At 48.7% G+C, this 245,476-nt stretch overlaps 5 protein-coding genes, 1 long non-coding RNA gene and 1 other non-coding gene across 15 annotated transcripts; 4 read left to right on the top strand and 3 right to left on the bottom strand.

Annotated features, from left to right (window-relative positions):
• Nucleotides 1–6,510: 6,510 nt before the first annotated feature.
• LOC128154448 (ly6/PLAUR domain-containing protein 1-like) lies at nt 6,511–9,656 on the bottom strand. Its single transcript, XM_052815120.1, has 3 exons — nt 8,421–9,656; nt 7,039–7,179; nt 6,511–6,858 (listed from the first exon to the last, which is right to left on the bottom strand). The coding sequence occupies exons 1-3, from the start codon at nt 8,494–8,496 to the stop codon at nt 6,662–6,664; spliced, it is 414 nt and encodes a 137-aa protein (XP_052671080.1). The 5' UTR covers nt 8,497–9,656; the 3' UTR covers nt 6,511–6,661.
• Nucleotides 9,657–11,282: 1,626 nt separating this feature from the next.
• On the top strand, nt 11,283–11,410 carry LOC128154863 (U6atac minor spliceosomal RNA). The gene has a single exon (XR_008239454.1). It is a non-coding gene; the product is annotated as a U6atac minor spliceosomal RNA (small nuclear RNA).
• A 1,482-nt stretch (nt 11,411–12,892) lies between these two features.
• Nucleotides 12,893–26,968, bottom strand: WDR5 (WD repeat domain 5). The gene is made up of 13 exons (XM_052815410.1): nt 25,759–26,968; nt 24,756–24,864; nt 23,319–23,392; nt 22,286–22,375; nt 21,512–21,601; nt 20,196–20,279; nt 19,023–19,078; nt 18,829–18,875; nt 17,939–18,014; nt 16,556–16,589; nt 15,705–15,779; nt 15,000–15,087; nt 12,893–13,983 (listed from the first exon to the last, which is right to left on the bottom strand). The coding sequence occupies exons 1-13, from the start codon at nt 25,837–25,839 to the stop codon at nt 13,883–13,885; spliced, it is 1,005 nt and encodes a 334-aa protein (XP_052671370.1). The 5' UTR covers nt 25,840–26,968; the 3' UTR covers nt 12,893–13,882.
• A 2,907-nt stretch (nt 26,969–29,875) lies between these two features.
• BRD3 (bromodomain containing 3) lies at nt 29,876–79,494 on the top strand. Of its 4 annotated transcripts, none has more exons than XM_052814285.1 (12): nt 29,876–30,021; nt 54,671–54,987; nt 57,120–57,257; nt 58,239–58,386; nt 59,943–60,157; nt 61,853–62,224; nt 68,676–68,804; nt 69,228–69,419; nt 70,248–70,483; nt 71,014–71,306; nt 73,159–73,287; nt 74,097–79,494. In XM_052814285.1, exons 2-12 carry the CDS (start codon nt 54,787–54,789, stop codon nt 74,210–74,212), a joined length of 2,169 nt encoding a protein of 722 aa, XP_052670245.1. In that variant the 5' UTR covers nt 29,876–30,021; nt 54,671–54,786; the 3' UTR covers nt 74,213–79,494. The 4 variants fall into 4 exon arrangements, with proteins under 4 accessions (XP_052670245.1, XP_052670244.1, XP_052670247.1 ...); XM_052814284.1 differs by lacking the exon at nt 29,876–30,021 and adding an exon at nt 36,447–36,552; XM_052814287.1 differs by lacking the exons at nt 29,876–30,021; nt 74,097–79,494 and adding exons at nt 36,447–36,552; nt 72,801–72,865.
• Nucleotides 79,495–80,016: 522 nt separating this feature from the next.
• LOC128154129 (uncharacterized) lies at nt 80,017–90,213 on the top strand. Its single transcript, XR_008239254.1, has 4 exons — nt 80,017–80,791; nt 87,129–89,552; nt 89,593–90,006; nt 90,103–90,213. It is a non-coding gene; the product is annotated as an uncharacterized LOC128154129 (long non-coding RNA).
• On the bottom strand, nt 80,989–84,914 carry BRD3OS (BRD3 opposite strand). The gene is made up of 2 exons (XM_052814289.1): nt 84,833–84,914; nt 80,989–84,537 (listed from the first exon to the last, which is right to left on the bottom strand). Exon 2 carries the CDS (start codon nt 83,877–83,879, stop codon nt 83,610–83,612), a length of 270 nt encoding a protein of 89 aa, XP_052670249.1. The 5' UTR covers nt 83,880–84,537; nt 84,833–84,914; the 3' UTR covers nt 80,989–83,609.
• Nucleotides 90,214–91,534: 1,321 nt separating the features above from the next.
• Nucleotides 91,535–242,910, top strand: VAV2 (vav guanine nucleotide exchange factor 2). 6 transcript variants are annotated; one of them, XM_052814994.1, is made up of 30 exons: nt 91,535–92,253; nt 126,220–126,336; nt 189,581–189,639; nt 204,088–204,156; nt 213,342–213,444; nt 215,164–215,178; nt 215,861–215,959; nt 217,433–217,501; nt 218,133–218,233; nt 221,733–221,832; nt 223,172–223,267; nt 223,760–223,828; nt 226,554–226,640; nt 228,426–228,511; nt 228,771–228,903; nt 229,613–229,627; nt 230,070–230,179; nt 230,778–230,879; nt 230,984–231,072; nt 231,863–231,879; nt 232,244–232,265; nt 233,565–233,692; nt 233,917–233,991; nt 234,617–234,669; nt 235,390–235,506; nt 235,614–235,701; nt 235,797–235,920; nt 236,937–237,023; nt 239,153–239,307; nt 239,988–242,910. In XM_052814994.1, the coding sequence occupies exons 1-30, from the start codon at nt 92,050–92,052 to the stop codon at nt 240,033–240,035; spliced, it is 2,637 nt and encodes an 878-aa protein (XP_052670954.1). In that variant the 5' UTR covers nt 91,535–92,049; the 3' UTR covers nt 240,036–242,910. The 6 variants fall into 6 exon arrangements, with proteins under 6 accessions (XP_052670954.1, XP_052670956.1, XP_052670957.1 ...); XM_052814996.1 differs by lacking the exon at nt 229,613–229,627 and having other exon boundaries at nt 91,536–92,253; XM_052814997.1 differs by lacking the exon at nt 215,164–215,178 and having other exon boundaries at nt 91,537–92,253.
• The last annotated feature ends 2,566 nt before the right edge of the window (nt 242,911–245,476 follow it).

Raw genomic sequence — 245,476 nt, forward strand, 5'->3', positions numbered from 1 at the left:
GCCTGCCCACCGGAGGAGAGCCCAGCACACCTCGGGGGACAGAGAACACACTGAGCATCCATCCCACCGGCCAAATTCACTGCATCCCGATTAACCACACATTCACCGGAGAGGGACAACTGTTCAGTGAGAGAGGCATCGCTTGCTTGGGTTTTGACGAGGATCCTGTGGCAGAGACCCCCACCAGCCCCCCGCACACCCAGAGCTGCCCTGAGCCCCGCGCCAACCCCGCACAGCCATCCCTTCCTGGCCGCCCAGTCGGCAGAGGTGTGCCCTCCTCTCCAGCCTCCAGGCTGAGCATTTAATTGATCGGATTATCCCTTATTTACTAATTAGCAGCCTTGTGCTCAGACGGCAGGAGCAGGGGCCAGCAGCGCTTTCCCTTTATACCCAAGCAGTTGGTGTTTGACGGCGGCAGAGGCTCCGTCAGCAATTTGCTGTGATTCATTTCTGCCGTGTAAAACTGAAACTTGGCACGGCGCTCTCCCGGGAGCAAAGCGACGCCGCCGGGAAGAGGCAATGCCAGACTCTGCCCACCTTTTAACTTGCCTTATTTTTCCTTATTCTGCACCAGGGTTTGGTTTTCTGTGTTGAACGAGCTCTGTAATTACTGTCAGAGATAAAGTCTGCTGCTCCATGTAGGTAGCACTAATAGAGAAGATATAACCCAAGGGGAAGGACATGACACCGACACCCAGAAGACCTGGCTTTTCTCCCAGAAGAGTTACCTGCTGCAAGGACACATCCTCTTGTCCATCACCCACCTCTCTCCATCCTCCTCCCCGCTGCTGCCCACGCCGCGGGCTCTCGCTCTGGGTGTTCATCCATCCTCCCCTGGATCAACACTCACGGGCTAATGCCACCAGCAGTCAGGCAAGTAAATTTGGGTCCACACGCCTGGGGAGAGGCAGGCTACAAGATTAGGCCCACTGTGTCACCAGATGGTATTTTTAGTCCCCTTAGCTCTTAACTAGTGAGAATTTGGGGACTTGGGGAAAAAAAAAAATTACCTGGTGCCATAGTGTCTTCCCTTTCCTTCCCTTGTTTGCCATTATATTCCTGCCACCCTACCAACCACCTCTGCTGAAGGACAGAAAAGAGCAAACTGTGACAGAAATAGCCATCCATCCTTCACAGCAGAACCTGTGAGGTCAGCAAGAGTGGCCTGAGGGTGTAAGATGCTAAAACAACAAAGTCAAAGGAAAAGGCTTAAGGGTGTGTTGCCAGGCTGGATAAACCAGACAACTGGGAAGGAAGGACACTTGAATCCACTGATGATCCATTAGCCGGCTCCGTAAGGAGATGCGAATCTAGCTTCTGAGCCAAAGAGCACACCTTTTGACTTAATAGCAGCCAAAACCTTGCGTGCGTTACTTAGAGGTGGCCCAGGGGCACACACAAGCCAACGCCTTTCCCTACCAGAAGCCAATTACGCAAAAGGAAAGTCCGCCGCAGGAGAACATCTCAAAATACAAGTCCACGGGTCCAGGTCGCTCTGTGCTAGGGCTGTCAAGCGTGGAGGGTACGGGGCAGGGATGCCGGAGCTGCGGGATGCACGTGGTGCCCAGGATGAAGGACAAGCTGCTGCCATGTGGCTTCATCCCGGCGGTTAGACACCGCGACACGGCCGCGGTGCCGCTGGCTCCCGGCGGACCAGGGAGCAATGCCGGTTTGGGTACAGCGAGGCAGGTCCTCCCCCCTCGCACTGCGTTTGCTCTCTTGCCAATGGATCAATTGTGTTCAGAGAGCTCTGGGCTGTATGTAGGTCAGGCACATCGCTGGCTCCGGCACTGCCATGAGGTTATTAAAATGAACAAGGATCCCCCCTTCTCCCTCCATTCAACTCGCCCGATGCCCAGCCCTTGGCAGAGGGCAGCCTTGGCTCTCGTCCTAGAGAAAAAGAGCATTTTTTTGAGGCTTTGGGCTCATTTGAGCAAAGCCAGCATGTGTGCAGCTCCTGGACCAGTACAGACGCTGTGCCCTGTACATCCCCCTGAGCAATGAGCTCCCTGTTTGTCTGTGCGTAAGGAGAGCTCTGCGCTGGGAGGGGAATGGGCAACATGACCCAATTCATGGTTTTCTGTCAATAAAGCTGGCACTGCTCCCTCTCAGCTTTGTGAAATGGATGGGGCTGAACCAGCTCCCAGAGAAAGGGGATTTCTCTGCTGGGGCCCACTGCAGGCTGGGCAGCCCCAGGGAGGAGAGAGCTGGATGTTCCACGCGTAGTTGCTTCCCTGCTTGTCTCTCCATGGGAGGGGAGCAGATAAGAGACATCCTAACGTTCAACCTTGGGAGCCTCTGGTTTTGGCCACCCAGCTTTGATTCTCCCCAGAAGCCTTTATCACTCCAGGAGGAAACACAAATCCTCTGGGAACTTGGGCTCCTCCTGGGCTCGCCAGCGGGAGGGAGGGGAAAGCATGGTAAAAGAGAGAGAGAACAAGCACAGAAGAAACTTTCTCAAATAAAAAATTCAGTAGTTTAGAGCAAACTTTGCACTAGCTGAAGATTTGACCTTGTGTTCTCTCCTAAGAACAAACAAGCGAAGAACGAGGATCATATTATTTTGCCTGAAATTTGGAGTGGATCAAACCCCTGCTGTTCTGAGCTCCTGCAATGAATGGCTATAAACAACATGCATTTCCGGAGAATGAATTAAACAGCGAGCCTGAGTACTGACTGTATTTTAAGAGATGTTTATTTGTCCTCACTGCCTCTCTATAAAGAGTTGCAAAAGGACTTACTAAATTTTAACCCCACATTGTTCTTGGGTAAACACTGCCCTTTATCCAACGTGATGAGTGCTCCCAGCCGAGATAAGCACACGTTAGCTCGTGCTCTCCGGAGCAGGCAGCTTCTCAGCAGTGCTCCCGAGGCAGCCCTGGGCATCAGCACGGCACGCAGACCCTGCAGACCACAGGGCAGCCAGATAGTTCCCGATTGCCTGCAGACCTCGGACAGTTTTCTGCACCTTTCTGCCAAAAAGTTGTTTGCGAGAAGGTGGGGATGACCTTGGCCTGCAGAAGTGTAGCTGAGCCAGTAACATATGTCTCGGCTCCTGTCCTCCTTATTTTACATTATGGAAAGGGAAAGCGTGAGAAAACATGCAGCCTGGCCAAAGAGCTGTTGCTGCAACTTCCCAGCGAGTCAAGTCCCAGGGACAGCCTTGTCCCAAGGTCCTCCTACCCCAGCTCCCACCACCACATGGAGCAAGTGCTGCCGTGGGTGCGTGTGCCATGGTCCATCCCTCGCATGCCCTTCTGCAGGCAGCGATGGAGAGTGAAGCATTGAGAGCTTCCTCCTCCCGAATTCGCATTCTGTCGCACCCAGAATCACTGGTGAATGCACAGAAAAGGCTAAAAGGGGGGTTAATACCACTGTGTACTTTCTGTTTTCTTTGATTTCCAGGGTCTGAACAGCCTGCACTTTTGGACCATCTGCTGGCATCCAGCGGGGTGGGGAGTTAGGTCTGCACAGCCATCGGCATTCAAGCAAGAAGAGCAGCCTGGAGTGCTGTATTTCTGGGGGAAAAAAATGGTTTTGCTGCTCGCAAGGGAAAGGCTGAGTAAAAGCATGAAAAGTAAACCCTGGCACCTCAGCATGAAAGCCAGGCCAGCTCTCCCTGCATTACCAGGAGCCCACGAGAAGTCCCCACTTCCCTGCTTTTCGGGGTGCTTTGGGGTGTTTCCCCCACTTTGGAGGGGGACGTTAGGCATAGGACGCAAGATGCTGAACATGGTTCTCCAAAAAGAAGAAGGATCTGTGCCTTGTAGAAACACTTCTGAACTCATGTTTGTTCCCTCTCCTGGGTCTGGGCAGAATGTCAAAGCCTGCTCTGAGCTGGAAATATTTTAAGACTAGCACTCACTGGAGACTGAAACAATGGCAATTCTTCAGCTACTGAGGCTTTTATAAAAGGGCTTTTGACACAGAGGCTGCTTAGGGTTGGGGGTTTTTTCTGTAGCTGTTTTTTTCTCCAGAAAACACTGTGCTAGTGTCCACGCATATGTTTGTGCGCACACTTTCGCGTGTGCAAAATATCCTCTTGGTTTTCAGCTGGGCCATTTGTGTGAATGCCCACGAGGATGCCCGCAGCCCTGCTAAAATGCAGCCAGCTCTGGCGAGGAGGGAGGCAGCGCCGCTCACACGGGATGCCATGCAGCAATGCAGGAAGAAGACATTTTAGAGTAAATGTCAGCTTTTACGTTTCTGGGTTTGGGGCTTTTTTTAAACATGTGGGTGGGACTTTTAATGCCCACATGAAGCTGAGATGGTTTCAGTCTCCAGGGCTTATCCAGAAGATTCACACAAACACTATGGAAAGTGTCTCTTTGCTTAGGAGGATGAAATTTGACACTGCGGAGATTTTAACCCGGTATTCCAGCAAGGAGCCTCGGTGGTTAGTGTGTCATATCTGATAAAGGCTAATCAGCCCTCCTTCAGGCACCATTCAATTCTTATTTTCATCTGCCTCCCATGCATATTGCGTTATCTATGATATGTACTCACATGCAGGCAAACCAGCGCAAATTCTGCTCAGCCGTGGTCTTCCCTTGACACAAGACCAACAGGCAATGAAAAGTGTGAAGCAGCACACGATGGACCCCATGACCAGAACCCTTGCAAACAGCCCAGGCATCTCCCAACCAGGTCTTCGGCATTGCCTGGAAATGTCCAGCAGCGTCCAACACCAGTTTGCACTGGTGTGGGGATGGGATCCCAGTGGGGAGCAGCTTTCCTGCTCAGCCCCGCTGTCGGCTGCCTGCCCCGAGCCCGGCATCCCCCGGCCCCAGAGCCTGCCCCGCTTGTGCCGTCCCACCGAGTCCTCTCTCCCTGCTAGGTGCCTGAAGCCTCCTCAACAATTATCCCGGTTGCTGTTTGTTCAGGCGATGTGGATTTAGCTCTCCAGCCTCACGTGTAGTGTGTGTATAGGGAAAGATAGATTGCTGCTACTTTCCAGTATAAATCACATTCCTTACAACACTCCAAAGTAGCATTTTCAACCTCAGGGTGCTAATAGGATCCAGCAGGAGAAAGAAATGTCAGCTAAGTAGCAGGCGCTGTTTGGAGAGTGCAATGGAGCTGATCCACAGCCCCGGGGCAAAAGGAGCAATCCCAGGGCAAAGGTTAAAGAGTTCAGGAGCACTTCAGCCTACTTAATTGCAACAGGCCTCTTACACAGCACAAGATGGATGGCTCAAGCCGGGCAAGGGGGGCAGAGCGGGGCCAGCAGCATCACCAGCTGGAGGCACGCAGGCGGCTGGGGGACCGAGATGGAGGGGACCGGGATGGAGGGGACCGGGATGGAGGGGACCACAGCAGCTCCTCAACCCTCGCATCTCCCCAAGGCGCTGCTGCATGGCAAGGTGGCCTGTGCCACACCGGGACGCCCGGCTACCAGCTCTGTCCCCTCCGCTGGGAGCCCATCCCCAGCCTTGGCCAATAAATGGGAATTTATATCGGAGCGGGCTGATGCCGTGAAGGTTGTGTTGCAAGAGCTCAGCGCAGCACTCGTGCAGGCAGATAAATGTCCAGTAGCGGGAAAAAATCCCAGCTGCCAAGGAAATGTTTCTCGCTCCCCTGAAAATTGTAAGGAACATTTTAAGGGGAAAGAGGGGGAATTGGTTAGTGTTGCTGTTCTTGTCATTTTTACAGGATTTCTTTTCTGATTTCCTTTTATTTTTGAATCTTCGGAATCTGAACATATTTTGTGTCAGTCCCTAAGTGCTTCTGCTGGGAAGGTGCCTCAGATAATATTTTTAGTAGAGTTTTGACTTGTTTCCTGACACACATCTGATAAATGTCATCAAAAGCTGATGTTTTGCATGGAAAAGGTCTTTTGCGTTATATTTTTTTATCTAAAGAAAAAAAAATAGAATAAAAATATTTCATTCATTTCTCACCAGTGAGGTTTATGCTGTTTCCCCGGTGATAAAAGCACAAGGCTGGCTCTTGAGACATATGCATTTAATTCCCAGCTCCACCACACACCCTCGCGATGACCTTGAACAAGCCACTTCGGCTCCAATCCGTATGGGATGAAATTTTTCCGTTCAAGCTCCCGTTTGGCCTCTTGGGTTGGGAATAACGTTTGAAAAAAAAAAACAAAACCCAAACCCCAAAACCCCTTCATTTCACGCAGGTACCCTGTTCCCCACCCCATCTCCCACCCATCCCACGGTACCCCCGCTGGAGGTTCTGCCCTGCGTGGGGTGCTCCTATCCCTGCGCCCCGAAGCCCACCCGGGCTGGCCGGGGTTCCCGGGTGGCGGAGCGAGGGCCGACGATGCCCTCTCGTGGGAAGAGCCGGGCTCAGCCGCCCTCCCGGTCCCGGGTGGGATGGGGGGGTGCGTGGGTTGAGCCCCCCACTCCACCCCCGGGAGGCCGTGGGTACCCCTGGCCCTGCGCTCCCCTTGCTCCAGGTTGGTGCGGGTATCCCCAGCATCCCCTCCACCCCCAAGTCTGGAGAAATGTCCCCCCATCCTTCTCCGGGATGCAGGGGAATCACGGAAAGTTTTCCAGGGCAAAGCATTCGGCACCTTTTATTGAGGAGAGGGGAGAGAAGGGTGTCCTGCTCCACCTTTAAGAGCAGGTATAGGGGTACCCCTGCTTCCAGCCCCCCCTCCCCGAGGGTCCCACGCCTCCCCCCCCAGCCCTGGGGGGGTTCAGGAGAGGAGCAGGGCGGCAAGGAGGGAGGGCAGGAGGATGCAGCCGCCGGCGAGGCCGAGGGGCGGCCGGGGGGCTCTGGGGGAACCGTTGCAGAGGTCTGTGTCGCAGCAGTGGATGCGGACCCCCGGCAGCTCCTGCTGCTGGCAGTGACGGGAGGTGGCACAGCCGCTGGTCAGCAGGATGCCCAGGACCACTGCAAAGCAAGCACAGCGCGGGACGTCAGGGGTGACAGCCGGGGCGGAGGGTGATGCTCTGCCAGCCTTACACCAGGGCCAAGTCCCGTTGGAAGGCTGCAAGGTTTGCTTTGGGGGTGCGAGCATCACTGGCTCGATCAGGCACCCACTGCGACCCCGGCCCCCCCGGGCAGACTCACCGCTCTCTGTCTTAATGCAGAACCGGTGTTTGAAGCCCTGGTGGGAGTGGGAGCAGGTGATCACTTCTGGGTTAGAGCACCCCATGTCCACGTTTTTGGTGCCAACGATGATGTTGCAGCCATAACACTGGAGCCCGGACACTAAACAAGAACCATATGAAACAAAATTGGATTTTTCCAGGGGGAAAATACTTCAACTCCTTTCTAGCTGCTCTCTACCGACGGCTTTGCAGCGCTCTCTGCCTTGCCAAGTCGCATTAAGCACCGAGTAAGAGCCCGAAGCTGTCTGCCACTTGTTTACCCAGTGGGCCCCAAAAATATAAAAGCATCTCCCGCTAGAGGTCAGTGCGAAATCAGAGATTAGCCGGAGATTTGCGCTGGGATCAAATAGTGGGAACAAGGGAGCTTTGAAACAGGGCTTGTAAAGACTAGGTGAAACCTCCCAACCACAGACATCACCGAGCCAGAGCTCAGCTGCTCTCGCAAACAGCTTTTGCCTGTTTCACCAAATTCCTCCAGTTTCAGCGGCGCCTGTGTTGGAGGCATTCACACCGAAGAGATGGTTTCATCGGCGTGGTTTGGTTTTCTCCCTGAACGCAGTCCTGCTTTTATCGCAGGGTCTGTCAGGGAGGCAAAACAACTCAGAAACAGAAGGGAAATCCTCATTCAGAGCAACTGCAAGCCAACATGCCCGTGACCCTGGGACAGTGGCATTGGTGTGTGAGGCCAGAGATTTGCACGCTTGTGCTGGCGGCAGCTCAGTCCTTCCCTGCAGGGTCAGCAACTGTGTCTGAGAATTGCTTGCCCTCAACCAGAATGGGAATTAAGCCATTTCTCAGGTTTCTTTAAAAAAAAAAAAAAAAGCCTTCAAAGAATATTCATTTACATCACCCACAGAGTTTAAGGCAAACGCAGTACCTGAGCTCTGCGTTGATTAATCACAACAACAAAAATCAGGTTGCACTTAACTGTTACCATCACCTTTCCCTGCCTCTGAATGCCGACCTGGAGCCATTCCCGAGTCTGGCCTTGCCTGCTCACACGGGGTTTTTGGGAGGTGGGTGATCACCCTTGGCACAGCCCGGCACGGCAAGGGGAGTCCCTGCCCCAGCGGCACCGGGGAAGGGGAGCCCAGGGGATCCCGGCTCCTAGCCCACGCTCCTTGCCCACATGCCCTTGTTTTGCACAAAATGCGATGACATTAGCTCCTTCCAAAAACCACCGACACACGGCAACACGCAGCTACATCGCTTGGGGCAGGAATGCCCCCAATTCATCCCGACACTAAATCACACCTTAACAAGCAGGGTTTGGGGAAGATGCGAACGACCGTAACTCCAAAGCACGGGCACCCTCCGCGGCCCGAGGACGGCGGCACTTACCCTCTGGGAGGACGAACACCACGGTTATCAGAGAGAGGATCCCATGGGCACCTCCAGGCATGTGTCCTGAGAGCATGGGGGTCAGCTCCCACTGCCCACCCGGGGCTCGGGGGACGAACACCGGTGTCTGGGGGAGCGGGCAGAGACCGTCTCTCCTCCTGGCTCTTTCCCCCGGTCGTGCACACCTCTTGCGTTTCACCCGCAAAACCCTCCACCAGAATAAAGGGCGCAGCAGGGATCTGGCCGCTCCCCGCTTCCTCTGGCCAGCCCCGTGGAGCCCAGTCTTGTTATGTCGATGCTTAATTTCTCCCTTTGCCTCTTGAGAAATTCTCTGATTCTTTCACTTCATGCACAGACGTGAGTGCGTATGTGCTACCCTCGGTTATTTCTGTCCTATTTCCTCTGTCCACGATCACTTCCCATTAATACTACTGTGCAGCAGCTCTTGGAGAGAAATTCTCCCTAATCAAGATTTAGTTTTAAATCCACTTCGAAATCCTCTAATTCAGTTGGATTACGCAGAAGGGGTTTGGGGAGATGTGTGGTTTTACTTTTTTTTTTTCCTCCTCTTTTTCCTCTCTGAGCTGCCTCATCTTCACGAATGGACCCACCGGCTTTCTCTGACATATTGTGCTATTTAAAGAGGGCAGGAATAATTTTATTAAAGAGAAGCAGTCAATTAATTGTAAATCCAAGGCTTGAGATGCTCTAGCAAAGTACCGCCCTGGGGATGACCACGGGGTTACAGGCAAAACCTGGTGGAGGGAGAGGTGGGTTTGAATGTAACATATGCATTTGTGCACAAGAAAACAGTTGCCTTAATAAAGCAGCAAGACGCCAAATGGGGCCAGCCCCAAGTTTGCATCGGCTCTGGAGGGATCCCGCTCGGAGCCGCTCGGGGCTTGGGAAGGGGGCTGGGAGTGCAGCGGTGGAAAGCACTGAGCTGTGATGGCTCCGATCCTGCGGGGCCAGGATCAGACCCACAGCCACATGGGGCATCACGGACATCACTGGCTGCAGGATCAGGCCCCCAGACGTTTGTTGGCTCCTCCATCACTGTCCCCACAGGCAAAGCCCCAGGTCTCAGTGGAGCTAATGGGACTTAGAGAGCTAATGCTTACTAATAAGAGAACACGACCGAATGCATGGGATTAAAAAATTAAAATGACAAAATAATCTGCTTATGTAGCCCATCCAGCAACGGCCTGCTAGCAGCACCTGAAATCCCCCACCCTGGGCACCCCAGCCCACCGGGCAGACCGCGGGCACCTGCTCTGCCAGACAGGGGCTTGGACCTCATCTCCGCAGAGCATCTTCATTAGCAAGTATGCCCGTTAATATTTCACTGGGAGGCAGCACAATCTTGTCCAAGTACGGGCATCTACAGCTCAGGAGGGGCAATTAGCACCTGGGAGAAGTGCCTAAGTAATGCAGCTCATTTATTCAAATCACTTAAACCACCCACGGTGCCTCGCTTGCCTCAAAACAATGTGATTATAACAAACGTCTAACACAGCAAAGCCTGAAAGCCTTGGGGAGAAGGGATAAAATGCAGGAAATGGGATTGATTTAAACGCATGCATAAATCAGAGCATTCAATAAGGAGGGGAAACTAACTTTTAATCCCTTGATAAACTCCTGGGTATCTGGAAGGGGCAGCCAGGAGCAGCCTGGGCTCTGCTGCAGCGATGCAGCAGCTCTGCACAGCTGGCGGGTCCGGGGCCATGCACACCTCTGGGCGCAGCACCTGGCTCCGCGGCCTCATCCGGCTCCAACGTGAGCGGCACGTGGCACCGGCTGGCCCCTTCCGCAGGGAACCGAGCGGGAAGCCCCAGGAGAGCCGGTGGGGCCGAGGGACAGCACGGTGCACTAAACCCGGCGTGGGTGGGACCAGATGCTGGGGTGGGTAACCCCAGTGGGAACGTCACCCCAGCCCCGAACCAGTTCCCCTGGCCAGTTTGAGGTGCTGCTGGTGCTGATTTAGCTAGACATTTGTTTTGGGTTTATTCCCTTGGGATGCAGAAGGCAAAAAGACCTTTAGAAAAGGAGGAAAAAAAAAAACCAAACAAACCCAACCTCTTTGACCGCTTCCACATCTGGAACCAGTATACATTTCTTTTAACTTGTCATTAGCTCTGATGCAATTCTGAGAGATTTATCAGCTCAGGGGCACCGGGAACACGTTAGGAAAAGGCCTTCCTCCCCTGACTGAGAAAAATTTGATTAGCAAATCCCGCGATACACTCGTGTTCCCACTTAAACCTTCAGGATACCCAGAAAGACGGCTAAACCCTGCGCAGATTAGACGGGTTCGCCTGCAAATCCTACTTTAGAGCTCATCCCTACGAGAGGCAGAGCTCAGCGGGCGGCACCCACCCCCGCCCCCGCCCCCGCCCCACCACCCACCGGCAGCGGCCGCAGCCCCGGGCTCCGCTCCGCGCCCCAGCCCGAGCCGGGACTCGAACCCGGGGACTCGGGCCCTCCCGCCGCCATTAGCGAGGCGGAAGGAGAAGCGCCCTCCCCCGGTAAACGCGCCCGCTGATTGGGTGCGAGCCCGTTCGTCAGGGCGGGGGCTCGGCGACAACGGCAGGGGGCAGTCCAAGAGAATCCGGCTGCTGCGCTCTGATTGGCTGAGAGTGATGAATACATTAAAAAGGAGGCAAAAAACCGCGCGTGCGTGCTATTTTCACGGGGGTTTCAGGGTTTTTGTACTCACGCGGGGAATTGGAGTAAAAATCTCCTATGAGGATCAGAAGGCAATGTCGAACTGAGAAGGAAGGAAACGCGAACTTTTTCTCACTCGATCTGTAATAGAACCGGACTGATGGAGGTTTAAATAGCAGAGGGGGTAGACAATTCCGTGTGTTGTATGAAAGGAGAGAAGGTTAGCACTCCCCTTGATAAGGATGGAAGAGGCCCCAGTGGCCTATACAACACGCATACGGTTAAGGCACTGCCACCTACTTCGTGGCATCTAACCATGTTTTTTGGTTCGGTTTTTGTTTTTTAGGGGGGATCCCTAAAAACACCGTCTCCCTCCGGTTTCTTTCTTCTCCCAGATTCTCCTTTTCCCTCACCCTAAAAGCACCCAGCAGAGCAGAGCCCCAGGGTGATAGCTCACTTCCCCTCAGCAGGTTGCAAACGCGCCCCAGCCGCTGTAAGCCTGCGCCTAACACAAGCAAAGCTACGTCTCTCCTACTACAGAAGGGCGAGCCAGCCCAGCCATCGCACAAACCTTGTTTTCAGTACTGCGCTTTACAAGATTAGCTAATCCCGGCCGTCAAACCACCACTGACATGCCAGGCTGGATATAATTATAGCTAAGTAGAGCTCATGGAGATAGGCCCCAGCATTATTCCCGGGTGGGATACTAGGGACTTAAACACAACCCTTACAAAGGACAGCTTTCTAGTAGATCCTTTACACCAGGGCTCTTCAGTCTGGGGGAACAGAATATTCCTGATCAAGAGATTTCCTCCTGATAGCAGGAAAACCATCTCCCTTCTCCATAGCTCTTTGGCTCAGAGGGCAGGGAAAGCCACAGCACAGCTGGGCAAGCAAAGCCACTCGCACACAGTTACCGGGAAGTACTATGCTACAAAACATTTTTGAATCTATGTAAAAATGCTTTGCTGGAGTAATATAGCAGCTTCTCCACACTGGTAAAGCAGCACAGCCACATCTTGCACTTGAAAATTTTCATCAGCCTGTGAGAAAAACACTGAAAAAAAACCTCATGAAGAAATTGATTATTTCAGCAGTAACACTCACTAAGTCTAGAGACAGAGTGTCCTTTCCTGGGCGTAATGAAAAAACTCAAAAGACAGTGATATTATTAATAGCCATTTTAGCACAAGCTCAACATGAAATCTATTTTTATATTTTAAAAAGAAAAGCTATACCTCATGTCTTGCAGCTGTCTTCTTCGCTAAGGGGTAAAGCAAGGCAGTCTCTGAGCAGCCACTAGAGAAGAGGTTTGTACTGGAATTGATTTTCAGTTATTATCAAGCACATGAGGTTGATACAAAAAAAATGGATTTTTGCTTCACCAGGAACAAAACATCCCCTTACAGCAGAACCCTTTGGGTGCAATAAAACTTGTGCCTCAACGCAATTCTTAACCAGCACAAGCTAACTCCTGGATCATCACTCAGCCTGCCCTGCCCATTCTGCAAGGAGAGGGCAGCGGGATTCCTTTCCCCTTAGCTAAAGGTCTCTGTGAGGGTTTGTACTAATGTTACCTCTGCTGAGGACACCTTCAGTTCAATCCTCTGAGTTTCTTTAAACAAATTTTGACTTGAGTTATGCTCCTCTTTTCTCTCTCCACAACAGATGTAAAGTACCACGCCGCTCCTCATTCTCCCCTCCTCACTCAATGAAGCAGCTACAGAAATACTTCCTTCCAAAGGTGTTTTTAAGGGAGGCTTCTTTGAACACAGACACTTCACATTAGTACACTCTTACCACAAGCATAGACATAAAATCCCACCTTTTTATTTTATTATGGCATATGGTATCTTTTTGGATGTGTAAATACCACATGGGTATGACAAAAAGGGAAAGAAATACCAATGCTGAAATAGATACAGAGTCATGCCATTATCAATACAGTTTCATACAATGGATTTTCAAGATACAAAAGTCTGGGTTTTTCCTTTTTACATTGAAATAACTTTACAGTGTTCTGTGAGCTTGCTTTATAACCAGAAGAGAAAAAAATTAAAATATGCTGAGAACAACTACAAGCAGGATTCATTTTAATGGTTAACAGAAGAACTGTAACTTTGCTCTAGAACAGCATCTATTAAACACACGTAACAAGAGGTAAGCAACTATACAGAAGGTAAGAGGAGATTTCACCACAGGAGTCAAGTTGGGGCAGGAAGAGGGAAATCTGGAACTGCATGGTTTTATTTGGTCACGAAGTTTGAGCTGAGTGTTTAAAATGAAGCACCCTTAAAGATGCAGTACTCCTATTTAAAACAATACAGAAACTTCCCAAGAGACTAGAACCTACATTCTGGAAATAAAAAATAAAAAATTAGACATTTAAAAAAATTCCACACATCTCTAGGCTCGTGACTTAACTTACTGTTACAAAGTAGACTGGCAGCTCTTCCTTAAGCAGCAACTGTGCCCAGAAGTAATGCCACCATAAAGTACAGTATCTTTGGGGTGTCCAATACAAGGCTGACACTTCTAACGCGATGTCAGAATGATCCATTTGTCTGCCAAAAGATTAGGCAAGAAAAGGAGACACTGCATCTTTTTTTTTTCTCACCACGTTGCCCGGTTCTAGCAAAGAGCTAAGACGTTTTCTTTGGGCCAAGACTAACAGAAACCACTTTATCAAATATTCTTCAGGTTTCCTGCCAAACTGGATTTATTATTCTCATGTGGTTTTTTATTATTTTTTTTAAAAACTTTTTTTCCTGACAGTCTCTAAAGTGATACTGGAACGTTTAACAGTCACTCTTCCACAGTTTAATTGTTTTGTCGTTTTCTAGTGCCGCTGATGCAATGATGTTTTCTGTCGGGTGACAAGCTGTTGAGATTACAACATCTAAGCAAAAAGAAAAGATATACAAATATCATTATTTACAGCAATGAAATCTGGTTCATAGAAGGCATTTCTGAAAATGAATGTGTATTGCCACTGCATTCTAAAACAGCATAGCCAAGTTACTATTTCCTTGTAGCAGAATTACAAACACATTATTCATAAATATTTTCCAACTTGCTTCTCTGTGAGAGGAAACACTAGCAAAAAAGAATTGAGAGTAGTAGTTGGAAAGTGTTTGACAGGTTTCAAAATCTAAGAGTGCTCTAGATTCTAGTTCTTGCTTACTTCACAGGCAGAACTCTTGGCATATTATGTCAGACACAGCTAATAAAAACCCAGCTCGGTTTTTTCTTTCCATGTAAGGCATTTCCAGCATCCTATTCAATGCTTAGATAGCACTTCATCTTCAGAGCCTCGCCCTAGCCTGAAAATGAAAACCTGCTGCCACTGCCCCCACTTAACAGTCCAAATCGATGGTCTTGCAAAGAATAAACATGCTTAGATTTCGCAGCACAGTTCCTTCTAGCCAGTACGGTGAAAGTGTTGCTTTCTTATGCGATTCAGACTGAAGTACCCATCAGGTGACATCTCAATACATGCTCAACTCTGCCTTCAAAATCAGGCATGCATACATACAGACATTTACAAACAGCAGGACCACACCAGTCCTTATCCTTTCAAGAGCTGCAGCTTTAGAAGGTGTTAACAGGCAATTCAAAGTCACTAATATTATGAGTCACTTAAATATCTTGACCAGTTCTGAACTCAAGGAAATCTCTTTTATAAGCTGATGTCCAAGTTCTCACAGTGAAAGAATAAACACTTGCAATGCCCATAAAAAAACCCCTTCATAAAAAGGAGTGAACTCCTACGGTTCAATTAAGCTTCAGCCAGTCAAGAATTTATGGGTCTGACAGTCAAAACTAAACATCAGAGAGAAAATGTTCAAGCTAAGCCCTCATTACAAGCTGACATGAGGGATATTCCATCAATAAAAACAAAATCCTCTTCCACACCTGTGTGTCCTTGTAATTTCTGTACAATCTCTTTTGTCTGAAGGTTCCAAATATAAACCAGGTTGTCTTCTGAACCGGACACAATCCACTGGAAGGGCAGAGAAAAAACACAGTTATTTTAACCTTTCTCCTCATCTATATCTACCTGCTATTATTCAGTAAACATTTCATTGTCATCATATGAAAGGGAACTTCCAACATTATATGACTGCTTGATGTAGTTCATTCTCTCTCAGCCTCTATTCAGTGCACACAGGCAGCAGAAGCTTTGCTCCACCCAGCATATACTGGAGGACGAAAACTAACGGAGCAAAAAGTGCTAAGGTGGTTCTGTGTTAGGACTTAATCTCTGCTGATTTGTTGCGTCTTCTCAACCAGAACACACCAACCTACCACCTGATGGCCGATTGCTGCGTGGCTATGGCAAATGGATACGCCAGCAGCGGCTCTCCTGCTGCAGCAAATTCCCTTTCTACTGCTGCCCTGGCGGGAGCCTGCAGTGGGACAGCAGGCCCACCTCAAGACACAGACACCAGAGGTGCTCAGAGGGACTTTCCTAGGACACCCCCCTTCTCCCACTGCACCATGGCACCTGTGAACCAGGACCCACCAAAGAAGGTTTCCATCCCCAAACTATTGTTTCTTCTACAGAGAAAAGCAGTAAAAACTGCACAATGGTAAAAAGTATCTCAAATAAACACTAACCTTTCCACCAGTAACTGAGAAATTTGCAAATATGCAGTACTTCTCATTTTTGTGTCCTGTGTATGTCTTCAGGCACTGAAAGGGAAGAGCCACAAGACATTAATACAGCTGGGAGGTAGTTTTCTCAGTTAAGAACAAACTCTCTTGGCAGAAAAGGCTAAATATGTCTGCCTGTGTTTCCCACCCTGCCAACTTATCTAGAGGATGCAGAGGGCATCTCTGCCCTAGAACACTAAACAATTTTGAAGGGGGGGGGGGTGAGGGGAGGGCAGGGAAAGCTCTACATTTGTCACTTTACCACAGAGAAAGAGAGCAACAGCAATTTATTGTTCATAAAGAGAAAAATGCAGAACTATGGCTTTACTTAATATCTCAGGGCTATGCAGGAGCCCAATCACTTTTTTTTTTTCCCCCAAATGCATCTTTAGTCATAGAATCATATCAAATCAGGGAATGGTTTGGGTTGGAAGGGACCTTTAAATGTCATCTAGTCCAACCCTCCTGCAGTGAGCAGGGACATCTTCAACTGGATCAGGTTGCTCAGAGCCCCGTCCAACCTGACCTTGAATGTTTCCAATGTTAGAACCTCTCTGGGCAACCTTCACCACCCGCACTGTAAAAAATTTCTTCCTTATATCTAGTCTAAATCTACCTCCTTTTAGTTTAAAACCATTACCCCTTGTCCTATCACAAGAGGCCCTACTAAAAGTTTGTCCTCTCCAATAAAGGGCTACTAACACTTTTCTCTATAGTATTCATAAAACGTTAAGTAAGTTTAAAAAGCAGATATGAAATCCAGATTTTCCTATAAGCTTAGTTAAGTCTACATAGCGAGACAGGATTGTTTTTACCTTTCCTTTACTGTAGTCCCAAAGTTTAAGAGTGCTAGAAAACAACAGAAAAACAAAGATTTTAGTTCTTGAGGTTTTTCCATCTGACAATTTCCTAGCAGCAGAAAAAGTTTCTCCATACCAGAGTTCTTAAAGTCTACATGGATCACTTTAGCCTGGCTTTGGAATGCAGCGTTAGTTAACCTCAAAGTATCAATTTTACTGCTCTATAAATAATGACCAGACAATTAGCAAAACGAAACCATGGGCAGGATAACAGACAAATGACAGCAAGAAAGGATAAGGTGCTTTGGCAGACATCCCCCAATTCCCAATGCATCCAAAAGATTCATATAGGTTTCATTAGACATCATCCTTCTCAGGGTGAGAAACCCACTAGAATCAGGGATGGCCCTACAAACTATCCCCCTTCCCCCACCTGTTTTAAAATCAAACACTGCTGAAAGTAGATACAGACCAAAATACACACACACTGCCCTAATTTTTCAACTTGCAGTCCTGCACCAGGGTGTTTCAGGGGAGTAAACACTGGACTGAGGCATCCTCAACCCATTCAAGCCTAAGCCAGTGCAGAGCAAGTGAATAATCATGCTACTGAATACAATTTGGACATAAAGCAAGTCACTCGTTTTAGGCAAGCACTAGGCTCTTCCACAGACTAAGCAAGCCCCATGCATGTCCAGATACAGACCAGCTGTACTGATACTCAGGCTACTGTCAGAGCTTGCAAGATAGTCCCCTTTCTCTTCCTCAGGGAGCCTAACCTGGGTTTTCTCTGCTTTTCATTGACTAGTTGAAAAAAGCAGGCAACAGTCTGTGGCATCTTTTGTACAAAGACGCTCAGACAAGGAGGGCATCAACCTCACAACCTAGGAAAGGAAGGTCTCACGAAAACAGCAGCATCATTACTATCTCTGAATGGAGATGATAGACCAGCTAATCCCTTCTTAGTAGCTGCATGGAAATTCCCCAGGTGAATCATTCACAGTACAATCGGCCCACCTGCCCTGCTTTTATACCTTACACACAAAGTTATTTATATATTGCAGCCTTTTATAGGCTAGGTTTTCTGTCTCTCGATGTTACAAAAGACTCATACAATTAATGCAAGGAAATGCTGAGGTTTTGAAAGGTACAAGAAGGAATGAATAGGTGTTGCAGTCACTAAGCAGTGCTAAGACTTTAAGAAGACTCAAGTCCTGCCTGTGCCATTAGCGAAGCACAACACCTTGCAGGCTTTTCAAGTTAGATAGTGTATATGAACTTGTGTAGTATCATCACTAAGATAGCTAAAGAGCAGCAAAATAAAATTTTATCTGATACTTAAACACTTTAAAGCCTGTGGGTTTTTCTTTTTTTTTTTTTTTTTTTTTAAATACTTACTTGTCCAAAGTTGCAGCTAGTATGTATTTGCCATTTGGTGAGAATTTCACAAAAGACACAGGAGGGTTATCATCATCTACAGTGAAAATAAAAGCAATAGTAAACAGTGCACGGTTGTATTGTCTCATTGCCAGAGAATTTCTTTTGACAATAATTTGTCGTTAATCTTTTCACTGAAACAAGCTTTCAGTTTTCTTATCCCTTGGTACCTCAAGAAAAAGAGAGGTGTAGGAAAGGTGCTTGTTTTCATTAATTTAAGAAAAGGATATTGAGCATTCTGCTCACAAACATTTTAAATAATCCTTTGTAACTGAACTTTCCTTCCGTGCATCAACACTTAGAGCAAGACCGTATCTCTACCTTTTAAAAAATCATTATATTAAAATACATGCCACTGATTTGCAGTGCTATATAACTGGCCTATATAATGCTTTATAAGAATATGAAGGACTAGGGAACATATGCCCAACAGGTGGTTTCCTTTTATTAGCTATGTTCACAAGATGCCTTCATGCATCTTGCAATAAAAAGGCAGCTTGTGTAGTCACAGACTACCTGCTTCCATCACATCCAACAGCACAAACAACTTTGTTGCAGTTTTGAACTGCTGCACAACAAGCACTACGCAGCTGAATGGTAGAAAACTTGGAAAAACTTTCATTTGTCCATCTAGACTAAACAACACTCAAAGCTTAAGCAAGTTTCCATTCATGTGAAAGGGTAATTCCTCTTATTGCAATAGGTAAGAGGACAACAGCGTACTAACAGAATGGCAGGAAGACAGTAAAATAGAGCTTAAGGAAGCCACTGTTCACAGCAATGATGCAGAATATCTGTGTCACAACTTAACAGTGAAAAACAGAGCACAAACAAGAAATATTCCTACTCACCAATCAGTGTTTTCAAGCACTGGCCTGATGCTGTATCCCAGATTCGACTATTAAAAATATATGAGAATCATTACTATTGGTTTTGAAGTCTTTGTTCCGATTTTAACATTACAAATACAAGCCTTTTTTAAAAAGTCCTTTTTTTTAAATGCAAAAGGTCTGAACAGTGCCACAGACAAGAAATAACCACTTACCAGAGTCCATCATAGCTACTTGACACTATCAGGGATCCATCACGATTAAAATGCACCTGTAATATTACAGAAGGGGAAAAATAACTTTACTGATGTTCATATAGATCAGATTTTTAAGCTCCACTGAAAGTACTTATCTTCCATTACTGACACTGCAATTCACGTAGATAGAAGCAGAAAGTCAACACAACATACAAACAACAGGCACGCATTCAGATGGGTAACATGATTAAAACCAAGATTCTTTCCCCCCCCCCCCCCCCAGTTTGTCTGGCATAATTATAAAGAGGGTTGGATGTTAACTACAGCTGTTCATTCAAGCATCAGGAACTGGAAAACATGTTTCTTCAGAAGCTAAGAACACATGAACACACAGATACTCTGTTCAGACAGCATTAGTTGCTCGAGTAATAGTAGTATCGAGCCAGGGGATAGTACCTTATAATTTTAAGGGCATGGAATTTAACCTCATACATAGCCATGTATATGTTTTAAGGTCAATTTATTGCCTTGAACTACACCTCAAAATACTGCTATTTTAAAGAATAATTACTGCTAATGTACATTTGTAAGTGTGAAATACCTTCTACACAAGGGAGTACAATCATGTAACAACAGCCATGGTTTGGCACATCTGAGGCTCAAATTTTTTTCAGTTTCCTTCACTTCAAAAACATTAAGAGTTGAACACTTTCTGTTTTTCCTTTATTGGAATGGATATTGCTGTGTTCCAAGCTCCTTTCACCTATTAAATGAATGAGATTTGAAACAGAGCGTACTATGGAACTACCCTGCTCTGGACTTTAGTAATAGCTTGGAACAACACGAAAGCAACAGACGTACAGGTTGTTCTCCGAGCCTCAAGTGACCACAAATCCACGCCCCAGCATCAGAGTGCTAGACTCAGGCATGACTGGCACACTACTATTCACTGCTCCCCACATTAACACCCAAGACCACAATCCGTATCCATCTTACAGAACACACTGTTCATTTCATTCTGTTTGAGCAATGACCACTGGCAAATCCACCACAGCCCATCCCCTACACTGTGTAAGGACTTGATAGTCAGAGTTAGAGCACAAACCCACTCCTCTACAGACAGAGGTAGAAAAGGAGCTCTGCTAAACAAAATAAGCATGTTAGTGTGCTCATTTATCAGAAGGGACTTACAGCTGAAACTGGGTCAGAATGAGCAGGCAACGTCTTGAGGCACTTCCCTGTTTTCACATCCCATATCCTCACGCTTTCGTCAAACTGAAGATTGAAGAAATGCACAAGGTGGTTTAATGATGCACCTATTTGAGGCATGCAAGGTGTTATAGCTTGACTAGACAGACGTGCCTTCCTCCAGCTGCACTGCAGCTGCATCAGAAAGCCTAGGACACAAGCACCACTCAGGGCAAAAATAACAGACTGGGAATATAGCTCCCTAAACTCTTCCTCTCCGTGCAGGAAATCTGCATGTTGAAGATGGGTTAAGGGCTTGACTGTGTCCCCAAGCAAAGACAGCAGTGGCACTGTGCAGTTCACCTTACTACAAGCTGTGTTTGTGGAGGAAGACAGAGAACTGAAATGGTAAGGGGTTGCGTCCGGTACCCACTGCTCCCAACCCTTGGTAACGTAGCTAGCATAACTAATGCCATTTTATAAGGCAAGCAGCCATTCTCTGTGACTGAGCAGGTCAGGTATTTGTTCCCTTTCCCTCCTCATCAGGCCCTGAAGGTCCTATGAACCAAGCAGACAAACCAAACAGATTTCTTCCTCCCCTCCCTGCCAGCCTCAAGACTGCTGGGTGCCAGGCCAATTACCACCTTCCTCGCCGGCCTTGAAGGTCCCAGGCAGCTGGCCAACCTGGTGGCAGGGATCACCCTGTCCCAGAATGCGGAAGCATAAAAGCACACAGAGCACGGTCTAAAAAAATCAAGCAGTTACAAGTCCTAAACAGGGAACCTGGACCAGAACTGCTGCTGGATAGTGAGACCATGACTGCTCTGGTAGCCAGGGACACCCCCACCATCATCTGCTTCCTCCAAGGACTGAGTGAGTGACTCATATTCTTTTATTTTATATGATTTTCAAGTCTAGATTGTGATTGTTATATTGATACAGCAAGCCATATATTAAGATCTGACCCGATCTGCAGAGGGTCCAGGTGACTAGAAGTCATACTTTGAGTTAAGTTAGAATCTAGGCGATTACAAATTATAAATTAAATTGTATTATAAATTCTCTATTACGCTGCCTATAAATTGTACTACATTGATTCTGCTTGTAGAAATCCTGTGCCATTCTAATCATAAATTCTGTGCTACACTAATCATAATATCCTGTTAAGAAAATAAAGCTTTAATTGTAACTACGTTTTAGTGCCATCATCATTCTGCCAAGGATCCCTAAAAGAACCTGTCTGTCCCCTTAGTGTCAGGTGACAGGGGTGTGCAGTACTTGCTCTGCACAAAGAAAAAAAAAAAAAAACAATCACTTACTGATCCAGAAACGATGAGGTTTGACTGAGGGTTGAAGTTGCAGCAGAAAACGTAGTTACTGTGCCCTTTCAATGTCTTTAAGCACTTACCCTGAAATAAGATTTAGCACAGTTAAATATACAGCATCCTTCAGTGTGATAAATGCATTCAGATAAGCTGCATTAAGGTTAATCACTGTGCAGCACACAAAGAAACCATCACTAACCCCAGATTTATATGGGCAGAGGACCAGCTACAACAAAACAACAGGAAAGAAAAAAAACCCACATCTTTAATGACTGGAGCCAACTTGCAAACCATTTGGGCAACTCAGGAGAACCAAGCGGTTCAACATACTTAATCAAAATTCAACCAAATTATCCAGTGCTCATTGTAATTGCAGAAAAGGAAGGGGGAGAGAAGCAAAACCAAGTGAAGCTATGATAAGGAGTTACAAAAAGGTTTCGTCTGAGAGGCTGCTTTCAGAAACGAAGCCTGTGGTTGCATTGCCACCGTAAGGCTTAAACGCTCTCAAAAGATAACCAGACTCCTCATGGCACCCATAAGCATCCTCCTCTTTCTGAATGCAGACGGCATAACTCACTCATCCTCACAGCCCATTCAACTAGCAGCTCGTTATAAGCAGGAAGGAGTGAGTATTACCCAAAGAGGAGCCAGTGCTTAAAATTCTACCTTTTCTCTCATCATAGCACATCAAGGCTGTCTCTCAGAAGAACATGAGTTAAGATGCCAATGCTGGGGAGAAGGAAGGTAAATAATAGTTTCTGCTCTTACCGAGCTTACATCCCATATTTTGAGAGTTTTATCATCGGAGGCAGAGACAAGAAGGTTGGAATCTGATGACCAAGCAACATCAGAGATACCCTAAAACAAAGGAAAACAATTCTCTTCTCAGCTCTGTTTGTTCACTGACACGGGAAAATGGAAAACGCAGACTGCATATTATATTCACAGCTGAAGCCTAGAAGAAAATTCAGCATTGAGTTGAAAATTCATTGATTTGACTGGGTTAAGAGCTCCTTTGATACTTGTTCATTTTAAGCTGAGCCATATACTCCAAAAACATCAATGGCTTGTTCACATAGCTCTTACTGTGGCCACCAACACTCCTTCATGGAATTCATAAACAGTACGCTATATAAACTAATCTGAATCAGTGGCTTCTCTTCGTGACAAATGGCTTGCTCTTTATGGTTTGAGTCCCCAAGGGCCGGAGAAGAACAAGATTCTACTGTTTTTTCTTTTGGTGAATCTTCATTTTTGCTTAGGAAACTTCAGCACGTAAGAAACTTTAGAAAACAAAACCAAAGGGTTTGGGAATTTGTGTTTTCTTTAGAACTTTGCAGAATGAGTAAGTGTTGTGTTTATGTAGGCAAACCCACAAGAAAAATTCAATCTCCTTAAAAGGCAAGCCATTCTGCTCCATATACGAAGGAAAGATGGAACAGGACACAGCGTCAGGGTTTACAGGGATTTTCACCCAAGAAGGCACTGCCCCGTGTCTGAGGTTGGTGTTCCTGAAATGGAGGGACTCAAGAAAATGGCTAGGCAGTGTGCATGCAGGTACTTCATGATCAGCCTGCACTTCACCCATATTTCCAGCCTGACCTGGTATTACTTCAGCAATTCCAGTCCCAGGCTGTTGCACAGGACTGTATAAACAAAGAAGTACAAAAGGAGACTGAAGAACAAACCTTCTACACAAGTCAAACTAACCAAGAATGGAAATTTCTGGATGAGGAAAAGAAAGCAAAATTCTTTACAAATAAATACATATTCAAGTGCACAGTAATCTCCTCATACTTACCAGTTTATGACCAGATATTGTTTTTTCAAACTTGCCATCATATGCTCCCCAAATTTTAATGAGTTTGTCAGCAGCTGGAAAAGAACGTGCCAGTTAAGAGATTAACAGCACTAACAGATAGAGCTGTCCCTTCCAGGTGGAAAGAAACATGCTAACTACATCTCTGCAAACACTGCATAGTTCTCCCTCCCCAGGCAGACCTAAGTGTACAAGGTAATATGTAATTGGTAAAGAACAGTTTCATACAGGCCAGACTGCAGCAGCTGAGATTACCTAAACTGCCTGGAATGCACAGAGTCTCCAGCCGCTTTAGTTTCTCTGATGACAACTTGGGTTTCTACTTTTGTTTTAGATTGCCAGTGGTAAAAGTAGTACCGTTCCATAGAAATGCTGCAACGCTTTTCCCCAAAAAGAACAAAAATTGCACCACAAGCTGGACTGAATTAATGCCTGCAAAAACCCAAACCTATTATCCGTGTTAACTTGCAAAACACACCAGAGAAAAAGGCTGATATTTGCCAGAGGTAGAGGGTGGAAAACCTGGGCGGGGGAGAAGGGGGGACTTTCATGAGGACACCTGGAACATAAAAATTATTTATATATGGTACACTGCACTGGTCTTATTAAGGCTATATGCAGTTAAGCCAAAGACCTAAGTCATTCCCATGTCCAGAAGACGTTCAAGTGGCCCTCACCATCATATTCAACAATGTCCTTCTTTCCTATTGCCCTTCCGTTATATATGGATCCTTTCTGGATTGCTGAGGGTCATATAAACACATTTTCAAAGGAAAGCTGTCAAGCAATGTATTTCCTGAAATTTTTTTGGTAGTCAACCAAAGCTGACAGGAAGAGGACTTGATCTACCACTTAAGACAGCCAGTAGTGAAACACTATTTATAATAACCTTCTGCACATTTCACTGGGGTAATCAAAGGCTCTGACTTAAAACACCACAGGCACACAGGACAGAAGCACGTGGCCAGTCCTCCATACCACACTCTACAGTCCAGTCTAGTAGCACAAAGCTACCTTCCTTATTTCCCAGAGCTAAGATTTTGCCTGCAGATACTCTACACAAAGTTTAATTTAAAAGCTTAAGCTATGTCTTTAGCAATACAGAACAGCACAAGGGTTTCCTTTGCACAGGAAAAGAATCCTGTGTTTGCTTTTGCCCGTTTGGTCAATAAAGGAAGCTGAACAGGTGAGGACTCTCCAACTTGGCAATGCATAGAAGATCCAGTGTTCAAAGTAACAGAACTTAAAAAGCTTAAAGCAGATTATCTCAAAGACTGACAGCTTTGGTATTGCTCCTTTTAAGAAAAACCATGACACTACATCCCTCCTCCATCTGATGGAGGTAACACTAAAGACAAGCAGTACTCCAAGGCCCACAATTGCATGTTTTAGATGAGATAAAAAGAAAGCAATACTTACAGGAGCTGGCTAGCCACTCTCCATTAGGACTAAACTTTACTGATGAGACTGCCTTTGTATGTCCCGCTAACGTGAACTTTAGAGCATAGTTTGGTTTTACTGGCGCAGGCTGTAAAAAAAAAATGTATGAATGAGTTGAATAAATTCCAAATTTAGTATCTCAGTGACAAGCTCTATATCAGACTGGGTCAGCACACAGTAATGGACAGCATGGATGTTCACCATAACAGAGAGTCCAACGTTTACATTTCCCCCCCCCTCCAAATTCAAAAAACAACAAAACAAAAGACACACCCTTGCTGTCTGGGGCCAGCAGTGCCTTACTGTTGCATGCACACCACCAACTCATCCGTGACATGGATTTCATCCAAGCCAATAACAAACAGGTGAGAGTAATCCAACAGTCCAACCGTAAAGTGCTTGGTAGATCAAAATAATACTCCTGGTATTGATCTGTGTAGTGCTTTTAAGCGTTTGCAGTTTTCATCTTTATCACGAATTAAATCACAGGCCAATTCCTCCATACCCCTAAAATCCCTTTTTTTTTTTTTTTTTTCCCATTTTTACCCTTTGCGAAGGCTTCATGATTAGTCAATAACATCTCCTTTGAGCATCTGCAGGCTTCAAAGAATCTGAATAATGACTGCTTCCCCACTTTGCAACTACGATCACAGATTCACCAATTCTCCAGTCACCTCTAGGCATTCCAAGGATACAACTAACCTGCCTTTTTAATGCTCAAACTGACAAGAAGTATTTTTCGTTAGCAAGAACTTCCACAAGACAAAAAAAAACCCCTAGCACTACAGAAGAGGCTGTTCTCCATCCGCTTTTCCCATAAAATCCTCAGCACGTTTTCAGCTCGAGACAACAGCAGAAGCAAGATCTGCAGAAGATCTTAATCTATATGAGAATTCAGTTCTCTGATTCTGGTTTGCCTGTTGAATATGCAGGTAGTTGCCATGTGTATTTACACGGATATTGTTCGGAGCCCCACACACACCTTGCTCTGATTGGTTGAGGAAGAAGGAGTAGATTGTGTTTTGGTGGATTCTGCATCTGGCTTCTTTTCTTCTGTTGCCATGGTTCTGAAGCTGGCAAATGAGACTTATGGTGCTTGAAGGGGAGAATGAATGTGCTGCTTCAAAAGGCAGCCCTTGCCACAGAGAGGAGAACCGCACTGAAATGAAAACCTGGAAGAAAAACAAAATATTCTCATTAGCTGTCAAAAAGATTCTCAGCGGCTAGAATAATGAGATTAGCCTAACTGCAGGTCACCAGAAACCAGTAAGAAAACCTATATTCTCTATCTGTTTAACAACACAGCAGTATTTTAGGCCTTCAGACCTACTAATGTGCAAGACCAAGAACCCAAGCCATGGCCTTTTATCACTTCTTGGAAAGCTTTTTTCCACTCTGCTCCATTCCAAATAGAAATAAAGCAGAATAGTTTTTAGGCGTGGCAGGGTTTTCATATCATATTCCCCAAAATACTTCTAACAAGTATTTAGTACACAGTAAATACAATGGTTTGTACAAAAGACGGAAGGAAGAGTCCAAGGCCTTTTTTTTCAGATTTATTAAGGTACAGAATACAAGATCATAACGAACACAAAAAATAGAGGCATTTCCAAAGCTTAGGACGCTACTTGATTCCTTTCATCTCAGAATGCAAGTATTTCAGTCTCATATTTCCCTCCTAAATGGTCTGAGCATCAAATCATGCCCTTCTCTGCCTGAGACTTTCACCTGACTGAAAGCCAGCCTTGTATTAGTCTCACCAGACTTGCTTTCTGTAACAAAACCTGATAAAGAGCTGTGCCAGTATTCGGTAATCAGGGCTGATGCTGCAGAAGGAACAAATCTCCATTGCAGCTCAGCTACATTTCAGCTTAGTAACAGAATAACCTCCAGCTCACACTGTAAGGATTTGCCTTCAAAGTACGCTCGCAATATCCCACCACCGCTGCCATTCTTTTTGCGGGTGACAGCAGATTTGGGAGCAATAGCGTTTGCTCTTCCAGCGACTACTGGCATTTTAAGCATCTCCTTCTCGGGAGGGGAAGGGAGGGCGCAGAGCAGAGCGCTACCAGTTGCCCGTCTGCTTTAATAAGCCCTCTCCACAGCGTGGATAAATCACTGGTCGCAACAATAAGGAATTAAAGTTTTCTAATGCAGATCAGATCCTTTTCATCTGGAACTAATCTGGGAACTTCGGCGAGCACGCAGCCCGCTGCCAGCGCTCAGCTCCGCCCGCACCGCAGCATCCTCCCGCACAAACCCGGGCGCCAGCACCTCGCCGTCACCCGGCTCCCACGCCCGAGGGGCTCGCAGCAGCGCTGGCGTGGGGAGGGGGGGGGGGGGAAGAGACACGCGTTCCCCGCAAACCCCCAGCCCCGGCACCACCCCCGCCGCCGGGCATACGGTACCGACACACCCACCGGCCCACCGGCTACAAACGCCCCTTCCCCGCCCGCCCTCGCCACGCTTGGGGAAAGGGGAGAGGGGGGGGAAGTTCCCTGCAGGGGACCCCAAACTTTCGGGGGGAACAGGACGAGCAGCTCCGCCCGCTGCAGCCCCGCAGGGTTGCAAAGCCGCCCGCGTGCCCGCACCGCCGCGCGCCGGCCCGGGGGTCCTCGCGCGGGAGGGGGGGGGGGGGGGGGGGGAGCGGAGGAAAGGCGGGAGGGTGGCGCGCGCCCCGCCGCGAGGGCGGGCGGGGAGGGTTGGGGGGGGAGGGGGGGGGAGAAGCTCCGCGCGCTGCCTGAGGGAAGGCGGCGCCGCGCGCGGGGAAACGGCGGTGCGGGAGCCCGGCGGTGAGGAGACGGGAAAGGAGCCGGCCCGCCCCCGCGCCTCTCGGTGACTTACCGGGGGAAGGGGGAAAAGGGGGGGACCGGCGGCGGCGGCGGCGTTGCCGCCGCCTCCTCCGCGGTGAGGAGGAGCGCGGCCGCGGGAGGGGAGGGAGGGGGGACGCGGCAGCGGCGGCGGCGGCAGCTCCGGGGCCGCCAGGCGCGGGGGGGGGGGGAATGTGGGACGGCGCATGCGCGGTCCGGGCCAAAGGCTGCACAATGCCGCTCTCTCTCGGGAGCGTTACGGCAAGGCCCGAGAGCCAAAAAGCAGCGCTCGCGCGCCTTAAAGGGCCAGGCGCCGCCTTCGTTTCGGCCTTTCTCCCGCTCTCCCCTCCTTCACTTTCCCGGGCTGAGTGGCGGCGGTCGGCGGGGAAGAAGGCTCTGAGCTCCCTGTCGTGCTCTCCCTCCGCCACGGTGTACGGCCCCTGAGCTGATGCCCTTGCTCTGGGCGGCAGCAGCCAAGTGCCCTGCCTGGCGTGTGACGTGCGGCGGGTCTCGTCAGGGCCCCGTCCAGCCCTGCGTGACGTTCCCGTGGAGCACAGATCACCCTGGGCGCTGGCGGTCAGGTACACAGCCACTTAACCCACGGGGATGGCTCTGCTCCCGCGTGTTGCAGTTGTTCAAAAACCGTTGAACCGGGCTGCAGCGGGGTTAAGATGTCGTTGGGTCGTAATGCGCAGGCCAGCCCCGTTGGAAGCATACACCAGTACCACAGATAAAAAACCGTTACGAAAAGAACAAGCTAATTCACAAGGCAGTAACGTGTATAATGTATGAGGCTGATGTGCGAGACATTTAACACCATAATATTTGCCTGGGTGAGCGTATATCTGTGGCAGTTGTCGGTGTACCAGCGTACAAGGGCCCTGACTCAGAAGAGCATTTAACTTTCATTCATTAAGGCCAAACAGCCAACTTAAAGTTAAGCATGTGTTTAAGCACTTTTCTGGAGACCAGTGTTTTTTTCTGAACCACAACCCAACACTGCACAGAACACATTACAGTCTGCTTTCAGTTAGGAGGGAAGAAAAGGAGACACGTGTCATTTACTGGCTCTTTAACACAGGAAGATCTTTGGGGTCCAAAAATTGTAGTGGCAGTTGAGAAAGGAAAAAAAAAAACTGAAAAAAATCCATGGTACAGTGAAGCCAAGGCCCTTCTCCTCCAGCCTGGAAACCCACAGCAGAAGTCTGGAGAATTAACTCTGCCGTCTAAACTCAGGGAAGTAAAACACAGACAGTTGGAAGAGCTGCACAGTCCCCAGAACAGTATTAGGAAACAAATCCAGTAAAGTTCCTGTTGCAGATTCTTCCAGATGGTTTTGTCTAGAAGTTTTCACTCTTTTAAAAAATAAATATGAAGTAAAATGAGAGAACACAAATCAAATCAGCAGTATAATGCTATGTATTTATATAACTTTCCCATGGCAGGGATAGGGTCTTTTTGTTTCTTTCATGTTGGAGATAAAAGTTTGTATATTGCCTCTCTTCCCAGTGTCTGCTTTGGAAGTTTTTGCCTGATATTTTTATATATATGTATAAAATACATATATATGTGTGTATAAAAATCCTTATCCATACTGAATAATACCTCTCCAGAACATGAAAACTGTAGCCTCCACTAGAAAGTAATCATAATCCTAAACAACCCACTAGCCTTTAAGTGTCTGGAATATTTTTTTAAACAAGTTTAAAGTATGATAAATTCCATTTGGCTAAGTACTCGGTCACATGCTAGATTGGGTTTTTGACAGCATGGCAGTTGCAGAAAAAGGCAGCTCCGCAAGGAAGGGCATTTTGGGGGGACTGCATAACGTGAGTACCTGGGGGTTTGCAGGGACAGACCGTTGTCTTTGGATGAAATTTAAGTTGTTGGTTATGAGTCATCTGAGAGGGTCTTTCTTGCTTCCCCGGCCATGCTGCCACAGCTGGGATCAGCAGGATGTGGTATCTGTCCAAATTCCCTTTCTGGAAAAGAGTGGGGCTTGGCAGGCTTCTCCCTCACAAAATCTTTCATTCCATTTGGTTCAGAATAGCCTGAACTTGGTGACCTGCCAAGTACACTGGAAAAGACACCTGTCTGAGGTTTTTGGGGGGGAAAGCAGCTTCCCATAATGATGAAAGGGGAAAAAAAGTCCATGAGTGGCTCAGATTTTATGGAATTGACTGCTTTCAGTGCTCTTGGGATCCCTTTGGATGGCTCTAAGGGTGTCAGGAACAGAGCTGAGGCCATCGGTCCTGCTATGACTAACGTATACAATTTTGTTACAGGTTCCACCGAGACCAGAACTAATCCAGTCCTGCAGATTTGATCCAAAGGACGTTAACATTTGTGGAAAAGCTCCAACTAACTTCAGTACATGCTGGATCTGCTCTTTAGACCTGACTGCTGCAAACAAGCTCGTGCTTACGTTTGTAATGGTGAGTAATAAGGCACTAAGCTTACAAGCTGTGTAAGCCCATGTTTATGTTTTGGCACAATTAGCCATCTCAGTTAGGACTTTTATTTGCTTGGGCCTCTCAGCAGACAGAGGAAGCACAGAACAGACTTACTGTGTGTTACGCGCTGCTCAAGAAACAGAGGGAGGAAGAACTTATGAGAGACCTGCTGCATCTTTTCGGCTTTCAAAGCATAGCTGATCTCTGCCATATAGCTGTTTCTGTGTGGTTGCTAATATGCTGCTCTGTTTTTTTCTAAATCCCAGATACAGGGCATTCATATGTTTCTTCTGGGATTTAAAAACAAACACTGAACCTTTTCCAGGCTGGTATTTCTACCTCCCCCATTACAGTATGAACCTTGCTTGCATCACTGCCAACATTTCTTCATTTAAAACTAGGAAATCTTACCCCAGTGGAGAACAGGTAGGATTTGATTCATTCTGCCCTGGCAGGGATGTGTACAAACACTTAGCTGGGGCACAAGGGGCCTGTGGAAGTTGAAGAACTTCTTTCAAAATAAGATCATTGAACTCTGCATGTATAGAGCTCCATGTTAGTAGAGACCTGTTAAGAAACAGTCCATGTTTTTGAAGAGAAGGTAGGACTTCACACAGGATTGGAGTCCAGCAATGTGCTATAGTGTATCATTCAAAGCAGATTCCCCCCAGTGCAAGTCACAGCCAAGTTAATGCATAAAGGCTGCTGATTTGAGAGCCCCAGACTGAATCACACACGGTCTGACTGCCAGACGTGATGACAGCCTGCCTCTCCCAGCCACTTCAACTGGAGCAGCAGGTTCTCAGCACTTCTGTGAATCAGGAGCTTCATTCTTGGCTGGTGCAAATGGTTGCAACTCCAATGAAGGGACTGTTCAATACAATTAACTCATACCCCTGAGATAGTGAAATCTGAATATATTTATTAGTCATTGTAATTTAGAAATCAAGATGCTTGAAAGTGTTACTATTTGGTTAGAGCATCTCTTTACTATTCTCTCCAGTCTTTGTAAGAGGGCAGGAGGAAAATTAAGAAAGCACACAGGAATCCATTAGGGCTTTAGACAGCTGAAATCTAGCATGTTCTAGTATCTGTTAGTTTAAACTGCCAACTCAGTAGCACACACTATTCACAAGCTTGCTTACCTGTGCAAACCACTGTGTTAACAGCAGGTGCTAGGTCTCTACATCACACTGAATGTGTAACAAAACCATTTAGATGCAGCTAATTTCCAAAGAAACATATTTACTGTGGCCAAAGATATGTAGCCTTATTGGCTGGGCAGTTTCTCTTAACTTCTCAAATTCCATGGTCTTGTCCCTTTCTTCTCTCCCACAATGGTTTAGGCCTTTGCTCTGCTTCTTTCCATACATATAAAACTTAGTCCACTGTATCCCAGCCTGCAGCTTATCCAAGTAATGCTTCTTGCTACATCCTGATAAAAGACACCAAGGTCAGACAGAACATTTTGAGGGCTCTTCATTCCCTTCCTCTCCATTGCAGGGGAAGCCAGCCATCTGTTTCTCTGGTTTGAGAACTGCCAGTCTGAAAGGACGTTATTTAAATCCACTCTGGACCCTCCATTGGATATTGGCTGTATCCAGACCAGGATTTAGATTGTAATCAACACTTATATTTGAGATGAACACTTACAAGATCCTTTGGGTCTTGGATAGCTCAATTCTTTCCTGCCTTCCCATCAATTACCATAAAGCTGTGCCTTTTGGGGCTTGTAGACATCCTGGCTTCTGGGTTCCCTGTTTGGGGGCTCTGCTTACCCTCTTCCAGATGAAGAGTGAACACTGAAGAGACAAAGGTCCTACAGGCACTGAGTAGCCAGGGTGGCCTCACCAACTGGTGTGTCCAGGCTCTCAGAGCTACAAAGTATGAGTCAGAAGAGCTGAGTCCCAGTTCTGGCTCTGCCCACGATTCTCTGCATCATCATATTCCCTCTCAGCTTCCTCAGCTGAAAAACAGGGCTCATAATATTTCCTTACCTACAAAAGCTGTTAGGAGGATTATTGCATTGTTGTGACTTCCACAGATGAAAGGTACTACAGAAGAACAAACTGCAATTATTGTTTCAAACCTCTGCCCTGGTCCTGTCATCCCTAACTTACTGAGTAACTCTTACTCAACTGAGGAATTCCTGCCACTCCATTGAAGAAAATCATTAGTAAAGATGACTCTCTGTTGCAATAACAGCATTTATCCCCTTGTGTTCAACACCCTTCTCTCTGCCACTGGGATGATTGGAGTCATATAATCCCAGACATTCACTACACACTCTTAAGCAATCTTCTATTTGGGCACTATTATTTCTTTATCCCAAACATGACTGTTATTGAATAAATTCTCTTTTTGTAATGTATAACGACATCCACTCTAGAGATAGCAGCTACTGGTAATAGGCTCTGCTGTGAGTCTGCTGATATGTGAAGTCTCTTGGAGCCCATGGTGGCTGATGGCTGACAAAATGGTCAGAATAGCCAAATTTGCCTGCCTTGAGGCGTGTGGAGCTTGCATCAGCCTCTCATGTGCATGTAAATGTCCAGCATGCCTACAGATGTGCCCAGAGATGGAGGTCAGAATGCACTGACAGTGCACTATTCATACCCCTTCAGTAGCCTTCTCGACTTGTAATCCCTTGGTAATTCCCAAGTACAAATACTAACAAAGAGCTCCCTTGCAACGGGGAACTATGGTTTTGATGGTGAAACAAGCACTGAATGGTGAGGTAAAGAATCAGAAGCTTACAGTTAGTACCTATAGCAAAGGTCAGAAAAATTGGTGCTCCGGGTTAGTGTTCCCAGCAGTCCCTGATTACTATTAAATACTGTTGGGTGCAGTCATGCAAGGCACTGAGAGTGGCCAGTTCTCACAAAACTCATCGGTCCCACAGAGACAAGTATCTCCTTTTTCTGCTTCCATCCACCCTTGTTTTCAAAAGACACAAGTCCTACCCTGGACAGCAAGAGCATAGAAGCAAAAAGTATCAGTGTTTAACAGCCCTGAAAACTGCTCTGGTTTTGCATAAATAAGTTTTTTCTTGTCAAAGCCTATGCACAAAGCTTCCTAGAAGGATGTATGTACCAATGTGCATTAAGGGTTAAAAGTAGTGCAATGGCAAGGAATAAATACACTGCAGGTGTTAGTTAACAAGGTACTAATTGGGTAACTGGAGGTACAAGGTAAGAGACCACAGAGACTAATCAGAAGGCTTTGGGTGAATCTAGGATGCTCCTCTGAGCTTGGGAAGGAGGAAGGGAAAAGCTACTGTTGTAGTCTTGCGTTTTATGGACAAGCTGGCGTTAAGGCATCCCAGAACAGGCGACTGCTACATCTTGTGTGTGAAACTAATATGACAAAATCAGTTCAGAAATTAATTTAAAGATTACAACTATCTCTTCCTCAGTCTAAGTGCTTTTACTTTGGGCTATGTAACTTGTGCTTGAATCATTCTGATTTGATTTCACTGTACCTCCTATGGGGCTTATTCAAACTGAGTCAGCCTGTGCGTCTTTGGCTAAACCATTATCTAAACTCACTGCTTTGCATAAAGGCAGCTTTAAGGATCCCTAGAATCTGTTTGCTTTCCTAATCCCTTGGAGGCTGCAGCTGGATTCTTTGAGTGCAAGTTTGCAGACCTACAGGTAGGTGTGTGAGTGACTGGTATGTTCCAGGTTGAAAGCTGATAGTGGTGAAATCTCTGGGGACAGTTTCCCACATGAATTGTTTTGCCTGTTCAGCATAATGAACGTAACAATTTGGGATGAAACTCTTACACCCACCCTGGGTGAGATAAGGAAGTAAAGGTGCAGTTGGAGACTGCCTTTGGGTTGCAGTTTTGTTGCACCCTCCATTGCCAAGCTGCTCTTGAAAGTGGATTTGCAGTGAGGATCAAACTCCAATTTTTAACTTGTGCATATTCACTGTGAGGTGACTCTGCCCTGCCACCTTGAAGGGCTTTATGCTCTCACAGGGACCCTCCTCACTTCTCTTGTCTCTGCCTTTTTGCCTGCACTCCCCCATTTTGCTCAGCCCTCCTCTTGCACTCTCTGCATGTTGTTGAGGTTGCTGGACACTTTGCATTATGAGACCCCCCTGTTCAGTTGCTTAGAGCTCTGCCAAGTCTTACATTTCAGCCAACACACTTTTTTGTTGCAGGAGTTTGTCTCAAACTAAAATATAAATACATTTAAAAATCAAACTTTCGGATTATGGTTCGGCTGAAAATGAGTCTTTAGAGTTAAAGGCATACATTTTCCCAAGTGCTCATAATGAATACTCAGCTGATTACTCCCTGCCGCCTCCCTTGGAAAGCTTCGGCCTGCCAACTTTTCCCAGCCCCCATGCCTAGAGCAGCAGCAGTTTTCATTTAGGGGCTCTTTGGTCATGCTCATGATTTGGTATCTGTGTATGTTACGGCATTCATAAATTTATACCCTGCTTATCCATGTGGATCTGGCATGTAAGGGAGCTGGACGGTGCATTCAAAAGAACTGACCTGGTACTTTTCAGCTGTCAAATGCTTTGACACATGTGTACTCTTTTAGAATTGTCTTGAAAATGGGAATACAGCAGAATGATGGTAAAAGTGCCCAGTGCTCAAAATCCAATCTTCTACACCGCCGATATCTGGTATCCAGGAGACTTGTAGGCAGGGCAGAGCTCAGGTGGTGTTTCAAAGGGATTTCCTCGCACAGTCTGGCAATGTGGAACATATGACGACCAGAGGCAGGGCAGGTTTAGTGAACACCGGCTTGCAAAGTGTGGCTCTTCCCCTTAAGAATACCCAGAATGTACCTTTTTCTTACTGCTTGCATGCTCCGTGTTCCCGCAGAGACCATGTGCTCTGGGTGTGGAGAGTGGCTTTCGGGTACCTGATGGTCAAGTCAAAAAGGTCGAGTTGCAGGAAGGAAGCCCAAGTCATGCACTGACTAAGTGTGGGTTTTGGCTGTAGATGCAGATGTAACTTCAAATGCTGCCTTACAAAGTAAGTACGTCCAAGAGCGGTACGGCTGTGAGCGAGTTTCTAGTTCCTGAATTCGCACAAGCCTTGAAGTTGAGTGCAAAGAAGCACTTTATCTTGGGTTTGACTAGAGCATATGAACAACTTTGGTTTCATCCTGAGGCAGCCGCAAGCCTGGCTAGGTGGAATTTTCCCAAGCGTCTGTCCTCTTGCCTGTACAAAACCCAATCTTTCTGATTATATTGTACCTCCTGAGAAATTTTGGTCCCATTGGTCACGTTTTTCAAAAGCTAATCTTCTGGAAATAAGGTCTTCCAGTAAAAATGCCTTCACCTTATGGTTACAATAAACTGACTTATTAATTGGCATCACCGCGTTGGCTGTCTGTAACAGGCAGGGTGGCAGCCTCTGCTGGCATATGTGTCCACAGAGAAATCCTGTAACTACTTCTCATTTTATGTTGGTGCTCAAATGTTTCCTCTGGACTCGTTTATTTTCCAACAGTTCTAATTTTTTTTTTCTTTTTGTGCTGCAGCAATTGAATCATATTTGGAGTTGTAACAATCTTTTTTTGTTGTTTTAACTTCTGTTTGCATTTGTACATTTGCTTCAGGGTATAGGCATTTGGAAGTGTTTGTGACAGTGCTCATGTTTGTTGATGCTCTTATGGTGGGTGTGTTTGTAAAATATTCTATAGATTAATTTTTGTTGTTTTTGGCAGTTGAGGATATTATGAAATGCACTAACCAGTGCAAACTACATTAGGTTGTGGGTTTTCTTGATGGATTTTTTTTTTTTTGCCACTTACTACTACAGCTTGCATTGGCGGCATTCTATTTTTATTGCAGCTCGTATTAGTTGTTGCGTAATAAATGTGAGAGCGCATTACCCAATGCAAACCGCGATTTAAAAAAAGGGGGGGGGGGGGAAGAGCAAGCCAGCTCCCGCAGTTGTGATTTAAAACTCGGTCTCCCGCAGCATGCGTGACCCTGCGTGGATTTCAGCCGCGGAGCTGAGAGGGACCCGCACCTCGCCAGTTGCACTTTTAAGGGCTCTTGTTGTACCTCTAGAGCCCGAGAGGCGCGACGGCGGGCGGAGGGGGGAAGCCGGGATCTTCCCCGGCAATATCTGCCCGGGGGGGACCCGCAGCCACCACCTCCCGGCGGGTTTCTATCGCTGGCCCCCCCCCCCGAAACCAAGCGAGGCTTTTTCCCCACCGGGGGGAGCGTCTTTACCCGCCCCCGCCGCCCGCTGACCGGGGCATCACCCCTGCCGTTTCTCTCCCCTGCCCGCCGGTCCGGGGAGGGAGCGGGGAGCCGGGGGGGGGGGTGAGCCTGCCGGCTTCTGGGACTTGTAGTCCGGGGGCCAGCGGCCGCCTCTCCCCCGGCCCGGCCCGGGACTACCGTCCCCACATGGCCTTGCGCCCCGGCGCATGAGCTCTTGGGCGCTGTAGCGCATCTATTATACTGCCTTGCCGAGGATAAAAAGAAGAGCAACTGGAGGGACTATAAGGCAAACGTTGCTGGAGCTGCCGGGGCAAAGTAATCTATTTAATCTTTCCCTTTATTTGTTAGATGCTTGGGTGTGCGTTGCTAGCACTGGGCCATGGATTCTGGAGGGAGGGGGGGGCCGGGGAAGAAGGGGGAGGAAAGCAAAACCCACTTGGGAAAGGCCAATGCTGATTTTTTTTCTTTTTTTTTGTTTTTTTTTTTTCCCCTCCTCTCTTCTTCTGCTCCTTCTTCTTGCGAGAGCCCCGCGTCGCTCCCCGCGGCCCCGCAGCCTTTGTGCGCCGCGACAATGCAACAAAGCGCGGCGGGGCTGGCTGCAGCCTGGCCATTGATTTCCTCCCGGCCCCGCCGCTCCTGCCCACCCTTTTCTTCTTCTTCTTCTTCTGCCGCTTCTTCTCCATCTTCTGCTCCCCCCTCCCCTTCTCGCCGAGCGCCCGAAGACGCCCCGGACGGGCGCAGCCCCGGCCCTGCCGAGCCCCGCTCCCCCACGCAGGAGGGGTTTTCTTTCTTTCCTTTTTTTTTTTTTTTGGTTTTGTTTTTCTTCTTCTTTCCCCTCTCTCGCTCGCTTTCCCTCGCTCGCTCTCTCTGCCCGCCATCTTTTCAAGGGGAAAATTAGGGGCGAGGAAAAGGAGGGCTGCAGGCACCCTTAAAAATTAAAAAAAGAAAGAAAAAAAGGGGGGGGGAGCGCAAAAAAAAAAAAAAGAGCGGGGTGGGGGGGTGTGTGCTAGGCAGCAGCAAGCCCCCGCTCCCGGCGATCCGCGGCTCCCCGGCTCCGGCGGCGAGCGGCCGCGCTCGGGGCGCGGAGCGGGGCTCGGGGTGCGGAGCGGGGCTCGGCGGCGGCCCCTCGCCCTGGGCGAGCGCCGGGCTCTTCCCGGCCATTTCCCTCTGCCCCCGGCGCCGCCCGGGTCGCTGGCTTGTGAGCTGGAAAAAGGTCTGAGCAGGCTGCATATGATGCGCTGAAAAGTGCGCGTTTCGTGTGTTGTCCGTGTCCGCATGCGTCCGTTTGTGTATATGTGTATATATACGGCTTCTTTGCTCGTGTAAATATCTGGTGTTTACCGAACTTTTGTAAATAAACGGAAACCGAGGGTTCGTTGCCTAAACTTGATATGATTTATAGGTGTAAAAAGAAACGCAGCTCACAGATTTATATATAGAAGTGTCACGCTATAAATAATGCTACCGATAATAAAATGTAGAACTTCAAAACCCAGCCGTACTTTTCCTCCGTTTATACTACTTGTTTGGTTTTTGCACCTCCCTGGGGATAGAGCATTATTTGTAGCCTGCTTGGTTTCACTTTCAAACAAAGCTGTAGTGTTCAGGTCGCAGATCTGTGCACGTCTTTAAGCTACGTGGTTCAGTCTTGCAGGGTGTTAATAGGGAATGTGTTTCCTACAGAAATGACTTTTGACAACGTGGAGCATGCATTCTGTAAGGTTCGCGCTGAATGTTCTGTGACAATTCCGTGGTGTGGATATACCTTTCTGTTGATGTCTTCAGGAATCAAAAGTTACTACAATAAACTTTTTTGGATAAGCAAATATGATGGCTTCACTAATACTTCAAACATTTATGCTTTGCTTTTTTTTTTTTTTTTTTTTTTTTTTACATCTTAAGTTCCCTGACACTAGTAAATAGTAGGTTGGGGGTAACACAATTAGCAAAGCACACCTGCTGTTCCTTGCTGGGAATAGGGAAGCTTTTTTTTTTTAATACGCTTGTTAGTATTTTTAACGTGTTCAGTACATGTGAGTGTGATGAGGGGGTGTCTCTAAAACTGGAAATTTAGGTTTAAAGCTGAAACTCTTGTCTTTAATTCACACAGTGATAAGGTATTAGAGAGGACTTGGTGACTACCATATGTGCTGCAGTATAAGGGTGAGAAGTGCAGAATAAATATGCATCAATAAAACAAGAAATCCCCAAAGCAGTCTGGTTGCTTTACAAGCAAAAAACCCGATCTGTATTGCTTACAACTACCCAACCGCTTGAGTGTACTGTAAATGCGAAGTCCTGCCTCCTAATCTGCAGATCACAGCACTAGCAGAGTGTGTCTTGTTTTGTTAGCGCCGAAGTTTGGGGAGTTTTTAATAACATGCTGGGAGGCTCCTGCTGCAACAGAGTAACTCCTGACCTCAAAGCCTTCCTTTTCGGAAAGAATAAATGCTAAGATTGTTTATTTCTTTCTCTTTAGTCCACAATGGTTAAAAATATTCACTCATGCATGTATTTAGTGCTTTGAGACAATGCTTAATAAAAGGGTTGGGCAGAGGGTAACAGTCTTATTCAGTGTTCAGCATAAGCTTGATTGCAATATTGTCTTCTATACTCACTGCCTGTATAGTGCTCAGAGCTGAGACAGTAGCTATTCCAATGAAAGGCTTTTTAGTTTTAGTGACCTATGCATGCAGAGTTTAAATTAAGAAAGAATGCATGTGCAATGTGAAGTGTCTGAGGTTTGTTCTCAAAACTGACTTTGGAGTGTTAGTTCCGTTATCTTCAAACAAAAACTAGGCTCTGTCACTTGTGGAAATAAAACTTCTGTCATTTAAGCACTGAGGTGCTTTCAGAAACTTTAGTTCTTGAAATTTAAAAAATATTTGGAAGAAAAACATATTGAAGAAGGCTGATGTTCCATCTCAATAAGCATGCTAGGCAGCAGTGTTCTTTCACTATCAGTCTGTAAAGGTGGCTGGTTTTGTTAGTCAGTGTCTGCAAATGGAAGTATTTCAGTAGCCTTCGTAGCTGGTTGTTTCTTTGCACTGTTGTAACTGCACTGGGTACAATGACTTAAATCACAGTTCTTAATAGTATTGAAAAATGCTGCTTTCCTGAGTTAAGAACTGTGTGTTTAAAACTTTATCCTTCAGTCATCTCCTAAGATGGTGAGGAGTCTAATGGAGGTTCTTGGTATCCACAAACCATGTCTGCAGGCCGGGGATCCAGCCTGCCTGACCTGAGAGTCTCTTCCCCCATGAGCCTCAGTGAGCTGAAGGCAGTGCACACAGATAAAGCAGTTTGCCTTGGTGAAGGCTGGGGCTTCCCATAGTTTTTACAGACACACCTTTTAATTGGTACAAGTTCTGAAAGATGCTGTTTAATATTTACCTCTTAACTTTTGGGGGGAGAGGGAGCACTTGTGCAGTGGGTTGTGGGTTTACAGCCAAGCCTTGCTGCACTCCTAGAATCTCGCTCCTTCTCCCTGGCGTAATCTGGGAGCCTGATCGCTCTCGTTGACAGCACAAACAACTCGGGAGTCAAATCCCTCTCCTCAGCAGCAGCTGAGTGATGTAGTGAAGTCTCATGTTTCAAAGGCTTAATTACTTTTACAAAATATATTACTCTCTGTCTACTTTGGTAAGCTATCAGGTGCTTTCAGCGCACACAGAATGACACTTTGCTAAATAAATGAACAAAGAGTGTTTTGCATCTCAGTGTTGTTGATTGTTTCTCTTTAATCCTGGTTGCTCCTGCTTTGCTAATTTGCAAAATTCATTAATCCGCAGTGGGTTTCCCAATCATTACCATGAACTGTATGTTTTGTTTTGTCGTGTGTGTTGTTTTTGTTTTGTTGGTTTTTTTTTTTCTTCTTAAATTGCCACATTATTCTCCAGTAATAGCCTAGAACACCGTTGTAAGCAATAGAGTTCTGGGAGTTAGGAGGGAGCCATTGTTTGCTATGCTGCTCAGTGAGCTGTCAGGACATTTTGGAAGGATGTGTGCATCTCGAGCTTTTCATTCCACAGTATTTTACTGTGACATTAGTGTGTTTTTGTCAATCGTTAGTGCTTGTTGGAGGTGAACAACTTTCTTTGGGGCACAGTAACTCTTTAACCCACTTGTTGCTAAAGCCACAATTGGAAGGATTTAAATTCTTCTGGAGAGCAGTGTGGAAATTCATCATAATGTGCTGCTTTTTCTACTAGTCCTTATTCCTTCTCCCATTCTTCCTGTTAAGATACCAGCTGAAGAAACACTCGCCTCTATTTTGGATTCCTTTAGCGTCTTTCCAGGCCTCAGTCTCTTTCCAGCTTGAGTCTGATAAGAAGACACCATCATGCCTGGAAGTATTTCAGCAATATGGATAACCTGGACAAAGGAGAAGATTTGTCTCACTGTTGCTGGGACCAGGGCTCAACTTTCTCCTCTCCACCAGCAACGCAACAGGTGTGGCAAAGACAATCTGAGGTGAAATTTCTGTGCATGGGGGACCAATCTGGAACAAAATGCCCTGGCCAAACTGATTCCATTTAGCTTCAAACTTTGAGATTCAGACTCCGTTCTGATTGACATCGGTCTGCTTTGGGAATGATCCTGTTTGATCCTCTCTCTCCTTTAAAAAGAGAGAGGTAGAGACAGGAAAGGATTGCACTTTTCCTTCCTGGCCCTGGGAGCTGTTGCACTCTTGAAGTTTACACCTGGAGCACTTTACTGATACAGCCGTGCTGATATCCTTGCAGAGGACTTCATGCACTGACATAGATATACCAGCAGAGATGCGCTTCGTGTGACTGACTTGCCTGTCGTAACCAAACCCAACCTGTATTGAAGGAAAGGCACGTTTCTCCTTGTGTAACTCTGTCTTTTCAACTGCTCAACTTGTGTAACATTACGGAGGGAGCCTGGTTGGGGATCTCACTTTCTTGCAACCCACCAATATGGCCATGCTGAGAGAAATCTGTTTCCTAAACCTGCACTGGTCAATAGGTTTGGCTATAAGGAAGTGCGGAGTTTGCAGTACTGTGTTATTTTTCTGGGAGCGGATGTAGGACATAGCAGCCTTTTTGCTTACCAAGGCTGGTTTAGGAACTGTCTGTACTGTGGGCTGTAGTGAAACTGATACGCTGAGCACATGTGTGTTCTGTACTGTATGTGCAAGAATTGTGTGTGGGTATAATGGAGAACGCTGTTCCTTAATGGAAAGCATTGCCATTTTGCAACTTTTGTGTTGGTGCTACAGTTCTGTTTAGGATCTGTGAAATAGCATTAAAGTGCAGCTCTTCAAGGTGCCACATGATAGAGGGTATGCTTCCCCAAGTTTTTGCTGGAGTAAACGCTTGTCTTGAGTGTGTGTACTATGCATCGGCCAGTGTGCTGAAAGTATGTTTCTTTCCTGGACAGGAATAAGCCACATGGGAATAAATTGGGATACTTGTGTCCACACTGTTGCAGTCGTACTTCCTTTGACTTGAACTTCATCCATATGCAGGAGCTTTAAGAGAGGTTGAGGGCTTGTCTGTTCTCACTGTGCAGGAAGCTAAGCCGTGGGTGCTCATAGCAGGAGCTGTGCGTGGGGAAGCTTAGCTCCTCCTGTTAGGAGCCTGTCTGTCTGTCTGTCCCGAGCAGTCCATGGACAGAGCAGTGTTCCTCTGGGTATGCAGAGGCAGACCACCTTCCTCCCTTGGGTGTGTTAGGCAGTAGGGAGCACCTTCCCCTCTTCCCCCAAATTAGCAGCCTCTGTTCCCTGTGTAGGGAGGGGTGATAGACTCTAAGATCCAAATTTTTCCCTTTCTCACAGACTGTTTGGGCGTTCAGATCAGATGCATAAACTCAGGCAGTGGAAACTGTGCTGATGCTCTCTCAGGGAGTGACAGCAGCTTAGCTATCACAGTTTATTCACACCTTAGCTGACCTGCAACTTCCTTGCATAGCTGAGCAAATTTATGGATCTACCCAACCTTAGCAAAATCAGCAAGGCACTTTTCATCTGAAATAGTAGACCACGTACAGACTTTTGCACTTGTTTGGTTATGTTTGCTTTAAGTTAACACATTGAGTTATTCTGGGACAACATGCTTGTTCAAAGACAAGGCAATTAACTTCATCTGTTCCCAAACAAATTTAAGCCGGTGCACCCTCTTTAGGGGAACATGCATAGGGGATGAGTGGTGGTCATAAATGGGAGGGCTACCGCAGCGTAAGTTACTGCTTCTCTGTCAGCTAAGCTGCAATAATTGACTTGGTGGGTGGGTGTACTTACTCTGCCCCATTACCAAGTATAACGTTACTGTGGCTCAGCTAACAAGTAGTATATTTATGTCATGGTAATTCAATCACTTTCATTTCATTGTTCATCCCCTTAAACTGACTTGATTGTCATATATTGATTTAGGTAGACTTTGCATGGGAAAGTTGGAGTGCTGTAGCTGTAAACTCAGAGCATGATTTAAACCAGTAGCAGCACATTTGTTCTTACTACACTTGTAATGCTTTTTGTCCTAAAACAAATCTGTTCTTTTTCAAAATAGTAACTTTAATCATTTTAATATATAAAAATAAATTTAAAAATTGAGTGGGAGAAAGTGTTGGAGCACAAGTGCGCAAGGGAGGTCTGTTGATGGAGGAAGGTATTTTCTCTAATGAATCACTTTGATGGTTCTGCTACTTACTGTGAAATGCTTCTAACTAACGTACAGATCTGTGTGTGTTTATTAGAAGTCTGTCTTCTCTGTTGATGTTTGCATGGAGCTTCTGGTAAGGATAACATCTGTAGCACTTGTAACTTATATTAATAATGCTGATATATGGCCATGCAGTACTGGTGATGTAAGGGAGAATTGCAGCATAGGTTATTAGGTACACAGAGCAGAAAACAATCCTTTAAATAGGTAATACATAGGAATTGAATGCTATTTGCAAGGGCTCTGTATTTTATACTTTGCTCAGAATCCTTTTTGTACTTAGTTTCATTAAGAGGAGGTAATCTTCCTGTTACATGTAGCCTCTTAGATTCAGTTGGAATTGGAATTCGGCTGTATCTAAACCCCCCTCCCTAACAGGTGTCATGAAGGACCTCTTGGGTGTTGTGGTTTATCTTTTAGAAACGTGTTTAGAGAGCTCTGCAGTATGGGGAAAGGGATAAAGCAGATGGCAGTTTCAGCTTTGCACTTTCTTCAAATGACAATTAGCATTGTACTTAGTAAAGAACAGTTAAGTGTTTCCAGAAACCTAAGTTATGGTATTTGAACACCTTGTAAATATAGGTTCCTCTGTGTGTTTGCTTTTTTTCCTTAAAATTTAGTATAACCATAACAGTGAGAAGGAATTAATGTATATATGCATGGCAAAAGTCTAATGACTTTAATTGTAGATGGTAGTGGAAATATATCCCCATTTTACAAGTGGGAAACTGAGAAGCCTACAGCATGGGGTGTCAAGAACTGAGCTGAAGTGTCAGCATCCTGTTTTGTGGCTGGTTTTTTTGTAATTCTTTGCAGCTATAGCAGAAGCTTGGAGATGCTCTGCCCAGCAGGGAAGTATTCGAGCCCTTGGTTTTTTGTTTTTGTTTTTCACCTTTTCTTCAAAATGCTTTGTGGCCAATAATCTCTCTTTTTGGAAATCAAACTGCAGAAAAAGAAACAATCATGACAAAACCTGTTGTGGAAAGACTGTAATTTATTCACTATATGCTGAATCAAACTGAGTAAGTTTGAGGTTTTTTTCTTACACTGTAAACATACAACAGAGCACCATATGCTGATTAAAAGGGGGAAGGGCAGACTCTTTTTCAGAACAGAAATGTTTAACTTTGCAGATCATATCCTTTAAAAAGCAGAAAAAGAGAATGCTGCGAGGGTGTAGATGTACAATAATCCCATTAGGAGTTCTGAAGCCTGTGCGGGTGTTGCCACGTTATGCTTTAATGGGTGTACCTAAATGCTTCTGTTATGCACGTATCATCTGAAACTTGGCTCAGTGCCAGAGTATGGCTTTTTTTGGTTGTTTTTTTTGTTTGGTTGGTTTTGTTTGGTTGGTTTTTTTAAATAATTTAACTGAAATATGGTTTGCTGACCTGAAATTGGCAAAACTGATTTCTGGAGTCACAGGATGAATCAGCAGTAGTATCATGAGTTGGATAAGTCATGCTTTGGAGAAGGTAGGCTGTAATGTAATAGATGAACAGAGGGGAATTAGGAGACAGAGCCTTGAAGGAGGTGGGTTGTGGTACTGACCTGCACTGTGATTTGTTTATTTTTAGTTTTCCTTTTTAAGACCATTATATCTTGCCAATTTGTGCCTCTTCCCTGGCCTGTCTAGGCTGTTCACTCATAGGGCAGAGACTCTGTGCACACTGCATTGTGCTTGGTCAGGGCAGTGGAGCCTCTTGGTCGTAGTGCAGTTGGTGTCTAGGCACATCCTGATGAAACATGGTTAAGTTGAGGTGTTTAACCTGTCAATTCATTGCCCTAGCAATCAGTCAGTCTCCAGCTTCTATTCCATCTTCCCATCCCACTTGCAATGTCTGGTCACGAGCAGAGGCTGGAGTCTCCTGCAATGTGTACTGTCTTCATGTAGTGTCTGGTGTGTGGTGGTCCTTTCTGTGTGTTGCTGCATGGCAACAATAATGGTGACCAAGCCTGGATGAACCACACAAGAGCTTCTCTCCCCCTGCTCTAGTCTGTAGTTCAGAAAAGTAGAGTGGATCTGTGTGATGCAGCATTTAACAGCAGCCTGAAGTCAATCACATTTTCAAACTGCATGAAATGGGAAACTTTAACTTCTATCTCCTCACTCTATTGATTCTTCCTTTCTTTTCCTGACTTTCTCTATGTTTTGCTTTCTCCCAGAGGGTGTAGGTTAGCTGCCTGTTTCCTCTTCCAGTTTATCTGCTCAGTAGTATTTGTATCTGGTTTTTTCCACTAATTTTGCTTCCTGAAGGAAAGTAAGCAAAAGGAACCCTAGGCTGACTTCTGCTGAAGCCAATGAGTATTGGGTTAAGACTGTTCAGCATCATCATCCAGTACTAAAATGATCAACAGCTTCAGCCTGCTTGCTTGTCACTTTGGTGGTGTGTCTGGGGCGGACCTGTTGCTCCTGGCCTTTCAGATGCATGGTTTCTTCTTAGCAGCTCTCAGCAAGTGACATTTTCCTCCTTTGCTCCTTGTGTGCTGTGGCAGCATTGCCTGATGGCTGGGCAAGCAGAAATCCAAAGATGCCACTGAGCCTGTTACAACATCAGGCTGTCACAAAGTTTCAGTCTCCCACTTACAGAGCAGTTGGGATACTGACATGAAGGATGCTAATAAAGGGTGACTGCAGTTCAAACCCAAGTGAGCAAATGGATTTGTAGCTCTGATTGGTCTTGAAGTATGGATTTGAATGCACAAGCAAGGGTGAGTTGAGGTGGAACAGTAGGTTCTGTCCATCTGTGAAGTTCAAGTGATAATGATACCAGAAACATTGAGAGGTGGAATAACAAAGAAGACATCCACCAGACAGCTTTGTGCCAGTTCTGAATTTGTGGAATTGGCCAGTCTGAAGAAGTTGTACCCAAGTCTGTAGAGTCTTTTGCTATGCCCACCGGCAAGGTTTGAATTTAGGATCATGAAACCTTTTCCCCCTTGCCCAACTTTCTTGTAAACATGGAGATTCCTTTTCTTGACTAGCCTGCAATTTATTTTTGTGGTGGTTTAGGAAACATGATGAAAGAGAACAAGATCTCCATGCTCTTGCACACCTTATGCTTGTACAATGGGAATTCTCTAGCTGGGATCACATTCTGCAGCAATACTGCAGTGAGAGGATGTATCTTCAGGGCTGGCTAGCATTGACTAGATCAGCTATCATAGCTATTGTAACCGCAACAATGGGAGTACCCACAAGTTGGATAAGTCTGAATAGACTCTCCAGCCCCAGATACCTAGCACTTAACCTCCCTTGTCATTTTATCTCTCCCTAATAGACAGCTAGAGGAGGGTTTGACCCAGGTAGAGGGGCCAAAAAGTGCGGAGAGCTTGAGTTTGTTTCTGTCTTTGCCTAAACCTTCCTTAGAAAGAGGTTTATCTTGATTGACCAATTAGTTGTATCTTGTAGGTGATAAGTCTGCAAAACCCTCTGTGGAGAGGCACTGAGCCACAGAAACTGTGCAACTTACCGAGGGGGGAAGGTTGCTTAGCACTTTGCAGGATGGGGCTTGAAGTGGTTACTGAATCACAGAGAAGGACTGAGTTGCTGTCTGTGTTGTGGTTTATACCATACTTCCAATGCGCCTTCAGCCACGTTCCTGCCTCCCCTAGGTCCCCCGCCCCCCCATCCTGCTCCTGACATGTTGGGAGCTTGTATGGTATGTGGCCATGTGCCAGCACCTTCCCAGCGCTTCCTTTTTGCCTAATGTCCAAGGCTGCAGGGCTTCTCCTGTACATGGGCTTTTGGGGGACTGCAGTAACCCCTACAAGTGCTAGAATTTGCCAAATAAGCATTCAATGTGTTGCAGTGCACTAGATAAGAGAGAGCATGTGCTCTGAAGCAGATTCACCTTCTCTTCTTCCTCTGTAAACCTTGACTGCCTGCTGTCTTCCTTCTCTCTGGCTCTTCCTCTGATTATAAGGTGGTGTGGGTTCAATCCTGTGGGTCATGCAAGGTAATTTCATTGCATCTCCACCTTTCCGCTCTAGGAAGAAATGGCACAAGCAGACTCTGCCCAGGCATGTGATTATCCCAAACACTTTACTTTCTGTGCCAAATCTCTGTTATGAAAATGAAGGCTGAAACAGCCCAACACTTTTTTTTTTCCATTGCCATAAAGATGTAATTGGTGTATCTCTTTGTGAGAGGCACAACCACTAGCATTTTCCTGTGAAGCACCTACCTATTCCCATCCTGTTGATTTGACTCTGCCTTCCCAGTGTTGATGTGCAAGCCACCAGCTGCTTTCCGTACTCTGAAACCTGTTTGTAGTTGCTTATTTCCGCTGCTACAGCTAAGTGTTTGTTAACATTTTCATTATAGGTCACGCAGTTAATTTGCTGAAGTACTTCCTGGAAGATTTTTTGCAAGTGCAGTTCAATTTATTTCTGAAATCTCAGTCCAGTCCTTACTGGAGAGTCAGGTCTGAAAGCTGACTGAACTCCTCCAGTCAGGAATCCAACAGAGAGTAAGCTCTTTAACCACTCACACTTTTCCTTCCTCCTGTAGCCTTGTGTCATAGTTTAACCCCAGCTGGTCACTGAGCCCCACACAGCCACAGTCCCCCCTGGTGGGATGGGGGAGAGAATCAGAAGAGTGAAAGTGAGAAAACTCATGGGTTGAGATAAAGACAGTTTAATAGGTAAAGCAAAAGCTGTGCACACAAGCAAAGCAAAACAGGGAATCCTTTCACCACTTCCCATCGGCAGGCAGGTGTTCAGCCATCGCCAGGAAAGCAGGGCTGCATCACGTGTAACGGTGACTTGGGAAGACAAACGCCATCACTCAGAATGTCCCCCCCTTCCTTCTTCTTCCCCCAGCTTTATATGCTGAGCATGATGTCGTATGGTGTGGAATATCCCTCGGGTCAGTTGGGGTCGGCTGTCCCAGCTGTGTCCTCTCCCACCTTCTTGTGCCCCCCTAGCCTGCTCGCTGGTGGGGTGGGGTGAGAAGCAGAAAAGGCCTTGACTCTGTGTGAGCACTGCTCGGCAATAACGAAAACATCCCTGTATTACCAACACCATTTTCAGCACAAATCCAAAACATAGCCCATACTAGCTACTATGAAGAAAATTAACTCTACCCCAGCCAGAACCAGCAAACTTTGTTAACAAAACTGTGTGTAACTTGAGCTTGCACAAAACCAACATATGTCCGAGTTAAAATTTGCGTCCCTGTTTTCAGAGGACCATAAAAAGTAGGGCTGGAAGAAATGTCCAGAGGTCATTCTGTCCTCCACGATCCAAAACAAGATCAGCCATACCTAATCCATTACTGAGGCTGGTTACTTAAACTGTTCTAAAAAGGAAGTTCAAAGCTATGAGAATGAACTTGTTATAGTGTGAAACATCACTCCCTGCACTTGAAACTACAGCTTTTAGCAGTTGAGCCCCATATGATTTGTGTGTTGCAGGAGGTATGTGACATGCATCTAAATTCTTGCTCAGACTTGATCAGAAGGTGCTTCCTGTGGTGTTAGCAACTTGGTGGAGAGAAATACTCTGGCCTGTGATTATCAGAAAGACCATCATTTTATTTGAGATGCCTAGAATAGTGGTTATAAAAGTCCCCAGTGCTTTTATAGCCAAGATAAAGTGACTTTTGGGTACCCCTGAGTTTGAAGGCATGATGTGAGACATCTTAAAGCAGCATGATTTGCAAGGAGCACTGAGTATGTATCAGAACTGAAGGCTCTTGAAATTACCAGTTACTTCTGGCTGATTCTTATCTGCTGGTTAGGAGCCCACAGGCACCTTACTGAGGAAACACCTGCTCTTATAATAGCCAAGGAGAGACCAAGGGTGGGAAATCCATCTGCATAATCTGATGGGCATTAAATTAAACAAGTCAAAAGTCAAGGAACTGACTTAATCTTCTGTGATCTTTTTCCCTCCCTCATGCAGAGGTAAGTTAAGGACACAGTTGCATATTCCAGTCTCAGGATGTTATTGGGGCTGTGCTCAAAATAATATGCATGAAAAGCAAATCTCTGCTATGTGGAATTAAAGACTGGGGAGACAAGGACAGCTGAATGGACTTTCAGAGTGCAAAGCTGCAGTGTGCCATAGGGGCACTCGCAAGCCAAATTCCCATTTCCTGCAGTGAAGCCAAGTGCAACTGCTTCATCCCCAAGTCTTGAGGGGGTGGCATATTGTGTATAGCGTGCGTGTGTCTGCCAAGGCAGCATTGGCTGATAGAGCAACTCATCTGTCCTCAAGTCTTTGTCTCAAATCACAGATCCCTTGAGTTTGAAGAGAACATCCCTGCTGACATGGAGTTAGTAGGTAGTGAAAGCTTCCTGAAGTTCAATTCCGATATGGGGCTGTGAAGGGAAGGGAAGGCAGAGTAGGAGGAAAAGGAGGGTATCCACCAGCTTTGTTTTCTTCTGAGGAACCTGGAGGAGTGGTGGTGTAGCCCTTACTTTCTTCAGCCATAGAATGAAATGGGTACAACCCTCAATTAATAATCTTAGCTGACTTTAAGGTTGTGTTGAGATGTAGTAGTAGTGCACTAAACCTCTCCTGCAGTTGTAAGACAGTCTGGGCGAGGTGATCATGGGCCTGCTGCTTCTCTGAGGTGGGGAGTAGCATATGGTGGCAAATGTGACCAAGCTTCCAGCTATTGCTGCTGTCGGGGAAAAAGGGACTGAGCATCTGCTTTGGTGGCTGCAAGGAGCCTATGTGGGGGACTAATGCTTGGAGCAGCAGCGTGAGGACGCCTGCTCCAGCTGCCCTGCTGTCTCAGTGCGGTTCTGGCTGCTGGCTCCATCCTACCTTCAAAAAGGCTCAGTCGCTGCCTTTCACGCCTGTGTGAGCAGCAGTCCTTCAGAGGTGCTCTTCCTCTGATGGGCTGGCTAACAAAACTGGGGCCAGGCACTGGCCGGGGTTCAGGGCTCTGCTCTCGGCTCTGCTGTAGGCTCGCTGGGTGGCCCCCGCAGGTCACTTCACCACAGTGTGAAGCGTGAGTTGTGAGCGCCAGCTCCTCGAGTTAGGGACAGGGTCTTACTCTGTGTCTGCAGAGTGCTAAGTACTGAGGGACCTTGGTCTCTGCACAGCCTCCATGTGCTACTGTAATGTAAATAATAATGTGGAGATAAAGATGAGGTCAAGGAACATTTCTTAAACTTGATAATTTTCCCTGATGGGAAGATTTATGTTGCTGTTTCTGGCTGGGCTGGAATTGCGCCAGTTTTTGATCAGTGTCCAAGTAACCATGCAGAAGTACTATACCAAGAGGAAAAAAAAAGAGTTGTTGGGCTCACATGCTAACATAAAGCTTGCTACCTTCTAATTTTGCAATCAAAACAAATACCATCCTGTACTGCACGAACAGCAGCAAGGGAGCGAGCCATCCGTTAAATGTTCAGCACTGCCAAAGGAAGTGGCAGAACCGTTAGCTGAAGCAGCAGGCTTACTGGCACAGTGCATATTTCATGGGGCTTTATAGCTTCTTTTAAAATAGTCTCCACCGCTGCAGACAGTCTGTGGGCTGCATCAGCCGAATAAAATGTTATCCTACTAGTACAGGGAATTATTAACATGTTTTCTCCATGCCAACTGTCTCTCCGCTGACTGACCCATGCAAGCAACTCAATGAAAGAAAAGTTAAAAAAAATAAATCCTTCCAACCTAGCTGAGTTTTTTTGATGACTGGTTTGGCTGAGGGATGTGCCAAACCCCATAGCTTTGCTGGATGCCACACTGTGGTTGCAACTTAGCACAAAAGGACAGACTTAAACTCCAGAGAAGCAAGATATATTTGAGGGTTTGGGTTTTGCTTTTAGTTATCACCTCAGACTGGGATGAGTAAGAAGGAGGAGAAATGCACAAAGTGGGAGGCAGTGTACACTCTTCATGTATGACAGCAAAAGGGCGTACTTTAAATTTGTAATATCAAAACTGTACACTTGCAGCCAGAAAAATCAAGAACAACTTCTGTTACTTGAACATTACAGGTCTGAGGAACAGGATAAATAGCAATTTAAAAATTTAAATTTAAGAAGTTAGTACTCCAAGGCTGAAGGAAGTCCAGCCTTAGGCCTTCACTAGAAGATGCACATGATGTCTGTGCCAAGGCTGGTTTTGGCGTTCTTCGTTGCAGGCTTGTGTGGTACCTTGTACAGTGATGTCCTGGTTCACAACTGGGCTCCCTAATAGTTTAAATAATTATCGATACTAATACAATTTCAGTAGATGCTGAAGTGCTTAGACTAGAGCTGTGTATTTTGATTCTGCTTGTAGTTATGGGACAATTTGTGTAAGCTTGCTTGTTTTTTGTGTGTGAGTCTACCTAAGTGTCATGTTGGATGACTTGTATGGTAAGTCGGGATGTCAGATGGTCATGCCTCTCACTTTCCTCATTTGATAAATGAGGTCTGACAACTAGTAGATTTCTCAGGCAGGGCCACCGCCTCTCTGAATTCAACGTCATACACTTCTGGACATTTCCAAAGCATTTGCACCCCCAGCTTCCAGATTCCTCATAATCCTGTTTTTTACATTCTTAAAAAGAACATTATTTTGAAACTTTATAAGTAAAGGAATGGATGTAGAAACAAATTTTTAGTTTTAAAAATTAAGGAATAATCTGATATCAAAGCAGCTTCCCCAGCAAATGATGAGGAAGCTGATGGACCAAGGGTTAAAAGGGTGCAGTGAGGCACATGCACATTAAAGCTGTATTTATGCCAGGAACAGATACTTCCAGTGCTGCTAAGATAGCCCAGGTAGCTATTCCTGACTTTCAGCTGCAGGATCCAGTATTTAAATGACAGTGCTGCTAAGAGGTTTGGGGTTTGTAGCCACTTTTGGTTGTAATAACCAATGAGTTGGAGCATGCAAGTTAAAGAGGATCAGCTGTCAGAGGACTAGCCAAGTTGGCTGTCGTGATTCTGCCTCTCCTACTTTTGGTAATGTTCTTAATTAAAATCCTTTCTGAGTTCTGTCACTGATGACTGTTACATGTTTCTCTTATGTGGACTGTACAAACCTTGTTTAAGCTTGATGATCAAAATGTGCACGTGAAGAGGCAGTGCACATCCCAGAGAGTTCTCAGGCTGGCTAGGTGGAGCCGATGAAGACAGAAAGGACTATTGCTTTCTCCGTGGCACAGATGAGGAGCTGTGGCGTGAAGATACTGAACACCTTGGCTAAGGTCAGAGACAGAGTTTGGGAGAGGCAGGAGCTAGATCTGTGTTTTTTGAATTAGAGTTCTGGGATTTAATAAAAATTCATTTAAAAAAATCCTTATCAAATGGAGTTTGAGAGGTAGGAGAACATCAAGAAATTAAAATGAAAAGAGAATAGTTGTATTTAACCTTAGGTTATTTAAAGGGAGGACTTAAGTTGCGCTGCATAGTTTCAAACTTGTGACTGAAATGCTCTATAGCAGTAGGAATTGCTCTCCGTGGGCATTTTATTTCCCGTCAATCCTTGCATTGCATTCAGTTTGTTAATCAAGAAGACAGCAAACAAAATGCTTTAATGGTGGTCACCAGGGACCTGCAGTCAGTGTTGCATACACTCGGATGATGGATGTTGCTCAGAGGCCTTGGGGTCCGAAATCCATGCAGAGAGCTGCCCAGGAGGAGACTGAGTGAAAATTCCTAATTATCTTTTTTTCTTCTTTTTAATTCTTTGTCTCTTCCCCGCTCCTTGATCTGAAGACTGCATGTTGCAATATTGCTGCTGCTGCTTTGAGTTGATGGAACATCAGGAGAAAATGCTTCCCCGGTTTCTTCCAAATCTGAAATCCCAAGTAACATCCTAGTTTTGAAATTCCTTGCCCAGAGGGTGCCAGCATCCCTCTTGGCCGTTTGGTGATCACCCTGCCTGCCAACAGCAGCACGATCAGATGAGAGGGCTGGAGAACAGAGACTTTTTGAACTACTAAGCTGGGCTCTTGAATTATCAAAGAATAGGGACCAGAGGCCTGATTCTGGATCTATACTTGTGCTATATACATGGCACAAGAAAGTCCTACTGTTATCTCTGGTTTTTTGTACATCCTTGGAATGTAATGGGTCTCGTGAATGGATGGTGGCAGAGTCATAACTAGTCTTAGCTGTTCCCTGCACAGATAAGCACGTGTACTCGCACACGGATTTGTTTTCATTTTTTAACAATTTCATTTTCTGTAGAAGCACTATAAAAAATTAACTATACAATTAACTCTAAAAAAATAAACCAGATCTGGTTTCTGGAGCCAGGGACACCTGTAAGCCAAGCCAAACTGGTCCATGGCAAGGTGCACCCAGCAGCTGTGGCACCTGGAGCACACAGGTGTCCCTGATGGCTGTGGCACCAGGAGCACCGGCTGCTTTATGGTGTGGTTCCCTGTGCCACAACGTCACGGGGGTGCTGGAGCATTCTAGTACAGAGCTGCTGGGGCAGCAGCTGGCCTCCAGAATGCACATGCCTCCGCTACCTGGGCAAGCCTGAGAAGACCAATATTTAAACATCCCTCGGCTGCAGGGATGTTTATGTTTGTACACATCTATTTTTGTAAAATTCCCCTAAATTAGGTATGTGTTTACTTTTTGCCATCATCTAATCAGCAACTCAAAGGGTAAGTTGGTGTTCTATATTTAGTCCAGATATTCAGTAGAGATGATTAGGGATGTATCAAAGAAGAGGTTTTTATTTTTTTCCTAGGATATCTTACTGCTCTTTCCTTCTTCCTGTATTACTGCAGCTTCTGTCTCTGCTCATGTTTCTCTGTACAGCCAGGAAGCATATGTCAGAGTATTTGTGTGGCTTTCTGAACATACTTGAAATAATTTGCCTTTAGAAAGTGATTGTGGTCTGCTTGCCATGAGAAGAGTAGCTGCAGTCCTGATGTGAATTGAAATATCAAATGTTTATGGAGGATGACATAGCAAAGCTGTTTACCATACGGTATACAAAACACAGTGATACTAGACCATTTTTTTCCCCTGCAGTTTGCTGGGGAAAAAACAGAATACAATAATGCAATTTGTGTATTCTTCTGTATTTCATATGTGCCTTTAAGAGAGAGCATGACAGTGTTCTCTTAGCCAGGTCATGGGATTTGAGTATAATACTAATTAGTATTTATATTGAGCCTGTATCTTGAGACTTCTGCGTGAAACTGAGGGCCCAGTCAGGTACGTCAGTAGTAAGACATTTGTGAGATTCAAAGTGCAGGTCACTTCAAGTTAGGATGTTTCTGGTGATACTTTTCATTCACAACTGTTCACCGCACCTCCCTCTGCCCCTTCTTTCGTTTCTCTGGGTCAAGGTCCTCTGACAGCTGTCATCCGCTCTTGATTATGGGATTTTAGACTAACCATTGCACCACTGTAGAGAATTGTAAGCTGACTCAGTGCCAGCCAACATGGGTCTAGAGACAATGCAGTTAAGTTTACATGGAGCTGCAAGCTATGGATCAGTGCATTCATGGGAGTCTCTGCATTACATCCTAACTGTATTCTTATGCTACCCATGTGTTTTCTTTGCACGAAGATGCTCACTGAGCCAGATAAAGCAAGAACTAGCCCTGTAAAGCTTACTGGCTCTCTGCAGGCTTTCAATTTGGGAATTGCTGTTCCACTGTCTCTTGGGTCTTGAACTGTGCCCATCATCAAGACAAAGTATGTTAAAGGGAACGAAGCAGATGGGGTAAAGAGCCCGAGTTCAAACACTATCAACAGCAGAAGTGTCTTAACATGCCTACTTCAAGTATCTGTATTTACACATTGTCCTCTTCCTCTCATTTGATCTAGGTTGTGTGATTGGGCCCTGGAAATGGGATGTCAGTCCCGTTCAGGGAGCATAAAGGAAGAAAGAAAATCTCTGAGTTGCTGCTGCTGTGACAGCGAGTGAGAGCAAGAGCAGGAAAATGTCGACAGTCACATCAGCGATCCAGGCTCCTCAGGGCCCTGTGAATCCACCGCCTCCGGAGGTCACTAATCCTAATAAGCCTGGCCGGAAGACCAACCAATTGCAATATATGCAAAATGTTGTGGTAAAGACCTTGTGGAAGCACCAGTTTGCTTGGCCTTTCTACCAACCTGTTGATGCAATTAAATTGAACTTGCCGGTACGTAGCTATCATCTTCTGCTCGGTATTCTGTTCTTGGAATGCTTTGTGTTGGTGAGATCAGTTTTCTGATCACTGGACCAGAATGGCGAGGTTGCTTTGGGGATTTCCTTGAATGCTGTTAGACTCGCTGAGTTAGAAGATAATGTCTTGCAGAGCTGGAGAGGTGCAGGTCTCTGAAGGAGAAAACTGCTTCTCACTTAGTGAAGGAAGAGGAGAGCACACAGGCAAGCTGTCTTAGAGCAACTGAAGCGTAGTGTTTTGTTTGTAGCTTACCTCTGTTTACTTTCATGTGTCCTCACTCCTTGTCCTACCTCTGTCCAATTTGAGCGAGTCTTGAAGCCCACGCTCTTCTGAGCATTTGGCATTGGGCTCAATGTAACTTGTGTTTTCGATAGGCTTTCCTGGATTTGCTGCTGACTTCCGTGTTGAGGAAGACAGGAGAAGCTCATTACCAAAGATAATTTGGAGCTAGATATTTTCAAATGCTGTCCTGGAAATAGAAGGAACAGAACAGTTGCATTTACCCATCTGCCTCCTGTGCCTGATGATACATACCCTGTCTCTGTCAGACCAGATAGTACAAGATATAGCCCAGTTATTAAAAAATGACCAAAGTTTACTAAGCTGCTTTCTTCCAGGGCATAGAGCAACACACTCCTCACCTCTTCAAAGGGGTCCTGTAAGCGTAAAACCTCAGCGGTGGAGGCATACCCCTACCCACCTGCTTCACTTAAATACAGACACCACTACCCCCCTGTCCACCCTGCTATCTGCTCAGCCGTGCGGCCCATTGCAAATTAACTCTGGCTGCTTTGAGCAAGAGCGTTGCACGTAGGATTTGAGAGAGCATGGTTCTGGGATGTAAGGTTAGGAGAGCTCCAGTTACCACAGGTTATAACCCAATTTTGTGGACTGGATCAGGAGTCTTTTGAACTCTGTAATGTTGTTGATGGGTACTGTTTAAAGTGCTAGCCAAAAGAGTAAAACACTTAGCACCTGTATAATATTTCTCTAGGTCTGTGCTCCTTTGTGCCTTCTTTTTGTGGATTTAGTTTCTCAGTGAGGCATTTTGAGGTGGTTTTAGGGCAGGTTACCAGAAAATTTAGAGGAGGAGTCAGTCGGAAGAATAGTTGTTTTTCAAGCGTGGCCTAAGTCTGCACAAGCCCAGTAGCCAGCAGGATTGTCTTTTCTGCCCTAGCATGCCTTGCCTGGAAATAGTGGTGCCTCAGATCGCGCTTGAGGGTTGGGTTCAGAGAGTGGCCAGTGGCTGTACGTGGCTTTGTGTGCACGTGCAGTGAGAGGGCTTGCTGCTCTTCTCCAGAATGAGAAAATTACGGTGTATAACCGTGCATGCCTAGAGCATCTCCAGGCTAATCACAGCCTCTATAGATGCTTGAGACCAGCCCAGAGAGAAACTGCGTTAACATGTGAAAGCCTTGTAAGGGATGAAACTTTTAGCACAGTCTTAGCCAGTGCTAGCACTGATAAACTTCTGTAAGTGCCAGAGGCAGCCTTTTAAAAAGGGAGGCAGAAATACTGTTTCCCAAATGGCAACCAGTCCACCATTAAACTGAACGCTCTGCCAAAGCTAGTGCTGACCCTGCTGCCCTGACTTCTGGTCCCACGCAAGCATGATGCACATCGCTGCAGTGTTAATCTAGCTGCCAAGTTTGGCACCCTTCCACTCTGTGGCACAATCCAAAATGGCAGCTACAGCCTTGTAAGGGGTATCAAGGCTGCAAACAGCTTCCAGGGAGAGCTGCTGAGAAAGCACGTTTTCCTCCACATGTTACTCTTAGTGCCTTCCCAGTCCAGCTGTCCTTATAAAAAGCAGGTAATGTCCAAGTAGCCATTTGTGTGTGTGTTTGAGCATGTATTGGGGGGAGCTGGGGAAGACTGGTGGCTGTGGAAGGAGTTCTTGTGCTTTGTAGTCAAGTTCATAATGACCATAGACTAAAATGCTACAAATCAGAAAATAAATGAAAACAAAGGCGATACTTAAAATTTCCACAAAAATCTGGGGATGTGTTTTTTGGGAGGGGGAATGAGGAGAAAGCTGGGACTAGAGGGAGATGTGAACAACACTCTGCATATCAGGAGCTGTAATGTCTTTCCTGTTTCTTCAACAGGATTATCACAAAATAATAAAAAACCCCATGGACATGGGGACGATCAAGAAGCGCCTGGAACATAACTATTACTGGAGTGCCAGTGAATGTATGCAGGATTTCAACACCATGTTTACAAATTGTTACATTTATAACAAGGTAAAGAGCCCAGACAAAGCATCTAGCTGCAGCACTGCCTAGGAAAGACCCACCTACAACTGTTACAGTGCAGGTTTTGAACAAGACCAGCTCTGCTGTGCTCAGGGCCCTCCTTGCGAGGACTTGAAATGCCGCTAATTGCAACCACATTACTTGAAATGCACAAAGCTGTCTTTGTGCTGTGTCTTTCTTCCCCTGGACTAGTTAAAATGGCAAATGTGCCTTTTAATTATAGGTAGATTTCTGTTCTGGGGTTATGTAGCAAGTTTTTAATCCTTTTATTTTCAGTTAGGAATTGTTTAAGATGAGCTATGGTTTATGCAGTGCTTTGCAGGTGTTCTGTGGGGTATTAGTGCTATGTGTTACACTGGCTGTCTAGAAGTAAATAGTATCTCTTAGCAGCAGAGAGCAGTTCAGGAAGTATAGCTCTGTTCTTTGCCTATGTCTCGTCCATACTTGCACACCTTTAGATTCCTTATTATTTTGGGTTTGGCTTGTTTGCTGTTTGTTAGGTTGTTAAAAGCCTCTATTCTTTGTATTATGTTTTCTATAGTGGTTTGTCATCATTGACCCATACTGGTGAACAAGCTGAAATAAACTAATTAGTTTGAGCCACAGAGTATGTGTTTACACTCTTCTCTGGGACCTGCTGGCAAGCAGGAGAGGACAGCTCATCTGTTCCACTTTGCTGCTTCTACACTGTTGCACGGGATGCTAGTTATCAGGCTCCTACTGGAAGTCCTGATAACTCTCTGGATGCAGTGTACTTAGAGGCTGTAATTATTGCATGCTAGACTATAATAGAAGAGCAGGAGGGTAGCATGGAAGGAGGGAAAAGAGCTAGTCTGTTTATTGTCGTAGCTTGGATACCATCATTTATTTGAAGTGCAGTGTCATTGGGGATTTCAAAGCCTGGTCTTGAACCTCTCTGCTTCTAATATGTGGATGATACAGCATGGGCTTGTATTCTTATTTCTGCAGCCCACAGACGACATCGTCCTCATGGCCCAAGCCCTGGAGAAGATATTTCTGCAGAAGGTTGCCCAGATGCCTCAGGAGGAAGTCGAATTATTACCCCCAGTTCCTAAAGGCAAAGGTCGCAAGCCATCAGTGGGCACGCAGAGTGCAGGTATTAACCTGATCCAGTGACATTAAACGTTACGAGCCTGTTGCCAAGGCCTGACCCACCTTCCAAGCTGCCTGGCTTTGCAAATGGTGAAGAGGCTAGGAAGGCAGCACGTAGTCTAACGGTTAAAGCAGTGGAGAGGAAAGTGTGAGATGTCTAGATATGTTCACCCAGTTGTTTCAGGGCTTGTCTGTCTTAAGGCCACTCTGCATTTGTCATACAAACATCTTACCATCTGTGACTTACCCATCCACGCAGGGCTTCAGCAAGGGAGGGCAATGCTGTTGCTTCCTGTATGCAAAGAAGAAACCAAGGCAAGAAGAGGCAAGGTAGTCAGACATGCCAGTCTCCTGCAAGTGACAGACCATGGCATAGAATGCCTTTACAGACCTGGGTTTATACAGCTCACCCAAGGTTCTGGCAGAAGTCTGACACAGTAGAGACTTGGACTCAAATCTTGCCAATCCCCTAAACCCCGTGTAATGTTTTTCTTTCGCACACACGGTTGCAACATCATAGAATAAAGTTTGATCAACAGAAAGGATTCATTAAGCCATTGCAAAAGGCTGTGTAGTCCATTGCATATCAGTAGAAACTAAGTTTAGTTCAGCTTACCTAGAGTTGATTTTAAGTGAATTTAGGACTAAAATGTCTGTAAGCATGGTAAAACAGTTCAAAAAGGAGCTTGTGTGGGCTGAATTAAACTGTTGCAAATTTTTTTTTCTGTAAACAAGGTCTAATTGTTGCTCTGGGAAAGTCAACTGTTCCTCTTGGTTTTCCCACATCTCAGGTGCCAGATGGAGCTACAACTCCCTTCAAGCTCAGAGAAATTTGTGATGATGTGTCTTTTCAGCATCCTTTGATCAAAGCTGCTATAAAAACATAGAGGAGTATTGCTACGTCGGTCATTAGTTACTATATTTGTCCCCCTTTACGCTAGTAGGCAGTTCTTTAACAGTGCAGGTCTAGCATGAGACATTTGCCTGGTTATCAGGAGACTTAGGCTCTACTCCCAGCTGTTTCGTTGTATACCTTGTGGCAAACCTGAAGTGCTTTGGAGTCTTGGTTGTGAAGCTGGCAATAGGGGAGTGGTTGTTACCATTTGTCATGCATAGTAAAAACACTCTCCAGATTGAGGTCTGTGCAGGACAGCAGCTGTCCAAAAGAGCCATCTCCCTCCATTCCCTCTCCTTGAGCTCCTGCTCTTTTGCTGAGTGCACGGTAGCTGTGAGAGCACAAGAGGGGTGAAGACTGTCCCAGAGCAACACACACCCCACATGCAAAGCTTGAAGTAGTTTGCTTGCATGTGGCTGGCCTAAAGCTCATGGTACAAGGACTTAGGTCAGTGATTTCTCATTTTTTGTTGACCGCTGGGTAACAGCACCAAGCAAATCACACTGTGTCCTTTGTGCTCTTCCTGTGGCCCTGGACTGGGAAGCCTTTTGCTGAGCCCATGTTCGCACAGTCCAGCAGCACCACTGTCACTTTGTTCCTGATGTCTTGTCGGCTCTTGTAACCATCAGTACATTGCAGTGTGTTTTCACTTTGTCGTTTGAAAGGAGCGCAGCAAGCAGTGGCAGTGTCTTCCGTCTCCCCGCCGGCCCCGTTCCAGAACGTCCCTCCAGCCGTGTCTCAGACGCCCGTCATTGCTGCCACCCCTGTGCCAACCATCACTGCTAATGTCCCGCCTGTCACTGCCCCTCCCGCCGCTGCTCCCCCTCCGCCTGCTGCTCCGATAATGCCCGTGGTGCCTCCTACGCCACCGGTAGTCAAGGTAAATGGAGAACTCAACCCCTTCCTCTTCAGAAGGCAATATTGCTAAGCAGTGCTTTATTTTCATCCCCTCACTGCTGGTTACATGCATTCCTTCCTTCACATTTGACTCCTTGCCTCTCTGACCATCGTTGTCCCTTTGGGGTGTGCTCAGACAAGTGCTTGCTGTCAAGTTTGAGAGGGTTGAGAAAAGTTCTGCCAGTTTTGCCACATCCCAGCTGAGGTGATGTCAACTGTAATTGTCCAACTCAGTTACAAGCTCTCATCTGACCATAGTCTTAGCCAGTGCTGATGCTCCATGAACCAGAAGGCTGTTGGAGGTTTCCCCCATTTTGCACCATATAGCCCAAAGCATCTCTTCTTTCTGTAACTGAGCCCCTGATTTTACTGGGACTGTTCCTTTAAGGTTTGCAGACTCTAGCACTAGGAATGTTCCTCTCTGCCATAAACCAGTTCAAGACAAGCCTGTCACTCCAGTTGGAGGAGACTGATGTTGCCTGCAGGTTTTGGGTGCATTAGTTCTGTCTTCCTTACTGAGTAATCTTCTGGGAGTTGTCATTGGTGTTTTGCTATTTACTATGTTAATGTATGGGTAAATGAAAATGTTGCTCTAAATAATTGGAATTTTCCTAGCAAGCTCTGTATTGCTTTAAAAATGATGAAAGCATTGCTCAGAGAAAGCTGGGGTTTTTTCTAAACTGGGGAATTAACTGCAACAATATTGGTGTTCTCTAATGTGATGTTGCATGGACCAGCAGAGCCACAGAATTGTTTTGCTTATTTAACCCTATAGTTTAGGAATTACTGGAGAAATTGTAAGTCAGATCTTCTTGCAGCTAAGCTGTCCTCCTCAGAAGCCTATCTCATACTTCAGTTTCTGTCCAAATAAGTTGCTTCTGAGAACCAATGTAATTTTCAAACTTAAAGGGTGAACCCAGAAGTGAGTTTGCCAAATACACGCTGCAAAATTAATTCTGCTTGGGATTTACTTAACATTTCCCTTAGATTTCCCTAAGGAACCTTTTTTCCCCCCTCTCTCTCTCCAGAGAAATAAATCCTTCATAGAAGCAGAAGAGAGAGCTGACTGGATAGTCACAGCTTGAATTTATGTGAGAGAGGTTTTACTTGCTTAAGGCAAAATCATTAAATTCTTGCTCTTGTCCATAATAAGCAATCTACCTTAGCACACCCACTAAATACAAGGGAGTGAGGGCTCATGGGTCTTTGGTGATTAATATGCTTTGGTTCAGAACTTATAGCCTGATCCTGCCACTGGGGACTCAGACATGTGGTTAAGTTACTGACACTTACTAAGTCACGATGCATCAGCTGAGCTGCAGTAATCGACTGGGCGCACTCCTTTCCCTTGGCAAACGTGAGGTAAGAGTCCTTAGTTTAAATCTCAGTGAAATACATAGAGCTAACACATTTTGCATCATGTTTGGGGTTGGGTTGGACACGTGCAAATGGCTGGTTACTGTGGCTCAGATGACATGTAGTAATACATCGTGTTGTAGTCACTGAATTGTGTGTTGAAGCTTCTGGTCACAAGTCCCATTTATCCCGGTGAAGTAATTGTATTTTCTGTCAGAGGACAGGCAGATCTCAAAAATAAGGATGAACTGTGCTAGGTTTCTGCTAATGTAGCATGGGAGCTGGGCACGTACTCATGAAGTCTGTCCATCTGCTGTTTCAGAAAAAGGGAGTGAAGCGGAAAGCAGACACGACAACCCCTACGACCTCTGCGATCACTGCCAGCCGAAGCGAGTCGCCCACGCCCCTCTCGGACCCGAAGCAGGCCAAAATCATCGCTCGACGGGAGAGCGGTGGCCGGCCCATCAAACCACCAAAGAAAGACCTTGAAGATGGAGAGGTCCCCCAACATGCAGGGAAGAAGGGCAAACTCTCTGAGCACCTCAAGTACTGTGACAGCATTCTCAAGGAGATGCTCTCGAAGAAGCATGCAGCCTATGCATGGCCCTTTTACAAGCCTGTTGATGCAGAGGCCTTGGAATTACATGACTATCATGATATTATCAAACACCCCATGGATCTCAGTACTGTTAAAGTACGTCCACATTTACCACCTCTTTTGCAGGGTGTCGCAGCCCTCTGGTTGCAGAGGACTGGCTCCTTCTGGGGGAGGGGGTAGGGTGGAAAACTGAACCTGTTTGGATATCATCTGGATATTTTTATATTTTGTTTGCTTCCCTTCTCCTCTTTTTTCCCATAACCTGGGACATCTTTTTTTTCTGCCCTGCAAAGCAGACTGTACGATGGCATCCTCTCCTCTTTGTGGATAGTCCAGCTATTTAAACTTGTGTCCTTGGGATTGTGTTGCACTCTGAGAAGAAGAGGTGCTGTATTTCATAGGATTCAATTGATAGTATCCCATTTCCAGAAACTGCTGCCTGCTTACTTGTTGGCATGATGTGTGGTCCAGATAGGCTTACGCTGAGCAATTCCAACCGGAACGTGATGATCGCCTGGTACTTGGGGAGGGGAGGAAATAACGTGATGCTTGTGTGGTTCATGCTTGGCTTTTCAAGAGCTTAGCTTAGTATGGTCCAGTATTCAAGGTGGTTTTCCCAGTAGGCTGGGAGGTTTTCTGAATCCCTCCTAAATATCCATGGAGCAAAGCCGTGATTTTTCTGGTTCCTATCTTCTGTGTGTGAGCCGGCCATTGGAATTGGTGTTGGTGAGACTTTCTTCCATGTGCAGGAAGTTAAGGTACTTCTGCTGGCTTTCGCTAGCATGCCAGAAGTGTTTTGCTGCCAGCTGAGCCAATGTCTGGGATTGTCTAAATGCCCAGGTGACAAAAGGGCAGCTGCATTTGTGATTCCTTTCATATTCCTTGGCAAATCCTACATAGTACCTGGAAGCAGTGTGTCATGCTCTGATGTGCCGTGCCATTCAGCCATGATACTGCAGGAGTTCTTAACTACAGCTGCAATATTTTTACGAGTATTTTAGTTGCATTATTTAGAGGTGAGAGAATAGTTGTCATGGTCTGTGCATTGAGGATTAGACCAGGAGTTACCAGTGTCTTGAGTTTTAATTGCTGTTCTAATGCTATGGTCTTGGGCAAGTTTCCCCACAGCTCTGTGCCGTAGTTTTCCCAGTCATAAAATGGAGATAATAATACTTAACCTACCTCACAGGGCTGTTGTGAGGACAGATATCTGGAAGGCACTATCTAAGTACTAATTATTATTATTGATTCGTTTGTACAGAAAAGACCATCTCTGAGCTGGCAAAAGCATTGTAAGCAGGCTCCAGTGGAGCTAGGCTTGGAGACCATTCTATTCTCCTGAGCTTGCAGTGCCCTTGCTTTGCTTACAAAAGCCAGTGCAACGTGCCGTATTTTTGACTTGCAATTAAGCTGAGCTGTGTTAAAGGCCTGCAGCAATTTCCTGGCAGGAGAAGAGGGCAAGACAAAGGGTGAGTTTAGCTGCAGGCAAGAAGAGGGAGCCTGAAACACAGTGGTAGAAGCAGTAGAAAGGGCTGGGTTGAACATGGTAGTCTGTGAAGCTGGAGCACTGGTGCCTGGCTCTAATGTTCTGCTGATAGAGGAAGGTCCCAGTGTTTTCTTGGGTAAGTTTCCATTTTCTTTTGCTGTTGAGTGTGGATGAGGAAAGAAGCAGCTCCCCTCAGTTTTGGTACTGCAGTGCATTCACCATCCTGCTGATTTTGGATGCCCGGTACTGGAGGCCTACTTAATTCTTGCACATTGTTTTAATTATATGACTTGCTGACAAGGTCTGCTCATTTCACTTTGCATTTGAGTTGCTCTTCTCCACCAGCTTGGAGGTCCACCCACATGGCTTGGATCATAGGCTAATGGATGATTTAGGTTGGTCAGGAGGCCTGCCTCCTGCTCAAAGCAGGGTCACTTAACGCACTCTGATCTGCTCCCTTCCAGGGGTCACCACCTTCTCAGCTGAGTGGGTCTGACCTTGCTCCTCTGATGCCAGTGAGTGGCCTGGGAGCAAGAACAGGTTGCAAATGGGGTTTTTGGTGTTCTTCTGTAAGTCAGGTCAGAGGGGCAGGACTTAGGTGACATCAGGAACCTTCGTTCCTGCATACAACATACATACATATGTAACTGCATACAGTTAATTTGCCCATGCTTGTTGTAGGCTACTCATCAAAATCTGTTTGAAGAGCTTATAAACTGGCCAGTAGCTTTAAAGGAATTTCAGAATATGTCTGGTTCACAGAAATGACTGAGATGGGAAGAAGCATCTCTTGCTCAGTGCAGCTGTTCTTTTTGTTACCACATTAGAGTGATGAAGTGCTATTGATAGCCTTTTCTCTACTAGTCTTGTGAACACAAGTCATTAGATGATCACGTCCTAGATGAACTCATTCAGTTAGTCTACTGACTGTAGCGGGACTGCTGGTAAATCTGGTCCTTTCAGACCTATTCTCAGCTCATTCACATTCCCTTGACTTCCTAGGGATGCTGTGTGTCTCCAGAGATACCTGCAGCCTGGTTGATCAAGACCTGGGTGAATGCAGTAAGATCAGAGATGGGAGAGAGTGAAATCATGACTCTCCCAAAGCTGCTGTTTCCATGTGTGGTTAGGTGGCTTCTTAGTGCAAGAGATTCTGTGCTGTATTCTGCAAAATCTAGGTGCAAAGCTGTGATATCTTGTGTTGGTGACTTCTTCACGCTTAAATCTCTTTATAGCCCTAACTTCATTCTTTTAAAACGTGTACACCTCTGTTCTTTTTCTACAAGTGCAGGTGATACTCTCCCTCTGTACCTTACTAGTGTTAGGGCAGAAAACTGGAGACAAGTTAATGGCAGACCCAGTGGAGTCTTTTGTATGTAAAGACTCTGGATTTGTCTTTCCACGTAGTAGTATTTTTCTTAATAAACTTGTTTGAAGTGCTGTCTGGTATTGTTTTTTTATGGAGTGTTTTATTATCATTGCTCTTGGTCTGTAGATCATAGTGTGACTTCTCTGAGATGCAGTCTATAATACCTTAACTGCGTGGAACAGAAACCTGCCATTTGCAAGCAGTGTAATTCTCCAGTGTCAGGGGCTTTCTCTGTGGCTCTGAAAGGTTTTAGATTTAATTCTGCACAAGTGACAATGGCTGTGGTAAAGCAGCGCAACTAATGGCCTTCAAACTAATCTTGAAGGAATTATGTGAGAAAGTAAAACATAACCATTGCTGCAGCTATAATGGATTCCCCAATACCTGGTTGCTTGTCACTTTGGTTCTCTGGTTATATGAGGTTTGATTTTCTTCAGAGAATATCCTTCACGTCCAGGAGCATTTTTTTTCAGGCTGTGCACCCAGCAGAGGTGTGCTTCAGAAGGATTCAGAGATTGCTTGCTCTGTGTGCATGGTGGAGGAGGCAGGTTGGCTGTTGCGACTGTGCCAGTGGCAGGTGAGAGGTGGAGGGGGCTGTAGCTGAGCTTCTTGCAGCCAGGAGCAGAGGGTTGTGCTGGAGTGCCATGCTGGAGCTAGGACTGAGAGTGGGAAGAGCTGAAGGGACAGGATCAGTGAGCTCATCTCCGCCTCAGTTCTTTGATAGTCATCACAGAGGGGGAAAGAGCAGAACTGCTTGGAGTAAGGAGAGGAAAGGATGAAAGCATGAGGAGAGACGGAGGCAGAGGCACGGGTTACGCTTTAAGAGGCAGCAGCCCTAATTCCCTGTAGTAGGTGAAACGCTTGCTATGAAGCTGTAGCAGCACTGTGCTTCTGCTGCTGTGCCCACAGACAGACAGGGCCCACTTGCAGTACATTCATGTCCCCCTCTCTGATGCTGGGGAGCTTTGGCATGGGGAGGCAGGGTGCTGTGCCCACGATGGAGCTGAGGGGAACCTGGAGCACCTCTTCTCTCGCTCCATCCTCTGGGTGAGGGGTCACAGCAGCAGCAATGTGGATGTCTGCCTTTGGTTTACTCAGTGGTGAACAAGCAACAGTCCTTGCTATGCAAGTGGATTTATACAAGGTGTTTACTTTTGCAATAAAGCACTACCTCCAGGGGTCTAACTATGCTCACTGGTTAATTTTCTTGCAGTGAATTGGTGTGGCTTCGGAGCAGCTGAGTTCAGGGTCTTCAAAGTGAGGAGACATTCTTTGGGAGAATTTTCAAAGATTTCTTTAGTTGCACCTATTTAGAGTACAAACACAGCTTCACAAAGCAGCTGCTCTTGTTGAGGCAGTTTCTGTAAGGTGCAATTAGGCCCCCAGAAATCAGGCTGAGACCTCATTATCTGATAGAGATGGCATTTTCTGTGCTAAAGTCACTAGACCTGTGTGGCCCTGTCCCTCGTTAACACCTGCCCTGATGCCATACCCAAGGCATGTGCTTTGAGGACAGATTGATGTCCAGCTTAGTCTTAGAGAAGAGACAATGGAAAGGGGACATTTTAGATCTTCAAACGTGAAAGATTGCTGCAAGAAGGGAGGGAACAAAGTTTTCTCTGCATCCTCTGTGGGCAGGGCAAGGCTTACCTTAGAGCAAGAGACCTGTTAGACATGAGGAAACAAATTTCTGAACATTAAAGAATATTAAACAATTTAATTGATTGCTGAGGGAAAAATGAGATTGCTGTGGTAGATATTGCGTGGTGCAGAGAAGGGACTAGCTGGCCTCCCAGCACCTCTGCCAGTCCTGCTTGTCTATGACTCCTGATTTGCAATTGTAAATGTAATAACTTTTTTTAAGCAGCTGGATATCTCTAAGTGAATTTGTAACCAAAGATATTCCAGCCCACCAATTTAAAGTCCTTTTTTTTTTTTTCTTTTGTTAAGTTAGTTATTCTTTACAAGAAAACAAAGCAAAAATCTACAGATTAAAACTGTTGGGCTAGAAAACTGTTGGGTTTGGATGAAAGCAAAGCCTCAGACACTGGAATGTATTTCATAGGCAGTAATCAGCCACTGAGTGTGCCAAACAAATATAAGCGCATCAAAAAGGCCTTTCATGCAGTAAGACGTATTTTAAAAGAAATGGGCCCTTTCGTTTGAACATATGTTTTGCTTTGGAATTGGCCTGAGACGCTTTTCAAACAAGGCCAGTTCTCCTTCAGACAGGAGAAGCATAAACCTATTTCCGTCTTTGTGCTGTGGCTCAGAGGCTGTCTCCTAAGTTTATTCATCAAGAGAATGAGGTCTCCTGACAAAAGTTTGACAGATGTCTGGCTGCAGCACAGCAGGGAGTAAGGCTGCAGGAATGTCACCACCCTGCGTGCAGGTCCCTCCAAAGCTGCATCCCTGGAGGTGAAATTGTGCCCTATTCAGAACAAAAACAGTTTTAGGAGTCATTGCAGTGTTTCAAGATAGTTACAAGGTCTACCGTGTAGCTGTGAAGTATCTGTAGCTTCCATGGAACAAATGGGAATTTTGCTTACGATAAGGCTTCCAGCGTGGGTTACAGACCCCAAGCAGCCCTGCTTTCTGCTCAGATGGGGGATGTGTCTTCCCCGATCGTATTTGCAGTCTGTCTGCCAGTCAGCCCCTTCCCTTCACTGGGGGATACAGGTGCACAAGATATACAAAAGGGAGGCCTGCAAGCACTTGGCAAATAGAGAATTTCTTTAAACCCACGTCTTTTAAATGCAAATGAAATCTAGTGTTAGCTTCTTTTTCCTTTTGGTAGGAGTAATTGGAGCTAAGGTTTTATACATAGTAGTAATATATGCATAAAATCAATTAAGTTCTAGGAATGCTATAAACTGTTCTCTAAATCCAAGTCATTCAGTCCCAAACAGCAAAAGAAATGGACAAAAGTGAGAGCTGAAAAATAAGAGAAAGGAGCAAGGTACAAATATTTAGCTCCTGATACTTACCTTCACTGCGCTAGGAAATAATATTAGGAATAGGTTCATAAAGGGTGAATTCTGTATCCATTCTTTATCACTTGGACTTTAAATCAAGAGTAGTGTTGTAGTTTAACTGTAAATGCCTATCTTGCTGTAGGAATTGCCAAGCAAAATTCATGCCCTGTATTAGCAGGAAGTCAGAGTTGGATGGTCATGATCTTTTCTGCCCTTTCAGATTTACAGGGCAAAAATACTCAAGCGGCATGTAGAAATACATGCTTAAGGTACGCCTGTAATTGTAGATTGGTTGTTTGTCGACTCCTGCCCTTCCCATCCATGATCCTTGTTTACATTAGTTTCTGATCCAGCAAACCCTTCTTCTAAATGACTCTATTTTGTAATAGAATGTGGACACTGACAAATTTATATAGTACTACTTAGAAAAAGAAAACAACCCAAATTTAGAATCTTAAAGTGTCTAAACTGTTATGGAGCAATATCAACTTCTTTGGTTGTCCAGTGTTTGTTTGCTTGCTTGTTTTAAAAAGCAGAAACTCTTAATGTTATTGAAGAACCAATAAGCCAGATCAAAGTACTGTTCTTCTAGACAGATATGACTTTTGAGGCTGTGCTGAGCTGTCTCCAAGATGCACGTGTCCTCCATGCAGTTCCTACAAATGCCTTCTGCTTATGGCTTTTTCTTCCCTTTCCCTTTGGCTTGTTTGTTTGCAGAAAAAAATGGACAGTCGGGAATACCAGGATGCACAAGGTTTTGCAGCAGATATTCGGTTAATGTTCTCTAATTGTTACAAGTACAATCCTCCAGACCATGAAGTGGTAGCGATGGCCAGGAAGCTACAGGTAAAGGTGTTGGCAAACGCATCTTCCAGAGTATGTTTAGTTCAGCTACAAGGTGTCGATTGAGAGATCTAAGCGTGGATCTGCTCTTGGCACCAACAAAGGAGAGCTGGTGATTCTTCCAGCCCTTGGAAAGAGCCATGTTCTCTGCTGCAGAACTGTTGCGCTCTTCACATGGCATGGCCCAGCACCACATTCCACTCCTAAAATGTTATAATCGTTGCTGTATAAAGTAATGGGAGAATTTTCTTGGGCTTACAGAATATGTATGCCCATCTGTATGTTATTATTTACTTGTACAGCACCTTGTGTAGTGCAGTAAGACCCGGACCCATAGTGGGGTGTCTGGTGTGATTAAAAAGGCCAGAGTGAGGTCTTTGTGGCTGAGGCTCCTTTTGTCACCAGTTTTTCCCCCCTTTTTTGTAGGATGTCTTTGAGATGAGGTTCGCAAAGATGCCTGATGAGCCTGCAGAGGCCCCACCTCTGCCTCCACCAACAGCACCAGTGGTGAGCAAAAGCACAGAGAGCAGTCACAGCAGTGAGGAGAGCTCTTCCGACTCGGATAGCTCGGACTCGGAAGAAGAGCGAGCGACTCGGCTGGCAGAGCTGCAGGAGCAGGTATGGCAACAGCCAAGCTAGGTGTCTGTGTCTGTGCAGTAGAAAGAGCCTAGCAGGAGGAAGGGGTTAATTTATTCTTAAAAAATCCCATCGAGGCTGGGATGCAGCAGAGCAATCTCCCCTTCTGCCAGCTGTGAAATAAGTACACGTTTGATGTAATGTTAATTTTCTTCAAGATAGCCGTTCTCAGTGCTGATGCTCTGTGCTTCCTTCTGGGATCCCAGGGTATGAATGAAGGTGCACACAATACTAGGGATCTGAGAAGAAGAGAGAGACCCATTTTGTATGAGAGCTCAGGCATAATGAAATCTGTCACAAGCTTCTTGTGGGATATTGTCCCCTGTACCCTGTCTGTAGAAGTGAGCTGTTTTGACTGTTGTGGTTGCAAATGCTTAAGCCATGGCCTTTCGTATTATGCAGATAATACAATGCCAGATGCTATAGTGCTTACATGTGCTACTGTAATACAACAAAGCATTAATAAAATAGCTTATCCGTTGTCTCAAAGCAAGCTAGTAGGAGAGCCAAGAAGTGAACCCAGGATTCCAGATGCCAAGTTGTCAGCACTGTAGATGGAGCTATTAAGCTTAATTTTTATTTGCCCCTATAAAACAAGAATGACGTTTTCATTTGAGTCAGCTTCTGCGTACTTGCACTGCGTTTTTAAAAGAATTTCGAATCAAGCAAAGTCTCCTGAGTTCAATCACTAGACTGCTTGATCCTTGACTTTGGGATATGCTTACACCTTGGGATGTAGAGCAAGGGTATGTGGAGGCATCAGTTATCTTGCCTTGAAGTCTGATTAATTTTTTCACTCTTCTCCCTCAGCTAAAGGCCGTCCATGAGCAGCTAGCTGCATTGTCACAAGCACCAGTGAACAAACCAAAGAAAAAAAAAGAGAAGAAAGAAAAAGAGAAGAAGAAGAAAGATAAAGAGAAGGAAAAAGAAAAGCACAAAGTAAAAGCTGAGGAGGAGAAGAAACCCAAGGTGGCTCAACCACCAAAACAAACCCAACAGAAGAAAGCCCCAGCTAAGAAAGCAAACAGCACAACCACAGCTAACAGGTGAGAGCCTGCCTTCTGCAAGTTACCTTAATGGAAATGCCAAGAGCTTCCAGCCCAGTTCTCCTGTCCCCGATGAATTCCTGGTGAAGCTCAGTTGTCAGAGCGGTATTAGCTTGCTGTTGAATAGTGTCCCCATTCCCAGACAACTCCAGGGAATCTTTAAGTTAGAGCTGGCAGTGGAACCATCATATTTTCACTGTCCAACTCTCTTAGAATCCCTGCCTGATCACTCTCAGATAAGGTTTTGCTTTCTGCCTTTTGCGCAGCCAGCAAGAACATGCCATTTCATTGCTGCCCCCCTGCTGCTACATGGGCTTGTTGTCATGCCTCACAGGGCTAAAATATAATAGGAGTAGAACAGCTGATCTCAGATTTCTGAACTTTTTCAGAAGTTGTGGTGCTGTTTAAGCCATCTGGCTAGAGGTTCAAAGCCAAAAGCATTGGGATGTTTGTTACAAGGGGGGTAGAAAAAAGGAGTTCATTGCTTCTATATACCCATTAATGTTTCCATGCTTGCCAACCCCCCCCAGGCAGCCCAAGAAAGGAGGCAAACAGGCATCTGCAACCTACGATTCAGATGAGGAGGAGGAAGGTCTGCCCATGACCTATGATGAGAAACGACAGCTCAGCTTGGACATCAACCGTCTGCCTGGGGAGAAGCTGGGCAGGGTGGTGCACATCATCCAGTCACGGGAACCTTCCCTCAGAGACTCCAATCCTGATGAGATAGAAATAGATTTTGAAACGTTGAAGCCCACAACTTTACGAGAACTGGAGAGATATGTGAAATCTTGTTTACAGAAAAAACAAAGGAAACCATTTTGTAAGTTACCTCCTGGGGCACGTGTTCCCTCACCAGCTCTTGGGCTCAGCTTTGGAGTCAGGGCATGTGTGTGAGGATTCTCTTATCCAGCTCTTTAGAGATGCTTTTCTTCCATGAAAATGTACAGAAACTTTCTGGTTTTTCTGTTCTTTGTTCCCATGATGTCATGCCGTGGAGACCTGGAGGACTATTGTGTTCCTCTACAAGACCTGTGTGATACCTTTATTTATCATCTAGAATCTAGAAGGCGCTATAAAGGCTTCAGTCTCATTGTGTTAGGTGTTATGTGCACACATCTTGAAGGATCAGTTTCTTATCCTGAATAGTTTAGCATCTAATTAGGAAGGAAACAAAAAGCATGGTTGGGATCCAAAACACCAAGGGAATAAATAACTTGCACAAAGTTACCTGGGCAACCTGTGGGTTCTGGGTGTAAGTGACTTGAGTTGTATATTCATCCCAAAACTGCTCTTCCTAGATGGCCCGATCACCATATTGCCCTCAGTCTCTATCAGATCAGAGGGTTAATGTTAATGCACTACCAAGTGTACCATTTAGTACGGGACAGACTTTTCTCTGTGCCTCATCTACAGAGAGTGAATTGTTGTGGCCCCTTGAGAGCTTAGCGCCAGCTGAATAGCAATAGGATCACTTACCTGAAGTGGTCCTGGCTCTGTCCATCTGCTTGTTGGTTAAGAGGGAGTTGTCCTGTTGTGAGTAGCTACTGTGTTATACTCTTAACTCTTGCAGAGCACCTCCGTTTCTTCACCATAGGATTTTCAGATAGGCCTAAGCAAAGCTCAGACTTTGACCCTTCTTTTTGCTTTTTAATACACTGCTTTGATTCCCCCCTCCCCGCCCTGTATCCTTCACTGTTGGAATAGCTCAGGAAAAGATTTTCCAGAGTGGTTAGGAACAAGAAGCATCCTTTTGTTTGGGGACCAAAGTGTAGAGTAAAGCAGTTAACCTCAGATGTCCTCTCCTCTGAGACTGGTACACCCTGAGCTGGCAGGCTGGTGTGCCTGACCCCAGCCGGACTCTTGTGCTGTCTGCTGTCTATTGCAATGCTTAGCGTCCAGGGGCGCACCCTCTTAGGACTGTGCTTTCCAGATTTCTTTTTTTAAATCATTGCTTTAAAACAGCACAGAGAAATGTAGGTATTTCCTTGCTGGATCAGGCAAAATATCTGGCCCCTGTCTTGTGCTTCTGATGCTGGCCAACACCTGTGTTCAATTACTCCTTCTTTGGAGGGTTATTTCTTCTGCTCATAAGTATGAGTATTGCTGGTACTTCTCACCATTTCCATCCTAACTGATGCAGCTACATTCCTGTTGTCTGCCAGCCTTTGCCTCAGTTGGTTTTTAATTAGTCCTCTTTGGTTTGTTTTATATTTAAAGCAACATAAAACACAGTAAATTCTTGCGTGAGGTATCTTAAGTTTTAATGGCAGATGCTTACTTCTGACAACCTTTAATGGGACACTTTATTTTACAGGGCAGAAAACCCATGTAACAATTCTGTAATTACAAATGTGTAACTATTGACCATATAACTGGCTGGTAAGTAACCTGTAACTACAAGGTTATTACATGGCTATTTCTATCTTCTAAAATACTTTCCAGAAGGTCTCTCTTGAAAAAGTGCATGTTACAGGATGATGGCGATTGGATGATCTAGACAACGTCATATGTTGTCCTCTATCTGGGATGTGTAGTTGCTGTGTGATCACTTGATCTTAGCAGTGTCACTGCAGAGTGGTTGCACAGATTTACATGCCCTGTAAAATAGTGATGTCCACTCTTTTTCGCCTGCAACCGTGCAGTTTCAGAAATTGTGCGTTCCTCCTCCACAGCTGCAAGTGGAAAAAAGCAAGCAGCAAAGTCAAAAGAAGAGTTAGCTCAGGAAAAGAAGAAAGAACTAGAGAAACGGTTACAGGACGTCAGTGGGCAGCTAAACAACAACAAGAAACCTGCAAAGAAAGGTAATGGCTTTGGCTTTACTGTGCTAACAATGCCTGAAAAGTTGCGTATGTAGGTAGACTTCCTCACTGAGGGAAAACTGCTGCCGCCCTGTAGCCTTGGGTTATCTCTGTGACAGTTGCCCCAGTTGGTCAGTAGTGTCAGGGTACAGCGAGTTACTGCTGGGCACTGAGCTACTGTGTGGGGGCTGCTTTGGTCCCTGTCCAGGTGGAAGCTCTCCTGGGTGGTAAATGTGAGGTGTCTTGGAGGCAATTCATCCTTCAGAGGGAGGAGGATCTTCTCCTCTGTGTTAGCCTGTGCAGGACTGTGCGTACAGACCAGTACCACGGAACATCTAACAGATGATTTTTCTCCATTGTGGGATTAAAAAAAGCCCAAGCCTCCATGTAGTGCAATAGCGTGAAAGATGGTACAAAAGGTTCTTCCAGTGCAAACTAAGCTTCTTCCAGCTTCGCACAAGCCAGGCAGGGTTTCTTGTGATCAGAGGTTGCACTGAAGCACGTGAGGCTGTGGACACAGCTCCCCAAGTGCTCTGCGCCATCTCACCATGAGCACTGTAGGGCTGTGGAGGACATTGCCCTCCCTTAGGGCTCCTGTGCGGATCCCAGACTTTCATGGTCACCTGCAGCCTGAGAAACCTTGCCATCCATTGGTAGGACAGGCCTTGTCACAGCAAGCAAAGGCTGCGGGTAAATAAGCTGCCCTGGCAAAACAAAGTTGTGAAGGAAGCCGTGGAGGATGAAGGCTGTGGGCAAACCTTTTCTATTTCAGTTCCTTGCAAGTAATCCCACCGCTGCCTTCTTCCCCGCAGAGAAATCCGGCTCGGCTCCCCCCGGAGGCCCTTCCCGGCTCAGCAGCAGCAGCTCCTCCGAGTCCGGGAGCAGCAGCTCCAGCGGCTCCAGCTCAGACAGCAGCGATTCGGAATGAGTTACAGACACTTACACACAAAACACAAAATGGACATCACCCTCACCGATGCTCTGCAGTGTTCCTTTCTCTCCTTAATATACTACTCTTGTTCCACGGTGGTCAGGTTTTTTTCCTCTCCGTTTCTCTGACTTTTTTAATTTTATTTTTTAATTCAGTGTTATAAAAGGTTTCTTCCATTTTTTGGGGGGGCACTCTTTTAATAGGTCAAAGATCTTTGCGTGTGCGTGTGCGTGTGACTAGACTTTATGACAAATAGTTCCCTTTGCATAAAGTCTCTAAAATACATTTTAACTGAATAAGATTGGTTGAAAATGGAAGAACTTTGAACTCTTAGCAGGAGATAAATAGCAAGTTCTGCAAGGTTTGTAGTACACTTCCCTCCCGCCCCTTCCCTCTCCCCAGAATGTTCTCTTTTAATAAGCCTGCCTGGCTCACACAAGGTAAAAAAAAAAAAAAAAAAAAATCTTTTTTTAAAGAAATCGCTGTAAAATGGTACTGTATCCGAAAGATGTTAGCTTTTGAACTAGTTGGTGTATTTGTTATTAGCACTAGTATTCTTAATCTCGAAGTCTACAGTGTGATGAAAATGTCAGATGCTATCATCTTTTTACATAAAAACAAAAACACAAAAAAATTCTCATGTACTGTGGATTGCTAACATGCTTTTTGTTTTTCTAATCTTGGTAGAGGCATAGGCACCTGTTCAGGAAGGTATTTAAGCATGAATTTAACTTTAAGCACATGAGCAATATAAGTGGTTGCATTTCTTGGTTTTCCACTCAAAATTTTCATTTTTCTTGGGGGTACGTTGGGAAGAAGGGAGCAAGGGACACTCAAGTTTCTTGGGAATGTTATTTTTAACATCAAATAGATAATTTCCAGGAAATGCACACTCTCTATGAAAGTTTTCATTTAATTGAAAACAGTTTTTGGCTGAAAGTTCTCAGCTGGACCTCAGAGTGATCCCTGCAGAGTGACCAAGGCAGTCATGTGCTCGTTATTAGACACATGCTTAAGTATTTTCTCCATGACAAGCACCTCAGTCTGGGCTTAAAATAAAGGAGCACTTGAGCTCCAGCTGAGGCTGAGCTGGCAGGGGAATTGGAGAGGGATGTTGTGTGTGTTTGCGTTTTGGGTTTTTTTGTTTTGGGTTTTTTTTTCCCCCCTCTCCTTATCGTTTCAGTAGTGAGCTCCTAGAAAGGGAATGCTACTTCTGTGTCATGCAGGGTGCAGGTTTCCAGACACTGAAATGCTTACCTCAATAAAAAGAAAAAAGAGGGGAGGGAGAAAAAAAGAAAAGAGACAATTTTTTAAGGCTTGCAATTTTTTGAGTCCAGCCTAATGTTTTGACCTGCACTGCTGCAATACACTCTGTTTTCACTGTCCCTAATTTCATGTATATACAAGTACTTTATTTATTAAACACCATTGGTCATTTAAAACTTAATAAAAAAATAACAAAAGCAAAGCTGCATTATGCAGACTAGCAGAAATGCAGACTTTTAATGTGGTTTGAAACAGATTAAAAAAAAAAAACAAACAACAAAGCAAATAAAAATCTGAGATTTTATTTAAATACATTGGACGTTATACCTACAGGTGCTACAGTCCAGTCTACTGTGTGTCTGGTGCTCTGTCATGTTTGGTGTGTTCATTTTTGTAATTTGTTTCCTCTCTCTTTCTCTTTTCACCCCAGCCCCCTTTTTTCCTGTTTTGTACAGATTTTGGAGACATACAGGTAGATACAATTTCTTGATGCAGCATGTTACTATTTTCTCAGTAGTATTTCCAGAGGTCTTTCTCCCCCTCTCTTTTGTAGAACAGTGGGGGTTTTTTTCTTTTATAAACCAATTTTAAGAAAACACCAGTTCTATAATTATATAAAATTTGTAATCTGAGGGGCAGAAATTTATTGTAAATTCTTAACTTTTTATTGTAAAGAAAAAATATACAGAGTTTAACAGAAAGTTATGCCTTTCCCTCTCCCAGCACCAGCCCCTAAGGCTGCCTCACTACTGTGGGGTAGCCCTAAAATTCGCCCTGCTGCAATCTCTGTTAGTGGTTTGCCAGAGGCCCCGTGGTGCAGATTGCACTAACTTTTATTTTTCACATAGGTGAGTGGCCCCAGAGGACTCCGCAGCCCCAGCACATGATTTTCATTGCACGCTCAGCCTCCAAGAGCTGGGACAGGAGATCGCGTGCTGAGATGTGTGGTGTCTGGGGGATGTCCCTTTGCTGGAAAGCTGGGGAAGCGCAGGGCCAGCCTGTTAGTAACACTCCATGGTTTGCACTTCCAACTGCATCCACACTCAGCTGCCGGTCTCTTACTGCCCATCGACTGCTAGACACTTACGCATCTGTCTTTAAAAATCTGTCTTTCAAAGATCAGCATTTTCAGAGTGTTCTGATGTGCATCTCGTACAGCTGACATGCCTCTGTCCCTGGCTTATCTGTGTAGTGGCAGTAACATACTCTCCACAGTTTGCTGTAGAAAAGAATTTGCATTTTTTTTGCTAAGGGCTGAGAGCACAATGCTGTGTTGCTGTGAGGCACTGAGTTCCTCCTATAAGTTGCTGGGCTTCTTCGGCTCATTTTGCAATCCCCAGGGTGCTTGGGCTGTTGGCAGGAGGGTCTCAAGTCTTTGCAGGTAGTTTCCCATAGTATTTTAAAGTGGATGAACTAGGGTATTCCAGTTCTTACTGAAATTAATGATTTTTCTTTTCCATTAACAATGGAGTTATTTTTAGTTCCTTTTTTTTTTTTTTAAATTCTGCCCATAAAAAAAATCTTCCCCTAGACAGATCCTTAGTAATATATTTTCAGAATTTACTGTGAGAAAATGTAATATAGACCTAATTAAGAGCTTAGGTTTTTTTAATGGGGTTGGGTTTCATCTGTGTTTCTCCTATTGTCCGAGACTTGCATTATCAAAACCAGCTAGTATTTTAATTAAAATAGCTGCAACCGATTCAATACCATGACAACTTGGATAAACAAGCTCCCAGTTTTCCCTGCTTGAAACCTCTTCCTGTGTGCATTAACCTGAGCTATGTCGTTGATGTACCACGGTGGTCGCTCCCGTGTGGAGAACAAACAGCAGGCAATAGCAGCCCGCCCGGCAGCCGCTGTCGCCGGCATCACCGCCACGCAAAGCCCGGGGACCTGGCTCTGCAGCGTGCCACCTCCTCCGACGTCGGGGACAACCCCGCTGACCACAGCCAGGGTACAGACATTCCTCTAGGACGCATAGGTCTGTCCCACCAAAATCAGTGGAAAGGTTAGAGCCAAAGGGTTGGGGACCAAGCGTGAAGTGATGGAAAGGGGCCTGGCCTGGGACTGTCTGCAGCACTGGAGGAGGATCCCTATTTTAGTTGGCAAACCTGTCCTAACTTGGGGATTTGCAAGGAAAACAAGCAACCAAAACCACCAAGGAAGATGAAGAACCACCTGCATATCTTTGATGTACCCAGCTGCAACTTGGGCTACCATCTAGTGGGAAACTTTTGCTTGTTTTCATGGAAAGTAAGGTGTTCCCTATGAAATGGCAGTTCACAGGAGAAATGCGTTTTGGCATGACCTTCATTTCAGGAAAGAAATTGGTGACTCTTCATTTCAAAATGTTGTTCTTACATCTTTTCATTTTCGTATTGTTTGTAGTGCTCATTATCTCCCGACATGTCAGTAGTGGTGCCTCTTGTATCTCCAGATCAGAGTGTCTCCAGGAAAGAAGAGATGTTTTCAGTCCATAGTAAGTAGCAGCAGCCCTTAATGAGTTGGAAACTGAAACAATAGAGCATTTATTTAACTGAGTTTGTATTGCATGACATGTCAGTACCAATGTCATGAAATAACTTTAAAATTATCAAGCATAAAACATTTGAAATAACATTTTTAAACTTAAGAATAAAAAAAATGAAATTTTTATGGTAGAATTTTTCTTGAACAAAGTTTAACTTTGTTTTCCAGGGGAAACTTCACTGAAATCAGTATGATTTCATATGTATGCATACACACAAATAGTTTTATTGAAACTGTTTTTTCTGACAAATTCCTGTTTTGACAAAACAATATCCGGCCAGACCTTTTATCAATCAACCAGCATTACTGCACCTTTAAAAACTTTTTTAAACTTTATCTGATTGTAAGGTCAGCCTGTTTCTTGGCATACCATCAGCTGTAGGCTCAGTGGGACCAGAGGGAGATCCGCATCCCATGGGCTCAGGCCCTGATCCATCTACTAAAGGAATCTGTTGGGTACAACAGCTTTCCGCTAACCAAATGTTGTCTATACAAAACCATTTCAGTTTTGTATTGATGTGATTTTAAACTTTCCTACCGACAGGGTTTGTAACTGTAGAACTGATATTTCAGGACTATGTAACTTGTTTGGGAGTGTGTGTATAATAGATGCACACGCCCACCCACACACACACACAAGCACGTGTGTGCGTGTATATATACAAATTAGTTACCCAGTGAGGTCTCTTTCCATGTTCTCTATGTGGTAGAAGCAGACTGCAGTTACCTAATCTAGTTCTTTCTCTGTTTTGGGGACTCTTAGACCAGTTTTTAATTTTTTCCTTGTTTTGAAAGGAATGATGTTTTTTAAAGTTGGGGTTGGAGCTAGGGGGAAGGGATCGGGGCATGACAAAAACCACAACCTTTTTAGTACTGGATTTTAAAAAGATATATTCTCAAACATGAGCAGTTACCACTAGGGCTAACTGTGGGCAGGCTCTGCATTGTTGAAGATAAATTTAGGGTAAGGATTCATTACACTAGCAGCATTATCTTGCTTGTAAAACAATGAGATGCATTTTTTTAAAGAAATGGTATTTGCATATCTTTTTAAATGTCATTTTTAAAAATAAATAAACCACCAGCTAGGATTTGACACAGGCCACTTAGAACTTACCCCTGATACTGGCATAACCAATCCAGAAAGATTTGTTGTTGTATTTTTGTTTTGTTTTTGGGTTTTTTAATATTTAAAAAATTGTTACTTTTCTGTATGATGTGCATGCAAATTTACCGTAACTCTTTTTCTTAAAACTTTTTAGTGCCATTTCTAGTATATTCCTGTAAATGTCAGTTACTGAAAAGAAATGAGTCAATGTAAGTAGTTTAGCTTGTTTATTGCAAATTGCTGGCCTCAAACACAACAGAATTAAAAAAAAGAGTTAGAAAGTAATCTTTGATGTTACTGGTAATCATGGACCCTGGTCCTGGGGCATTCGTTTTGTTTTCATAATAAAAAGAAAAATTGTTTTGTGTGTGCAGTTTGATCCCATACTTTCCCCTCTCCTCTCCCTTCCCTTTTCTCATCTCCTTTTTCAGGTGTTGCTCTTGCTGCAGTTGAAAACTGGTAGGGCTTTGATCGAGCAGTCAGTTGAGTAGCAGTGCTGATAGGCAAACATAAATATACTAAGAGTCCTAATGCCACGAGTATGGAAATAATTTGGAAGTCATTTTGCAAGTCCAGTTGTTAGTGCTGATGGAGTGCCACACTAATGGGGCAAACTGCTTTCATAGCAGGGGGCAAGTCTGGGGCACTGCCAGCTTGGCCTGGGGTCTCTGAATCATGGGTCAGTGCCTGGCGTAGACATGCTCGAAATACACCTTTCTGTTGGTGAGGGAAACGCTCAGGCTGCTTTAATGTACCAGGGCAGCCAAGGAAGGACTGTTACTCTGCTAGAAGCCTACAATCTGAAGGGCTCTTAGGTTACGCGAGAACTGCATCTGAGTGAGGTAAGTTCAGCTGAAGAAGAGGAGATAGAAATTTCACCCAGGTTTAATGCTGACTATTTTCAAGCCACCAGGACCTGAAGGAACCAGAGGGACTTTCTCACCAGCACTGGCAGCGATACCTGCTCCACCAGCCGGTGCTGGCCCTGGAGGTCAGCGAGCCCAGGGTGACCGGGACATGGAAGACACAACTGGGAAATTGGGGAGGCCCAGAGTAGCTGGTCACATTCACAGCGGAGTCTTGACATTACTGTGTGGTGGCCAAAATCTATTTTGGTCACTGGAGAGGATTCAGGTTGGTTTTGCTGTTAACGTTTCTCAGATGCGTGCCTGATGGTTTATTTAAAAGGTAAGGGTTACAACAGCCAGGTTTCCCCAGGGTTAATCTTTCTCTAACCCTGTTCCTGCTCGCTGGGTTTAAAAGCCATGCTCTCTCCAAGGTTTCAGCAAACCTGTTTTGCTTAGCTGTTGTATCTGTGTAGCTGTGTGTTGTATCAATGATACCCCCAAAGGAAATGTTTGTTCAACCTATCCTCTCAAAAGTCTCCTCTGAGGCAGTTGCCCCAAAGGAGGATGTTTTCTTTAGCATTTACTAGTGAGTTATTTCTAGGTGCATCAAGGAGTGCTGCTTCCTACAGGTTTGGAGGAGGTTAAGGACAGGCAGAACACAGTTGAGGCTCAGCTCACACCGATACCTGTATCGATAGCGGTGGTTGCATGTGTGACATCCAGAGGCTGTCCTCATCCCCAAATGCACCGCTAAGACTTGACAAGGGCTGCTGGGCTTGGAAACCTGGAGGAGCCTCCTCCGCACACGGCCAGTCTTCACAGGTAAAGCGGTGTGACTTTGGGGAGGGAGGTTACCCCCAGCCCCACCAGTAACTAAGGTAATTCCCAACTGGGAGGAACTGCCTGTCTGCTGAGCTTTCCCTCTTCTGCCTGGGTGGGGATTGGGAGTGATAATAGCTGTAATCCTCACATGTGCCAAAGTGATTAACATGCAGAAGAAAAACAGCTGCTCGCGATGATGCATTCAAATCATTTTAATGCACTTTATCAAAGAGGCTACAACAGCATTTTAAACAAGTGCATCAACACTACACAACGGGCTTACAGAAATGCTCGCTCATAGCAGCCACTCCACAAACCTGCTGTGACTAATAAGGACACACAGATACGGAAAATAATACAGTCACATTCACAGAGAGATGGAAGAATGAGTCGCACTCTTCCTGTACTGTCATGCCCAGCCTCAATCCTGGAAGAATTTATGCACGTTTTTATTCTTCTATAGTCCAATTAACACTCTTCAAATAACTGAATTTTGGTTTACCAGCCACATAAACAAAAAGAGACTGATTATACCCAAAATAATCAACTTTCTTACTGAAATAAAAAAAAAAAAAGTGGGGTGTTTTTTCTATAAGAAAAGTAAAGAAAATGAACAGCTGGTTTTGGGGATGTGCTGTTCCTTAAACTCCCAGAGTTCGCATGCTCCCATGGGCTGCTGGAAAGGCCCTGAACCCACGTCTCCTGCCTCTCCAGGTCGCTTCCACCTGCAGTTTCCAGGGGAGCTCTCAGACCAGCTTCCTGCCCATTTGTAAAATTAATCACCGGTTCACTCGGCCAAGAACCGGAGCCCTGGGTGGGTCACGCATCCCAGGCAATGCTCTACCTTAAACAGCACGCGCAGTACGGGAGCACCGCCACCGCTGCCAGCAGCTTTCTGAGTCTCACTAGTTCCGTGAATCTCGTTGAATGCTTTTTCCCCAGTTGAAAAACATTTATTCACCAAAATATTTCTCAGCCAGAGCTACTCCTGGTAAGATCAAGAGGACTATGTGAGCATGCAGAGCAATGCACAGGTCTGCGAAGCACTGAGGTCCATCAGCAGGTTTAGTTTTATGAGCACACACGTAAGGTACCAAACATCAACACATGCATAAATAGTACTTTAAAAAAAATGAGCTGCCTATGGTTTGCAGTGTGTACACATGCTATGGATCAGGGCTGAGTACATCAAACCTCTATGACCTCACATTAAAACAGGTATGTTCTGCTCAGCACATGAAGTTAAGTAAACTCAAGTGTGTGTGTTGTAGCATTTAACCCACACGGGAGAGGTGGAGAAGATTGTTCTTCACTGTATTAAAAAAATAAAGTGCTTGATAAATGAACAAGAGGTTTTAGATAAATATAAGTAATGACTGTGCCTAATTTTAGGCAGGTAAATAATCCATACTGAAGTCAACATCAAATACTGATTTACTTGAAGTTAAGCCTATACCTAAGCGCTGCTGGATTAGGCACACAGGGCTGCAGGAGGACATCCGAGGCAGGACATAAAGGGAGTCTGTGACTTAAGCCCAATGTTATACTTTAATGCTGAACCCTGGGCACATAATTAGCACCCCTAGAAGTGGTACTGCTTTGTTTTTAATAAAGATTTAGGTGCTTGCCAGGTGGAGTTTCTCAGCTTGATCTTGCCTTGAGCAAGTTAGGGATTCAGCTCTAACGGAAACAACCTGAAAGCAGTCTCTGTTCCAAGAAGTGCAACTGTAGTATTTTCCCCTCCTAAAATCCTTCAGTTAGTTGAAACAAATCCTCCCAGGTGCAACTTTTAAAACACATGCACCAACTCTACTATCCAACCCAAATTAGAAGATAAACCCTTCGAAGCTACTGCATGCATTAAAACTTAAACGCAAAGCAAACTTCAGTAGACTGTTTTCTTCCGTAACCGAACTCTGGGGGCAGGTATGTACTGTGTAGGAGTTTCCCTATGTCCCTTAGCAGGAGATGTTTGTATTTACAGGAGCTTTCCTCCTGTTGCTTTCCTGGGACTGTCCCTCCCCTTCAGGTGGTTCACTTGGTGATCCGTCCCTGAAGCGTGGGCTGGGAATCTACCTGCGTGAAGGGGGTCAGCTCCACCGACTCCAGAAGTCCTGTCTGTTATTTCCATAATACCAAACTGTGGCATCAGAGAGGGCCTTTTGCTTTGCGCAGGATAAAACTGCAGCGCACCCTTCCTGCCAGGTGTTTTGAAGGCTCAGATGAAATTCTCCATACATTCCTTCCCTCTTTCCCCCCACAATAAATCACTTCATTACCTGGTTGTAAGAGACCGCTTCCAGGGCAGTAATTAAAGGGAGGCAGGGCAAGCAGAACAAGTAATGGCTGGGTAGTTTTGCAGATCACCTTCCTGAAAATCTTAGCCTCGACGGAAACGGATCTGTGCTTGCCTCTCTCCCACCAGCATTCACAGAGCTTTGGCCATGGGTGAGGACTAGCAAGTGAAAGTGCCTGCTGGGGATGGTTCCTAAATGACAGCGGGTGTTTCTCACGGTACACGAGCCACTTACAAGCAACATGTGGTCCAGCACGGACCCTGCCAAGATGCTAGGCAGCAAACACGGGCTCGTGAGTTCCCGAGTGAGACTGTTTTTGTTATACACACTCAATGACATGCAAAATCTGATGCTACCAACAGCAAAAAGAAACGTAAACTTCAGAGAGCCGTTCTGGCCTATCCCGTACACACTGCTTTAGCCGCAGGTCTGTCGTGAGGATGGTGCAAACCCATCTCCCCCAGCTTGATACAAGTCTGGTTTGTCTCCACGTGGGGATTTCTGATGCAAAGCCACCGAAATTACATAATAGCACAAAACTTAGATTGCCCCGTGTCCCTGGGGACATCCAACTTGTTTTTGTCCCGCACCAGGATGGCTTCATTGCCGTACTGCGAGTACCACATACTCCGACTCCGGCTCAGGTAAGTGTTGGGGGGGGCCGACTCCAGTTTCTGCTGCTGCTGCTGCCAGATGAGCAGAGAGGTGTCCCTGTACCGCAGCCGGGCGTAGCCCTCGGACAAGGCTTTTTCGGGCAGGGGCACCCTCCCGTTCATTACTTTGTCAGTCATCCGCTCAAGGATAGCTCCGAAGACGAGAGCTCCTTCCCGGCAGCTCCGAAATACACCCCGCTGGGTCGGTCCAGGTTGACTGCTGCTGCTTTGAGCTCAAGGGAGAACATCCCCAGGGGCACGGCTCTTGGGACCCACGAGCCGTTGGTCGGTGTAACCACCACTCAGGAGAGGGAGCGGGGATACGCGTGCCCCAAAATCACAACGGGCAGCCTGGCCTTGCTTAAATAGCAAGCCAGGACTTTGGAAAGCTTATCCAGTGGTGACGCCGCTATGTGTTTCATCTTGCGAAGAGACCACACGCACACGAGCTGCTTGTTGTTGAGAGTCCATGAAGTATCTCGATGGATGTGAGCGGTGGCTCCACGGCGCTGGGCTTGCTCTGCAGCCGGGCAGGACGGGCTGAGCGGCTCTGGCTGAGCTTTGCTTCCCTGAAGAACAGATCCCGAAGCCGTAGGGCAGACCTAAGAGGTCACCAACGCCCAGGCCCACGCGTGAACTCTCCACCCGTGCTCCACGCTGACGCCAGACTGACGGACGGGCGCTTAGCAGGTCACGTACTCAGGGATGCAGGAGAAGATGCTGCCTCCGGCCCCGGTTACGGTACCCGAGCTGGGATGCCCGTCGCCTCCTGACGGCACCGCTTCGGGGCTTCAACCTGGGGGGGGGGGGGGGGGGGGGGGGGGGACGGGACATGGCGAGAGTCACCCCAAGGCCTGGCAAAGGGGGTCCCTGCCCTGCGAGGGCCCCTTTCCCGGCACCACCGTGCCCCCCCCCCCACCTCCCCCCCTCCTCCCCGGACCCCCCCGACCCCTTCCACCGGCACCGCGCACCAACCCACGGCCTCCCGGGGCTTTCCCGCACCCCCTCCTGCCCCTGCGGCGCACCCCGTGGGGCACCCCCCCACCCCTACGGGCCCCCCAAGGGTGCCCCACAACCCCCCCCGGCCCCACCGTGCCTGCGCTGCCCGGCCCGGCCCGGCCCCGGCCCCCGGCGCCGCTCGAACGAGCAGCCGCGGAGGCGCCTCCCGAGCGCATCACGGCGGGAGGAGCCAGCGCCGCCGCCGGGGGGGGCCGCGGGCCGGGGCGGGCTCCCGCGGGGGCACGGCCGTGGGGCTCTCCGGGCGGGGTGCGTGGGGCCGGGGCACGGCAGTGGGGGTCCCCCGAGTGGGGTGCGTGGGGCCGGGGCACGGCAGTGGGGGTCCCCGAGTGGGGTGCGTGGGGGCCGGGGCATGGCAGTGGGGGGTCCCCGAGTGGGGTGCGTGGGGCCGGGGCACGGCAGTGGAGCACCCCGAGTGGGGTGCGTGGGTCTGGGGCACGGCAGTGGAGCACCCCGAGTGGGGTGTGTGGGTCTGGGACACGGCAATGGAGCACCCCAAGGGATTGCGTGGGTCCGGGGCACGGCAGTGGAGCACCCCGAGTGGGGTGTGTGGGTCTGGGGCACGGCAGTGGAGCACCCTCGAGTGGGGTGCGTGGGTCTGGGGCACGGCAGTGGAGCACCCCGAGTGGGGTGTGTGGGTCTGGGACACGGCAATGGAGCACCCCAAGGGATTGCGTGGGTCCGGGGCACGGCAGTGGAGCACCCCGAGTGGGGTGTGTGGGTCTGGGGCACGGCAGTGGAGCACCTCGAGTGGGGTGCGTGGGTCTGGGGCACAGCAGTGGAGCACCCCGAGTGGGGTGTGTGGGTCTGGGACACGGCAATGGAGCACCCCCAAGGGATTGCGTGGGTCCGGGGCACGGCAGTGGAGCACCCCGAGTGGGGTGTGTGGGTCTGGGGCACGGCAGTGGAGCACCTCGAGTGGGGTGCGTGGGTCTGGGGCACAGCAGTGGAGCACCCCGAGTGGGGTGTGTGGGTCTGGGACACGGCAATGGAGCACCCCAAGGGGTTGCGTGGGTCCGGGGGCACGGCAGTGGAGCACCCTGAGTGGGGGTGCGTGGGTCTGGGGCACGGCAGTGGAGCATCCCAAGGGGTTGCATGGGTCTGGGGCACGGCAGTGGAGCACCCTGAGTGGGGTGCGTGGGTCCGGGGCACGGCAGTGGAGCACCCCGAGTGGGGTGTGTGGGTCTAGAGCACAGCAATGGAGCACCCCAAGGGGTTGCGTGGGTCCGGGGCACGGCAGTGGAGCACCCTGAGTGGGGTGCGTGGGTCCAGGGCACGGCAGTGGAGCATCGTGAGTGGGGTGCGTGGGTCCGGGGCACAGCAATGGAGCACCCCGAGTAGGGTATGTGGGTCCGGGGCACGGCAGTGGAACACCCCGAGTGGGGTGTGTGGGTCCAGGGCATGGCCATGGGGCTCCCTGGGTGGGTTGCGTGGGTCCAAGGTCACAGCAATGGGGCTCCCCACACTGGGTGCGTGGCTCCGGGACACGGCAATGGAGCACCCTGAGTGGGGTGCATGGGTCTGGGGCACGGCAATTGGGGCTCCCTGAGTGGGTTGCGTGGGTCTGGGGCATGGCAGTGGAGCACCCTGAATGGGGTGCGTGGGTCTGGGGCATGGCAATGGAGCACCCCAAGTGGGGTGCGTGGGTCTGGGACATGGCAGTGGGGGTCCCCAGGCGAGGTGCGTGGGTCCGGGACACGGCAGCGGGGCTCCTCGTGCTGGGTACATGGGTCCCACGGGTGTCAGCCAGCACTGGGTGCATGGAGCATTTTAAAGGGACACCCAGCCCCGGGTGCGCTGAGCCCCTGGCACTGTACCCCGGGAGCACGGGGGCTGAACTGGGGGAACCTGCTGTTGCCCACCCCGTCCGGCACTGCCCTCGGGAGAGTGGCTCTCCTTGCTGCTGAAGGTGCCGGGGTGCGTCCCAGCCCTGGGATTTACAGCCAGGCCACAGCGTGTTGCTGCCCAGTCTCCTTTCTGGTGGGTGACTGGTGTGGCAGCGATTTGTGCTGGGAGGGTGCCTGGTACCCTTTATACCCCTTCAGTTTTCTCAGGCTCCCCAGTGACTGCCCGTCCATGGGCTGAAGGCAGGTAAGGGACACCCTTATGGGTGCTGAGCCTCATGCGACCGTGGCTGTGACAGCCACACGGGTACATCTGTAGGGTGCACTGCGTGGAAAAGGAGCGTGACTGAGCAGCATCTCCTCTGCCTCCGCTCCTCATCACTGTCCGCTCCAGCGCATTTCCTTAGCCTGACTGTCCCCTGGCAAGCACAGCAAGAAATACGTTTTGAAGAGAGCTGTGCGGCTTATTCTTTTTCTGATGATGCTAAATTTAAGCTCTCAATCTTCTTATCTCCTGTGAATGCAGCGCCATCTAATCTCCTGTTAAGGACCCGATACACTTAACTGGTGCAGAGCTACTCCAGGCGCTGCTGCTGTTCGCTTGGCCTTCATGGACACAAGACCCAGCGGTTTACTTCCATAAGACAGAAGGCACGCTGCAATTCCCAGTTCCCAGAAGATTTAGACCAAACACAAAGAGGGAAGAAAGGAAAAAAAGAAGAATGAATACACTATTAAAATGTTTACAATCAGAAGTGTCCTGACTTTGCTGCTTAATCCGCCTCCTGCTAGCATGGAGGAGCCAGCCCAGGCCCCACCTTGTGGGAGCTGCAGAACAAAATGCAAAATCGTTTAGTGGAACCAGATTTAGGTTTTTGGCACGGGTGAGGTGTCTTCGTCTTCTCTGAAAAATTACCGGTTCTGTTATCGTCAAACTCGGAGCATAACAGAAGAAGCCGGTAAGTGGAGTGGTTGCATTGCCAAGATAAGGTGAGAAGAAAGATTGGAAACTGCCAGACCTCTGAAAGCCAACGACTGTCTCTGACCGTCCACTTGACCCTTCGTCATGACTCCCTGAGACATCTGCCAACAGGACCCTTCCCAAATAAACCTTGGAAGCAGCAGCAGTGGAACGGATGAAGTGAACCCCCGGTGCTGCCCGGCCAATGGTTAGTTCTTCTCCTCCTTCCTCCAAGGAAATCTCTGTCTGCTTTGCTTTCCCTGCGAGCTGCCTCAGGCCTTACCTCTGCTGTAAGACACGGCTTAAATACGGAGCCAGCCTGGCGATTTTCCCCTTACTCAGCTCCTTAGGACTGTGATGCGCTTTGGGGTCTATCTGATTTTGATGGGAAAGCTGTTGGGGATGGACTCTGGTGGAGGAAGGCTGGTTAGTGAGGCTGTGATGATGGTGTTGGGAAGAGGGTGTTACTTGTATTCAGCACAGCTGGGGCATCACGGGCCCCATAAATGAGACTCTTCCACAGAGAAATGCCCAGGAATGTGCCAGCTCCGCCTGCTTGGTACCTGGGGTGAGAGCCCTTTTCCAGTGGAGCTACACTCTCAGGCGCTACCTTTTTCCAGGCTAAACAAAGAGTATCTGTGGCTGACTGCCCCCGTTGCCACCAGTACAAGAAGAGAATCCAGTTCATCCCTCCTGCCAGCATCGAGTTGCTCCGGGTTAATTCTCCTGCTCTCCCTTTACCCGGCAGCAGGCAGTAACCTACATTGCCTGCTCTGGCAGGCGGCGGCACAGGAGAAGACGTGAGCTCTCCTGGCAGGAGTGCAGGGCCGTTAGCAGGAGGATAATTGCAATGACTGTTCCAGGGTGCAAGTTGTCTGGGCAGGTAGATCAGGTGTTTACAGCAGTAGATGAGCCAGACAGAGAATTATTGTCTGTACCTAGTGAACGTTAGTAGTTTAATGCAGCAGCACTTCAATAGCTGTGTGATCTGTCCCTCACTGATGATCGAGTGAGAGCTGCTGCTGAGCAGTGTGTCTGCTGAGCTGTGACTTGCACAGGTTTCCTAAAATAGTTGGTGAAAGGAGATCACAAAATCTAAGGGCGTGATGTAAATGGCACGTAGGCTGCCCGGGTAACTGCTGACAGCTGCCGGTGGTGCCCGAGTTCTGCTGTGACAGCAGCCGTGACGGCTCCTGCTTCTGGGGACGCTGGCTCCAGCTGGAGACAGATGTCCACTGGGCTGCTGGCAGCCAGCAGCGGGTTTGGGACAGGCTGGTGCACGCTTGGTCTAATCCAGAAGGTGGCAATGGCAATCCATAGACACTGGCTGGCTTGGAAATAGGGATTTCTTGGTGCTATTGGCCCTTGTATTAATAGGGATATTTTCAGATGGCTGCTCCAAAGAGGCAGCGTGGCGGCTGCTTCTCTGCATGTGCTGACCAGGGAGTCAGCTCGTCTTCCAGGAGCAATACCAAACATTACAGAAAATACACTTTACTGTGAAATATGGTCATTTCCCAGGTATGTTTTGATCGATTTGTAAGGTACGATCTCCTTGCACAAATTTGTGCATTTAAGTTTCCTTCTTTCCCTCCTTCCATGGCTAGTTTTGCCTATTCCATGCTAGACTGTGATGTTCCCAAGCAGCCCTGTTACGTTCCCAAACAGCCGCTGCTTCACCAGGCATGTCCCCCCTCACACCCCCTCTGCAACGGGACCCGGGCTGCGGTGGCTGCCTGCTGCCCTCTGGCAACAGCTGCCTGACAGTCTCCTTTTATCTAGTTACTGAGACATTTTGGGCTGAAAAAGCATTCCTTCTGTTATTACCTTTCTAGTGCATTCAGTCACCTCTCAGGCTTCTCTCATGCAAGAAAGTAATAAAAGCACATACAGCGAAGCCCGTCAGCAGAGAGCAGAAGCTCCATGCTCGGTCCCCAGCAGAGGGTAGTGTCAGCCTCTGCGTGTGGGTCAGCAGTCTCAGCCCTGTCTGTCTGTCTGTCTGTCCTTCCCTGGCTGGCTGTCCTTCCAGGACTGGCTGTCCTTCCAGGGCTGGCTGTCCTTCCCAGCAGTGCCAAGGGGCACGAGAGGGAATCACCAGCTCTAGCACAACACTCAACCTCTTTAATTTATGCAAGCTCCCTTTTAGCTTTAGGTACATCCTGAAAGCAGCGTCTAGGTCCTCTCCATGTAGCCTCTCCTGTTTCCAGGACATTTCTATAATCTGCAACTCACAGCTCGCTAGCGCGTGTGCTGGATACATGCTCTTCATTGAGCCTTTCCTTACAGGTTGGGTTTTTTTCTTTTTTTCTGCTATCAGAAACACCTCTGCCATCAGCCGATGTGATTGTTGCAGAGGTAGGTGAGAAGCGTACTTGCTTCAACACCTCCCACACAGAGGCTGGCTTTGCAGATGCAGCGATTGTTCCTAAGTGTCCAGGGGCAAGTACGCTTTTTATTATGCCGTAAAAAAGCCAGGCTGTAGCTAGCAGCTTTAATTATACACATATAATAAACTCCTCTGTTGTCCCTCTGCCTACAGACCTGACCTCACAAGGCAGAGTAGTACAGAGTCAACCAAAATTATCCCTGGCAGGACTCCACTCCTTTCAGTAGCCTTGTGATTCCTGCCCAGTGGGTGCTGCTGGAGACCTAGCGGGAGACCAGAAAGAAAAGCCTCAGGAAGAACTAAAAGAATGAGAAAGTTATTCAGAGAATCACCTCCGCAGGGTATGGGGAGCTTCGGACTGAAATCAGCATGCTCCTGAAGACACCCAGGGCAGGGTGTAGCTCTGATGGTGAGACTGGGGCATAGGGATGCTGCTCCCTCTCGGATTATACTGCACTTACCCGCCCTGCCAGAGGGGCAGCGGGCATTGCACAGAGCTGGACCCAAGGCAGATTAAGTGCCAGCACATCAGGCTAAAAGAAGTGCCTTCTTGAAAAAAAACCAATAAACAAACAGCCTACCAAACTTTCCTTGGAATATTAAGCAATCATTTTTCACTCTTTGGAGGGATCCTCCTTCCTACACTGAAAATGAAGGATCATGCCAGTAGAGTCGCTCTTTCTTCTTTATCTCCACTTGGCTACATTTGGAAGAGATTAGCGTTGCATTTGTTTGACATCCAGGTTAATAGCTTCCCTTCGTCCCAGTCTCGGCTTCCGGTTTTGGCTATCTGGAAGGCCAGGCTGGAAATTAATGGACAAACTCTGGGGAGAGGCTCTCGGAAGAAAACTCAGAACAGATTTGAAAAGAGGCTGTTCTAAACTGCGCTGATTTGGATGGAAGCCACCAGTGAAAATTAGAGATTTTTCAAGAGTTTGCTGCCAAGGAGTTAATGGCTGAGAGTTGAGGTTTTTAATAAATACACTGGTAATTAATTATAGGAGTTGTCTTCGTGTTTGAAAGTCAAGGAATACGATAGCTTGTTTGGGTTAAACAGCTCCCCTGCAGTATTTGCAACCCAAACACGAGAAGAAGAGTGGGAGCGCACGGCCAGACAAAGCATGCTCTTGTGGGTGAGGGCACACGGAGGGTCGGGTCCTCCCCCGCTCCGGGGGCGAGCTGGGACCGTGCCTGTGTAGGGGCCGGGAAGAACGGGACACGGTCCCCCCCCCGCGGCTGCAAGGCGGGGATGGCAGCTCAGCCTCCCCGAGGGAGAGGGAAGCAGCACCGGGGCTCGGTGCGGTTTTCCCCGGAACAGGGAGCGAAGTAGCAGCACCAGCGGGAGGGAGAGGATACAAAAAAAGGATTGGGGGGGGAGGAAAAAAAAAAAAAAATTGGGAAAAGAGCCAAGGCGGCGTGGAGCTCCCCCTGCTCCCAGCCGCGGAGCCCGGGCTCCCGCAGACAAAGGGGCGGCGGGGGCGGACCGGGAGCGGACCGGGAGCTCCTCCCGCCTGCCCGGGGCGGTGGAGAGGGGGGGGGACACACACACACACCCCCCAACTCACACCCGCAGCGGCAGCAGCATCCCCAGCAGCGCAGGTGGGGGGCCCCTCGGCAGCAAGTTTCCTCGGGGCAGGGGGAACGAAGTTGGGGGGGGGGCTGGCCCTGCCGTGCCCCCTCGGTCGTTTGGTCGTTCCTTCGTTCCCCCCCCCCGCCATCCCCGCTTTGTTCCCGGGAGGATGCGGCGCGCCTAACCCCGGCCGAGGCGGTGGGGCCGCAGCGGGGGCAGGGGCAGCCCTCCGCCGGAAAACTCCGCACCGCCCCCCTTCCTCCTCCTCCTCCTTCTTCCTCCTCCTCCTCCTCCTCCTCCTCCGCAGAAGCCCCGGCGCGGAGCGATGCTTCCCCGGGCGGCGGGCGGCGATGGAGCGGGGCGGTAGCCCGGTGCCGCGGAGCAAAGCAGCCCCTCGGGCAGCCGCCCGCTGCCCCTGAGCGGCGGCGAGGAGGAGGAGGAGGAGGAAGAAGAAGAAGAAGAAGAAGAAGAAGAAGAAGAAGAAGAAGAAGAAGGGCGGGTGTGTGAGCGGGGCGGCGGCCCCGTCGGCCATGGAGGAGTGGCGGCAGTGCGGCCGCTGGCTCATCGACTGTAAAGTTTTGCCCCCCAACCACCGGGTGGTCTGGCCCTCGGCGGTGGTCTTCGACCTGGCGCAGGCGTTACGGGATGGGGTGCTGCTCTGCCAGCTGCTCCACAACCTCTCCCCCGGCTCCATCGACCTCAAGGACATCAACTTCAGGCCTCAGATGTCCCAGGTAGGGAGGGAGGGGATGGGGGGGGGGCGTGAGGGACCCCCACAAGCGGGGGACCCCCACAAGCACGCCCTTCCCTGCATGCGGGTGTTGCTCTGGGGAAACTTGGTGGGATGTGTGGATGGGAGGGGGGGGCGTGGGAGACTGTCTGCTTACCCCCCCCCCCGCCACCCCGGGCTTTAGTTCCCGGGTTTCTGCCCCGGTGGGAGCGGTGGCCGCGGGGGAAAGGGCTCCGGGGTGGAGAACAAACAGCCCGGGAAAGAGGGGAAATATCCCCCCCGCTTTCTGTTTACAGTCATCGCGAAACAAAAGCAAATAATACGGCGAAGAGGAGGTGGTGGGATGGATTACTTCGGGGGTTTTAACGAGGCGGTTGTTCCGCTTTGATGTGCTGGGGGAGCGGGCGGGGGGGGGGGTACTGGCCTTGAGGACAAAACTTTGGCCGGGAAGATGAAAAGCAAAATAAGAAAAAAAAAAAAAAACCCCAAAAAAACCAAAACCCACCCCCAAAACCCCTAACCTGGTGCTCTGCAAGCCTGTCCCAAGCCCGGCCGGGCAGGGAGCGTGGCCATGCGGTTCCCGTCTGTCTGTCCGTCCGTCTGTCCGTCGTCCCCCCCCGCCCGCCCCGGGTGCCCCCGGTGCCCCCGGTGCCCCCCGGTGCCCCCGGTGCCCCCGGTGCCCCGGCTGAGCCGCAGCTGCCCCGGGCCGGTGGGTCGTTCGGGTCTCGGTTCAGAGAGCCCAGCTGTGCTCCGGCCGGTCCGGCTCCCTCCTCCTGCACTGTTCTTATCCTGGCTTTCAGGTCCGGGAACTTGAAAGCTTTAGGGTTTCCCCTCCTTGGAAGTGTTTGCGGTTTTTGGTTGTTTTGGTGGAAAGAGGGTTAAACAACCGAAAAAAAAAAAAAATTCAGCTCTGGTTGTTTTGGGGTTTAAATGCTGTGCTTATGTTTTTGCAAGCCGTGCCGCGTGGTATTTGCATGGGAATTGGGAAGTGAAATCAATTAGAAACAAATGAAAGGGGGTGCTTTGTCCTCCCTACCCGGCAGCCCCTGTGTTGACAAGTGGACAGTAAACTGCTCGCTCTTATTTTTGAGCAACAACAGGTTTTATTGGTAAAAGGGAAGGGAAATTTCCTGGTAGCAAGGGCATGTGAGACTCTGTTTAACTTTACTGAAGCATTCAAAGATAAATAATGTATAACGTTAACGTGAGTTCTGGCTATGTGCTGTGCAAGCACGCTGCTTGTCCGGCAAGTGCCTTTCCCTTCTTCCACCAGAGTTTTGTTCCAGGGCGATGGTGGGTTTTGTCCGTTCGGCCTCCTCGCCCAGCAAGATATAACCCTGCGTGCTGGGAGGGGGCTGCTGTGGTTGAGGACAGCCGGCAGCCGTGAGCTCCCCTGCGAGCCGTTCAGGCCTGAAACTTGGAGCCACGCTTTGGGGAGCAAAATGCATTTTGCTGCCTGCATGTGAAGGTGAGGATGTTGCTGCTCGCTTCCAGAGTCGGAGACCTTGATCCTGCGAAGCACCGGGCTGGGAAGCCCCGACCGGTGTCAGCTCTCGCATCGGCGCGAGAGACCTGCTGGCGCAGAGTAAATAACGACGCGTCCTGATGCCTCTTCCCAGGGTGGAACAATGCTGTGAGATTTCCTCTTAGCTTTCCAAGCTATAAACTGATACAAACCGTCTTCCGTACAAACTGATGTTTCCAAATATAAACTGTCGCGCTGGAGCTGTAAATGTGCGGGGACTAGTGCTTTCTTAGAACATGCTAAGAATAGCATACTATGCTTTTGGGTTTTTTTTTCTTTTAAGGAAATATTATAGCCCTACAAACCTGATTTCCGTTCAATATTTGCCCTGTGGGGAATTAAGAATAGTAGCTGTGGTGTAGGGAAGATCCAGTGGTAGTTTGGAAAGGAGGCTCTTGCTACCCTTGCTGAGGCAGGTGTTGCTTGTTGGAGGTGAGAGTTTACAGCCCAGCTGTCTGTAATTAAATTGCTTTCTGCCTACCCCACCTGGCTGCTTTCCTGGCTGTAGGAGGAGTGTGAAGGGAACTGGCTGAATGGGATGGCTTTAGTGGTCACCTCTGCCAGGACCTGGTTGTCGGAGCCTGGCCACAGCTGAGCCCACGGGGATGTGCAGAGCTGTTGCCTGGCGTGGCAGTGGATGCTATGGCGAGGCTCAGGTGATGCTTGTCCTCGGTCAGGATGAGACCCAAATCCATCTAGATTTGAGTCTTTATACTTGCTCTTAGGTATTTGGTGTTTCTCTGGCAATTCCTGAATTGGGGAATCTCTGAATTTAGGGTAGCTAAAGACAGGAGGCATCTGGCTGCTCCTTACCGTCCGTGTATCCGCAGCACTGGCAACCCGGGAGGGAGAGAGGAAGGGGTCTGAGCCCAGCCAGGATGGGGACAAACGTCCCTGCAGTGCCTCAGCCTCGCTGCAGCTATCCGTGAGCAGTTTAGTGTCTCTGGGCCAAATTTCAGAGGAAGAGTGTAGGAACCCATCTTTGTCACACAGCTGGGATGTGTTCAGACACGGGCGTAGGGATGTGCGAGACAGAGTGTGCCTGGAAACTTCAGAGGTTCTTTTGGATGATAAATGCGCATTTTGCCTGACTGGCTGGGCTGGCTAACCAGCTGTCTGCCTTACTACAGAGATTTTTTTTTTTTTATTATTATTATTAATCAGTCAAAATGCCAGGGGACAAGACACTTGTGCTAGACTTGAAACACCCAGTAGTATTCTGTCATCCACCTTTCCCAGTGAATTAAATAGGGTTGTGCAGGTGTGTAATAAGAAACAGATTTTTGCCCAGGGTGAGCATCATTTCGAAGGCCAGAGGTGAAATCACATCTCTTTGCAAAGAAATGCTTTAAGATCCAGACACTGTTGTGTGTTTGTTCGTGTGTGGTTTTTTTTTTTTTTTTTAATCCCCTTCCATCCTGATTTGTTTTTCCTTGCAGCCGTTGAAGGTGTGCTGTGTGGTGAGGTTAGAACGTCGGGTCCTGTTCGCAGCACAGCGAGGCCAGCCGTGGGTGAGGCTGCAGGGACTTGTGCTCCCTTACTGTGGAGAGATGAACTGGTGTCCCCATCCTCCTAAAACCTTCCCGTGCTTGTTCAGCAGGGAAACCAGGCTGGTGAAATGGCCAGGCTGGCCACACAGCAGTAGTTTACTACTTGACGTTTAAGTAAATAAATGAGTAAAATCACCTCATTCGGTTGCGATCTCAAGTTTGCTTTATTTTTGTGCTCGATTCCAGAGACCTGCATCCAGTGCTGGCAGGATGGGATGACCCAAAGCTACTGAACCTCCACAGAGACTAACAAAATAAACAGGGAAAAAAAAGTCTTAAAGCCCGGTTCTCTTCTGAGAGTCGGTGGATGCGAGGCCAGTTTTGATGAGCCTGGAGTAAAACTTCATTTCTGCTAATTGCTTTTGCTGTAGAGGCTGTTTCTGGAGAGGTGGGAAGTGGGATGAGTGTACTTGCCCTCAGTACTTATTGATCATTATGTCTGTTACCGTGATTGGATTTTGGGGGGTGTAATTCAAGCTGGTTTGCCAGCCAGCTGTGGAAGTGTGATGTAAAGGACATCTTTATTTGCAAATGGGAGCAGATGTAGCACCTCTCAGGCTTGCAATCCCTGTCCCTTGTGCACAACTCTCAGTACAGCATTTCTCCCCCATCCCTGCGTGGAGCCATCTCCAGAACCCCGCTTCTCTCCCTGTTCCCCTGTAGCTGGCACTAGTTTCCAGTCCTCTGGCACTGTGTGATACAGCTGCTCTTGCATCCAAAGCTCCTCTTGTGAGTAAGATGGAGATCTCTGAGCTTTGGATTTTCATTGATAATTAGGTTTGATTCATAATTTTGTTAAGTCTGCGGTCAAATACAAATTAAATGACTCTTCACTTGTGTTTCAGCATGGTGAAGCATAAAAAATATGTGCAATAAAAAAAATTGCACATTTGGCTGAGTGTGATGTTTGGCGGTGTGGGTTTTAGTTTGGGGTTTTTTAATTATTTTTTTTAAATTTTTTTTGCATTTGCCTTAGATAAAATTAACACTTCCTGACAGGGACTTGGATGTGTACCGATGTTGGTAGGGAAGCCCGGGTGAGCTGTGCTGCCGGCTGCTCGCCGCTTGGGCAATGTGCTTTGGGCAGGCAGGTCTCTGGGCAGAGACCTCATGGGGGCTGGATCAGCTGTGCCGGACACCTTTGCAGGCGAGGGATTGATCAGGAATTATCCTTGAAGATGGAAGACTGGAAGAGCTGGGAGCTGCTCACAGTGTGCCAGGTCACTGTCCTTTCTCTGGTGGCTTGCCAGCACCCCGGGCTAATTCCCCTGGTGTCTAGCAGACCTGGTTCAACCTATTGGCACTTGTGGTGATGCCGTGGAGGGCTATATGGATACGTATGCCTCTCGGCAAAGTGTTTGTATCGCAGGTGCCTGAGAAACAGCGAGGGAAAGCGAGTAAGCAAGGTGCCACGGGGGCTGACACCGTCGCCCAGTGTGTCCGAGGGGTCTCAGCCCACGCTCTGCCCTCCAGCCCCGTTCCAGGAGCGCTTCTGCTCCTAAATCTCTGCAGCTGAAGGAAATGTGGGCTCCTTCAAGGGAGAACGACTAAGAAAAAAGCAATGACCCCCGAACTCCTGCCCCACCTTCCCATTGCCCCTGTCCTGGCTGTCTGAGCATGCTGTTGCAGTGTTATGTGCTGCAACATTGATGTTCCTCCGTATATTAAGGCAGATGGAAATTGGTACCTACACCAGAGCAGTTGTGCACTTCTAGAGCTTGATCGTGTGATTTGTTTTAACGTGAAGACTCCCATTGATATCGTGTTGCATTCACCCTTCCTTTAAGGTTGGCCTGGACACTGCTAAATATCTTTTTTTTTTTTTTTTTTTTTTCCTGCTTCAAAATCTCCTGGATACTTGAAATGAAGCAGCCGTGTATTTAATACATGTATTTGTGTGTGCACAGACTTTTAAGTTAGCAGTAATGGTCAGCTCATTAAGGATTCTTATTTTGAAACGTATTGACATCTCTCTAGAGATAATCCATCTCGGTCTGCAGTGCCTGGAGGTTTTATTAGGGCTCTTGAGACTGATGAGACACAGCAAACATAATTGGCGTGATGACTTGGCTGCCCACCGCTCTGTTTTGCTCTTATTAAGGAACCACGCAGACAACTGACTTCCCACGATTGATGGGTGTAACGCCCTACACCTGACTGAACTGTCAGATGGCTTCATGGCTGTTGTTTTTTTCTGCAGGATGGCAATAATTTGGTATCAAAGTCCTGTTTATTGATGATGGAGGCACTCATTTGCCATGACAACTGGGAGCAGGTGGTTCGTAGCGACTGCTTCCCCCAGGTACATGGGAGATGAAGGCACGTTGGCGTATTTGGTACCTGTAATTATTCACAAGGCTTTGGGATTTTTAACATGCCACTTGAAGGCTTTATAGCTACAATGCTCGTAATTACTTCCATATGTCATGATAGTAGTTAAATATAATTCAGTATTATCAGAGCTGACTGGGTAGGTGCGTTATTTGAGCAAGGTCTGCATAGCTACTCACTGATTTACCCTGCTCAGGTCCTCTGGCTTTTTATTTACTCTCCGCTTCTTGAAATTGAGTTCTGTTCCAAAAAAGGCTATAAAAAATGGCCTCATTACATATCACTGTTTACTGTGTCTCAGTGACTTCCCGTTCAGATGTGCTGAGCTTTACAAAGGGAAAAAAGGTGCTCTGTCTTGTACGGCCGGACTCGTGAGCTCCTTGCAAATAGGAACTGATCGCAGTCTTTCTTCCCAGCTCCCCTTCATGCCTCCTGCATGTCAAATAGCACCCTAAAACCTTGTGTTAGCTAGAGGTAGTACCCTCTTTTTAGCTGTTTGGCGAGGTTGCAAGATACAACTGAACCTGCAGCTGAAGGCTCATATGTATTCTGTTGGGGCAGAAGAAGGCGGAAAGTGTTAGATGGATCCTGCTGGCTGTGCCAAGAAGCATGAAAAGCAGTGAAAACTTTTTTCCCCCGCCCTTGAATGATTGATGAGAGTTAAATACCTGCATTAAATACCTAGCAGGAACGGACTCTTGAATGAATAGATGCCTTTAAAAACACAAAGCCAAAAAAGCAGTCAATTTGGTCGCTTTTCAAGCTGGGACCAGTCTTGGAAGCTGCCTTCTATCTCAACAGCATGTTGATGAGCTGTAAAAAAAATGCTTGGCTTGTCCATCCTTCTTGGTGGCGATCCTTCGTGCTGGGTATACCACCAAGAAAATGGGGTACCTTGTTGCTGGGTCCCTCCAGGGAGAAACAGGCAATGTTTTGGCAATGGCCTTTGGGATGCTTAATTCCTGTGGCTGTGTTTGAGTGAGGCAGTTGGGTGAGGAATTAGGGCTGCAGAAATTTAAGCTAGCTCAAGCAAGATGTGTGCTGAGGATGTGGTTATATCGAAGGGTTGAGCGTCAGCATCTCACTTGTGCGCAGTGAGATGGTGCTGATCCATCACCCTGTGTCGTGGCTCGTGGGTGTGGGAGCCCCTGGCCGGTGCTGCGGACCTTTTGCTTTTTTCAGCTCATCTGGAGCCAGAAGGGACCTGGGTTTTGGCACTGAGAGAAATGTTGCTTCAGACTGACCCGAGGGCAAATTTTTCATCCGCTTCTTTGTCCCCTCTTAAAGAGACAAACCTTTTTTTCCCAGTGTTTGAGCTTTTTCCCTTCTCCATTTGATTCCTCCCTACGCCTGTGTTTAGTAGTCTCTCAAATATGCTCATCCCACATGTCCCAGCAGCCTGGACTGGGGCTGCCAGGGTGCTCTGGGCAGAGCTGGGGTGGGAGCACCAGGATCCCCTTGACTTTGGGCGCAGTGTAAATGAGGGGGTGGAGGGCTCACTGCACATCCAAGGTGTGCGTGTTGGGATTGAGAGGATTAATGTGGAGGGATGGTGGAGGTGGGTAAGTACAGTGAGCTTGGCAACACCTTTGGGAAGTGAAGACTGTCTCTGCTTTGATTTTAAAAGCATGGATCCACCTTCTTTGAGCTGCACAGCAACTTTTTTTTTTTTCTTTTCCTTTCCTCCCCTTCCTCACACTACCCTTGACATCAGCTGGATCCCTTGGACTCTGAGCGATCTTAAATGGTCCCCGTAGCTGCTCTCCCAGCAGTCAGCACAGCTTCCCAGATCTTTGATCCCACCCAAAGACTTACTCGGTGCCCCATCTGGCTGACCCGCTCTCGTGTTAATGCCGAGTCCATCTGTCTGCCCAGCTGTCCGTGCAGCATCCCGGGACCCCTGGGGCTCACCGGTGCCGCTTCGGAGAGCGCTGGCCCCGGGCAAAGCCTGGTCTTGTCCCCGCTGCCAGCCTGCAGCGAGTCACCCCCAGCTCTCCTGTCGGTATTAGCCCGAGGGCTCTAATTCGGGCACGTCCTCAGGGTGACTCGTGTGTCACCATACAGCAGCCTCCCGGGTTCACCTGCCACCCCCGCGATGTGTCGTGCTTCTTCGAAGCTGTGTGCCCTCCGATGCTCCTTTTATAAGGAGGGCGAAGGACCTTCTTTTTCAGGGCAACTATTAATTACATTCTGCATTTCACAACTTCCAACTCGGCGTTAACGAAATGACTTTTCCCAGTGTCGTATCTCCCCTTCAAGAAGCAGCCTGGAAAAAGGTCTGTTTCTAATAACATTGACTTCCCCCCCCCCCTTATGTTTTCTTTGGTTGCAGCTCAGGGCTGTGCTTCATCTGATGATACAACTCGAATTCAACCACTCCTTGCCCTCCACCCTCCGTGATGGCTCGGATCCTGCCGTGTTTGCAGCGGAGGGGCAGGCAGGGCTGGGGCTTTCCCGCTTGGCTGCGGTTCAGGGCAGGTGGAGGTTGGCCAAACCAGCAAGCAAAGTACCTAGTTTCGTGTATAACAACACTGGGCTGCTTGAGCACCTACTGTCCTGGTCTTTTATACCTTGGGTTTATCAGTGACCTTGCAACTGCTGAGCCCTGTGATTGTGATCTGCTGCTTCTCAGTACGTGGGTGGTTTGTGCTGCTACTGCGTCTGGACTGGTTCAGCCCTGTTGAGTCCAGTCCGTGTTAATGGTAAGGTTTAGCTAAGATGCCCTAACCTGAAAGGTTTTTACAGGGCTATGTCTATAACAGGTAATTGGACCATCCGAGTCCTCTTCTCTTGGGTCAGAGGGTGTTCTCGCTCTAGCAAAAGCCAGAAGGACTCTACCATAGAAAGAATTGGAAAAAATACGGGTGCAGATGGGTCAGGTTTCTGGTCAGCGTGTGGGTTCAAAGCCCTGTTGCTCTGAAAAAAAATCAGTTATCCTCTGGAGAAGTCACTGAAGAGTAGTAGTTTGTTGGCCATTGAATTTCCCAGCCTGTCTAACAAGTCCTGCAGAACAAGTTTTGGAAGCTTTCTAGTTTTAAGAGCCCTTTTCTTCTGAAGTCCCCAAAACAGTTGTTTCAACCTAGATGTGAGGGCCGCAAGCCCTTCCCGTCACAGACCAAAGGACAAAGGATGCCGCCTGCCCGTTGTGTCTATTCTGCCCAACATGCTGTTGCTTGGGTAGCAAGAGGTAACGTGAAATCTGTTCTTGTTTTGTAACCCAGGGGCCTGCCCCGTCTGGACAGCAAGGATTCAGCTGGAAGGTCCTCCTTCGCCTCCTTGGAAAGCCACCAGCCTGAGTCATATCCTGACTCGCTCTGCTCGTTCGGCTCCTCGATGGTGTGATCTAGCGAACTCCCCCGTCGGTAGACTCTGTAGCATTGCCTGTGGTAGAGACCCAGTTGTAAATCGGCTTTTATTTGCCGTGATGCCGCTTGACTTCTCGGGATTGAATTCGCCAGGCTTGTTGGAGCCGGGGAGCATCTCCCATCTTGCACAGCACCCTGCACACCCTTGTCGGGAGCTGCATCGGCTCTTTGCTCTCTCCTGGTCCGTGCTGACAGCTGACCGGGTGGCGAACCTGGTTCGGCAAAGGGAGATGCTGACGGCCGCCTTTGGATGCGATAAGAGTGGCGGTGGCGAGGTCGGGAGGGATTCGCACCTCTCTGGGGCGTGCGGTCCTCCGTTCGGCAGCGAGCTTCGTGCCGTGTCCCGGCTCCGTTGGGGACCGCGGCGTGGGGCAGCTGCCTGCGCTTGCCTGCATCAGGGCCCTTAGCTCTGCCTGCAAACGAGCGGGGTTTGATAAACGGGGAGAGGGGGAAGGTTAAAAGGTTCCCATAGAGGAAATTCGCTCTTTCTCTTCAAGCATACGCTTTAATACTGATGGAAGGGGGAGTAAATTGGCCCTTTTATAGCATTTATATCTTTTGTTGTGTTTTATAGTGGTTTACAGCTAAATGGAACATCTGGTATTTGAAAGGGGCTGAGGAGGGAACAGAGGAGGCTTGTAGATCAAGAAGGGGAGGAGCAGGAGAAGTGATTTGTGTTTACTGCTGCAAACACAGAATTATCTGTGAAATCCGCTGAACTCATGTGCATGACGAAAGTATTCAGCCGCATGGAAAAAAAAAAAGTATGCCCAAGCCGGGAGCAGCCGGGAGCTCGGTGTCCCCTGTGCTCTGCCACGAAGCTGGTGCAGCATGAGACCTGCGGATGGGACAACTCCACTGTCCCCGCGGGAAAGCCCCATGGCAGTGCCTTCTGCAGGACCCGTCGGCGTGTCCTTGCTGAGCACGCGTTCCCCCAGACTGCTCTGAAGGGAGACGTGCTGTATAAACTGGTTTTGCTTTCTAGGACAGGCTTTTTTGGCTCCTTTGGGTTTCTCAGGTACTTGAGGTGTTCACAGCGGGGTTGGGAGCATCCGAGTTCATGCAAGGATACAGGTTTTCCCTACAGCAGAGCCCTGTTTCCGAGAGGTTGGGTTCATATTTGCAGCAAAAGCAACAAGAATACGAGATAGATAGATATAAAAAATGGTGTGTGTGTATATATATATATGTATTTATTTATATAAAAGTATATATTTTTTTTAAAGAGCTAGAGTGTGTTAAACACTGGGAATCCCAGGCTGAACGGCATGTCCCCAGGACAGGAAATGTGTACAGCATCGGGGGCAGACTTGTGTGCATATTGAGACCCTTTGCGTTTATGGGAAGCACTTTCTCGTGTAAGTGATCTTCCAAGAAAGTCCCTGGTAAGCCTCAGAGAGGGGAGAAGACAAAAAAACCAAAAGAGAGGTCTCATGTTAGTTAGTGGGAGAATTTTGACTTTAAACAGAAAATAAACCAAAAACTTTTCTAGTAAACCCCCTATGTTACTTTGAAGAGTTTTGTGCTTTTTTGCCCCCCTTTATAGATCAACTTCTACTTTTTTTTTTTTTTTTTTTTTTTTTTTTTTTATGCTGCTACAGGGTTTGGGGCTGTTTTCTGGGAATTGCTGCTGGAGCAGCAGCTGCTCAGCACAGCATGGCTCCGGGCTCAGCCCGCTGCCCTTGGGAGGGCGAGGTGGACGCAGGGCTTTCCTTCAATGCCTCTTCTGTAAGTGGACGCTTGCTCTGCACAGTGAAACGTGGCTTTGTAACTGGTGATCTGGAACCAAACTCAGCGGTGCTGGGCAGAGCCTACAAGGTCTTGAGCAGGATGGCCACGGCGATCGCAGAGCTCTGGTTTTTGGGGGACTAAGCGTTATTACAGTGCCTATGGCTTCCAGCTCTTGGGTGATGCTTGCAGGACCAGCTGGGGTGTCCGCTTCTGCGGAGACATGCAATCTCACAGGCAGACACGTGTGTTTTAGCAAAACTGTGTCAGTTTTCAAGCAACAAAACGGACTTAAGAACTTCGTATTGCCAAGGGACTGGGAGCGTGGAGCTGGCCAGGATGGCAGCGAGCAGCCCAGGAGGACGGCTGGGCGTGCGTTCTGCTTGCCCAGCTCCGGGCTCCCTCCAAAAGGGTGCATTTTTTGGCACGAAGTTGCAGGACGTGAAATGTGAGTGTTGCGCTGAGGTTTGCCGACTTGCCCTGTCTGCCCAGGACTGGTCTGTGCTGGGAGCTGATATTCCCAGGGAGGTATCCCTGCACCGCCTGCCCCTGCTCATTTCTCCCCGTGACCGCGATGATTCACTGAGTATCTCGCTGCGTAGGTCATCTTTTGTTTGTGAAACCAACCGAAGATGCAGGAGAATGTATTACTTCAGCGCAAATACTTTGTACATAAAGCTGAAATTTTTGACGGGCCTTCCAAAATAATTAAAAAAAAAAAAAAAATCTAGGATCTTGCCAAATGTGGATCATCCTGCCCTCTGCGTTTTCACGTTAACAGTGTTGAGGGCTGGGTGCTAGATAGCATTGCAGGTCTGTTATCTAACTTTCTAACCCTTTCTTGTACATCAGTTGAGTTTTGGCTTCTCCAGTGGCCAGGAGTAGGGATGTTCGTGCTGATGGAATGAGGACATTTTCAAGGGGCTTCCCAGCTTTAATCTCTGCCGCTTCCCACCTGCTTTGCCTGGCGTCTTTCTGCATGATGCAATCAGGTCTCCCTGATGAGAACTTAGCCTGAGATACAGCAAACTTGGTCAAATGTCCTGAGCTATCGGCAGCAAAACCTGTTCCTTGCAACACGAGCAGCGGCTGCGGCTGGGAGGCTGGTGAAGGAGGAGTGATGCAGCCGTGATAAAGCAGCCCTGGCTGGGAAAGGCGAGCGGGGCCGTACAGAAGTTTTGCTTATCCTTTGCTGGAAGGCTCTACAGCCTCGGCGTGTTCAGGTGCACGTCGCCAAGCTTTACCCACATGGAGGAACACTTAAATGTTTTTTTCTTAGGGGGTGACAAAGGTTAGAAGTAAATTTTCCTTGTATTGACAGCTCAGTTATCTCAGGAAGGATAATGAGGAAGCTTTAATGAAACTACAGTATCTGCTTGAGAGTGGGGTTTTGTAGCCAGGTTGTTGCAAGAAGCATTTCTAATTAGAGAGAGATTTAATTCCAGATTTTTGTCATCCCCTCCCCCCCTTCCCTCTTAATTATATTTGCTAACGTGTTTAACAGCTTTCTCTTCAGAAAAGAACAATTTATTCAAAGGTCATAAATAGATTCTGGCATTAATTACTCCAGGAGCCACACTGGGCTGCACTGGAGAAATCAACTCCATGGGGAATGCTAAACCTTTGGCAGTTGGATTTATCTGTGGTTGAAATGACTCTGTTTGCACACACCCCCCAACACAGACAGACACCCCCTCAATAAAAAAAAAAAAAGCTTATTGTATCCACATTTGTGCCCAAGGTTTTAAAACCCATGGGGACCTTGTAGCTAATTTCCCTGAATTTTTGGAACAAGCCTGTAAGTCACATCTTCTCCCTTGATCTCTCCATCTTTGTTTCTACAACATTTGGGGGTATTTTTATCAATTAGTTTTCGCTCCCGTCCTTGCTATTGATCATTTGGGGTGCTGCAGTGGAGAAGCGACCGTCTCTTGCTGCAGTGAGAGCAAAGCCTGGTCCGTCTTGCTGACCGTGCTGCTGCCGGGGACCACCGGCCGCTGCGGCAGAAGGATGGGGCTGAGCCCTTCCCCTCGGTGCTAAACACCCCGCAACAAACCCTCAGCCTGGCGCCCAGATGAGGTTAATAGTTTTTGTAACCTCCAGATTTTGGAGCGGCTGTAACATCTGTTCCAAGTGATAATAAAGCAGTGCTGAGGGGGAATTAGCATACAGCTGCCAGGGTGGGTGAAAGTCTCTATAGAAAAAAAACGAATTTATTGATGGAAGATGAAGCCTCATTGCATTTTCATAGTTCCTGGTGATTTTGGCAGTGTGGGCAAAATCTGTTCCTTTGCAATGGGAAAGGATGGTGCTGTGATATGGGACTCTGATGTACATTTAAGACTCAAGTGTCCTTTGTTTTATCATTTCAGCCCTTACCCAAAGCCAAGAGTATTTCTGCCTGCTTTGGGTTCTTTTTGAACATTTCTCTGGCATGGTTATATCTGCCAGCTGAGTCCTATTGCCTGGGTGGAGCTGGGCTCGCTGTGTGGGGGTGAATATTTAATATCTCTTGGAAATAGCTCTGCTTTCCCGGATGGGGGATGTTCTGTGCGCAGGATCCAGAGCCAAAGCATCTCACTCACAGTGGGCTCTCATGGTGTCGGGTGGCTCGGCCCTGGATTTTTAAGCTGTTACCTCTGTGCAGGGCTGTGGTTTGGCTCACACCTCTCTGCCTTGCTGACCTTGTTGGCGAGGACCAGCTCAACGCACAGCATTAAATCAGGGAGAGGATGGATGCGAGCCTGGGTGGACCTACAAAGCCGGAGAGGAGCTCGCCTGGCTGGAGACCGAGCAGATGCCTATTACCCCTGCTCTTCTCTCCCTGCCTCTGTGCTGCTCAAAGCTGCTTGAAATGCAGGGGGGTATTTTGTGAAACAGCAGCTCCGTCGCGGCTGGAGCAGATGCAGAGACCAAGAGAAGTGGCAGCGGATGCTCAGGGTGAAGCGGGGAGGGGGTCCCTGGCGAGGCCAGCGGGTACGTGGTACCCAAACTGGCTGTGACGCCTCAGCCCATCCTGCCGAGCATCTGGGGGTTGATAATAAAGTTTTTTTTTGTTGCAACTTGGCTCTCGCTGGAGTCACCAGGAGATACAGGTCTGCATCGGCACTGCCCGTGCGCGTTCGCCTCTGCTGGTTCCTCTCCATCCCTCATCAGTCCCGGGGATCAGGATCCTGCTCAGCCGCTGTCGCTCCCGGGCAGGTGTCTGACCTGCAGCTTTGAGTTACCGGCGAGTATCGGCAGTGTTGTTAAGTATTACTAGGACTTTTCTTCCCTAGTGTTTTTCTGGAAGACCCAGCTCCTGGGGTCCTGTGATGAGAGAATTTAGTTCTTCCTTAAGGGAAGACAGACAAACAGGCGTGGAAGCTGTTGCTTTTATTACTTTGGGGAAATGCATAAAAACACGATTCAAGTGCTCTCTGAAGCCTCATAGACTTGAAAGCAAATTTAAAGTACCTAAGTTTTAAAATTTGTAAAGCAGAATGATTACTGACGAATGAGTAGGTGATATTCTGAATTCCCCTCCTTGTAATATAATAATAATAAAAAAAAAAACAAACGAAAACCAACCCATGTTCAGCTTTGGGCTCCACCAACGAAAGCTGACTAAGTGAATAGTATTGTCTTTTATATGCGTGGAGAAAAGTCATCTTAAGCAGAGTTAAACATCTGGTTTAACTGGGTGTAAATAAAAGGAGGGAGAGTAAAACTTCAGGAGGTGTAAAGCAGCCTCATAATTCCATGGGGGCAGAGAGGAACTTGCCAAAGATGAGGCTGTGTATTTGCATGGGTGTTAAACCTCCTGAGCCAGAGCAGAGGGAAGGACTTTGCCTCCGTAGCCACCAAAACCTGGATGTTCTTGAACATGCAAAACCTGCATGTTCTCGTCCTGGGGACGAGAAGAAAAGCCCGTGTTTCACTGAGCACTGCTCTCGTGCAGGCGTGGAAGGAGGAACTGCTCAAATCCCCTTTCTGAGTGGTTTTTTTTTTTTTTTCCTATGATTTGGAATTTTTTTGAGACAGCTTTCTTAATAACAGTGTCATGGTGTGAAGATCCTGTATAATAAAGACGAGGCATCAGGTAGTGTTATCGCTCCATAGAAACCTGTTATTCACCCAAGCAGGGCTGTTATTAGTCTGATTCTGGTAGCGCAGCAGCAGGAGCAGGAGGAGCTCCCTCTGACAGAGCACAGGAGGAAACCAGAGACAAAAAGGGGTATTTAACTTGTCTCTGTGCTCAAGGTAACTTAATAACTGCTTGGTTTTGTCTTTGTCACGTTAGCAGCCAGGCTTTGTCACGTATTTGAGCACTGAAGAATAAACGTAGAACTTCTCCTCCCTCCACCCACTTAGTGTTTTACTGAAAAACTGGAAAAAATGCCTTTTGGCGATGGTCGGCCATCCCACCCTGCAGCCCCATATCACGCAAGGGTGAGAGTGGTGAAACACTTTCTGGCTCATTTCTTTCTTTGGGGTTTAACATTTTCAGTGTCCCTTAGACTGGAGATATGTTTCAGTTTCTCAACTTCCCACCCCGTTCTCCTTGGCTCTCAGACATCCTCGCAGCCACGATCTGGGAGATTGCAAAGTAATGAGGACTGACGGAGCTGGAGCCGATGGGCAGCCCGGGGTTTGTGTCATTGCTGCGGCTCCGAGGTCTCCCTGGGCGTTTTGGCATCATTATTCCTGCTGTTCTTTGGGAAAAACTTTTGCAGAACTTTTCTGTGGGTGGCCACAAAAAAAAAAAAAACCTAACATGCAAAAATGAGGTGTTGCTAATGCAATTCTGTGGGTTTAAGGCAACCATTAAAAAAAGAGATGGCACTCGGTTACTGCTGCAGGACTGCGTGTGCTGTGGGCTGCTGCCGCACCCTGGTTCTGTAGCAGTCTCCTTTAGCAGTGGACATGAGTGCTCAAAAAAATCCCAAACCCAGTTAGATGTTACTATTTGCATTCCTTTTATTAACTCATGGAAGCCCAAGTCCAAGCTCCAATTGGTACCAGGTCCTTGGCAAACAGAGGCCCTAATCCTGGGCAACAGGTTATCCAGGTAATTTGGGAGTACAGAGCACTGAAATCTCATAACTGAAAGAGCCACGGGGCAGAGTGGGTCACTGCCCCTCTGCCTTTCTGGTGTTGGGGGGAGGCAGCTGGGCTGTGATTTTTGTAATCAAGTATTTGTTTTCTTCCAAAAGGACCATATTGCTTGGTTTATAGTTACCCCTCCAGCCGAAGCCGTGTGTGTGGCGTGTGCTCCTTCTCCTCCTCCTCCTCTTCCTCCTCCTCCTGGCTCTGCTGAGCTCCGGGGGCTGATGGGCTTGGGTGGTGCTGGATCCCTCTGCACTCCAGCGTGGTGCCATGCTTTGCTTCCCTCTACCATAGAGCGTTACACAGGGACAAGGCAGGACATATGTCTGACTTGCATCTGGTCTGCCCTAGGAAGTCTCGCTGGTGGTGGAAGGTTGACTGGGGGGAGGTTGTGACGCTTTTACGTGAGCAAAAACCCCAAGCTTAGGACATGCATCCTTTTCCAGCTACAGAAAGCCTGGCAGAGCTGTGCGGCATCCCCACTGCCGCGTCTGCTCCGCAGCATCCCTTGGCTGGATGCTGCCCCTTCTTCAGGCTTGCCAGCTGAGCTGGTTGTGTGGTTGCTCCCAAACCTCACAGCCTAACGGAGGCAGCAGCTGAAGAGGAGGTTCTGGCTGCTAGAAGAGAGCTGAGCTGGTTTCCTCAGCCCTCCAAAGGGTTTATGGGCAGATTTGGGGCTGGATGGCCCGTGGGGCACGCTGACCTGGAGTGGGACCTTAGAGCTTCTCATGGAGGAAATGGTCTCGTTGAAGAATGAAGTGGTGCAAGGTAAAACCAGGAATTTACAGCTGCTGTGTGACTGTCCGTCCTGCTCAGTTTTTGGGAATGTTAACCAAAGAAAGCACTGCTGTTTTCCTGGGAGCTTGCGTTGTCCACCGCTAAACACGAGCGGCACTGTTCTCAGCTCTCACATCACCATATCTGCATCACGTGGGCTGTGGGCGATGGGGAAGGAGGATGCGATCCCGGCGATTGTGTAACCATGAAGTCCTTTTCTACGGATACGGATGTGTGGTTGACCAGACTCTGTGGCTGGGTATGAGGCAGCTGAGAGCTCATTCTTTGTGGTGAGGAGGAGAGACAAAAGTTCAAAAGTTGAGCGTCTGAGTTAGACCAGAAGCTCGATACCAAGGAGGAGTTGAGATGGCTGGAAACCAAAAACTGGAGCTGTGATTTCTTTTCAGATTGTGGGTGGATTTGCATCACTTTTATTTGATGTTCCTTAGTTTATTCAAGGCAAGTGAAGAAAGTTTCTTAGGATTGAAGAGGTTTGTATTTGGGAGTGGAGGAGGACTAAAACCTCAATTAAATCTCTTTGATCCCCTCTGCCTAGCTGGGGAATAATGCATCAGAAGTGTGCGTACGTCCTTGGGTGCGCGAGGCCAGGCACGCAAAGGGGGTCAGCTGTACGTAGGATCTCAGTCTGTGCTCCTTAGCTGGCAGCACACAAATTGTTTGACATAGCGATTCGGGGTCCGGGCATGTGAATATCTGGGGAGAGCGACCAAGGGTTGACTTGGGGTGGTCTACCTGTGCATTTGAGTCACGTTACAAAACCGAAGGTGGAAAGGCTTTGTTCCCTGGAAGACTGTGTTACTCATCCAGCAGCAAGGGAGGCTGTGCAGTGCCTTGGCTTTCGTATCCTCTCTGGGATGTGAGCCCCTTGCCAGATGTCCGTCAGACAGATGTTGGTCACTCCTCAAGTCCTGGCGAGGGAACGCTGTTTGTGGTGGAGTGTGGTCCAGAAAAAGTCTTGGTCTGCTTCTTGAACACAACCAGAAGTGATGGGTCATGATGACTTTACGTGAAACGTTATTTATGCTCCCCTCCCTAAGAGGCACTCAGCAGCTGGAAAGCCTTTCCTCTGTGGAGCTTGAGGAAGCACTGTTTTGAATAAGAGCTTTTTGCATTGGAAGCTACACCTTAGAGAAAGATGTTTTATTTCCCTTGGTGTTTATGGCCCTGTAAAAGACTACATAGCCTTCATTTTTTTTCTTTGTATAGTCTCGATTGCGTTATGCAGAGGAGCAATTTATTCCTAACAGCTCAGCCTAGAATGTGCCATAGCCATTTTCACAGGAGCCAGACCTGTCTTAATGTTTGCTGTATGACTTTTAAAAAGTATCGTGCTGCCTTCTAAACAAATGTTTTTAATAACTTCTACTTTGGGCTGCACAGAACTGAGTATACGTTAGTCTGACAAAAATCTGCGTGCTTGTTCTTGCACCTTAATTCTGTGCTTAAAAATTCTCCATACGTTTTACACTGTGTATGTGTTGTTGGAGGCAGTTGCTAAGAGAAGGATTAATTTAAAGCAGAAGAAAGATCGCTTTTCTTCAGTTATATATGCAGCTGAAGTAGTAAAAATTAACTTAAATTGGGTGGTGCTTAGGAAAATAGGACAGGGTTGCTGCCAAAAAAAGGGGAAATGAAGAGTCTGCGTTTAACTGCATGTTGACACTGTCTTAACCATGTCAATAAAGTAACTTTAATTTACGGGTCAGAGAGCTTTTTTTAGGGCCGCTGCCTATTTCAATGTATTGATCGTCTCCCATTAGAAGCCCTGGGTATTGTCCTTTCATGTCCAGATAATTTTCAACCCACTAAAGCGGAATGGGTGGCTTTGGAAGGAGATGGAGTCGAACAGCTGAGCCGAGGAAGGGATCGGATGTTGCTTCCAGTTCCCCTCCTAACCCCTTCTGCTGAAATACAGCATTAATGGTCCAGCCCAACACGTCCCTGGGGCCTTATCTCCGTGCTCAAGTTGTACCAAATTAATTAGACTAGCACAGCAAAAGCAATGCAACCTTCCCTAACACTCCCTGCTCTGCAAATGCAATTACGCTGTTATACGGAGTTTATTTTAGATTTTCCAATTAAGAGAGTAAGCTTTGCTCATATACACTGTCTGGTGTAACTGTTCATGTCTGGCTGGTAAATACATCGTTAAGTTCTGTTTCCAGGGGAAATGCTTGTCCTAGGAAAATACCTGCGTTTGACTAGACCCAAGTCAATGCGGGGATGGAGAGAGGAAAAGTCAGCTCCCAGAAATAACCGGCTTTTCTCGTTGTCTCACGGTGAGAAATTCCAGTTTGGTTTTCTTGCTTAAGCGAGTCTAAATTGGGGACAACGTGCAGAATCACAGGAGTGTTGGTGTTTGTGATTGCGTATACACACTAAACTGTCTATTAAATAATTTAACAGAGCATCATTAAAAAAAATAATCAAAAAACCACAAGACAACAACAAAATAGTGTTCTTCCGTATTTTTGGTAGGCTAAAATATATCCCTGCTAGTGCATGTTTAGCTCCTGTTAGTCTGGCTCAGAAATGAGAACTTGCCTAAAAAAGACTAAGCCAAAGCTGGAAACTATTTAGTCAAAACATACAGGAGATTTTGGGAGGATTTCTAAAACCCTCTCTAGCCTCAGGTGCCAGCTTTGAGTGCACCCCTGGTATGTTACTGTAATAGATAAGCAAGCGTTATGAGCTGCGAAGAGCGTGATGTAGGTATTAGATTAGAGGGTCCTATTGATCTTGTTATACTCCCAAGTATTAATTTATATAAATATCCAGAGCCTTATTTCCCGTAATCTCTGGGATCTGTTCTCGGTGGTGGTTCTTACGAGCTGGGGAACTGACCTTTTTAAGCAGCTTTACAAATTAAGTAGCCAGTAGATTAATTTTCTGTAGCCAGTTTTCATCATGCAGAAGAGGGACTGTACTGAATTGCTGTAGCAGTAAATTTTGCCTCTTGAGCTTGGGAAGGAGGGACAAATGTTCCAGATAAAGTAAAATAGTCACTTCCTCAGGGAGAGATTTAAAATAAACTGGGTCAGAAATGAAGCTCCCCTTCGTTTAATTCGGCTTAAGCCTCTCCCTGAAGTGAAGGTCACGGATGGCGATGCACCCAAATCCAGAAAGGTTTGGAGCCTGTACCGTGACTGCCAAAGTTTGATGCTTGAAACGTTAGGCACTACTCGCTGCAGAAAGATGTCTTTAATTCATGGTGGCAACAAATCTTTTTACACGTTGGGAAGTTTTACAGCACAGCGTTAATTTTGGCTGGAGTCTCTCATTAAATTCTACTTTGCAAAAATAGCTTGAAATGGAAAGTGATTTTTTTTTTTTTTTTTTTTTTGTAGCATGTTTTCTTCCTGTGGTGTGAATTGGGATAATTGACAAGCTGTAAAACTAAAACAAAATAAAAGATGGCTTTCACGGCACTTGCCTTCTCCCTCCTTTCTTTCTCCCAGGAAAAAGTCCAAATTCCGCTTTCCTGAAGCATGCATGCATTGTCATTTGTTTTTCTGGGTCTCTACCTAGAAATCCCAAACTGAGCCTGCCCTGGTGCTCAGATAGACACTGAAATTAGGAAAAATATCTGCTCTGTGTAATGTGTTGCAGGAGAGGGCGACGACCACAGAAGAATGGTAGCTCTGGACTGTAGGCAAGGGGATTTTCTTATTTTGTTCTTAACCTGAATCTGGTTAAGGAAGAGCCAATATCCCCGGCACCAGTTTGATTCTCCAGGAAATCACCCGTTCGGGAGGGAGGCTGCGGGTCTGCTTTTAATAACTCCTCATCTGCCGGAGGAGAGGCTCTCCCTGAGCTCTGCGGGTGAATCGCTCCGGGAAGCACCAGGATCACTTGGCATCGCCTCGCCGCGTGCAGGGATGCTGGCAGGGCCGGAGCATCAGCCTCGTGCGGCTTCTGTACGATGCCGAGCATCCTCCAGGCACGCTGGGGACGTGTCCTGGGGTGTCCCCAGCCGGGGAGTGGGACAGCGGCTGGCACCTCCCGTGCCGATTTTTATCCACATATCCAGGATCTCGGAACTGAGAAGCCCTGCTCGTTGCATGGGTCAAAATATGGATTAGAAGGGCTGTGGGTTCCACGTGTTCTAATGCATTTCAGGGACCTGGCTCCTGCCGCAGGGAGTTTAAATTGAGTGCATAGATACTTTGCAGCTTGTCCTTCTGTGCTGTGTCCACTGAATGTGTTGAGGGGTTTTGTTTGTTTGGGGTTGGGTTTTTTCCAAAAAAGGCAAAAAATCTGTTTTATCCATTGACTGGACTTTTACCTCACTTTAAGGTAGATCAGAGCAGTTTGGTTTCAAACCTTCCACTCTTTCAGGGAAAAGGGGAAAATAATATAGACATCGTTGAGTGTCCAAGACTGTCGGGACAGTGATTCATGAAATATTCAAGTATCTGCCAGGCAGGGTTGAAGCCGGGTGGATAGAATAGCTGCCACGTACTGTTTCCCAGCGATACCGTGCTCCCGTATTGCTGTTAGAGGATAGTTGCTGCATTGTGCCTGCGTACCGCACGGCGAGGCACCATGTGCGGAGCTACGCGTGGAGCTGGTTAGGACAGGTCTGCGTCTGCCGTGGCTCAGAGCAGAGCATCCTTTCCAGAACGGGGGTTTATTTTAGTTAAAATGCCAGGACTGAGGAGTGGTGGATTTTCTTCTGCTTTTCACCCGGCTTTCATTACAATGCTAGAGTGATTTGGAATGATGCTTGATATTCTATAGTAAGGAATTACACCCCTCTCTTCTCTCCAGAAAGGAGAAAAATGCTTAATTGAAATCACAAAGATAAAATGTAGGCTTTAATCTTAAAAAACCAAAACAACCAACATCACAGTAATGCCAATGGCCTCCCCATCCTTCCCCTGATCTAAGTTCGTTCTGATTTTTATCTCATGCATACATTAAATGTGATGGTTAACCTTCAGATTTCCTGTCTCAGCCTCCCAAGCTTTGTGATACTTACAGTTACTATTCAGTTAATTAATTTCCTTGCAATGTTGAAAAGGAGAGGAACCGATACCCTGAATGCAAATCACAAAAGGCAGTACGAGCGCTTTAGGTAGTGAGAAAAATGTGTGTTAATGTCTGTGTTTGTGGATGGGTTTTCCTTTCCTGATACACAGAACTGGATTCAGAGCCATTATGAGAATGCCAAGTAGGATTTTGGGGCCTACTCTGAAGCCTACTGAAGTCTGTTGAAGACTCATGGGGGGGCTTCTGCTGATGCCTGGGAAGTTCTGAGTACCCAGTTGTGGTTTTTATAATTTGAAACTTTATTTGACATTTTCTGTTACTGAGGGGGGGGAAAAAAGTTATCATTCAGGGTGTTTCATCCCGGCTCGTCTCTTTCCACTCCCACTTCCCCTTTACGTTTTAAAATAGGTGATTTGTTAGCTATTTTTCTCCTGGGCATGGCTGATAGACAGGCCATAGGGGACAGCAGAGGCTTTGCCAGCCAGCGTGGTCCCTCGGTGGGGAAGGGAGGTCGTGTGTCACATCCACGGCTCCAGCCTCATCTGCCTACCTTCTTGTTTCTTCATAGAAAGCAATCAGGTTGGGCAACCGAGGCTTGCCGTTGCTAAATCCACATTGACTGTTCCCGATTTACCATCTTGTCCTTGGGAAAGGGATCCCAAAAGGGGCACGCTCCAGAACGGAGGTGAGGCTCATCAGCCTGTAGTTCCCTGGGTCCCCCTTCTTGTTCTTAAAGATGGGCTGAATATGTGGTGGGCTCTATTGTTAGTGAATATCTTAATGAAAAGCATGCAGGCAGTTGCAGAGTGCCTGAAGCTGGAGGTGTCTCTTTTTTTGATCTCGTCTCATTTTGGCGATGACAGAGGTCTTTGTATAACCCAAGCCACTCGGGCTGGGATCAGTCTGATGTGTGCCAATGCTACCAAAGTTCCTGCTCCTTGTCGGGGGATGTCCTGCCTCTCGTCTCGCAGGTGTTATGGAAATTAATCTTTACAGGGAATGTGCGCACAGAGCCCTGGGTCTGGTTTGGCCGTCCTGCAGGCACAGATGCTCAGCGGAGAGCTGCAGGGGCTGGTGTGTCTGCACGTGTGTCTGTCTAGCCTTGGTCCCTGGATCCGAAACACAAGCGCTAAAGCAGTTAAGCTATAAAACCTTTTATTTTTCCTTCCATTAAGATTTTTTTTTTTAATAACCTGTTTACCCAGAGCAATTTTCTGTGCATTGCACACGTGTTAGAATCATTCTTGGCAGGCTGTCACCTTGCAGACAGTGGTACTCCCTACTCCTGCTTTTGCCACTCTGTTTCAGCTTCATTTTCTGCAGAAGAAATCTGGAGCTAGAAAACTTGATGAGCCTCAATTAAACCATGGATAAAAACAAAAGCCCTTCCTGTTCTCCAGCTCACGCTGTCTGTTCACATCCTTGGTTCTTCCCAACACTGAAATGCAACAAAACATTTATTATTTAATACCAAGGAGAGGAAGAAGCCCCAAGCGACTCCCGGGGCCGCAGGGCTGCCTGTCCGTTCTCTGTCCCCAAGGACAAGGAGCCTCCATACGCTGGCTGGCAGAGGCACCCCAGGTCCCTTCTCTCGACTCTCGCAGCATCTGGTTCAGCTCCTGCTGCTGCCCGTAATGGTAGATGCGATGCTTGTCTCTTCCCGATTACCCAGGAAAGCGCTGGTCTGCAGTGGGTTGCTCCCTCTGGCTTGCAAGCACGGTCTGGCTTGTAGGTCCTGTCATATGTGTGAGTTTTCCTTGGAAATCCCTCTTGCGTAAGAGGGTTTGGGGTGCAGGTCTGGTTTTCCTACCTCTTTCCCACTGCCTGCTCTTCCCACCAAACCCACCTTGGGAGCTTGTGCGTGGAGGAGCGATGCACGGGATGGCCGGCCCAGGAGCAACCCCCAGGACCCCGTTTCTGTTGCTTTTGGGGGTGAAGAAGGCACTCAGCTGCTCTGAGACTGCCCCATCTCTGCAGCGAGGAGCTGACGTCGGTGCAGAGCCCCAGCGTGCTGTCACGAGGCAGAGGAGCATCGAGAGACCTATTAAAAGCTCATTGTGAGCTCAATATTGCAAAATGCGGCTTGATTTCATATGCAGGTCTGCATCAGTTATCCGTAATGTGAAAAGTAGTGTTCTGGTTTTAATTACTTCTTTAGGAAGAAGCTGGGGGATATCTTTCAGCATCATTACCTGGTGCCATTAAGCAGAGTTTTCTGAGTGTGTGTTGTCTGCTTCTAATAATGCCATCCCTGTCCCCGGTGTGACATTTAGGAACCGTTTTTCACTGAACCCCTCGTCAGCCACCAGCCTGATTTTTAACAAGGCTTTGGGAATAGATAGCAACTTGGGCAACAGCGCAGGAAGATGTAACGCAGCCCAGGTGTAACGGTGTCAGGGTGCGTGTCAGCAGCCGTCACCGTGAGCAGGCTATCTCCATCTTCTGGGATGCATAACTCTTCTGCCAGCGCCAGCTACAGGTTTGGGTCCTTCAGGCCTGATCTGGAAGCTGAACTATCATCTCCAGATTTTGTCTGGAGCACAAGACTCTGCAAATTTCAAAACGACAGAAGTTTGCAATTGTTCTAGGCCGTTATTTCCTCCATTGCCAATTTAAAAGGTGAAAGCTGCAACAAATGCAGCATTACAAATATTTTTCATGGCTGAGTTTTTGCTTTTCAGTGGTGCTTTCCCTCTGTGTGCTGCGCTGCTTCAGCTCGGTGGGATGAATGTACCAGGGGTTCGTTTGTTCAGCACTTCTGCTTCCTGGCAGGTAACCTGGCGCTTCTTGCAGTGAGGAAAATAACACATTTAGTTGTGATTTCTGAGGCTTTCTGGAAGTGAAGTGAGTCTAATTGGAAGCAGGTCACCCAAAACCATGATTGTGTGTAGAAAAATTGCATATACCCGTGATGGATGAATAATGCAACGGCATCCGTACAAGCTCTTGCCAGAAAAGTCTTTTGGATGTTGGGAGATTGCATGCCATTGATCTGATGGCAGAACTTTTGAAATAAGATATCTTGGGATGTTTTAAAAAAGAAAAGCAGACGGTGTCTGCAGTGAGACTGCTCTGCGCCCTGACATGAGGATGTGCCTCTCTAATGGTGACAGCCGGTGACCCGATCAGCTCAGGGGTGGTCTGGAGATATCAATGGGTATTTAAATCTGGGCTCACATGGGACTCCTGTAAAACTGATATAAAGGTCTTGAATTCAACGTACAGGTTTGGTTATTATTTAATAATAGTCTGTTTTGATAGTTTTGCGTAAATGATATTGGAGTCAGCTATTGCAGGCACCTACCTCAGATCCCACCCCATGGTTCACTTCTGCCTCCAAACTCTCAGAGCCTGTCTCTTCAGCATTTATATAGGGCAGCTTGGTTTTAAAGAGACAAAAATAAGTTCTGTGAATTTCTTGAACTGGCCCAGGCTTGCAGGCTACCTCCTGGAGCTTCTCTCGGGTCTGGCCCAAATACTTGACATGACAAGGCTTGATTTCCTGACTTGGCTGCTATTTACTCATTTCGGAGACATACCGTAGCTGTTCTCATCGCTGTCCTGTCAAAAGTTCATCATGGTCTGATTCCCTGCACCAGCCTGAAGAGCAGGAGAACAATGACTGCTTGGAAAGTTCTCTGTAAGCGTATCATTACAGTGTAACACTATATAGGGTTACGCAATTACTCATTTTCTTTAACAGCAGCTGAATTCTGTGTTATAATTTGATTGTCATGGTTCAGGTCATAGTCCTGTCTTAAAGCTTCGGGTTGGCCAAAATGTTTTGAATTTTTTTTTGCTGAAAACTCAGTGCGTGGGAAGGTATCTCATTTCTTGATCAGCTATAATCACAATTCCTTTTTTGCATATCCCATCTTTTATCTATGGTCATGTTTTATGAGTGATGAAGTGTGAGCCCCAGTGAGGCAAACATGAGTTTAGGACTTCATATCAATAGTAAAAGCCAAGACATCTCCCCCCCTGCCTCTTTCTTAACTGAGTTCCCCTGACACAGCTGCATGTTTTCCAGCGAGAGGAGAAAAAGGCTGAATTTAATGAGCGTGGAAGGGGACTCTCCGTTAAAGGTGCCAAACATGGGCAGATTGAGCAATCCTTCCAAGCTCTCCAGCTCCCAAACTCTATGGAGTCTCAGATCGTGTTGCTCGCTAAAGCCAAGCGTGGATTTGGCAGCCTGCTGGTAAATATACCGCAGAGACAGCCCAGATCTGGGATGCAGGAGTCGGAGGCTCTAACCCTGGATTGTGTGGGAAAGTCGAAAAGAAACCCCTTTGTTGGATTTGCCTATGATACCGATAAGCCTCAAAAGATCCAGCTGGGTTTCTCCACTAAAGCATGGCAGTGATGCCTGGTGGTCTTCCCACACTTAGCCATAGCTCAGGCTGCAAACAGCCCCTGCTCCCTGCCCCATCGTCCCCCATCCCGGCAGCCAGCCCCACGCAGCTCTGGGGCAGGCTAGGACCTGCAAAGAAAACTGCTGCTCTGCACTTGGGGTTTTTTTGTTTGTTTTTCTTTTTTTTTTTTAAATCTTGATGGATATAGTTACAGAGAGGGTGTCTGGAAGAGCAGGCACGTGGTCCGTGCTCCGTCTGCCGGGCTGTTACGCTTCGGTCTCGTCCAAGGGACGTGGGGATGTAACACGGGTCTCTCCCAGGCATCGCCCCAGCGCTGCGAAGGATGTGGCTCATCGCTACTGTCCGGGCAGATCGTTGGAGCAGGAGAGCATCCCAGGAGGGATTTTCACATCAGCAGATGCTGATTTGGGGTAACACAAGGGCATCAGGGTTGTCCAAGGTCGTTAGGGATGTGGTAGTGTCCCACTACCCACTTGCCCTTCCTTCATGTAGTCGGGAAGTCAGTATTCTCCGTTCAGCTCCTGAAATGCATCGCCGTTGGAGGGGGTAGCAAAGGAAAAAAGGGTGTTGCTTCTCATACATTCATTTTGTAACATGGCTCAAAGCAGTGTTGTCCTTCACAGAGGGAAACCTGAAATTCCCTCTCTTAGAGGAGGAGTTGGTGAAGACCAGGGCCTTCAGAGAGGATTGCGCCCACCTGATTTGGCAAGAAGCTCTTGTTATTCCTGGGAACGGCTCTGCAGATCGCTTAGACATCTAAAACATAAATCTCTGAAGTACAATCAGCTGCCTGATGTGATGCAGGGAGTTTGATTAGGGTTTTCTAAAACCTCAGTGGCAAGGTTTTTAGTTACACAAACCTCAAACCTGTGGTTGGGGTTTGGACCGGAGCTGAACCTGTTGGACCCACTGGATTTTGGGTGGTTGGGCAAAAGCTTTGGGCTGTCCAGGCCTTAGGTGCGTGAGCAGAGAATTTCAGACCCTGTAAGCATCTCTGATAAAGCACTCCCAGGCATTGCAATTAAAGCCCTTACCTTAACGATTCCCGCTTTCTCAGCAGAGCCCTACGTTTGCAGCCCTCGGAGGGCTCCACAAAGCAGGGAAGCACTGTCATCGGCGGCGGCTCTGCCGTTTTCTTTGGGAAGTTGCCGCTTCCTTCCGCTCATTTAAAGCCCCTGCGTGCCGCTGGGTGACCCTCCGATGGCGGGACAGACGGATGGACGGACGGACGCCGAGCGGCCGCCCTCGGCTGAGCCAAGCGCTCCCGGCGGGGCCGCCGGCCACGCGATGTGGGGTCTTGCTGGCTCGTTGCGTGGGCTTTAACGAACTCTCCTGCCGTGCCGCCGGGGAGGGCTCAGGTCGTCGCTGCCGTTGGGAGTTTGCCTCGGAGGACGCGAGCATCTGGGCATTCCTGTGATTTCTTTTCCCTCCTCCAAACTGGGGGGTGTTACTTAATCCTTGTCCCCTCCTGCAGCCCTGCGTTATCATCTTGGACTCATTGGCTGCCTGATGGGGGTTTTATCCACGCTTCTGGACTTTTGGTTTTTTTTTTTTTTTCTTTTCCGTTTTTCTCTGAAGGAGCATGTGTAATGGAGGAAATGAGCCTGGCGGTCCTCAGGGGGAGTTTGGGGTCAGCAAAACTTTCCTAGGATAAAATAGGACGAGCTCCCGCAGCGCTGGGCTTGGCCTGTGCAGTGCTGCTTGGTGGGGTGACAGCAGCCCCGGGGGGGGACACACACGATGCTGCTGCCCTCGCACGGGCTCCTCCAGCAAGCAGAGAAAGCACCAGATGCGGTTTTATCCGATACATCTTCAGTATATGCTTCAGTATATCACCCAACATTTCTTCTGTATCTCTGACTAATTGGATTTAATCATTTGACCCCGTGCTCTGTCTCTCGCTCTTCCCACGTCCTCTTAACATCTGCCACCTCGGAGGTGTTTGCCTCCGGTCCTCGCCTTGTTTCAGTAGTTCATGTCTTGTATGAAATCCAGGAGCTCTGGTTAATGTTTGTGCCCACTCTGACTTGAGCGCTGCTGAAAGCCGTTCCTCTCCCTCTGGGGCTGAGGCTTGTGACTTCAGTGTATTTAATCAGTTACTCCAGAACCTCCCCTTGTTTTTTTTTTTTTTAATTGTTTTTACAATTTTATGTATGTTCCGGTTTCCAGTTCATGAGCTTAATATTGTTATCCGAGACACCTCTTCCCATTGAGAGCCCTTACGTGGCAATGGGAAGTTCTTGTAAGGTAACTGGGAGCTCTTTATCTGCTTGACCCGTTTCAGAACGATGATGAGCAAAGGTGCGAGACAAGCAGGTACCAAAGCGGGGCTCGGCAGCCTGTCCCGGCGTGCTGCGGTGCTGGGCTTGCTGCTGGGCAGCCTCCCAGTGTTGTGCTTCTGTTGGGCAAGCTAGAAGCTCCTGGCGAGCTTGTGCAGGAGGTTTGTAGCCCCTCAGAGCTCTGGCTGATGCTCCTTGCTGGGAAGGACCTTTGCTTGCTGCAGGTTTGCTTTCTCCCAGTCCTCCCGGTGATGAGATGTGGGGTGTTTGCCAAAATAAATGGTTGCTTTCCCTCAGGTGCTCTCCTAGGGTTAATCCTTGGTTGTGGGTGGATGGAAGGAGAAGGAGAAGCTGTGGGGAGGTCAGCGCTCATCAGCATTTCGGGCTCATTAATCAGTCTCGCTAAGTGGAATTTGCCCAGCCCCTGAGCTCTCTGCGATAGGAATGTCTTTGAAATGGGGGGAAATAATAGCACTAAATTATTTGAGAAATAATTTCATTCTCTACTTCTCAATAGATAAATCTGCTGTCCAACAACCCGGAATTTAATCTGTCCATCTAAAGTAATTGATGAGCTGCGACTCGAATCCAAATGTGAATGGGAAAGGAAATTTCCCGCAGAGATGTTTTGTATTGTTTCTGTGGCTGCTCCTTTCCACCAGAGACAATGGGGTGAAGCACGAGAAGGAACAAAGCTGTGAAAAATTTGGTGCGGCTGGTGGAGGGTGATACAAGCTCCACTTGTGCTTTTGACTCTTATTACTGCTCCCAAAACTCACCCGGTAACACCTTGATGTGGAAGGAGCTAGGTCAGGCAGAGCCATTTGGAGAGATTAGATAAAGGTCGTGATTTGTGCAGTTTTAAATGCGGAGTTATGTTGCCTGCAGCCCTGCAGTTCCTGCTGGGTACTTGGACGCTCTTGGACTTTCTCTCCGCTCTTGACTTTGGAACAAGTAACGGGAGTTCGATGCCCCTTTGCAATGTCAGAGTAGCGCAGGGGAACTCGGCATGACTCGGGAGATGCATCCTTCGGCTTTCTTGAGAGGTTTGTGCCACAGGATACTCATTTTCCCATTGATTGTTGCAAATGATGTGTTTTCTCAATGAGAGCCCCTCCCTTCCCCGTTTGCAAAGGCTGTGATAAGCAGATGCTCACAGCTCCCTGTCAGGGACTTACTTTTCGCCTGGTGGTTTCGAGCCGTGCCGGCAGCGAGATAAGAGGAAATCTGACATCACGGTCAGGAAGCGCTACAGAAAGTTACTTTCGTCATTCGTCAGTGGGTTATCTCAAACGACAAAGCTGCAGCATTCCTTGCATGCTGCAGGACCCATTTCAAGCCCACGGCTTTGGCCGCGGTTCAGCTCGTGGCTGTGTGCCCAGCCGCCCAGTGCTATTGTGTGCGGCCCCACTCCTCCCCGGAGCACTAACCCCAGCCGCCGGCAGTCGCTGCCTCTCCAGAAGGCCCTTTCCAAAAAGCTGTGAGCTGTTGCATGATCCTGCCCTGCCAGACAAAATCGTCTAGCCCATTTCTTTCCTTTACCTACATTTTGTCCCATTATTAAATGTCTCTTGGAGACTCCCAAGCCTCGCACCTCCCTCCCTTGTGCCATCCCAAATGCAAGGACCGGGGACTGCTCCGACGCTCACATGAACGTCCTCCAGATCCCACCTCAGGCAGTTTTGGCTGTTGAGCAAACGCTGCTGCGTTCGTCAGCTTTTTGTCTGCCTCTTTGCCATCTCCCTTTAGCAAAGCGGCTCTGATGGGAGGCGGGAACGCACGCAGCTTTCCAGCCTGCCACCATCTCTGCCGAGGCTGGGGGACGGTTTCCAACCTAACCCCACCGTGCTCCAGTAGTTGGATCTTTTCTGATGAATTTGCATCGGAAATGGCCGCTGTCTAGTCAGCGCAGGTGCTGCGGGCGCCCAGTCATACGGGGACCGCAGGGAGGGGTGGTGGTAACTAAAACGGGGCCGTGAGGAGGAGCGAGGTGCTGAGCCACCGTGCACCCTCCCGTGAGCTGCCCTCCCACCCCCGGAGCTGTAGTTTCCAACTTCAGAAACATCCGACCTGCCCGTCCAGCCCGGGGTTCGGGGTGGCTCGGCATGTCCCCTCTAAGCTCCCTGTGCAAAGTGGAGTTATCCCAAGTGCCCAAGTATCTGGGGTTATCCCAAGTACCAAACTGTCCCGATCTCCACGGAAGGCTTCTCCAATGTATTTATCAGTTTGGAGGACAAGTTTCTGAGCTGCATTGAAAACTTGGCAGCAATACCCTTTCTATGTGCAGCGATCATCCAAGGAGTCTCTAAACTTACTGAATTCAATAAACCAAATAACGCCGTGAAAACCCTCTTTAAAAAAAGAACATCCTAGAAGCTACTGAGGCGTTTCTAGCGTGTCCCAGGTGCTGGGGGCTGCTCACTGCCATGCCTTCACGAAGGTGGCTGGGGTCCTGCCTTGCCTTGGCCAGGGCCCCGGCGGAGCTGCCGAAATAGCAGCCGCCCTGCTTTGCAAAGCAGGTTTTTGCAGGGCTGGGGCAGGACGGGCGGTAGCCGAGAGCAGTTTATTCACCTTACGGTGTTGCAGAGTGTTTAAAAATAAGCAAAGCTGTTCCGAAACTCAGCGAGTGCAGGTGGCAGGGCCCTTCTGCTGGGCCAACAGCAGGAGCTGGGCTATTGCCGCTGCCTCTCTATAGTGCTGGCTCCTTGCAACCCTCAAAGGATCGGGTCAGAACTGACCACAGACTTTTCTCATCTATTGGCAGGCTTCAAGGTATTTTGTTTTACCGGATGAGTTTCTTGCTCCCTGTGGTACGGTCCCATCCCTGCCCCCATTGCCTCTTCGCTCTGGCTTTGGTAATTTCCCTCTCCAAAGCCCCTTGGATGCGTTTTGCAGTGGCTGGGGAGCTCTCCCCACGCCGGGGACTTGTGCTGTGGCTGCTTTTGGAGCCCGGCTGGTGGTACAGTGGGAGACGCCGGTGTCCGTGGAAGATGCCGTGGTTTCTGGGGTCTATTTCCAGAACTGAGCATCCTGGTTGGTGATGGTGTCTATCCCCAGAAGCGATGGCTGGTGGGTACCGAGGTTGCTTTGGGTGCGGAGGAGGGCGATGGCAGGACGCGGGATGTGCGGTGCTTTGGGCTCCCACCGGCGCTCGCACCAAAGGAGATCGCAGGACCCTGCTTCAGCTCTGGTCTCTCGCTCGAAGCATATAAATGACACCATTGATTTTGGGCCTGGCAGGTGGTGAATGAGCCCCACAGAGAACATTGATTTCTCTCTCTCCTTCTCCTGCGGAGTGTTTACTTGTCCAAAGGTGTGATTGACTGGTAAATAAAATGGCCTCGGCACAGCTCATATTCAATTGTAGCTAATTTTAACATGTGGCCGTTGAGTAACACTATTAAGCCAGCAATTCATGGTCTTCCGTCAACAGCAAACCAACCTCGAAACGCCTGTGAGCAAAAGCATAAGAAGATATTTTGCCTTGTACTCATTTAGCAGCTGGTGGCGAGATGGCTTCCAGGCTTGAATTGGATGAGCAAAGACAGTTGGATGCAGCTGATGTTGGAACAGCGTGGTTGGTCCTGTCCTTGTCAGCGGGGCAAAGCTGAGATGGGGGTAGCTCAGCCTGATCTAAACTCGTGAAGGAGCTGAGGCTCAGTCCCTGTTAGAAACGCCGTCAGGACGAGGTGTTCATTTGGTTGGATGTGTGACCTCTTTGCGATCCTTCAGAAACGAGGTAGTGTGAACTTTGAGCTTCTCAGGAATTTGAACCACAAAGGCGTCTTGCAGAGGGTCTGGGTTTTCCCACCCGTTGGGTGTTTTTCGCTTGGCTGAATATCGGTGCTGTGAAAGTCCATCTTTCCCGAGCACTTCGGCGCTTGTGGCTGCCCCAGCTTTGGGACGAGCAGGAGGTGGGGAGCGAATGCCGCAGAAAGGCAGGGCGGTTCTGCAGATGAAGCTTGCCTCTTGCTGTGTGTAATTATGGCTATAAGCTGTGTCATTAACTTTCAAAACTGGAGGCTTAAAAGGATTTAAAAGAAACACGTGCTAGAAATTTGAAATCAATTAGACTGCAGTACAACAGAAAATACACCCCTGCTGCAAGCAGCCGGTTTGCCCAGGGTGTAAATTCTTGCAGAGACCCAGAAGATAAAGTTATGAAATAACCCGTATCAGTGAGAGAGGCTGTAAAGCAATTCCAAAAAAACCTCTCAGTCTAGACAGATTATATTTACTGCAGTGTTTATGTGAGATAGAGGAATGCCCTAGAAAAATAGAGTTGTTTTCAATTTCTGCCTCTGGCACTTGCCTGTCTAATGAGAAGGCTCTGATGCGATGGGAATGTCCTGTGCTGGGGGAGCTCCATGTAGAGGGGGTTAGAGTGGGGGAGAAGGGTAAAAGGTTATTTCTTTCTCTGTGTAGGTGAATCAGCCTGTTGTTAATGAGGTGGGCTTGCTAATCCGTTGCCACATATCTCACGTATAATCCCAAACGCAATGATAACGACAAGCTGCGTCGCAGTCACGCCTATGGAGATATGATGGCCCCAAAGATTCTGCTTTGATTCTTTTAATTAAAAGAAAATTAAGCTGTTTTATTTTACTTTGAACTCGCGGTGAAGTTTGCAAGCAGTGTTTTTGCATGGTGTTGGTTTGATGGCAACTCGGGGAGCAGAGGTAGTGCCATGTGACAAAACCGCGCTGACCAAACCCACCCAAAGGCAGCTTGTATCTTGCGCCTATTTATCACGTGGGGATGATTCACCCCTTTAATGGGTTGATTTACTTATAATTCTAAAGCATTTGTTACGTATTTGTGAGGAATTTGCTGGAAAAAAAAGAAGAGTTGTTTAAAACTACAGCAATAAATTGAAGGTATTTTGTGGAGTAGCATGAGGATGCAGAAAGAAGTGAAATTAATTGGCTTGCTCTGCAGAGTCAGTGCATCCTGATGAAGGACATACGTGATGCAGCCGCAAAAATGAAGCAGATTTTTATTCTTCTCATCTTAGCCCCTGTGCTGCCAGGCATCACTGTTGGAGCGAGACCGTCTGGAGTCCCCAGACTTCAAAATCCCCAACGCTCGCAAACAAATGACCAATTATTGCTGTAGTCAATGACGGGATTTTCTTGAAAGAGAAACATAATGTCGCTCTGCTAGTTGAGCTATCTGAAGAACTGAGGGTGGTCCCTAGAGGGGTGAGATTTCTGCCTCTTCAAATGGGCTAAGATTAAAGATGAGCAAAGCTTGGTGGAAACAGTTTCAGGGATTGCCCTGGTCTTGGGAAAGGGAATCTGAGCTGGGTCAGGAGCAGCTCCCGTGGCTGGCTGATGTTTCATGGGTCTGTTAGCGTTCGTGGTGCCTGCAGCATCTGGGGGGTGCGAGGTTAAGGGAGCAACTTGAATAAGTTGTCCATTGTTTCGGACCCCAAAGCAAAAAACCCTAATTTTCACTGTCCCAATCTTTTGTTTGGGACGCGTGTACGCATGCATGCGTACAGATGTACAGCAATATGTACAGTAAGCGCTGTAACATGTGTCCCTTCTGTAGGGAACCAAATGGGATCATGCTGGAAATGGTTAAAAGTTCAACACTGGGCTTCTGTAGAACATCAGCTGTGATTTATATTTGGCTTCGACCTTGAAAGGGAAACGTCCTGGCTTGAGTTTTCCAACCCTTCTGCAATGTTACCTTATGTGAAACTTGTTTTTCAAAAGGGCGTTTGTTTCTGGTGCGCAGCTGAGAACACAGGAGTCCTCACGGGGCACCAGGATTCTGACATCTTCAGTAACAACAAATAAACTAATGCCTGGCTTTTCAGTGCAAGTTTCTAAGTCTGTTAACTTGTCTTGCATGTGAATTTAACTCAGTAAATCTAGTTAAAATTTGTTCCTGTCTTGCTCACTTTTTCCCTCCCTTTCTTTTTTGTTTCCCCCAGTTTCTCTGTTTGAAGAACATCCGAACCTTCCTAAAAGTGTGTCACGACAAATTTGGGTTAAGAAACAGCGATCTGTTTGATCCCTTTGACCTCTTTGATGTACGGGACTTTGGAAAGGTAAGAGTTACTCCTGGGAAGTGATGGAGGTGGCACCGGGGCAGTTCTCCAGACTTGTGCTGCAGGTTTTGGACAGAAAATATGAAGGTTTTGTGGTTTTCTGAGCAGCTTCTGCACCCTTAACCCATGCGTTGGGCACCTGTTCCCCTGTGCTCATGGTAGCCTGCACATCTAGGGGTTGATTCTGCTGTGTCCTTAGTGAAGGGAGATCACGCCTTCAAGCTTTCTGCTTTAGATTACAAACCCTCTGGGATCAGTCTTTAAAGCACATGAAAAATGTCTTTTTTTGAGGGGAATCAAAACACCTTTGTATCTATGTGTTCGTAAGACCTGTTGGAAGGTGTAGCCCTGGGGACTGGGTGCTGCCTCGCTGGGTGACTGGGGCAAAACCACACCATCTCCTTGTCCCTGAGCTCCCCGTAGGGACAGTGCATTCAAACCAGCGTTAAACATCATCCCTGCTCAAACCAGCCTGGGATTGAACCCTGCAGCCCCAGCAGCATATTTCCCTATAGCAGTGTTACAAATCATTACAAGCCCGGACCCAGCTTTGTACCAACCGTGTGGCAAGGGCCCTTCGTCCCCAAGCGCTTCTGGTTTTGCCCCAATGTGGGTGCAGACCTCGCATAGTCCTTCCCCAGCCTCTGTGCACGGCTGCGAGCAAAAAAAAAAAAAAAAAAGCTTTACTGAAATGGCCATCGGTTTTGTAACATGGCCAGTGAGTGTCCGTGGGGGTCAGGAATTTTCATGCCAGGGTGAAATGAGTCCACTGAGTTTCTCACAAATGCGTTTGGAGTTTTTTTTTCCTCCCAGCCGTTCTTAGGTGCTAGCTGTTGTTTGCACCGTGTGTCACCTAGATGGGAGGGGAGAGAGTGTTTTTGTGTTTTTTGGTGTAACTGATGGGTGGCACCAAATGCTGAATGAGACCCAGCTACGAGGGAGGAAAATTCTATGGGATTTTGACAAGTGGCTGTTGTTCTGATACCCTGACTTTTGACGTGAACAGCGTCAGGGCTCGGCTGTTACTCTGATGGATACTGGGCTCAGGGAAACTATTACACAGGACAATTGCTATATTCTTCAGTGGAAAAGGTGTTAAAAGATTTATTAAAGCTCTCTATTTTACCTATTTTGAGCTACCAGGCATAAGCTGCTGGAAGGCATCTTCTCTTCTGATTATCCAAAGAGTAGATTTTCACTGCTGATGGGGATATATTATTTGATATTTATTGCCTAATTTATTTCTGGACCATTATCTGGAATGTGCAATTGCAGGGGCTTGTTTTATGAATTTTTTGATTTATGAAATACAAGAAGGCTTTTGTTGCTCTGGGAATATGAATGCACAGAAGGAACCTTTTGGGCTGGGGAAAGAACCGCTGCTAATTAAAATGCTGCTTTATCGTCACATTGTCTCTTGCTTTGTGCAGTTTCAAATTGCCTAAGATGCCTGTTAATAGAGCCTGGCGTTAAACACTGCTGGAACACGTCAGCTGAACACAGCTTGGTTTCCTTTTTGGTCTGGTTAGGGAACAGCTATTCCCTCCTTCTCCCGTTCACTTTTTGTGGGGGACGTGCAGGTTTGTGACTTGGGAAGGGGAGATGATTTGCCATTCCCTCTTGCCTCATGACGATTTAGTTTTTTAGGAGACTTTGGAAGGAAACTTGTCATAAACTTCCAAGAAATCTAAATGTACTTCATTGCCTGGATCTGGCTTATTTTCATGTGCATCGTCACCCTTAAACAACCTTCTAAGATGTGGGAGGCACAGATTCTGCATACAAAAACCTCGCTGATCTTTTCCCAGTGCAGTTTTTAATCAGTTTGGTGGAGGTATCAGCTGTTCAAGTCTGCACCACCCTAAATCCCTCTGGAAGCCTGTCAAAACATCCCCATTGTCTTTGCCACCTTTCATTCCCACATTATCCTCAGATCTGTGTTCAACAGTGGCAAAGCAAATAAACAGGGAAAAATCTGCTGTTGACCAAAGCGCCTTTCCGTTTTGAGTCACAGGGAGAGCAAAAGGAGCCTCTAATCCACGTTCCCACTGGCCAAACACAAACTTCACACACAAAAAAATTCTTCCTGGAGCTATTAATTCCTTAGATCAATAGCATTTTTTGGTTACAAGACACTTATGCCGTGTAGGAGAATTTTCTGAACGGAGCACAGTAACAGTCAACCATTTAATTACATAGGAACCTTGGTGGAGTGGTGCTGGGTGTTTCCTTTCTGGATGCCACTTAAGTAGTTATTTCTCTCCTCCAAACCAGAAGGCCAGCGAGACAGCGATTACTAGTAACATTTGGGTTTGCTGCAGTGTAATTACCGAGTAGAAAGGCAGGGGCTTGCGTTTATGTGGTGCCAACCTATACGTAAAGGGCTTGTCCTTTGGAATCTGCAGGGTCCTTCGGGGTTTCTTAGTGTGAGAAAAACACTAGTGCTTTAGAAGAGGAAGAAAAATCAGATCCCTCAGTTTTGCCTTGACCAGCTGTTTTTCTGAGAGAGGTTTCCATAGCTCCCTTAGGGTTCTGAGCCCGGGCTTCAGCCAGGAGGAGCTGCCGTAGGATTGATGGAGCTTCCTCCAAAGGACCAAGTGTGGTTGGGGGCTGCTCGAGTCCAGGAACCTGAGTTTTTATCCCTGGTTTTGCTACTTGCTTGAGTTTTAAGCTTGGGAAGTTACTTCTTCCCTACTGTCACCAGGATAACAGCTGGTGAAATGGGATGGTGAACCACACGGGCTTCTCCGGCCAAAATTCCTGTGGAGCTGAAAAGCTCCATCTCTGCCTTCGTGGGATGTCGGGTAATTGGCAAGTGCAGGCTTTTGCCAAATAGATGCGTCATGTTTCTTGTAAACTCGGTTGCAGTGTTTCCCAGTTACCCAAGGGAGTCCAAAGGCCAGTTTAAATTGCTCACAGCCAGTTTTTTTTCCCAATGTCCAGCTGTTAAGCAATCCCACTGTGACAAGGACATGCTGTCTTTCATGACAAAGGTTTCCAAAAGTGACCTGAGATGCTCACCGCCTGTATTTCTAGCTGTGCCTCTTTAAGACACCTTAAAAGAATATATTATTATATTATTTTCTACAAGTTGGCTCTTAATTTTTTTTTTTTTTTTAAATCTTACCCCTTTAAAGTTTAAAGCTATCCGTAATCACTAGTGACATCTGCAGAAGTGTTTCTCTGTGGCTGTGTCCCTGCTGCAGGATGCAGAAGCAGCGTAGCATGCAGTGCTCCAAGGAAGAAAACCCCTGTTAATATTGCCTCATCCCGAATTAGGGTCTGATCTTGCAAGAATGAGCACTGGGGTTCTCTGCCGGGGTGCTGTGCCCAGTCTTTGCTAGTACAGCCTGGCTCCTAAAAAAGAAATAAAACTAAAAGCTAGTGCTCATGTACGGTGTGCTGTTGCACACTATTTCATGCACATTTAATAGCAGTGATGGTATAAAATGTAACTCTTATTGGACTTGCTAATTTATTGGCACCAACTATAATGAGATAAAATGTACATAAATATGGATTAAACTCTTTATCACTCTATTAGTCAGCATGATGGTAGCAAGGTTCATTAAAGGGAGTTACTCATTTTCAATAACTTGCAGTAAGGTACTTTTTTTTTTTTTTTAGAAATATAGTTCAAATATTCATAAACCTGTGGAGCGTGCCATTTGTTAGCCTCCCACTCCTCTCAGCTCTCCTGACGTGTATTTAATTGTCCTGACTTTCTTCTGAAGTTCCTGTACTCTTTGAAAAAAGCTTTTTTGCGAGATAGGGTCTTTCCTACCCTGACCCACGGATACAAAATGATGCTGTTCTAAAAACGAAAAAGGGAAGCGAGTCACAGGTCAGCTGAAAAATGAGGAGATATTGATACTGAGATTAAAGTAGTGTTTTTCACTCCGTTGGTTCTGGTCCAGAGGTTGGTGAGAGCTGCACCAACCTCGCAGCTCGAGCAGGGCTCAGAGGAGGGGGGTCTGGATCAATCCTCCCTCTCAATTAATTGAATCCACCAAGGTTCGCTGGCACGTGTGACCCGTGGGTGGCTGACGGAGAACTCGTACACGGCTTGTCTTGCACGTCTGGGGAGGAGATGTGCGTGACGGGGAGGGCGGCCCTGAGCGCGGCACGCTCCGGCGGCTGCAGCAAGAGCTGCCTCGGTGGTGGGAGCTGCCAAAGAGGGGATGTGCCGGTACTTTCACGGTTAAAACTGATGGGTGCCCTCTACAAAGCATTTGTGTCTTCAGAAGAATTTTTGGTGTAAAGGCGTCCCCTTCCTCCTGCCGATGAGCCAGCGTGGAGAGCTCTTGGAAGGCCCTGGGGGGGGGATCCAGGCTGTCCTCGCTGGATGCTGTTGCAGATTTGTCCCCGGCTTCATCACCAGCTCCCTGCGGTTGGAGAATCTGCAAAACGAGAGGTCCCACCTCGCCGGCCATCGGGATGGGGTGCTGGGAGAGCCGCGAAGGGGCTCGACTGCCAGAGTCCCCCCGTCCCTCTCTGACACGCACACGCGTCACCTTCTTGCAGAGAGTCAGAAAACTGAGTTTTCTGCTTGGTTTCAGATAGGAGGGTGGGGAGCGTTGTCAGAATTATTTAAGGGATTAATAACCGAGAGTCGGTGGTTTGTGTTTTTCTCTGTTTCTCTGCTGAGAATTCCCCTCCCTCCATCATCTCTAACTTCATGTACAAGTCAATATCCCTGCAGCAGTATTTTAAAGGGTGCCTTTGTAACATAGTTTGGGCATATAAAGGGGAGAAAAGGGGAGAGATATATATGAAATAATACAGGTAGTTGAAAATTGCAAGGCTTTTGGATAAACGGCTGCATTCTGGTGCTGTAACAAAGCAAGCCCAACGCCTGCCCTCCCGCAGCTGACCTGCTGGCGGTGGGAGCAGCTCTCCTTCTCCCATTCTTGACTTTTGGGGGGTTTTTTCTGACCTCTTGTAGCCAAGAACAAATGAAAAGCGGTACGTTTTTCTGTATGCACCGCTGAGCGCATGAAGCGATAGCGGCCGGGAGTGGAGAGGGGCGTTTGACAGTGCTACAGGCAGCCGAGCGTGGCATCCCATCCACGGCTCTGCACTGCCGGGCCGGCGGCTCTGCCTCCCCTCCTGCTTATTTACAAATCCCCCAGAGAACCGGGCAGCCGGACAGACTTTCCCGTGTTGTGTTCCTCCGTGCCAGTTACTCAGATGGCTGCTACGTGGTGGTTGGATGCGTGTCAAGAAAGGGATCCTATCGCCGATGAAAACGTTTCTAATTGCTGGATAACTTGCACAGTGCGTGTGCAGTGGGTGGGGTGGGAAGTGAGAAGAATGCTCCAAAAGAAGGCCGTGTGTATTTTTTTATTTTTTAATTTTTTTTAATTCCCAAGAGAGCAATGGAGTAACTGGCCTGCAAAGAGAATTGTGTGAGTGATTGCATGCAAGAAACCGGGAACCCACTTAACCCCTTGCCTGCCCGGTGCTTGCCGTGACATTGTCCCCACCGAAGAAGGAGCCACGGGTGCACCCTGAGCCCGCACTGTCCCTCCACGTGCCTGTGCAGAGCAGCACAGCTCCTGCAGGGCAATATTGTGCTTTACGGACCACCGCTGCGCTTTTCAGAAGCAACTGAAGCGTTTTTGCCAACAAGCTGAAAATTCACGTGCAGCTTCGGCGCTGCCCACAGGGTTTTGCCGAGGGCCCTCGGGTGCTGCAGTGCTTGCCCGAGGGAGAAGCCGTGAGAGCGTGGGGAAGGCAGCCCTGCCGTGGCAGCTCGTGGCATGCCTGTGCAGGGATGTCACCACCTGCCCGTTAACGATTAACTCCCTCGTTGCTTGCAGGAGCCGCGGGTGATGTTTGGTCCCTTCTGTGCTTGCTGGCGCATTGCTCAGCTGGCGTTAAGTCAGCTGGGGTTTGGCCACCTGTGTTTTAAATGGCCTTGCTGGAATTGTACTGGAGGTTTGGGTATTGGGATGAGTGCTACAAATGGCAAAAGCAGGCTGGAACAGCATGGGTTGGGTTTATTTCCCCCCCACCCAGGCTTTTGCCAGCTTGAGGGTTCATTTGGACTTGGGGGCTGCTTGTCTCACGCTCCATAGGTACCGAGCTCTGTGTTGCCCGTGACCCTCCCGTGGTGCAGGCTGGTCTCGGGTGATGCTGTCGGACGTGGGGTGATGCAGGGACCCCCCTCCCGTCCTCCTGTTCCCGGGCACCGTGAAGACATGTGCTGCGGTTCATGGCGGGGCTGCGTTAGCAGGTGCAGTGTGTCCAGCAGATGTTTTCAGCCGGAACGCTAAAAGTATGTACAGGAAACCCTGACGCTGAACTTCCCTAAAATACAGGGTAAATGAATTACAGATTTCTGCGGCTAGTCAAGCGTGTACCAGACAGTGCTTTCTGCTGCGCAGCGCGGTGCCGTGCCGTGCGCAGGACCCTTCCCCGGGCGGTGTTTGCCACGAGGGATGCGGTAGGTGCTGCCGCACCTCTAGTAATGTACATTTTTAGGCTCCAAATCCTGGAAATTCTCCCTGCTCTGCTATGGATATTGCCCTGAAATATCTGGTGGCCTGTGAATCTTCCTAGCTGCGCGTCGCAGTTAATGTCAAAAGGGCCGCGCTGGTGTGTTTTGTGGTCTTCAGGGGGCCAGTAACAGCACCACAGCCTTAAATTGTGCAAAGGCAACAAATTGCTGATAAAATGCAGTTAGTCTTTCACTGCACCCTAAAGCCCCTCTGTGAAACACCAGGGCTTTACCAGCCCAGGCAGGGGAGCTGGCAGCTGAACCACCAAGCCGTGGTGTCACCTCGTGTCCCACCGGCTGAAAGGAGAAAGGGGCACGCTGGGCTCCCACCGGCGCTGCGGGAGGACAAGTCTCTGCTTACAGCCGGCTTTGTTCTGCTTGGAATTAGGGCTGGTGAGACGTTGCGTGGCCAAAAGCAGACACCCACATTCACCCAAGGTCTCCGGTTATCGGCGCTGGGTTCTTTGCCAAGAAATGCTTTGTGGCGTCAGGTTCCGCAGCCCGCAGTGATGTTCAGCTTTTTGTCGGCTGGGCACCCCTCGGGGCTTTTGCCAAGCTGCCGTAGCAGGGAGCCTTTCCTGGGGAGAAGCTCAGCTCCTTGCCGAGGACTTTGTGCATCGCTGAGCAAGTGAGAGACCAGCACGAGTAAACACCGCCGTGGGAGTTACCACCGTTTGCAAAGCTGCTCTGATTTTGGGGAGCAGGGAGGAGAGGTGCTGCAAGGTCTTTGGCGGGGCTCGGGAGCCCAGTGTCCGCACAGAGCAGATGAAAATGTCCCAGGAACTGGCTCCTGCGCTGGAGCAAGAGCAGGAGCTGGGCACCAGCGGCGGTAGCCCTTTGGTATTCACTGCTGCAGAAGCTTTTAGCTGTGCTGTAGCAAATTCTCCCTGCTTTTTTCCCTTCCTCTCTCTCCTACTTACAAATCTGGACTGTTTAGAGATGGTGCAGCATCTCAGTGGAACTGAAAGAGCCAGAAATGTTCATTCTGGGAAGCTTCCCCCCCCCCCCCCCCCCCTTGGCTGCTTTCCCCAGTATTTTTGCAAGGGGTCACGTTAAGGGGTATTATGTTTCAGATCAAACAAGCACGGGCAGGATCTTTCGTAACTCCCATAGTCTGTATGGGAGAATTCTGCTGTTGGGCCTTAAACAGTGATGAAAGTGCTTTAACGTGCAAGGAATCTGAGGTATTGATCAGGACATGGATAAATGCATATCCTTAATGTGTATGAAATTGATTTTCCTTTACCTTCTTGATTTGTCTGAGCTCTCCTTGCAGTAATTTTAGACAAGATTGGGGGGAAAAAAAAAAATTTTCTTTTTTTTCCTTGAAAAACCTGAGAGTCATAAAACATCTTCCAGTCTGTGTCTCCAAAAAGGGGAGGGGGAAGAAGGCAGGCTCTTTTGGGTGACCCAACAGTTCTTGGCTATTGTTTGAAAAATGCCTGGTTTCATTTGAACCCCTTGAGATGTTTTTCCTTTATTATATCATCAGGCGTTTGAGACTTAATGATACAGTGAGCATCATCGTGACTGAAAGATGTGAACAGGCAAAGTCAGTCTTTGTATGTCTTGCTGTTCAATTAGTGCAGCTGCCATCACCTGAGCTTAACTGTTCAGTGTGCGTGTGCTTTGGGAAAGGAAGGAAATACATCCCAGGTAATATCACTTAAGGGAGTCTTGGAATAAAAGGAATTTTTTATTTTCTAGTGAGCTCTTCTATTTCTTCATTAAAACCTTCTGCAGATTTCTCAGCCTCTTGGAACAGTAGCATCTGATGAGGAGACTGTCCCAAGGCCAAACGCTTTGGTTACAATAATAATTAACATTTCTTCAAACAGATTAACATGTGGGTGTAACCGTGCTTTAGCAGAGCATGCAAAAAGTGAAACTATCAGCCTGAAAATATTGGCACAGCCAAACTCCACAAACTCCAGTACTCGGGGTAATTCTGCACAGCATCTTCTCCATGAAACAGTCAAGAAAACTGGAGTGGGGGTGGGAGGCTTCTGTAGGAAATTGTGGTTCCTCTTGGGGCAGAGGGGGGTTGGTACAAGTTAGCACACTGAAATATCACAGCTGAACACAAATGTCCTGATGTCAAGAGGAGCCCGGGTGTCCTGTGCCCCTTCCCCAGCCTGTCCCAGGAGAGGGGACAGGACCGGGATGCTCGGAGGGAGATGGGCTTTGGTCGGCGAGCCTGGGGCTCTGCCGTGCTCCTGCTAGATCGGTACTTTGCATTTGGACAGTCGCTTATTGCAAGAGAAATGTTAACGTTTCACAGCAAATAACCAGCGCACAAAAAAAAACGCGTTGAAACCTCCGTGTCTCAGCAGAGCATGCTTTTGGCGAGGTTTGCTGTTCACGCTTCCATCTTTTGCCCAGTCTCGGTCTCTTCTGAGTCTCCTGTTTTTTGAGAGATTTCAGGTTGCTGACCGGTGGGTCCCGTCCACCTGCAGGGACAGCTTTAGAAACCAGGGCTACCTTTGTCCAGGGATGATAGGGAGGCTTCTCTTCTCCCTCCCACACTTCTTCATGGGGGGGAAGTTAAAGGGGGGAAAAAAAAAAACCCAACCCCAAAACCAACCATCTCAGACTATTTTGTTCCACTGGCTGTCAGAATGGGCTGCTTGTTTGTTCTTGGAGAGCTTCCAGATAGGGGTTTTTTTTTGGTTTTTTTTTTTTTTTCCTTCAGAAATGAAATATTCCTTCAAAAACTCCCTGTACATTCAGGATTCCTCCCACCTGTCTGCTGCAGGCTGGGTGCAGCATTGGCACGCATGCATACGAGGGATAGAGGGCTGGAAAATTTGGTGAGAAATATCCCGGAGCTGCAGGGCATTGGGTCGGTCGGTCTGTGTGCAGGGGCTGTGCTGGGCGCAGCAGACAGGGAGCCAGGCGGTAACACGGGATCGGGCGCTGGACTGCATCTGCGGTGCTGGTAGGGAGCAATTTGCTTTGAATAGGTTTTATAAAGCTTCTCTCTGAACACCACAGGTGAGGCCAGGATGACCCAAGACATCTGAAAACCATCTGTTAGGATTGTGTAATTATCTTAAGTATCAATTTCCCTTTGGAAAAATGTGAGCGTTTCTCCTGGGGAAAGATACCTTTGTATTTTCCAGCTCTTGCAGACCTTTCCTTGCCTGGCTCCAAACCTGGCAGAGGAGGGGAGATGTGGCAAGCGTGGCTGCGCAGCCCTTGGCCGTACCTGCGGTGGGACAGCAACGCTCGCTCGCCCTCGATGCTTTGCTGCTCCAGTTAACGAGCCTCAGATGGTGATGCCGCTGCGAGTTCATTTACGCTCTCAGTCTTAACGGTGTGCATGTAAGTGAGATGTTCTCCTCTTCGACATCGTTCTCTTCCCACTAATTGTGTATTAAAGCATAATCACGGTAGCGAGAAAGCAGCCTTAATGCACCCTGGGTAAAGCTAATGGTGTGGACACATTGCACTTAGTTGCATTTGTCAAGGTTTCCTATTCCAGGCCTGTTGTGAGTAATTTTAGGAATTTTTGAGCCAGTGTGGACTTGGTAAATGTTTGCAGTCGTTCCTACTAATGAGTAAGGCTTGTGTGGGAGAGACTGATTTAGCTGTGGTGGAGATTTCTCCCTGGCTAACAGATGGTGGGGATTTCACAGCCTGTTACTTAGGTTTTGAAAAAGGTGGTTAATACTTCGGGGGAAGGAGCTATGTGCAAATGGGTTGGAAGTAACACATAAATCGGAGCCAGCAGTTTGCATGTTCTTCTGGGCCTGGGATGGTGGTGTTTCCCATCCTAATCCTAGGGCAAGGCTTCATCTTTTTGCCTTAATGTTGATGCCAGCTACTGATGAAAAGCACCTTCTCTCCGACTCCTGCCACATGCAAGAGCTTATTTCCAGCTCTCCACCTCTTCCATTTGCCAGCTCCAAGGTCACCCTGACTTCAGGCAGCTCTGGAGCATCTCTCTGACTTGAAGCCCACGAAGGGTCTCAAAGCTGTAGCGTGATGCCCAGTTGCTCTGCCACAGGCTGAAGCCTGAATGTGATGGAGCAGTGAGGACAACTTATATACAATATGTGGATTTTGTGTTGTCTGAAGAGCTGGTGTAGATGTGGCCCAAGAAGCAGCAGTTTGTCCAGGTCCTGCAGAACAGTGGCAGTGGAGCAGTGACAGACCCGGCAGTCCTGTGCTGCTATCTCACATCCTTTAAGAGTCATTTCGTTGAAGACAGTCGAATTACTCATGTGAGTAGGGAGGCAGTTGCACAGATATTTGCATTGTGTGGTCCTTGAAGATGCAGTGGATGTCACTTATACACAGAGCAATGGCTCTCGTACAGGCGTACTCTTCTGTCTCTCTCTTGGTTTTCTGCATCTAACTTAAAACATATATGTATCTGGAGAGAACTGGTACAAAAGTGGAGTTTTGACAAAGAAAAGCTTTGCAGAGTTTTCTCAAGGAAAAAAATGAGGAAAGATTCTTCCCCATACACAGACCTTTTGGTGTCGGTGATACACATGTGCACTGAGAATTAAATCAGAGCCGGGCATCCTGGGAGGATTTTAGGTGCAAGCGCTGGGTGTGATATCAGGGGTGTTGCCGTGGCACCTTGGTCTCCTCTGGGCACAGGCAAAAGACAAAGCAACTGGAGATTTTGCTGGAGAACTAATTTAAAAGAAGTGCTTGGAGAGCTGGGGTGCGAGACAGTGGGCTCTGGAGCATTGCTCTCTGCTGTCCCAGCGATGTACCTGAGCCTGATGGGGTGCAACAGCTCTCCAATGGGAAAGAGAAACTCGGTCTTCCAAGCCAGTGGACTGTAAAGATTATTGAAAAAAATTGAATATATTTCTTTCATGCGGAAATAGTGCTTTAGTCCCTGTACACAGAGATTTATCAAAAGGACCTCTGTGCTCCAGAAGCAGAGCTGAGATCACAGTTCATTGCAGATGTGAATTGAACTGGCTGAGTCCCACTTTCAGCAGATATGAATAACCATTGTACAGCGTCAGTCTATCTTGAACCCCACACATCAGTTCTCCTCACAGGCTGTCTTTGCAGAAGCTAGATTTGCACAGCAAATTAATTTTTCTTTAAAAACGAATTTTCTGGCTCCTGGAAATAACACGGCAAAGCTGGCTGCGAGGGCTCTGCAGTATGGGCACACCGATGTGGGACGCTGGAGAGCAGCAGCAAATATTGTCCACCAGTTCCCCGGAGAGGCTGCTCCAGCGGCCAGGGAGGTGTTAGAGATGGATCCACCAGCATGTAGGTTTGTTTGGTTTTGTTTTGTTTTTCAGCTGGGATGTTTCATCCCATTATAGTAGATGCTGGATGGGAAGCTGATTTTAAGCCTTTTCAGCTAATGCAACAATTTGGGGTGTTCTGATTTTTGTAGCCCTGGATGACAGGTCCTCTGCAGGAATCTGATTTTTAGGACCGAGTGCTCGATGGGATTAGACTTTTATGATGTCTTAGATCATGCACAGAGATTTATTAGTCACTAGGAGAGTCTGTAGCAGGACCTTGAATTTAATGTGTTGGCCTGGAAGGGAAAAAAAACGCCACTGACCTTGATGGTATTTTTGAGGTAAAGAAGGAAGTTAGGTCAGGGTCATTAGCCCATATTTGATGTAAATATGAAATTTTATTTGAAAACATGCATGCATAGAAAAATCTACAGTTGGGAAGTGGATAAACTTTTGGTTTAAATCCAACCTGCAGGGAACCATGTGAAGGACTCTTGCCTTGAGGCCTCACTTGACTCTGTTTGTTTGCTCAGCCCCTTTCCTCCATCAGCCAAGTCCCAGTGTGTGCGCTGCCTCCCACCCTCCCTCTCGCCTTTTTTCATAATATTGTTCTAATTACTGGAGTGTGAAGAATTGACTCTTAAAATGCCTCTTGGCAAATTCCATTTGTGCATTGATGAAATTTCCCCTCGCTGTAGTCTCACCATTAGTGCTGGCTGCGTTCAGCCCGTCCTTGGATCAAAACTTCTCCTCCACCCTTCCCGGGCAAACTGGGACACGCTAGTTATTGTGTTGGTTGGAGACCATAAATGCCAACGGGAGATGAAAAAGGGAAGAAAATGAGGGATTGGGGGGAGGATGAAGGGTTAACGCTCGTCTGCCGGGGTCCCGCTGGTGTGTGTTTTCACAGTGCTGTTTCTCCTGAGGAGCTGCCAGATGTAATTTTTTGAGGGTAAACTGGGACAGCCAGGGCTGGCTGCGGGTGCAAGGCTCTGAGAGCAGGAGCTCAGCTGGTAGCTCAGGGAAGAACTTGCAGGAGGGTTGTGGGGCTGAGGATTTCAGGGAAGTCGAGCTCCAAACCCTGCTTGGAACGGGGATGTTTTTGGTACTTCTTTGCCTGCATGTCTTGTCCTTTGCGTTCTCACGATGGCTGTCCCTTGAGGAAGGGGCTTGCTGGTTCTGCCTGGGTCTTCTGCTCCCTGGCTGGGTGCATGGGTTTGCAGCAGACTCTCGTGCCTGTGCAGGCGTCTGTGGATGTTGCAGAGAATTCAGGGTGTATGGCTTACGTGCTCTGAAAGTGGGTTATTTCTTTTAAAAACAACGCCACTGTAGGGTTGTTTCTAGAGGCCTTTTTTTAAAGTGATTAGGGAGCACTTGAGTAATGCTTTGGGCTTTTTCTGCAGTTGCAAGAGGCTAAAAACAAAAAATAAACCTGAAAGCTCAGTTAGCAAGTAATTGCAAGGTTCCTGGGACTGAGGCTTTAAGAAAAATGCCAGAGAGGAGTTTTTCTTTGTAACATTAGAGACCGGGCAGCTTTGGACCACGTCCTGATTCCAGAGCGCTTGCGGTAGGTCCACGCAGCAGACTCGTGCTGTGAAATTACAGGTTGCTTCTGTCTGGGTTTCCCTCGCCCCTCCATTTGCAGCCTGGGAGCTGGACCAGCAGGTCCTGGAGAGGGAGCAGGGATGGGTTGGAGAGGTGGTTTTCCTCGGGGCTGCGGCTGGGTTGTACTCCCTGCAGCAAAGGACCTGGGGACTGGCCTGAAGCAGTGGTGGTTTTGGCTACCATGAAGTCTCCTCCTTTATCATAAAACCTCCCAGGAATCCTCCCTGCAGGAGAGACTATGGGCTGTAGAGGTATTTGGCTGGATCCCAGTTGACTTTGTCAAAAGAACTGAACCAGCGGGGAACCAAAATTCATCCCAGAGGCTCTGCAGTGCCGGCAGCGTGGCTGGCAGCCCCTGCCCGGGACTGGGACCGGTGGCCAGGACAGTCGTGGTGCGATGACAGCCCAGCGCTCTGCGCCGCTCAGCTCCCCTCTGCAGATGCGTTGGGGCTCACCAGGGCTGTGGGCAGCCTCTCCCACCTCCACAGCCATTTTCTGGCACATAAGAGAGTTTAATTGCCCCTTGCAGGAGCGCTCGGCGTACCCTGTGGCTTCTTGTAATGTGCCTCTTCTTGGTCAATGGCTCACAGAAGAGCAGTTATCCTTCAGAGGAGCAATAGAGCCTGAACCTTCACCACGTTATCCCACTGTTTTGGCAGCTAATCAGTTTTAACCTTGATAGGGGGAGAATTTGAAAAGCAAGGGAAGGTTAAGAAAACCTGTCCTGGACTAGGCTAAGGGACACACCGGGGATGGATGGTCTGTAGCCAGGGATGCTCAGTTTTGGGCTTCTTGTTTTCACAGTGGCAGGGACCTTCAAAATGCAGGGAAAGGGCAGTGCCCACAGCCCTGGAGGCAGAGAAAAAGAGATGCAGCCACTTGGGCTGGCAAGTGGTGTTGCTGGAGAAAGCTTTCTGAAAGCAGTGTTTGCTGTGCCGGTCCCGGGAGCTGTTGGGTTCTGTGAAGTTGCACCACGAGCTGCAACAGGCACTTCTGTTTGCACCGTGTGTTACAAGAGTGTAAAACAGCCAAAAACCATTTAACTTCATGCACTTTGCTCTTCCCAGATGCTTCTCCAGCTCTGTCTTGCCACAGAAAGGCTTGTAAAGAGGTAGCAATCGATTAAAATTAGTCGCAGCAAGTAGTTGTTCATGTAAGCTGTCTGAAGGACAAGCAGATCTTTAGATTTTTGTGGTTTTGCTCCATTCTATTTCTAGCTCCATTAAATCAATTTTTACCCTAGTCTCTTCTGAAACATAAACGTGTAAATGCTGTAACAAGGGCACACTTAAGGAAAAATGAAGCATGACTATAAATATGAGTGACCCAACTAAAAGAAAGGTCAGATAAGAAACATTACCCAGTAGTGTTCATTAAGGGTACCAGGCTGTAATTTAGCATCCTGGTTTACCTGCATGTTTAGTAAAGTCAGAGGACCCATGCAGAGAGATAAGAAACGCAAGATATGTAGAGGGAAACTTTCCTTTCCTGTGTCTTTGCATTCTGGGCAATACAGCAGGTGAAGTGGAAGAGGGATTTTTTGATATCGATGATTATCCACGGTGCGCTTGGAATTTTGGAAAAAAATATATTCCCTGCTTTCGAGGGGAAAGGAAGGAGCTGAACAACGGCTCTTTGCAACATGATCCTCGTGGTGCTTCTGTTTGGAGAAGGCAGGGCTGTTTGCTTTTCTGCTCCTTGGCATGCACTGAGCAAACCCGCACTGAAATGTTTGCAAAGTGCATAAAGGTTTTTCACCCCGTGCAGTTTGGAGCCTGCCCTGAAATTTGGAGTTTGGGTGCTGAGGGTGGGTGCAGTAAGCTGCTGCCCCATCACCCAGCCCAGGGCTGGTGGTTTCTGCTCGAGGCACATGCGTGAAGAAGGAAAATATCCAGAGTTACTTAAGAAAACAGAAATGTCTTGGAGACAAGCTCACGTCTCAGTAAGGCAGCTCCTACTACGTGAGACTGGGAAGGAGTTTGCCGCAGGGGTGTTGGATGTAATGGTGCTTTTCAAGGCTTCGCTGTGCCTGCGGATGTGTTGCCACCAGTCCCAGCATGTTTCTGCCTGTTGATGTGTCTCTGCTCCTGCCCATTTCCCAGCCTAAAGCTCTCCAGGTATTCACGCAAGCGTGGAAATGCATCCAAATGATGTCAGGAAGAAATGGCAGTATAGAGAAATCCCTTTATGGCAGGAACCAAGTGACTGGGGATTTATCCTGGAGATTAATTGGGCTCTTCTTCTTCTTATTTTGCTTTTCCTGCCATGGAATTCAGTTCCCTGAACCTAAGAGGTTGCTCTACAGGTCTGCACCATCTGGGGAAGGTGCAATAATAAAACCATTTAAATTCTCCTTTGTATTTTGGAGGGACAGTGATAATTCCCCTGGTGCCAAGGTTTGGTTTGTTTCGTTAATACCTGGGTTTGAACAGTTTCCTTTCTTCCTTTCCTTGCTCAGGGCTGTGGTTTCATAAAGCTCTCTTCTCAAGGAGATTTAGCGTGTGCACACACCACGTGAAGTCGAGAGGGGCTGAACTTCAAAGTGAAGCATGTGAATAAATATTATCCTGACTTGAGGCTACTACTTACTCTTTTTCTTCCGAAACAAAACAAATTCATACAAGCCTTCTCAAGACTTGGAATTAATTGTTGTCTTTTTTTTTTTTTTTTTTTTTAACCACCGTGGCAGTGGCAGCACTATTGTACTTACTCTGCTTTGCTCAGATGATGACCTTCTCTGCCTCTCTCAAGTGTATGGGGTTTACTGTTTTGCAGCCATTTTTTAATATTGGGGGGGAAATGCTGTAGCCAGGGCTAAAATCCTCCGCTCTTCCTTGCGTGGCTTCCGTGGGTCACCAAGGGGCCAGACTCCGGTGTGATGGGAGAGCCCGGGAAGATGCCATGAACCCAAACCTGAACCATGGAGGAGCAGGAGGGTGTTTGCTTCAGGGTCCAGGAGCTGAACATGGGTTGTGTCAGGACCGAGTTGTTTGCTGTGGGATTTACTCCCTGGAAGCGCCTGCAAGAGGCAAATCCTTGTGGCCCAGGTGTCCAAAAGAAACCAGTAAATTTGGGTCCAGACAACCCATCTTTGTAGGGCTTGACTTGCAAAAGGCGTTGAGTGCTTGTCCTCTGAATATCAGTGTGGTTAATACTGCCTCAAGCCATGCCCCCAAATCCACCAGGTCTTTAGATGATTTCTAGCTACCTTGTGCAGGCAGGAGCTGGGGTATTGCTGTGGTATCGCTGTCCCAGATGCGTCTTGCTGTCTGGTTCAACTCTCCTCCGCAGCTCCGTGCAGGGAATGCCTTCATGCGTAGAAAATAATAAAATAAAACTATGCCATCAAATGTTTTATGTATGAGGAGGCACGGGCTGTCAATAATCCTCTATGTTTTTTAATGCGAACTCTCTCTGTGTTTCTGCTAGTGGCTGATGACACCAATTAATTTTATTGTTTGGAAGTAATCTTCTGTGGTGTGTGATTTGCACGGCCCTAGCCTTATGCTTTCTAATGATTTCTCTATTAATTTCACTGCTGCCAGTAAGCTGAAGATGCCTTTCAAGTGGAAAGGGAAACATGACCTAATACCACGGATAAAATATTAGCAAGAGCAAATTAAATCCCGGTTAGCAGTGTTAGGACCCCAGCCGCTAAAGACAGAAGAGCCGCTGAAGCATAGCAGTGAGCAAAGAGCTGCACATGCCGTGTATGGGTGTTCCAGAGTATGGAGCAGTAACTTTTTGAATAGCTTTAAAATTAAGGCAAAATCAGTGGGTTTGTTCCCTCCTGCTCCAGCCAGCTATTCCCTGATCGAAAAAGAGTTCACCCCAGTAAATTAAATTTGTGTGCCTCCCTACGTGCTAGAAACGCTGCGGCCAGGCTCGCCCCACTGTAGCAGTGGTCATGCTTTGCTTTCGTTCCTACTTTTTGGTCTGAAGACGGATCTGATGAGAGCTCCTCTGCAATGCTGCCTTTGCCACGCCAATGTACACCTTTGTCATCTTGCGTCTGCGTGTAAGGACGAAGCTCCGCGGAGGAGCTCCCTCTGTCCCGCAGGACAGTGGCGATGGGCGAGTGGGTAGTGCCATTTATTTTCGTGATTTTCAGCATCGCAAGCCTTGTGGGTGTCCTCAAGCCTTGTCCTTTTGTACAACCTGCACCTATCTTGCAGAAGCCCCAAAAGCAAGGTTTATACGCAAGATTTCCAGTGCAAACTGGGGTTAATGACTTGGGTACTTGTCATCTGCAAGTCCTCCTTTGCAGCGCCTGGGTGCTGGCAAGCGTGCTTCGAGGGGCTGGGAGAGGAGCTGTGGTTTAATGTAGTCATCAGCCCCAGTCAGGGTGAAGAATAGAGCTTTTTAGTATGGCCTTGTAGAAATGTTCAGATAAATCCTGATCAGGCACTGCTGCACACGCACATACCCACGAGTAACCTCACAGAGAGCATCTTTACCTTCCAGTGAGCTTCACTGGCTGCTCTGACTCTGTCCCAAAAATCAAGGAAATAAGATTAAAATTATGATGAAGTCACGTGAAATTGTCCTTCTTCAGCCTTTGGAAGAAGTCTGTACTCGTGGCTGTCGGCACACTCACGGTTGGGGCTGACTTTCTTCATCCATTTCCTTCCGAGAGGAAAAAAGTGTTCCTGTAATGTACCACATCAATATTGTTTAAGTGAAGCAAGAAGGAGGGGGGAGGAAATCAATGCAGGTTGTGACCAAAATATTTATGTGAAGATTTATATAAATATACAAATATTTATTGCTTTAATATTTTAGTTGCTGTGCTGTGAAGTTTTGTGGTTCCTGCACAGAAATATGAGGCAAAAGAGTTTGTAATCAAGGATATGGACTTCTGGGCTGATGGCTGGGGAAGGATGAAGGGCCGAAAGCTCGGCAAAGAGCCGGGTGGTTTGTAGCGAGGAGGTTGGACCCAGGGAAGCGCTGGGGCTGTGCTGGCTGCCCTTGCGGGTCAGGGGCTGGCTGCGACAGTCTGCTCGCTTTTCCCTTACAAACTTCTCATTAGATGCAGGTCATCGGGCAGGCTTTGGGCTTTCGCACACTACGAAAGCGATGCTCACCTTGGCTGGAGTCATCGCTGGGTATTTTATGTTGAATGGTAACTCGCGAGGCATTTCGGTAATTTCATTTCCTCCCCGCTATTTTTAATGGCAAAAACATACACAAACATAAAGTTTTCGCAGAATGGGATCATGACAATGTGGGCAGGAAGAAAATAACATAATGAACTAGATATAAAAATAGTTGTCGGGAGTGATGGGCTGCTGCAGGCAAGGTGTCTGTGGTGCTGCTGCCGGGCTGATCGGGATGATGTTTCGGCAAGGATGCGCTTGTCCTCCCAGTGCCCGGAGGGTCCATCCAGCCCCGCGGCCCCGGCCGGCTGCCTCCGCTGTCCCTTTTTCCGAGGAGTGCCATTGCCTTGACTCAGTTACAGAGGATACCTTGAGAATCATCCCGATCTCCGGCACCGGGCAGGAACGCTGGCTAACATGCAAAGCGATGCCCAGGCTGCTTCGTCTCCCCCGGGAGCTGGCTTTGGACACCGTAGCGGTCTTTGAAACGGTGATAAAATGCTTACGGTCGGATCAAAGTCTGAGCATGAGATTTCTGCTGGCCCTGGGTTTCTTTGCACTTGGCTCAGGATTAGAGAGTGAAGTCAAGCCCTCCCGCAGGGTAAGTACGAGCACGAAGCCGTTACAGCTCTGACGTCACGGGGGAAGTTACCGAACCTCAGTGCCTGCTCTTTTTTCTGAGTCACAAACAAGCTGAATATTCAATTTTTTTTTTTCCTTTGCTCTTTAAAAAAAAAAAATAAAAAAGAAAGAAGCAAAACTGTTCAAAGAAACTGGTTGTCAGCAAAAGCAAGAACGAAAAAAGGAAAAACCACTCCAAAAAACCTAAAGTCACCGGTGCCGCCCACCGCTCTGATTGCATCCCTACTGCCAGAGCAAACCCAAACCGGCGGAGCGGGCTGGGATATCGTCTCCTCCATCGCCGTTGCTGTGAAGGGAGCGTGCCAGCTCTGGTTCATAATTAATAGTTTTCCAGCCTGATTCTGCTGGGAGAACAAGGAGGACATTGAGTGCGAGTCCGTGCTGGCCGTGCTGCACGGCAGCTGCTGAGAAAGTCTGAGCCTCGTGCCTGCTCCGAGTCGCCTTCGTTTATACACCCAGAGCTGTGCCTCCTGCCCTGGCAGCCCTCCTCCGAATAAAAACTACTTTAAACAGAAGATTAGGGGTAAATAGCCTTGTAGTACTACGGTGACATTTTTCCCCGTGATGCTTTCTTTTCTTTTCTTTTCTTTTCTCTCCCTTACGGACTCTAATCTCCTGATATTATAAGAAGTGAGGAGTAATGGAGCTATTGGCCTTTTTAAATATGTATGAACTTCTCGGGAAAGCCAGAGAAATGAGGAGCGACGAAGACAGATAACAGATGCAAGATGGTCTCACAACCATGTCATTTGACATGCACGGGTTTTTTTTTTTTTTCCTGGTGTCCTAAGTCATTATTCATAGGCAAAGCATAATGTTTCTGTTCTTTTCATGTAGAGATTATTATTATTTTTAAAAAGAAGACTGTATCTGGGACGCAGCTGTGATGATATCACAGAAAGCTGATCGTGCAGTTCCTACCTCTGGCTTGCTGGGTTTTTGCTGCCGGCAAACAAAGATGTTTCTGCCTCTTGTCGGTGTCAGTCTGGATGGTGACTCAGTAAAATGGGGTCTGTGGGATACAGTGATTTTTTGTGACAGACCTGCACATATATATTTTCTGCACATATATATTTGTCATGATGGTCAGGTTTGGCTTCTGAGAGTCAAACGGGTCTGTCCCATCTCCTCCGTCATCTTTGTCCCTCCAGCTGAAGGCGGTGGGGCTTTTGCCAAGACGCAGGGCAGATGCTCCGAGTTGCTTCCATTTGCGCTTCGCCTCGCTGGTAAATGACTTTGCGTTTTTCCCAAATACTGGCATAAACAGTGGATGTGATGATTAGCTGTGCCAGGATCCGTCCCCTGCATGGATCACCTCATGCACTCACAACAGAGCAAAGCGTCTTTCTCGCTGTCATAACAGTGCTGGCAGCCAGCGGGTTACAGCAGGGCAAAATGGTGCTGGCAGCTTGGGTTTCTCATTGTACTCGTTTACTTATTTATTTATTTATTTTCCCCGAACAAACTGTTAACTGGAAACACTCTGAATTTTGGCTGAAATGCAGCTAATCGTTTTGTCCGAAAAGTGAATTTTGGGGAAGATTTATTTCATTATTTTCATACAGTGTGCTTTTTCTTCATTTAAAAACAAAATTATATTTAATCCACGATTATTTTTTTTTCTGAGAGCTGATCCACCCGGCACTGGGAACTGTACAGAAAGGAACAGCAAGAGCAAACCTCTCTCGGGTCACCCTCTCCTTCCCTCCTGCTGTGCAGCTATCGCATCCCCCTAAAAATGAACTATGCAGGCGGTGCTCACAGCACGGCGAGGATGCCCCTTGCAGCCAGCACGTACCGCTCGGATATCTGCCGGGAAGGTCACGTAAACGGGGTGACACCCGCTTTTTAACAGCCCTTTGATTTCACAGCGTGCCATTGCCCTGTGCAAGCAAAGATTACTCATGAAGGGAAGAGTTACGCTACGGGGGATGAATTTCTTGCTCCATATGGTCATCTCTGTGCAAGTGTGTGCAGGATTAGGTCTTCTGGTGGTTTGGATGCATGTTGGGAATTCACTGGATATAACAACCCTTGGTGCTGGAAGTAACCCGTGCTAGTCGGGGGGGTGTTTCTGGGGGCTGAACGCAAGCCCATGGCTTGGTCACCACTAAAGGAGCGATGCTGGTGGCAGAGGTGACTGGGTGGAATTGTGCTGTCATGTCTGTGGGGATTCACTGAGCTGATCTGCCTGTCTCGTGGAGCATCCCGGCTCCTCTTGAAGGGCTAAACCTGATTCCCTGCAAGATGCCTATCAGTATAGCACATCTAACATAACTTAAATTTGTCACCATAGTACATGTCACGTGCATTGATTTTATTTTTGCTGGGGAAAGGAAGCTAGTGGCGGTAGGAGCTTGGGAAAAGAGGAAAACAGGCAAGGATGCGATAGGATTTGCTTTCAGGAAAGGCACTCCTTACCCAGAATGTAATGATGTACGACGTTCCCTGGAGCTGTGCAACGCTGCTGCCACTCGTTTGCACAGTGATTGTGTCTGTTACGGGGGCAGGGTTGGCTCTCAAACACGTATTTGATTTACTTTGGTTCTTCAGGCTCTGGACCATAGAAAACACAGTGGTAATTGGCTTTCAGCCACCTTGCCTGGGCAGGGGATCGATACAGCTCAATATGGGGGTTCGTCTTGCGGTTTGTGCTTTTTCCAGAAAGACTTGGGGAGAAAAGATGCCATTTAAAGAAAATTACTGCATTGCCTATCAACTGAAAACAAAAGTCTTTTGTCCTGTCAATCATTTGGAGGCTTTATCTTGTCAATCACAAGGAAAACATCTCCGTTTTACTTCTGCCAGACTTTGCATAGACCTGGTTTCTCCTTCATTCAAACAAGCAAGTGTTGGGGGCAGTAGCTTTTTACTAAAAAAACCTATAAAAAATAAATTTTAATATTTTAACAGTATTTAGACTTGAGAGAAAGTAGTAACGTGAGTTAGTATGTGTCCTCCTGTTCCATAGCTGAACCTAGGTGATATATCAGACTATCAAATAGTGCCACAGGGAGAAGTGTCCTCGCTTTCCCCTCCCCTCTGTACACACATGGGTGTGTTACATCAAATTTCTCATGCTTGTGCTACCACGTTATGTACATACTATAAAAAGTCACTGTGCGTTTAGGTATATTGTCCTCTGCTAGATTAGGCACGATAAGGTTCGTGCATGTTAAGTGACCCGGCTTCGTTAGCAGCGGCTGCAGAGGGAGGAGATGCAAAGGCTCCAGCGCTTTGCAATTTCTGAGCTCCTGCCCGCACCGGTGGGTCCCCAACAGAGCCCTGCACCCATAAAACCTGGGTGAGGCTGGGGTGCAGGGGCTGTGTGTATTGATCTCTTTGCGAAATATTGAAAGCCCGGGCGTGGAGGTGGCGAGAGCAGCGAGCCTCGAGTCTCACCTCTTGCAGGTTGCTCCGTGCTTCTTGGATGCTTTCAGAGCCTGGAACTAAAGCGCGGCATAAAGCCTGTTTCCCAAAACACGAGCTCTCCGGTAATGAATTCCTTGCAGGTCCCGGCCGCGGCTCTATTTCCGCAGCGTGCGGACGATGCGCCTGATGGGAGCGTTTCGTGTTGCGAGCTGACCCTTGGGCCGATACCTCCCCTGCCCTCGCTGCTCTTCCAGCGCTGGCGATGCGAGGATGCTGTAAGGCTCGTCGCCGGCCGCGCTGGCTCGGGCAGACCTCGGGGCTGGTGCTCCGGGAGCCCGTGGTGGGCTCAGGAAGGAGGGAAGAGGCGGCGGTTTTATCCCGGGAGGAAACTACGATAACGCTGTGCGCGCCGGGGCGTTTGCAGTGCCCGGATGAAGCGGCTTTTGTCGCTTCACAGCGGGGTCTTGAGCGAGATTTGCCGTAACCCTGTTTGTAGGACGTTGTGGCGCGTTTCGAATCATTTGTGGCTTTTGTTTTGTCCACAAGAGTAAAAGACGTTTTCCTTTCCCTTTCCGCTTCCTTTCCCTTTCGCACAGCGGTTTTTCTCCCCGTGCCGCTCCGCAGATGGGCTTTGGATGGGTCCCTACGAGAGCAAACCTACTGCTAGAAAGTCCAGGAGTCAGTCTGTCTGTCTGTCCATCAGTGCGTGGCTGCATGCACAGCCCAGGCGATGGAAGCCAGGCCCCAAACACCTCTCGTGCGTGCATTTGGGCTTTGTAGAAATGCTGGCATGCTGCTGCCTTTTTCTCCTGCCGGGGGAACTTGTTCGCCTGCTCGAGCTGGAGGCCCAGTTAAGCTCCGATACTTTGGGTCATCTCATGTCAGCAGCACTGCTGGAGCCACCAACCCCTCGGTGCTGCTCCGGCAGCTCCAGAGCGGTGCAGGGTCCCCGATCCCCCACCCTGCCTGGCCCCGGGGCCGCAGCGAAGGATCTCTCCGCTCCTGCCAAGAGCAGCCCTGCAAAGTCGTCGGGGCTCGCTGCTTTAAAGCCTTTGCTGGATCGGGCCGTGCTCCGCCAGCCTCGCCAAAGCTGGGGATGTTGTTTTGCAGCTGCTATGTGGCCGGGGTGCGTGTCGGTGCCCGCCGTGGGCTGTCAGCCATCTGCTCGCTTCCTCGCAGGCTGGCCGGGCTTGCTGGGCAAGGGCTTTTTCCTGTAAACAGCTCTCTCCTGGGGCACGGCACGGTGTCAGGAACTGGTATCATTGTTCTCAATAGCCGCACGTTTCCCTTTGCAACCAGCTAAATATATAAAGCTGCTAGATATATAAAGCAGCCATATGGAGTTTCCATTTCTCTCTCGGCTCCTTTTTGAGCAGAACACCCAAATATTGCTCTTACTCTGTGCCAGGGCTTTTATGGTGAGGTTACATGACTTAGGTGCCTTTGGCTGATGGTCTTTTGCCAAGCCAAGGTGAAATACTTGGCAAATAGAGACATCTCTTTGTAGCAGGGAAGTGTGAATCATCCCTGTTAAGCTTTTAGTCGCAAACTTTTTTCTTTTTCTGCAGCCCAACTTCGTTTCCGCAGCTCCGACCTTGGATGCTGCAGCCGCTGTCGGTGGCGGTGCGTTTCCAGGAACGGCACGGAGGGGAGGGTGAGCACAGGGTGCTCCATCGCCTGTGGTAGGAGATGATGGAGCTCGTGGGTCGCATGACAATTTGTCCTCCGGGAAAACGCAGCATGCCGATGTTGCTCTGCATCCTGAGATGATGCTCGCCCTCTGGTCCGTTTGCTTTCTCTGCCCAATGGCCGCTCTGCTGGGAGTCTTGGCTCTCCAGGGTTTTACATCAGCTCTGTGTGTTTCACCCCTCTTGTGTTGCTAAAAAAAGTTATTTTCAGAGCGTGGAGTGGTCTGGGCTGGCTCCTGGATGCGCAGTGTCTCTGGAGCAGAGAGCAGGGACCAGCGCTTGCGATAACCCACCACCTTCGCTGCGCATCTCTGTTTTAAGAAGCCTGGCTCGTTCCTAGAAATTCTCCTAATTCTTTACACGTCGGTATTTTGTAAAACCCAGGGCACCGATCCTTAGCCCCAGGCAGGTGAGTTGGGACTGGGAGAGCTGTGGTGGAGGACCCGGCGGGCGGTTTGGGGAGTCCCTCGGGATCCTGCCCTGGCACCCACCTCACCCCGGCCGGCATCCTCCCCACCGCCACGCACACGGCGTGTCTGCTGCAGGCAAGGACAGATGGGACCTGGCGTTCCCTTTTGTCTCTCTGAATGCAGAAGATCTGTCTTATTCAGGCTTTTCTTAATAGAAGACAAATATGACTCTCTCTGGTTTTTTTCTCTATCAGCCTTTTTTGTTTCTTTTCCTTCTGAACCGTAACAAAAGCTTTAGTGGACTGGGAGCGGTAATTAGCTTCGCTCTTATTTTCCAAGTAACTCACCTCTGAAGCGTGTGTGTGCTGGGCGGCTCCCGGGCCACATACAGGAGAATGGCCTCGGGGCTGAATTTGCATTTCTGCTACATAAATTCAAATTACTTTCATACATCAAGTGATTTCGCCGGTCAGAGGATCACTTTGTATCAGGAGATGTTTGGATGCTCGGCAGCAGGGCCTGGGGAGATGCGCTGGCTGCTGACCCCGACCGAGCTGCAGCTGCCAGCTCCTTTGCAAACAGAAGGGAAACCCCCCAAATTCCGAGTGCGTCGTGTGCCTCTGGAAGATGCTGTATCCTCAGCCACCAGAGATGCCTCGTCTGCGGCGGGAGGTGTTTGATCCCCGTGCCGTGTGCCTCTGAAGCTGCGGGTTGAGAGAATGTGTGTGTGAAGTCTCACCTGGGCGCTGCTTTCATCAGTAATTGTGCCTTCTTGTTAGTTTATTAAAATACCATTTCACTGTTTTCTTTGAGCGTAATAATGTCTGGCGGTTACTGAGCAATTGATTGCTGTCAGCACAAGCCTTTACTGTTGGCTTTTACTCTCTTGTAATAACAAAAATTAATGACTTTGTCCCTCGCCTTTCATCCTCGAGCATCCTAAAGCTTCGTATGAGCAGTCGATCTCCACGATGGAAGCACACCGCCCGTGACCCGAGAGGCAGGGGCTGCTCCTGCTCCGTGCAATTGATGCTCCCGAGCACCAGGAGATGCTCTGAGAAAAACATGAACTCCCTCATGTTTGATGAACAAAGAGTCTCGTCTCTCCCCATGGAGTTGAGCCTTCAAAATAAGAGGAGCAGATGGCATTTAAAGCATCTCCCTTTTTGACAGCCAGGTTTGCTGCAGAGCTGATAAAACACAGGAGGTCACGCTTGATGGGTGCGCGGTCGTCCTGGATGATTTTTCAGGTTTTTCAAAGACCTCCTCTCTTTCTCGGTACAAAAACTGGGACCTCGGTCGCACCCATCTCCTGCCTTGTCCTATGCCGAAGGCGATGCGGTGCTAATGTTTGTGTGGGGCGATGCCAGCCAGGGTGCTGCAGGCTTCGCATGGCATCTCTTGGAGGTTTTTGTTTCTTGTGAAAGCATTTCTCACCCTTCTTTCTTGTTTAACGCAAGCTGGCGGAGGGTATCAGCTCTGGTTTGAGCTGTTGCTCAAGTGTTTATTGAAATGTCGCTGTTTCTCCCACGCATCTCCTGCCAACAGCTTCTCACCTTCCCGCTTAGGTGGAAAGGGCTCCTGAAGTCAACCAGCAGGCAGGGACCCCGTGGAAAGGCGGCTTAATGCTTGTGTTGTTACTGCCCAGCGAGCCAGGGCACCCAGGGAAGGGAGGTTTGCAAATTTATATTTCTCGGACGGTTGTGCTGCTGTTGATACGGAGGATGCAGTAAGACGAAATGACTTATCTGCGGTCCATCCATTCCGCTGCACTTTATCCAGTGCTTTTTGGGGGTTAATGTATTGAAAAACGATATACCTCGCAACGTTTCCAGTGCTGCTTGTGGGTAAGGAGGTTAGTGTTGAGCATTTAAAGTCCCACTGTAGTGCCACCAAGTTTGGTTTTTCTCCAGCTGGGTGGGTAGGTGCAATTCGGTTGCAAAATGGCATTTGCCACCCGCAAATCCCAAATCTCAAGGTAGGGTATCGCATCTTCGATGAAGGGGATCTTCAAACTCAGACTCACACAACTGCGATAATACAGGCCTTTCAGGGCAGAAAGAAAATGGGAGGAAATAGTTATCCTCCAGGAAATTACAGTTTGCAATTTGATAATTGACCCCATGATGTGCTTGTGAGTGACGGTGCGTGATGTGTTCGTGTGGCTGCTTGAAATCACTTGGATATTCATTACCCACATTAGAAATCATTGTACAGGCTGCCCAGCTCATCCTCCTCCAACAAGTGATTACCTCCTGTGGAGCAGCTGCTAACGAGGAAAGGACCTCGCATCTTCCATGACTTCATTTGGAGGAGGAAGATAAAATACAAGAGAGAGCTCCTTGCTCAAATTCTTGGTCTCCTCTGCCTCGTCACTTGGGTTTTGGTAATCATTTTAATCTGCAGTTGGGGTTTCCTGGCAGTATAAGGATTTTTCAGGGACTGTCATTTTCTTTGTTACTTTCAGGCTGGTTGTTTCAAAACTCATTACCCTTGGCATTTATTTACGAAGGCTGGAAGCAGCTTGCACCAGGGGTGCAAAATGGAAATTGATTTACAGCGATGGTGTGTGATCTAGAAAATGTCAATTTTTTTTCCTGGAGTCTATAAATTAGTTTTGATTCCAATGAGGTTTTATACTATACTTATAAATCAGTTCCCAAGGAGCTGTGCGAGTGTGGGAAATTAAAGTAGGCAAGCAGCAGCCCTGTATCAGCCATGCCATGATGCAGCTTTATCATGGTGCTGCTCTCCCGCGTGCGGATGCAGGGCTGGGCAAATGCTGATGCTGGGTGGTTTGCATGGGATGCACTTGGGGAAGGGGCTTTCAGCTGGGGAGAAGAACCAGCTGCTAAAATACAGTTGTATCCTTACTACATCAATTAAAAAATTAAAGAGGTCTAAGCTTTTAGGAAGATAAGGGTCTGAAATGGCTTGTGATTTAAGGAAACAAGCCCCACGTTGAGTTTTTTGGAGAATATCGAAGCCTCAGCACTTCTGAGCTAGCAGACCTCTACGAGGACTTGCCTCAGGCTGTGAAACCACTGATGGTTTTGGAAATTTTGGGTTGTTTGGACTTGCAATCTCAGCATCGGGAGAGTTTGCGCTGTGTGAGCAGCTAATGCATGCAAGCGTTCCCGGGGCACATTCTGGGATGGCTGATGTGCAGAAGTGCTGGAGGGAGGATTGGAAGTGAGGAAATCCACCTTCCAGCTGATGCTTCAAATGGTTTGATGTGACATGCAGCGGAGTCGGATGCAGAAACCTCTGTGGGCAAACACAGTGGTAGCTCCTCGCCATGGGCTTGCTGGGTGCTATCGATCGTAAATGGAGAAGTGGGTAACAGTGTCTGCAGAAACACTGGAAATTATAAGAACTTTCCTTTCCCTCTGCTCTGCTAGACAGCCACGTTATACAATTTTGGTGACCCCTTAGCCGTTCAGCAGAAGGCTGGCCGTGCTGCGGCTGCGAACGGGGCTGGGGGAAGAAGCAGGAGCGATCCCAGGAACAGCGACTGCCCAGATGTTGGGTTTCAGCTTAAGGAAACGTAGACAAATGGATGCATTTTCTGTGGACACACAGGAACCCTTACCTGCCAGGCTGCCTGTCTTGCACGCTGTGCCAGATTGCTACTGGGATAAACTTAGTTCAAGCTCCGTCGACTGCAATATCGTTTTTACATCTCGTCGTTTTGAATTGCCGTTCCTGTCTTTAACTTTTGCTGCTCTGCTGTCTGTCTCCCCCAGCTGAGGTGCCTTGACAGCTTCCCTGGCACACACCAGTGATTTGTCGCACACTTGTGTGCCTTAATTGAAACGTTAAAGGAGCTAATATAGAGGCATACAAAGGAACTGCTGCATCGCCCCTGAGCTTTCTGTGGACCCCAGAATCCTTTCCTAGAAACCTCCAATGTCCTCAGTCTCCTCCATCTTCTAGATTAAGTATTACCTTCTGCTTGGCTGAGAAAACCTCATTCAAGACGAGGCACATTAGCACTCTGTTTATGGAGTTACTGTGGAAATCCCTGGCATTCACGCTGTGCTGGTTTGCTGTAATGAATCTGTACATGCCAGAACACCTTGCAAAGAGGGGAAAAAACAATTTTCCTTTCTCTTTAATAAGCAGAAACTGCGATGCAGAGCAGGGATGCAATACAGAGGTCAGGTTTTCTTGGGGAGCCAGGGCGATAGTTTGGGGAAGGATCCAGGTGCTGGGCTGCCAGTGCAGCATCCTCCCTGGGGCTGTGCGTCTCCCATGATTTCGAGGTTTCCAGCTGCACCGGCTTCCCCTTCGTACCTGCTATCTTTCACAGCATGGACACATATGGATGTCTGTCTGCCCGCCCAGGCAAGTTTGGAGGCAAGTTCTTGGGTTTAAAGTAAGAAACACTCAGGAAAGGAGCTCTCAGAAACTGCCACATGATAGAAATCCTCGGACCGAGGCAGAAATAAGTACTTTTTTCCCTGTAGTCAGACTGGTGTTGAATATTCGTTTGCAGGACCCGGCCTGTTTGGCTGCCTGAGCCCCGGCATTGCTCTGGGAGTGTGCGAGGCTGCCGACACCTCCCGGGCTTTGCTGAGGATGATCCCTGCTGAACCTGGCACCCGCTGCCGGGGTGTTCGGTGGTGGCTCCAGGTTTGCTCCTTACTGACCTGCAGGGCCCTAGCACAGAGAAGGGAGATCAAATCTCATTTATATAAAAAGCCAAATGAGTTCTGCGGGGGCAGTGGTAGAGGGAGCGCTCAGCCCCAATTCCCATCTCCTTACGGAGCAGCAGCGTCCGTGCTTGGGGCAGGGGACAAACCCAGACCCCCCCGGGGAACCTGCTCCTGCCTTACCGAATACCCCCACATTGCAGGAGGGACCCAGCGCAGCCCGTTGGGCTTTTTCAACACTTCTGCTATTTATGTTGAACTTTCAGTTTAGTTCACTGGGTTCGAGCTGGTTGTTAACTTGAAGCAGTGCTCACTGTGCTTGGGAAATGTTTCAGCTTTACTTGAAATGGGCTAGAAATTGTACCCTTGAGCCAGATCGCCGGCGAGTCTGGCAGCCCGAGCGTACATAACCTGGTGCTCGTATCCTTCCCTGGGCTTTGAAGTCGGTCATTTGGGCCTTCATTAAAGTTTCCACGGTGTTGTGGGGAGCCTGTAGGAAACCTTTTAGATGTGGTGAAGAGTGAGCGCTCCCCCAGTAAAGCACGGGTGCCGCTGCTGGATGCTGCGGGCACACCGGGTGCGTCGTGGGCAGCTTGGCACATGGAGCTGCCGTGGGTTAGGGCTCATGAGAACCGGGGTTTTCTGCCCGTTACGGGCTCATTAGTGCTGCCTGGCCCATCCTCGCTGTCTTCTCCACCTTCTCGATGGCTGGAGCTGGATCTTATTGCTCTTACCATGTTAGTTTTGTTCCTCCCTGCAGGCCAGCAAAGCCAGGCTTGAGCGTGGCTGGTGAAGGCTGGGATTGTCATACAGCAAAACCTCAGCAAATCCGCCCCTCTGCTGGGCGCTGCTGGGGTGATTCTCCTTCCATCGGTGTTCCTGGGGGACCCTATGGCCCCCAAAAGCTCAGACTGGATGGGCTAATGGCTATGGGCTGCAGTGCTGCCATAGCTAATAACATTAATGCGAGCCAGTCTCATTTCTGCTCTCAGAGTTCACTGGAAAAAATATTTTTAACTCAACACAATACCTCATAGAAGGTGACAAAGTGATTTCAACTTCATTGGTTTTTCCATTTGCACGGTCATTAAAAGGCCAACAGCAGTGGAGAGCATCAGCCCCAACCATTAATGGAGCCTATTTTCTTTCCTGTACGGTGATCACTGGTGCGGCATCCCGGGGGGGACGGTTATCTCCGACGACAGCAGGTTGCCACCGGTGTCCCTACCTCTGCCGTCCTGCCGCATCTCCCGCTCCGCCGGTATTTATAACCAGCCAGGAAGCCTGGGAGGTTATTGGTGCCAATATTTTTAGCTGGTTAGGAAGAAAGGCATTTTGTGTATGCGTGGGGGTGTTTGTTTTGTTTTGGGTTCGTTTAGCAAATGTTGGTGATTTTTTTCTTTTTTTAATTAGGGAGATGTAAGCTTAGAGCAAATTTGAAGCAGATGGAGTTGGTGACATCACCCTTTGTTTTACTCCTGTTAGTGCAGATTAGCTACTTTGGGGTAAATCCTGAAGAGGACCTTTTAGGCTTAAACAGCCCAGTCTCCAGCCTTTTCCCATCCCTTCTGTCCTTTTGTCCGTCTGCTTTGTCCTCTCATTACACCTCCTTCAATCTCCGTCACATGCTGCTTCCAGACAAAATCCCATAAAACTTACAGCTGTTTCTCATGCTGGAGATGAGCAGCCAGACTGTCCCGGGCTTGCAGGGCGGTGTGTGGGGTGGTGGTCCCCTCGGGAAGAGCCTTCAGGGGTTGGTGCTGGTGCAGGACCGGAGCCTGCAGCTCCAAAGCGGAGCGCTGCTGGACCCTTCCCCAAACCTGACCCCATACCTTCAATCCACATTGAGTTTTTTATTTTCTGTTGGTACCTTCTGACAGCTGCCCCTCTCCCCGTGCCTACCAGACCCTGCAGGACACTTTGCCTGGGCTCTTCTGTCCCCACGCTGCTCCTACCTCTCCTCTCCCCCAGCATCCCTGGGCGGCTCCTGTATGGGGACTTGTTTGTGGATCTGTGCCAAAAATTGGAGCATCTACGCCAAAGAGCCTACGCCTCCAGCTCAGTCTCAGCATGATGCGCTGTCCTTGCCTGTCCCTGCTTTGTCCCTTGGCTGAGTCCTCTGCCTTTAGCCCTGACATGCCACTATATTTTCCTCCTATCACTCACAGAAGCGTGCCAGGCAGCGTTCAGGGGTGCATGGCTTTTTCCCCACAGCCCATCTAAAGGCACGATGGTTTGAGTTGCATCCAAATCTCCGGGCCAGCGACTGCCCTCCCTTGCAGCCCGGTGCTGCTGGGGGACAGTGGCAGGACCCCTCGTCCCCTCGCGGCACAGAGCGGGGTGTGCAGCCGCCGGTGTTTTCCAGCCCGCCTTGGTCCTGGCCGGGGCTGGTGCTGCCTCGCACCAGGCGCTGCTCCCATCCCCGAGCCAGCAGGAATTTGCTTTATCTCCCTGGCAGCAGATGAAAAGCCCTGGCCACAGGATGTGTTTGTGCACATTTTGCTGGGGAAAGCGAGGGGAGGGGCAGGCGCAGAGGAGGGAGGGAGCCAAGTAACGCTCTGGATCCTCAAGTTTATTTTCAGTACTTTCCCCCCCCTAAAGAGTTAAAACTGTTTTTATTCTCCAGCGATGCCCTTGGAGTTTTATTCTGCCTTCTCCAACAATAATACGGCCGGGATCACGGCCGTGGTGCGAGGCTCAAGTGGTTGGCACGACGGCAAAGCTTGAATTGCCAAAAGCAAGTGCTCTTCAACCTCTGCGACTTGCTTCCCCCACGGACCTGATGGTTCAATGAATTAACGCCCTCGTGTTTTCCCAGTAGGAATCTGGATGAGGGTGCAGAAGAAAATATCTTTAACAGGCTGTGTCTCGTCCTTGAGCTTTTATTTCCCCTTTGCCTGGCAAGGGTGTGCAGAGCTGCCCGCTCCAATTTAGCACGGCCGTGGGACTGCTTGCTGCAAAGCCCATGGTGCTTCACACCGTCCTGCAAGCGCTGAATATAACAAATATTACTTCAAAATACAGCTATATATAACCCCGTTTCCCTTTTGTACAGAGCTGGATCGTAGCTTTATGCTTTTATACCTGCTGTTCAATGCTCGTGCATATAAATACAGCTCGGTTTTTCTTGGCCGCTCCAGGAATGGCTTGGCTTCCTCCCTGCCTCGGGGCTTCCAGCATGGCACGTGCGAAAGGCAGCCCAAGAGCGATCCTCCTGTTTTTCTCTTGGCCAAATCACTCGAGCATCTTTGGACCTCGGGTTTTCCATTTGAAAAATGGCATTGATGGTTTGCAGGGATTAATTAACGGCTGTAAAATGTTTGGTGCTGAGAATTGCTAGGAACGACCATGCTAATGGTGCGCAGGACTGAGCAGGGTTCGTGTAGGACCTCCTGCTGTGCAGAATGCTCCCAAAGCATTTTGATTTCTTTCTATAATGAAAGCAGAGCAGGTCGCTGCTGTCTGGGCTGGAAGCAGGTTGCTTTTTACTTCTGTGCACCAACTTTGAGGGATCTTTCCAAAAGCGGGTTTGCTCTTATGGAGGAACACACACGTTGCCCCTAACTTCTTTGCTGGGGCTTTTCTGCAGGTAAAAGCCCATCAGTGTGTGCCACAGGTGTCTGAAAGTAGGGCTGGAAGACCCCAGACTGCTGGCATAGCAGCCCTGAGTGATGTTTTTTTACAGATTTCCCATTGCAACGCTCTGGGCAGTGTGTGCCGTTTGCTTTTTGTGCCTTATCTTGCAGGCTGCCAATGTCTTATAGATGCCAGGCTGGCTGGCTGCGGCTGCCGCGGCTGAAGCCCGAGCAGAGGGCTCGGCAAAGGCAGCTGCTCCGGTAGCCTGGCTGGGAACCTCGAGCTGAGCCTGAATAATTCTAAGACAGGTAAAATCTTCTCATCTGTCCTTCTCATTTAGATCTTATCGTCCGTGTTTAGTGCAGACGGTCCGTTCCTGCAGTGCTGCTTGCATCCTGCCATCATTTTGCTTAGGCCAGTATCCAAGAAAAGGCTATTTATTCCTCTGTTTAAATTTATGTACAGTATAAACCATTGTGTCCCAAGCTGTTTATGAAGCAGAGAGGCACTTCCTCTTCCCATTTCTCATTTTTAATCAATGGTTTCTGCTTACTCACCAAGAGCGAATTCACAGAGGAATCATTTCTTTTCCTTTTGTCCCTTATTAAATTCAACAGCCCTGGTGCAGGTACCAAAAACCAACCGGTTGCACGGAAAAAAGCGACGATTTCCCTGCACGGCTGCCTTTGGAGGTGATCAACTCCACCGTTACTGGGACAAAGTAAAATCAAACAGCAGCAGCAAGGTGTGTTGCTGGTTTCTGGTGAGGTTTCTGGTGCTGGCTGACACCCGGCTGCGAGTGGGGCTGGGACTTTGTGGCCGCACCTTTTGCCTCTGTTTTGCTTTGCAGGTGAGCTCAGCCCAACACTGTCCTGGAAGCAAAAAGGCAAGGTTATCTTAAAATATAAGAGCCCTTTCTGCATCCAGCCAGGTGCCATTAAGTGTCCAGATTCCTTTTGATGGTGGGGTTACTCTCATAGATTGAAGGACCTTGTGAAAGCATTGCTCTTATTTAATGCAACGTGCCAGAAAATAGTCAAAGCGATTGGAGTGGGGTTGATGGGAGGTGACGCAGGGGACAGAAGAGGGTGGCAGTGACTTTTCGGGCCTGGCAGGTAACTACTGTTGCTTTGCATCAAAGCTATTGCTGTCAGCAGTTTCACCTTCATGTCCAAAAGCTCTTCTATGCACCAAGCCAGAAAGCGCGGCTGACTCTAACCTTGGCGGGGCATTGGCTCAGCGTGGGTAATTAAGGTAATCTTCACTGTACCTAATCGATATCGGGAGACATTGATTCTGCTCAGCATGGCGGGAGTCCCCAGCAGGGATGGGGACATGTCGGCTGCTGCGGCAGCACCACTGTCCAGTGCTCCTGCATGGGAATCGTGAATTTCCAAGCTTATCCTGCAGCACCCGCTTTGCAATAAATGCATGCGAACTGGAGTGACCCCACTGATAATGCCAGACTGGGACCAGCCAGGGCAAAGCAGACCTCTGCACTTAAATAAATATAAATCTGCAGAGAAGGTTGGTCCACAGGCCCCCCAAAACCAGGGCTCCAGCTTCCCGTGCTGCGCTCCTCGATGGGGGACGCCAGGCTGCAGGGAGGTGGTGGCTGATGCATCAGCCCCTGGTTGAGGTTGGTGGTGGTGGAAGCCTGGAAGTGTGTCCCCAAGTCAGTCCTGCTCCTCCCTGCGTGTCAACTCTTTTGGGGCAGGATGATCCTTATTGCAAGTCATCAGTCCTCCCCGTTTGCCCAGTTTGTAGCACAGTTCCCCATCGCACAGCACGCTTTTGCTTCTGGCCTCGAGCCTTCGCATCCAACACTTCGCAAACCCCCACCTCCCTTCAGCAGCGGTCGTTTGGGGTCACTGCTTCCACGAAGAGGATACCTTCGGAAAGGATGCGATTCTGCTGCGTTTGCTAGCAAAGTTTCCTGTCGAGTGTACTTTTTCTTCCTTTTCTCGTGCCACGAGCATCCAGGGGCTCAGCCCGTTTCCTGCCCCGCAGCTCGGGGGGACCGGGTACCACGCGGATGTCCCCGGCTGCCCAGCCCCTGCCGGCATCAGTGGGGGGACCTGGGGCTTCAGGATGTGTCTGGGAAACCGGCTCCACCAGTTAGGGTGGATGTTTGATTTAGTCTCTTATTTGGGTTTAATTTATAACCTCTTCAGGGATGACGAAATCAGTGTAGGATTTTGTGGTGTGGCAGTTGTGAATAAGAACGTTTCCCATTTTTTCATTCCCCGTGAAAGGAAGAGAAAGTGTGTCTAATAATAGGTGTGTGAGGAAGGCCGTACACAATAAAGACATTATGAAAAATATTACACTCATCCATATTGATTTTTGCTTTGTTTGCTAGCTGGTTTCTTTATTACCCTGGCAGACCCATAAGCAATGTCATCCCAGGCTCAGCTAACGAGCAAACATCAGATGCTGTCGGTCTGGCTTGAAAATTCACTTCCACCGGTCATTTTAAAAATAACTATTTGAAAAACGCCGGCCTGGTTTCAGGGCTTGGTTGTGCGAGTGTGATAGCTGATGTGGCACGGGAAATGTGGCTGCCTGGGGTGGCAGATCCTGGGGACGGTCCCTGGGGATCAGGGGCTGGACTGGGAGCTTGGCAGGGTTGGGTCCCGGCTCCTGCTGTCCTCTGGACTCGACAAAATCTGTGCCTTTTGCAGGAGGATGGCTGAGCCCCGTTACACGGGATTAAACATAATCCTTCCCCAAGTTTTGCAGGTCATCTTTATTCAGTGACCTTTTCTTAAGCAATGCACTTCGTCCCCTGTTCCCCCCCAGTAAGGAAATGTTTGCAAGTGCTTCATTTATTTAAAATTGACCCCAGTTCCCAGTAGCAAGGGCTGGAGTTAGCCCCAGGGTCTCTGGTGGGAAGAGATTTGGGCTGTCATGGAGAGTGATGTGCCTGGGTTTTGAATACCATTAATTAATTAGAGTTTTGCAGCCCCTTTTCCATCCTGGAACAGCAACTCCCTTCATTAGCAAAGAGATAAACGCTACCTCCAGACAGCACAGTGCAGTCCCAGAAACCTTCCTGGCTCCTTGCTGGAGAGCACGTTCTCAGCTGGGACTAGATTTACAGTACCATCATGTATTATTCATCCGAAATAATACATATTCTAACTCTGCAATTGTGCAGGGCAAGGCAGAGTAATTTTAAGGATATCTCCAACCTATAAATCTTAACGTTCAAAGCATTAACAGATTTTGTGTGCGTATGTGTTGCGTATGTGTTACACAAGTAACTGTTCCTCTTAGCAGAGAGCAAGGGATGCACCCAAAATTAAATGTTTTGCAAAGAAGCAATGCAGCATTTCGCTGCAGCAAAGCTGCTCAGGTGTTCAGTATCTCTCTCTACTTTTAACAGGAGAAACAAGTGATTTGGGCATGTTACACCAGTTCTGGTCTGGTCTAAATATATCTGCTGAAAAAAAGTGAGAGCTTACAGTTTGAGGGTATTTCATTGGACTTGAGGTCAAGATTAAATTAGGGTTATGCCCAAGTTACAATGAATAACTAACCGGTTACTAAAGCTGTAGATTTCCTCATGTGTTAGTGGGATTATTTCTGAGTGGGGGAGCAGAGGAAGAGGAAAGAAATTAATCTTCCAAAACCCACTAGCATTTAATAAAAAAATTAAAGTAAAGTATCTGTTAGGAAAGCAATGGACTGTGGGACTTTTTAAAGGGGGCGTGTGCCAATTTATGTTAGTCTTATTAAAATAATTGATATTAAAGAAAAAAGCGGGCATTGTTTATTTGAAAGACACGTTCTTTGCCATCGTGAAATCTTTGTATTCCCAGTAACGTTGCACTTACCCCTAGGTCTAAATTATGGCTTGGAAGGCCCTTTTCTTTAACTGAGTAAATAAGATTTAGCTCCTGTGCGCTATCTACCTGTTTCTATGGAAACCAGATTTTAGTGCCAAGCTAGCTGCTTGGATTCGGCACCGCTCGGCTCCGGCTGCACACCGGCCTGCGCGAGAGCGGCAATAACCCACCCCGAGGTCAGGGGGGCACCCGACAGGCTCACCCCGATGCCTGGAGAAGCCAAATTAAGGGGGGGTACGGCTTGTCGGGGTGATGCTGAACTTGTCGGTGTGATGCTGAACTTGTCGGATCTCCTAAAGGCTGATAATCAGGTTATTTTTTTCGCTGAAATGAGGATCTTGCCTCTGCCCGGAGGGGAAGAGGAGATGCTTTGGGCTGTTACCTGCATGCAGGGAATCCTGAGGCTCCGTTTATAAATGTGCGTGGGATGCGGAGGGGAGGAGAGCTGGGGGAGGCTGCGCCAAGGGATCATCCGTGATGCTGTAACGAGCCCTGGGTTGGATCTTGGAGGAGATGAACAGGCTCGAGTGGTGCTCGTCTCGGGGTTCCCGTTCAAGAGCAGCTTTGGAACAGTAAAGCAAGCCAAAAAGATTTCCCTTTTGTATTGAAAAAATTATTAAAGCATAATTATGTTCTTAGACTTGAATAATGAAACATCTTTCTCTGTGGGTCTTAGGGCCAAAATAGATGTATTTTTAATGTTATTTTTAACAGTGCAATTTTTTATATGTCACAGCTCCTGTTCTCTTCATATTCAAAGTGGAAAAAGCCGAGCAATACGATCATCGTTATTAGAATCTCCAGCCTATTTTTGCCATGTTTGGGATTAGATAATGCAACGCGTCTAAGGGTCTGCCCTGGAGTGTGGGTAGAAACCATCAGGTGGTTAAAACCAGATGGTCTTTCTGGTCACCTTTCTCTGATACCAAAGACCATGTCGCATCGGCATTTAACATTTTAATGAAAAACTGGAGTGGAAGTTGATGTTAGCTTACTCGGTGGCTGGACATCCCATGGTGCTGGTGATGGTTATGGTCTTTCAAAGCCCATTAGATTATTTCTGTATCCTTTAAATTATTATTTTTGCTGCTTTCCAGGCATTTGTCCTCTCTCTGCTGTGCTGGGATTTTCGTGATGGTTGGAGCAGACTTAAGCCAGCTCCTCCGCTGCCTGCGCCACGTTTGAGAAATCAGAGTTATCGGCCGTGGCGAGGGGCTGTGGCAACACAGAGCAAGCTTGGTGGGTAAATAAGCAACATATCAACTTACAGCCCCTTGATCTGTGCTTGCGCACCAAGATCTTGATGATAATGAGGATTAATAATATGCCACAATGATAAATTTGGAGCAGACCCAAGGTTTAGCGGGAAGGACTATGGCCCAGGGAAGAATCATTCCCGGCAGCTCTTTGGTGATGAAGAGCATCAGCCACCGCTTGCTGCGAGCATGGGAACCCCAGTCCTGCCCGGCATCCGACTCTCGCAGGGAAGACGCCGCTTCCTTGCTGCTTGGTGGGACAGGGACAATTCCTGCCCTCAGCTGGGACAGGGGGTCATAAAAAGACACAAAAGATTTTTCTGCAAAATGAGGTAGCTGGAGACTTCTTCCAGGCTCTTGCATTCCTGTTTGGGGGTTTCTGCTATAGGAGGCGGCATGCCCTTCATCCAATGTGCCAGCTCTGTTAGACGTGCATGTGGAGCAGAGAAGTTGCCATGCTGGCTGTGGAGTCTCACTTTTCATCCCCTTTTTTTTTTTTTTGGCATTTGGCTTTATCATTTGCATCGTCCGTGTGCCCATTCCTCATCTCAGCTAAAACCACCTGGATGATTGGTGTACCCACCGTGGACTCCAGCGACACTCCAAGTGAAAGAGCCCCCCCAGCCTGTGACCAGTTCAGATCTTGGTGCTCACTGGGTGGGATAATGAACGGGGCAGAAACCAAATCCTGGATCTGGAGGTTTGCCTTTCTTTCTGCCTCAGGCCCTTCTGTAATCTTAATGGGAAAAAAATCCTTCCTCCCCATCCACCTATTCTTTATTGGAACTGCTAAACAGTCATCTTCAGTGACTTTCTAATAAAAGGATGTCTGTTAAATGGAGCCCCAGAGAGCTGAGCTGCTTTACAGGGAGCTGTTTGAACTTGTTTCCGTGCCAGCTTTTTAATATAGTTTAATATAGTTCTGGTCCTTTTTCTGCATAGTTTTTCCCCATCAAAGCTTATCATTGCCACTCTGTTGTCTTACCGTCACACAGCTTTACGTTGGGCTTGGGGAGGGGAAGGGGAATGGCACATGGAGCAGCAGAGAGTTCAGTATTTATATCCCAAATGCAAATTCACAAGTGACTCAACTCTGTCCGGGTGGCGAAATGCTCTGAAGTTAAAATTCTGGTGACGAACAGGCTTGTAACGCCACAGCTGCTTGCTTAACAGGTTGCAATTCCTTATTTATTTATTTGTAATTTTATTTATTTTAACTTTGTCCTGGAGTGAGGTACCAGTTACAGCCTAACTGCACCGCACCGTGAGGAGAAGCTGCCACGCTGCTCTCAGATGGATGTGTCCCCGGGCACTCGGCAGCGCAAACAAAGGCAGAAACACAGATGTACTGGTAGAGACAGCAGCCAGAGGAGGAGATAGGGAGAGATGTGTATTTACGCTGGTGTCCTGGATCCCGGCCGAGGGCTGGCGCTCGAGGTGGAGGTGACTGATGAGCAGTACTGGGCTTTCCAGGATTGTTTGGGAGATGGGATCTTGGAAAGACGAGATAGGATGTCTGCTTGCTTTGTGAGATTCACGGATGCGTCTGGCCGAGCTTCCTCTTCTAATATTTCATATTAAATTCTCTTACAAGCTCTGGGATGTGCATTTGCGTTGGGGATGAAACCCAGCAGCGTCCGTGCTGTTCCAGGTGACACCAGCCAAGAGCCCTTGCTATGGGGTGGTGCGAGAGCCGGTGCGTTCGTGTTTTGGCAGCTTCATTTCTCATACAAAAAAGGTGCCGTGGTTTCTTAGGAAGGGCAGGGGAAGGGTCCTCGTGTGGGCTGGAGCAAACCGGGGTACCACTGGTGGTCCTGCGAGCAGGTCCAGGCAGGGAAGGGGCCAAGGGCACTCGACATCTCTTCTCACAAGGGTGGTCCAAAGAGGGTCTGGAGGAGAGCTGGGACCTGCCTGTCCCCTGGAGCCTGTCTGGGAGCGTTTGGCAGCGGTTGTGCAAAATCTGCTGGGAAGGCTCTCGGAAGCAAGAGAAGGATCGATCCGAGCACCGTCGTCTCCACAGCCACCAGTGCCGATACAGATGGATGCGGCCATGCAGCTGTGCACGGAGACGATGCTGGATTTGCTGCTTCCCCTGACACCGGCTGGGTCGCACTGCTGGAAACCAGTGCAACTCCACTGGTTAAGCTGGAGCTGGCTCGGCACGTGTAACTGAGTTGGTTCATTTATCTGTGCCTCATTTCCCCTCTATATTCCCCTTTCCTCTGGCTCTCTTCTCATATTGCATCAAGCGACTGCTGCAGCACACCGAGAGTGTCTGGCGGCTGTGGGCACCCATGGCTGCTAGATGTCCGTTCTTCCTCACCCCCAAGGTGGCTTTCCAGACTTTTCCTGGAAATCCCGGCTGTACCCAATAGCTGCGGCAGTCTCCTCTGCCAGCATTGCTCCCAACACCCCCCTCCAGGAGTAGGTAAAGGAAATGGGAGGAGGAGGGGTTATTCCCTCTGCCAGATGGATGTTTAATTAATTTAGATTGTTTTTATCCCGAAGTTATCGGCTCGGCATAGGGGTGGGGAGGTTGGGCCCTGTAGCTTTGCTGGAGTCGCCGGGGGGAGGCTGGCAGGGTTCCAGCCCGGCGGTCCCAAAGCCATCACCTGCGCTGGGTGGTACGTGGTCCCCGCGGGAAATTCCCATCAGGATATCCCCAGGGATCTGCGAGAACGCAGCTGCAGGGCCATAAGGGAGTGAAGACATCAATGACTGCGCTCAGCAGAGTCACTGAAACATCTCCAGGTCTGTGGGTCTAATTGCTTTAGATGTGTCCCATCCTTTGCTCATGCACCATGGAAGCATTTTCCCATTGGGGCTGGTGAGCTGTGACCCCTTTCCAGGGCTGGGATGAAGACATCGTGTGTTTTATACGGGCAGGAGCTGTGCGATGCGTAGCACATGAGGGTGCCAGGGCAAGATGACGTGCTGCCCATGCTGGCGCTTCACTGGGAGTAAACTGGGATAACCCTGGCTCAAACCCACTCCCAATGTGTATTTAGAAGTGAAGAAAGAGGGCGAGATGCAGCAAGCTGGGATCACGCTTTTTAATGGAGGGGTTCCAATATAAATAGCTTGGATAGACGATTAATAGAAGTCTTAATAAATGCTGAATTGTTTTGGTATATGGCCCATCAGCTTTTGTCCATGGCTTTACAGATATCAGTGCCACCACCTACTATCGTGCTTGCGAACATTTATTACTGATAGTGCTCCAGCCTGTAGCGGAATAAAGCACTTTATGAAAAATGCATTAGTGGGGCCTTTGTTAGCAGAGCGTTGCCTCAGTATTCCCTGCTGTGATAACCAGTGGGCGCATTTCACTGGGTTTTCCCTCGGTGGTGCAGTGATCACAATTCTGTATTTCTCTCCCTTCTTTTTACCCGTCAGCCTGGCAGCTCCCTCCTCTCGTAGCTCGTGTTTCCCGGGCAGGGCTGCCGTTGCAGTCGGGCTTGTAGCCAGGCAGGGTCTGGGTGGACAGGACTGGACAATATTGGCCAAGGAAGGGCTCTAGTTTCTGGGCATGCAGTGGGCAAGGAGGAAAACACTCGTGGGAGATCCTAGCAAGTTATGGGGTGCGTGGCTCAGGTGGCAAATTTACTGGTGGTGTGCTGATTTGACATTTTGGATGGCCTTTTTTTCCATTTGAGCCAATTTGTTCCTTTTTCTCTGCCCCCTTCTCCATGGACATACTTACTTGTTGTTGGGCTTGGTGTCAGGTACCAGGTGAAGTAATGAAGATCCCATGATAAATATTGCAGAGGAGCTGGCATGGGGCTGTGTCGGTGTGGGTTTCTTGGTAGGCAGAGAGCGACAGCCCAGGCTATTGCTGGGAGCATCCTCGGGGTAAGTATTAAACCCATTGCTCCTCTTGAGGTCCAACGTAGAGAAGAAAGCCCCAATCCTGTGTCAGCTAGATGATGGAGAGCCCTGTTTATAGCTCCTGCATTCCTGGCATGCCTTTCTTGCTCAGAAGAGCTGTGTTTCATTGCACGCACCAGCTGGAAAAGAAGTCTTGTTGACCGATGGCCACAAGCTGCCGCGCATGAGGTCCCTCCACGGCGTTCGAGAGGCACCACTGAGTGGACCCTGCTGATGGGAGAAGAAACTCAGCTCTTGTTTGACCTTCAGGGTGCCCGTGAACGCCCCGAGGAGAGTCCAGTTCAGTTTGTAGGTCGACACACATCACCCCGTGGGGTGGTTTTTCCTTCGAGGTGCGTCTGGAGGTGGGGTTGGATGAGTGGGTGCACCGTGGTCCTGCCATGGTCCTGCCTGCGTCCAGCTGCTGCCCTCGCTTTTCCACGTTCACGATTGCGGCTGTTTGCTGACCAGTCGTACCGCTTAAAATCTCGTTTACAGCCAGTGAGGGAGAGACTTTGCTCGGTTTAACGTTTTCTTTGAGAATGTAATTTCAAAGCAGGGAACGCTTGCATAAATATACGTATATTGTCTAACCATCTTTTTTCCTTTTAGTCACTCAAACATGTGATTCTATTCCTCCAGCTGTAAAGCCAAGCATGCGAATGTTAAATTGTTAAATAAGTCAAACATAATTATGCAGCATAATGTGTTTCAGAAGTGCAGAATCTGAAATCCAACACAATGCGCGTGGGTAAACGCTTTTGTGGAGATTGTACTCCTAAGGGGAATGTCATTTTGACAAGAATATATTTTCCTTCTTTCCTCTCACAGCCTGTCTTGTACTGTCTTGATGCTTTGGTGGAAGTCTCATCCAAGTACAGTTCATTTTGATGTGGAATTATTCAAACCTTTCAGATCCATCCCTGTGGACCGGTTTGCTCCGCAGGCTGATGAAATGATAGCGGTGCAGCTCAGTGCAGAGGACCTGACGTTAAATGAAAGGTTTTATTTTGCAAGGGTTAGTCTGAGCTGGTTATCTTTTGGTAGTGCTATCAAATGCTCTTTTCTGCAGTCCAGGCACATCATCTACATCTGGCCAAAATATGTCACGGAAAAAAGATGTTTTGAACAAAAAACATCCTTTATAGCAGATGGGGGTAAAGTCATTAAAACTCAGTTTTCAGGGACATTTTTGGGCCTTTTTGTCCCAAAATGGAAAATACTTTGTTTGAAAGTTTGTGGATTCAAAGGAAACGTTGCCTTTTTTCTTTTTTTTTTTTAATTCGACAAAACCGAAATGCTTATCAGTTGTCTATCACAGAAGAAAACGATTTCTTCTTTTTGCTGTCCCGTTCCTGAATTTTAAGAACAATGCCAGACTGAGCTATTCCTCGGAGAATTTCAGTGCTTGCTGCCATTAAGCACATAGTGTTATTTGCAGCACGGATTTTCATAGTGCATGGCTTCTGGCCCGTCTCAGCCGCACGTGATGAGGCACCTGACCAGGGTCTCACCCTGACCTGGGCTTTTTTGGGTTTTGTGCTACATGAAATGCCATGTGCAATGGTAACTTTGGTCGCTTTGCTTGTTAGCTGCAGGGAAGTCAGTAAGACTTCAACCTCCAAGTTAAATGTGCTCTTGCCGGTCTCGCTGCCGGTAAGAAAATGTCAAGAGAGCCAGCTAAGAACAAATATTAGTTTCCTGTTCCTTCCCTTACTATGATTAAATACTTGTCAGACATTTCCAGGAGCTTCACTGGACAGAAACCAGCTTCACCTGTTTTATTGCAAAATATCTCTATTCTGGACAGGAGCTCCAGGGAGAAGTTTTCTGTGAACCTCCATTACTGGCCTGCTCATACCTAACGTGACAGCAGTTATTTCTCTAATGGTTGCTCTGATCTCATCTTCAGATTTGCATGAGTGACCTTTGGGATGCAGTTTTAGGTGTTGGCTTTTATTTATGACACTGTCCAGAGCTCTGCAGACCTGCCCTTCTCGGACCAGTAATTCCTGTTCCTTTTTTGCTGTTTTTTCCCCCACCTTAGCCTGTTAGCAAATGCACAACGTGGCTGGTGGGGACCCTCTGGTCCCTCTTGCGCAGGGCGTCATCAAGGGCACGCATCCATCTCGCTGCAGAATGGATGACCTTTGTCAACAACGTGCATTCAAAACCTGAGTCCTTAATACTGGCCGTGGTCTGTGTTGAAGTGAACCTGTATTAACACAGAGAAAGAGCAATTTTTTTTGCTTCCCCCTGCAACCCAAGGCTGACCACAGTGCCGTCCGGCTGCTCTTTGTTTCTGATGTCTGATTAAAGGGCTGGAAGAAAGAGCATGTGGTGGTTAGAGCTACGTTTCCCTTTCTCTGGATGAATGTGTGATTATGTGTGTGTATTTTTGGCATTTCTTTCCTATACGGGAGCTGGAGCTCGCTCTTTACCGCCCATGCGATTTTAACGCTGCACATTGAAATTCCTCGAAGCTTCTGGTTTCTGTGTGTTCCACGCTTGCTCGATCTGTTCCTATTAATTTTTAAACACTCACATTTTAGCAGTAGATAAACAGCTGGTGACACTTTCGGAGTCACACTCTATCGTCTGAGGAGCTGATGTAACTCCGCAGCACCGCACGCCGAGCCGGGCAGGGCCGGGGCCGTGCCGGGGCCATCGGGATCTTGTTCCCTTGGGGTGCAGATACTCTTTCCGTGATGCTTCCCACTCACCTCTGGTTGAGCCGGGGCTCACCAGCCACCAGTTTGCTTTTCCTGCTGTTTTAAACTGTCCTGATATGCTGCAGGTCCTAAGAGCGAAGCTGAGCTCATGGTGGAGGATCCAGCTGGGGAATCTGCCTGAGCATCTTTGACAAAGCTATTTACATTCCTTAAATCATTGACTGAAAACATCATGCCTGACTCTTTCTTTCCTTTTTTTCCTGGCGGCAGCCAAGATCTAATCTATGATTTTTTTTTTTTTAATATTTTTTTTTTACAGCTGTATGGATTTGTTAGGTCTGAAGGGACCCTTAGATCATCTTGTCTCACCCTCTGTACAGTAGTGACCGTGGAAATCCATCCAGCTTCCCTTCCGCCCTGTAATTTGTGAGCTGTGACTGTGCATACCCTGCTAAGGGAGCCAATATTTTGGATATCTTTGACTGCAATTCTTTTATACGCCAGTTTGCAGTATGCTGTGAGTGATGCATGTTTCAGTCACCCACATAGCAGTAAATGCGCTGTCTGCAGAGGCAGAGCAAAGACTAAATTTAACACACTTAGTCAAATCAAAGCACTTTATGGGTATATTTATCCACCGTTACAGTATGTGAGGAAGGGAGGTAGTTTCTGACTATTAGAGTCCCTGGAAAGCTACATTGTGGATTGCTTCTCCATCAGCCCCAGGCTCCTGCCTTTCTGCAGGTGTAAATAGATTAATTGACATAATGGAATTAAGCCATGGAAAAAATGTGGCTGTAAGCGTCAGAGGTCTTTATCCGATGGCATGGCCAGTGTGTGCGGTGCCGTCCTCTCCAGGGCTGCACTGGGCTCTTCTGGAGAGCCCAGTATGGGAACTGGTCTGCCCAGGGGGTGGGAGGGTGCTCGGAATAGTAAGTTGTGTTTGAAAACCTCTGCTGATGCTTCTAGTTAATCGTGGTTTTGGGGAAGTCGGTGTTTGCTATTTTGAGAACCATCCTTTGAGTAACAAATCAGAGGGGAACCGAGGGCTATTTCTGCAGAATATTATTGATGGAAAACCCTTTTTTATTTCTAAAACGACATTTATTTCTAGAAGGTGTTTCACCAGCAACTTTTCAGGAGCAAAGCAGAATATATACAAAAATAAAAAGAATCCTTTTATCTCATTCTGGGGAGGGCAGGGAAGAGGAGGAGTAGCATCCTTACTGCTCACGGCCGTCTTGGCTCTCCTACTGCATTGCACAATCTTAAGAGTCTTCATTTGTGCAAACCATCTAATAATTGCAAAGAAAGAAGCTCCTGGTAGTATTTGTAAGCCTGGTAGAGCAATCCTTTCCCAGGTTAGCCTCTTTCTTTTGAAATGGTTCTTGCAGTTCCAGTTCCTGGAAGTTGGGCAGGAATTGTGCAATGAGGAAGAGAAAACCACTGAAATCAGGAGCACATCCCTTGCTCTGGTACTCAACACTGTCCCCTGCTTGTAGCTCTCAGGCTTACAGAATAAGAATTTGAACATTTGTAATTTTCCCCCCCGAATGATGCAAACCCATAGAAAAAGGTATCATCACTGACCTCGCGTCAGGAGCTGGGAATTTCTCCTTGCTGCTCTGAACTGCTTGGAGTCATCCTGGTTTGGTTTCAGCGCCACAAATGCAAAATTATTTTGGAAAAAAAATCATGTTTTATGTTGAGAAAGTAGAAGAGAATGGTGCATTTCTGCTTGCCCTGCCTAGAAACGTCAGCCAAGTAGCTTTTTTCGGTGAGACTTCTGCTCTCGCCCCACGTTGCAGGGCAGCAGGGACGTGGTGCGCAGAGCAGCCGCCTTGCATCCTCCCCGTCTTTGCTCTTCTGAATAACTCGGTTTAGTTACCAGTGGCTGCCTGTTCTTCTAGGAATTGGGAATTTAACACAGTTGTTTTCCATGTCTGCAGGGAAACCCAGAGGTGACGCTTTTGAGACATATAAGAAGCGACTGAGATGTCCGACTGGCTAATGCTGACTGAAGGATCAGGCCAGCAGAACATCTCTCCAGTTTAGGTGTACAAGATGGGGGAAATCAGTGAATAGAAAGAGGCAGGCACATGGGTGCCAGGGATTTCTCCTTATCACCAGGTGCGGAGCATCTAAATGTTCAACCAGAGCAGAGCATCCTGCAGCTTTGGATTTTTTTTTCTGTTTCAAGAGCAGTAAATTCCTTGTGACAGGTTTAGCGTGGAACCGGACAGCTCTGTGTTGGAAACGCCTGCGCTCCTGGTGCCTTTAATTCATTCTCAATAGCCTGGAAAAATAAGGCATTTGTTTCTGATGTGAAATTTTCTGTGCACTCTGGATGGGAGGAGGGAGCGATGGGCATGTTCTCCCGCCTGCCTCTGTGAGCGGCATCCTGCATCTCTCCTTCCTTTCCTTAGAGAAACTTTGGAAAGGGGAGATAATGGCCAAATTTGCAATACTGGAGGGCTGAAGTTCATGTGTCTTATTTTCCAGGTTTGAGGGATGCTTGCAGAGATTCACAGAGCAGTGTAGGTGCTGGGTAAACAATTCACTGTTTGCTTATGTGCCTAAACCTGGATTTGTGAGATTTGTAAGCCTCTTCAAGCTCCGTGAAGGCAACGCTTTCAGGAGGAAGGGGTGGGTGCTTTTGTTTTAAAACAAGTCATAACCTGAATTAATGTTTCATGAGTCTAGAAAGGGAGAAGTTTGCATCTTTGTGTCCCCCACTTGAACTGTTGCAGCGTGCTCGAGGTGATCTTTTCAAAGGTTATTAGTTACGAATGAAACCAGGGCCTGATATTTACACGTGATCCAAGATATGAAGCCAGGAGCTCAACAGCACTGAGAGAGATCTCAGCTTGAAGAGCAGTTTTCAGGGTCACGGAGCAGCCCCTGGTAATGTGATGGGCTTTGGTTGCGAGTCCAAGTGTCGCCAGCGGCTGGAGAATTGGAGATGTTTAACAGGCGTGTTAGTGCCGATCCCAGGCGACGAGGTGGCTGAGACCTGGGTGGCTCTGGGGAATTTTGCTTAGCAAGCCAGCTTGTAATAATAATAAACCCCCAAAGTTCACGAGGTGCTCACCTCCTCTCTGGAGTCCAGGAGAAGATTGGGGCTAATGAAATAAAGTTTATGCTTGCTTTCCCGTGCTTGGCTTCCTACCATTCTCCCTTTGTCCTGAGTGTTTCTGTTGGATGTTAGGTTGTGTTTCGAGGTGCTCAGGCGGGGGTCCGGGCAGCGGAGCACCCCAGTCCTCTCCCGCATCAGCACCCGGGGCTGCACCCGGCAGGTTCTGTGTTCCTGGAGCACGTGGCTCGGGAGGTCGTTGGCTGTTTTTATTCCAGCACATCAAGTTCTTCTGCAGCTTCCTTATCTTCTGGGCTTTTTTCTCCCTTTTTTTAAAACTTAAAGCTGTGAAAGTGAAAATGTTTCATCCAGGTGGATGTGTGCCTGCATGGAAAGCTTGGAGCAACCTGCAGAGCTGTCGACCCGAATGGGATTCTTGCTATGAGCCCTGACTCTGTGTAGCTGCAGGGAAAGCAGCTTTGGTGGGAAAGGTCCTGCATCCCTGCAAACATACAGTTCCAGCTTTGAACAAATCAAAGCAGCAATTCCCAACCAAATTCAAAAAGATGCCTTTATGGTATGCTTGAAAAACTCCGATTGCTTCCTACCTCTTCTGTGTACTTTAGTATTACAGGAATTTCTTTGAGCTTAAACGAGTTTTCTACCAATTTGTAAAACGCAGCTAGCCTCAAACAGCTTGTGATGGTTAAGCTGATGCTGGTGCAGGAGGGCTTTATGAGGGGCTTTGCTTCCATGAAGCTCCCCGGGGCAGAGACTGATGCTTTGCAGGTAGCACAGGGACCCTGCCTGAGTGCAATCCCCCAGGCTGCAATTACGATACAGCTGCAAGACACATCCAGGGCTCAAAGCCTGAGAAATCATTGGAAAAGCTTCCGCTGCCTTCAGGGGCTTGGCCCACAGCAGTCTCTGAAGTGTTAACCTGCAGGTGCCTCGAGCTTGAAGCAAGAACCTGTATTTTTATTCAGTGGGACAGCAAGGCTGCAGTCTGACCCTCCGATCCAAAAACCCTCGATGGGGCAGGGAGGGACAAACCTGGCTGTGGTCTGCCGGTCTGCAGATGGACTTTGTAACTGCTCCCACGTACCCAGCTTGTGGCGTGGGGCATCTCCTGTCTGTGCTGCTGCTCTGGGGCTGGAAGGGATGGGAGAAACACATGTCCGGATGCCGTGGCCATGCCAGAAGTCAGGGAAATCTGCAAAATGCAAAGAACTGGCTTTTTAACACTTTCTGTAGTGTTTTTTTTTATACTGCTGCATTTTTTTTACTTTAGCAGCTGGAATAAAGATGGAGGAAATAAGCCAAGGAGAATTTCAAGCCCTCTCTCTTCAGTAGGTAAATTACCATTGTGCAAGTGGATTGGTTTCATATGGATGCTTCCAATTTCTCCTGCACATGCAAAACGTTACTAAACCTCTCTTTTTGTGCTCCATATGTTTTTCTCTGACCACCCAACTCCATCTCAGAGTAGAGCAGAAATGGGGACTTGAAGGTATGTGAAAATCTGTAATATTTTCTGCTTACATCCAAGGCCTTGATCAAAAGGGATTAAACATAATACAGACTTAAGCCAGTTTCTCGGAAGCAGGTTTGGCTATCCGTGTTTTGCATCTGACTAGCTGTTTTTTCCATCTGTTTCAACAAATCCAATCAATACTGGGGGAGGGGGGACGCTTTCGCAGGAGAACCTCTCCTTGCAGCACGCTGCACAGAGCCGCCGTCCCTCCCCAAGGCTGCAAGAGCCCTTTGCAATCCCCTTGGGTACCTCAAGGCAGAGCTGATTAAGGGGCTGAAACAACATCACTGTGCTACCACGCGTCTGCACGTTCGCCTAGCTTGCAGCTTTTTAATTTGGAGTCCAGTCCGAAGCAAAACTTCAGGTCCGGGGACGCCTCATGAAGACAGCCCAGTTGGCACGCTGTTGGCAGAGCCACGTGCCTGTCTCATCTTCTACCACCATGAAGTAAGGTGTGCTGCTCGTTTTCCATGTTTTGCCTGTGCTGAGCGATGCTTGCAGTCAGGGTACAAATAGTCCCTATAGGAACTGCCGCCTCCGATGGGAGCGTTACCCCCTGGGAAGGCTTGGGTGGCTCTTTTTGAGTCACAAGATGAGGGATTTTGCTTAGGTGCATGACTTTGGGCATCACGAGTTATGGACTGGGGTCAGAGAAGGTTCCAGAGCCCTTAAGCACAAGGAGGGGATGAGGTTGTGGAGTAGGTGCCCTGCAAGTTGGGGAGGAAACTTAACTAAAACTGCCTGAATTCAGATGTTGAGCAGGAAGAGCTAGTTTCTGGCCAAAGTTCAGCCTGTCCCGGTGTTCCTCATTGTGTAAGACAAACACCTCGCTGCCTGGAGCTGATTTTTGTAGTGTGATGGCTTGGCCATCCTATCGTTTCTGATACTTGCATCAGTGCTCTGGAGTCAGGAGTCAGCTGCGGGACCCTTTCCCCTGAATTTTCCTGATAATTATATCCATGCATAGCACATGTGATAATTATAACCACCCTGCTTAGCACAAGGTAGGCTCCGAGCCCTGGGGGCAAGACAGAGATGCTTTTCTAGGATCTCCAAAGCCTGTAGAGATCGAGAGCAGCAGGGTAAGGGTTTGGACCTCCTGGAAACACAAAGGCATGATGAATGCTGCTATCAGCTGGCGACATTCCTCCTTCCCTTGCATGGAAGTGATTCTGCTGGTGTTTTTTTCCCCGTGCTCAAATACCTTGGCACAATGTGTCTTTGTGGCAGCTCGGTCCCACGTGACGGCGCGAGGCGATGCAAGCTGAACTCTGCCGGCAACGCTGCGTGCCCCAATTAGCCGCTGCGGTCAGGGCTTTGCAGACCGCCTGTGTAAATCTATTTACCCAGCATTTTAAGCTAATTAGCGTTTAAGGGTTGTTTGTTTTTTTTTTTTTGCCTTCCTCCTCTGTTCCTGCTCCTCTTTAAGCATGAAGGGCCAAGTGCCCAGCAGGTGTAAGTCAGCACAGCTTGGTGGCTTTCAGCAGAGACTCTTACCAGGTTGCACAAGCTGAGGTCGGAGCCGTTAGCACCCACGTCCTCCTACGTGTTTCACGTCTTCCTACGCTTGAGCTAATTCCTTCAAAATTTTCCTACCTGATTGTCACTTCTCCCCAAAGAAGGCGGCAGGGCAGCAGGGAAGAAAGGCATCCGTTTGGCAGCGGATTACTTACTTGCAAAGTGCTTTAAACCTGCAGTACAAGCTGGACGGTGGCTGTCTGCTTTGCAGAGCAGAAGGGCGTTTTGTGGCCTCTGAGCCGCTAGGCTTATGCAAGGATCCTTTTTCTGGAAAAAGCAGGAAGATTTTAGAAGGGAGGAGAGAGTAAACTGTGGGAAACTACTTTCAAAACAGTGACTGCTCGAACTGGCACTTGAGGCCTGACTTGGGACTTGGTTGAGTTCCCTGGTCTTGCTTTTAGGCACAATTTTTTTTAGAACTGTAGTTGCATTTCTCCCCACTGCTTTGCAGGGACTTCAGATACGATACAGGACGGTACGGCCGTGCTTTCAGACTGTCGCTTTCTGTGTACCAAAACTGGGCAGAGCTGCTGCGTTTTGTTTGGACACCTTGTTATTGCTCAGTGATAACAGCGTGACCGTAACGTTACAGGAATGCTACAGGAGCATAATCTGGTGTCCCAAGGTCAGCCCGCACCGCTAATAGCCACAGGGCTGTCCTAGAGTCTAAAATGCATCAGCGGGAAGTTGTGTGTGTTGGGAATATCAGTCATGGTACATGTGTACTTGCTTACAAAAATCAAAGGGCAGATGTTTCTCTGTGTGAGAACAACCCCTGTAGCGCAGATGTGTGCGGCTCGTCCCGACCTGGGGAGGGCTGTGCAGGAGGGAGGCACATCGGGGACAAAGCAGCTCTCTGCCATTTGGGATGCTGATTTCGGTTTAGGGAGAAGAGTGATGTCCTGGCCTTGTGTACACCCTGTACACCTGGCCAGCAACTCATTTTTCCTTTCTTCTTTAAAGGCAGACTGATCTCTCTTAATGTGATTTTGGGGTAAGCTAATGGCAGAGCAACCCAGTCGATGTGCCTTCGCTGTTGTGCCCGGCTGGGGAAGAGGAGAGGTACAGCCGTGCCCAGCACCCTGCCTCCCCACCACACCGCTCTCGGCTCTGTGGTCCGCTGTTCACCTCTCGGCATCTCTGCAGGGTCGTTAGGGATCCGCTGTTAATTGGGGGCAGAGGGAAGGAACCAGCTTGGCTGGATGGAGCGGAGAGCTGCGTTGGGGCACGGAGGCGAGGAGCTCCGGCACGTTCTGGTGCTGATGGAGCCATCGCAGCCGGCCGGGGAGGTTCACTTGGTGGCTGAGCGCTTACCTGAGTGTCTGCTTCAGGGACCTGAACCGAACTCCTGCCTTAGCCAGTTTGTTTGTGTTCCCCCCCCCCCCCCCGTCCTCTAATTCCCAGGAAAGCACAGTTCCCTGGCTTCATCAGCTTTTGTAACTATTACAAAGCTATGCAAATGAACCCTCTCCACTTACACGCTGCGTTTTTTCTAAAGACGAAAATTTTGTAATATCCTTGGTCTGGAGGAAAGCAGCCAGCCCTCAGCGTGGAGTCCCTGTGCTCAGGCGTTTCTGGGAATCCTCCTTGTCTCTGGGCATCCGTCAGGAGGATACTGAAATCCCAGCTGCAGTAAAAATGAAGCTCTTGGTTTCTCCTCCCCACTGGCTTCCTTTCTCCAAATACATTCCATTATTGCTCTGAGCAAAGGCACAGTTTGGCTGACTTGTGCTTTTCAGGTCAGCGAAGCCAGTGTATGCTGGGACACACTGGGATTGCATGAGAAACGAGGGGTCATGATGCTGGGCAAAGCTGGGGAGGTGATGCAGCACCCCTGGGTGGTGGTGGCACCTTGGAACCCCAGCAGGACGTGGGGAGATAATTCCAGAGGGAGAGAAAGGGAAGGGCAGCTCTCCAGAAGGCCCTGTGAGTCACAGAGTTGTGCAAGTATGGGAATAAAATTAAAATCTCAAGATTGACATGTGCAAAATATTGCATCCTTCTCCTCCACCTTCTGAAACCTGAGACAGGACAATTCCTCTGTTAAAATCAGTCCAGGCTGAATCTCCTGTGGTCTGTCCCATAGGGGTCTTACATTGCCACCTTTGACAACCAAAGAACGTGCTTTCTGCCTTTCGTACGTGGAGTGCCACGGGGAGACGGAACATCCAGCCAGCTTGGTGTTTAATCACACGTCCTTGGTTTCAGTTTCACGCGCTGCTGCACACCGGTGCTAAAATAGTTTAGCTTAATGTTTAATTAATGCTGTTCCATATCATGCAGAAATGTGAGATTGGCTGGTGTTACCTTAAACCCCACAGTTGTGGCACAGGCTAATGAGTCATTTCCAAATCAGCGTTCAGAGGTGCTAACAAGCTTTTCCCATAAATAGTTTTGGGATATCAAGGCTTTTCATTTTCCTTCCTTTCTTATGCTAGTGTTTAACAGTTGTCTTATTTCTCGTTATTGGCAAGTTTTGTGCAAATTGACGGGGCCAAGCTGAGCCAGGGAAAGCAGGGGAGATGCAGGGGGGCATTTTGCGGGAGGAAGATGTGCAATTGCGTGGCCCCTCACCCCTGCACCTCCCACTGAGCACTTGATTTTTTTCTTTTTAGTAGCAGTGCTGCATGTTGGAGGACTAGAGTTGCACGGCAGTTCCCAGAGGTCCTGAGGACCCTCTCGTAGTCTGTTGCCATGGGCAGGCTCATCATTTGACCCATCTTTAGCCAGGACCTTTGCAATAGCACCGCGTCTCTCTTGCTCAGTCCCAGTGCTGGATGCATAAAGATGCAATTTCACTGTCTCTTCTGTTTTATTCTCCTGTCTGAGAAAGATGCTTGTAGAGGCAATGTCTCTCCGAGCCCTTCTATGGGGTAGGCTCGTCCTCGAGCGGGGAGCAGGGGACGGCTGTCCCCAGGCAGGAGGGAAGCGCGCAGCAGCTCGCAGGCAGCTGGGTGTGCTTGCAGCAGGCATGGCTCATCCCTGCCCCACGAATCCCTGCCGTTTACGGGAAACCAGTTGTTTTGTTTCACCCAGAGCTTCCTCCGGGCCGTGCCCTCGTCTTGGCTTCGTGTCTGAGCTGCCTCCGAGCCTGGGGTGTCTGTGTCACGCAGTGTGGTGGCACCTACCCTGCTCTTGAGTTTGCCCCAAACTAGTGGCTTTGCTGAGCGCAGCCCTCGCCGTCCTCTCGCCCTGTGCCCTGAACTCTTATCAGCACCCATGGGTGCTGCTGAGCTCTCCTTAAGGGCTGAGCTTGCTGCTTCGAGTGTTTCAGGGCCATCAAAGGAAATCTCTGTTCCCATGTTCAGCTGGAGGCGCAGCCGCAGGCGCTTTCTCGGTTCGTGTCTGTTGGCTTTGGTGTTAGCTCACTTGAGAAACTGCTTGGGTTCCCCCCCGCCAGGCTTTTAAAGTCCCATCAAAGCCAGCTCCTCACTCTAGTCGTTGCCAGGCTATCAGATAGTGATAGTAAAAGTAACCGAACGAGACAGCAGCTCAGCATCCGTGTCGGAGGAGAGAGGCCATTAAGTAGCAGAGTAAGTATTTATTGCTGTTGTATTAAAGGAACTCGGCAGCATAAAGAAAGCACTATAGTTTCAGGGCATTAATTTCTGGGCTTGGGAGTTGTGGGTGGCATGGGAAGCAGCACAGCGAGACCGTGGTTGGGCTTGTTTGCAGCTCTCAGTGCTTCTGCGTGTTGGGTTGCTTTGCTTCTACCCTCTCTTGCCTTTGCATCATCTCCGTGTCCCGGGGAGGCGAGGGACCCTGTTCTGCCTTGGTCCTGGCTCGGCGTATTTGCTATGGGATGGGGACACCCGTATCACAAAGGGGACGGAGGAGCACAGATACTTCCTTAGGCACAGACACTGGGGCTTAGAGTCCCCTAAGAGACGTGTGAGAATGTTCCCTCCGATACTCAGCTGCTCTGTAATAGGAAAAGACAGATCAATGTCTTAAATATGGGAGAGGGGGGGTGTGCATCTGGGAAGCTTATGATGGTGTGATACGGTGCAGAGCTTTTCTACCAGTAGCCATAAATCCACTCGAGTTACTCTTTTTGCCTCCTTGTCAGGCAATGTTGCTGGTTTTGCAATGACTGCCCACTGTTGTAAGACTACATGATAGCAGACATTATGCCGGCCCCAAATAGCTCAAAATAAATGTGTTAAAATGATACAAGTCTTGTTCCCACTGGAAATCAGCAGAGACTTTGCCGATGGCTTAATATTTGCATCCCCAACACATAATGTGGCCAAATAATGGGTTTAATGCAAAATAACACTGGGTTTAATAACCTTGTTTTAAAAAGCCCAGCCAAACACATACAGTGTAATGGCAGCGGTGCTTAGAGCAGCACATTACAGCTAATGGGCTTCACGACACAGCGGTGCTCTGGAAGTGGAGGAGCTGGCCAGAGCCCTGGGACCAGCCCGAGTTATCAGAGTCTGATACAGGCAGAGTCCAGGCTGTAAATCAGAGCAGCTGACAGGAGTGGGGGTGACTTTACAGCGGCTGAGGATCAGGTCCAGAAACTCCCTTTCTTTTCTTTTCCCAGGGTCCTGTTCCTCTCCTCTTTTCTAATAGAATTTATCATCCAGGATCGATCTGTAGATGGAGCTTGCTCCCTGGAGAGCTGCTAGCAGTGCCAGCGGCATCACGGGGAGCACAGGAACCAGGAGAACAATCTGCTTCTCCCCTTTGTTCCCTCTCTGCTCCCTTGGGCATTTTCTTCCTCCTGTTTGGGGATGACCATTCGGCATCAGACCAATTTTTGCCCAGCTCCTCCTGCTCCCCGGGGAGCTTTGGGCTTTCATTGCACTTGCAATTATGGGAGGTGATGCTTCCCAGTGCTAGCGGGGTGGCACTTGCTGGTGGTTTGGGTGCTCCCCCAACTGTGTTGCCTCTTTCTCCCCCTCTTGAAGCCTTAGGGACGGAGAGGGGCTTAAAGGCACCAAGCTCACTTACACCCTCATTATACAGAAATGTAATCCAATGCTTATCAAATATGGATTTGTGAGGGTTCCCTGAGGACACGGCAGCCACAGACTGCAACTGCAAAGGATTTCTGGGTTGGGACACGGATGCTCCAGGCTGCCTCCTTGCTGTGTCCCCAGCGTGGCGAGGCTCACTCCTCCCTGGGGAGAAGAGCCGTGGGGATGGGAAAGGCTTCTGGTGCCCAAACGCTGTCTGGACCGCTGGGCTGGCTGGGAATGTATTTTAGACCTTTTTAGTCAGGTCTGTAAAAAATGCTACGTGTACTCCAGCTTTGCTTTGGTAGATGCTCCTGTGAAGGCAGGCTTGCTGGCGAGTCACTCCCTCCCCAGCTGCCTTGTAGGGAAATAACACAAAAATTTGGTGCGTGTTCCTTGTGCTGTCTCAGGGGAGTTTTTGGTTTTGGTAAAGGTGTTTTCACCTGGAAAGTGTATCTCTGACGATGGGCGCTCGTTGGAGGGCTTAATCTCATTATCTTGAGAGGTGTAATCGCTCATCCCTGTAACACAGCAGTAACCGTAACGCAGCCTGACATGGGTGCTCTGAACTGTGGCTAAGAGGTTGTGCTGGTTTTGGCTGGGATAGAGTTAATTTTCTTCATAGTAGCTCGGGGACAATCTGTCAGATGTTCACTTGAGACTATTTTAACCCTTTGCTACTTCCATGACCAAGGATCCCTTTAGAAAAGGAAGGAGCGTGTACGTCCAGCCTTCCTTGCTGAATTTCAGAAGCAAAATCCAGCTTGTACCTGGTTTTCCTGTGTCCAGTTTGCAGACTGGAAGTCCAGCCTAGCAGTCCAGCCCCGGTGAGGCACGCAGTCCTAGCATCCCTGGCCAGTTCTCCACCGAACCACTGTTTGGGCTTTAGGATGTTATTTACTACTTCCCTGAGAACAGCACTTAATGCTGCACACACATCTTTGAGGCCAAGGGAGCAGCAAACCCAGAGGGGTGCTGGAAGCAGAGCAATTCTGTTGTTCCCCACCTGCTCTGGCAAATGGGTTTTGTTTTACATTTCTGGTTCTTCCATCTCCTGTGATTTGACAGGTGCTCTGAAGCTCATCTGCAGCTCCATAGCAATGTCACAAGTTGCTGATATTTCAATAAATCAAAAGGGAGTGGCAGTCAAGGATCCCTGGAATGGGTATTTGTTGGAGGAGGGAAGAGGCTTTACCATACCTCCATCACTGAATTCCCTATCTGTTGCGTGATCCTTGTAGTGAAATTCGGGGAGAGAAGCCTGGACACGCCGTCATGGAAGAACTTCCCTAGCTTTGATTTAAAATCCTTGCCAAATATGTGTCAGCCAAAATCCGCTCAGCTGGTGCCTCTCCAAACGCTGCATGCCAGCAAACACCACGCTTTCCCGGCGCATTGCCTTTCCACCTGGTACGAGTGGGAACGGGAGGTGAAGCCGTGGCATCCCCGGGCAGGCGGAGAAGAGCCGTGGGGGAAACCGTTCAGGCAGGCGCTGGAAAGGCTCAAGCCAGTTGTCCAAACGGATTATTATTTAGTAGCCCTCGTCCTCAGCAGCCAGGTGGGTGGATGAGGTCCAGCTGAGAGGAGAGAGTCCTGGGTGTAGGAAAATCAAACTGATTTGATCCCTTAATGGGGCTCTGCCCACCCTTGGCATCCTAAGGAAAAAATGCACCGTAGCCATGTACAGCGATGCTCTTCTTGGGTACCGGGTTGTATCAGGAGATGTGGATTTAAGGAATTCCCAGCAACATCTGCGGGGTGCTCAAGTGGCAGCAGCCCCGGCTGTACGGTGTCCGGGGAGAGGGCTGGAAGGCAGCTGTAAATTTAATGTTTGCTGCGTTCGCTGCACACATGCTATAAGATCTTGCAGGTTTACGCCCTAGGCAATAACACACACGGAGCACAAATAATTGATCCAGAATGAGCAGGTTGTGTTTTGTATTGGCTCTCACACTTGGGGCTTGGCTATGCTGACTTTCCAGGGCTGGTCTAGCCAAGGTGGGACTCATGTGAGAGGCATGTGCAAACGGAGGAGATGGGAGGCTGGAAACTGCTGGTGACGCTTTGGTTTGCAAATACCAGATCCTGGTTGTGCACAGCCTGGTGTGGGTGTATGTGTGTGCAGCTGGGTGGAAAGTGCTGGGAAATGCCCCAGGTGAGCAGGGATGCTCCTCAGCCGGTGGAGAAGAGCAAACACGAGCTGACTGGCCACTGCTGCCTGCACCGGCGCAGCGAAAGGAGAAAATACAGGGTACTCCAGCACCGCAATCTGGAGGCAACTGGGTCAAACTCTACTTGCTGTCATGGCTGCTTTTATTTTAGCAGCCTTCTCCCTGGGACTCTTCATGTTTTTACTATTGGATGCCATTATCCAACTCAGAAATAATTTAACTAGCTTGTCTCTGAATTTGGGGTCAGGTTTCTACGCACACAGAGGCTGGGGATGTTTGGCCTCAGGATTTCTTTTGCCCTTCATGAGTTTAGGGGCAAACCAGAAAATTACTCCGAGTAATTTCAGGCTCTGAAATACCCAGAAGGGTATGCGCAGAGGTGGCAACATCAAGGTCTCTGCCCAGACTTATCACTGCTGTGCAGAGCTCCTGATTTGCTTAGAAGCAAATATTCATTTGTTCTGGGAATGCATGACCTTGCTGGGGCTCGGCACGGGCTATGAGCCTGGCTGTAACCCCTGCAGCTCACTCAGGCTCTGGAGGCACGCTCATGGAGCGCAGAGACCTGGCGAGTTCCTCATGTGCGAAGTGTTCTCCAGCCCAGCTGGGTCAGTTTGTTTTTTCAAGTAAGGAGAGAGTTTATTTGAGAGTTTTCTAGATGCACAGAGATACCATCAGCAATAAACAGTGCTGGAGGAAATAGAAGAGCAGTAAGCATAATATTTTTTTGTTGTTGTTTTGCTTTATTTTTAAATCCGTAATTCCTAAAAGAAAGTGTTGGTAGTACGGAAAAAGAAAAGCGGGGGATTTCTTGTGGTGGTGTGGGGGTTTGGGCTTTTTTTTTTTTTCTTTTAAAAAATCCCATTTCCTTACTCAGCCAGGTGTCTTGCAAAGTGACCAGTGAATGTGAAGAACCCAGTTTAAGACTTGATTTTTTTTTTCTTTTCTTTCTTTTTCCCATGAAGTGCAGAACTCGGTGCCTTTTTAAATCAGGGTCTCCACAAGGCCTCTGACGCCCAGCCTCTGAAATCACGTGCACGGCCCTCGTGCTCCGTTTCTGGTTCTGTTGATTCACAGCAATGATCTCATCTTGTGCGGCGTGCTGGTCGGTAAATGATCAGCTGGGTGGCTGGTTTTAACTCACATCTAAAAATACAAGGCAAACTGGAACGTCAGGAATGTGAAGGGCATCCCTCACCTTTAACGGTGAAACCACCAGAAATTTCCCACTAACCCTTTGCAGGTCGACTGTAGAGAAAGTCTATCTGTACATCACCTAGCTCCATTTCTGGCATCTTGCTGTCAGCGGGATGTTATATATAGCTTTTATGGTAATATTTGCACCCTGAATGCAGTTTTCTTGGAGGAAATTGCATTGAGAAATGGGTGAAGAAGTAATAATAATCTGCGTAAGCCCCTGTTGCGTAAGCCCACAGTCCTCCTCCCAGAAGACAAACACACAGATAAAAGTATAGTTTTCCCAAGCAGCATGTTCAAATGGCTTTGCTAACCCTCTCGTCTGCCCGTGCTGAGCAGGGTGCTTTCCCCAAAGATGTTTCTGCCCCGGGATGGGGCCGGGAGAGCCCCCAGCGCTACCCCAGCTGGTGCGGTGGCACGGCACTCGGGTGCAATGACTCGGTTTGGGTCATCGTAGCCTTTTTGAGTGTGGTTCAAGGGACCAGCAGGTTTGGAAGCTGTTGCTCCCGGTGTGCTCCAGCAGCACTTCCAGGATGCAGCAGCCTCGGTCCTACTGGATTCCCAGTTTTAAGTAGCGGGTTAGTTTTAAGAGGGGAAACCCAAAACCTGATGATCTTCTGAAATAATCAGCATAAATCTGAAGGGAACTGATACCCCATGGCAAGAAATGTTTTTTGGTTATACCATCTGCCTTGGAAAACAAAGCGTCTGCGTTTCCAGGCTGCCATAAAAGAAAAGGGAGGTATGAATAACCAGTGAGCTACAATTCCACTTAGTGTCATATCTGTATTAGTTATATTAATATGTCCTTGTATTGCAGAAGCAATGAAAAGCCTCGGATGAGATCAGGGACCCCTTGTGCCAACTGCTGCGTGGGTGCGTAACAAGGCAGATCCTGCCTGGCCTAATAGAAAATGATAGCCGGGAGTGGCAGGAAATATTACTGGGTTTCTCTGCAAATAAGAAGCTGCTTTACAGGGAAAATGAGACACCGTTTAGCAAACACTTAAGGATTGACTTACTTTTAAGAATGTTGTTTAATCCTGTTGAAATTGAGAGGATTACTTATCCTTAAATGCATGCTTAAGCACTTCCCTGGCTGGGGGCTGGCAGGCTGGAGCACAGGAGCTGTAAGAGGAGCTGGGGTTGCACTTGGCTTTTTTTGCTCTTGGCTGCTGCTTTAGCAGGAGTTGTTGTTGGAAAAATACTCCCTGATATTGGGACAGTTACTGTTCAGTCTCGTTTTCAGAGATGCCAAGCTTCATGGAGGCTCTTTGTACCTGATCCCTCAAAGTGGGTCGCTTTGCTTACGTACCTGAGCATCGATTTGGGAGCCTGAGCGTCGGCAAGCGTGTCTGTGCACGCTGGCTCATCGCTGGAACCAGGTCCCGGGCTTTGATGTGCCAGGATGTTCAGCGCTTGGGGCTTTTCATAAAAGAACAAAGCAAAAATTGTTGGCGTAGAGAACAGTGCACTTTTCTCTTAAATTTCCCTGGAAGTCAAACCCTCCGGTATAACCGTCTGATTCATAAACTGATTTTTGTACTTTAGAAGTCTAATAATAGACCACAGAAGAGATTTATTCAATCAGTCTAGGACTTCCCTTGGACTACTTTAAGCCCCGTGGAGCAGGGCCGGGGGGCTGCCAGCTGCCTCTCCAGCCTCTGCACCCTGTTTGGGCTCAGCATTTGCAGGTACCACTCGCTGGCAGTGATGCTCTGCACCATGGCTCTGCCTGGACGAGCCCTGGAACCTTTCACGGACGCTAATGAACTCAGTCCCATCTCCTCTCCCAAACTGGGGAGAATTCTAGAGGCGGGAAACTGCGGCACAGAGAGATTTAGTAACATGCCTGGAGTGGCGTTTTAAGTTGCTGGCGATTTGGGGAGTAAGACTTGATCGCTTTGACTCCTGGTTATGCTTTAACCTGCTTTCTCCTGTTGCTGTTCATGTCATTTCCAAAAGCAAAGCCAACCTTATTTAAAAATGCAGATTGAAATGACAGCGTGCGCTTTAAAGCACTGGGAGGGACATGGTTCGCGTGGAGCTCACAGTCAGGGCTGCCTTCTCCTTCCAAGGGGGTTCAGCCCCTTTCCCTTTCTGCGGCGCAGATTTGCTCCTCGAAACGTGACATTACCAGAAGCCACGTCTTTGCTTGACGCTCCTCAAAGCCAGAGCAAACGAGAGACCGGCCAGAGGTGGGGGTGTGAGAGGGACTCGGAGAGCCAGGCTTGCTTAACACCTCCCCGAAATGGAGGTGGGAATGTCACCGGCTGGCTCTGGGAGCTTGCAGCTCGCTGGCAGGAGAGCACGTGGCTGAAGCACCTTTTCCAGAAGCGACCAGCCTTTCTCCGTGCTGCTTTTTTGTTAATTACAGTAAAATGAGGAACTTTACTGCATTTACATTCACTAACTCTCAAGTGCTAAATTTCTCCTTGAGAAAGTTTACGGTTTGTCTTCTAGTTGCACAGTAATTATGGTCTGTAATCAGTGGCTCCAGGGCAACCCTGTAAAACCAGGTGTGCCGGGGTGGTGGTCTGGTAGCTATCCAGATGGGCTCTCGAGAGTGAGAAATAGGCCAAAATATGCTCATGACAGCAGTAGCAAAAGTAATGCTTTGTCTAATTAAAAAAAATCCTTTATGCATGTCTTCTGCTTAGAAGGAAATGTCAGGGGCAACATCTTAAAAAAACAGACATGGAAGGATGCTTTGGTAAAGCCCTCTTTTGCTAGAAGAGTTATACAGGGGCAATAAAGCGTCCGAGCTGCGAGGAAGATTCCTTCTTGCTCTGGAGCTCCTTTCTGCGTTGAACTCCTGTTAGTGACGTTTTATACCAGGGAAAAACTTGGCCAAGTTTTGAGGTTCACAGAGTCTCAATGGCCTTGTTGAATAATTCAGCATCTCTGTTCTCCATGTGAAAAGTCAACTGCTAAATGCCAAACTGTGGCAGCTCCTTTGTTGCTGCCTCGGCTTCGGGTCCACGCGTGGGGCACTGGCGGCCGACAGCTGGGCTGGAATTCATGGCAATGGTAAAAGAAAAGAAAAATTAGAAGGATGAAGGTTGCAAAAGTGTGGAGGAGAAGACAGGGTTTGGAGCAGGATCTGCCACAGCAGGAGGAGCTCAGGCTTCAGGGCAGTCTGAGAAGCCGCATGCCTGCATCTCCCCAAAACAAGCCTGGTGCTTGCATGCCTCTTGCAGCGGCAAGAATTTGCATGAGGATCCGCAATGCAATTCTGATTGATGTTCTGGGATAATAACGTGGGAGGGAGAGAGGCTTTAAGTACCAACACCAATCCCAGGAGAGAAGTCAGGCACTTAGAGCACGTGCTCCGCAGGGTGACTGATCCGAAGGTGGCTTAGCAAGCCAGGGTGGCATCTTTCAGCAGGGGGGCACGTGTTCCCTAAAGAAAGCAACGCTAACGGGTGCCCCATGGCTGGGTTGGGTGCAGGGCAGCTCCAGGCAGTCACACCCCCGTGGTGTTCGGGTTTGTGTACCTAGAGGAGAGCTGGGGGCCCGGGACAGCAGGGACTGCTCAAAAAGTCCTTTATCTGTGTCCTGGACGCAGGCATCTCTATTCATTCCAGTGGATGGGAAACCAGTCCAAAAATAATAGGTTTGTTTTTTCAATCTAGCTTTGAAATGATGAATATGAGCAAGAGTAAAACATGTTTTATATCTATAAGGGACTAAAACCATTCTCTGTTTGTCTTCATTGAAAATTCTGCATAGCAATTAAAACTTCCATTAAAAATGGGAGTTTTCAGAAAAAGCTGGTGGCTTTACTGTTCCTGATTGTGATGCTGATGAAAATATTTTGTTGTTGAATCACTTCTGGCTGTTCTCCCCCAGAAAAGGGCGATGGTCTGCACTCACCTCTGACAAACTGATGATGCATCTTTATTGAAATGCAGGAAGTCAAGACCATTCAATCTTGGCAAGTTTGCCTCAATAAGATCATTTTGTGGGGGGAGAGATGAAAGGAATGACAAACCTTTTGTAATAAAATACAAAGTAAGAGGTTTTTTCCGATGGTTCTCAGTGTTGCATAAAACCTATTGGAGCAGGTCTGGATATATGAGTGGCAGGATGGAGTTTCCTTGGATGATGCCGTTGAATGGGTATCTTTATAGCTGAGGGTTAAATGTCTTTGATGCACAGCGGTAAAACCAAAAGCAGTGTTTGCACTGATGGTGTCCTCCAAGCCCTGATGGTGACGTGCTGTGACACGGATGGGGGGGACTGGAGCACATCCATTTCAGTGGGTGTTCAGGTCCAAATACCAGGCTGTGGGTCCTCGGGTTCCCACCAAACCTTCCTCTGTCTTCAGTAAGCACACCAGCATTTTTTTCTCTCATTTCCAGGTGATCTCTGCAGTATCCAGACTCTCCTTCCACAGTATTGCTCAAACCAAAGGAATTAGGTAAGATCCTTTCAATGTGATGCTTTAAATAATGTTTCTCTCTCTCTCCCTATCCGTATTCCTTGTATTTAATCACATCAGACTCCCTAGAAGCATTAATATGGTTGGGATATATTAGGGTTAAACAGACATTAACGGTGCCTTTGGGATGTAGGCAGGGTACTTGTAAAAGAACCTTACCAGCTGCTCAGGAATAGTTTACAAATAAAATAAGTGAGAATGTAATGAGTTGCATGCCGTACGCCTGCTGGGGAGGGTAGCAGAGTGGGTTTTAGTGTCTCTTGCTGGAGGTTTTGCTCAGGTCCCCTCTGCAGGGGCTGTGCAGCTGAGGATGGGGATGCCAGGAAAGCCAGCGATGCCCATCCCTTTTGCTCTGCCCATAGAGCTGTGGTGTCACCCAACTGTCCCCACTTGTCACCCTGGTCTGTGCAGAAGTGTCCAGGTGGCCTTTCAGTCACTAACAGCTGGGGAATTACCTCCTGGCTCTGACAAAGGCACATTAGTGCTGAATGGGTAATGGGGGTTAATAAGTAACCTGGCCCTGGCACGCAGGGTGGGCTGCCCTGCTGCTGGGGCTCCTCCTCTGCTAATTGAAGGAGCAGTGGAGAAGGAATTAAAAACAGTAGAGAACCCTCTTAAGCAGAGCTGTTATCCTGGTCTTTGTTCAATTCCCTGCAAAATTGGATCACAATTGGTTTTCTCGTTAGTGTGCATTTTTATTATTAATCTGCCGGCAGCATCTCATTAGGACCACAGATATAACTGGGAGGAGTTCTCAGCCTAAAGTACCTTTCCTCCATTTTTGAGGGATTTTTTGCGTTGTGTTTTTCCCCCAGCTATAGAACACATTCGCTTTTCTCCGCAGAATGTGTCTTGCTGCTATTCTGGTCAGGGTGTAGCATGGCATTGGTCTGCGGCTGCATCCCAGGGCCAGCCACAGCCAGGGTGTGGGGTGCAGGCTGGATGGGGTCCCTGCTTTACTTCTAGCCCTGCTGCCCATGCCCACCACCCCACCCCACCATTTCCACTGTTTGAACTTATTTTCACTGCCTTAACTGCACTGATATTGCTGGAGGGGAACAGCTTTTTACCTGTAAAACAAACTGGGAGCTTTCCCATCTGTTAAACAGGAATCTGACAGATCCCACCAGGACTGGGGGGAGATTCAGGGGGCAAAGGTTTATAAAGCACACTGAGGAATAAAGACGTACTGTAAGTTAGGGACTATTTAATATTAAGGATAACCCTGAGTCCTGGAGAAGCCCGCAATGATTATTATTTTAAGGGAAAAGAACATCCAAGGCATTTGGAGGCAGGGAGTAATGGGGGAACCCCCGTGCACAAGCTGCAAGTGCCTTTGCAAGGGCTGGATTTAAGTGTCGGGGCATCGCTGGAAGAGGTCGCGATGTGTCACCCCTGGCAAAGCCCTTCCCTTGGCAGGGAGATCCTGGTGTCAGTTCAGAGGATGAATGAGCCGGTCGTCCTCTGGGAAGGCTTTGGCTGAATCACTGGTGTTTGTGTTGAGGTCTCCCGCTGCCAGGGATGGGCGGGTTGGGCGATAGCTGGGAGCCAGGGGCAGGGAGGCTTTGCTATTCTTGTGGATAGGTGGCTTTTCCTCATTTATTGTACAACCGGCATTTACGGTTCCCACTAAAATCCCTTATCTTGGAAGCCTTTGGCACCATAATTACGCAAGAATAGCACAGGGCTTAGTGGGTCTTTGCTTCTAATTCTGTTTTCCTGCGTATTAACCCTGCTTCTCCTCCCCATTGCCAGCTCTGTAAGAACAGAAAATGTTGTCGCTCTGTTAGCTGGAAAATACCCCCCCCCCGGGGGTGTCCTTTCCCATCACTGCTGTCCCCTGCAGTCAGAGAACCCTCCCTTTGTCCATTGCCGCACATTTTTTCCTTTTAATTAGATCATTTCTTGCTACACCATCACAAAAGCCTCAATGACAGAAACTAATCTCGGATGAATTTAATCTGTGGGAACCAGCAGCAGCTCTGGCTCCCCGAAGGGACTGCTCACGTCGGCCACTGCCCCTCAGCTCACTGGGATCCCCACTGATGATTGGGGTCCCTACGCTTCCCTCCCCCAGTGAAGATGCTGCCATTGAAATAAATGGGAAAAGTCTTATTGGCTTAGGCCCGGTGCTCAAAAACACGGTAAATACAGTGCAATATAGGATGGCATATGGACTGTGTGGTCTTCAGCCCCGTATCTTGAATGTGGCTCTGCTCCAAACCCTATTTTGGGTCTAAAACTTCAGGATCAGGCAGATTAAGCCTATTACTTGTCCTTAAATAAGTTTCATGGCATGTAGGGTAGAAAAATAAAAATCAATCTTGTATGCTATTCAGTGAAAAAAGAATAGTCTTTCTGTCTAATAATTTCTAGACACATGAACCTTGCCAGAGAAACCTTGTTTCACAGAGTAAATCAGATAGCTATCAGGATAGCTATGTTGAGATGACAGAGTGTTTTTTCCAAGAAACAAGCTACAAGCAGCAAAACATGGCAAAAAATGATCTTAAATGCAATGTTTTGTTTGCAGCACACTAGGCTGGGCTTAATCTATTGCAGCTGTAGCTACAGCCCGTGCTGTGTCTCACCTCCTCCTGCTCTGTTCTAGTCCCAGTTGCAGGTTTTGGAAGTCCTGCAGAAAACAGTGTCACCCTCCAGCATGGTACATCGCTGACTTACCTCCTAGCAGGTGACGGTCTCTAATGATTGCAAAAATAGATTTCTGTCTTGTACGAGGCTGTGCAAACAGCACAGGTGATTAAAGAAGCGTGTAGTTGCAAGGACCACCACCACCACCGCACTGGGTTATTTTTTGGGTAGTGTGCCGTGCATAACAAGCCCCTTGATGATAAGAGGCTTATTGGTGCCTCCTAGAAAAAGGCACATTTTCTCTCTTTAATTTAAGGCATTCAGAAGAAAGGTGGTTTTGTGGATAAAGATACCTGCTGAAGGGAAAGCGGATGCACGAAACTACGTTCGGATCTTGGCTCTGCCCCAGGTGCTGTACAAGGCCCTGGGCAAATCCCTTAGCTTTGTATGTCTGATTTTCCGCTCTCAGAAATGGGGAGATGAGAAATGCCTTTGTTCACCTGGCTTGTTGGAGACAAGACCTGCCTGCTCGGTGGGCACAGGCAGCCTTCGGCAGCACTGCCGCATGATCTTCTTTGGGAGCACAGGTTCTGCAGTAATGTGATAATACCCTTTTCCTGGGGTTTTCATCCCTGCGTCGTTTTACAGAGCTGTATGTGGAGACAAAGAAAAGATCCTCATGGTGTAGCATTGCCCATCAGCTAAGGAGAGGGGATTTTTTTTAATTGTTACTGTTTCTCAGCCTTTCCTCCATCTGTCTGGAGGACTGTCAGCAGTCGCAGTGAGAAGTTACCACCGTGCTCCTTGCTCATCCGTGGCTGTCTCTGAACAAGAAACCTTCATTTTACAGCCAGGTCTCACCAGGAGTTTCCACTGCAGACCCGACTCACGGCCCGTTAAGTCCATTACCCCATTTCTCACGGTGGTTGGCACTAAATTCTTCCAAGTTAGGTGAGAGGATCTTGCAGCAGACAGAAGCAGTGTGGTCAAACGGGGGTACTGTGCAAAGGTCCTCCTCTGCTCTGGAGGATGAGTTTTCATTCCAAGTTTTCTCGAGCAAACTCAGCTCTCTGGAGGACAACAGGACTTCTTGTTGCAGGTCCCGATAAACCAGGATTTTTTTTTTCTTAAAGTTTTTTTTTCCTTAAGACTCCTGCTGCAGCCCTGGCTGTTCTCCGTTGCCCGTGGTACATCCCAGCGTCCTCTGGGCTCCGGCCGTTGTCCAGATGTGACGAGCTCCACTGACTTGAATGTGAGCTGTGAGCGGAGGGGGCACGTGTTTTTTCATCTCCCCGAGATATGTGTTTTTCCTGGAAGCAGAGTTTTGCAAGCAAAGCAGGAGGTTAAGGAATATTGGCTCATGCTGCCTGCATGCATTTTTAATGTGTGCACAGTGAAACCATCTGAAAATGGGAAGGAGTTAGCATGTTCAAAGGCCTTTTACTGAGGCCCTTAATCTAAGTAAATCCTTTATATATGAACTGAACCTCTCAGTGACTTTCTTCAGAAGGCACTACAGTTAATAAAACAGATTTCAAAACATTTGCAAATGGGGAGGAGGGGTGAATCCTGTTTGTCAAGAGGAGGTTTTCTCCTCCGGGAGCAGCGGTGGTGCTTTGGCCGGGTGGCAGAGGGAAGGAGAAGGGGATGGTTGTGTTTTCCCCATCCTGGGGGCCAAGGCAGGACCCCCTCCGGTCGGTGGCACGGCACAGCTACCTGGTGACAGCTGGTGGGAAGATTAAGTGACATTAGTTTTACCTCCAGGCAAACACAACGAGGCCAGCCCATCGCCCTAGGCAGAGGTTTCCCTTGCATGTAAACCAATAAATAAATACAAGCCAAAATGCTGATTTTCTTGGCAATTAACCTCTGCACGTCACATGCCCTGAGGTGACAGAGCAGATTTGCTGGCAGTCGAGGGCAAGCCCTTGGCTGGGAGCTGCCTGTTGCCTGCCTGTGGCTGCAGGGCTGGTTTGATCTGGGGGAGCGGTGATGGTGATGGCTCTTGGGATGCCTGCGAGTCCCTTGAAAGTCCTGTACATTAGGAGCTGGGATTTGCTGTTTTGCTTACAGGAGGCTGGACACGTCAGTGGAGGAGAGAAACCCTCCTGGCTTTCCAGAGTAGGGGCTGGCATCGGTCCTGATGCTCACCCGAGCCCCTGGGTGCCCTCCATCCCAGCAGATCCCAGTGCCGAGTGGGTGTCAGGGCCGGGGTGCCCACAGGCACCCCGTTGAGTGCAGACCACCGTCCGGGCCATCGTGTCTCCATTTTGCCCATCTCTACAATGCAAATGGTGAGTTGGGAGGAGAGAAGCTCCAGGTCGGAGCTGCCTCTGGTCAAGTTCAAGGCAGGTAAATGAGCTGTACCAGCATCTTCCCATCAGTGGGGATTTAACCCAGAGGAGACTTTCCTACCACCCTGCTTTGCCTGCAAACCCCATGCCTTGCTAATGAGGTTCAGTATTGCTCAGCTTTGCCCAGGTAAACTATTAAAACAGACTGACGTGCTCAAAATGAGGTTTGCAGCATTATCAGCCCTGGAGTTTCTGTACTTAACAGCTTGCCAATAATATCAGGATGTGTGTAGGGGTGAAAGGGAGGAGGGATGGGAAGGGAGAGTCACAAGCGTCCCGCCTGCGCCATTCACGGGGTTGTAATATTACCGTGCTGAGCGAGCGGCGTTCCTCAGTGTGGTGGTGCCCTGCCAGCCTGCAGGAGAGGGGCAGAGGGGGGCAAATGGAGCTGGACCTGCGTGGGCAGCCCTCGAGCCCCTGCCCTGCAAAATGTGCATGTTTCTCTGCTCCCAGTGTGTGTCATTCGCCGGTCAGCTGTGTTTGGTATGGAAATTCCCTCGCCCTTCATCTACCAGTTCAGAATTAAACCTAGAGTTTTTTCCAGGTTTCATGACTTTAATCTATTTCCCTGTCTGACTGAGCCCCGCTACGTTGTGGGGATACCCTTACGTTTCCAGTGGTGGTCTCCTCGTGGAGGAGACTTTGCGATCCTGCCAGCTAAACCTACTTCTTGCAAAAGATGGGATGGCACAAGCCCTAGCATAGCTGATCAAGGAGACGTTCCCCTTGCTGTCCTAGAGAAGAGAAGGGAGATAAGGGGAAATCTTTTATGGGATTTGCAAAGATTCTCCAGCACGGTGGAGGCTTCATGCTGATCATAATTGGGCTCTGGTCCCCCTGCCCCTGGGGATTGTAGCTCAACTCAGGAGGCGGATCCTTCCATGTGTGAAAATGGCAAGCAATTAAAGTTGCTAGCAATTAAGTCCCAGAGTGTCTTCTGGTGAGGAGGTAGTTACGGGACCTCTTCTCCTGTAAGGTTGGTTTTACAAGGGCTGTTTTATTCGTTGCCAGTGTGGGCTCTGTAATTGCACTTTGCCTATTAGTTTTTTTACTGCCGTTGTGTATCCATTGTACGTGCTGTAAGCATTGCTATAAAGTGGATATAGAAGGCTGTGGAAGGAATCCGTGGCTGGAAATACGTACGGGTGCTGTGCAGCGCTCTGCTGTGCTCCAGGGCGTCAGGGACTGGGACCAGTCCTGGGACTGACCACCAGTCCTGACCAGCACAAATCCGCAGAGGTTCCGCCGCAGACCTTGCAAGCCCGGGGTCGAGTGGAGATGGCCTCCTGTGACATGGACAGACCTTCTTTAGGAGGGACCGTAAAGCTTCTTCCTTTGTCAATAAGCAGGATCTTTGGCTAAAAGCAGTTCCTTTCCGGCTAAAAATGTTTTTAACGCATTTATTTTGGCAAGTATGTATCCTCACAGACTTGCTCCTAAGAGAGTCTGAAAAATATCATTGACATGTTTTTCTGTGCGGCTGCTTTGTAGGCTTGGGAGATGCTGAGGTCACCCCGTAAGCATCTGCTAGTAAAAGCAAAGGCAGTTTCTCTCGCCCCCTCCCCACCAACAGCTTTGCATGATGAAGATACAATTCCGACGTGCACAGCTCTGCTTAATAGCCACATGTGGGGCTTGCTGGTTTTTGGGGTGCACCTGCCTTGTTATCGCTCATCGACTTTGCCCGTGTAGTGCTTCCCTCGGGGTCCCTCTTGTGTCACTGGCCACCCTCGCACCATCTCACCTTTGGGTGCACCAGCAAGGCATAAACAGCTCGCTCTCCTGTGCAGGGTCGGTGCATAGGTTGGCAATCAAAGGTGCTGGAAAGGTCTCCCTGAAATGCCGTCCTTGCCCCAAGAGAGAAAGGAGATGGAGTCCTTGCCCCGATGGAGAAAGGCTTCAGGCTCGGCTGGTCCAAAACGGGGGACTCGGAGGTTGGGGGGGCTCCTGGCACTGGGGTACAGGAGGGCTCGGGGCTGGAGGCACGACCATGGGCTGTGTCTGGAGAGAGGTGTACTCAAGTGCTCCGGAACAAACCGTGTCTCTTTGCACCCCACCGGAGAGGGGGAAGCATACGTCTTTTTGTTCCTTGTGGACCACAGAAAGTGCTGCTCGGCCCAGGTGGGCTGTTTAGATCTGGTTTGCATTGCACAGTAGGACCCTCCTTGGCTGGGATGTGCTGGTGGTGCTTTCGTGCAAACAGCCAGCAGTGCTGGCGCTGGTCTGAAGCAGGCAGAAATATGTATTTAGGTAGTTATTTGTTTTTATTGGCATGCGTTACATAGGATTGCAGCTGCTCAGGTACACCAGAGAAACTGCTGCTCGGACTGCTAAAAGATTTCCTTGTGCTGCTTTGCTACAAGTTAAAAATGGGGGGTTTAAGGGTTTTGTTTTAACAAAAGTTTTCCAAAGTTAAAAATGGGGGGTTTAAGGGTTTTGTTTCAACAAAAGTTTTCCAAAGTTAGGCAATTGCAGAGCCTTGTGGGGATGTTGTTAAATACCATGGGATGCGTCCCAGCTCTTTACGTCCTGGCTGTGATTTATCCTTATGCTCCCCAGGTGAGCGGTGCCATCTGCCCAGAGTGAACGTGCCCGGAGGGAGCTTGGCTTAGTTTGCTGGCTCGCCGGGGTGAGGGCTCTGACCGTCTCCCTCCACGGTGGGTGCAAAACCCCTCTGCCCCGGTGCTGGGCTCGGCAGGGCACTGCTGCAGTTTTGAGGCAGCAGATGAGCTGTAGGAGCATCCTTCCTCCTTCCCAGCCCGTTGCTCACGCGTTCCCGGTGGAAGCAGGGCCATGGGGACATCCCACCGGGAGGGAGGGCTGCCCACGTCCCTGCCCAGAAATTGATTTTCAGCCACGGTGTTTTCAAATCTAGTTTTCTTCTGAGTCAGAGACCTGGGCCAAATCATTTTTTAGTGATTGGTTGTGCTGTTGCCCCAGAGGGTTTGGGGTTTTTTTCCCCTTTCTTTTTGAGAAAGATGTTTCTGGATTCCCCTTTTGATTTTATCCATCTGTTATCGTCAACGTGGAGCTGAAGTGAGGAGAAAATCATACCGCTTTCTTGAGCGAAGCATTGGTACATGAGAATTTTTTAAAAATGCGATAATGTGTTGAAACATAAAATTATATGAGCTGTTATTTTCTTGTCTCATAGTCTCCAGAAATACTCAGTTCAGATTTGAGCTAAAGATAAAGCGGGGCATGCAGCTAACCCTTGGGCACTGTGCAGTGCACTGTGCTAAATGCTGTAAGTACTCTCCTGCAAAATCATCATCTTTGTGTTATCTGATGATGTAGCTTGCTGTTTCCCCACTGAATTTCTATCAGAATTAATCTTGTGAGAATTTTTGCAAGTTCCAGACCACAAATAAAAGCAAATAATAATTTTTCAGAGGACATGTCTAAACTTTGGCACAGCATGAGGTGCTTCTTTCCAGAGATGAGTAATGTAACACAATAGTATGATTTTAATTAAATTCAGCAGCTTTTGGTATGCTCCGATGTGTCTTGTTCTGCAGGGAGAGAATTGATTCCATTCTGCTTTATAAAAATGGCTCTTGAGCATTAATAGCGTGGTTTTCATCCATCTCGCAGCACTTTACCAAAATCATTCCCTGACACTGTTCCCATTTCACAGATGGGAACCAAAACTCAGAGGTGCTGCCTGGGTCGAGAGCGGGGCTGGAGAAGCAGCTCCAAGTCACCTCTTTGCTCGTCCCTGGTCAGCTCACAGCCACCTCTTGGTACATCAGTAAATTAAATGCTGCTTTAATCTGCTTAATCCCACCAAAGCCGATGATGAATGCATTTTCAGTTGTATGTAAACATCTTGCAAACCCACATGGTTTTCTTTGGACTTTGGCTTCAGGAGTGCTGTGCTCATGAAGGCACGACGGCGTGCCCAGGGGACCCGCTACAGCTCCGGGGTGCCGGGACTGATGGGGGACCCATGGGGATGGGGTGATCCCGTGCTCAGGGAGTGGCTTGCCATCCTGAAGAAAAAGAGGAGCTCAAAAAAAGAGGGAAAGGTTGGAGCTATCGAAAATGACATGCTACGAACAGCCGAGGTCTGAGCGCTTCCCCTGGAGAAATGTATTTTGGGATTGAAGCAGCATTAAACCTCAGCAGTGGGACAGATGGACTCATCTGGAAGCACGGGAGCTGAAGCCAGCTGCGAACCCCCCACCCAAACTCACACGGAAAGCACAGCCTGAAGCCCAAAACCTCAGTCCCGTGGGTTTTCTTTGTATTGCCATGATACTTTCTTCAAAGCGGGGTTGTCGGAGGATCTCTACACCCAGCCATGGGTTTTGTGAGCTACTGCAAGGTGTAATTATGGTCTGTAGGTACCATGCTATGGAAATGTTTTTCTGCCAGATCCTGAGCCAGGAAGACTCAGCACAGCCCCATCCATCCCAGCAGAGCTGTAGAAGCTCCTTTGTGCCAGCTTGAGGCTCTGGTCCTTCCATTTACGAAGAAATACCTCGCAGAAGGGGCAGCAGATGGGAGCAGCTCAGGTTTCATGGGTGTACTCCACCTGCTTTTTAAAACACTGAAGTGTGATCACTGGACTTAGGAAAATAGGGGGGGATTATCATGCTGGTGTTGGGAGGCTGGAATCCCACTCCCAGTAAGGGACGAGCCACCTCCTTTAGTCTCCTGTGGGTATTTGCACAAGCCATGAAAACCTCCTTGCAGATCTGCCTGACAGATGATATCCACCAAGAGCGGCCTTGGATGGGAACACCTCCGTGGGACGGTGGGCAGCGAGTGGGACAATTGCACCCTGCCCACTTCTAACCAGGCTTTCTGTTCTCACGGCTGGTGTTTGACCCCAAGAAATCAGAACGGAGACCAGGAAAATAGAAAATAAATCATGCCGGATCCTCCCTGCTCTGTCACACGTGGATTTGAGGCTAAGATGCTACTGTACAAAATTATCAGACTAAAGCTGACCCATCCCTGACCCTCTGTATTCTCAGTGATGGTATCACGGAGGTGAACAGCTGGCTTCAGTTGCTGGGACAAGGCACCCAGATGCTGAAATATGTTCATAAATAAATAAATCTTTCTGCTTATTGCTGTTAGAATTGCAGCCTACCTGGCTCTTCCCATTAAATAATTCAGAAGAGAGAGCAGCCAGGCAGTGCATCGAGCTGCGCCTTCTCCCCGCAGAGAGGATTACTGCAGGGGAGCGCGCGGGGGTGGCTGATGAGGATACGGCGTGGGATGGATCATGGGGTAACCCGAGTGACTGCTGAGAGCAAGGGAGGGGTTTTGCATTAGATGCCTCCTGAAATATTAATTGATTATCCCCCTGTGTGATGTACTCTGGCTGCGGGCTGCTCCTGCCTTGCCTTGCAAGAGCTCGTTGCGTTTGCAGGGTGCTGTGTGCTGTGCATGCGCAAGCTCTCCGGCCCAGAAAGTAGCCTAAATGTTTTGTAAGATCAAGGGGGTGCTTTGCATCGCGTGTCGAGAACGATCATCTGCTCCAAGTCTTGTCCTCAAGAGGAGAAGCTCACTCTAAACTCTGTAACAAATTACTTGGTCTTTCCTTCTCTTTTAGGCTCTAAAACAAACACATCAGATTGATCCTACTTTCGCTCTCTTCTTTGATCTCTGGAAGCGATGCTGTTGAATGCTGTGGGGTTTGTCTGTGAAGAAGTCTACTCTGGGAGGTTTATTATCTCTAAGAGCCTGTTCCAGCGGTGTTTGATGTTGCTGGGGCTTTTGCTCTTCATCTGAGTGGGATCAGGCTTGCTGCAGCCCAGGCGCAGGCTGGGAGGATAAATGGCTCAGCAGGTGGTTTTTCATGATGGTGGAGTGAAAACCAAAGTCTAGTGCTTAACTAATGATACTAAATAAGAGCCGTTTTCAAATGAATTTAAATGAACTGGGATTTCTGCAAACCTGTTGGCTTTCAGTGAACTCAAAATACTTTACTCATTACTGTTGGGCATTCCCAGCTATAGCATTTAGTACTGTGTATGGAGTTGCAATGCACCTGGAGATCTGTAACAATTTCCCAGGGAACCAGTAGCTCTTAGACCCCCTGACTTCCAATGTTTCTCCTCTTTTTTAGAAAAATAATGACATACACACTGGTCCCAAACAACGCAATTGCTCTTGGGGAGCTCATGGCTGGAGAATGTGCAGCACCATCGTCCAGCCAGATGGAGATGCTTCTCCCTGCATGGTTGGGGCCAAGTTGATAATCTGCATGAAGGCGTCTAAATGCAAGTCCTGTGCTGGACCTGGATCTGTACAAGGGGAACCCTAGTGAGAAACAGTGGGTTATAAGTTCACCCAGTTGATTTTTCTTAGAGTTGCCTTGACGTGGATCTAGTGGGGCAGGAGTGAGAGCAGGGCTCTTTTCCCCCTGGCCTCTCCCCACCACATCAAATCTGTTTCTGCAGCCAGCTCAAGTGGAAAATGTCACCCTGAGACGAGCCTGGCCCGCGGTGGGGAGCCACGAAGGTGATATGATGGGAAGCGGCAAAACCAGTAACACAGGGAATAATTGATGGGACAGGGCTGGGGTGGGCTTCCTGCCAGCACTGCCCTGACCACCCCTGGTGCCAGTGCGAGTCTAGGTAGAAAAGTGTTTAATATGTTTTTCTATAGCTGGCTGCTGGAGGTGCATCCTCATCAGCTCATTGCTGGAGGATTAATTTTTCCTGTGTTCAGCGGAGAAAAATAATGTAAATGGATATATAAGGGAACTTAAGCCAAAAGTAGGGATATAGTTTAAATAACAGCCATAATTAGAGAGGCTAAATTAAATGATGTTGTTGCACACGGGGCTTTTGGGGAAGAGCAAGGACCGTTTGGGCAAGAGCTGCCCAAAGCCCATGGCACGGTCCCAACCCCGGGTGACTTGTCCTGCAGTCTGGCACCCTGTTTTGGAGAAGGGGAGAGGAGCTGTGGGGAGATGGCAGCTCTGCTCCCGCAGCAGTGACCTGGGGACACGGGGAGCCTCTCCGGAGCCGCTTGTGGCATGGGCAGCTGGGGAGGGAGGCACGAACAAAGGGCAAACCCAAGGCTTTCTCCAAAAAGCCGTCCTTCAGCTCCAGATTTTAGATGGTCCATTTAGTAATCCTCTCCTCGGTGTGACTTTCCTTCTAATTGCATTCTGTGCATCCTTATTTAGCCATTAGCTGCTCTTGCGGAGATACAGGTTATTAATTCCTCCCCTGCCCTGACTTTCACTCCGGTGCTTTACCAACGGTCAAGGTGAAGCTGGGAGGGCTGACGGAGCTGCCGTCTCCATGAAACTCTCATTAGAAAATATTTTTCTCTCTTTGCTGTCTCCTTGTCTTACATGATGGGGGTTGTCACAGGAACTGATTACACCTCAAGCCCAGATTTACGGTCAGAAATGTGTGCTTGTGATTTTAATATTCTTTATGGCTCTTTTACTTCTTTCTTTCTGGCATGGTGAGCACTGGAGAAGGAAATAGTCAGAGATTAAGAGCAGAAGATGCATGTAAAAGAAAGGATGTCATGTCTTGTGGTGTATTTTTTTTCTTTTTTTGTTATTATTTTAACAAGCGGTGTTTAAGCAGAGGTCACCTCCGATTTCTCCTTTCTTGCCAAAGCTGTGCAGGATGGTGTAGCCCTGCAGCAGCGGCTGCCGTACCCCCTCGCCTGTCGGGGCTGAAGTCCGAGACCGGTTCCCGTGATCGGCTCAGCCATGGGCAGGAGGAGCTGGTGGCTTTTTTTTCTGCGCTTCACGTGGCTTTTGTATTTGTCACTAATCCCTAGGCGACAGCAGGGGAGAGGACATGCACGCAGACACACACGTTTTGTAAAGATCCTGGGTGCCTCCTGGTCTCTCACTGCACCTTTATGCTTTGAAGTTTCTCTCCAAAACGGGCTTCTACCTGACATCTTGCAAACACATGGGCAGCTGTTTGTGCCAGATGTTGGGGTGTTGGGACGATCGCCCAGTGGCAACTGCTTTGCAGTGAGACTATGAGAGCAAGCACAGCCCCATCTGCTCTTCCCACCCATCACTCTCGTCCCTCCCGTGTTGCAGCTTTACACGTGGGCATGGTTAGACGTGCCAGCCTTGGGTGCTCCTTGGTTCCCGTGGGTTTGCGTCTCCTGCAGAGGCACGGCAGCCCGGATAGCCGGTGGAGCATGAAATTGTCCCGCTCTGTGGCTGCGGTCACCGTGGCTCTTTTCCCCCCTGGGCTCACCACCTGGCCGTAGTTTTAATTGAACTCGCTGCAGGTTTGAGCACTATTTCAAAACACTTGGTCTGAAGCTGCTCACCAAAGGAAGAGTGAAGTATAGCAGAGGAGGGAAGGCAAATTAATGCTAGAGACAGGATCCAAAAATAGCAAATTCGGGGGCTAGCCAGGCCATGTATTAAGTCATTCAGGAGAGGCAATCTGTCGTGAAAGCGGGAGGGTGGGAGGGAAGAGGAAGAAATTGCTCTTGGGGACAGTTAAAAGTTCACATGTATCCAGCTTTGCTCCCTCACAGCATCAGCATCCCATCCCGTGTAGCTCTTAGCCTGGGGACCCCCGGCTGCCCTTGCCGTGATGCCCACGGGGGATGGACGGAGCTGCCCTGCTGCAGCCCACGTTCCCTGCGCTCCGGCTGGAGCAAGGCTTGCTGAGACCAGCCCGACGCAGCCGCAGTCGCAAGGTGCATCCAGCCCCAGCAGAGCTGTAGCCCACCGTGGCCCCGTGCCAGCAATAATACATTGCGTTTAATTAAAGCAGTATTTTTCATCTCCTTCATACATTATTTGGTTATTACTTCAGAATGAGCCAAGGAATTCTTGCTTTCCCCCCACTCTCTCTCTTTCTCTTTTAATCTGCTTTTTCCCCCTTCCTTTTGCCCTTTTGGTGTCCTTTCCCTCATCGCCAGGGTTTTAACTTTTTTCAGCTATCGCAAAGTTGTTAAGATGAGGAAGCCCAAGTTTTGTAAGGACTCACTCATTCTGGTGGGATCGGCTGCTTGCAGCAGTGGCAGATGCCGATGGGATGTGGCTCGGTGTGCCCCGGCCGAGCGGGGCAGGAGCTCGCAGGTAGAAATTCTCTATCACAGGTGGAGAAGAGGGTGTTTGTCTCAATGAGTCCAACGCCGGACTTGAATTAGATTTCTACTGAGTCGTTTGTGCAGCACGAGCACAGCGGGGAGCGGCGGCTCAGACACGGGTCTCAGAGATGCTGTTAGACGATGCAGCTCCTCGCTTTGGTCCTCAGATGGTGCCCAGCGGTGCACCAGCCTCACCACCTGGTTTCTTGTCCTGCCGTGCCAGCGCTGCCCGCGGGAAGCAGCGGAGATGATGTCCTCCTGGGAGCTAACGTCTCAATAGGAAAAAAATGTATTTGCAATGAATGTTTTGTTCTGAAACACCCTCTGCTCAACTGGATGCTCGGGGCTGGGCTGAGTTCGACTGGGGCTGCAGGGGATCTGCTGTGAGGGGTGAGACACCGATAACGCTGTCATTCCTCTCCTTCCCCAGGCCCTTCCCGTCGGAGGAGACCACGGAAAATGATGACGACGTATATCGGAGCTTGGAGGAACTGGCGGAGTAAGTGGCCTCACCTTCTCATGGGGAGGGGACGCGAAAAGGGAAAAGTTGCAATGTAGTTCCAGCAACGACAGATAAAAATTGACAGCAGGGCTCGGAGAGCCGGGCCGGCTGCTTTGATCGTCTTGCCAGGAGATTTTTGTGCTCTTACAATAGTCCATCTTTTCCCATGTAGAGCCCTAGGAGACATCGCTTTTAATCGGGCTGAGTTTACGAGTGGCTCGGTGGGGGGCGAGGGGGGCCAAACCCACGGGGAGCCCCTCCGCACGCTAAATCCCATCGTTAGCTGCAAGACCCCGGGACGTAATTCATCCTCTGAGCCAACCGAAGCCGAGCCACTGGCTAGGACTGGGGTACCCATTGCTAACTCAGCACTGGACCCCTGCCCCGTGGTGGTTTTGGGGCTGCGTGGGTGCTGGCACACGGGTCTGCATCCCCCGGGAGTGATTTTTGGACCACGCTAGCCGACCCCAGGGCGGTCCTTGGCAGGGGACCCAGCCTGCCTGTCGCTGGTGGCGTGGTGGGATGCAGGGTGATGCTGCTGGGCTTTCTGTGTCTATATTTGTCTGGGTCTCTGGTGTCTGTGTTTTGCTGCCCACGGTGATGATATAACGGGCTTTTAAAAGCAACCTTGAACTACAACATATATGGTGAAACGCGGGCGCTATCGGAATTCGATGGCAGCGTTCCCGTCAGCCAGGGTTTTACTTATAAAGTGCAGTCTGTTTCATATGGAGGGAAAGTCTGTATGGGTGGATATGTGGCTTTATACAGTTAAATATTATTGTTCCACAACATAAATAATAAGGCTTCTTAATCCAATGAGTTCCTTATGGCTTCAGTTATTACAAAAGTAAATCATAAATTACTAGTCGAGGGAATGGAGTACCGTGGAATCCCCCGCTCGCGGTTTGCTCCCAGCAGCTACAGTTTAATAAAATTTTAACTTATAAAGGGATCCTTTCAAGAATAACATTTCCTCCTCCCTCCCCAAAGCTCTCAAAATCCCTTTAATATTGGGTTTTAAAATTCCTGATTCTCACACATAGGAGTGCTTTTAATTGGAGAAAGGTTTGTGTGTGAACTCGCACACAAGCGTTGGGGAGGATGGCAGCCCTCTCCTCGAACCTGGCGTTTTGGCGCAGTGCGCTCAGAGCTCGGAGCAGGTTATTCGGTGTTGAAGATGGGTTCCCAGCTTTAATTGCTCTGCTGCCAGAGGTGCAGCTCCCACAGGGTGGAAGCTTCCCAAACTGTTCTTCGGACCTTTGCTCGTGGCTGTGAGAGGGGTTTAGATACCCAAGTCCTGTGCTCAGGTGACTTAGAGTTTTATTTCTTATTAATAGCCCTGTTCTGTCCCAGATCGTCTCCAGCTTTTAACTTCTTTTTCCCCCATTCTTTGCAAAATCCTCTTCCTTACCTCTTTAGTTAGGACCACTGGGGAAAGGCGCGTGTAAATCAGCATGGGGATATTGCACAAATTCCTTCATCCAGACCTGTGCTCCCAGTGCAGCCAGGTTGTGCACGGAAACCCAACCTACGAAACGGAGATGTAATTCACCCATAACTGTAAAAACCCCCAGAGAGCCCCTTAGCATGAGTGTTGCCGCTCCCGCTGCCTGCTGACACATCAGCAATAGTCCCCTTTTCTCCCTTGGACAAGGAGCGTCTCTCCGTGCTTGACAAGGAAACTTTCACTGGAAATTTGCCGGTCACAATGGTGCATACTGGGCACCAATGCTGGGCGCTGGCAGACCGCGGGACCGCATGAGAAAGCTCTTTCTTAGCTGCTGCCGATCTCCAAAGAGCTGAACAAGGGCGTCATTCACAAGCTGGGAATGATTCAGTCCATCCAACATCTTTGCATTTAATATTGCTGATGATCCGGCAGCCTTGGGAAGATCTGAGTGCATCCGAAATGCTTTACTGGAGGCGAGGAAATGATTTTCACAGCAAGCAGTGAAGGGACCCAACGCGTGGAAGGAACCACTACCAAAGAGCACAGCCAGGCATGGCAATCCTCCTTTTGCAGGAGAGACCCGTCCATCTCTGGGTGTTTTTTCCACGTTAATTCGCTACATCCGTGCAGCTGAGTGATTCTTTTTGGCCTTTGGATCAATTTGGAGGGATGCACAGTTCAATCGGTAAAACCAGTATGAAACGTGCTGCTGCAAGGGGCCAGCCTGCCGTCCCCGCTGGCCTCGAAGGGCTGGGGTGCAGGTGAGGAGGGACAATCCCGGTGGGCTCGGCACCCCCATGTCACCTCCCGGGAGAGAGGAGTCTCCCAAAGGGACTTCTCTCTGGGCATTGTGCTGCTGGGATAAAAAGCTCAGGATAAATATTGAACTGGTTCAAGCAAGGTGGTTTGGGTGCTGGTACAAGTGGGGTTTTGGAGAATTGTCAAAATGCTTCATTTCAACCTTAAGTACTTAAACGGAGCAGTTTGGTGTCCCCCATTTGAGATTTTGGCTGAATTCCTGTTCTGCAAAGGGTTCAAAATATAAACCTATTTGTGACGGAGGTGCAGATTTGGGAAGCAGAAGAAAACGGGCTTTGTCCCCGTTGTCCCCACGATGCTCTAAAGAGCGAAGACCCTCATCCCGGCGGGCAGCGAGGTCCCTCCCGGTGCGGAGGAGCCACGGCAGCTGGGGACAAAAGCCAGCGCCGGGGCTGGGAGCGGATCAATAACAGTGCCACGAGGGCCGTTTACATGCGCTGCAGAAACAAGCTGTCTGCGTGCAAGCACGGGGTGGCCGCAGGGTGCTGGTGCGTATAAAGGATGTTCATGCCTTGATGAACCCATTGTGTTTTCACCTTTGGGGTATTGCAGAGATAATGCTGGGCTGCATGCAGCTCCCCAGCGCTGGGTCAGCCAGCCAGCAGATCAAGGCAGATAATTGCCTGGAAACAGCTATTTATTTAAAAAAAAAAAAAAAAAAAAAAAAAGCAAAACCCCCAAAACAAAAGAACAATTGGTGATGGAAAGGGCAGGGGAAACTAAAAGGGTATCAGGGGAGCTAGAAAGTTCTCAAATTCCCTGTCTTCAGCCCACCAGCCCCTCGGTTTGCTTTGCCATTGGCCAGATGGCAGCCTGCAGAGAGCCCGGGCAGATGGCAAGGGCTGGCCAGTTTGCAAGTGGTGCCTGATCGATACTGAGAGGAGCAGTAAAGGGACGTTTGTCCTCTGCTGCCTGATTTATTTCAGCGTGCCCTAGTGCCAGACCCTAGAGCAGCAGCCGGTTTTGGGGGCGTTTGCCCAGGAAATGAGCAGGGCTTTGCAACGGCAACAGCACGTTTGCTGGAGCCTGCCCCCAAAAATCAAAGCGACCCTTGTCCTGATGAAGCTCCCGCGGGTCTGCAGGGGTGTGAGCTGCCGCCTTCCGCAGGGCTACGGCTGCTGGCCACTGACGGCACTAGGCAGTTATCCACCTTATTGCTGAACATCTTCCCCACCGACTGCTTTTCCATCTCTCTTGATGGCTGTTTCAGCTGCCCCAAACCATTCTGGTACTTCTGAAGTTATACTTAACATTTAACCTAAATTTTCTCTGCTGCCACTTAAGCGCTCTCCAGTTATTTGGTCTCATTAAATTTATGAGAGCAATTAATCCTGGTCCTCCGTACAGCACCAGAATCTTCTTTATCATGAACCTTCTGCACTTCACGACGCTGTCCCTCGGCGCTGGCACGAAGCCCAGCAGGCTCGGTGGATTACGTGTTGGGTGGGGTTTGGGTCGTTTGGTAGCTATTTGAAGAATTCAGAGTGAGGCAGAAGTGCTGTGAATGATTTGACATGAAACCTTCAATTTGCATAACTTTTACCTCCTTTTTTTCCTTTAAAAGTGAGTTGCTTTGAAGGGAGAAGTTGTAGTGTTGCAAAAAGGACAAAGAAAGTGTTTTAAGCAAAGTAGCTCCCTGCCAAACCCTGCGCTGGAGCCGGTGTGTGCCCCCGAAGGGGCTTCGTCCCGCAGGTCGGTGTCCCCCGGTCTTGTTTCGAGCCGCAGCTCGCTGGGCATTTATCCCCAACGAGAGTATTGGCGGTAGTCGTGTATTTCCAAACCTTTCATCATAGAGAAGGGGAGTTGCAGAAGATCTGCCTGGCCTCAATTTCTCAAGCGATGCAACTTGTTTGGGCCCAGACTCTGCCAACAACCTGGCTCCTGCCAAGAGCTTCTTGCTGAAGTTTCTCCTACTTCTTTCACTGCTGTCACCAGTGTTGCCTCCTTGTATCTTCCAAAATAGTGGTGTGATCAGCAGAATTTCTCAAGTGCATTAGAAAAAGTAATGAATAGAGAAGCCAAGGTGAGATGATAAGTTAGCTGCCACTTTTCTCATTATTTTTGCTGTGTTGGAAAAACCACGCATGCCAGCCAGTTAAATAAATGGCTTCGTGGTACAAGGCACTCGAGCCATAGCACTGGTAAATGTGTCTTTTCTTCTTTGTCACCAGTAAAGATTTTTATATGTCCTGCTTGTGCCGTTTCTAGGATCGTGTTAGTTGCTCTAACTGTGTGAGGCTCATTCCTGGGGTTATAACATTCCGCTTTGAATGGGGAACATAAGACCTGAGTAAAATAGATGGCAAAAAGCTTCTTTTGCTGTTTCCAGACACGTGTCTCCATCCAAGTGCAATGTGGCTAATTAAAACCCTGCAAGATCTCCAGTCCGACGACTGCACATCTTGCACTCCTTCACCCTGAAACCTAAGCCTGCCAGATGTGCTGCAAATATAGGACTCTGCTTGTCCTCGTCTGACGGAGACCGTGAATGAAGGGGTTGGTCGGATGAACTGTCTATTTATAGCTGTAAGTGCAGAGTAAGAATGAGAAAGTGGAGGATTACTGGGGCAAAATGGAGCCTCGCAGCTGCTGGGCAGCTGTCTCGGGGACCCTGCAAATGCACTTCCAGCCTGGACCTGGCGGTGGGTCTGAGGTCTTCTGGCTCTTAACCTCAGCCACAGGGCTGGAAATTTGGGTTTGTCTTTTGGTCGTCTTATTTTAGCTCCTTCTCCCTCCTCCCCCTTTCTCTTTTCCTCTTCCCGGTGGTTCTGGCTCTTTCATCAGCGGAGCGAAAGCAGCGCCGTGGTTTGGACAGGGTTTTGGCATGGTGGGTTTGCCCTGAGGCTCATCCTTGAATTCTTGAGGCTGGTACAAACTCATCAACTTCCCAGAGCAGCTTTTAGGGATGAAGAGGTCCTTCAGTGGCCCTCGAGACCCTCAGAGCTTCCCCACTTACCTCCTCATCCACGGTGTCGTTGCAAACGTGGTGCGCAGCATTCCTGTAGCATAGTGGACCTGCTGCAGACTATTTACTGGGACATCGTGGGCCCCCTGCACCCATCCCCTGGTGTGGGCAGCCCAGTCTGGAGCTCATCTTCTCCCAGAGCCCAAATGCAGCCTGTGCCCTCTGTTTTGGCCCAGTGCTGCTCTCTGGAGGGCTGGTTCCCAGTGGTGGGACCAGTGCCTTCACCCAGGGCAGTGAGGTTCTTCCTCAAACTAACTCAACTTTGTTATCCTCTTTGGGGAGGTGGCACCTGGAGGTGCCGGGGGTCACGGAGGGATCCTGCCCTTCCCCAGCTCGCTCCTTCCCTGTCCCTGTCTGTCCCTTACTCCTCGGCAGCGGCCTGGCATCGGTCCCTCTGTTAAGGGAGCTGCTCCTTGGCATGGCCACTGCCTGCCTGGGAGGGCATTCGCACAGAGCGGGCATTGCCAGGGAGGAAGAGCTCAGCCAAAAGCACTGTTTCTGCCTGAAATTGCCTTAGATTTCTTTTATTCTTTTTGCTTTGAATGAGCTTTCCTGGCTAGGCAAGATGCTGCCAGCCCAAAGCTGGTTACATCCATCCTAATAACAGCAATTGCAAATGCTGGCGTTAACTCTGAAGGGCGGATAAAATCCCTTTCCTAAACCCAGAGCTGTCAATGAATCTCCTAATCCAGGCAGTAGATTGTAGGCTCTGATACCCACTGGTAATTCGCAGACTCTGCTGCTTTTATTGAAGGAGTAAATTGCTTTTCTTTGTGAAGAACAAGGTGAGGATCTGCCCTTCCTTGCTCAAATTGTTCAGTCTATGCATGACATGCTTGGGATGCTGGATTTATTGCCTCCCACAGCAGGGGACCGTGCTAAACACGGAAAATACCTACCCTGCTTTCCCTCCCCTTATGGCATTTAGAATTTAGCGTGTTCTTAGGTTGCCACTGGCTAAAATCATCCTGATACCTGTTCCCTTTTTGTATGATGGGGGGTGTGTGCGTATTTTCAACTCTGACAGACAAAATGTGGAGTCCGATGAAAATCAACACAAGCAAAGCAGCAGCGGCAACAGCCACGTGCGCACCGGCAAAGCTCGGCTGCTCGCCGGCTGCTCCGGGCGAGGCTAATCTGCATGTTTTACTGCTCTCCATAAAATTGGCAACCTCTGGTGGTTCTCAGAGATGTACTAGGAATGTGTTTTAATAAATAAGGGTCCGTTGGGCAAAGGTATTGTGGTTTTAATACCACCATGGCTGTCAGGTTTGAGCATCTCTAGTGCCTCTCCCCTACGCTCTGCAATGGAGGTGTCTTTCTAGGCGGCCCCAGGGCAAAGGAGTTGTCCCTATTTTTTGCCTCAGGCCAGAAATCGGAGATGGGAAGGGCTTGTACTGGTGTTGATGAGCAAGAACAAGTGGAGCAGCAGCGGCTTGGCCCCGTAGTTAGAGCAATGAGAGCGTCAAGGTGCTGTCAGGATGTGGCCCCCCGTGATGGGTGCAGTGGTCGTGTCAGGTGGCTCTTGGCAGTTGTGCGGGCAAATTTGCTGTGTTGTCCCTCGGTAGGTGTTTCTGCCCCTTTCCTGGTGGCCCAGAGGAGCTCCGAGTAGGGCCAGGTCCTTGGGGCACCCCTCCTTCTCCAGGCTTGGTCCAGGCAGCCCATGATTTAGCAAAACTCCTTCAGCATCCCGCACTGCTGCCTGGGTTTCTCACAGTGATATCCTGGTGCGTGCCCGGCCGCGGTCCAGAGTTTGTGGCTCCTTGGTGGGGGAGAAAAGGAGGGTTTGTCCGGGCTGGGGGTGGGCAGTGCTGGGGTCTGAGGCTTGGACGTGGCGCCCGGTTGTGCTTGCGTGCAGGAGAGCGGGTCCAGATGATGCTCAGGATGCAGGGCTTCCCGGGGACACCTCAAGATGCTGTCTTCTCCTTCTGCACATAGCCTAAAAGAATTGCTAAGCACTCTCGCGGCTGATGGTGTGCAGCCGTCACACAAAGCCGGTTCTGCTCTGGCAGCAGCATCACCGCGGCACTCCTCATGGTCATATCATACCCAGCCGGGCTCGTGTTCGCGACATTAACCTGACCATACGTTTCCTAACGACCCTCGAGCCAGGGAAATGATGTATGGAGAGACAGCCAGCAATCCGAGAGGTGCGGGCGGGAAGGGAAGATTAATCAGGAACCGGGACTTACTTGCTCTGGATAAGGAGCAGAGCTGAGAATATAAATATTGGTACAGATAATAACGGTGACGGCAACGCTTGGGAAGGGGAAGATGGATCACCAGCTATTAGTGGGCATTATTACAGCAGCTGCAATGCATCACTCTGGAAGAATGGGACGGATACATCATGCCAGTGTATTTATTTAAAACCCCCAAACTTTTATTAAATAAATCTATTTTTAAAAATAGAAAGAACTGTATTTAGAAAAGAAATAAAGCCCAGTTTTGCAAACAGATGTGCTCTGCTGTTCCTTGCTGTATAATATAGAGATGTCGAGTGTTACAGTTTGAGCAGAGTTTTACACCTGAATATATTGGTGTTTAATTAATACCCATGTTGAAAGAGAGCTCGTAAAATATGTGAACGCTGTTTGATATTCCAGCGTTTCACACTGTCCTGATCCCGTGGGGTTGACTTCAGTGGGAGCCATTAGCAATCAGCACCTGTACATCTAAGCACTGAAATTATTATTGTTAATTGGTATTTATTATGGGTTGAATTTTCAAAAGTGTTCTAAGACTTAGGAGCCCCTGGGGGCATTTGTAAAGGCTCAGTTGACAGTTAAGTACCTCACGCCATCACCTTTAAATACAAGTTGGGCACTATGTCTCAGTGATGCCTTTGAAGCCTGTGCTTGCAGGGGCGTCTCCTAAGTGATATGGCCAGTTCTGAAAACATGACTTTTTTGCTGCTTAATTTATCTCAGATGTAAATATTATTATTGGGCTCTGCTCAGCATTGGGGCTTAGTATCACGGAGCTGAGCATCTGGTGAGATTGCCGTATGGTGATCAGGAGAGTCTCCCCCTCCTCTCCTAGATTAAAAATCACCCAGTTGCCCATCGGGGCAGGGACTGTGCTTCGTGGGAGTCGGCGCATCACCCAAAGAAACTGGATCCAGAGCTTTTAAACCTGGATGTGGTGCCTGTGGCTGGTCCGGGCGTTGCTGCGGGTCCCTGCACAGCCCGGGGGGCTCGGCTCAGCCCCGTCTCGCTTCCCCTCTCAGCGAGGCAGGGCTGGGATGCTTCTACCTACTGCATGGAGCCGTTGGGTGATTATTTAGTATCTGCTCACTGCTTTGAATAGATATGGGCTCCTATCACAGTTTGCAGCCCTAATGGGGGGGAGAGAGATGGTTTCTTTGGCATGAAGGAAGCCTTTTTAAGTACGATATAGTTAAAAGTCACTGACACAAGAGCTGTTCCTTGCCCTGAAGAGGAGAGGCAGGAGATGAACAGGAGGCTGTGGGCATCTTCAGAGGCAAGTGGAGCTGGACCTGGTTGCCTGCGGCGGCTCAGATGGTCCCGCTGGGATGCTTGGCTGGTGGGTCCGTCTCGACCCAGCCGGTTAGTGCCAAGCAAAAATTCTGCAGGGGCAGAGCTGGCAGACCGTGGTGGACTGGGCATCGCAGGCGCGCCTGGCATGGGGCTTGGAGCGGCTTCTTGGCTGCAATCCCCACTCGTGTCGAGCAGCGTTTCACCTTTTCTAGCCTCCAGCAAACAGAAAGCGATGTGCAGCAGGTACCAATCCAGGAAAAAGAGAGACACCTAATGCAAGCAGAGAACATGGACTAAACATGCCAGTGCTGTGGGCCAGGAGAATTTTCTTATTATCGTGGTTATCCTCCCTCCTTGGTGTGAGAGCAGTTATTGGTTTGCCTGATCAAGTGACAGTGAATGTACCCTCTTTATTATCGCTAAATCGCTCTCCTTCTCATTCCAGTGAACATGATCTGGGGGAGGATATTTATGACTGCGTCCCCTGTGAAGATGAAGGCGATGATATCTATGAAGATATCATCAGAGTGGAAGTTCAGCAGCCCATGGTAACAATTTATATGCATTTTTAAAGCCACACCTGATGGGAGGGGAAGGGAGAGGATTCAATTAAATAAATAATTATCTGCCAATGACAGGTTACGCTGCAGGGAAGCGAATTGCTTTGCATCGCTCCTCAAAACCGAGCTGCCTCGTGAGAGGTAAAAATAAGCCAAGCTGGGATGGCGCTGGCCCGGAGGGGTTTCTCCGAGGAGTTTCCCAGCCCATCATGTTGTCTGAAGGAGTTTGGGGAGGAGGAAGGGAAAGGGAGAGCTAATAAGATAAGCTAAAAATAGCAATTTGCTGCTGAGCCAAGGCAGCGTGTGTCACTTCAGCCCTTTCTGGGGAGAGGGGAGCGCGGCGGCTCTGCCTGCTCCATCAGCCAGATGTGCCGTGTCTGCCACGGGTATTTTTAGATCGGGGCAAGCGCTGACATATCTGTGCGTGGAGGATCCGGCGTTTGTTTGTGCCCGCTGCCGCTCCTGCCTGGGTGTCTCGGAGCAGGTAGACATTTACAGCAGAGCTTTCTGGGGCAGCAGGGACCTGTGTGGCTTTAGGGACAAGCAGCTGACCCCATTCGTCATCTCTAAAAGCCTTTCGATGATGGGGAAACCTGGGTGTGCATCATGCACAGCCTCACGGAGGGACTTGGATTAACCCCAAGAGCTCTGGTGCAAATATCATGCTCTGTGGATGAGCCAGGAAGGTGCTGATGGCCCTCGCATCTCCCCAGAGATGCTCACAGCCACCTTTGCTACCTGTGTCCCCAGCGCCGAGGAGATGGGCTGCCCTGGCTTCTGCTGATGCAGAGCTGGAAGGGACTTTCCCACCCGAGCGTGACCTTCCAAATTTTCTCCCACCCTCTGATATTTGCCACCCCCAGGCTTTGTTCAGACTCTAATTACTGTCTCCTAGCTGCAAACAGTACGTACCTCCCCGTAACGAAGCAGGATCAATGGACAAGTTCACTGATCAATTAAATCCCCGGAGCAGGGTGTGTGGCTGTGCCAGACGAGGTGCTGGGAGGCTGGGAAGGCAGGGCTTCACCCCACGGAGCCCGGCAAACGAGCCGAGCTGTGCGGCAGCGATGCCCGCGCTCCGATTTCTCACCTCTCCCGGGCTTGGCTGCAACTGGTACGAAGACCGTGACGATGGTGGTTGAGGCATTTCATCCCTTCACGCCTTGTCTGCAGCCTGAGGAGCTCCCTGCGCACCGAAAACCTGTCTGGATCAAGGAGTCGGGCACAAAATATTCCCACTGATCCTGCCAAAGCACTTGGAGCTCTTCACGGACACTGGTGGCAATGCCGGAGTCAGCACAGCTCGTTGGCCACCGGTGTTTTTACCATGTTGCCATCAGCTGCAGAAGCCGTTTGGCCCAAGCCCCTGGGGAAGGTTTTGGTAGGAATTTCTTGCATAAATGGGAAAAACAGGGGAAGGGTCCCACCATGTAGGTGTCCAGCAGCCAGGTAGTGCAGGATTAGGGTCAGTGCAGTCGGCAATTTTTCACTGTTCCCTCCACAATGTTTTATGTTTTCTTGGACATCGCTGGGCAGCGATGGAGTCTGTGGCTCTGAATCCATTTCCTCCCCTTCCTTGAGCAAAAGAGTCTATTTTTAATACAAGCACCCACATATCTGTCTAAATATTGGATTTTTTTTTTTAAGATTTGTTGCAATAGCAAGTGTGTAATGCTGATTGGTTTCTTATATTTCTGCATGCTTCAGATTAGATACATGCAGGTAAGACACATTGATTAAAATATTGTTTTCCATCCAGCTGATAGGGATGAGCTGTGAGTTATAAGGGGGTGTACAGAGGGTGTCTGTTCCTGTGCATGAACATTAAAACCCGCTCACTGAATCACCTCCCAAGTTCAGAGACTGCATGGACAAGTGCAGCACCTCCCAACACGTGTTTTCAGCTCCGCTTTACAGGTGTAAAAGCAAGAGAAGTGACTCCAGGAGCTGGGACTTTAAGAAAAACATGTATTATCAGATTTGACCTAAAATCATGAGAATTGGCAACCATGGCAGGGGATTTGTATAAGTCTAACGTATTATTTATGACCCATTTAGGCTCTGTTGTGAGTTTCATCTTTAGCAAACAAAATGGGGAAAACCAGCATTTATCTCTTATTTATTCTTTAGCTGATAGTCTTTGGTGATGTGGCTATAATAAATGCAAAAAATGTAATGCTTGCCATGTTGAAACATATTGAATAGTACAGCGAGGGTTCCTTCCTAATTTTTTTGGATAAAAATAGTTTCTTTTAACATAAACCAGTAACAGTACTTCCCTGACTTTCCAAACTTGTGCTTGTTTGCTGTCACCGAAGGCTGAACCGGAGCTCTGCTCCACATGAGCAGGTTGCTGGACCACTCTTAAGAGTATCTGACCATGTGTTATTTTTCCTTTTTCTAGAAAATGGGAATGACAGAAGATGACAAAAGAAATTGCTGTTTGCTAGAAATCCAAGAAACTGAGGCTAAATACTACAAAACACTTGAAGATATAGAAAAGGTAAGAACTGAGCCATCTTTTCTATACCATCGCCTTCCACATCATCACTTGATCTTGCATTAATCTCGCTGTATTAGTTCGCGCTGCGAGAGCTGGCAGATGTGATGAGACAGGATTGATGCATTCACATGTAAAATTAGAGAGAAGGGGGATCCAGAAAACCCATACTGACAAGCACAAATGTGCAGCCTGTAACTGTAGAAGCCAAACAGCATATTTTTTCTGATTGCTGCATACTGGAAATAGGCTGAAAACCATCCTGCTGTGTCCCTCCTACCCCAGCGTAAGAGACTCCCGCTCCTCGCTCAGCCAGGCCGGTCTCACAGATAAGAACCATGTTTGCAGATATCTTATCGCTTGATTGCTACAGAATAATTTCTTTATTCTGGGTGTTTTTCAAAAGTACTGAAGCTGTGCTGACTTGTCATTGAAACTAATTGGATTAAAAGTAACGTTTTGCTGCTTAAATTCATGGGTTTTAATTAGTTTTGATAAATTATTGTTGTGCCTTTCTTTTAAATAAAAATAAAAACGAACACCTCAGCAAGACAGCAGAGTTGTGGATATGGCTGGAGCCTGGAGGTGGTTTCTGCTCCAAGGCAAGCGGCAGGAATGAAGAACAATAGTGAAAATCAAGCTGCCATTTCTAATCACCCTAACGCTTTTGTTTCCTTCCCTTTTGCAATTATTTGCCTCTGTCGGCTGAAAGTTCCCACAAAGAAGCTGTGAGCAAAACCAGCGCGATGAAACGACATTTCCCATTTTCCATGAAAATGTCCCAACGTACATGTCATTTATGTAAATAATCCGTGTTCCTTGGAAACAGCCACAGCCCTTCTGGTTCGGCGTAAAGGAAGAGTTAAATTATCGCTTTGACATCCATTAAAAAAGCTTGTGAAGGCTTAGTAGGTTCTGACAGCATGTTATGGGTAGAGGGTCCTGTCTTTGGTGCATTGCATCGGGGCTTTTTTGTAGTTACAAGTCATGTAGACGTTTCTATTAATATGTATTTGTTCAGAAAGGCATTTCCAATGTAATCACATCACCGGCGCTTTTTCAAGGGCAAAATTCTAGTGAGATAATCAAAGTGCTGAAAAGATGTTTCCGAGCGCTTCCCAACTGCAGCCAAGAACTGCAGCGAGGTGAAGAAACCGTGTGCATTTAAATTCCTCTCCCTGCAGATTTAGCGGGCGAGGGGGCTGCGCCCACCCACGGGTGGGGGTCTTGCACCTTCCCGTGCCTGGAAGTGCCGCGGGGGCCAAGGGGAGCTCGGGGGGAAGATGCGCCCACGGGGGTTCCTGGCTCCTGCTTGGGTCCCTGGCACAGCCCCGTCTTGCCAAACGCGTTGTCGTTCATCTGCCTTTGCAAGTGCTTAAATTCATGTGAAGCGGGGAAAAATCTCTCACTTGCACAGAAGGAAACTTGTTCACTCCTCTCCAGTATTTCAATTCCTTTTCCATTTACCTCTTGCAGAACTATATGAACCCACTGAGGCTGGTACTGACTCCCCAAGACATGGAAGCTATTTTTATCAATTTGGAGGTAACAGCATAGACATTGTGGCTTAAATCTTTGTTCTTTTCACAGCAGCTCAGCCCTCTTCCTGCTTTAGAGAAGGCTTTCAGATTTCACGTTAGATTTGTGCATTCAGCTGTACAGAGGTTCAGTCCTTCATGTGCTGTGGAGCTTGAACGGGTTTAGGAGATATTTTTTAACACTCAGTTTTAGAGTTGGGGATTATATGAACTCTAGGTAAGAAAACAATTTTATACGGAGGATGTTCCAGGGCTGGGGCTGTGTATTTTAGCTGTACTTAGAGATGGTTTGGGCACACTGTGATGAAGGGATTTATTTCTACGCTGGCTTGCACGAGGTCTGGGTCGGAGCCTGCCCATCTCCTCCGCTCCCTCCAGACCTGCAAAAGGGACTTTAATACACGTGGAATCCTGGGGCATTTATCACTGTATAACCTCCTGGCAGAATTACACCCTTGCTCTCCTGGCCCTTTAGGGCTGCATCTCACCAGAATGACTTATTTTAAAAACAGCTAAAAAGAGGAGAAAAAAGAAGAGATAATGACTGCCTGATTAAGTAGTGACTGTGCATTTCTTTAGGCTCTGTTTGCCCACTCACTTCGGATCTGTTTAAAGTATTGATTGTTTCATCATTTTAGGACCTAATTAAAGTGCACTTCAGTTTCCTGAGAGCCATCGACGTCTCTATGATGTCTGGAGGAAGCAGCCTGGCAAAAGTGTTTCTGGAATTCAAAGAGAGGTAAAGGAAACCCAGTCTTTAGGCAGCTCCAGTTTTAACAGATATGGGTTAATATTTGCAGGGTCCATTTCAGAGTTTGGAACAGAAATGCCTGTCGCAGCAGACCAGTTTTGCATCCTCTGCAGCTAGATGCTCTCAGGCAGCCGAAACATCACTTGGTGCCGACACTTAAGCAACCAAATCCAGCCACAACCGTGTCTGGTCACCCAGGGGCAGGGGCTGGGACATCTCCTCTCTGATCGACCTGGCTAAATTGGTGTGGCTCCCGTGGATGCTTTTTCATGCAAGCCCCTGTCTGCAGCTGAATTTTGCTGGGCTCACAGCATCCCATATGAGACCGGCTGTTTTGCAGGCTGAACAAACAATGCGTTTACAGGGATGTATCAGAGGGGCTAAAGAGAGGAATGCTACGATTATGGTGAGTCGGGATGGAGTAAAACCTCACTCGCCTTCAAGGGTTTGGTGTTGTCTTCTCCTGCAAGCAGCAGCGGGGCTTTGAGGGCCTGTGATGTGGTAGGATGACTCCTTCGCAGGGAAGACTTTGCTCTGGTTAGATCAAAGTGATTGCTCACTCTAAAAAAATCGCATATTTGGCACTGCTCTTGTCCCGCACCTATTGCATGATGAATAAATGTAAAAGTTGCTTTCGCAAACATAATAGATTCTGTGTTTTGGCAGCTGCAAGCAGGAGTACACCAGAACACAAAGATAAGGTTAATAAAAGCCTTTAATATCCTTAATACTAATCAAAGGCCTGATTCATTGTGGAATCGTGCCAGGGTGTTATTTCACTGTGATTAAACCAGTGTCTAGACACAGAAATGCCATTCAGAAGTCAATAACTCCAGAAATACCATCTGCATTAATAATACACCGTAAGGTCACATATTCATCATTCACAGCGCCTCTTTTTAGAAAGGGAATGTTTTCTGGATTATATAAAAAAAAGTTTTCAAAGAAGAATGCAAATACTTTAAAAATACTCCTAAAACTCAGGTGATTTTGATCTCCTAATTCCTGGCTTGGCTCCGTGCATGCTGCTGACTCTGCTCGGGACAGAGCTGTGCAGGCAGGGAGCAGGGATGGGACACAGGCAGGAGTTGTGGAGGTGACATTACTCCCCGGGGAGATCCGTATGGCTGCGTGGGAGCATGAGGCTTATTTTTGGGCTGACAGCCTTTAAATAAGTGTTTGCTTCCATTAATTTGCTGGTGGGAGCTCAGCAGAGCCCTTGTAGCTGATGGGTTTCATGCAGGTGGGTGAACAAACCGACCCAGTTCCTAATGGAGTTTGCAAGCAGCTTTTTAGGGGACCTAAAAGCCTTCCCGAGAGGCGAAAGAAGGAGCCAGACCGACGGCTGGCGAGGTGGCGATGGTGGCTCCGAAGCTGCGTTCAGCCCGTGGGGGTCTCGGGGACCTCAGTGCTGTGGGAAACTGGTGTTTTTGGGGAGTTTTGGCTTGGAGAAGACCCCAAAACCAGGCTCTCGGGGATAAAGAGTTTGGAGCAACCTGGTCTAAATAGGCAGGGTCCTGTCCCACGTCAGGAAAGACGATGATACCACATTTTACAGCAAGGAAATGGGGGTGCGGGAGGAGAAGGTGAGCTCAGCTGGGTAGACGGTCTTGTCCCACCAAGAAGGGAACACGGACCTCCAGAGTCCCCACTTGGTCCCTGTATATAAGACTTCCCTCCATCAAATGTATTCGTGACAAATAGCTCTTGCTTCCCTACGCATCCTCAGAGACGTCCCAGCCAAATGATGTATTGCTCCTCCGCTTTGCAGGTTTGGGGTTTTTTTTTTTTTTTGGAAGGAAATATTTTGTAAATCCCTTTTTCTGAAAGCCGGAGGTTTGAATTTATGCTCCTGAAGCCTCTTTGAAACTCTCCAAGTGCTGGCAAGATAGATATTATTGTGCATGTTCAGAAGTTGTCAAGGGGAAAAGGCAGAAGAATAATCTGTATTGGCTGCTGCTTCGCCCGGGACTGCAGCTCCCATAAATCTCTCTATTCAGTTCCCTGCCGGGGTCTGAGAGTCCCGCGTTTACGGAGCGACACCGGGTCAGGTGCTCCCAGATCATCTCCATCGAGAGACGAGGCCCCGAAATAATGGATGAGTTGCAGCGTGTGATGGAAAATGTGTCTTATCAGCAGCAATACAGTTAATGGGAAGGAAGGGGGGGAAAACCCAAACCTGTCGTGCAGGATTAATGACTGAACTGGAGGAAAAAGGGGGAATCCACAGCAAACTGCTCTGTTTGTGTCAGGTGTTTAAATTTATAGCCTGCTGTGTCCATACAGAGCTTCACTGTGTTTTCAAAGGCTCTGACAAACTTCTTTTCCCAAATTACCCAGTCTCTTGATCTCTAGGTCCCTGTGGCCCATCCTGCAAGGAGCAATGAGCTTTCTAAAACGTGTCCTTGGGTTTTAAGGGGATTTGAAGCCTCTCATTCTCTGATGAGGTGCAAGTTATCAACACCCACATCCATTCTGGGCATGTCTCAAGAATCAAGAGTTTCTTGCCTTCTTCCTTACTTGGTGAAATATCCAGAAACCCCCAGAGAGAGGGGCACACATCAGCCACGGTGGTGGCAATCATTCTTTGAGCTGTGAGCAGCTGTGACTCGGGAAATGAAGGCTTTTGGGGAGATGAATACCTGGGCTTGAGTGAGCTGCATTCAGAAATACTCTAAGGAAATGGATTTTTGTTGTCCTTTAGTCTCGAAGCGCATCCCTGCCCTGCCTTCACAAGCCCTGGTGCTAATCTGGCACAGCTGGAAAACTGGCACGTGGCCATCGGGGCGGCACGGCGCCTATCGAGACATCAAGGGGATTATGGCAATGATGTAGTCATGAGAAAAAGCCGATTTGCAGCCGAGGAGCAGCGGGGTTGGATTGCCAGGGGTTCAGCGCTCGCCCCCTCCTTGTGTTTTTGTTAATCCGCAGACCCTCGCGGGGGTCGGAGCCGCTCCCTGGGAAAGGCGAGCACCAGCAGTGACCGGCGGCTTGGGCAGGGATGGGGCCCCAGGTCTTTGCTGGTTTTTTTTCATATTTGGGCTGTCATACCTGGCATGCAGGTACCTCTTGTAGAGCCACTTTGTAACCTGGTCTAGGAAAGGTCTTTCAGTGTGGAGCTGAGTTTCCCTTTATTATCGTGGTGCTCCGAAAGCACAGCTCTTGGGAAAGAGTGGTTAAATATATCCCACTTGGGAGTGGAGGGATGAGCCATCATATCTCCAAAAACAGGCTTCTCTGGCCACTCGGCCCCTTCTGCTCATCATGAGCTGAATCACCCCCACGGGCTCCAGCTCTGGAAACTTCAAAAGATTTAAATGTTAAAAAGCTGTGCAGTAAAAGAGTGTTAATACTTTGCTAAGCAGTTATATGGGGGAATAGCTGTTTGCCTTGTCCTTTCACTGTATATAAGTATATATATCTTTTATAACAGGTTATAACTGCCAGCAAGTGTTTCCGATTAAATTTGTGATTTCCCCCTCTACAGGCTGCTGATTTACGGCAAGTACTGCAGCCACATGGAGTATGCCCAAAACACGCTCAACCACCTCCTTGCCAACAGGGAGGACGTCAGGCAGAAGGTGGAGGTGAGCGGGTAGGGGACATCGGGGCCAACTTCTGTCCACCCCCCTCGTCGCGGGTTTTGGAAGGACTTGCTGGAGCTGAGAATGGTGTGCTGGACATGTTTGGTTTAGCAAGAGAGGGGAGGGATGTGGGGGTGAGTCTGTGCTGCCCAGAGAGGGAGCAAAGCTGGCTGTTATCTTGTCCTGATCCCCTGCTTTCCCCTTCATCTCCCCCTGAGACATGCTGTCTGTCCTTCCTCCCCTGAGTTTATCCAAGTTAAAACAAGCCGGGTGACTTTATTAGAGTGGGATTGGCTGTGGACAAATTCCTCTTTGAGTCATGCAGGGAGACCCAAAGGCACTGAGCATCCCCGAGCCGGGAGCCGCGTGGCTTTCCAAGGTCACACGCAGCATCAGGGACAGTCAGAGGCAAACCCGAGTCCCCAGGTGAATGCCCAGATTACTCCCCTGTCCTCCTTCCCCAGTGGAAAGGCTTAGTGTAAATAGGGGCTGATCCAGATATTAAGTAAATCAAAGGAGCCCCAGAAGGGATGCATTGTTTGAGCTGCTGTTTTTACCCAGCTTTAATTCCTGCTTTGGTCTTGATGCTAATCTGAATTTGCTGGGCTGTCTGTACACGTTACCTCATTTTCTACAAACGCTCTTTGATTTTCCATGCAAAAGTAGCAACCCAATTCAGGGATAAAACTGCATTTCATAATTTTTTAAAACGTGTTCTCCGGATCGGTGGCTGTAGCATCCAGTTGCTCCCATGCTTTTCCTTTCTCTCCCTCCCTCGTGGCAGCTCCCCTCATCTTCCTGGGGGGGCACGCAGGGGGTCTCAGCCAGCGCAGCAGAGTCCCCTGTCTAAATGGGTCTGGGCAAAGGTAACAGTCGCAAAACTTCCTGCGATCACATTAGCTCATCTTAATGACTTAATGCTTATCAGCAAAGCCACAGCAACTGTCTGCGTGCCTGCTCCCAGCCCCTCGCAAATAAAATGCATTAGTTCAAACCATCGAGGAGGTGAGTTAAGCTAATGCGTTTCATTTGACATTTCCCGAGGTCTGAGAGCATTTGTGTGCTCCCCTAATGAGCAGTATCTCATTAAGCTGGAGTAGCTCAGTTGCATGAGAATGTCTGTATTTTTGGGTCCAGCCCCTGTGTTTTATTCCTCGAGAACCTCCGCGGTGGGAGCCCTGGCACCGGCTGGGTGCGTGCAGGGACCACGAGCCATTTGTCATCAGAACTGAGTTTACGGAAGGAAAACGTAACAGCCATGGGACACTGGAGGCTTTTTCTGGGGGGGAGCCATTGTTTTCCCCCAGCTGCTTCACTGCTGATTCATTGATTTCTTTGACAGGAATGCACACTAAAGGTTCAGGACGGGAAATTTAAATTGCAAGATCTGCTGGTGGTTCCAATGCAAAGAGTTTTGAAATACCATCTCCTTTTAAAAGTAAGTGTTTCAGCATTGGCACTTCTCTCCAGCTGCCATCCTCGCTGTAGCACCTTTTGGCTTTTACAGTGGAGAGTGAATCATTGCCAAATGCAGAGGGTTGTTTTTTTTTTTTCTCCTCTTCAAATGAAATAATTACTAGAGCTACTTAACACGACATAATATTTGTGCTGTCTCTTAAAGTACGGTGACCTAGGGTAATTCTGCACTTGTTAGCCACGAGAGGCAGTTAATGAATATAAAATAAGCTTGCATATAATCTGATTATGTGTGAAATTCCTCCCGTCAACTCCGTGTAACAGATCTCCCGAGCGCCAGCCGCTTGGCGCGTTCCCTGTCCTACGGCTGCAGCCGCAGCCGCCTGCCCTGGCATCCCTGCCACCAGCCTGGCAGCAGGCAGCCGTTGCCCGTGGGTCACAGCCTGCCCGGTGCAGGCAGGGTGTGGGCAGCTTTCCGAGCACACCCACGCTCTTTTTTTAATTATTTTTCCAGGAGCTGCTCAGCCATTCATCAGACCGACCAGAGAAGCAACAGCTGAAGGAGGCTTTGGAGGCGATGCAGGTACGGGAGGATGAGAGCGGCAGCGGGGCTGCATGGGCTTGGGATGCATCACAGCGCAAGACCCTCTGCTTCTGTAAAACAAAAACTTAGATGAAAAAAACATCCAACAGCCCGAGGGAAGGCAGCGTCTCCTCCTTTTGCACATGCGTGTGTGTATTGATTGCCAGTTGATGCGATTGCTTTGCAGCAGATCGGTAGTCATCGCTGTTATCTTCCTCTTTAAGCAGCTGAGGAAGCGGGTATTTGTTGACAAACTACTACTTTTCACTAATTACTATTGTGTGTATAGAGGCCGTGCCAGATTCGGCTCTTGTTTTTGCTGGGAGGGATCTGGAGGAGCTCCAGCCGTATCAGCAAGTTGGGGAATATTGCAGAAATGGGAGCCTGTGCCCGCGTCTGTGTGGAGCATTGCCTGCACGCTGTTATCCAGGCGCTGGTTGGGAATCCTTTTATCCAAGTATTTTTTGTTGTTAAGGGGAAAATTCTCTTTCCAGAAATGAAGACTTCTGGTGTCAAAATTTTGCTTTGTTTAAAGTTTTTTTGAGCTTTCAGCTGAAACCCCCAAGATCTTAGGAAAACCATCAGCAGCAAAAAATAAAATCATCCAAATGTTTTCTGACTTGGATACATCTACCCCCGCACACTCACACTGTGGGATCATTGTCAGCAGAATCTGACTTGAGGATGATCATTAAATCCAGGTTTTGTCTCTGGAGAGCACTGCAGGCTTCGTCCCTGGGCTTGCTCCTGTGTTCTCAGGTCGCTTTGTTTTCTCCCTCTGAGCTGCAGCTTTTTTAACAACACTGCATTTCCCAGCACTTACATAAGTTGGGTGACCTTTTCAGCCGTTCTCCCTGCAAGCCCGGGGATCCAGAGCCGATATATAGGTCGCTTTAAAGTTAAAGGTTGTTTGAAGGACGTTGCATTCGCAGCCCGCTGCTGCACAACACATGGCCGTGGCCTCAAATGAACGCTAAACCTGGTGACAGTTGTTAAACTCTGCTTATGCCTCATAATATGGCACCCACCGATACCACTGCTAATAAATAAATGTATATATGCTCCGGCTGCACTGCAATCTCAGCACTTTTTGCAGGAAGCTGCCCATAGCCATCAGTGAGGTTTCTCTGTTTCATCGCCCCATTGCCAGGAATGCACAGGTGCACTTCAGACCGCACCGGGCTCCGCAGGGGCATAGGAAGCTGTGCAGTTTGGTTTTAATTGATCTGTAAACCAAGGCTTAACTTACAAGTAATGCTCTTCATCACAAATCCAGCCTTTCTGTCTGCGGTGGTGGTAGGCGGCAGACGTTGCTGTTGTCTGGGGCGAGAGCCGTGCAGGGGGGCGAATAGACCTACATTTCCCAAAGGGATTCACCTCCCTTTTATTTTGCATAGGTAGTTGTTTGCACAAAGCAGGGGCAGGATTTGCTCCAAAAAATTGCACGTGGGGGTATTTGGTGCAGGTACTGACCCTCCACCTGAGTGCACAGAACTGAGCCCCCAGTGATGGTGGGGGTGAAGCAAGTTCCCAGTTAAATCCCGCAGCCCCAGTTTGCGCGTTGCTGTCCCTGTTTCAAGTCACGGTCGACCCTGGGATTGTGTTTCCAGTTTGCATAGGAGGTGGCCAGTACAGGAGGGAGCAAAAGCTCAAGCATGATGGAGGATGCTGCTTCATAAGGCTTTTGGTTTTGTCATTGTTCATAACCATCCCTGCCACCGGCCCGGTGGGGTATTTTGTGATGTTATAAGTATTGTCACGTAGATTTGTGATTATCATCTGTGATTAACCCTTCTTATGTTGGGAAGCTGAGGAAGGTCTGACCCGGAGGGGATGTCTTCAAAAATCCCGTGTTCAGATTTAATCCAAGTTGACAAGAGCTATTGTTGAGGACAAGGAGGCAGGGAGCAGACAAGAAGCAAGCAGACACAGAAAATACGCTCCGAAGGGTGTAAGAAGTTGTTTGAATGGAAGGGATAGGGTTCTTTCTCTTTGACGGGTCAAAATTTGGGTAAGCAAGGAATTTTTCAGGGCGGAACAAGCTCCATCGAGTGTCTCCTTATTTTACAACATAGCCTTTGTGTGGTGGGAGATGCTGGAGGCCCAGAGGTGTTGGAGATGGGGATGCTCTTGCGGGGCGTCCCCGGGAAGGACGGAGCGTGAGCATCCCAGTGCTCTCGCCCGTTCGGGTACAATCCGGAGCAACCGAGGGAGGTCAGCTGGAAGCAACTGAGGCAGAGCCGGGTCAAACGCTGTTCACAGCTAACGTGCAGCCAGGTGTCCAAAGCAGTTATTTTACAGACGTGGATGTTTTGACAGCAGAGACTGGCTCGCAGCTTCTGTATCCGGGGGGATAAAGGGAATTACGGTGATGAAAGCTGGGAGGGAAGGATGCTGCCGGGCGGAGGTGCAAAGGCAGGGGATGCTGGCTGCTCGCCCGGGCTCTCGCCAGGTAAAAGCCATGGGTCGGGTTTGCTGTGCTGCACTGGATTCATGCATTGCCCTCTTCTGGGAAATGATAAAAATTGCAGCACTCGCCTGGTTCAGCAGTGCAAGCACAAAAAACCTGTGCTCACGGTGTCCCGGGCTGCTGCTTGAATCCTGGTCTGACTCCTGAGGGTGGAGGGGAGTGCGGCTTCAGGGAGCCGGGGTCGTGTGTTTTCTGCTTTGGTGAGGTACTGGTTTCATCTGGAAAATAAATATCAATATTCGCTTTTCTTTTAAGGACTTGGCCATGTACATAAATGAAGTAAAGAGGGACAAAGAGACTTTAAAGAAAATAAGTGAATTTCAGAGCTCTATAGAAAATCTGGTAAGTTGGAAAATCCTCTTGCTCCCAGCTTTAATTTGATTTGCTTTTTCTGTGCAACTACTGCTGAATCTGATGTGCTACCCAAGAAAGATCCCCGTGTGTTCGGACACTCCCTCGTCATTGACAGTGTTTTTGCTGACGGTCCAGAAGTGGTTGCTATATTACAAAAGTGATTTGGCTGTGATGGAGGGTGACTTCTTTTGGTGGTGTTACACTGAAAACGTTTCTCCAAATTTTTCTCATCTTATTAGAGTAGGGAGGACCCAAGAATTCCCCAAATAAGCTATCTGTCTGCTATTTAAAATGGGTTTTCTTTTGCTGTTAAGAGGACAGAGATTAACCGAAAGTGTACCAAGGCCCATTTGGAGGAGAAGGGCACATGTAAAAACGCACCTAATCCCCAAAATCTCAGCCAGATATTTTAAGGAGAATCTCATCCTCCAAACTCCAGAGGTATCAAACAGTCGGTCCCATTACTGTGCATCAGCCCACCCTGTGCAACCCATTACTTACTTTAGCCCCGAACAAGCCCATTAATTTGATATTCAGTGGCAGAGCTTCAAGCTAACGAGCTTTTTCCCCAATTTGGGGGGGGGTGGGAGGGGAGGGCTGGTCAGCTGCGGGTGCAGCTGCTCCACCGTCACGCTTTACACCGAGGTAATGCAATTTGGGGGCTGACACCTGAGATGCTTCAAAAGGGCTGATGGAGGGAGATGCCGGGGGCTGCCCACCCCAGGGGCTTCCCGGAGGGGTCCTGGGTCTGGGGGACTTTAAGCCTTGGCTTCATTTGAAAACAATGAACTTTTAATGGATGGTTATTTAACAGACAGGGAAAAAATCCTTCATTTTCCAGTGAAATCTGCAAAAATTCTCCAGTGGGATATAGGCTGTTGTGGCTCACAGGTTTTGATTGAAGCAGTCGTGATAATCCTGATGGGTGCGAATAATCAGACATCATGCTCTGTAAAAATGGGAATGTAAATGGGGTCATGAAACAGCCACTTCTCTTCCTTGCAGCAGCCAGAGAGCAGGTTTGACATGCAGGAGATTAGATGTTAGCAAAGCAGTCACTCCTGTCTGCAGATCAATCCCACGCACGTTCTGCTTAGGGTTTCCTTTTATTGTACCGGGGGAGATGTTTTGGAGCAATTGGTGTTATGTATACAGAGCCCACATGAAATAATTACGGACTATACACACAGCTGTGTGAAATATTTATTTTCCTGACCAGTGGTGATGCTTCACAATATTTTTTTTTCCTGTAAGAGCTGTGCAAGGGGACTGATTTCCATGGCTCGGCGGCTGTGCTGTACCGAGCAACGTTTGCAAGGGCTTTTGAGCTGAAAGACAAACTGACCAAAGCCTTGGGTTGGATTCCAGCCTCCCCAAAACCTCCAGTCTTGGTTCAGGATGGGAATCAAAACTACAAGAGCCCTGGTTCTGGTTTTGTAGAAACCCCTGGTAAATAGCTTATTTTGTGAGGGTTTTGCTTTCTGGATCCCAAACGTTGCAAAAATGCTTTGACTGCTGAGCCTTGCCCTGGGATGCTGGTGCTGGAGCTCCAGGGATCTCCTGTCGTCCCATTCCCGATGCCAGGGCCGTGCTCATCCACAGGCTCCCCTTGGCGAGGGCGATGCTGTTCCCAGGAGCTTCGGCAGCTCGAGGCAGGGCTGGCGGGGATTCTCCCAGCACACCGTGCGATCCGGGCAGGTTTTGGGTTTCCACCTCTCCAAAGCATCGTCCCAGCCCTGGCTGCGGATCTCAGCCCTGCTTTGCTTTCTGCAGCAAGTGAAGCTGGAGGAGTTCGGGAGGCCGAAGATCGATGGCGAGCTGAAGGTCCGCTCCATAGTCAACCACACCAAGCAGGACAGGTGAGTGGGCAACAGCGCTCAGAAGTTTTCCCAAACTAAACGTGCCTTCGTTTGGCGATTCGCTTTGTGCTCATTTATTCAGTTATTGCCTAGAGTCGCACTGACAGAAACCACCATCGATGTGAAATTACAGCACGGTTAGAGCATCGAGCTGCGCTGGCTGGGAAGCGCTGCAGAACTTTCCAAACAGTTCCCCTTGAATGGGGGCTTTAATGAGATGTTTGACTGGGTTGCTTGTTTATTTGCTTGCTTTGGGCAGGTATTTATTTTTATTTGATAAAGTGGTGATCGTCTGCAAAAGGAAAGGATACAATTATGAGCTGAAAGAAATTATTGAGCTGCTCTTCCACAAGATGACTGATGATCCTATGAATAACAAGGACATTAAGAAGGTAGGTGGACCACGGATTAGCTCTGCTGGAGAGCATTTTGGAGCTGTTTTGGCCAGTCCTTGGGTAGTACGTTCCCATTAGCCTTTTAAAATAGAAACAGAGCTTGCAAAAAAGCTGGAAAATAAATGCTCAGCTTTCAGGGCAGCCTTACAGAGCGTTGAGAAATGTTTATTGATGTGGGGCTGGGCTTGATCCTTGACCTCCATCCTTGCAAAACAGCCCAGAAGAGGCTGGGATATTTGGAGTTAGGAGAGAGGAAGCTGCTCCCTGCTTTCTGGCCCGCCGGCAGCGAGGGACTGGCAGGGAGCAAACGTCAGACGGGGCGGAGAGGAGAGCCGCAGGGAAGGTCCGTCCGGATGCTCTCGCTCCCAGGAGTCACGGGGTGGAGGAGCCTGGAAAGGCAGCGTGAGCGTTGCCGTCCAGCCTGCCAAAATCGGCACTCGGAGCACGGTTACCACTGAACGAACATCATTTTGCAGGTGGTTTGAGGCTTAGTCTGCAGCCAAGAAGGAAAACCTCCCAGCTATGGGTTTAGCAGAGACCCATTAGCTTAATCCCCTTACATGCAATGGGAAGAGGTATTGTACAGATGGGATAAGTGATATTTGAGTAAGAATAGCCAATTTTGCCACTTGGATGCTGAAGAAATGCTGCTAGCTTTATGTTTTAATGAAATATATTTCCACTTTGCTCTCCCATGCTTTCCTAGTCTCATGGAAAAATGGTAAGCAAAGCACACAATTTCTCTCGTGTTTTTCTGTGCAGTGTTGTAATGAGACAGGTAGAGCATATGTGCAGTGGGCAGGTCAGATGTTCCTCCTGGGCTGTCAGTTGCTGTCAGGGAGAGATATAATGGCTGGGGAGGATCCACTGGAGCAGAAAAATCTGGGTTCTCTCATCTGCCACCATAAAATCCTATTTGGCCCTAGTGCACAGTGCCAAGCTGATTCAGGCATCATTAGTTGTGATGTGTTAGAGAAACACAGAGCTCTTCTTCCTCCTTCCCTGCTGTTACCTTTGCAAAGGTTCAGCAGTCCTTCAGAAGAAGGGACAGGGGCAGGCACTGAGAGCAGTTATTAAGATGCCTGAATAAAAGCGCAGTGAATTTTGCTGCTCAGCTGTTGGGAGCGTAGCGGTCTGATCAGCGCTCTCGTTTTCTCTTGCAGTGGTCATACGGCTTCTACCTAATTCACCTTCAGGGGAAGCAGGGCTTCCAGTTCTTCTGCAAGACGGAGGAAATGAAGAGGAAGTGGATGGAGCAGTTTGAAATGGCAATGTGAGCAAGAGTGGTTGCTCTAGCCCTGGCGTGCAGTTGCCAAGCACGGGGAAACTGTGTCTTGGACCAGCAGGTCACTGGAGACCAGCTCCGACAGCAAAGCCTGTGATGGGGAAGCTCGCGTGGGCTGGCTGGATGGGTCCCTGTGCAAAGGGAGCTTGGGTGCAGCATGAAATCATCTACCCTGAGCGTCTGCACCAAAGCACGGGTGATGCATCTCTGAAATGACACCTTGCCATGGTGTCAGGCCACGCGTGAAGCACTGACCTGGGGCTGGAGGAAGGCGTTGCGGGAGGAGGGCTGCTGCTGCAGGGACCGGTCCTGAGCAGAGCAGGGGTTGGCCCCACGCTGGTGGGTCTGGGCTGTTGATTGACTCGGGCAAGGGTGAAATCCGTGAATCTTGTCCCATGGGAAGGTTGAAGGGCAAAATCCTCTCTCTGCACAGTCAAGCCCTGAGTCTGCTTTCACACTTGATTTCCTATCTGTCCTTATGGTTTCCAAACTTTGACTGAAGTGCAAACAGGAGCTGCTGTGACAGGCTGCGAGTGCAGTGTGACTCATAGGGACAGGTTGATAATGCCCTGGTCCTTTTCCTTAGGTCCAACATAAAGCCAGAGAAAGCCAATGCAAATCACCATAACTTTCAGATGTACACATTTGAAAAGACTACCAACTGCAAAGCCTGCAGGATGTTCCTAAGGTGAGCAACATCCTTCCAGTTTTTCTGCATCTGCCTTAAAACACGGAAAGAAAATCTCAAAGCTGAGGCTGAATTAGGACTTTCTGACTTCTTTTTTTGCACAGAGGAACCTTCTACCAGGGCTATCTTTGCCCCAAATGTGGAGCAGGTGCTCATAAGGAGTGCTTGGAGATCATTCCTCCCTGCAAGATCGGTGAGTTATTTCACATCATTAGCAGCTTGTGCCAAGGAGGTGCATGTAAATGATCTGAAAGATTTGCTCTATAAAGCACTAATGTTTGTTAACGCGTAACAAAATCTAAGTACCCTGCCACCCACCTCCCAGGGCTGTAATTCACATTGGCTGGTGGTTTGAAAAACAAACAAGCCAACCAAAAGCCTCAAAAACAGAGAGGTGAATCCCATGTATGTCAGAGGACTGCAGCAGGTCTCTGTACTAGGTGGGATGCACCCAGCCCTCATCCTGGGAGGGCATTTAAGAGAGATGATGAGTTCTTCATCAGAAGACATCGGTTAGTGAAAGCGAGAGGGTCCGTGCCACGGATCACCTTTCCAGTGAGGAGAGACCTCATCTCCAGATCCCAAAAGCCCCATCATATGGCAAAAATTTGAATCCTTGGTCTAAATCAGGCAAACCTGTGACTCGCCTCTGCTCACCTGGGTCAGAGCCCTGGCACTGCTCAATGCTGGGGACTGTCATGGGGTGGCTTCAGGGAGGTTTTGGGTGAGGAGTGGACGGAGGAGGAAACAAAATCGCAAAACTTTGCACAAGTGATAAAATGTCCTTGTCTGGCTCCAGTCCCTCCCCGGGTCTTGCCCACGCGGTGCAGAGTGATGACTCGAGTGACCCCAGCCTCTGCTTTGTGCTTCCTCCATCAAGTTCAAGCACTGATGCCTGTTTATTGATACTCACAGCATCAAGAGGAACAGAAAATGGGGGTTACCTGTTAAATTAACCACTTATTTCATCATTTCTCTTGCAGGTTCTTCAGCAGACCAGGTATGTTGTTTGATGGCCCTTTTCCCACATCCCTCTCTGCCTTGGGCAGAGCCTGTATCTTTGCTCGGTCTGGGTGCGGGCAGCTCATGGGAAGAGCCAGCACCAGCCTCAGGGGGGTCCCAGCAACCTGGAGGGCAGGACTGGAGACCAATGGCCTCTTCTCCAGCCTAAAACTGGCCCGGTTTGTGCAGCACCACAGCCCTCGGGGGGTGCCAGCACCCAGCAAGGGCGAGCACCACGGGCTGGGATGTACCAGGGCGGTTTCGGGACAGGGTTTCTCATCCCGGTGGCTTCGGGCGGGTGCTCATGGAGACAGCTGAGACCGCCGAGTCCTCACGGAGACTTTTTTCCTCTCTCTTTGCAGGATTCACTGAGTGCTGGACCTGGTAAGGGCGTTAGTGTATTGCAGGAGGGCAAGCAGAGACAGTGTCTTGATTGTGGCTGCAGGTGTCCCTAACACTGAGCATGTGGGAGGGGGAAGCTCCTTCCAAAACCAGAAAGGAGCATTAGTAGCTGCAGAAGGGTCCTGTGCCACCCTCACGGCAAGCGATGGGGTGCCGAGGTCTCTCCTGCCCCTGCTCCCCAAAGCAGCAGGTCGGGTCTCCTGCGGGAAGACCCGGCTTCTCCCTGGGCTCAGCCCTCGCCCACTGCAGCCACCAGCACCGCGTCGTTTCTTGGGGTGCATTCGTGCCCCTGGCCTGCTCTGCCGTGCGAGTAAAGCTTCTGCACCCCACACGCGTCATCGAGCAGAGCCTGCCAAATTTCCTTGTGCCAGATCGTCCTTCAAAGCAGACCAAACGCGTTCTGGCAGGGAGGCTTGTTGCTGATGGGGAGCATCGTCCTGCCGGCGTGTGTCCGGTGTGCTGCAGGGATGCGCGGCTCCAGGCGCTGCCGTCTGATGGGGCTGTGAGTCGTGATGGTCGCTGCAATTTTTTTTATTTTCCTTTGCTTAAAACTAGCCTAGACGGAGTGGTGGGCCTGCCCTGCCCATGCTCTGGCTCGAAGGAGAAGGAACAATTTGTTTTTGTGCTTTTTCTGATGAAAGGAAAGCCAAGCCTGGCAAAAAGAAACCTGAATCAAATTGGTGGTTAAAAAAAAAAAGCAAGTACAGAGTGCTCTCGCTGGGCGGGGAGAGGCAGAGGTGGGGAAGCATTCTGAAGATAAACACTGTGGTTTTACTGCAGTTGGGGAAGCTTATTTAATGTGCAGTTGTTGGCAAGACAACTGGACTTTGACTGCGAGCTTCAGGGGCGTTGGGGTCCCAGGTCTGGCTGAAGTTCAGTGGAAGCCGAGTGTTTGCTGGTCTCTTTTGCAATCACGGGTGTCACCGCTGAATCCGGCGGGGTTTGGTGCTGGCCGGGCATCACCTAACGAGAGCCGGTCTGCCACGGCGAGGTTCAAGTCCAGGGGCAGGGCTGGAAGTCAGAGCTTTGGCTTGGCTCGGTCCTTCTTGGGTTTATTTTTGCTCAGAGAACTCAATCATCCATGTAACTGTGGGAGCCAAGACAGTTCGCTGTGGGCACTGTTCCTTTCTGCTTTCATGCTTTCTGCCCCAAAATCCTGCCTGCTGGTGCCGCTAGATTTGTTGTTCACAGGATAAGGAACAACAGGCTTCAGGAGGGGTATTTTTGTTATGTTTTTTCTAAGAGGGACTAGGTGATGAAACTGTTCTGCTTCTCTCCCAGGTCCTAAAATGGTGGTGGTTCAGAATTACCACGGAAACCCAGCGCCCCCCGGGAAGCCAGTGCTGACATTTCAAATTGGGGACGTGGTTGAGCTGCTGAGGGGGGACCCCGACTCGCCATGGTGGGAGGTGAGAACGATTCCCCTCCGGAAATTCCCGGGAAGTTTTAAACCAGTGACTTCTGCGTTGTCCCTTTTATTTGTGGGCTTTCCCGGAGCGCAGGGATGTGCTGGGGGTTCGAAGCTGGGGCCAGGGGGGCTGTGAGGCAGTTTGGAGCCTGTCCCCATCCCTGCACAACAAAAACACTGCTACCCCGTGCACGTCCCAATCTGATACCCGGCTTGGCTTTGCAGGGGCGGCTGCTGCAGACAAAGAAGTCCGGTTATTTTCCCAGCTCGTCAGTAAAACCCTGCCCCGTTGATGCGAGGGTAAGTGCCGAAGAGGAGGTGGAGCTGGGAGTGCCGGGGTGGGTGCTGGGGGCTGTCACAGGAGGTGCTGCTCCGGTGGTGCCTGTCGCTCTTCTCAGCCTTCTGCTTGAGACCCTTGGTCCTTCCAGTAAGCCCCTGGACCTTGAATGTGGCCTTTTACTGTGGCTGAACTAGCGGGGAAGTGGATCCGTCATCCCATGGTTGCAAATGTCTGGCCAAGTTGGTCTCAGCCCCGTTCCCAAGGTTGGGGTTGGTGTGACCAGGTCCAGGCTCCATTCCTCCTCTGCAGAGCTGACTGGGGAGCAAAGTACTCAAGATCAGTCACAGTACAGGAAAACTGCATTTTATTTCTTTGGGTTTTGGAGGTTTTTTACTGTTTTGTAATGCTGTCAGCTGCTTCCCAATTAAAAAACACTCAGGTAAATGAAAAAACGCTGCATGCTCATCACAGCTGGGAGGCTGAGAGAGAAGTGCTCAGCTGCAACACTGCCCTCCGCTGCCGAAGCCAATAATTCAGAAATGGCTTGGCAGATGAAAACCCTCCCGTGAAGAGGAGCGTCTCGCATGCTACCTATAGCCTGATGAGACGCTGGCTCATCAGTAATAAGCAATGCTCTCTTTGCAGCCTCCCAACAGCCGGCCGCCCTCGCGGGAGATAGACTACACAGCGTATCCGTGGTGAGTCCCTTCGTCTGGCCATAAAGTTATATCGACCTTGCCTTTTAATTGTTACTTTGTCAGGAATCCACCCTAATAATGAATTATGAATGCAGGCTCACAATGCTTTGCATCTCGCCTCCCCTATGGCCATGCGGCAGCCGCTGCAGTGGCATTTGGGTGTTGAAACCTGGTGCAGCCCTTGCATCGTCAGTAGGGATTTCTTCACTGATGGAGAGGGTCAGAGGCAAAAGGAGAGACGCTGGTTTCTCTTTCCATTTTCTGTGCCCGGAAAACCGTTTTGGGAGGAAGGAAGCAATTCCTGCCTTAGTGGGAGGGGCTGCGCTTGGCTTGCCTCCCGCTCCTTCCCTTCAGCTCCTGCCAGGTTTGCAAATTCATGAGTCTAAATTATCCCCACTCCCCAGCTCTCACTGAAGCTTTTTTTACCTGGGGACCAATTCCCAGTTAGTGGGATTTTCTAGGTGTAAGGTACGTCAAAGGGAAGAGGTTGCACACTGCGTCGCTCACCCTCTCTGTTCAGTGGCTGAGCAGCTTCTTGTATATCTCGGGGCACTTTCCTTTCTGCTCATGAAGTTTTGGATGAGACCTGTTTCGCTACTTGCCTTCTCAAACTTCATGCCTTTAAAAAAAGATGTATCTTTTTGTCTAAAACATACCTATTTTAAATATACGCATTCATTCTCAGTTAATTAAATTAATTAATTAACCTCTGGGCTTCAGGTTCGCAGGGAACATGGAGCGGCAGCAGACGGACAACCTGCTCAAGTCTCACGTCAGCGGCACCTACCTGATCCGGGAGCGGCCGGCCGAGGCCGAGCGCTTTGCCATCAGTATTAAGTGAGTAATACTTAATTTAGTAATTTAGTATTGCTCGCTCGCGGAGGGTGAGACAGGGCTGGAGCACGCGGCTATGTTTTCTTGAGTGCCTTTGCTACCCTTCGCAGGTTCAACGAGGAGGTGAAGCACATTAAGGTGGTGGAGAAGGACAACTGGATTCACATCACGGAAGCCAAGAAGTTTGAAAGCTTGCTGGTAGGTTTTTGTAGCCCCTTTTGAGCGTGTGCACCGTCCCTGCAAGTCACGCAGAGGACGGTGGAGACCCCTGGGTGCCTCTCCATCCTTCCCAGGAGCTGGTCGAGTACTACCAGAGCCACTCGCTGAAGGAGAGCTTCAAGCAGCTGGACACAACGCTGAAATACCCCTATAAATCTCGGGAGCGCTCTACCTCCAGGACATTCACCCGCTCTCCAGGTAAAACCCAGCTCAGCCGCACGAGTGGGTGCCGTTAAACTTCTGATGGGAAATCTCACCCTTTCAGTAAGGTGTAGGAGCATCGTCTGGATGAAGGGATTTATAGCTTTGCTATAGGGCTGGAGCCCCCCCAGTTTGCAAACGAGTGTCCTGCTTGGCTGGTGGCATTTTGAGGACAAGTCGCAGAGGAGGTGGTGGGGTCGGGGGGGTCCAGCCGAGCTGGGGCTGCCTGGCACTGCTCCTCCGAGCTCGTGCGGCTCTGCGGAGCGGGTGCAGCCTCCCGGGGAGAGCTTTTGCTGGGGGAGACTGGTTTCCCTCCTGTGGTTTTGCACCCTGTGCTCGGGGGTGGTTTGCCACCACCTGGTTCTGCTGAGAGAGGAGCTGCGGCTGCAAGGGCAGCCCATCCACCTGCGGGTTGTGAGCAGAGACGTGATGCTCTGTTAGCGGGATATATCGTGTCTTACCTGCCCACGTGAGTTGTTGTGCGTGTGTTTTAATGGATCCGGTTCCCGTGTGACTTGTGATGGTTTGAATCCCAGTGGGACTCCTTTAATGGAGATGATGGGAGAAATGGTAAGTCTGTGCCTAAACTAAGAAAAAGAAAAAAATGAAAATAAATGGAAAGCAAAATGTGCATTAGTGCAAGATGTTCCATTTTGTCTAAAAGCCTGAGTACAGAAATAACTGCTTTGTGGGGGAAAATGCATTTTTGAAAACTTTTTCCATGGTATATTTTAAAAAGAATACTGAAGGAAGATAGTTTTTAAAAGTTGATTAAATATCCTTTTACATGAAATACAACCCTAGGATGACTTTTGAGCTCCCACGCTGGCTGTGGGGCTGCGGCCTGACCTGCTGCCGGCTGTCCCAGCTCCGAGCCCCTGCGCAAGACCATCCGCATGCTTTGCCCTTTATTTCTTCGTCGGCTTTTAAAGTGTTGTGCATTATAATTTTTTTTTTATTTCCTTTTTAATGCGTGTTCTGCCTCTTTCTGTTTCTCTCTAACCTCTTTGCAGCCTCCTGCGCTTCCTACAACTTTTCTTTTCTCAGTCCTCAGGGCCTCAACTTTTCTTCTCAGAGCTCCTCCAGTCCCTTCTGGTCAGGTACCAGTGCCTCTCCCCACCGGAGAGACCTGCCGCCTTTCCCAGGCTGCAGCATCCCCAGCTTGAAAGCCATCACCAGCGGGACCTGCGGGGTCCCCGCTGTCCCTCCATCACTTGCAGGCAGTTCAGGGGGTCCCCAGTGCTGCCCTGGGCCACAGCCTGGAAATAAGTTAATTAACCAAGGCTTGGCTGGAAGCAAAACGCACTCCCCCGCCTCCCCAAAATTAAGGCAGGGAGAAGATGGAGTTGTCACTATTTGAGAAAGGGGGCTAAAATTAATGAAAAAGTGAATCTAGCGCATTGGGATCTCATGATGTACTTCAAGCTCGACCTGTTTATCCTGTGTGTTTCACCGAACGAGCATTGGCATCACACCATCTTCCAGACCATTTCTTCTTGCTGTACAAGGAGAACATCTCAATGTCCGGCAGTTTTTGAGCTCTGGTATCTGAGGCTGCTCAGGAGCCCCTTGCTGAGAAGCTCGGGGGGACCTGGGCTGTCAAATGTAGTTTGGGGCTCAGACTCCCTGCAGAGAGTGCACTGCTGCTCCGGCCTTTGAACCCCATTGATTAAATGTGTTACAGACCGGTGTCTTCCCCCCTGTTTGGCAGGGATCAGAGCAAAATCGTGCCAGTTCATTTCTTCCTGTTTAAGCTTTTCCCTTTCAGTATTTTCTTTAGGCTGGACAGGGAAAATCATGGGCAAAGCCACACGTGCTTTCCTTGGTGCTGTGTTCGGGAAGAACACTTAACTTTTCGAGGTATTAGAACAAAATTCTGGGGATTTGGGATCCTTTAACTGCATCGAAAGTATTGAAGAAAGTAATTTGTGCAGCAATGGGCTCTGAGCAAGCTCCTGATGAAAGAGTTCAAAGCTGCCGTGATTCTCGCTCCGTTCTCCAGCCTGGCTGCGTGGCGAGGACGGACGAGCCTTCCAGTGATTGCACGTTGTGTGTCTGGACCGTCTCCATCGCCATCCTCATCTCCTTCCATCCCGAGAGCTGAAAACCTGGGCAAAGCTTTTCCTCAAACTTAGTTCAACCTCGGTTTGCAAACTTTTAGAATTGAAATTAATCCTTGAAAGTCCTGGGACAAAAAAGGGTAGCTTCACCGAAACACGACGTCCCTCCAGGGTGGGGTTTTTTTTGCAAACTTGAGAGAACGTGCATTCTTCTCCTCCTCTGCCCATCCCATCCCTCCCACCTTTGCTCTCCAGCCCTCCTTCTCTCTGCCCAAACTATAGGGCAGGGAAGCTGAGCATTGCCCCTGCCTTACCCCCCGCACTGCTGCTCCTCCTTGTACCTCCCCTGAGCATCCCCTGCCTGAAGCGATGGAGATCCGTGGTGCTGGGGCCATGCTGGTGGAGGTCGGGTCCCGGGGCAGCTCACGGGGCTATACTTCTTACGACAAGCTGTTGGTCAGCGTTAGGGTTTGCAGGGTGTTTTTGCACTTTTTAGTCTGTTATGGAACCAAGTTTCCAAGGGCCCTGGCTGCTCCCTGGCAGGGACAGGAGCAGGGAGGATAGTGGGTTTGCAGCTTGTTCCTCCCATGTCAAAACATGAGTGTTTTGCTCAGCATCTCTAGGAGAATCCAATCCCAGTAATTCAGTTTTTTGAAGTAGTTTAAATACAAGCTGTTTGCCAAATCTCCTTTTCACAAGGCGGTCCCAGCAGGTGCTGGGAGCTGTGTGGCAGCCAGACCTGACATTAATGGTGGAACAGGATTTTTCCATGATTTCATTGTTAATGATCGTGTATTCCTATGAAATCTTTTCTTTCACCACCTCCTTCCCCTCTCACAAAAGTGCCCCTCACCCCAGCGATCCCCACCAACGGGGTCACAGCCCCTCCTGGACTCTCCTGGTCAGCAGAGAGGGGCTTCCCAAGCCCTCAGAGCTGTTTAAAGCCCAGCAGGAATCCAGTTTAACCCCAACCGCCCCAGTCCATGTTGGGCTGAGCGGTTCGGATGAGGCCAGCCCTGCCATCCGAGCTGCTCCGGCTCATGGCTTTGCAATGGGAGCCAGCGCCGTCGTGGAAAACCCAGGTTGAACCTCACCAAGCTTTCCCCAGGCTTCGGCCGGTCCCGCACGATGGGACGGCTCCCGACTCCTTCTGCTTTGTCCCCTCGCAGTGTTCACCCCACGGGTCATAGGGACGGCGGTGGCACGTTACAACTTTGCGGCGCGGGACATGCGGGAGCTTTCGCTGCGAGAGGGTGACGTGGTGAAGATCTACAGCAGGATTGGCGGGGACCAGGGATGGTGGAAGGGGGAAACCAACGGAAGAGTGAGTGCAGCCGGATAATGTCCCGTCCCATTTTTGCGGCACACGGTGCTCCCCGCTCTCAGCGTGCCCAGCCTGAGCAGAACCTGCTGTCACGACAGCAACGGGCAGGGGGACATGTCCCACTCCCTCTTGCTCTTTTCTGGCTTGTGGGTGGGCGTTCTTCTCACGAGAGCCACCGCAGCGTCGCCAGTCGGTGCTGTGTGACAGTGACGTGCGATGCCCGGTGCGTGCAGGCAGATGGGAGCGTGCGGCGGGCAGGCGGGCACGCCAGCTCGGGCGATGTCCGAGTCTGCTCCTCCTTAAACCCGCACGGGGGGGATTTCTGCAGGAGCGGCTCTGCAGGTGAAAGGCTCAGCAACCTGGGGAAAAGCAGCAGGCTGATGGTTTGACCTGGTGTCCCATGGAGTTTGTAGCACTGGGCACAGATTGTCATGTCCTGATCCCTTATATGTTGCGGACGACCCGTGTGTCTGAGGCAATGTATAGTTGCTAGCTCCGTCCCAAATTAGGGTAACGGCCGCACTGCCGTCAACACCGTGCATCGGGATGTGGGCGCATCCAGCACCGTACAAATGGCTCACCGGGAACAGCGTGTGGTGGAGGGGGAATAGTCCCGGTGACGGCACGGGAGGTCCCTTGAGCTCCCCGGTCTCCAGCTCACCTCTCCACTTCCCCGACAGGTTGGCTGGTTTCCCTCGACGTACGTGGAAGAAGAGGGGGTGCAGTGACTGCGGGGATGTCTGATGGAAAGTCATCGAACGCCCAGAGCGAGCCGCTGCAGACCGTGCACACTTGTCCCGACGCCCGCAGCTCCCCGTGAGACGTGGCCGGACACCTCCCAGGACTGCTCTCGCAGACTCTTTAGCAATCCGTTCCTCTGTACAGTGTGTGTGTGCGCGCGTCGGGGCCGCCGCCGGCCTCGCTCCTGTTACGTGTATAGAAGATTGATGGTCTGTCGGATAATGTTCGTGTAGCAGCTGCAGAAGAGTCCCGGGAAAGCCGCGCTTCCCTGCATGGACAGAGCTTGAGAGACTCTGTGCGGTGCCCACCAGAGGATGGGGTCCTCCAAACCTCTTTTACTAAAGGTCTTTTAAAAGCCACTGTGGTGATGGTGGTGGGAGGGTGAGGCTGAAGGTTTGTGCCCGGGTGGGTGCCCGGGGAATTTAGGGGGTTTCTAAGGGGAGGGAGCGACTCAGCCCCAAGGAGATGATGCGGTCCCCCTGCCACGCTGCTCGGGTGGGCTCCCCGGGTCAGGATTTTGGCAGTCTCCCTTGGTAGCCATGCGGCAGCGCCTGGCAGCACCGTGCTGCGGCTGGGACGAGGGGGCAGAGCGGGGATACCCGACCCGGGAGGAGGAAAGGGCTGTTGCTCGTCGCTGAAGGATGCCGGCTGCGAAACCAGGAGCGCGTTTCGACCATCAGACATAGGCTGGAAGTGGACCTCCAGGTCAGACAGGAGGGGAAAGAGCCGCTTTGGCATCCCAAGCCTGTTTGCTTTACAACCACCTTCGGTCCCACCAGCCTTGCTGCGGGCGGAGGGGGCAGCCCAGGGTGCAGGCTGGTCCCGCTGGTGAGCAGGAGGTCTCGGCGTGTTGCAGGACTGGAGATGCGCTTTGCCACACGAGGGTTTTGGAGGCCACCAAGGCACCGGGTACATGCAGAGGAGCGGGACAGGAGCGTGCGTCCGTGGGTCTGTCCTGCCCTTGCTCCCAGCTTGGTCCTGCTGCGGGCAGGACCCCGTCCCTCTCCGAGCCAGGCTGATTTTTCTCGCAGCCATGACACATCCCACCTCGCTGAGTTCAGGGGGGCAAACCCGCCTGAGTAAGGGCTACTGTATCAACTCCTGATTTCTCTCACTAAGTTGTGAAAGCATCTCTTCTTCCCCAGCTGTGTGCACTTTTGGGGACTGTGAGCGTTGCCCCCTCTTCCTCCCACAGGCTGTTAACTGCTGCTGCTGTCAAGTAAAGGTCCGTCTGTCTTGCCGCTGTGTCCTGAGCACCATCCGTCCGAGTCTGTTCTTTCCAAAGTGCAGCCCTCGTGGTCGGTAGGCAGAGCTGCCAGGTGGAAATCCCAGCCATCGTCTTCTGCTGGGCACCAGCTTTGCTCTCCAGCTCCAGAATTTCCTTCCAAAGTGCAAATATGTACAAACGCACATGTGGGTGTGTGACAGGGAACAACTTTCCTCTATCCAATATCTGAGCCGGAGGAGATGCCCTCCAGGATCTCTGGATAAGTGGCATTTTGAGCTGGTGCTTCTGTGCCCTGACGTTGTTCCCCTGGGACTTGCGGTGGTCCTGCCGTGGGACACTGTGTTCCCAGTGCGGGCTCTTGGCATCGCGCTGGCGCGGGTCTGGGAGACGCCGGCGTTGGGTGGGTGAGCGGTGCCGATGCTCTCGGTCCCTGGCACAGAGGTACCACGGCTGCATCCGAAGCCTTGCCGCAAACGGAGCAGCAGTGCCCTGCTTGGGATAATAAATGGAAGAGTTTGGGGCTCTTAAGGAAAAGGGGAAGATATTAACTTGAAAATTAAATGTTGTCGCTCGGTGACAAGCCCAGAGCCACCCCGCTTTGCTGCCCGTTCCTCCCGGAGCCTCGCGAGTGCCCCCGCTCTCGGTGCCACGGGGGGAGTGGGGTGGGTGCAGCCGGGGTCCGGCCGGGGCAGATGCACACGGGGGGTCTTGCTCTGCGAGGTGACGGGGACACGGAGGGGGCTCGGGGCTTTCCCAAGGTACTGTTTGGTGCTAACCTCTCCCGGCCAGCCCCTCGGTGCCCAGCTCGGGGTACGCTCGAGGGGGAGCAGCCAGCAGGGAGCTGGCAATGCCCTGCTCCTCCCGGGCAAAGCAAAGGGCTTCGCTGCGTTTCCTGGAGCTGTGGGCATATTTAGGGTGGATGAGATGCACGCACACACACCCCCGAGACAAACTCACGACGGCTCGTGTTATGCCTCAGATCCTAAAGCCTTACGCGACCCTCCTGTTTAACGTGGCCGATTTTGTAAGGCGGCGAGGGCATCCCTCTGGAAGAGCACGTACTCTTGTCACGGGGACCACGGCACCGTCTCTCCCTTACGCCCCAAAGGGATCCCCGACCTCCGCCGCTGCCTGCGCTCCCCTCCCGGCCCTGCCAAATCCCCCTTCCCTCCAGAGAGCTCTCCCTCTCGTGTTTACTGTTGTAAGAAACTTGTTAAAAATATTGTTTTGTTTGTAAGTAATTATTCAGCCATTTGCCACAATATATATCTGTGAATAAGAAAGGGAAAAGTTTTTTTATGATGGTGAGAAAATTGTATATATATTTTAGTTCATCGCGGATCATTCAAAATTGCAATGGGATACGTTGGAAAATAATATGTAAATTCCTTGGGTTTTTCCTTTGCACTGCACTAACTGGGGTAGGGTGGAGGGGGTTTAAAGATAAAACTGTTTATGGAATAGTTTATAGCTGGGAATTTGGAAATCATTTGGAATAGCTTGTAATGCTGGAATAGAAACTTTAGCTGCTACTTAGAAACCCTTTTGCATGTGGTTTTTCCAGACCCTTTTAAGTTACAATACATCAAAGTAAATTCCACAACAAAAAAAATAAAAGTGTAATTTTGCTGATAGGTTTTTTTCCAGCCATGGTTTTTTACTGCGGCTCAGGCTTGTGTCGGGCTTCTTGTCACTAAAGCCACCTCGGCTGTGCTGGGGCCGGAGGGGTGACTTGGTCAGTCCAGGGGAGACGCGTGCTCGTGGGGACGAATCCTTTCCGATTCCTGCCATGAACCGTAAGTGTTCGTACCCCTTCCAAAACTCAGAGTCAATGAGTAAATCCTTCTTGCAGTGCCAGACAGGGCTCTTTGCAGTGAAGCACTGCTGAAGCCAACCGCTCGCCTGTCGAGTTCCTTCTCCTTGTTTCTGGAGCAGCTGCTTCTCGTGCAGTTGTCCCGCGCTCCTGCCGGGCGGCTTTCCTGGGGCTTCTCTCCCTGCCCGAGCTGAACCGCTGCAGGGTGAGAGAAGGAGCATGATTTTCCACGGCTTTTAGTCACTCCCGAGTATCATATTCCAGAATCCCACTCGGCCCTGAAGGCAGCAGCATTTTCCAGAGCAATAAAAGAAATTGCACAGTTGCTTATAAAATACCTGAGGCGTTGCTAGAGGTTTCGCCCCAGAGCAGCGACACGAGATGCCACTGTGAGCTGCCACGTCATTTAATTAATAATATTAATTTTTTTCTGCTCTTGGAGTCCCCAGTGCTTTTTCCTTCTCGCTTCAACTTTCACAGTGTCAGCTGAAATGGGCTGTAGCAATGAGCAGAGGCGTTTTACTCGGAGAAGCAGGACATGAGCTGGGCACTGACTTTTGGATGCTGGTTTGGAAAGATGCTGCTCAGCCAGGTATTTAGCCTTGGCCGAGGTGATGACCCCTGCCTGGGGTAAACCCTTTCCCCGTTGTTGCTGTTCAGTCTCAGGGAAGCTCTCCAACATGCACCGTGTATGAAATACCAGGTTTTGGTAACTGGGTGCTCTCCTGCGGGCGATGAGCATCGGCCCAGCCCTGAGTGGGTCGGGCATCGCCGTCAGATGCCCGTGGCGAGACTGGGCTGCAAAAATGCAGCGCTAGAGCCTGGAACCGACTGATGGCTGCAAGAGCAGGTAAATGCAAAACTCTGCTTCCGTGCAAGGTCCTGCCTCTGGGGACACCCCTGCCACCCCAGGGGCTGGCTCCTCGGTGGCAGCTGGTGACATTTAACCCTCGGGGGGTGGTTGGAGCCGGCAGCATTGCAGTCTCGGCCAGGCGGGTGCCTCGACAGCCGGCTTTGCTCAGCTCCACGTCCAAACCTCCTCCTGGGGTTGCACCCATGCGAGGTCTGACGCCTCGGGGATAAATGGGGCTTTTATTGGCCGTGCCCAGCCACAGCCAGGCACCGTAATCAGACCAGGAGCAGCCTTCCCAGGGGCATTAACAGGAGAATAAATCTTCAGCCATGGCCAGCACAGCTGGCTCCAGCCCTGCACAGACCCCAGCCTGCCCCAGGAGGGGCGATGCACCAGACACAGGTTTTCTTTTTTATTTATTACTATTTTTTTTTCCCAGCAATAGCAGCCGCTGACATAGTCTCCCACATTAGCTGGGCTTGCCAGGGCACTGCCTCTGCTCTGAGCAAACACGGTGCTGGGGGTGGTTGCATTTGCTGGCTGCCCTCTGCAAACAGCAGGTCCTGATCCCTGCCACAGAGTGTGACAGCCACCCTGCGATGTCCCTGGGGCTGGGCCTTGAGCGCGCCCCGTGGCCCCGGTGGCCTGTGGCCGGCCAGCACGTGGCCACCTCCCTCTGCCACCTCAGCCGGTCCACGCTGCGAGCAGGCACATCAGCTGGGCGCAAGGTCCGGTGCCACCCAGCTCGGTGAACCCCAAAACAAGGGTCCAAACCGCTGTGCAATCAAGATGGGGAAACTGAGGCAGGGGATCGCCAAGAGCAGAGCTCAGAAAAGTTCTGCCCAGCAGGACTGTGCGGGATCGAGCTTGCTTTTGGTTGGGGGTCATGCACCAGTAGTGCTTTCTGAAGACCGAATTCAGACTGCGGTGCGGGGGAGAGCGATGGGAGGGCTCCGGTGGCGATGGGGATGGTGACGGCACACGCTTGCAGCGTGATGCACGCGATGATGAGCCGCGGGTCTGCAGCACGCCTGGCTAGTTCATTCCTGCGTTAGCCATAATGTTTTCTGTGACCTAGAAAACTCCAGCTGGCGCACACAAACTGCTATGCTTCTTTATTTTATAATTAATCTAAGAATTATAGGGAAAAGATTGAACTGGCTTAGGCTCCCTCTGCATTGGACTGACCATCAAAAAAAAATAACCACCCTCATTCTTGCTCTGGAGCTGCATCAGGGTCCTGGGGCTTGGAGGGACTGAAGTTGCTGCTGCTTTCTCTGCTGTCCCTCCGGAGCTCGGTGAACGGCTCGGGCTGCTGAATGCCTGCTTGGGTTTGTATTGTTTTAGGTCCGGTCTAACCCAAAGGTCGTATTTATAATTAGCACACGCTGATGAAATGGTTCTGGCCTGTCAAACAGAAACAGCCTACTGCAAACAGGAGTTTAGACTTGTTTGCATCTCTGTGGTTATTTTGAGCAATTGGAGAAGTCTGAAGGAATTGGGGCTCTCTCTTGAAAACTTAGAAACTGATTTT

Source organism: Harpia harpyja, chromosome 19 (genome assembly GCF_026419915.1).
Source record: "Harpia harpyja isolate bHarHar1 chromosome 19, bHarHar1 primary haplotype, whole genome shotgun sequence".
Classification (NCBI taxonomy): Eukaryota; Metazoa; Chordata; class Aves; order Accipitriformes; family Accipitridae; genus Harpia; species Harpia harpyja.

Bases quoted from the DNA above. Each gene is read 5' to 3' on its own strand.
- BRD3OS (XM_052814289.1), bottom strand. From the start codon at position 83,879: ATGACTGACAAAGTAATGAACGGGAGGGTGCCCCTGCCCGAAAAAGCC.
- LOC128154448 (XM_052815120.1), bottom strand. From the start codon at position 8,496: ATGCTCTCAGGACACATGCCTGGAGGTGCCCATGGGATCCTCTCTCTG. The intron at 7,180-8,420 runs GTAAGTGCCGCC...GTTCTTGTTTAG, and splicing joins GGTGTTCGTCCTCCCAGAGG to TGTCCGGGCTCCAGTGTTAT. The intron at 6,859-7,038 runs GTGAGTCTGCCC...CTTGCTTTGCAG, and splicing joins CTGCATTAAGACAGAGAGCG to TGGTCCTGGGCATCCTGCTG.
- BRD3 (XM_052814285.1), top strand. From the start codon at position 54,787: ATGTCGACAGTCACATCAGCGATCCAGGCTCCTCAGGGCCCTGTGAAT. The intron at 69,420-70,247 runs GTATGGCAACAG...CTTCTCCCTCAG, and splicing joins TGGCAGAGCTGCAGGAGCAG to CTAAAGGCCGTCCATGAGCA. The intron at 70,484-71,013 runs GTGAGAGCCTGC...AACCCCCCCCAG, and splicing joins AGCACAACCACAGCTAACAG to GCAGCCCAAGAAAGGAGGCA.
- WDR5 (XM_052815410.1), bottom strand. From the start codon at position 25,839: ATGGCAACAGAAGAAAAGAAGCCAGATGCAGAATCCACCAAAACACAA. The intron at 22,376-23,318 runs GTAAGTATGAGG...CCTTTGTTTTAG, and splicing joins CAATATCTGGTCATAAACTG to GGTATCTCTGATGTTGCTTG. The intron at 13,984-14,999 runs GTGTGGAAGAGG...CTTTTTGCTTAG, and splicing joins GAAATTACAAGGACACACAG to ATGTTGTAATCTCAACAGCT.
- VAV2 (XM_052814994.1), top strand. From the start codon at position 92,050: ATGGAGGAGTGGCGGCAGTGCGGCCGCTGGCTCATCGACTGTAAAGTT. The intron at 92,254-126,219 runs GTAGGGAGGGAG...TGTTTCCCCCAG, and splicing joins TCAGGCCTCAGATGTCCCAG to TTTCTCTGTTTGAAGAACAT. The intron at 217,502-218,132 runs GTAACAGCATAG...TCATCATTTTAG, and splicing joins CTATTTTTATCAATTTGGAG to GACCTAATTAAAGTGCACTT.